Source organism: Equus asinus, chromosome 16 (assembly GCF_041296235.1).
Source record: "Equus asinus isolate D_3611 breed Donkey chromosome 16, EquAss-T2T_v2, whole genome shotgun sequence".
In the NCBI taxonomy this organism is placed as follows: domain Eukaryota; kingdom Metazoa; phylum Chordata; class Mammalia; order Perissodactyla; family Equidae; genus Equus; species Equus asinus.
Genome location: NC_091805.1, coordinates 25,667,561 through 25,935,075, shown reverse-complemented (window position 1 = coordinate 25,935,075; position 267,515 = coordinate 25,667,561). Strand labels below are relative to the sequence as shown.

At 41.1% G+C, this 267,515-nt stretch overlaps 3 protein-coding genes across 11 annotated transcripts; 1 reads left to right on the top strand and 2 right to left on the bottom strand.

Annotated features, from left to right (window-relative positions):
- Nucleotides 1–73,386: 73,386 nt before the first annotated feature.
- On the bottom strand, nt 73,387–190,261 carry LRRC8C (leucine rich repeat containing 8 VRAC subunit C). 2 transcript variants are annotated; one of them, XM_044749516.2, is made up of 3 exons: nt 190,127–190,261; nt 106,417–106,558; nt 73,387–80,022 (listed from the first exon to the last, which is right to left on the bottom strand). In XM_044749516.2, exons 2-3 carry the CDS (start codon nt 106,552–106,554, stop codon nt 77,749–77,751), a joined length of 2,412 nt encoding a protein of 803 aa, XP_044605451.1. In that variant the 5' UTR covers nt 106,555–106,558; nt 190,127–190,261; the 3' UTR covers nt 73,387–77,748. The 2 variants fall into 2 exon arrangements, with proteins under 2 accessions (XP_044605451.1, XP_014697358.1); XM_014841872.3 differs by lacking the exon at nt 190,127–190,261 and adding an exon at nt 148,151–148,290.
- LOC139040355 (serine/arginine repetitive matrix protein 2-like) lies at nt 145,003–158,189 on the top strand. Its single transcript, XM_070486362.1, has 4 exons — nt 145,003–145,050; nt 147,172–147,203; nt 148,004–148,816; nt 157,759–158,189. The coding sequence occupies exons 1-3, from the start codon at nt 145,003–145,005 to the stop codon at nt 148,746–148,748; spliced, it is 825 nt and encodes a 274-aa protein (XP_070342463.1). The 3' UTR covers nt 148,749–148,816; nt 157,759–158,189.
- LRRC8B (leucine rich repeat containing 8 VRAC subunit B) lies at nt 177,438–244,838 on the bottom strand. Of its 8 annotated transcripts, none has more exons than XM_070486795.1 (7): nt 244,641–244,838; nt 208,470–208,616; nt 203,453–203,507; nt 203,025–203,097; nt 194,055–194,156; nt 190,127–192,291; nt 177,438–182,322 (listed from the first exon to the last, which is right to left on the bottom strand). In XM_070486795.1, the coding sequence occupies exons 6-7, from the start codon at nt 192,263–192,265 to the stop codon at nt 182,050–182,052; spliced, it is 2,412 nt and encodes an 803-aa protein (XP_070342896.1). In that variant the 5' UTR covers nt 192,266–192,291; nt 194,055–194,156; nt 203,025–203,097; nt 203,453–203,507; nt 208,470–208,616; nt 244,641–244,838; the 3' UTR covers nt 177,438–182,049. The 8 variants fall into 8 exon arrangements, with proteins under 8 accessions (XP_070342896.1, XP_044605449.1, XP_044605448.1 ...); XM_044749514.2 differs by having other exon boundaries at nt 203,025–203,093; XM_044749513.2 differs by lacking the exon at nt 203,025–203,097.
- Between the last annotated feature and the right edge of the window lie 22,677 nt (nt 244,839–267,515).

The window sequence follows — 267,515 nt, the reverse complement described above, 5'->3', positions numbered from 1 at the left end:
GAGCAAGGGCAGCGGGGAAGGAGGCGAGAAGTCACAGGCTAGGAGTGGCAAGGGGGGTCGGGGCTGGCGGAGCAGAGAATCCAAGGGCAAAAGCAGGAAGGAGTATGGGAATTGGGGAGATAAGAGAGGGGCTGGCTGTTCAGACAGCAGGCAAAGTGGAACAAGGTGTGGGTGCAAACTGGGGTCAGGAACAACCCAGAAAATGGATTCTGACAGCTATTTGACTTTTAAACATTGGTTTGGGGTAATTCTGTTGGGTGAGAACTTAAAGTGCCAAGCTCTGATACCCACCTCTGCTACTCTGAACCATTCACTGTAAGATATAATCATATATTGTTTTGTGTTTCCCCTGCTATTTTACATGTGTTTCTTTTGACTCTCCCAACTGAGACCTAGACTCTGTCTTGTGTTTCTTCAGTCTCTCCCACTGTCTTGTGCAGTGATGAGCTGATGGTTATTAATTTATGAATTAATACCTACCATCAGTCCTTTTTATTATTTGTTCTCCTGGCCATTGTCATACACGCATGCATTCAACAAAATTTTATTTTTATACATTATAAATAATAACAATATTTACTGAGTACTTATTAACTGTGAGTCAAGCATCATGCTGGGTGCTGAAACACATATATCGATAAAGCATACTCCTGGTCCTTGAAGAACTCACAGGCTGGTGAGGAGAGACAGACATGCAAGAAGAAAGAGTGTGCTCTCTATGGTGTATGAAGGGTGGCTTCATAGAAGAGAAGAGATTTTTTTGGGTCCCAAAGGATACATAGGAGTTCACCCGGTGGATAGGACGGGGCAAGTCCCACAGGCAGAGGGAATGGTATGAGCACAGGCATAGAGCTTGATTCTCCGGCTCCATTCTATCCTGTAGACATAGGACACCCTGTCCTAGGGCCCTTCTACACCTACATTCCATGAGTCCTTGGTTAAGGATGAATGTACAACTTCTGTTTATACTGTGCACAAAGTGAGAGCCTTGGCTTTATTCTTTTGCCTCACTGACAAACATGCAAGTAAAGCCAGTTGCTTTTTTGATGGGGCTTTGTTGAATTTTTAATCTCTCATCAAAAGTCTAAACATGAGGTTCTTTGCCTTTTTCCTTGTGAGCACTAGACTTGAGTGGCAACTTGAAAGAATTACTCTTCTCATCTTGTCTGCTTTTGATTAGTTAATTGAAGTACTATACATCATGAATAAATACTTCACATTCATTTTGACCACAAATAATTTTTTTTACAATAATGAATTTAAAAATGATTCCTGTTATCTACAAATTTCTCCGCATCCTAAAAACCTTTTTATTTAGCCAAGGTGGTCCGACAGCACTTTATCCAGCTCTGAGTGAGCACTTTTATCTTGTGAGTTATTATGGGATGCTTGAAATGACATGGATTCTAAAGAATGATGTTATAACACACAGTTCGGAGAGAGTGGGCAGTTTATCCAAGAAGGGAGTTTTCCCTCTGCTGAAGTCTAAGTGTCTCCCTCTGTTATCCCCAGACCTTAGACACACCAGTTCAAGTTACAGACTGGATTTACGAGTCTTTAAGTATGTGCAGAAACTTGGGGCCAGAGAGCGTGTATTGTGAGTCCATTAGGAAAAGACATGGTGGCGTCCCAGTGAAGAACACAGTGCTATAACTGGAAAGGTCAACAGCGGACATTGGAACAACCATGTGGCTGGGTGTGAACACCAAGATGATTGGGGCTTTACAGTCATGCCTGGAAAGGCCTCCCCAGTACTTTAGCTTAAAAGCCCAGAGAGCGAACGGCTGTGCCCTGACCACTTTGACCCCCCCTGGGGGCAGTGCTGGAATTTGTGCTTGGACTTCTTGCCACGCAGAACAGCTGAGAACCTTTCCTGGATTCAACTTTGACCCAGGACGACTCTTGGGTTTGGGTGGATGGAGGGCTGAGATGTTTGTTGCCATAATTTGTTATGCTCTGCAAGAGCACCTGAGTTCTTTGTTTTGTTGTTGTTGATGATGGTGGTGGTGGTGTGTGTGTGTGTTAGTTTTGCATGATAATGGACAAAGATTTGAAATCTCACTCTATCTCCCACTTGCTTCATATCTTTCACACTGCTGGCTGGTTGGAAGCAAAGAATCCTGCAGGAGAGAGGTGCTGAAAGCAGCTTTAGGCAGCCAGGACTCCCCATCCACAGGACTCCTCCCTCCTTCTCCCACCCTGCCCTCTGCAACTCTGAATTCTTTTTCTGAAACTCTCACCTAAATCTCCACCTTCTTTTAAGTTCAGGATGAACCCCAGTGTGGCACATTTGTGATGTTGTGCGGGGGCAGCAGTCCAAAAATAAACTATTGTGTTGAGGCGGGGAAAGGCTGGTTTTGAGAGGCGTGCCAGCCAGCCATGATGTTCAGTAGCGCTTATTGGTTAATGTCTGCAAATTTTCTTTTTCTACAAAAGCTAAATGGGGCTCATTAAACTCCTCTGGCGTAATTTTTTTTAAAAAAGAAAGGACAAGTTAAAAATAGCCTAAGTACAAGTCTTGGAGGCAGTGAAAGCGTTGGTTGTTAGGAAGAACTGGTGATGAGATCTGTGGAGAGGTTTTCACAATTGAAATTTGAAGCCCTGCAGGAGCTCCAGGACCCCAGCAGGAGGGGAAGGCAAAGGGCTAGGGAGGGAGGCCTTGGGGTCAGAGCACAGGTTCCAAGAAGGGACTCACACCAGATTCAATTCAATTTTGCTTTTATCAAGCACCTATATTAACATATAAGCTACCAAATAGTCTTAATATAAGTTCATGACTCAGGTCTGGATGTCAGGATCCGGGTATAATTTCATGAGGGAGTTGGGACCAGAAAATCTGAAGGACTGTCCCAGTTTGAGGCCCCAGCTCTTTGAAGAAGACGATTGTCCTGACCCATCAAGGGATGATAAGACCTTGCGTGCCCTGCTGTGTGCCCAGAGAAAGGAGAAGATGAGGTAAACAGGTAACCAGTGTGTGAATACAGCAGGAAGTGGGGTTTTATTCATTTGTCCCTCACTAATGATCCCCTGTGTCAAGAGCTAAACAAGGAGGGTTCAGGTGGCAGCAAATTATATTCTGACGCCTCCCTCCCCAGGTGTTCGTGTTGGTGAAAGAGAAGGTGTAGACAGCCTTGGAGATGAAAATTAGTCACCAGTGAGCACTCTGTAGCTGAGAGCTGTAACGAGGGCCTGTGGCAGCTGGGAGGGGCTGCTTGTGGACACAGTAGATGCATGTTTGTGTGGCCCCGGTCTTCTGAACACCTGAGCGCTGAGCCAGCTCTCCTCTGACAACCGCCTCCCAGCTCTCAGTGTGGTGCCAACCATGCCAGCTCCCCATGACTTAGGGCCTTTCTTGCTTGTACCGATGTTAATTTGGATTCATAAACCTGTGAACCTTTCCTGCTTCTCCCTGCCTCCTGGAGGAACAGGGAGTAAAGTGAGGGTGGAGAAGAATGACTCATCTGCAGGAGGGAGGGAACACCTCCAGCCTCTCCCCAGGTTATGTCCTTGCTAATCCCCACTCCAGGCAGGCCACATGTGGAGCACATGGGCTGATTTAGAAGATCTTGAAAGATTGTCCAGCGATGATTTCTGGGGCTTGAGTGCTACCCCCTCCCTCCCTGTTCATGAGCAATGAAGAGATGGTGAGCAGATGGTGGGTAAGGTTGAGATAGACATTAAAGCAGAGACAGCCACTTGGCAGACTTGTGGTAGGGGGATGCATGCACCAGATTGGGGCCCCAACTGCGTGACGTGTGAGGCCTTGGTAACCCCCTTGGTAAGCATCCCTGCTATGGGTCCCCGAGGATGCGGTCTGAGAGTGATGGCTCCTGCGTCTGGGAAGAGGACTGCAGGAGGAGTTGCAGCAGCACTAGTGGCCTAGTGGGCTCCATTCCTGCCTCTGGCTTGTGCCTTGGGCTCGGGAACCCAGCCTTCCCCCGTCTGCTGAACTGTCCTCATACTGACTCACCCCAACAGCAATGATTCTGGGGGCCCGACTTCTTGAGTGCAATAAGAATATTAGAAACCTATTCTAAAGGCTTCTTATCTGCTGGGCACCATGCCAGGCTTGTAGCTACATTATATCTCATTTATTCATCAGCCAGTCCCAGGTTCAAGTCCTGGCTGCACCATTTATTCTGAGGGCCACTTTAGGCAAATGACTTAACCTCTCTGAGCCAGTTTCTTCAAGCAGTAAAAAGTGAATAATAAAAGCACTTATATTAGATAGTTGAGAGGATTAAATAAGTTAATGCATGGAAAGTGCTTAGCAGAGTCCTGGCTCAGCGCTCAATAATGTTAACAATCACTGCTATATGCTGGGATTATTATCACCATTATTAGGCCTATTTGACACATGCAGCCAAGGCTACTGGCAGCTCTGGTATTCTTGCCTGGGTTTGTGGGACTTTAAAACCTGGATTTTTTTCCATTATGCCTCATTACTTTTTAAGATTTCTCTTACAGTATGTGGCAATTATAAGAATCAGAGTCATTTGAACTCTCCTGAAAGTGGAACAGTGTCATCTCTTGTTTCCTATTAATAGTTAAACACACTGGCATATAGATCACAAAATGGTTTCACTTTAATATTACACACTCAAGTTCAGGGATGGTGTCTTACAAATTTTTGCTTCCTCAGTGTCCAGCAGAGTGCCTGTCACTCAAAGCCGCCCAATACATGTGCGTTGAGTTGCACTGACTTGGATCCACAGGGAAGTGAGGCTGTGACTTAACTAGGACTTCACAGCTCCCCTCAGCCATCCCCTGGGTGCCCCATTTGACCTCAAAGGTCATTGTCTCCATCCTTCCTAGCCTATTGTAAATTAAGGTGGTTTTCAAAGTTTATTCCCCCATATTTGTCTCCTCTTAGTCACTCTTCTCAGTTTATTCATTCACTGATTCTACAATAATCATTAAGAGCCTACTATGTATCAGCTCTGTGCTTGGTGCTGAGACACAATAATGAACAAGGAAACCAAAGTTCCTGCCCTCACAAAGGATACAGGAGGTATCCGGGAGGTGAGGTTGGAATAAAGTCACTCAGGAATGACATGTGCATGAGACAGAAAGATTGTGCACCGTGTGCCATGCTCTGGCAGAAAAAGTACAGGTCCATGGGAACACGCAGCAGGAGCGCCTCCCCAGGACTCAGACTCGGCCAAGATCACGGGAAGCGGCCTAAACCGAGTTGCGAAGTGCGGTGGGAGCCACACAGGTAAGGGACGCAGGGGAGTTATGTTTGAGGCAGAAAGAAGTGCTGGGAAACTGCAACCCAATAGAGATCTAAGGGTATGAGAGGAAGGGAATAGAGCTCTCACGCTTGAGAAACAAAATGTATAGAAATCAGGCAACTTGAGAAAATGTCTGAAGGAACAGCAACAAATGGCAAATTACATTAAATGATGTAATATATGTGTGTGAACACATCCAGAACACGAGAAGTATTTCACCAAAATAAGGTTCTCAGACTACCTGCATCAGTCACCCAGGATGCTTGTTAAATATGAAAGGACATTATCTCTGGCCTCGGGAATCATAACGTCTGGAGGTAGGGGCTGGGCATCCACAAGTTCAACAAGCACTCTGGGTGATTATGATGCCTATTAAGGTTTGGGAATCACTGTGAACCAGTATTTATTGAGCACCTCCCATGGTTGGTCAACAAGCCCCACAGTCAGGATCAGAGAGGCATGGTCTAAGGTCCAGAGGAGATACCACACAGACCCTGGGGCACGAAGGCATGGTGGTATCAGAGGTGGATGAAGGAAAGGGAGATTGGAATAAAGTCACTAAGGGAATCCAAAACGATGTGTGCAGGGGATAGCAAAAATATTGGACTTGCTGGAGTGGAAGGGCAAAGTTGTGGAATAGCAAACTTTTAGGTAAAGAAATTCTATGGAATTCTGCAAATGAAAGTATTAAATCAGACAATAGGAAATTATTATATGGTCTTCAGCAGGAAAAGCCGTAGTGCAATGGAAATGCTATTGGAAGGATGGTTAATAGTAAAATGCTTTTGCGTTTATAACTTTGGATACCTCAGTTAATTTCAATGAACCTTGATTTCTTTTTTTTCCCCTGAGGAAGATTCACCCTGAGCTAATATCTGTGCCAATCTTCCTTCATTTTGTTTTAGGTCACCCACCATTACAGCATAGCCACTGACAAGTGGTGTAGGTCTGTGCCCAGGAACTGGGCCTGGGCTGCTAAAGCAGAGCATGCCAAACTTAAGCACTAGACCATGAGGCTGGCCCCCTGAACCTTGATTTTTTAATCTATAAAGTGGAGATAATGATACTCCTTTTCAGCATTGTGAGCATTGAATGGTATATATGTGAAAAATCAATCCTATTCTCCACCAAGGCTGTATTAAAACAATAACAAAAACTAAAACCAAACACACACACACAACTTTTCATAATGGCACGTCTGGCCCCATTATAGTTACTGCACCTGTTTACTGCTGATTTCCGTTCTTCTTGTCTTCCTGAGCCCGTCTCCAGCTGCTCAGGTGGCTCCCCAGGAGCCTGCGTGGCCAGTCTTCTCTTGGAGCGCCCTCTAGTGCTGGATGCTATAATAACTCCAGTCTTGCAACCGAGGTTAGTTTTCTAATCTTACAAGAAACTGTGCTTTAAAGCTAATACAGCCTACCTGAAAATAACAGCTTTAGTAGGAAACTACACATTGACAACAAGGGCAAATTAGTTTGTAATTTTTTAGACACACTATCAATGACTGATTAATGATTTTCTTCTCGAAGCAAAATCTCTTAGCAAATATTGTAGAGTTGAGGATAGATTCGAAGACACAAAAGTTCTCCTTCCTGGGGCTTCTTCCCCTTTGTTAAAAAGAAAACCACAGGCCCCAAATTGCATCACTCGTGCTAAAGCACATGATACCAAACCTGGATTTAATACCTGATCTAATTGCAGTTTCAACCTCTACCAGAAAGGTCATCTTAATTGACCAGTCTGGAATTTTCTGGTCAAGCACCAGGAAGGAAATCTGCCACATGGGCTTCTCCATGCCCCGCAGAAGAAGAGGTAATCTGCATGAGAAAGACCCCTGCCATTCCCTTCTCCCAAGAGGAGACAGCTAGTCCTAAAAGTAATCCTTTCTTTTCTTTTGCTAATAGATCCTTGCCCCTTCACCCTTCCTCCTATAAAAACCTTTCATTTTGTACAGTCCCTTTAGAGCCCCCTCCTGTTTGATAGATGGGGTGCTGCCTGATTCACAATCGATTAATAAAGCCAATTAGATCTTCAACTTTACTCAGTTGAAGTTTGTTTTTTTAACACCTTTCATGCTTCCAAAGCAACTGAAAAATGTTTCCTTCAAATGTTTCTTTTATTGATCATTTCACTTACAAGTTTCTTTTTTGTAAGAGTGGAAATATCACTAAATTGGGACTATAAGGAATCTGATTTCTGGTGCCAAAAATTCTGTTACTGGCTAATTGGGTGACCTTAGTTAAGCAACTCTCCATCTCTGGATCTTAGTTTCTGCAAATGAAAATGAGAGACCAGACTCCTGATCACTCAGGTCTTTTCCAGCATGTGGTTCTCTTCCTAAACAGAGAGGCCGTGCCCGCAGTGGATATTACACAGGGGTAGGAGTCAGAAAACCCACATTCTTATCCCTGTTCCAGTATTTACCAGTTCTGGGACCTTGGCCAATCATTTAACCTGTCTAGACTTTAGTTTCCTCATCTGTAAAAAGGGAAACAGACCTGCTCTGCCTTATTCACAGAGTTATTATGAGAGTAAAAAAAATGCTGTTCACAAAATGCTTTGAATACCATAAAATGCAATAAAAAAATGCAAGCTTCTAAAATAAGGTCCCCTTCCTAGGTATCTTTTTATAAATGATGTATAGCAGTTAAGGACTTTAAAGACAAACATAGCTGAGTTTTAAACCCACCAGTTAGTAGTCCCTGTAACTTTAGGTAAATCTAAGCCTCAATTTTATGAACTATAAAGGAAAAGAGATCAACATTGTTATGGTGATTAAATAAGAAATTTATGAAAGGGCTTAACATAGCCTGGTATATAATAAGATTTATGCTATTATTTTTCTCTGATCAATTTCCTTATAGCATTTAGTGGATAAAGAAGCCAAGAAAGTAAAGTTAAATGATTTTTTGTGAGTGATCAAAGACTTTATTCTTAGACCCTTGAATGGAATTCTTTTTAGACTTGCTGTGTAGCATACATCTGTAATTCTAGGAATGCATTAACAGGAAAATCATCAGAAGGCCTCAGACCCAGTGGGAATGACAGGTCAAGGTCTGTGCTTGGTTTAGAGACTTTTGTGGCAACCTACTTGAATAGTTAACTCAGAAGTTCAGTGTCCTGATTGATTTTGGGAGTCCAGTGCTACAAAAACAGAACGATTATACAAAACACTCTCTACCTGTGGACTCTCTGGACTTTGAATTCTCTGCCCCGCTGGACCATGCTTCTCCCAGAGCTGGCGCCAGCTCACCTAGCGTAGGCCTGCACATTCTGCCTACCTAAAGGCAAAACATTAGGACTAGTGGTACGATAGTCCCTCCTTATCACTGGGTCCTTGACCCAGACTCTGGTCACTGTGTCATGTCCTTTAAAAAATCAAAACAGAGGTAAAAGCGGAAGCCCAGTGAAAGACTAAAAGCCCGCTGTCAGAGCAAACAACTGTGGGCTCTGGGAGGTACCTCTGGGGCCCAGTGATGATGCTTTAACAGGCTGGTTCTTGATTTCTCCAACCTTCCCTCCCATCTTGGGTAAAGAGGTCTGCATAAACAAGTGTGGACAATACCCCCCGGGAGCTGGCTGGCCTCATTTGTCAACAGTGTTTAAAGGACTGAAAGGAGAGACACCTGCCATATCAATGGGACAACTTCATCTCAGCCTTTTACCCCCTGGATTTTGAAAAACAACCCCTGTTTCCAGGCTGTGTGACTGGAAGGGAGAGCCTAGGTTGAAAAACAGTGCTGATATTGTTTTGACTTGGGGCCTCCCTCCTTTCCTTCCTAGCCTCCCCAACTAGGGAGGAGGCCCCGTGGGGAGGCCCACGGGGAGCACACGGGGAAACAGGTGCGGAGGGGCTGGGAGTGGTGGGGAAAGCTGGCTCGTCCCTCCCACATTTCTCTTGTTTCAAAAATTAAGACTCCTGCCAGCAGTTTATTTAGTGTGATGTGCAATCATCTTAGAATCAGAGTGACAAGACGGTGGTGATTTATAGCCATGCAGCTGTACCGTTGACAGCCCATGGGATGAGGGAGCAGGAAAGCAATGGCTAAACTTTTCCGGAGTGCTCTCCCTCCGCAAAGGAAGTCAGGGCTTCTTCGCACATTGCCCCAGATACGTCCATTGAAGTGGGCATGTCTGCTTGTTGTGGCGCTTCCTGCTTTGTTTGCGATGTCCCATGAGATGGGTGGAGAGGATGAGAGGAGATTGTCACTGAAACGGCCCTGGTCGTGCACTTCAAACTCCCTTGCTAATATAATTAGGAAGTCAACACTTTACAACAATTCAAGGTCCAGCAAACTCCTATGTCTATAAAATAAGCCCCTTCATAAAAGAACCCATCTTTTCTGCAGAGACAGACTGAAGTCCGAAAACCTAGATTAAAATCCCAGTTTATTAATTTTGCGATTTGGGGCAAATCCTCAAGGGCTATAAATAAAGTACATCCTACCCTCCCTGTTGAACTCAAAGGGTGGTTGTGAGAATAAAAATTAAAATGTGATGAGGTTTATGCAAAACCTCTGGAAACTGGAAGAGACATTTAAAAGTGCCTGCCAGGCTTCTGTTTCGTACCCAGCAAATATCTGTGGAATTGGCTGCTGGAGGGAGATATGTGGGATGTCAGATGCAAAGCAAAACCGATGGGGAGATATTTTGGGCTTTGTCTTTGCTTCCTCCCTTCAATCATTTACTTTGTCCGTACATGAAACTGGCTTCAATTCCCTTCAGCCACACTATCCCTACCACACAGCCCTCCACAACGTGTGCACAGCAGACTAGATTCTCCAACACCATCGCAGCAGCCTGGGCCCATCCACGTGTGACTGACCATGTGCCCAATGGCTCATTGGTAATGCCTCCTAACATCTATTTTCTTAAACTAGGAGGCCAATGCAACAGACCTATATGAACCCAAAAGAAAAAGAATATCCAGATATATGTAATAACCTCATGGTGCCCCTTCTAGGCCACAGCCAGATTAAGTTTGTCATACTTTGGAGTGGAGCTGCTCAACTTTAACGTGCATAGAACCACCCGGGGAGCTTGTAAAATGTGAGTCTGATCCAGATGGTCTGTTGTGGGGCCTTACATCTCAGGTGGTGCTGATGCTGGGGGCTCAGAGCACGCTTAGAGTGGCAGGGCTGCAGAAGACTATTGAGGACTCAATGGCCTCTGCCTCACATCCCTGTTTTCATTGGTTGACTCACAAGTTGTAAGCTCCATCCCATAATTTCACCCCCAATAAAACTTGGTGTTCCCTCTCCTCACGTCAGTTTCCCACTCACTTCCTCTTTCCCAAGCCCTTCCATTGAGCCATCTGGAACTTCCATCTTCTCAACTCTTGCTCACATCTGTGAAACCCTGTTTCCCTGGTCTCGTGTAGACTTCCTAGTCTATTCTTCCTCATTCACTGATGACTACAGTCATTGTCCTTCTCCCTGTCTCAAGTCCTGCCATCATCTTGGGTGATGTTCACATCTTGTGGATGGCCCAGCCCCCAGCTTCCTTGTTCTCCATCTCTGATTTACCTTCTTCTTCACTTTAGCCCAGACACCATTTCCAGTGACCATGCTCTTGACTTGGAAGTCACCCCAAAATATTCCATCTCTCATAAAAGTATTTCAGAAGGCCAGTCTGATCTCAACTCCTACCCTTCCTCCTCATTTGGTCTTCACACTCTCTTTCCCTCTTTCGCTGCTGCTGTGACGTGGGTTCCCCACAGCCTGAGGCCCTATCTGAGCTCTCTCTCGCCTCCTCCCCCTTAGGTCCAACCCCTGCTGAATGCACTCATATACCATGTCCCTCTCTTTCAGGATGCAATTCGAAAGAGTAGGAACTGAGGAGCCCAATTATAAAGCAAACTTATCTTTCCCCCACAACTGCCCTTATAAATCACCCTGAGGGGATGGTTTCCCCTGGATGAGACCCCCAGCAGGCCCATAGCTTATCTGCTCACTCACAGATCATGAGAAGTGCTCTTGTCACTTTAGATCTCAGGACAGTCTCAGTTTAGTTAATAATTATGCCCAGTCCAGAGAAATAGTAGAAACTGTGAATAGTTCAAAGTTGGCCTGTTGTGACCTGGGAGCCTGTAGTGGGAAAGCGGGGTGTGGTCAGATTCTAGTCTCTTTACAACGCCAGGTCCTCCCTCCCTCTACCAGGTGCAACTTCTGACCCCTACAAGATGAAAGGGGAAGGTGGAGATAAAGGGGCCGGAAAGGATCTACTGACTGATCCTGTTGAAGGCTAGCGGTTGGTGCTCTCTGGGATGATGTTCAAAGTGGACGCTTTCCCACATGGGCTGCTCTGAGATTCTTTGGAGCCCAGTTCCTGGGGATTCTCACCTGCACTGCCCTAATTCAGTGACCCACTCCTTGACTGGCTGCTTGAAACTCCCCCTCTATAGCTTCTCTTCTTGGAGGTTGACCTCTCTCTGCTGGAATACCTTTAGGAATGGTCCTTTGGGGAAAGTCCTTTTAAGGAGGTTCCAGGTCAACTCACAGCACAGCGTTCCAATATTTGCACTTCTGTGTCACAGTAAACACACACCTTTGACCTGTGGTCAGTGAAGTAAACTTACTCCCTAAATTGCACCCTCTACACTGTTGCCACAGGCAGCTTCACTCAGTCTCCTGCCCTTTAGATTTCTCAGGCCTGAGGCTGATACCAGTCCAGCCCCCACCTCCAGGGATGCATTTCAATTGCTCCAGAAGGTCTCCCTGAGGACTGCCACCTCTTCCGAATTGCGGGGATTTGGGGTGAATCACACATCCTCCACCCACGAAATCCTCCTCCTGAAGTTGCCAGCTCTGCTCTCAGACTCTCCAGCCTCTTTCATAGGCTGGCGCTGGGGTAGTCAGCTAAGGTCTCAAAACCAGTTCTTAGCCTCCTCCTTTACAATCCTGCACCACTGAGCTAGCAGCTCACTCTGGAATCTGGGAGCACTCGCCACCTATTATCTTTTGGCCTCAGCCCAAGCAGAGTCAAAATCCCATGTTAACATTCTGCTTAACATTCTGCGACAGTCCTCGTAGTAGTAGCAAATCTGCATTTATTTTGTAATTCATGTTTGTTTGTCCTTCTAAAAGACAGTCTACATAAGGTCTGAGGCCATGTCTTTGGCATGTCAACACCCACCTCGGTATCTAGTAGTTCATAAGTGGAGCATACAAAGGGCTCTTCTGCAACCCTGCCTTCCAGAGCCGCAGCCCTATCCTTCTCCCCTTCACAGCCCAAAGTCTATGGTTTTGCTCTCCATGTGCTTGTTTCCTGACTCTTCGCTGGGGAGAAGGTAATAAGGACAGGCTTTGAAAAGAGTTCGGGGATCCTTGGCAGCTGAGCAAAGGCTTACGGTTCAGTCTAGCCCTGCCACAGCCCTGGCCCTGCGTCAGCTGGCTGCTCCCCAGGCTCATGACCACCGTCCCCTTCTCTTTGTGCCTGTTCCTGGGTCTTCAGTCAGTTTCATGCAGTCAGTGCAGACTTTCTGCAGGAAGAGTCTCACCCAAGCCTGATACATCCGCTGACTCCTGGGCCTCAGTCAAGGGGCAGGGGCAGGGCCTCTGGGTGTCTCCATTTCCTAGAGATGTTGTAACAAAGTCCCACAAACTGGGTGGCAGGAATTTATTCTCTTACAGTTCTGGAACCTAGAAGTCAGAAATCAAGGTGTCAGCAGGCTCATGCTGCCTCTGAGGGTCCAGGGGAGAATCATTCCTTGCCTCCTCCTACTTTTGGTGGCTGGCAGTAACCCTTGGCTTTCCTTGGCTTGTGGCTGTGTCACTCCAATCTCTGCCTCAGTCCTCGTATGACCTTCCTCCCTGTGTGCACTTCTGTGTCTTCACATGGCCTTCTTGTAAGGATCCTAGACCCTGGATTTAGGGCCCATCCTAATCTGGTACGGCATCATCTTAACTAGTTAAATCTACAAAGACCCTATTTCCAAACAAGGTCACATTCTGAGGTCCCGAGTGAACACAAATTTGGGGGACACTATTCAACCCAGTCCAGGGGCTATTGGAGGGGTGGGGACAATCCAGTGAGGTAGGGAAGGTTATGCCCAGATGAAACGGTGGTAAAAGGACTTTTCTCCTGAAAAGTCTCACATCTTTTCCAAATGGATCTCTGTAATTTCTGTCTTCATTTTGGTTTGCTTTATCTTAGTGGACAAGCTTTATAAGAAAAAGAAGGTTTATTCGTAACCAGAAGGAGCCCCTGCGGCTTCATCTGCATTGAAGACTAAGTTGTCCTGGGAGCAGGCCTAATCAACAGGCTGCACTCTGCGTGGCACAGTTCCCCAGAGGCCAGCCCGGGGCTGTCTGTGACTGTGGCCTTAGATGCTGCTGTAGTCAGGGAAGCAGTGTTTGGGACAGCTGAACATTGTTTTTGACACAGAATGAAAATGCAGCTCTTGCTCTGTAAGCTCCTTCAGGGTTTGAAAAAATATCTGCCTAGTTCAAGTTCTTCTCTAGCTGTTTGACATAGATAGTAGAGGGTGACACACCCGTCGCCCAGCCTCCCTCCGAGCCTACCATCCTGACCTCCCCCTGCCCCAGTGGACACAAGAGCTCCACTCCAGGAGGCGAAGGGAGAGCACAGGCTGGGTCCCCACCTCCACTTTCCAGCTGGGCATGGGGGTGCGGAGAGAAGCAGGGAGCCCCGGGGGGAGTGGGCAGCAGCTCAGAAAGTGAGGCTGTGAGAGCCCCAGGGCAGGGACCAGCCTGTCCCCTCCACTGTGCCTGTCTGGCACATAGCAAACAGGGAATATCTGGGGAATAAATTGGACACTGGGTGTGCTGGTCACCAGGCGAGTTCATTTCTCTGTGATGACGGTCTTTCCTGGGTCCTGGATATTTTAGAACACTCTGTAATTTCAATGTGTCCTGATGTGGAATTCGGAAATTATGGTGAAGGGGCATGTTCAGCTCAGATGCTCTTTGAGCCCCCATGTGAAAGTACCCCCCCCCCAAAAAAACAATGTGGCAGCACCTCCCCTGAGATTCCATTAGGAAAGCCTGGGCCTCAGACAGCACGAGGGCCTCTGGGGGCATTCAGGAGTTCGTCTCTACAGGACACAGTGACTGACTGGATGATAAGTGAGAGGGAGGGAGGAGTCCATGACTGTGATAATTACCTCCATAAACCGTACCAGGTATTGGTCCCAGGGCACTGGAGAGCTTTTGAAATGATTAATGAAAGAACTGGCTTCCATGTTTATAAATTCATGTCACCAAACTATCAGGAAACATCTAAACATAAATCAGTTGTGTAACTTGATGCCAATGTGCCTCTTTTACCTAGAACCTGGGGTAATACTTGATGAGATTACCTATCCCCACCTTCACACCCCAAATCGCATAATCCAAAATCTGCTAAGAAGAGATGTGTTTATAGGCATTATTCCCTCTAATCCTACAGAAAACTAGAAAGCAGTAACCAAATTTTCCTTGGAATTAGTCTCTTCATGGGGAGGCGGGCCCATGCTTCTAGCATGCCACAGCACCTGCCAGGCCCTGAGTAAGGCAGCGTGCCCAACATACCCACAAAGTGTATCACTTATGTGTGCTGCAGAGCAAATTAACCCAAAAGTTAGTGGCTCAGAACAACAAGCCTTTACTATGTCACAGTTTCTGCAGGTCGGTAATTGGGAATGACTTAGCTGGGTGGTTCTGTCGCAGGCCCTCTCATAAGGCAAACACGGTGCCTTCTGGGCCTGTGGTTATCTGGAGGTCTAACTGAGGCTGGAAGTCTACTTCTATGCTCATCTCAGCTGCTAGTTGGGATCAACTGAGGACCTCAGTTTCTTACCACGCAGGTCTCTGTACAGGGCTGCGTGAGCATCCTCATGGCCTGGCACCTGGCTTCCCTCAGAGCAGTCCATCCAAGAAAGAGAACAAGGCAGAATCAACAATGCTGTTTTTTTTTTTTTTTTGGTGAGGAAGATTGGCCCTGAGCTAATGCCTGTTGCTAATCTTCCTATTTTTGCTTGAGGAAGATTGTTGCTGAGCTAACACCTGTGCCAGTCTTCTTCTATTTTGTATGTGGGATGCCGCCACAGCATGGCTTGATGACTGGTATGTAGGTCTGCACCCAGGATCTGAACCCACAAACCCCAGGCTGCTGAAGCAGAGCATGTGAACTTAACCACTACACCACTGGGCCAGCACTCAACAATGCTCATATGACCTCACCTCAGAAGTCCCCACCATCACCTCTATTGCATTCTGTTGGTCACACAGACCAACCTTGATACAATGTGGGAGGGAACTACACAAGGGTGTACATACCAGAGGCTGGCTACCCTACTCAGAGATTAGTTTTCTCTGTGACCATCCAAGATGCATTGTAATGTCATTATTTAGAAATACAAATGAAATACCATTCTTTCTTATTTTCAAGAGGATAATTTGCTATTTCCCTTACTCTCTCACCCTGTAGCCTTTTATCTGAATATATTATGTAATTTTTGTTAGATTTAGACTAAATTTCTGCAACAAAGAGACCCCAAAGTATGGTAGCTTAGACAAGAGAGAAATCTCTTCCTTTTTCAGAGGCCAATCCAGAAGGGAATGGGGCGTGCAGGGCGACCTTGCTCTGTGAGGATATCTGGGAACTCAGGTTCCTTCTATTTACATATTTGTTCCTAGGCTGCTGACTTCACCTGCAGGGTCAAAGCTGGCTCACAAGTGCAAAAGAGGGCGGGAATAGGTTGTTGAGAGCTAAAAGCTTCCCATATCAGAGTGTGACCTGGAAATGGCACACACTGCTTCCCATCCCATTGCTTACATCCCATTGGCCAAAGTCACATGGCCATGCCTACTTGCAAGAAAGGCTGGGAAATGGAATCTCCGTCTGGCTCCGCTCAGGCCCTGCTCAAACTTGTGGGGCAGAAGAAGGAGAGAATGAATCATGGCAGACAGTTAGGGTTCTCTGTCACCTCAGTGAATGGACGGCAAATAAGCAGAGGCTGCATGATACTGTAGGGTAAGAGCTTCTAGCTCTACCATTAACTAGTTACGAGACCAGATGTAAGTTACTTACAACCTCTCTAGACCTCAGCTTTTATCGTCTGTAACATGAGCACATGGGACCGGATCAGTGATTTCCAACTCACAGGCTTTACACTCGGAGGGAACTGTGGTGTGATTACAAGGAGTTTTAGGAAATGTTTGTGAATCAAGAGTTTTCTGTCAATGGAGTAAATAATGAGACTCATCTATATGTATACTAATAAGTCTCAAATGTAGATGCTGTTGCAATGATTGAAATATAATATTTGAAGTTTTACTATGTGTGTAGTTAATTTTATACTGTTAGGTACTTTTCTTTCCTGGAGCCCAGAATTACAAGTACTGTCATACGGGAGACCATGACCCTTTCTAATACTAAAAATAATTTTTGTACTGAGTTCCCAGCACGTAATAGATGTTCAGTAAATATTTGTTGACTGGATTAAACAAAATGTGGGGCACCATTAAATAAGATGATCACTTTGGTCTCTGCCAACTCTAAATCTTACGAATTCTTTACTCTAGCTCTGAGGCAATTTTCCAGTTTGAGTTTTGCTGTAACCAATCACTCCCACATAATTAAAACCAGCTCTGGTCCGCTGCATCAGTTCCCAAATACTGGGAGACTTTTCTGTTTCACATACGTACAATAGCGCTCCTCATTTGGCATTCCCATCTACAAAATCCCTCCCTGGAAATAATCTTCGCCTGTTGTAAAAATGAAGGAGTCCATGTGGAACTGACATGCCACCCATTGAAGATTTTGCATTATAAATTCATTCAGAAACATGAATCATGTCTGCTTGTAAGGGTAAAATCAGGAGACAATGTGGCATCTCCCCAGTAGGTGATGGGGGGAATTTCCAAGGCTCTTCACAAAACCCCGAACATTTATTATTTTATGCTGAATAATGCTATTAAGTTCTAAAATTTTTACATCAAGAATATAAAATAAAATATGTTGGCATGGAGGTTAAGGAGGCTCCTGGAGCTTCCCTCATCCACCTCTGAGATCACTCCCAGGAGGAGGACTGTTTCTACGGATTGGTCCCGTTCTAATCCAGCGCCCAGAGATGGTCTTGGGCCATGCTTTCTAAGGTGTGGGGCATTGGAGGCAATAAGACTTTGGGATGGTTTTCTTCCAGAGGGAGAAGGAGAAGTCCTGGCTACTCCATTTCATTCTCTTGTTTCTTTGCTCTCACTCTTTCCCATCTGCCTGGGTAAGTCAGAAGGGCAGCACTGAGCTCATTTGAGGGCTGGGGCTGGCTGCCCAGACCGGCTCTGCTCTGGGCATTGGTACAGGCTCACGTGCTTTCCTCTTCTTGGCCCTCACTCCTGATTTTCAGTGGATTGGTGTTGCCTCACCAGTGTGTGTGGGATGAGGGGGCCGAGACCCAAGTGCTGCCTAGACAGGAGGATCAAATAGGCTGTGTGACTGGTTTTATTTCTAGGCTGTAGGCCACTTTGCCTGGCTCAGCCTCTCCTGCTGGTGGAGCGCAATGGTACTTGAGGCCAAAGCTCAGGTTTCAACACAGTCTTCCATGTGTGTCGGACCTCTGAAGTTCCCACAGGTTAGGGACAAGTGGAAGGTGGGATTCAAGAGTTCTGAGCTTCTGTCCAGGTCATCTATTTTTCTGTTTACAAGAACATATTATCAGTTATTTAAGAGGAGGATTTTATGTAGAGAATATGGGAAATGAACATTAATTCAGACATTTTATAATACAGGAAATTGTTTTGAAATGTAACAAACCACAAATTTAAAGTTAGAAGGCTGGGGTTCAAATACCACTAGCTATGTGATATCTTCTCAGATATTTAGCCTCTGGTTTCTTGAAAGTGTGTGAGTGTGTGTGTGCGTATATGTTATATATATCTTACAGGAGAGATGGGAGTAAATGAACTACCACCTGTTCCTTATACAAATAGTAGTAGGATGCTTGGGAAATACTTCTTGAATTTCTATGATAGTTCAAACATGTTTTACTGAATTTAAGCTTTTGAGATTATTTCTTCCCAGCATTTTCAAAGACTTACTTGCTAAATTCAAAGCTTTCTTTTATTTTCAAAGCAAGGGATAAAAAAAACCTATGTTCCTCAATATGCAGTCTATTTTGGGAATCAGCAATTACTGCTTACATGTCCAAAGACTTGTATGGTTATGAACACAACTATTTTAAACTATAGCTTTTGACATTTAATTAGTCGCATTTATTTTATTAGAATGTGTTGATGCTAATTATATGTATTTTGCCTAAAAGGATTAAAAGCACTTTTCAAAAAATATTTTACACATTTTGTGCTTTCGTCCTACAAATATGTATTAGTGATTTTCATCTAGGTTTTCTCTATTGTTCTAATTGAGGGAGATTTTTTACACAGAATTGGCTTAGTAAGTAGTCAATTTTTTTTTTTTAACAATCTGGAATTCTGTTTTGTTCTTGCAATAATGTAATGACAACATCATAGGCAAAATTAGCTATTTCAACATGGCTTTTGGATGGCAAATGTAAGCTTTTAAAAAGTGTACTATATGCACAAAGAAAGCTCCAGCAATTATGATATAGTGAACCGGTTTTTTTTTTTTTTAGTAAGTAGTCAATTTAAAACCTGCCTCAAATTGGGAAACTGAGAATTATAGGCATGATTACTCAAGCTTCGAGAAAGAGGATTAGGGTAACTTACAGCGCCCTGTCCTCAAGTCTCACGTGCTTTTCTTGCTGTAGGGATGATAGAGGCCAGGGCAGGGCCCCCTCAATAAGCCTCTCTTCGTGGTAGGCAGAGACTTCCAGAGATAATCAAATGCTCCTGTACTCCTCCAGATCTAAGAAAAAATAAAGTAAGTGTTTCTTTGGAGAGGTCCGTTTGCTGCATTTTTGAAAGCATCCATTGTCAGAACTGAAAGAAGAGAGAGCTGGATCCTGATGGCCGAGCCGTACGGCAGGGAGGCCCAAGGACCTTGCAGCTCCGACGCGTTTCCAATTTGTAGCCTTGGGTTTAATGTGTCTGAAAATGGATGGATTTCAAAGTGAGGATCACCATTTATGGCAAAGCCTCATTCTACAGCCCTGCACCCCCCCTTCCATCAGGGTAAAATGGCTCAGCTGGCCTCTTCATCATAGATCCTAATTCTTTTGTTTTTTTAAGATTGGCCCTGAGCTAACATCTGTTACCAAGCTTCCTTTTTTTTTTTTTTTTTTCTTTTTCCTTCTTCTCCCCAAAGCCCCCCAGTACATAGTTGTAAATTCTAGTTGTAGGTCCCTCTGGTTTTGCTATGTGGGATGCTGCCTCAGCATGGCTTGATAAGTAGTGCTAGGTCCGTGCCCAGGATCTGAACTGGCGAAACCCTTGGCCACTGAAGCAGAGCACGGGAACTTAACTACTCCACCATGGGCCTGCCTGTAGGTCCTAACTCTTAATAGAACTAACATTTATTTGATGTACCATGAACCATGCTAATCATCCTACATGGATGATCTCATTTATTCTTCAAAACACACATAAAGGGTAGGCTCTATTGATTATTATCCCAATTTCTCAGATGAGAAAACTGAGCTTTAGACAGATTCAGTGATCTGCTCAGGGGCACACAGCTAACAGGGAGGAAAAAGCTAGTGGCCAAATCTAGGCAGCCTGACCTTGGAGCCTGAACTCTGACCAGCACGCCACACAGTCTCCTAACTGATGTCTCAGTCACAGTGATCACCATGCATCTGAATTGTCTTCAACAGTCCTGGCTTCAACTATTCTGTCCCTTTAGTCCAAGAAGATGCTCTAATTTGTCAAACTGTGTGTCCCATTTTCTGGTACTATTTTAAACATAGGTGGCAACCATGTATTTACTGAACAGACACATAGTACTTACTAGTCTAAATGCTCTGTTAAAATTAATTGGCTGAATTCTTACCACAACTGTATAAAGTGTGCATTACCATATTGTCTCCATATTACACTGGGGGAAATTGAAGAACAGAGAGGTTAAGTAACTTGACCAAGGTTGCACAAGTAATAAATGGTAAATGGCAGAGTTGGGATTCAAATCCAGGCCTCCTGACCAGTAAACCTTATGCCACATTGTCTCTACATTCGAGGTATTAGTTAATGGAATATCTATTGTATGCTTAGCACTGAATTAGGGGCATATAGACATGGATTCTACCCTTCAGCTGCACACAAATTGCAATAACAAATAGTTGCTCAGAGCAGGTAAAGTTCAAACAGGCTAAAGTAGGCTCTGAAGGTGTGGCCGTCACTGCTGATTGTCTATCTCATCTTCAGTCTCTTCCTCTTCCTTCCTGACGGAATGTCAGTTTCATTTAGGATAGCAGTGTGCCCAGTAAGAGCTGACCACGCAATCAAGTTCTGGCCATTGAGATGCCAGAGGAAGCCTGCTGGGTGGGGCCTCCTGAGAAGCTATTATTTTCCTGATACAAAGGCACAGATTCAGTTGTCACGCACCTTTAATCATTTGCCCTTGCCCTGGGACTCAGACACAATACCTGGAGTGGAGCAGCCATCTTACCGCCATGAGGACTAAAGCCAGATGCTAAGGATGGCAGACAAGGAAGTTAGAAGCAGCCTGGTCTTTGATGATTTCTTTAAGAAGCTGTAACAGTCCTGGACTGCCTACCTCTGGACTCCTTTTTTTTTTTTGGCGAGGAAGATTCACCCTGAGCTATCATCTGTGCCAGTTGTCCTCTATTTTTTGTATGTGGGATGCCGCCAAAGCATGGCTAATGAGTGGAGGAGGTCTGTGACCAGGATCCGAACCTGTGAACCCACGCCACCAAAGCAGAGGGCACAGAACTCTAACCACCTGACCATGAGGCTGGCCGCTGGACTTTTTGATGTGTGGGAAAATAAACACCTATTTAGTTAAAGCAATGTTGTTGAGTTACCATTACAAGCAATTGAACAAAATCTTAACTTGTACAGAAACCTTCATGGAAGAGAGTCTCCATGAAGCTTTGAAGGTCAGGAATATTCAGCTAGGTTGGGGGGAAAAGAGAAATGTTCCAGGTGTGAGGTGCATCCTACCCAATGACAGGGATGCAGAACCTGCATGGTGGGTTGAGGGAAAGGCGGAAAACCAGTGGGTCTGGGCAGAGTGTGGTTAACCTACCTCTGTAGCACCCAAAGAAGAGCAAGAAGGGTAAAGGAGCTGACATATGAAACAGCACGGAAGGGGCTGAGACTCAGTGAGAGATGAGCCTTGGGCCACATCATGCATTCTGAACTGACAGTTTGGAATTTATGAATATAGGTGGGAGACACCGAAGAGTTTTGGGCAAGGACGCAATATTAGACAGCCAAGGAGAAATGCATACAGGCTTTCTACATATGCAACCAGATCTTCACACAGTCAGTCTACGGATATTTTTGAGTATTCTGTTATTACGTGCCAGTCACTGTTCTAAGTCTAGGGTGAGAGACTTAGCTGCATATGCACCTGTTAAAAGTATTTGTCACATAGTTTAATTATGTGGATTAAATAAGACAGCACTGAGTCAGTGTTCCCTGTGTAATCAATTGCAGTCCTAACTTTCCATTGCTCAGTCCCGAAATCATGGAGTATCCCTGACCCCTCTTCTCTCAACAGCAAATCCTGTTGGATCTAACTTGAGAATATCTCCAGAATCTAACAGCTTGGTACCAGGTTCACTGCTATCACCTGGCTGTGGCCACCTTCATCTCTGCAGTGGTTGCTTGGTGCCCATTCTTCCCAGGTGTCCTCTTTAGGACTGAGATGCCCATCCCCATGTGCTGGGAATATTGGCTGTGGAAGGCACACAGGCATGTCCCTGATGGGGATTGCCTTCACTGAAGAGAACTGCTTCATTCGAAACATATACAGCCTCCCAGGGGCAGCCCCTACCAATGACTGGCTGATGCAATGATATGAAGACCTGGCCACCTGGCCTGTGGCAGGCAGAATAACGGCCTAATCCCCAGACCCTGTGGACCTCACCGGACTGTGTTAGACTGCATGGCAAAGGGGAATTCAGATTGCTAATCAGCTGACCTTCAGATGGAAGGATTATCCTGGATCACCAGGTGGACCCAATGTATAAATGAAACAGATCGGGAGAAATCAGTCAGAAGAAGACAGGATGATGGAAAGAGGTAGGAGTGCTGTGATTGCTGGAATGCAGGTGGCCTTCATTCTGGAAAAGACAAGAAAATAGATTCAGCCCTAGAACCTCTGGAAGGAGCAAAGCCCTACCGACCCCTTGATTTTAGCCAGTGAGACTCATTGTGAACTTCTGATATCCAGAGCTATAAGATGCCAAAATTTGTGTTGTCTTAAGCTACTGTGACTGTGGAAATTTGTTACGGAAGCCACAGAAATTCACACAATTTTGGACAGCTCTGAAGGGCCTTCCCAGCTCCAGGAGCTCCCCTAGGATGGGCTGAGACCTTGGTTGCCACGATCTTGCAGGTTGGCTTCTTCCTCTGCCTTATTCTGCCTTCTTCATGTCCCTGCAGGTGCATTGCCCAAGCACACTCCCCAAAGGCCTGCTGCATGCAATGCCCCATCTCAGAGTTTGTTTCCAAGGAACCCAATCTAAGACAGTCTCTCACTTGAATTGTCATAATAGCCCCTGAGTGGTCTCTGTGCTTAGACCCTTAACTCCCTACAGTCTCTTCTCAACAGAGTAGAAACAATGACTCTGTTAAAACATAAATTAGATCAAGACACTCCTTGGCTTTCCTTTTCACTCAAAGTCAAGGTCAAATTCCTTACTCTGACCTAAAGGCCCCTTCGTAATCTGCCCAACTACCCTGCCAATACCCCCTCTGCCTCACCTCCTATGCCTCTGCCCCTTCTTCATTCCACTCCAGCCACACTGGCATCCTTGCTCTTCTTGAACATGCCAGGCAAACCCTGCCCCAGGACTTCTGCATTGACTCTTTCCTCTGCTTTTATGCCACTTTTCCAGTGGCATCCCTGACCGTACCACTTAAAATATCAATTGCCGCTCACCCTCCACGAGTACTTCCTATCCATCTCACTTGCATTATCTTCTCTCTGGGCCTATAACTTTCTGACACACTATATAATTTAATTACTTATTTTGTTCATTGTTTTTCTCCTCCCACTAGACTATAACATCTACGAAGGCAAATATTTTATTTAGTTGCTGTTCAGGACTGTGCCTGGCAAATAGTGGTCACTCAATAAAAACTTGTTGAAAGAATAAAGGAATAAATGCAGGTACAATATTTAGAATAGTGTCTGCACGTAGTAAATGCTCAACAAATGTTAGCTCTTATTTTTTGCTGGTGGAGAAGGGGTCATGAGATCCCTGGCATTTCAAAAGCTACTTATACAGTGACTGATCCTGTGGTCCTGCAGAAGGAGGAAGATGAATAATACACACATGTTGATTAGGACCCTTGTTTCCTTGCTTTTATGTGTGTGAGCTCACCCCTGGGATGAGCTGAATTCCCTTTAGGATAGACTTAAAAATCTGAGTCTCTCACCTGAACCAGGAAGTGATCAAGGGCACAGAGGAGGATGTGGGCTGGAGCTGTGTGTGGAAGTAAAATATGGGCTAGGGTGCAGAGGTCAGAAGTCTGATCTGGCTCCAGGTCAGCCTGATACATCCCAGGGCCTCTTTGGGAAACAGTATACATCCAGCAGTTACCCCGAGACAGGAAGGCTAATGGTAGTTTATACTGATTCTAAACTCTTCATTTATTGGAAGAACTGCCCTGTTTTAATGGAATTTCTATGACAAAAGAGCCCAAAGCTCTATTTCATTTCCTAGTTCATGAGCCTTATTTTTTCTTGAACTGAGTGTGCCGTTGGCCCTAGGTACTAGCCAAAGGCGAGGTCTTTTCTTTTGATAGGTTTTGGGGAAAGAGGCTGAGAAAGGTACTTTGAAATGGGAAAGAGAAAGCATATGTGCATGTAAATGCATAAGATACCCTGATTCCTAGCGAAATACACACTCATCTTGAAAAAAGATCTATTCTGCTCGATATAGATATGAATTTGTATTCAGCCATAGAAGAACAACATAGGCAATTCTGCCATCTGTTGGTTGTGTGAGCACTTTGAAGAAAAAGCTCTCGCGTGTGAGGTGCTTGAAATCATTGAGTCCTTGACTCCAAAAAATATATAATGCCTAAACTGTCAGGAACAGGAGGGGATCAGTCCCAGTTTAAAGATCTTTTGAGATAGACACCATAACTTTTGCTGCTTTTTCAATCCAAAATTAGACAACATATTGGAATGTCCTAATAGCTTTTACGCTCGGTTCTGCTTCGATTCATATTCATGATGTTAGCACCTGATTAAATCCCTTTATAATAACCCTGAAAATTGCATACTCAAAGATACATATGAAATAACTCCTAGGATTTTTTTCCCCAAATAAGGTTAATTCCTAATTATTTGACAGTTCCTTTTAAGGAGCTGGAATGGAAGATTTTTCCTGAAATTTGTACAGTGTCCAAATCATGTCACAGTGCCTCAGGGCTTCCACGCCTGTCACATGGTACTTGACTAATAAAAGTTGAATTCCTAATTCCTTTACAAATGAACCCATCTTAAAAAAATTCTTCTAAATTCTTGGTGAGCAAAACATGATATAGACAATAATATGCACACAGAGGATTGCTTTTAGCTCTTGAATACCATACATCCTTCTTTGTCATACTTCTTGTTAATGCGTTCTAGTGTCTCGAAAACTTTTGAAATAACACATTGCTGTTGCATGTTTTTTCACTTAGAAAGATTTAGTTCCTTTCCCACTGCAAATTTATTTAGTGATTTATTTTCCATCTTGTCTCAGGACCCAAGATGAATTGAACCGAATATGCGATCTCATACCCCTATCCTCACAGTATGTATTTCATCTTGTTTTTGGTGGGCCATTTTATAAATCTAATTTTGAGTAATAGCCTAATCTTCTAAGGTATGAGAACTCTGTCCAGTGTTCCCTGCTCATCCCACCGCCCTTCAAGCCCAGTCTTACAGTCAGGGGCTCATCATGTCTCTGCTCCACTGACGTGAACTGACGATTGATATTTCTAGCCATCTAGGTCCCCACCCAAATGATTTTTAAAATCTAATTTCTTCAAACATCATCTATTACAGGGCTGTTTCCACATCTTCAGATACGTTGTTGAGAAGACAGTCAGTGAACAAGTTGCAGCCACGTGCTCTCACCTGACGCCTTCTCTGTTTCACATCTGAGTCTGTGTTAACACGACGCAGGCTTGAACTTACGCTTGTGTTTTAAGAAAAAAATTCTGCTTTACTGCTCCTCATCCTTTTCAATCCCATTTCTTGGTTTCTAAAGTATCTTGGCAACACCTTTGAGCAACAGTGAAGGGCATAGTTTCTAAATACTATAGCATTCAAAGCATCCTACTTGGTTGCTCACTGATTTTTTCCAGGCAACCTATTTTTATTTTAGGAATATAATAGGAATCTAGAAGCTGACGATGGATTGCTCTTCTATCTACTCCTCAAGAAAACTCTTCCTGCTGCAAGTACAATCTTAAGGAGCTTCTATTTGCTGCTGATACTCTGTCAGCTTCTCGAAGAAGGCGGAACATTTGGAGAGTAAGATCAGACTATGTCACGATGGGAAACACGACCAAGATTGTGTACTAGCATGACCCCTGTGAACCTCACTATTAGCCATAGATTTAAATTTTTTTAAATTGGAGTATAACATATAAACAGTGAAGTGCATAAATCTTGTGTAAACTTGATGAATTATACACATACAGACCTGTGTAGCCACTGCCTAGATTAAGATATAGATGATTTCCAACATCCCAGAAGGTTTTCTTGTCTTCTTCTGGCCTCTTCCCAGTTAACCGCACTCCAACTAAACATGATTCTTCTATCACCATAGGTTAGTTTGTCTCTTCTCTAACTTCATAACAAATGGAACCATACGGTGCGTGCACTTTTGTGTCTGGCCTCTTCCTCATCAGGATGTCGGTGAAATTCATCCGTGTTCATTTCTGTAGTAGGGCTCCATTATTATCGTTTTTATTATTACTCTGTCTTATTCTGCTGTATCAGTGTTCCACGGTTTACCCATTCTACTACTGATGGACATTTGGATTGCTTACAATTTTGAACTATTGTGAATAAAACTGCTTAGTCAGAGATTTTCACAGGTAAAAGAGCACTTAGCTACACACAAATTCTGCTATTCAGACAATCGTTTATATGGTGATAGACACAGAGTGGAAAACCACATCAAGAAGCCTAGGATGCTTTTTGTGAGACGTTCAGACAGAATCCATGTGTCATCCAGGTTAAGATCAATGTAAGAGCACAGGAAACAAAAGAAAAAAATAGATAAATTGGACTTTATCAACTTCATGAACATTTGTGCGTGAAAGGATGCTATCAAGAAAGCAAAAATACAACCTACTGAATGGGAGAAAATACGTGCAAATCATTTATTTGATAAGAGACTAATACCTAGAATATATAAGAATACCTAAACTCAACAACAAAAATAATTCAAAAAGTGAGCAAAGGATGAAATAAAATTTTATCTACACAACCAAAACTTATAAAGTTACATTCTAACAGCTTTAAAAACTGTGCGCCTTCCAAAATCTTTTTAAAAATGTCACAGAGATAATCGACTTGAATGCAGGAGAGGGGTAGGTGGGAAACATTCCCTGTAAACCCTTTTATACTTGGATTGTTGTTCTATAAGAATGTCTTTCTGTTTTTAAAATTAAGTACATAAATAAAGTAAAAACACAACTTAAAAAAAAGCGAGCAAAGGACTCAAATAGACATTTCTCCAAAAAAAGGTGTACAAATGGCCAATAAGCCCATGCAAAGATGCTCAACATCATTAGTCATCAGGGAAATGCAAATCAAACCCATAACGAGACACCACTTCACAACTACTAAAATGGCGACAATTTTATTAAAAAAGAAAAGAAAAAAATGGGAAATAGGTGTTGGATAGAGAAATTGGAAACTTCATGCATTGTTGCTGGGAATGTAAAATGGTGCAGCTACTGTGGCAAGCACTTGGCAGTTTCTCAGAAGGCTGGACATAGAACTACCATATAACCCAGCAATTTACTTCTAGGTATATGCCCCAAAGAATTGAAAGCAGGCACTTAAATAAATTTTTGTATAACAATGTTCATAAGAGCATTATTGACAGTAGGTAAAATGTGGAAACAGCCCGTGTCCATCAACAGATGAATAGATAAACAAAATATGGTATATACATACGAATGAATATAGTTCAGCCATAAAAGGAATCAAATTTTAGTATATACTGCAACATGGATGAACCTTGAAAACATGATGCTTAATGAAATGAGCTAGACACAGAAGGACATCAATCGTATGATTTCACTTATGAGCCACCTCAAATAGGCAAATTCAGAGAGACAGAAAGTACAATAGAGGTTACCAGGGGGTAGGAGAAGGCAGAAAGGAGAAATTATTCTTTAATGGATAGAGAGCTTTTTTGGGGAGATGATTAAAAACTTTTGGGTGTAGATAGCGGTGATGGTTATACAGCATTGTAAATGAATTTAACACCACTGAACGGTATACTTACAAATAGTTAGGATAATAAATATTATATTACGTATATTTTACTACAATAAAAAAATAAACCATAGGGGTTAAACAATACTTCTTTGGTATTTGCTCAATCAGCTCATGCTTGTTGAATACCTGCAGAGAGCAAGGCCCTGTGTCAGGCAATTACAGAAAGAAGATGAATCAGACATATTGTATTGGTTTCCTATTGCTGAGGCAACAAATTACGGCAAATTTAGTGGCTTAAAGCAATACAAATTTATTATCTTACAGTTCTGTAGGTCAGAAGTTCAAACTGAGTCTCACTAGGATGAAATGAAGGTATGGCAGGGCTGTATTCCTGCTGTAGGCTCTAAGGGAGAATCTGTTTCCTTGTCTTTTCCAGTTTTTGGGGGCTGCCCATGTTCCTTGGTTCATGGTCACCTTCTATCTTCAAAGACAAGCAATTGGAACGCTCCAGCCTTGCTTCCCTTGTCACATCTCCTTCTCTAACTCAGACTCTCCTGCCTTCCTCATTCATTTACAAGCACAATGGGATTACACTGGGCCCACCTGCATGATCCAGGATAATCTCCCCATTTCTACAGCTGATTAGCAACCTTAGTTCCATCTACAACCTTAATTCCCTCTTTCCATGTAGCCTATCATATTCACAGATTCCAGGGATGAGGAAGGATGTTGTCATCTTTAGGGGACTGTTATTCTGCTTACCACACGTATCTTCCTGACTTGAAAGACCAGCAGGGGACATGCAACAAAAAAAAGTAAGTCATGAGTGGTGCAGCTGAAGCACTCTGAGTTCGTGGTGAGAAAAATTATTCCAGCTAAAAGAATCAAGAAACTCTTCTCAGAGACCATATAGAAACCAGTCAAGAAATATATTCAAGGGTGCCCTGTATGTCAAGGACTTTGGAATTCTCAATGCTTCATGGCATATGTCAGCTACATTCCACATCCGATGGCCAGGCAGGTTCACAAGGAAGCAGCTGATCAGTGTCAGAGAGTGATCCACACTGGCTGCCCAGTGGCATGATTCCACCAGATTCATGGAATCCCTCAGTCTGTGTTGCTGCTGCTGGACAAGCAAGCCCGCCAGGAACATTAAGTCTCAGTAGGATCCACAGGTGGCTCTTTTACATGGTACCTGCTGGCAAACTGGGAACCCAGAGAAATGTGAATTCTGGTATTAGCATCAAAGGGAGCGTGAGAGACCTAGAAATGGCAGCCTGGCCCTGTGATCCTCTTGTACAAAGTGTGGCTACAATGTGGGTTGCTTACCAGTGTTTGCATTTGCACTGCATTGTAAGAAGTGACTTCACCAGCATTTTCATGTAAATGGCTGCTAATAAAAAGCACTAAGACCTGCCATATCTTGTTTTTTATATTATTTAGCATTTTTATTTGAAGTATAAGTGACATATAACATTATATTAGTTTTAGGTGTACAACTTAACGATTCAATATTTGTCTACATTGCGAAATGATCACCACAATAAGTCTAGTTAACATCCATCACCTTACATAGTTGCAAAATTTTTTTCCACTGTATCTTCTGATGTAAGATTTTTTAAGGACATCTTTATACCCTCAGTAGACCCCAAAAGCACTTTAACCCCACAGGTGATGGGCTGGGAAACAGTGCTCTCCAGGTGTGAAGTATTCTATGCCTCCAATGCATGGCATCATGGAACAACTCTGTTAAGCATCCAAGGCATCCAGCAGTGGCCACTAATGTATCCCTCCCCAACCAGTGTGGTTCGATTTTGTCCTCCATGTTTGCCATTGAATAAATTAATCCACTGGAGACATAATATATGCTTAATACGTGTTTAATACATACATGAAATAGAAGTAAACAAATGACTTCAGGTACCTAAAATTCTTAACCCACGCCTAGGCTATGGTCCCAAGGATCACACCTACCTGATCACATGCATTTCCTCGCAATGACTTCATGTCTACACACATCCTTGCTGATCAATTTAACAGGCTTCCTTTCAGTCTATGTGAACTCTCTCTGGAAAAACACATTTAAGGATATTAGAAAAATATATTTAAAGGTGGTCTAATAAAAACAAGAAATATTTTCATTAGAATTTTTGCCTTGGTTAGAGGAAAACATTGTTGGATCTTGCTTGGGTCCTATCTCCAAGCACATATCTAATCCACCAAATACAGTTGGCTGCCAAGAGCCCATAATTTTATACTCCTTTCTCTCCTCTACTCAGTGACATCAAAAATAATAATAACCTCTTTCAGCTGGGTGGCTCAAGCTCTGCAAAGCCCAAAGTATTCCACTGTTTACCCTGAAAGAGTGTCTGGGAGAGTTGCTTGTGGATCTCTAGACACTGGTCAAAGATGCCACCCCAGACAAATCATTCCCTTATAAATGGAAGGTTTCCAGGATATGTGGAGTCCTTCAGAAATTGTGTACCCTTATCTTAGTTTAGGCCTTGTATAAACTTTTCTGAATCCCTCTTCCTTCTTTCCTCCCTTCCTTCCTTCCTTCCTTCCTCTTTCTTTTTCTGTCTGCTTCCTTTCTTCCACATATTTATTAATTCAATAAATATTATTGAGCACCTACAATGTGCAAGGGGCTGATTAGGAACTGAAGATTCAGCTGGGAACAAGATTAAGTGGTCCTTGCATTCATGAAGTTTACATACTAGAGAGAGGGAGAGGTAATGAACAAGGAAACTAATTAATTAATGAAATATTATGCAATTATAAGTATCAGGAAGGCAGTAAACAGGGTGCTCTGATAGATAATAGCACGGAGAAAGTATGTTCTTTCCTTTTCTTTTTCTTGCTGGGAAAGATTAGCCCTGAGTTAACATCTATTGCCAATCTTCCTCTTTTTTTTTCCCTCCCCAAAACCCCAGCACATAGTTGTATATTCTAGTCGTAAGTCCTCCTAGTTCTTCCACGTGAGCCACTGCCACAGCCTGGCTACTGACAGACCAGTGGTGTGGTTCCATGCCTAGGAGCTGAACCCAGGCTGCCAAAGCGGAGCGCACCAAACTTTAACCACTAGGCCATCAGGGCTGACTTATATATTATTTCTTATGCACCAAAATATGTGTAACTAGGCAACTGTCTGCCAGTGTGTGAATGATACAAAACTAGTCTTTTTGGGGGCAGCTCCTAAAGAAGAAGGCTTGGGTCAGTCTTCTTGGTAAAGGAGTGAAAAGAAAACTTAAAATGCCAGGGTAATTTATCTTATGAGGGATTCAGAGAGTAAGGGACATCTTTTTTTTTATCATAGTATGTCCAGTGCATAGCACTGTGCTGACATACAGAAAATGCTCCAAAAGTAATAATTGATAGAAAAACCAAGTGACCCTGCAAAGTATACATTTATAGGAGCAGTTCTTTCTTTTGTCCTAGGTAGAAGAAAATCCAGTTGTCTTGAGTGAATGGGTTTAGGGATACAAAGAAAACTTTCTTTATTGCCTGATACAGGTGGCCAAACCACAGGAGAATACCTCTTGGAAGTATCAAGACATTGGTGCTGGCTGATTGGATATTTGGGAAAAGATTATCTCTCAGGGACAGATTGCTATTTACCAGAAGAAAATGAGCACTCTTGGCCCACCCTGGGAAGGGCTCATTAGGAAACCACAATACTCCACTATAGCATTTGCCGTCTAGTAATTTATGTAATTGTGCACACATCAGTCACTTACTCCAGTAGACCATAAGCTTCTCTTGTGGCAACGTTACAAATCTGCCCAGAAAAAGGGACTAAATCTTGTCTTGAAGCTTTATTTTCCTAAAAAGCATAATGTTTTGAGTTTACAGGTTTTAGATCAATAAAGATAGCATTTTCACTCTTTTCATAAGATTTCACACTTCTCATTTACTACCATCATCATTATCATCATCATCATCATCATCATGTTACCAGGGTGACTTTCAGGTGGCTACTGAAGACCATGTTCAGGCCAAATGCCCACTACCATCAGAGATTCCCCACTGCAGCAGTCCTTTTCTTATTGATTTTTTAAATCCCCAATGTTTAGCACCTATTATATAATTGTTGCATTGAGTGTAAACAATAAGACTAAAAAAGTGATAAATAAAAAGAAAGCATATTAATCTTATATCCCAGTGCCTGTATTTTGAATGTGTTTCCCATCATTAGTTACTTATGATTTCCAATGTGATCTACAACCAGCTATAAGAGGATAATCATACTTAATTCAAAAATTTTATTTTAATGCCATCTCAAACAGGGTATACTGGAGACAAGGGAGAGAGTGGAGAAGCATGTTGTCTTAGAATAGTTCATTTAAAAGTGTCAACCGCAAAAATGTCCTACAGGCTGGGTGCAGGTCAGACATTTGTAACTGCTCCCCATCCTCCCTCTCCCAGCCAAACTGGTGTGACCCCCAAAGCCTTGAAGCCTTGGTCAGGCCAGGTGCAAGAAGCAGAGACTAGAGAAGCCCTGGAGATAAACTGTCATGAAAGCCCCATAAGCTTTCCTTCCCCAGGATGCAACATTAGAGGAGCGATCTGAGCTAAAAGGATTATCGCTGGGCTGCTGCCAACGGAGAATATCACATTCCGAGCTTAATAAAAAAAAAGAAAATGTAAGCTGAATCCAAATGAAATATAATTCTATTTCCTTTTTATCCGAGTGATTTCAGTGGACAAAGGATAGAGGCTCTGCTGAGAGCAAATTAAACGATTCGTCAGATACATCACAGCGGCTTTTAGGGCAGTGCGGAGGGTGGGCTGGAGAGGGAGGGCAGGGCTCTCCTCCCTCCCCAGGCAGGTCTCAGAATGCATGAAAAGAGGAGGAAGTGAGGGTGAATGAAAGCTCTACCCTACTGAAATTCCTCCCCAGGAGAGTATTCATCCCCTGGAAGATGTCTGCTGTAAGCAATGAGGAGTCACAGAAGGTTCTTCAGTGGGAAAGTGGCATGACCAAAGTAGCCTTTAGGAAGCTGAACTTGTCAGTACTCAATCAATGTTAGTGGAATGAATGAATGATTCAGATTGAGACCAAGACAGAGACATGACTTGGGCTACTTCTGAAAATGGAAGTCAGTAAAGCTCTTTGAAAAAAGGATTTGAGAACGATGTCCAATCAATACCGCAAACATAGCTTTGGATTATTTATGGCATTCTATTTGCTTATTCTTAAGTTAATGTAACAAAAGTGTTGAACAGATTTGACATATGAAACGTGACAAAACTTTACTTTTGTTCTCACTCATCCCCTGAAGTTAATTTTGTGTGGTAATTTTTCCCTGTGCTGGATAAATACGATTCACCCAAAAGTGATATACAGCCAGTGCTATGGTCATTTTAAGTCATAAACACAGACTAAACACACATTAGAACACTCAGCCCTGGGAATAATTAAAACCCTGGATTTTATTTAACATCGAAAATCCCTTTCTCAGACCATACCGCTGTGAGCTGGCTGCCCACATTTCTCCTTCATTTCTTTGTTCTCGCTCCTCCTCCCTCATTAAGGCTCACCCATAGGGTTGGAACACAGAGAGGAAACTGGGAAAATGGGAGCAGGAAATGCTCTTACTTCTGCTGTATCGGCCATAACTTGGCTTTGTGCTGAATTAGGCTCATGTTTAAAGCTGATATTTTCTTGAGGGCACTTTTGGGGGTCCCTGTGCTGGGACTCTCCGGAGATGTGTTGATGCCCCTTCTTCAGCTGGCTGCTTCCCTCTTCTCTGAGGATCCACCCACACACTCTTGGAGTCCCATTGCCCCTTCCAGGTGGTCCTCTCAGGTAGATCAAAAAACAGCCTCAGGTATTATGTTAAGCGAAATAAGCCAGTCAGAGAAAGACGAACTCTATATGACTCCACTCATAGGTGGAAATTAGTATACTGATAAGGAGATCTGATCGGTGGTTACCAGGGAAAAGGGGGGGTGGGGGGAGGGCACAGAGGGGGAAGTGGTGTACCCACAACATGACTAACAAAAATGTACAACTGAAATCTCACAAGGTTGTAATCTATCATAACATTAATAAAAAAAAAAAGAAAAAAAAAAAACAGCCTCAGGATGGCAGGTCCTTGATCCTGTGCCATCCTGTGTGCTCTGCGTTGGGAAAACACCTTCTGTCCTGTCACTGGAGGCGGGTGAAGGAATTTCCCACACAAAGCAGCTGCTTCCCTTGACTCCAACACTCTCAACACAGCTTACCAGCTTCTCTCCTACCCTGCCTATTTCCTGGGTCAGAAGTTGGTCCTCAGCTCACTGTGTCTCTCAAACTCAAGGCGACACATATCAGACTCTCAAAGCAGCCATGTTGAAGGCCCCCAAGGCATAAGGGGAGCTCAGGCACCCCCTTAGCTCCTATTTCCTCAAGAGACCATAGGACTTAAGTTCTCAGCACAATTTCTTCAAAGAAATCCTTCTCACCAGAATCTTTCCTCTTGCTTCCCACTTTCCCAAAACTTTTTATATTCTTAGACATATAGCCACTAGAAAAATGTCATGAGTTTTTTAAACTAAACACCAGGTTTTGGTTTTTCTTTTAAGCTGCTTCTTATGGCATGCTGTCTCGTATATGCTTTGGTGCCCGAGAGCTAAAACATCAGTCCCTTTTGGGAAATTGAGGAGAGAAATATTCTGTTTAACATCAGGTTACATTCACTTAACAAACTCTATGTAGGGCATTCTAGACAGTAGTTTCAGTTCTGCTCACTTATTATTCTTGTCCTTTCGAAGCCTGAAGTTAAAAGAACTTCCAAAGTACCCAAACTGGTAAACGATAGTTGCAATCTTCATTGATTGCAGCTGTTGCCTGACCAGCAGCGGCAGCTCTGGGTCGTGTAGATTTCACAATTTGGGGGGGCATTCTTTAAGGGAATAAAAGAAAATTAGGAATACAAAATTGAGTATAAAAGCAAATATTTGCTTAGAATGAGAAAAAAATTTACAACAGATTACAAATTTTAAAATGCTGCTAATACCAGAAACATCAAAAATCCAGAAAAATTACCTGATGCTTTTATGAATGGGCTATCTGATACATCTACCTCTATAATTTCTTTTGAATTTTGATATGATCAACAATTCTGAATAAATGTAAAAAATTATCTGAAATTAAGGCATACACAGCAGTAATTAAAATGCATTTAAAATGCCCCTACATCACGTTAAGCTACTTGATTATTTAATCATATTATTCTTACTACTTACAGTGATTTGTTCATAAATATGTATAGTGATTTTTCTCACTGGATTGTTTCTTTAGGTCGTTGTGCTTCATTGATGGATAATTTTTCATTCTGTTTTGACTAAAACTGCTAATCCTCTTCAGGATGTGATATGATCCAAGATGATGAATGTATAAAATATATGATGAAACAGACAGTCACTGTGGAACGGTGCTGGTTTGTGCCCTACAAACACAGGAATTCTGATAAATTCTATTTTGTGTGATTTACCTTATCTATCTATCTATCTATCTATCTATATATATATACAGTGTGTTTATAATTGCATACATTACTTATTGGGTATATTTCTGGGAGAACAGAACTTCTGTTTTGACTAGGTATCTGTGATAATCAAATCCTCTGTTTATAATTTTACATATGTGAAGATTAGCAGAATTTTCCACAGACTAGCTTCTGCCTTCATTATTTTAGAAACTTGTTTCTCCTTCAATATCCACATGCTTCCAACGTCCAGTACAATAGGTCATGCTCATAGAGCAATATGACCTCTGGCATTGCTAAAGCGGGCAGTGGGAAGATTGCTGGAAGCCATTCCCGCACCAGAACGGCTAGCAATAACTCAACTAGATGGGAAAGTGAACCACCTAAATATAATCTTCTTAAACCAAACTCTATGTATCTTCAATTCAACTTCACCTTGGCTGAATCCCAAACAGCTCACGGTCTCTCCAACATCACCTTACAGAAGGGCAAGTGTAACAGAGGGCAGGTTGTAGAGGAAAGACAGAGGTCTTAGATTGTGGCTAACGTATCTTTCAAGTTTTACAAAAGCACATGACCATGCGAACATGCTTCTTGGGCCCCACACATGGCCTTGAAATGGGCCTGTGCACTTGAGGGGTCTGGAACGTCATTAACTTCAAGGTGAATTGGCCCTACCAACCAGGAGTGAGCCCCGTTTAGATGAGCCATTGATTCACAGCACATTTACATGTACAGGGTTGGCGCACTGGGGTGCTTTTGAGCAAATGCAGATTTGTGTGTGTTGTCACCAGAGTTTACTAGTTGGCTAACCTTCAGCAAGAGTCAGCAATTGAGTAGGATTTTCCTAAATTTTAACTTTTATTCCTTAGTTTCAAGGCCCAAGGAACGTTACTGACCTTATTTATGTATTCATACACCACTGAAAGGTGTTTGACTTGAAAGTGAAGTCCCTTTAGTAAATTAGCAAGGAGGAGATTCGTGGAAAGATCATGAAAGGAGTGGGTCATGCTTGGATATTAGGAAAACTAAAGAGAGTATGGTAAGATGCCTCAATCATCAGTTTAAAGATTCTCTTTTGCAGACTATATTCTATCAGGGAATAGTCACAGGATTGATTTCAGCTGGAAGTAACAGAATACTAGTGGTGGCTTAAATAATAAAGATACTTAATAAACTTTTAGAACAAAAGATCTGAAAGTAGGTGATTTGATAATTCTGCTATTTTAGGACTCTGGGTTCTTGTCTCTAAGATACTCATGGTCAAAAGATGGTTGCCACAGTTCTATGCATTGTTCATCCAAAAGCAGAAAACAGTGACAGTGAGAGAGTGTGTGCTTTTCAACTTTTATCAAGGAGGAGAAATCTTTTCTGAATGGTTTCTCATCAGAATTCCTCTTTAGGTCTCCTTGGCCAAAACCGGGCACTTGAGTACCCCAAGGGGCACCAGGGAATTGGTGAAGTGGATGTCTGGCAAAGGGGCATGGGAGTTCCATGATAGGCTAGTCATGCTTCATCTTTCTTAGCTCGGCAAATGGCTTCCCTCAACAAAAATATGGATTCTATTAGTAAGAAAGAAAAGGGGAATGGCTATTGGGAGGAAACTAATAGTATATGCAACTGGAACCTTTGGGTTGAGTATCAATAAAACTATCATTTACTTATCAATTGTTAAACCAACATGGATTGAGAATATATATGAATACAAACTACCATTTATTTAGCCAACACCCTGTGCTAGGAACTGGTGCTCAAGTTAGGTATACATTATCTGCAATTAGGCCAGCTCTGCAAGATAGATATTATTATCACTATTTTCAGAGAGATCATGTTACCTCCCCATTAGGGAAATAAATAGCTCTATTTTGACCTCTATCATTAAAATCTTTGCCTTTCTTGAACTTCAAATAAATTAAATTGTATAGAATGTTCTCTTTTGTTTCTGACTTCTTTTGCTCAATATTAGTTCTGTGATTCATTCATATTGTTAAGGGTATCAGTAATCCAGTTTTTTATTGCTGTGTATTATTCCACTGTTTGAAAATATCACAACTTATTTATCCATTTCACTTTAGATTGATATTTGGGTTGTTTCTAGTTTGGAGATATTATGAATAAAGCTGCTATTAACATTCTTATATACGTCTTTGGTGTATTTACAAGCAGCGGTAGAATAGGGTATTTTTAGCTTTAGTAGATGCTCTCTACCAGATTTCCAAAGTGGTTGTACCAAGTTACGCTCCCACCAGCAATTTATGAGATGGCCATTTGTCGATGTTTGGTTTTGTTATATAGAAGGTGGTAAGTGGTATGGAAAAGGAAAAGGAAACATTGGGCAAGACAAAGGGGATTTTTAGCCCTGGATAATGTGGAGCACTTTGAAATTTTAAATATGGCGGTCAGGATAGACTTCTTTTCTTTTCTTTTTGAGAAGGTGACATTCAAGCAAAGTCATGAAGGAGGTAAGGGAGTGAGCAATGCAGGCATGTGAGGAAAAGGTTTTGGCAGAGGGAAGAGCCAAGGCCTGCTGTGTTTGAATCAAAGTAACAGGCCAATGTGGAAGAAGGAGAGGGAACAAGGGGGAAAGCGGTATAAGATAATAGAAGGGAGGCAATTTGAGCCAGATCATGGCAGGGGCTTCAGGACATGATGGGGCCTTTGGCTTTACTCTGAGTAAAATGAGGAGCCACAGCGGGATTTTGAGCAGATGAGTGACATAATCTGACTCAGAGTTTAAAGAGATCGCTCTGTTTGGTGGTTGAGAATAGACAGTAGGGTGGGAGCAGGGAGACCATTCAGTAAGCTACTGTAACTTGGACCAGGGTGGTGGCAGTGGACGTGCTGAGACTGGTTAGATTCTGGATATATTGTGAAGGCAGAGCCATCATGATGATTGGCATCATCAGCTTTATTATCAGCAATACTATGGTAATAATAATAATTACAATTTTTCAACCTGTTACTGTGTCCATACTCTGTTTTATTATCTTCATAAACTAAAGCTCAAAGACATTAAGCAACCTCCCTAAGGACACACATTTTGTAAGAGATAGACCAGGGGTTTAAACTTGGCTCTAGAAGATTTCAAAACTGATGCCCTTAAAACTGCTCTATCACTAGATTCTGGTTCTCTCTCTCCCTAGCCCAGTGCCTTGTACAGAATAGAGGGTCAATATCTTTATACTGAATTAATTAGTGATACCACTTACTTTTTCCTGTAAGTGCTGAAATTAAACTACATGTTTGTTTCTGTTTTAAAAAATCCTGTTTTATTTTTATATTTATCTAGAGTAAACTTTACTTTTTTTTTGAAAATAGTTCTACGAGTCTAACCCTTGCATAGATTTGTGTGACCACCACCATGATCAGGATGTAGAGCATTTACATTACCTCCCAAATTCTCTTATGCTGCTCCTTTGGAGTAAAACCCGGCCCCTGCCCCCAATTCCTGGCAACCACTGACCTGCTCGTTGTCTTTATAGACTATAAACATTAGTGTAGAGGTTTCTGTGTGAGCATAAGTGTGCATTTTTCTCGGGTAAAAACCTAGGCATGAGTTTGCTGGTTCATAGGTTAATGTTTGTTTAACTTTACAAGAAACTGCCAAATTGTTTTCTAATGTGCTGTACCATTTTGCACGTCCACCAGCACTGTATGAGAGCTACAGTTGCTCTGCATCCTTGTTGGTACTTGGTATTGTCAATTTTATTTTAGCTATTCTACTAGGTATGCAGTGGTTTCTTATTGCACAATACCAATTCTTTTTGAAAATTACAGTAAAACTGTTTTCCAGAATTTAATTTATAGGTTAAACTCCAGACAATTTGTGAATAAACATGGCATAGGCATACTTTTTAAAATTTACCCCTTGCCCTTTTTGACCCAGATGGCTTTCCATTTGGACACTGTAAGATTGTGACGTAACTTAAACATGAGTAATGCAACTGGTTGCAGGTTTTTGTGGCCAAGAAGGAAATCCCTATGAAATAGGCCTAAGCTTTGCTTTTTTTCCAGGATGTTACAGACGTGAGATCATCAAAGGTCATAAGATGATGAATGAAAAATTGCTTCTAGGAGCAAGAACATATATGACAATTATTATGAAAAAATTCAGTTACTTATTACTCAGATGAAGGCAGTGTTTATTAAGTAGCTAATGCAGTAAAGATTTTATGTTAGATATGTTCTATGAAGAATATAAGTACAAAACATAGCTCTTAACCTCATGCTATTTATAGTCTAGAGAGAAGCAAAATGTCAAAAACTTTTAAATAACTATTCTAGTAACACATGAATACACCTTACAAGACTGTCTTTAATTTTTCAAAATGATTGCACATACAATAAAAAATACCACACAGTTATCTGTTCTAATAGACATACGTCAGTTTGTGTAGTGCACTGTCACAACCTCTCACAATGGACAGGGTATGAGGTACATGGGCCCAGTATTATTATCTCAGTCCTGAAGCAGGTGAGGGGACTTGAGTGGGCTCAGGAGAGCAGGTGAGGTCTTGATGTTAGAGAGGAGGGTGAGGGCACTCCAGACAAGTAAAGTGTTAGGAGCCAAAGTGCCGAGATGGAAAGTGCAAGGCGTGTGCCAGACCTGTGAGCAAACCAGTTGGCTTGTTACCAGGGGAGTTAACTGGGCTGAATCTGATACACAGCCTCTCTCATTAAATCCCCATAACAACTTTGTAAAGACACTAAGAACTGAGAACCTTCCATTCAGTGGTAAGAGCTAATAAGTATAGCCCTGGGGTTCTCACCCAGACAGTCTGATTCTAGCCCTTAACCTCAACACCACTATACTGCAGCATTCAGGTTAGAAAGGAAATTCAAGACCAGATTGGAGAGGGCTGAGATGTTTGAACTTCTGCCCTGAGGACTTGTGCTTCTCCATCTTTTCCCCGTGTCTCTACATTCGAGTGACAGGACACCTCCAGGACCTGCACCTCAGTAGGAGTGGTTCCATGTGAGCACGGTTTGGGCGAAGGGCATCAATATCTCTGCCTGTGCATAGAGGTACCACTCACCCTGTCCTGAGACACCGAGATGCCTCTCAAGGAAAGGTGTCTCCTGCCCCCTCTTTTTTCAAGATTTGCCCTGAGCTAACATCCGTTGCCAATCTTCCTCTCTTTTTACCTCCTTTTCCCCAAAGCCCCAGTGCATGCTTATAGATATGATAGCTGTAGGTTCTTCTAGTTCTTCTATGCAAGCCTCTGCCACAGCATGGCTACTGACAGAGCGGTGGTGTGGTTCTGCTGGAACCTAAGAGCCCAGAAGTGGAGCAGGTTGAACTTTCACCACTAGGTCATGAGGGCTGGCTCAAGGGCGTCTCCCTTTTGAAGATCAAAGCTATAGACAATGGGGAAGCTCAGAAGAGTCTTAAATAGACAACACAGAAGATAACAATGAGCATCTGGAAGACGAATTTGGCAGCAAGTTGCCTAAAGGATTAGACACAGAAGTTGGAGGCAGAGAATCTGGGAAACACAAGTGCAGCACAACTAAGCACAGGGTGATAAGGCCAGAGCTGGGGTGTGGGCAATGGGCGGAGCTGCTGGGAAGGGAAAAGTGATAGGACTTGGTGACTAGAAGGATTGGGGGCGATGGAGAGGGAGGAGTCAGGGTCCAAGGATTTTATTACTGTGGTTTTCTTCCTGTGTCTTCTGGAAGAGTTGACGGGCCCCTGCAGAGTCCCTGACCCCTCAACGCCTGTTGTCACATCAACCACGGCCACTAGAGGGCTTCTCCGCTGCGTCTGGAGCCCAGGCTGCTTCACACCCAGGGAGCGCAGTGCTGCGGTATGAGATCGGAGGCAGGCTGGCCCCTGGAACGCTTCGTGGGAGCCGGGGTTTAGAACAGTTGATCTTCACTGAGACGGAAACTTGAAAGGTCTCCCACTCGATTGACAGCGGCTGGCAACCGGGCCTAAGATGTAGCGATGAATTACAGAGTGCAGGCGCCGTAACAGGAGGGCGGAAGGAGGAACCGGCCCCTACACAACGCCAACAGCAGCCCTTAGTGGGTCCCGGCCCCAGGGGACTGAGGTTCCAGAGATTCCAAACACCAATTCCCTGACTGGGTGGTTCAGTCAAATGGGCCAGCAGTTGTTTATATTCTTCTCCCCGTCTCAGGTTTGAAACGGAAAGAGGGTGGCAGATGCCCCTAGTCAGGCAAACCGCAACTCCTCCTCTGGCTGGAGCGGATGTGCGCACGTGTGAGTGTGTGTATGGGTGAGTGTGTGTATGCATATAGGTGGTGTGTGTGCATGGGTGAGTGCATATGTGTGAGTGTGTGTAAGTGTGTATGTATATGAGTGAGTGCATGTGTGTGCGTCTATGTGAGCATGTGCATGTGTGTATGCATACATATGCATGTGCTCAGGTGTGAGAGTGTGTATGGGTGAGTATGTATATGGACACTTGTGGGTGCACATGTGTGTGCCTGCCTGTGAGAGTGTGGTGCATGTGAGCATGCCTCCATGTGTCTGTGTGCTTGCTCTGCAGGGGGAATGTTAATGTTTGTTGCTTGGCTGCAGCCCAAAAGAGAAACAAATAATAAGGTGAGCAGAAGTGAACTGGAGTCTCTGTTTCAATCCTAATTAGCCCCCATCAATTTTGACAAAGAGGACATACAATAGACACAAATGAACAAAGGGTGGAAAACCCAGGGTGCTGGATTGTGCAGGGAGCTAGGAAGCCACCCAGCAGTCCCCTTGGGCAGGAAAGGCCATCTCAGAAGCCACCATGCCTGGATCAGGCGATGGGTCATTCTTGCCCTTAGACACAGGTCTATGGGTCGTCCCTTCCTGGCCTGCATCTCTTTGGGCTGGTCTTGATCTTACTAAAGGCCACTTTACTTTTTGGTGGGCTGACAGGTACCCACCTCACCCTCCCCTGGGCAGTTTTCTCCTTCTCTTTGTCAGGCTGGTCCCTGCCCACATTTCTCAGAGATGTGGTCGTAGCCATCTTACTCACCAACTGCTCAGACGCACCTGGCTTCGACCCATGTCTGCCCTCAGCCAGATTGCCTTGTCATTAAGGCTCTCATTTTGCTGCTCCCTGTGAAGGGCTGCAAGCAGAATGGTGAAGGCAGAAGCACAGACTTTGGTGGCTTGGTGAGAAGGAGCTGCTCCTTAATTTCTGGACTCGTGTATATATTTTCCTGTGAATGGCTGAGAACGGTGGTGGTAGACTGTGACGTTAGAGATCCCTGAGGCAGGCGTTCACTCATCAGCAATAGCTGACAACCCCATCTGTGGGTTCCCCACAGGTCCAACTCACGTGGGCTCCAAAGACACCAGTTCAGCTGGAGAATGAGTCTCCCCAAGTTATCAAAGTACATATCTTGCCTTCAGAGAACAGGGTCTCTCCTGGGCTCTCACACCCCCTGTGAGCACATCCCAGGGGGCGCCAGGCCCCTCGAGCAGCATGGCTATAGGGACTTTTTTAAAATCTCTCCATATACAGCAAGTTCTCCTCGCACTTGTGCACTTGAGTGTGTGAGTGTTTGTGTGTGTGTGTGTGTGTGTGTCGGGGGGGTAGGCAGGGAGGGTATAGTTCATTTCATTCACATTCTAATAAATTTAGAGAACGGTCACTTCTTCTCGGAAGTTGTTGTTCGTAACGCTTCTGGTTTATTGATGTTTTCAAATATTCCCTGTTCTTCCTTCGCCCCTTCAGGGCACAAGTGGTTCTGTCCCGCTTTTCTTTCTAAGGTGGCTCTTCGTTTACGGTTTGATAGATTGAACAGCGGTGGCAGTTCTTAAACTTCAGTAAGAAAAAAAATCTCCTGAGGAGCTTGTTTTGGATACAGATTTCTCAGGCCCCACCCACATCTATAGACAGAATTTCCGGAGTGAGTGAGGCACAGGAATTTGCACTTTCCAAGCCCTGCCCTTTCGCTCTCCCCTCCAGATCCTGAGTGAGGTGGTCCACAAGACAGGTGCTGTGACATGCGGTGCTGAAGGATGTGCTGTTTTCCTTTAATGTCTAAGAATTCTGCCTAGTCCTAGGTCACAAAGATATTCTCCTGTGTTCTTTTCTAGACATCTGATAGTTTAATGTTTACTTTAAGACCGTGATCCGTTTTGAGTTCATTTTTCTATAAGGTATGAAGTTTAGCTCCAATCACTCTAGCACCAGTTATTGAAAAGGCCATTTCTCCTCCATTGGATTGCTTTTCCTCCTTTGTCAAAAATTAATTGGGCCTCTTCGTGTGGCTCCATATCTGGGTTTTCTATTCAGTTCCACCGATGTGTGTGTCTGTTCCCTCCACCAGTACCGCACTGTCTCGATACTGTACTTATATATTAGGTCTTTAACATAGAGAAGAGTGATTTCTCCCACTTTATTCTTGTTTTTCAAAATTGTTTTGGCTGTGCTAGGGCCTTTTTCTTTCCATACAAATTTTGGAATAAGCTTGTCTAGGCCTGCAAAGAAACTTGTTGCGATTTTGATAGGAATGCATTAATATGGATCAGTTTTAAGAAAGGACTGGTTTTTTTTTCTTGCATCAGAATTTTTGAGGAGCAAGCTTTAACGAAAGCAGCTCTAAAGTCCTACTGTATTAAAGGTTTCTTGTCTGGGATATATTTTTACTTCCAGCCAACACAACCTCTTTTCTGGTTACAGAGAAGAAACTCTATGTGGAAAAGTTGGGCAGCTATGGGGTACAAGATTCACTGATAAACTTTGCTCCATCCTAGAATCCTGGACTCTAAGCAGACTCAGTGCTTTAAATTGGCTCCTTCAGGGCCCACTTTCGCTTCTTGGGATTTTTACGCTATCTTTAGGAAAACAGAATAGAGACGGCTTAAGGGACGTAGAACGTACTTTGTGAGTCTGTGAGTAAAATGGATCGCCACCCCTGCTTTGCTAGAGAAGGAAGATTGAATGGACTTGAGAGATTGTTCAAAATAGGCCTCTCACCGGCCCCCTCAGGAGCTGCTCTGAGGGCAGGGGTGGAAGTGGTGCTGGTGCCATACGGGGCGGTTTTGGTGAAGGCCTGTAAGCTTTCCCTCACTGCTCTCGTCTCCCCTGGTGTTTTCTCCACCTTTCTCATCCATGAGGGAACCAGCTCGCAACATTAGATCCTCCTGTTTTTTATCCTTTTTGTCGTTGCCACCCCTTCCTCCTAGTTGCACTGTGTAGTTCTCCAACATGTTGTCTTATTTTCAGTCACTGACCCAGATATTTGGCACGTTAACCTTTATTTCAGTTAACATCAGATGAAGTGACCCCAGTTCCCCTTCTGTCCTCGGCCAAAAGTTGGCCCCAAACTAGTTCAAAAAAATCTCTGAATTCTTCCTTGGCCAGTCTAAGTTATGTGTATCCCTTTAATGAGCTGATTTTGTTGGCTTTTGTGATGGTGTCACGTCCAGATAGCTGTAAGTATTGTTAAGGAAGCTTTTTTTTTTTTGAGGAAGATGAGCCCTGAGCTAACTGCTGTCAATCCTCCTCTTTTTGCTGAGGAAGACTGGCCCTGAGCTAACATCCGTGCCCATCTTCCTCTACTTTATAGGTGGGATGCCTACCACAGCATGGCTTGCCAAGCAGTGCCATGTCCGCACCCGGGATCCGAACTGGCAAACCCTGGGCTGCCAAAGCGGAATGTGTACACTTAACCACTGTGCCACCAGGCCAGCCCCTGAGGAAGCATTTGATAAGGACTACTTACCTCAGAACATGGGACTCTTGCCTACGGATAGCAGTTTTGAGCACCCCTGGATGCTTTAAGGGGTTCTTTAATTCTGAATTTTATAGAGGTAATCAAAAATCAATGAGAACTGTAGCCGGTTAACCAAACGGTTAATTGTATCAGTTAACATTTAAATGCGATAGCTACACGATAAGCTTCAGGTCGCATCTGGTGTGTTGCAACTTAAAATGCCTCCATATTAGGGAATTAATGACACCCTTAGCCGCAGATCTGGTTAAAGAAACTACTTTATCTGAGCTCAGAGAAGACCTCTTTCCCAACTCCCTCCCCAGTTATCTTTATTCTATGTTGTTTACCCATCCTCTCAAATGTCCTTCGCCATGTCACATTGGAATGGTTCCTTCTAGACGCAAAGTGTAGCTGATGTGATCATTGGGTCCATGGTCTCCCCAGAGCTCACTCCTGGTGAGAGGCACGTCCAGGGCCTGAGCGCTGGAACCCAAAGTAGATGAGGGAGGGGTGTTACCGAGCCAACCCTGCCTGCAGCTGTGTAGTCTCTCTAGATTCTCTCCTTGGACCATGTGAGCGAGCACACAGTCGCCTTGCTTTGGGATTACAGAAGCTTGTGTGGCAGGGCTCAGGGCTATGAAAACAGTAACACCCGTGGGACTAAGGCATTGCTTCTGTTCTTCGTAGATTCACTCCTATCACCAAAGCAAAAATCACTGTCATCCTCCTCCCCCACCATTTCTGATCTACCTTACCACCTCCTTCTAGGCTGGCCAGGCTCTCTCCCCTTATTTGCCAGAGGAAGAGGAGTCTCTTTTGGTATGCAGAGAGGAGTCCTAAGTTTTCCAGTTAAACTACTCTCTGCTCTTCCATCCCAAGCTCCTTCTACTAATCGCAGAGAGTTCTCAGTTCATGGGGACGCTTCTTTCAGTTCCTACTCTCTGCAAAAACTGTCCCAGCTGTTGTTTGCAGGGGTGGCATCTCCCACTGAGATCTGCGTGAACTCTGTCCTTGTAGGCTGCAGGGATAAGCGTGGTTTTTAAGTCCCTGTCTTTTTGGTAGGAAGCAGGAAGCTTCTAGATTGAGTATAACCTAAAACAGGTTTTCCCCTCTGAACTGAAATCATTGATGCTTCCTGTGTTGCAATAACAAACACCACTCCTAGCTGCTGCCAGACACGGGTTTGGCTGTTTAACCTCTTCAGGCTCACGAGGGAGGTGGGGCTGGGTAAGTGGTAGTGGTGGGGCTACCCTTTCATGCAGGCTCCATGGGCAGAACACTTCCTATAAATCCCTTCCCGCTTTTATAACCTTGGCAGTGCAGAGCTGCTGCTGCTCCTCTTTGCCAAGCCTTGTCTGTGCTCAGCACCTCCTGTGCCCTCTCTAATTTCCCTCTTTTGCACAGAATCCAGCTGCCTATGAAGGCTTCTCTCCCTATATTTACAGCCATCTAATCAGCTCGTAATTTACTTTCAATCAGTGCCAGATCCTGTTTCTCAGATTCATATCTCCTCTTTCATTTAGTGAGGAAATTATTGTCCTTTCTCTTTACCATTTGTTTTACATATTAGCTGCCATGTTGTGCTGATTAAGAGTCCCTTAAGTATGAAGGTATAACCTGGTAGGTCAAGGGAGCATTTGTCCAAAGCTGTTGAGGGAAGACTCATGTCACAGGCAAATTCAAATGCCTGGCACTGGGGTGGAATTTTTCCTGTCCAGTCTTATGCCTAATCTCTTAAGTCAGTGTCAAATCCGGATTTCTGGAAGCTTCTTGTTATCTAATTCCAGCCAGGAATTAATTTCCTTGTAGGCTGCCTGTAGGGACCATCCTGAATAGTCAGGGGTCGGGGAAGGGTGGTACAGGTCTGTACCAGGGGTTCTGTCCCCAAGACTTGAGCTACACGAGGTTGAAGAGGTTACCTGTTAAAGACTGAACAACTGCAGGCCAGTAACAATAAGATTCCTTTTGTGGCTTGTGAGGCTGATTAAGTTGAGCAGAAGAGAAATTGAGGAGCTGAAGAGAAAGCAGGTGAGGGTAGAAAGTCAGAGACCGAATGAGGGACAGAAGGGCTGAGTGTCAGTTGAGGCTCATCCCCCCAGACTTTTCCCTTAAGCATTTTGGGATGTTTCGCTGGACAGGGGACATGTTCTTAAATATCACTGATGTCAGTAATCTGTTGGTTTTTCCCCTCTTCTGAGAAAGACTCTTCTAGTGGGACAGGATTGGAGCTGGGGAACCCTTGACCCCTGCCCATCCCCAATACTTCCTTCCTTTGTTCAGCTTATCCTCAAAGGCACTTTAGAATTTCTCTAAGGGAGGGGCTTATTGGTGGCCATCTGTTTGAAGCAGGTGGATAGAGTGATGATAAGGGACCTGTTTCAAAGCTCCCTGACATAGCAGGCAAACTGCTTTTCCTTATGAGAAAGGTGGGATAAAAGCATGGCTCCTGGAGGCAGACCCCTGAGTTTGATTCCTGGTGGCATCACATAGGTTTGTGATCCTGGACACGGTTCCTAACCTCTATGTACCTCAGTTTCCCTACATATGAACCTAGGATAATAATTTGGGAGAGTCGTTTGGGAGATCTGTCCTAAGAGCTTAGTGGCCCAGCCACCAGACTGGGGTCTAGGGTCAGGGCTCTTCTCAGGGGAGGGACTGGCAAAGGTCGGAGGGAATAGTAGGCCCCCCGCCTAGGTCTGGTCCTGGGAACGGGCACCTGGGGGCCACCAGGCAGCAGAGGAGCCCACTGGCTGTGACTGGGGCCGCTGGATCCTGGCTGAGGTTAGCAGCAGAAGTGGGTCCATCAGTTCTTGGATGTTGTGGTAAGGCCCTGGGGCCAGGAAGGAGACTGAACTACACAAAGTCAGTTAAGTCCCCCCGCTTCTCATGCGTCAGAATTGCCTCTAGGGCTTAATAAAAATCAGATTTCTAGGCTCCACCTTGGAGTTACTGAAATGAAAAGATCTGGAGGTTAGGTTTCAAGTCTGAGAAGCTTTAATGGGATAACCGTGGGCTCTGATGGGAGGAGGAAGAGCAGGCAGAAGGAGCGGAAATGAGTGAAGTTCACATTGGAATCAGCGGCAAACTCTCACATCTTTGGACTAATTCTGACTGTTTTAACTTACTAGGGCTGCTGTAACAAAGTACCACAAACTGGGTGACTTACACAGAAGAAATTTATTGTCTTACAGTTCCTGAGGCTAGAAGTCCAAGATCAAGGTGTCAGCAGGGTTGGTTCCTTCTGGAGGCTGGGAGGAAGAATCTGTTCCGGGCCTCTCTACTCACTTCTGGTGGTTTGCTCCCAATCTTTGGTGTTCGTTGGCTTGTAGATGCATCACCCCATCTCTGCTTTCATGTTCATATGGTGTTCCTATGTGTCTGTTCTAGTCCAAATTTCTCCTCTTTATTGGAGATAGAGATACCATCACTGTTGCATTATGACCTCATTTTGACTTGATTACCTCTATAAAGACCCTATTTCCAAAACAGGTTATATTCTGAGGTACTGGGGGTTATGGTTTCAACATCTTTTTGCGGGGGACATAATTCAACCTATAACACGGCCCAAGTGGGAGAATTGGTTGGGGAATAGTAGAAGTGGAGTGAATTCTCATCTCAGAGTTCAAAATTGCCAAGGAAGAACACCTTGGCTGCTTCTGACATGCTCTCAAAACTCTTAAGATAACATTTGAAAATTTCTGAAAAAGGCTAAGAAATAATTACGGGTATAATTGAAAGATCCAATCATGAGAGATAACTGCTAATACAAGTAGAAGTGATCCTGAAGAAAGGAATTCCTGTGACTGCAAAGAGAGCTCTTTGGTGTATTCTTAACTTAAAGGGTCATTGGTGATTAAAGAACTGTTGGTGGGAGGAGAGCATAATCAAGAAAGAATATAACCTGAAAAGGAAGGTGAGTGTGAAATGCATCTTATGAAAATTCTAAGGGCAATAAAATGGGCTTTGTTACACATGTGCAGAGCAAGGAGAATAAATGTGGCAGAGGTGATGGACATTAGCTAAAGTTATTGTGGTGATCATTTCACAATATATACATATATCAAATTGTTGTTTAAGACACCTTAGACTTATCCAATGTTACACGTCAATTATATCTCAATAAAACTGGAAAATAAAGTAAAATGTTTAACTAAAAAAATGGAAAATACTAATTTTTGTCTTTGAAAAATGATCTTTATTATTAAAAAAAATGTGGAAGAGACTCTGCATGGGGCAGAAGATATATGTTGGCAGATGACAGTAGGCAGATGTTTATATTGTTCTGAATTCTCTATAGAAAGAATAATTTTCAAATTTTAAAGGCAGATAAATGATAGGTAAAGAGGAAAAGAAGCCAAATATAGATGAGATGACAGAAAGAAATCACCTATCTGTATTAAATAAGTCCAAATATTTACACTAGACTAGAGGTTGGCAAATTTCTTTCTGTAAAGGTGATATTTTAGGTTTTGCTGGCCGGATGGTCTTGGTTGCAACTACTCAGCTTTTGTAGTGTGAAAGCAACCATTGATAGTTTGGAAAGGAATAGGTGTGTCTGTGTTCTAATGAAATTTTATTTATAAAAACAGGCAACAGGTCAGATTTGTGCTGGGCTGTAGTTTATAGATCTCTGCACTAGAGTAATGACAACCCAGAAAATAGGAAGAATGACTGTGGTCATCTCTGAGGAACCCTGAAGGAAAGAGGAAGTGCCCAGAATATGGAGAAGAGCAGAAGACAAAAAGAGAAAATTCTAAAATCTTCAATCCACTTAGCTTAGCACTGATTTCTCACACATTTCCAGAACAAATGATTGGACAATCCTATTTAACAAATATTATCAGAACACCTACTTCACATTGTTCAAAATTCTCAGCGGTAAACACAACAGACATCACTTTTGCCCTCAAGGAATTTTTAAAGTCTAAGGAAAGAGAGAAAAAGTGATTTTGTAAGAAGTGATTGCAGGGGTATTGAATGTTCTGAAAGGGGAAGGCCATGGGGCAAATGATGATTAAGCAAGGGGACCTAACATGGTTTAGGGGGTCATGGGTGGCCTCCCTGAGAAACTTGAGATTGAAAGTTTAAGGAATTAGCCTGGAAAAGGGAACAGTGTAGGAAAGCATTCTAAACAGAAGGAGGAGCTTGTGCAAAAGCCCAGCATCAGAGGGAGTCCTCAAAACTCTGAAGGAAACTGAAAGGGATACAAGTGGCTTGAGGTCAGACGAGGCAGAACAGGGAAGGACAGGCTGAGTGGCAGGCCAGAGCCGGGTTCAGGACTATGGACTTGGTCATTTCTCTGATACACCAGTCTAGCAACACTGGCAAAAGTGGAAGTGAGGGGACTTTGACAGAACTTTGTTTTTAGTAAGCTCCTGCTGGCTCCAATAATCCTAATTCCCTTTCCAGATGTTCATGAACAAGCCTCTTAGTTCTCTCCCTGCTTCTAATCTTAGTTCCTTCCAATTCACTCCCTAATCAGATGCATCTCTAAAATTCAAATCTAATTATATCACACTCATGCTTAAAAACCTTCTATGGATTGCCATGGTCCTTGGGACTTAATGTATTTGGATTTTAACAAGGCATTTAATTCCATCTTTTATGGTGTCTTTGGGTGATAAATTGAATTTACAGCTAGATGTAGAGACTTTGGTGGAATACTGTTAACTGCCTGTCATTTTTTGCCACAGGCTCATGGAAGCTCCCCCTGTAGTTTTGACATCTAGAACATGGGCCTACAGATCTCTGTAGCAAGGGAACATAAGAATAGAAGAATCACGCTGCCTCTTAAATGCCTTGACCCAGAAGTGACATCACCTTCATTCATAGTCCATTGGCCAGAGGAAGTCACATGACCCAACCCAATTACAACAAAGTCTGGGAAAGTAAGGAAGTATGTTGTATATTTGGCAAGGACTGTCTTTGCCATAGTGTGTTTATTTAGTCTATGTATGTTATAAAACATGGATGGTTAGTCAACATGCCTGATAGGAGAATTAGCATTCAAAAATACCTCAACCAGCTGGAAGGATATGTCTAAACTAAGAAAGACATGTTTAGGAGGATTTGAAGTCCTACACCTAGGTTAAATTAAAATGAACCATTCTAGTCAAGGTGAAAAATACCTTGCTTGACACATCTCAAGTAAAATAAAAAACCAGATGGTTTTAGTTAACCATATGCTCAATACAAATCATCAGGGCCTGCCAAAGAAATCTAGAGTAATCACAGAAGCATTAATGGATATATAGAGTTTAGAATAAAGTAGATAACAATCACCTTATTCTCTTGGCTGGTTGGACCACCTGTGTCAGTGGGTTCAGCATCAAGAGCTACATTTAAAGAAGAAGAGTGAGAAGCTGGAATGGATCCAGAGAAGGGTGAGTGGGTTGGTAAAAGTTGTTGAAAGATCTGGGAAAAACGTTGGACTTGGAATTCAGAGATCCAGGTTTAAGTTCTGAATCTGCCACTATCAGGTGGTGTTGGGCAAAATCCACTCCATACGCAGCTGCATTTCACCTCTAAACCTCATCTTCTTCCAGGGTAAAGAGGGAGATCTGGACTTGAATTTCTGAAGTCCTTTTCAACTTACAAGTTTGGCACCTATGAAATTATGCCATTTGAGAACAGTTGAAGGCATCTGGGGATGTGTAGCCTAGAGCAAGAACTATTGAAAGGGGACATGGAAGATGTTTTTAATTATTTGAAGGATTGTCACGAGGAAAAGGAAGTAGATTTGCTGTGTGCCATGTGAGAACAGACCCATGGCCAGAGGAAAGAGGATATAGAGAATATCCTGATCATTGGTACTTCCTAATGATGAAATGGGCTTCCAGGGGAGGTAGTGACCATTTAGCAGAAGCAGGATATAAGTCCCCATCCAGTCCCTCCAAAAGTACTTGGCACAACCATGCAAATTTGTGTGAGAATTGTACTAAAAATTCCATCATGAGAACCTGCACATGCCCTTAGGAATTTCTCCAGGCTTGCTCTCCTCCAATCCACTACTCTGTATTCCTCATTCATTGATATCCTTGGTATCTTCTTGTTTTGCTCTGTATCCTTTATTCTCCCTTCTTGCTCCTGAGATTGGCAAACTTATCTGGTGCTCTCTTTCCAGGTTGTGACCTTGTCCCTCTTTAAGATGTGAGTTTCTCTGTCCAAACTTTGGCCCTTCTAACCACAACTTTGGGTTATAGGTGCCATAGTCAATGACCTTCCCTAACCAACAGAACGACACCCAATTAAATTGCCACTCATCTGGCCCCCATCCCATCTGACATAGGAGGGGTATAGAACCCTGGAGGACTCCCTGTCAGGGCCGCATAGAAGAAGCTTAGATTGGGTAGGAAGTTGGACTTGATGACCACTAATGTTCCCTTCTATTCTCATAGTCTATGACTTTATCATTTATATTTGTCACTGTTGGCAGAGTGGGCAATAAAGAGAAAGTTTGCAATGATTCCCAGTCAATGGTAATGCTCTTCCAAGAATGCTACCATTTAATAAGTTGTTAGTATAGATACTTCTTGATTTTGTCACTGAACTACCTTCACAGAGTGTAAGCAGCTCTTGGAGCAGTGCAGATGAGCTAATGCTTCTTCATTTGCCCTCTCTAGTCTGGTGTCCCATATGACCAAGGGGAGCCTGTGAAGTACCGCTGGCAAGAAAGGAAGAGGAAGGCAGCATTCATCATGGAGCAGTGCCAAGCTGATGGCCCCTGTGGTCAAACCATGGCTTTGGCCTCTTTGGCCCCTTGAGCTAACCAAGAGTCAATGCTGTTTGAAGGCTTACAGGGAGGAAAATATGGCCACAGCTGTGTTGACCCTGAGAATGATTCAATTCCAGTGAAAAATAGCAGAAGACTAGGACCCTGGCCCACAGATAACCACCCCTTCATGGTGATTTTATAAAAAACTCAAAATCTGCTTATATTACTCCACCAATACTCTCTAATTGCACTTTTTTTAAGATTGTCATCTGAGCTAACAACTGTTGCCAATCTTTTTTTTTTCTGCTTTTTCTCCCCAAATCCCCCAAGAACATAGTAGTATATTGTCTTTTAGTTGTGGGTCCTTCTAGCTGTGGCATGTGGGACGCCACCTCAGTGTGGCCTGATGAGTGGTGCCATGTCCGCACCTAGGATGCGAACCAGTGAAACCCTGGGCCACCAAAGCGGAGCGCGCGAACTTAACCACTTGGCCATGGGGCCGGCCCCTCCAACTGTACTTATAATAATGTCCAAACTCCATATCATGGCCTAAATGGTCTGATTCCAGCCTCTCTCTCCAACCCATTATACTTATTCTAATATTTACTTCTTGAGGGCAGAAGCCTTTTCTTGTGTCCTGTTGCACTTGCAATGTTGGGACCAGAACCTGGCATATACTTTAAGAAATACTTGTTGAATAAATCAATCCAGACTAGACTTCCAAAGAACCGTACTAAATTTGTGTAATGGAACTTCTCATCACTAAGTTCTTTAGAATACTCCCCTTTTAGAAATTCCATCCCCATGTCCCCATCATGCTTTGGAGATGAGAAGCAGTAGTTTGGTTAATAAGAGGATAGCTGAAGAAGTGAAGAATAATGTCATGTCCAGTGCAAACTCCTTGGGAGAACTTGGTTGTGAGAATGGAATTACCCAAGTTGGACCCTGCCCAGCACACCATGCTTAAGTTATTGGGTAAGAGTACATTATAAAAATGAATTTTGGCAGCTGACAAAATATTCTCTTTATGTGGAAGTAAGTGACCTTGAATTTAGTTTCTCTTAAAGGCCAGCTTTCTCTGGCAGAGGCAAGAGACGATACTTTGAAGGAGCCAGGATTTTGCAATGACAGCAGCAGTACCAGGAAACTTGTGGGTGGTTGTAAAGCGTCCATTTCTCAGCATCCAGCAATGGCCCAACTGTGCTTCTTTTTGGCCAGTGTTTAGCCTCTTCAGTTGGAGAATCACCCGTGATTGTAGCTGACCGTATTCCAAGATTCATGAGCTTTGACTCCTGAATCAGATAACTATGGACCAAAAAAACCCCATTTAGTTGTTCCTTTCTTCGTTCTCTTTTTTTCCTCCCCGGTTTAACTGTCCCAAGTTGTCAGTGAATGAGTCAAATGTTCAATATTTTTTCCGCAGAGACTGTCTTTGGAAAATCCAATACTGTCCATCACACTCTCTACTAGCTCAGCGTGACATTCTTGGATTTTGAAAAGACATCTTTTCTGTGTCAGCCTGTCCTAGGGTAGCTCATACCTCTTTGTTCATTTTTGACAAGATAGATGGAGGACGGGGTGATAACAGAGCCAGATGAAGGGGAGAGGCCTGCCGGATGAAGGGTGTGTGCGTGGACCTTGGAAGTGGTGGGTGCAGATGGAGCTAAGGGTAAAATGGCAGGAGTGGTAAGAGCCTCCTCATCTGAACAACCCCATATTCCAGCAAGTCCCTACAACTGGAAAAGTATTTAAACAGAGGAGGCCTTCTTTGAGGTAGTTATATTCTCTGCTAATAAGATCATAAATAATCACCTTTATTGTGAATCCGAATAGAGTATATGATGCCAGTCATGGTAGGATTTGGAAGAAATCAGCCCAAAATACCTCCTTCACCAGCCTAGTCTGGTGCCTATAAGCTCTGCCTACATCCTTTCCTCAGGTAAAAGCCCTGTCTCTCAAAGACCCTGAGAAAATGCTGGTATTTTATTTCACCTGCGAGGGAGGGAGCTCACTTGACAGGAATGGGGTTGGTTTATTTAACTGTCAGCTAAGAATGTAAGAGATTTTAGCTAGAACGACTGGGACGTTGTGGGGGAGGTGGGTCGGCAGCAGCGATTGCTCTTACAGTGGGAGCTCTGGGAAGGCAAGGAGAGCGATAAAAGACACCTGTTTTGAGGAGCCAGCAGATTAGTGGCAACATATGTGAGCTGCAAAATGGCTGTTGCTTCCCTCTTACCCTTCCCCTCTCTCACAAGAATACTTCCTGTGGCCACTCCAGTGGGAAACGTGCAGGGAAGGAAATTCTGGGAAATGCAGTTTGGCCTCACCAAGTTGACACTGACCAAGCACCGCTGTGGATCAGCTGATCCCGTATCCTGTGGCCTTTCCATGACACCACGTTGCCTGTCTCCAAATGGGCTTTTAAGTTACTCGTTCAACCTTTAAAACTGTGAAAAGCATTCTTTCCAGCTCAGCCTAGTTTAAGTATCGATACCACAGGCCTGGAGCAGGGCTGGCTAGTGGCTCACAGACAACATGAAGGAGAAAGACTAGGAGGTTAGCGTCTTCTAGAGGAGACCCAACAGCAGATTAAACTCCAGCTACAGAGGAAGAGGGTCTCCCCCTGGGGTGTAAGCAGTAGGGATCAGGCATTTTGTTTTCATGTACCCTTCGCCCTGTAGTAACCCCTTCTCACATAGCCAGCCACCAGGTACAGTTACGCAGTTTCTGTCCTGCACAAAATGTCCAACCCAGGAGGAAGATTGAGAATGGGCTGAAATATTGCCCCTGCTTTTCTCACCAGGCTCAGAGGTGCTTCAGCCTTGAGGAATAAAAACTTTCCAATCAAAGGGCCTGGAGGAGGCAACTTTTTACAACTTGTACAAAGGCACTGTCTGTATAGCTGTGCCCTTGAATCACCTGCCTATGACTGTCTCATAAAACTTTTCTTTTTTTCATCTGGGAAAGCCAAGCTAGGACAGTCGGCCTGGACCCCACAGATTGCCCTCAGGCTAGCTGAGCTCCTAGCCTTCCTGTCTGGAGCCCGAGTGCATCTCCCAGGGAGGAAAGAAGGGGAAAGATGAAGAAACCAAATAAATAGTTTCGTACTGGTCCTCCCAAAGCATCGGGACAATGGTGCCCTCACTATGACTTTGAAGAGTTTCTCCTTTCCCTTTTGAGGGTCAGCAGAACATTTTAACAAGAAAACTGAGCTTGATATAGGAGGATTTGGGCCATGTGTGTGTGGTATGAAGTAAGCCAATGGAAGCACATTTTGAAAGAACTGACTTCCATGAAGAAGGCAGGCAGACTGTTGATTGGTTTTGGCTATATACAGTCCTTGAGCTCAAATAATAGGAACGTGCCTTATCTTGATGCCCTGAGAGTTTAGTATCTACTTAGGATGATTCCTTCTTTCCCGCTGCCAGTCATGGCTCAGTTCCACCTGCAGTGGCGCTTCCAGCCTTTTGCTCTGATGCCCTTCTGAGGCTTTGCTCTGGTTCTTATGGCCTGGCACCCTTCTGGTGGTGCTATTGTAGGATGGCTAACTGGAACTGGTTTTGGTCCATATTTCCTTTTAAGCATTAAATGAAATACTGAAAGTATGTAATGTTTGTATTTAGAATTATAGTGGAAAGTACAACTGGCCCACACCAGATTCTGCTCTAAGAGTCAAAAAGAGGTGAACCAGTAGGCTAAACTGCATGTATACATTGTTTTAAAGTCTCTCCGATGTAGGCACATGAACCATTGTTATATGGCAGACACTTTGAGTTATTTAGGGACCTGGCATGAAGCCATTCATACACCCACATCTGTAGGCCCAGCCCACAGGAAAACCATGCCATTGAGGAAGTCTTTTGTCGGGTTCCTGCAGCCTCCCTAATCCTTTTCTGCATCTCTTCCTCTCCTCTGGAGTTTCCTCATTCTTCACTCTTAGGATCTTGCAGCATGGGATAATACAAACGGTGATGGTTGATGTGTACTGTATGCTTGGCACGTACCAGCCACCGTGCTGAGCACTCTGCGTGAATTATTTATCCAATAAATATTTACTGAGGACCTACTATATGTTAGAAAATGTTCCAAGTGCTGGAGATACGGAATAAAATAGACAAAATCCCTGCCCTCCTGGGATTTACATTCAAAAGGGAGATAAAGAGAATTTTGAAAATAAAACATATGACATGGAGATGATAATGAATATTTTGTAGAAAAACAAAATGAGGAAGGGTGAGGGTTGAGGAGAGGAGGGTGCGGCTCTTTTGAACAGGGCGGATGGCGGAGAGTTCACTGAAGACTGATCCCGTGACATGCCTGCAAGACACAGCGTTGTTATCCTCATTTCACAGATGAAGAAACAGCCTTTGAATATAAAAACTTTCTCTCAGGAATAAATCTCTTAGCTATTCATATGTTAGCTTCTAACTCTCCCAGAAGTATTTTCGAGAACTTTCTTCCTAGCTGTAGAATGCGAAGCAATGGTACACTGTGGCACCAAGGGATATGCCAAAGGTGTGAGGAAGAGGAAAGGTCACGTTGCTTGTGGCTCCTACAACCAAGATGACTTAGTCAGGCTGCTTACCTGGTCTCCCTCTTGAGCTAGGATAAACCTCCGCCTGATGCGAGCCAAGGTTCTGTGGGCACAGAGCAGACTTAAAAAAAAAAACTCAGGCAATTTTTAAAAATAGACTTTATTTTCTAGAGCAGTTTTAGGTTCACAGCAAAACTGAGTGGAAAGTACAGAGAGTTCCCATACACCCCTTGTCCCCCACACGTGCAGAGCCTCCCTCACTATCCGCATTCCGCCAGAGTTTTTATTTGCAAGGTTAACCTCTTCCCCAACCTGCTCCTTCTCACGATTTAAATCTGGGCTGAAGATTCAAATATTATGACTCACTGGATGCTGAGACCCCATGCACAGCTGGGCTGACATGTCAGGAGCCTGCCACTCTCCCTCTACAGCTGGAGGACCCAGTGCCTGCAGAGGAGGTCAGAAGGACACGCAGGAAACATGGCCAGACAGATGGCCCAGTTCCCGAGTGATTTTAGGGCTGTGAGCAGCTGCTGGTCTCACGCGGCCCTTCCTAGTAGCCCTGTCAACTCAGGCAATCTTCTCCTCCAGCCAAGGTTATGCATCCTTTTCTAGGAATTCCTCAGCCCTGGATTTCCCCTTTTGCTTTTTAGTTTCTCATCCTGAGTTGGCTCAGCTTGCCCTCCAGACTTGCCTAAAAACTCCTCATTTAATGTTGAGCCTTGAATAAATCCTCGTCTGCACGGTGTGCTGAGTCACAGCTTATGTCACTCCTCGCTGACTCCGAGCTGCCTTTACACTGGCGGGTTTGTCCTGTGGCTGAGAGGAAGCAGCATCCAGCCAGACACCCACACCTTCAGGCAGAGCCACTTCTAAGAAGCAGTCAGGGTGGAAATGTGTCATTGGCTCCGTGGGTGGGTGGTGGGAGAGAGGCATGGGGGGGAGGGGTGACATCATGCCTGATCTTGCTGGTTTGAGGGGAGGTCACGCTTGAGCTTGCCTCTTGAGGGAAAAAGAGGTGAAGTCACTGATGAGTTTCTTTACTTGAGAGTCAGGAGATGAGGTCACACCTGGGTTTGTCTTATTTGGGAGAAGAAAGGGTGAGATCATGCTGAATTTCCCTTACTTTTGGTCCAGGAGTGAGGGGAGAGGGTAGACCGTGCCCGGATTTGCCTTATTTGAGAGGCTGGGGAAGTCCAGAAGCCCTTCTGCCTCCAAAGGGAGGTTTCCCTTCCTCCCTGTAGGGCTTGTTCTCCTCTGGAAAGGAAGGTGCCTGAGGGAGCAGCCCTCTCGGGGCAGCACCGAGCTCGGCTAGTTCAGCTGTTCTGCTCAGACCACCAGGGCTGCACCATGACTTTCATGGGCCCTGGTCGCTTTTGCCTTCTAGGGCTTCTTCCATTAAAAAAAGAAATTAAGGGACCGCCCCAGTGACAGAGCGGTTAAGTTGGCATGTTCCGCTTCTCTGTGGCCCTGGGTTCGCTGGTTCGGATCTCGGGTGCGGACATGGCACCACTTGGCAAACCATGCTGTGGCAGGCGTCCCACATATAAAGTAGAGGAAGATGGGCATGGATGTTAGCTCAGGGCCAGTCTTCCTCAGCAAAAAGAGGAGGATTGGCAGCAGTTAGCTCAGGGCTAATCTTCCTCAAAAAAAAAAAAAAGAAATTAAATGTTATGACTATATTGGTATAAAGGTGAATATAATCCAGGCTAGATTCACTATTATATGAAGATTATTATAGTCATTTTTCTTCTGATTATAAAAGAAATTAAAATTAAAACATTTCCGTAGGCCTTTAAAAGTATCACGGGTCTTAGGCCCTCTGTGCCTAATGGATAAATTGGCCCTGAGGTCACCAGGACAGCCAGAGCTCTCCTCACCTTCAGAAAGGAACCGGGGGCTGGAGCAAGAGCACAGAGGGCATTGCCAGCTCGCTGCCCTCATTCTGTCTGTGTGAGATGCTCTGCTGGGGATTGGGCTGAGAGAAGTGCACAAAACTGCTGTCTTGGCAGAGAGGGTGCTGCACAGAAGCAGGGTGGTCCGTCAGGCAACCAATGTCATAAGTGATCAGCTTATATAAATATTATACACTGTGTATTTGACTTCTCCAAGGTGTCTATTTACAGCCAGAGAGAAGTCAGGAAAAGGGGGAGGGGAAAAAAATGAAATTGTTAGAAGCCTGTTACCTATTACCTGCTAGCCACTTGACACGCAGTATGTTGCTTGATCCTCCTAACCACCCTATGAAGCACGAATTATTGATTCTCTTTCACAGATGAGGAAATGGAGGCTCACGGAGGTTAAGAAACATGTCTGTGGTTGCAGGGTGCACAAGTGGGGGTTGCAGGCAGTTCTCACTCCTTCCAAAGCTTGTGGTCTTTCCACACACTACTCTGTCTCCCTCGTTATCATTTCTGTTGAACAGATATTCGATTTACTGACAGCTTTCCCAGACTGTATTTGTCAGGTAAAGTTAAGTGTGTCTGCTTTTTGCAAAGGTGAGGGTGAATTACCTCAGAAAAATGCTAAGCTCAGACAGGGTCAGAAAAAAGCCTGTGTTAGGAAGATGGGAGGGCAGAGCCTTCTTAGTTCACCTGGGCTATAGTGCATAAAAGTGAGGAGATGGCGTCCCTGATGTCTAGGAAGACCACCATAGTCAGGTAGAAAGATGAAGGGTCACCTAAGTTTAAGGAGATACACATTTTTATATAATGAGTGAGGATCTAAAGTAAGGTATCTGTTAGAATATGTCCATACCATCTAAGGACATGAACATACCTTAGCAGACACCTTGAGTACCAAATCTAAGATGTGATTGCCCCCAAGGTACAGATAGCAACTGGGCACAGCAGCCAGCAGAGCACGGAATTAGGAGCTCTGCTGGGCAGGAAACTGCTGCAAACAGAAGTCAAGTTTCAAGGAGCAAAGCCAAGTGGGGTCAAAATCCTAAGCTGTACCGGACAGAAATCTCTCCAAGCCTCCTTCAGGCAGGGACCAAGGATCTGGGCACACACAGTTCAGAAGCCGAGAGTCAGAAACCACAGTGCTAGAGACCTGTACACAGCAAGGTGGACGCCAGTCCTACAGCGAGAGCTGTTTGCTCTTGACTTGTTTTTGCCACATGCTAGCTGTGTGTGTTTGTGTGTATTTGTGGTGCGTGAACACATCAGCTTGGGCGACAGGGAACCGGGTTCCAGGTATTCATAAGAGCCAGGAATCTAGCAGTCTCTTGAGGAACACTGGGGCCCACTAAGGCAGGGTCAGACCTACTGTGTTGACCTCTCAAAAATGTGAAATTGCTCATCCATTTTACACTGCCTCTGCCTCAGCCTCTGCTGCTAGCAAATATTTAAAAGGTGTTTACAAATAATGTAAGTGGATTTGTTTCTTCACAGGCCTCTTATGCTGTCCTTGTTTTTCCTTATATGCTGAGACCCACGTACAACCCAGTCCTGCCCCAGCAGGCTTGGTCACATAGTAGCAACTCTAACAGGACAATCTGCTGAGACCCATAATTGCCATCTCCTGTCCATTGACTAACCTCTATCTCTGCTTCTGTGCCCAAACCCCATTAACCACTCAAGTCACTTTAGAAATAGAAGATTACTTTTTCTTCTCTCCCCTCTTAAGTATCCATCAGAACCAGGAGAAGAACGGAAAGTCATTGTTAATTAGTAAAGTTTCCAAATGCCGAAACAGAAATGATTCCCATCACCAAACACAACTGGAAGTAAAACGCATGTGCAGAATTGCCTAGAGAGTTCATCAGCTAATCCCAGAAGAGCGACAAGGGAGATTCAGGAACAGAGAGAGTCTCCTGCTGTGATGCTAAGGTGGAGGAAGTGACTGACAGGGGAGGAGGAATGGGATGAATGCCTTGGAATGTCTGTGAGCCCCCAAGCCAGCAAGAGGAGGAGGCAGGCTGTGAGATAGCGGGGCTCTCACTCCCTCAGGGAAATAGCGGACAGAGCATGATACCGGACATTTGGCCAGACTACAAAGAGACGTTCCAGGCTCTTGGAAGCCAGAGCTCTATGCTGACGTGTGAGTCCTTGGGTGGATCCAGTCTTCCCAATCTATATAATTCTCTCTCCCTCCCTCCTTTCCTTCCCCTCCCTCCCTCCCTCCTTCCCTCCCTTCCTTCCTTCCTCCTTTCCTTCTATGTAGTAAGTAGAGTATATAGAACATAATTTAATCTGTTTTAGTCGATAATGAAAATCTTCCAAAATTTGAGATTCACCATTAGGAATTATTTTTATTGGATAGAATGACAAATACTGATGTAGAAAGTCTGGAGACTAGTCTGGATTGGTAAAGCCTTGAGAAATACCCTGAAAGTTGGTTATGAGCAATTCTCAATTTAGAGTCACTTTCTTGAGATTTCCCATTCTCTCCTAAAAGTCAAAGGCAGAAGAATTTCTGATTAGTTGAAGTTTCTGGTTGTTCGGTCTCTGGATAAGCTTTCCTTGCTACTCTCCTCTCTTCTTTTCCAGATAAATCTGGGTTAAAATCTTAGAAAGAACCTAACAAGGGGAAAAATCCCTCCTATTTATATAAACCATCCATCTATCTGGCTGCGAGATTATCGTCGTATACGTAATTCTTTCTGGTTGACAGCATTTTACCTTGATTAATTAAAGCACTTCTGTTGCTACCAACAGCAGGGGAGAGTTTCTGGAAAGGGCTCCAAAGTCACTTAGCCTCTTTAAAAGCTCTTCTGTCCACAAGGCCAGACTAGCAAATGTCTGCCACCACTTTATTTTATCTACTGTAGCAGAAGTGTGGCAGAAGTGTGGCAATTACCTACTTTCAATTACTTCTGTTACAAATGAACACTACAGACATAATTAACAACCTCAGCTTTAAAAAAATGCTTTTCTATTTTAAATGTCACAGATTTTCATTGGAGAAAGTCATAAGATGCAGAGAAACATAAAGAAGAAAATAAAGATCACCCATGATCACACTACGAAGTGATAAACACCATTAACATTCTGGTGAATAGCCCTCAAGTATTTTTTCTATTCAGCCAGTTTTTTTATACTCAACTGAAATCTTACATTCTAATAGGGATTTGATTTTTTTCCACTAAAAAATATATCACACACATTTTCCCCATGCAGTTACGTATTCATACACAAGATGACATTTAATGGCTGTGTAGAGTTCAGTAGTGTAGATGTATCATAATTTATCTAATACATCTATTGGGAGCCACAATTAGGTTGTTGTCATTTTTTTCACTGTTGTTTGTAATACAGACATGGCAGCCTTGTGCATAAACCTTTGCAAGAGTCCCTAATTACTTCCTTATGGCAAATTCCCAGAAATGGAATAGCTGATAGCGCTTAAATAGTTTCAAGTCTTTTGCTAAAATTCTGCCAAACTGGCCTCCTGAAAGAATGTATCTACTTATTCTCCCAAAGACATTTGAGAGAGCAACGGTTTACCTACATCCTCAACAACACACAGTCTTCAAAAGAAAACTTTACTAATTTGGTTGTTGAAAAACGCGAATTAATTTTCATTGAAACGTCTTTGAATACTAGTGGGGTTGAACGCTGGTTTCCACATTTAATTGGCCATTTGTATGCAAGCCCTAGTGAATGGTCCGTTAATGCCATCTACTCAATTTGCTACTGTGATGTCTGTCTTTTACTTCTTGGTTTGTAGGTGAGCTAATTGTCTGGTAGTTTCCACTGCCAGGTCATTTCCAAAGATGAATTTTATGGCAATGTTTGTTTTATATGTTTTCTTTTTGTCACCTTTCTAAGAAGGTCATGGAAAGTGAATGCATGTGAAAACCTAGCCAAATTACTCTGCTTCTAAATTTGCAAGTAATCTTTCTTCTAAGTCTACTTATGTAATTTACTCTGTTTTGAAATTTTGCAATGACTCCTTTTCACTTTTAGAATGAAAATGAAACTTACTAGGAAAAAACCATGTACATGATCCAGCAGCAGATCTCAGCTGTTCAATACAGAAGCCACAGTAGATCTAAGTGTTCTTATCACACAAATAATAATAACAAATAAAGAGGGCAGAAGGACATTTTTGGAGGCAATGAGATGTTAATGGCATAGATTGTGGTGGTGATTTTACGCGTGGATACTGATCTCCAAACTCATCAAGTTCTATACATCAATTATGTACAGCTTTTTGTATGTCAATCATACCTCAATAAAGTGTTTAAAAAATATAGTAGTCACTAGCCACATGCGGCTATTTAAATTTAAATTAAAAAAAGAACAAAATTAAAATTTCAGTTCCTCACTTGCTCAATAGCCACATGTATCTTGTGGCTACCATTACAGACATCGCAAGTATACAACTTTTCCATCATCACAGATAGTTCTGGGCAGGACTGATCAGCAGATTTAACTTTTTCCAATTCCTGGATCTGCTCCCTTCTACAACTCTTAGCCTCTATTTAGAATGTCCTTCTTCTTTGGTTAATTTTCCTTGAGCAATTCCCACATGTCCTTCAACATACAGCTCAGACGTCACCTACTCTGGGGAAGCGTCTCCTTACCACTCCTGTCCCCCAGCCTAGATTGCGTGCCCTTCTGTGGCCCATTAGGGCCCTGGGCATAGATGCCCACTACAGTCCACTGTAGATGTGGGCTCGCCAGGGTCCTGCCAGAGCCTGAGCCTCACCCTGGGGAAGGCAGGGAGTGCAAAGTACACTAAGAAATGGTACCATCAGAGGAAGAGGATGCCCTCTAGCTTTTCAACACACTGTTTTCCCAGCAGGCCCATCAAAGCCCTTGATTTTTAGAACAAAGTGATTCTGCAGAGTGCGTCCATAAGAAACACCAAACGCCAAGTCCCATTCTCCCCAGGAGGTACGGCAGGAATGTGGTGCAAAAAATGGGAAAAGGACCTTAAGTTCTGTGGGCAGGAAAGCTCCACCTTTTCTCTGGGGACAGAAAAAGAGCAAGAGGTCAGATGGGGACACTTGGCTGAGCCCAGTCACATCCTCCTCCACATCTCCTGGTCTGGACCATCCAGCCCACGTGACTCAAGCAGGCAGCCTGGGCTCGCCCAGGAGGGCGGTTCAGAAAGGGTGGGCACATACACACTGTGGACACCCTTGTGTGCCCTGAGATCAATGGCACCTCCAAATGAGCACCCCAATACTACTTGCGCAGGGGCAGAGGGAGGAAGAGAGTGTTGCCCTGAGAATGACACTCAGAGTTTAATTGAGTGGTTTCCTTTAGGACTTTCTAGACTCTAACCAGGGCAAATTTCCTGCATCAGCGGGACTATTTAAAAAAACGGCAGCAAAGCAAAAGAAGAAACTGGGGTGTGAAAGAAGAGGAAGAGGCAGGGACAAAGCAGAATGAGTCTGCTGGGTGGTTTCCCTGAGGTCCAGTGATGCCAAGGACAAGTTAAAGTAACACATTAATGTTTATGAGCCTCGTTATGCACTGCCAAGTTTGCTCTGGGCATTGTCAGTCTGAGGCTTGGCTTCTTTCTGCAGCGGTTTTCTGAAAGATGGGATGGTAGTTTTTCCTTTTTACAAGGACTTGAAAACAGAGAGGAAGGTTTCAGAGAGACCGTGTAAGATTATCCAGGCTTTGAATGTAACAGAGGATGAGCTTAAATTCCCTCCCGTTTCCCGCTGCCTGAAGGACAAACTTAAGGAGCTCTCTGGTGGGTGGCACACAAAGGACAGGCACCCTCAAGCTGATCTGCTGTTTCTTCCTTTTTCACTTCCCCTCAATTCCAGTGGCTCCTGGTCCTCTCCTGCCCCCAGGCCCTCCAATGACATCACGAGTCTTTCAGGCCTCCGTGCCTGCCCAAAAAGCTCTTTCTCCACAGTCTTCTTATTTCCTCAACAAGACTCAGCTCAGGGTCACCTGAAACCATTCCTGTCTCCCAGGTGAGTCTGACCACAGCCTCCCCTGTGCTCCTGTGCAGCGTGAACAGACTTCTAGGTGAGCTCTTGTAACGTATTGTAGCTACTGAGTACATAGCTGTCTTTGCCTATTAGATTATGAACTGTTGACAAACAGGGATCATATCATTCATGTTTGATTCTTCAGCACCTGGAACAGTGCATGGTACCTGGAAAGTGCTCAGAAGGTGCTGGTTGGTTGAGAAAGTGCTTGTGTTTCCAGAGCACTGCATTTACACACTTACCACACCCCTCATCTCGCTGCCCAACGGTCACTACTTACCTGGAATTCCCCTGGGATGCTCCAGCTCCTTGAGGGTAAAGGTACAAACTTACTGCCTTTAAGACAATGACTAGCACATTCTAAGTGTTAAGTAAGTGTTGACTTTAGGAAAGTGTGCAATATTATAGGCTACCTTTTACCTTATCCTGACCTCGGTCCATAGTCATCATGATACTAGCAAATTTCTTGAGTGCAAGCATGAGCTGGGCCCCTTGCATACTTCACACCGCTACTCGTCAAAATAGCCCTGTAGATAAGGACTCCCCCACTCAGTTTACAGATGAGGAGACTGTGACTCAAGCAGCTAAGTGATTTGCTGTAAGACAGTCAGACAGTGGCAGAGATGGGATGTAAACTCTGGTTCAAATGCAGATGCTATGAGACAGCCGGAGTTTTGGCTCTAGTCTTACCCCCATATCTCCAGTTACCTGTCAGCATTTGAACTTTGGAGAAAAAGGAACGAGCCATCCTTCCCTAACTCCACCCACTCCTCCTCACAGCCCCCACTAACCACTCCATGATACAACTAACCGTCCTCTTGGCTGACTGCATGGATTATTACATTGTCACTTTATTTTACTTTCTTGCTATCAAACCTTAGGTTATATCATATAGACCTTGAAAATAGCCATGACTTGGGGCTGAGGATATAGGTAGAATTCAAGAGTATGGATGGTTTTTACCTTGATTAGAACCAGGACTGGTGATCAACTATGAGAAGAAATTTATAATTTCATAAGGACAGAATTGGGGGTGGTGCCAGCATTAGGATACATAACATTTCAGAACTTCCTGGGAAGGGCCAAAATATGGATACCTTTAATATAAACAGAGGCCAGAGAGTTTACATTAATTTTCCTGAGTCATATATTAGGTGAATGGATAGTAAGGATTTGACTTCACTTTGGATTCCAGGCCTGTGTTGGAAACGCAGGTCAGGCCTAGATTGTGGTACATCTTGAAAGCCAGGCTAAGGTCTACAAGACTGTGTTAAGAGATAGTGGGAAGGTTTTTGAGCAGAAGAGCAATAAGATCAGAATTACACTTTGGAAAACTAGCCTAGCAATGGAGAAGAGGAGAAAGCCAGGATGGAGGGGCAAGAGGTTTGTGGGGAGACCATTTAGGAGGCTGTTGCCATTACAACAGTTATGCTTAGATGAGGTTTGCTCTCAGGCACATTGAGATGACAGGACAAGTGGAAATGTCCAGAAGACAGTTGGAGGTGAGAGGTAGAAGAGAAGAGGTAACAAAAGGCAGAGATCTGGGTGTTGCTATAGAAAGGCTGAAGACACAGTCCTGAAAGTAAGTGAGGTCCCTGAGGTCTGGTAAGGACAAAGAGGACAAAGAGCTGAGAATTAAACACGGAGATTTGGCATATTAAAAGGGAAGGAGAAAGGCAGGGAATTTTGAAGAAGACAGGAGTAATGGTCAGAGAGCTGCCAGTCAGAGCAACAACTTGTAACAAACAGGCTGATAAAGAAATTTAGCCGCAGACACCAGTATTCCTCTTACACGATGGAAGTGTGTTGAGAAAAATTTTGATAAGCTGTGGGGGACTGGTGAGGGGTGTGAGAGTGAGGAGATAGATAACAGGAGGCCACGAAACAAGAGAGAAAGTTAAACAGCCCTGTGCTAGAAGTGAGGAATTTGAGACTGGGGCTGTGGAGCAGCAAAGAGACGAGAGGGCTGGGGAGAGGGAAGATGAGGGGTGGGTGGGGGTTTTGGGGGATAGCCGAACAACTCCGTGGACGGGCTGAAGGGTTTTCACAAATATGGGGCTTTAAAGTGGCTCACATGGCCTCGCAAATGCTCTGCCGTCTCTCCAAACCTTCATTCAAGTCTCTAAAGTGCACGAAAGCCTAGTGTGAAGGGGGGGGCGGGTAACCAAGGAATAGGGCAGACTCGTTTTCAGGTATAGAACAGGGATCAAACATGTGGAATGAAGAGTTGATGAATGGAAGACATTCCATAGAAACAGAGGTTCAGAGCCAGTGGCCTGAAACCACAAACACATCAGAAATATGTAAAATTTGGGGGAGGGCACTGGACTGCCAAAGGGCATGGAACGGGGAGTATAGCCAATGTCATCTAAATCTTAAGAGACATTCAGACTCCAGCTGACGTCTGTGGTGCCCCCTTATGATGGAAGACGTGCTATTAAATAGTTATTCTTTCTGAATGAGCTAAATATGTTGGTGGATTTGATAAGAGTGAACATGAGTGAAGGGAGCCCTCAGTGAATTGGCTTGGAGATTTGGTAGGCTGGAGGGAGAACACAGATCTTAATGCAGCGTTGCATTGCCTCAGTTCACATCAGCTGTAACAGGGCAGGCTGCCCAGCTGCGAGTCATTGGTTTAAATTGTCTGCTGGGGAACATCTCTGGGATTTTCCTGGTCCCTTCGCTCATGAGTAATTGTTTCCTAGAAAACTTTTCCCAACGCCCAGATGTTCCTTCTGAGCTAGAAGGATGGGACCTACCAGAGAAGGCTCCTGCAAAGCAAGGGGTTGGAGGCTTCAGAGACCTGTTCTTGAGTCTCTGTGAGGCTTTGTCAGGCTGGGGAAGGGAGCGAGGGCACTGGGCAGACTCCCGTGCTTGGACAGAACGGAAGCTGAGGGACTTGGCTAAGGCGCCACCCCAGGTCTCCACTTTTCACCGCAGACACTGATGAAACTTTTCCTCTCATTAATTTGTGTAAGTTACAGACTAGGGGTGTGTGCATGTGTGTGTACACATGCGTCTCCGAGCAACTTAGGAAATTTTGGCTGAATTGGGAGAAGCATATGATAAATAAAATTTGTGAAAGCACTTAGTTTAAACCGTGTCAGAAAGTTGATGATTTTAAAAATATGATTCAGTAAAATGAAATGATGACTTTCTTCCAGTTATTTCATAATAGAAATTCTGCCAGACTCTCCCTGGCAGCTTGCCCAAAAAAATAAGAAACAAAGAAAAGGGATGAAGAAAATACTTGCTTTCTCAATTTTCTGATTTTCTACAATAATCACTGGATATGCTGAAAGGTTGTGTTCACACAATCTTTATGAGTGTTACGTAGCCTCTACGGATGCTGTATTTCTTATCTATGTAATTGTTAGGAAATATAAAAGAGTTAGGGAGGGGCTGGCCCTGTGGCCGAGTGGTTAAGTTCGTGCACTCCACTGCAGGTGGCCCAGTGTTTCGTCGGTTCAAATCCTGGGTGCTGACACAGCACTGCTCAGTGAGCCACGCTGAGGCGGCATCCCACATGCCACAACTAGAAGGACCCACAACTAAGAATATTCAACTATGTACCGGGGGGCTTTGGGGAGAAAAAGGAAAAAAGTAAAATATAAAAAAAAAAAAGAGTCAGGGAGAGGTGCTGCCCAATGATTGAAGAGGTTGGTTGGGTAGTGTGACAGATTGTATTTTTCACAGATAGCCACAATATCTCCTGTTCCATACATTTTTCTTACAATGTACCAGTGGCACTGCTCCCATTGAAAGGTAGGGTCTGTGTCCCCTCTCCGCTACCCCTAAATCGGGCAAGATTTGTGACTAACAGATGTTTCAACTAATAGAGCATGGCAGAAATGATGTATATGACTTTCCAGGCTAGGTCACAAAAAGTGATTCAGTATCCTTTCTGTCTGTTGGATAGTCACTTTGGAGCCCTAGGCTACCATGTGTGATCTCTGATTACCCTGGAGCTGCCATGCTGTGAGGAAGCCCAGGCTGTATGGAGAAGCCCAGGTGAGGTTTTAGCTGACAGCCAGAATCAAATGCCAGTTGTGGGAGTGAAGATGCCTCCAGATGATTCTAGGTCCCAGCCATCAAGTCTTCCCAACCGAGGTCCAAGACATTGTGGAGCAGAGATGAAAAGCTGTCTTTGCTGTGTCCTGCCCATATTCCTTATCCACAGAACATGGAAGGTAATACAATGGTTTTTACCCTATTGAGCTTGGGGTGGTTTGTTACATGGCAATAGTAATTGGAACAGATATGAAACCAGGGGTCCAATCCAGTCCCTGAGTCCTCCTGAGATACTTTGTTGGAGAGTTAGAACTCCTTGGAACACCATTTGAAAACCTAGAGTCTAGACTAGCCAATCTACAAGGGCTCCAAATTCTATGTTTCTAATAAATCTGGAATGTAATAGCTTCATCAAGAAAGAGAAATATCTTGCCCAGTGTTATGGATTGACTGGCCCCACAAAAGATGTTGAAGTCTTAAACTCCAGTACCTGTAAATGTGACCTTATTTGGAAATAGGGTCTTTGCAGATTATCAAGTTAAGATGAGGTCATTAGAGTGGGCCGTAATCCAATATGACTGTGTCCTTAGGAAAAGGGGAAGTTTGGACATAGAGATAGACACACAGGGAGAAAGCCCTGTGAAGATGAAGGCAGAGATCTGGGGTGATGCATCTACAAGCCAAGGATTACCAAAGATTGCTGACAAACCACCAAAAGGTAGGAGAGAGGCCTGGAATAGATTCTCCCTCACAGCCCTCAGAAGGAGCCAACCCTGCTGACGCCTTGATCTCAAACTTTCAGACAATAAATTTCTGATTATTAAGTCACGTAGTGTGTGTTCTTTGTTATAGCAGCCCTAGGAAAATAATACATCCAGGAACCAGTTTGAAGAGGGATGATGGCCCTTCACAGTTCCTAGGCCCTTGGTTCATAGAGTTGGGCCTCTTGGTTGATTTGCAATATTTTTTTCAGAGCCCATCTTGTATAAGTTGCAATGGGAAGCACTTCAGGGAAATACAAAGACAAATAAATTTTGGTTTCTATACACATTAGGCTTCCAATTCTTGAAGGAGAGATAAGATGGGTCCTAAAATAACCGTGGTACAAGTGATAAGTGCCTTAAATAATCAGGCAGGTAGAAAGTGTTAGAGAAATTCTAAATAAGCCTTAAAACTCTTTTAAAAAAGTCTCAGAGCCAAAATTAGGTTTGGATGGACAGAACTGAAGACAGAAGGGGCATTTCTATGAATATCTAACACGCTATAGGTTCCTGTCTAATCAATTCAACTATAGTCATGCATAGCTTAACGACGGGGATACGTTTTGAGAAATGAGCTGTTAGGTGATTTTGTTGTTGTGCAAACATCATAGAGTGTACTTATACAAACCTAGACGGTATAGCCTACTACACCCCTAGGCTATATGGTACTAATCTTATGGGACCACCCTTGTATCTGCGATTGCCATTGATGAAAACATCCTTACGCAGTGCATGACTGTACAGGGATAAAGTATAACCCCTTTATTGTCAGGCCTATTTAAAGTCTTCATAGAGTTCGAGATAAATTTTTGGATAATTTTTTTTCTTCCTTGTACACACAAAGAAATGTTTTTGATTCTAAGCATTTAAAGACAACCCAGAATGCAACTTCTGTCTTATAATTGTTTACTATGGTGTAGGCACCACTATTAAGAATGCCATTCTCAGCACTTACCATAAGATTTTGGAGTCAAGTTTCAGATATTTTTGATGCAAGTTCTTGATCAGATTTACATTAAAGCACTCAATGGTCACTAGCAATTTCTGAGTTAGGGAGACTATCTGAAAATAGTTGTCCAGCTGGTTTGCTGTACTTGAGGTTTGATTATTTTAACACTGTTGTTGGTAAAATTTGAAGGACAACACATCCGCCTGAATTTCAGAAAGTGCATTGAGCATCCTTTATCCGCAGGCCCCTGGCAAGCAAGTAACACCTCCATGCCCCCCACCCCCAACAAACAAAAGTCTTATATAACATAAATCAGATATTTAATCCCTCTGGCATTCTTCATTTTCCCCATTTGATGCCAGTTCAGTTTCTTTGAGAGCTTATCTGGACTTAACAAAATATTTATGCAGCCCAGTGTTTACGTTGAGAAGTTTTGATTGAAGCTGAATCTCTAGTTTTTAATTTCACAAACCTGAATTCATTTTAAATACTTCCTCACTAAAGCAGAGGCTATCAACATCCTGTCTTTGTTTCTGGATGCATAGAACAACTAAATCTGTTAGCACGCTGATGTCGTTAAGGCTCAGAATGTGACGACCAAGAAAGTTAATGGGTCACACCACCAGAAGCTAGAACCTGGGGAGAGTCAAGAAAACATCCTGAATAAATACCAAGCCATGAATAAAGTCTTCCTTACCATTTTAACAAGTGTCAGAATAAGTTTTTCTTTAACACGACTTACAAGTCATGGATGTACACAGCCTTTCAGGTTTTTGTTGAGATTGACTACACCACAAAGTATTTTTCATCAAGCAATTTAAATCGCTAAGAAATATAATTTATACTTACAACTCAATAGGCACAAATGGAACTCATTAACTACTTCATAAATTTGTGGGCATTTATTCCTCAAACTTACAATCAATATATCTTCATGTTTTTTCATTGGCTTTAATTATTCTTGGACTAAATCAGCCTGAGACATTCAAAGCTGTCCAAATACTATTTAGAGTATAATTTTAACAAAAGTACATAGTCTATGTGAAATTATAATGGAATCCCAAGAACCCTTGGAATTTAGATTGAAGAAATGTTATAATTTTTTTCTGTATCAAAATCACTGCTGGGAAGTTGATTTTTTTTCTTAGAAGAACTGTGGAGGAGATATCAAATGTAAAACTTACTTGTTGCCTCTGTTGTGTCTCTTTCCCCAAGATCTACATTACTTGAGACTACTAATAAGAATTGAACTAACCTCTGTTTTAATGGCAACGTCTAGATGTAACTTGAGTTGAAATAAAATTAATTCCTTAAAGGATTAAAAAAATAAACTAAAGAGAAATTCCATCTACTACTTTTCCCAAACTTTATAACAGAAGAATCCCTGAATCAAAATAATCAGAATGGACAGTTTGGTTCAGATGTTTGGTAGTAACAACTGCCTAATGCTGCGTCCTTTATGAAAATATTCAAACTCTGAAAATATTCTATCACTTATGGTATGTATGAGGACAAAAATGTTTATTTGCACCTTGCTTTGTTCAAATATGTTTAAATATGAAATCTAAAGTATAACCTGTATTCAAAGATTTGCACACAGAAAAATGCAGTTTGTGAACAGATTTTCACTTTTTTCCTACTTTAATATTCAGGATGACATTCAAACTCACCTTGTGCTATGGCTATGGAAGTACCCTACTGAGTCTCAGCCTGGCTTTAGTGACTTCCCTCTTCATGTGCTTCTCCACCCAAACCAAGATGCTTTTCTTTCATCTTGCTAGCCAACACTAATGAACAACAGAAGCAATTTATTTAATTTCAGTATTTATCTCATTATTCTGTATAAAAGAGAGGACTGGAAGATGGGGACAGTGGAAGGTGGCAGTGGACAGTCTTTTCTTATGTGCAAATTGCACTGAAATCACCAGATTTGGATTCCCCAGCTCTGGTCTCCAAAATTTCCCCAGATCTCTCACACAAGCCGGTCTAAGCTTCTGATGCACACATTTACCTGGCCTCTCTCACCACACTCATAATCCTTCCTCATGTCACTAGACCTTCTCCAAAGCACTATCAGTTGATTATCGGTAAAATAAATGAGTTACAAATGACTGTAGAAAAATATTTAAAGTGACAACTTGGCTTCAAAAGTAACCCATCACAATTTTCTTATGTATAAGTGGTATATAAGGTTTCCTTACAAAGCGCTTTCCTAAGCCTGGAATGTGTGAAGTTCCCTACGGGAGGCCTCCCAGCTGTGTAGAACCATTCCGATTCCTTTAAGTAACCACAATCATTACCATAAAAGTACTTACTGAAAGCTGGGCTGGACAGCAACAGTATAATCTGATCTGGCAAATGCACAGAGATTGCAGTCCAGATTACATATTAAGGCACTAATTACCCAAATGAAACTCCAGAGACACCTGAGGTAGATGCAGGACAGTGAATTAAGGAAGGAAATAATTAGTCACCATCGCAGAAACTAGCTGAAACAAGTGAAAGAATGCATGTGGCCTATTTCCTGCAGACTACAGGGAGCCTGAGTAACAGTTTATGCAAAAATACAAGAGAAACGCAAAAGATAAACATGATTTCTAAAAAACGAGTAAGAAAGGGACAAGTCTCAGTTTTAAATTACAAAAATGACTTTATTTAAGTTATTTTCTGTTCCTATGTACTACATAGCCAAAAAACATTAAGACATTTATCTTGAATTTGCACTAGGACAAATCAACTTTCAAGCCTTTCTTGACAGTCTTAGAGTTTTGCCAGCATTTGACACAATCTGAACACATACAGATAGTGAGAAAAAACAAGCTGCAGAAGGGAAACTGAGTGAGCACATAAGGCATTGCGTTTCAACCCCAGTAAAAATATTCATTAAAGAAGCAGAATCAGGTGGGAGAGGGAGAGGTATTCAGAAGAAAGCAAATCTATACGTTAAAAACCATGCATAGGAACTGTTACTAAACACGGCCAAGAAATTAAATTGTTCAAAGTTATATCCCCCTTTTCAAGGTCTTCTGATTAAAAAAAATTCCTTGGGGTGGAAGGAGACCCTCTTCCCTCTCCCCAAAATGAACTTTAGGATGTTGCCTTTATCTGTTCACGGTTCTTGGAAAATGGAGCGAGAGTGGATCCCTAGTTTGGAAGGCTGGTATGAAGTTCTATTAGAAGCATGTCACTGAGGTCTAAAGCTGAAAAATCAATGCAGGTCTGGTCGAAAATGTCCAAGCTTTCTCATAGTGTCTCTGAATAGACAGGAAAAGAGGAAAAAATCTTACAGACCCTTGAGGCATTCCCCTTACTAATAACTGTACTGTGTTAATTTGTGTTGCTAACTAAGGGTTAGTGTGGAAACCTATTTCGAGTTATTGAGATCCTACCACAAATGTGAACTGCTTGAATAGAATTATCACATTCAGGATTAATAGGGCAATGTTAATTGAATCTTAATTTAGTCTCTGAACACAAATTGAAATGATATTGAAATGTATCTTATCTGTTTAGTAAGTACTGCTGACAGTTTTCATAAAGATAGATCATGAATGTTCACTGTTTAAGTAAATATATAATTACTTTTGAGCACGTATTTGGTATGAAATCAGAGAGTAAAACAAACTACTTAAAAATGGACTTTTCTTACATTAGAATTAGGAAAATAAACAGAAAAACTTCTCTTGGGGGAAATGGCGACAAGAGATACAAGCAAAGGTTTTGTTTTCTCTTTCTTAATATCAGAAATCTTAAGGTAGCATATTGCAAGAACTTGGACTTTCCTCATCCCAACTAACACTAGGAACATTCCGGGTCGTTTAAGCCCCTCTCTACAACGATGGCTTGAGAGGCAGGTGAGGAGCCACCTCGACATGAACAAAAAACCCACAGCAGGCATACCTTCTAAGCCTTTCTGAAGGAGCAGAGACTGCCACAGAGGATGCCGTGTAAACTGTTAGAACTCATTACAATAGCTACATGGGAAATGCAAGGGCAGGGAAAAGGGTGGGTGAACAAGAAGAAACATTCATAATTGTAAATAACAGGTTTCACTGCATTAAGAACCTTTATATTAAAAGTGTTGTGTTAAAAACAAAACCCAACAGGTAGCTAGTTTTCTGAGTTGTGGTCTTTTTAGGAGAGTTCCGTTGGGATGTACTTATATGCTCTGTTTCAACCTGACCATCACCAGACTGTTCTACACTTAACAACTAAAACTGACCAGAAAGTGTACCCGTTATGGGCTTCAAGCAGCCACAGGAGTTATGAATTCGCATGGTGCTTTTATATTGACATAAGCAGTTTCTCACGTATCCTCCTGAGGCTGGAGAAACAGAGCCAATTGTTGTTTTTTAGCAAGAGCACTTATAAAATACGGAAAGGGGTTAGGTTAAACCCCTGTTTTGCTGAGTTGATCTGTGAAAGGACTTTAGAAAAGTCAGCAGTTCATTTACCTGAGTTTCCCACTTAAAGGCTAAATAGTAATTGAATGTTTTTTATTTAAGAATGCGAACAAAAATCCACAATATTAAAAAGGGCCAGAGTCAGAAAATTCAAGATGAAGTTTGAGAGATGAACTTTTATAAAATCGAATAGAAATATCTATGAATTTTCCTTTTTAGTTAAAACATAAAGTCATAGAACTATACTGATTTATTGGATGTCATTTAGAATTTATTTATTAGGTAATTAAATGAAGGGTCAGCCTGTGAAATCATTAAGAAAGTGAATCAACTTCTTTTGGAATTTCGAGCAAATCATTATGAGTAATAAAAACTAATTATTAGTGACTTCAGTTATAAACACATATGAGATTGAGTTAACACCAGATAAAGACTTCAGCATAAATACGATTTTTAACCTGAATAGATCCCTTTTGAAGGGTGACATAGAAAATAACTATAAATTTCGTGCAGAAAAATAGTGCACCCAGTTTTACCAGTAGTTATCTAAGCTCACCTTTCAACAGGGTGTTTTTGTCATGCTCAGCCATGGACAATCTTCCAGGTTTTATGTTTGTTTGTTTAAAACAGACAGGGCCATGTTTCTAAATACAAGATATTGTTCATAATTGGGATCCTGACAATATTCTGGAATTGAATATTTTATCCTATAAGAAATAGATCCATGTTACTATTTTAAACATGTTTCAATTCCAGGTCAAAATAAATCAGCTATACAAAATCACCATCCCAACACTTTAACACAGAGCAGAAACAGTGAAGCATTTTGGTTTGCGTGATTAGATTATTAGATAAATGAAAAGTATCTCTCTTTCAAACCCTTCACCCACAATGTATCATAACATTTAAAACACAACTGAGGTACGTATATCTGCAGAGTAATTCCTATAGTTCTATTCCATACATGACAAGATAGCATTGTTGAGCAAAGTCACCAGGATCAAGGGGCAAATTTAAAAGCAGCATTTTGAAACCCCAAATCATCTTCCTATTTTCTTTCATTGTTAAGTCACAAAACCTTCTTAGATCAGACTAGGGCTCGGAAAACGGTTGATGTGATTTGGTACCTAAAACAAAATTCCCATGATCAGTAGTATTGGTCCTGGATTGAGGGCACAACTAGTGTTTTCATTTTCCTGTTCTACACAGCTTAATCATCAGTGAAAAATTTTGCCCAAGACCCATACTATGTTGGATTTTTAAGTACAAAGATAAATAAAAGTTCTGCTGACCATCAGGAAAAATTATTGTTAAGTGACATCCACTTAGCAATTTATTCACACTTAAAAAAAAAGTAACAGAACCATTTTAGATGAGATACTTATCTTAAGCCAAAGAGACCAGATAGAGTTCTGTGCTTGCATCACTGGCATTCACAGCAAGGGCAGACTTGAGGGAAACTGATTAATATGTGTGTGTGTGTGTGTGCGTGTGTGTGTGTGTGTATATATATATATATAAGTGAATTATTTTGTGTAACAGGCAGAATTTGAATAATGACCACATTGCCCAGAGGCCTCCGTGGGCCTGACCAGAGGGCACCAGCTCTTTAACAGAGTGATTTAGTAGTGAAATTTTTTCCATCTGATGTACCCACACATCAAGATATCAAAGATGATTAAATTACTCAAAAAACAGGCTTCTAATTCTGATTTTTAAATTTAATTACCTATTTTAATTAAAATAAATCTGGCTTTTCTAAGGTTGTTCACCAGTACTACATAGCCATATTGAGATTAAAGCAGTGGGGGGGGGAGCCTCTGGATTTAGTTTTTAAATATTTCTAAAATGTTGGTAAGAATGCAAATCAGTTAAATTATAAATGACCAATTCAAGCATGCCAACTGTGGAAGATTATTGTCTTCATCCACTTAGAAAATCTTTGCTGAAGGATGACTTTAACCGTCAGGTATATGGAATAACGTAAGTCAGGGTTCTGTTGGAGGTGGGGGGGAGGGGGGAATTTAAAAATAATAGACTGTGACAATGCACTTATGTGAATTTAAACTCCAGATAAGAATTTTCTGTAGAATGATGGACTTGGCCAATGGAGAAGGCAGCTGGTATTAAAATAATTAGCACAGATTCCTTGGTATAGACACAATGAAAACAAAAACGAGGACCCTGTACAGGTGTAAACAAGCTAAAAAATGACCTTGGCAAAATATCTTCATCTGTTTAAAAAATACCAAAAAGCATGCAACTTAAAATTCCCTCTCTTTCACAAGAATGAACAGAAAAAAACACAAAACCGCAAAAAACAGATCAGATGGAACTGTTTCTTTCAGTAGAAAACAATAATAGATACATTAGCTTTCAGGACAAATAAAACTTTCAAATAATAATGTTGAAAAAATACAATTAAATTTTTATTAAAAAATACATACTCCTTACTCAATCTTTGTGTACATTTTGTTTTGTGTGAAAAAGAAAAAAAATAAAAATAAAATAGGAAAGGCATTAAGACTACCTAATTATTTATACTGTATTTGGTAGAAGCATGTCAGCCAAACTTTAAACAAAAATAAGTTATTCTGTTTTCATTTGCTCCCGGACATCAGAAGGCAGAGTTTCAAACAGAGCATCTTCCACTACTAAGCCAGCTCGTTTCAGAGCCCGACAGTCACCCAGTTCGGGAGGGAGGATTTCAAAGTGATTGCCTTTAACATCTAAGTAGGAAAGAAACAGTAAATTTCCAATTTTCGGTGAAAGTACTGATAGGCTGTTTTTCCCAATCTTCAGAGTTTTAAGTTTCTTGCAGAAGTAAAGTTCATCTGGAAGGCTCTCCACTTTGTTACAAGTGATGGAAAAATACTGTAAACTTTGTAGAACTCCCACTTCCGGTGGGATAAAGCGAATGTCATTGTAAGATAAGTCCAAGTATCGGATTTTGTTGCATAGGAAGAGGTGGGAAGGCAGCACCTCTATTTTATTGTGACTAAAGGACAGACGCTCCAGGCTGGTGAGTTTCTTTATATGCTCTGGGATATAAGTGATGCTATTATGCCACAGTTTTAGCACTGTCAACTTTCGCAAGTGCTGAAAGCTAACAATTTCTTCTATGGATTTCAGATTATTTTCTTTGAGGTCCAATTCCTGGAGGCTGAGCAGGCTAAACACAGCGTGAGGAATGCGCTCCAGGTCACAGTGGACCAGCTCCAGCTCTGTCAGGTTGGTCATCTTCTTTAAATTGTTGAGCATCACCAGCTTGGTGCCATCATTATGTATGCACATCTTCTGGAGATGGCTGGAAACATCAACCACTGCCTGAGGGATTTTAGAAACATTGCTTTTGATAGAGAGGATTTTAAGGCTTTTAAGATCCCGCAGAGACTCAAGGGTGACATTTTTGGGAATATCGTGACTTAAAGAGCCAACCAGGTACAGCTCTTCCAGATTCCGGAGTCCATACATCCAGGGGGGCAGCTCCCTCATATCATCAAACTTGACGCTCAAGACCTTGAGGTTTTCCTTCAGGAAAGACAGTGCCGCGCTGTGGATTTTGACTGAGCACTGGTGCAGGGAGAGCTCTTGGAGGTTGTCTAGCTGTGCAATGGTGGCTGGTATCATTACATTTTTAATGATTTCAAGTTTCAGAGATTGCAGCTCTGTGATTTCAAAAACAGTGTCCGGAAGGCCAGAGAGCATGATAAGAGGCAATTCCAGCCTGTTATGGGCATTTGTCTGTAGCTTCTGCCTCAGTTTATCAGGAGTCCACTCATTGTTTAAGTTCAGCTGCTTTAATTTGTTTTCGCTTACTTCCGACAGGAACACTGCAAATCTCTTGGAATACAGAGGGTCATACTGATCTATCATATGAAGCATAAAAGCAAAGTCATTCTTCACATCTGGAATATCATCAATTCCAGTCTCCTGGCGGACGTACTCAAAAGAGTATTCCCTTAGAGAACGGTAGAAGAGCCAGTATAAGGTATAAAGGCACGTCAATCCGTAGATACTTACAAAGCACAGGTAGCAAAAAGAGAGTTTTGAGAACAAGTGTGCCATGGTATGATTGCAAGAAAAGTTTTTATATCCAGTCATGTCCTGAATGTCAACATTACAGTCCACCGTAAATTGGACTTTGGAAACCAGCGCGCTGTTATATGCAATGATGATTAAGAATTTTATAACCTTAAGTACAGTCTGGCGCACATACATAGCATAGAGTATATCACCTTCTTCTACATGAAGCCTGAACTTCTTCACCTTCTCAAATAAGGCCTTTGCTTGCTCACCTTCCTTCTTATCCAGAGCACCTGCAGTGGATTTGTCAACCACAAACTTCTCAGGAATTGACTTTAACGACTGAGAGTTGACCAGACTGCCTTCTGGCCCAGACTGGATGGTGTTGGACCTGCTCATGTTGTTCTTCCTGTTGTCCTTGTCTTCCGAGTCCTCCCCAGACACTTCAGATAAAGCCCTCGTGGTCCAGGGAGAGTCAAAACACTTCCCCAGGATTGAGATGAAATGTTCTATTTTGGAGCTGGAGCCAGGGAATTTGAACCAGAAGTTGCTGCAGAGCATGAAGACCAGGGTATGGATGAGGACAAGGTAAGGGAAATACTTGGCATACCAGTGGAGGGCTCGCTCGTAACACATCTGGTTTATAAAACTGTACTGCTGAAGGTCCAAATCCGTCTTTAGTCCTTTCATTTCCACGGTGACGGGGTTGGTAGGAGATGGTTTAGGAGGAGGCAGTGGGGTGGTACTGGCAACTGCTTGAGAGACATTCGAGACGGACGAGTGGTTCTGAGAAGGCTGAACTCTTTTCGGAAGGCAAATTATCTTGTCTTGCATGACCTGAAACACAGAAACAATATTTTCAAATTAAATTAGTCAAAGAACTTTCATAATGTCATTAGGGTGAAGAAAGCAGCAATAACATCCAATAAATGTCCATTTCCTTTGCCTGGAGAATACAACGTTCAATTCCAGCACCAAGATTTTATTCTTAGCCCACATGCTGGAAAAACGAAATATATGACTTTGTTCATCATGTCTAGTGTACGACATAACACACGGCAGTTTTGTTAGGACATAGAACAATTCGCAACAAAATAAATATTTAAAGAACATTCAAGTATTTAAGAAACTTTGCATTTTTTCTGTCACTAGAGCCTGGGAGAGTCAGTCATCGGTCTGGGAAGTGCATCCCTTTATCAGACTCAATTTTGAATTGGCTGGCTCCCAAGATTATCTCAGCTTGTGTGTGAGAAGTAAAAGACCTGGAAGGAGGAAATATGGAAGAAATTCCTGTCTTTATCATTTTTCCTTTTCTTTCTACCCATATCCTGGACTACATGCATAGATCAATGTGAATGGCTTTAATATAATGGGAATTTACTAAGCTTTTAAAAAAACTATTTTTCTAGAGAGAAGAAAGACTACAGCAGTGTTCATGAGTAAAATAATTATGTTTAAACTTGCTGGCTTTTCACACAAAATACTACAATCAGAACTTCTATCCCTCTACCAACACTTCAATTTGTTAAAGAGAATATTAAGCCCTAAGAGTTTCTGGCAGTCTCATAAGATTGCAATTTGGCTAAGAGAGAATATATCCTTTTTGAAAATTAGGTAGTATGAGGCAGAATACACCTTGAATCAATCTAGAGGGATCATCCCCAGGAAGAAGTTCATGTAAGTGGAACTATTTGAACAATAAGGAAATAATCCAGAGGAGGAACAATAACTAAGGAATTGACAGCAATAATGTGGAATTAATAATGCATCGAAAGTCTGTTTGTACCTTAAAATGTCCAATGGCTAGACGTCCATAGTGTTTAGTGATTCTGCAACAGCAAAGTCTTTAGTGATTTTGCAACAGCAAAGCCCTTTATATTGACTATAGAAGTAGAAACTGAATCCATTACAAAGTAGACTGCAATGACATAATAATGTGACCAAAAGTTGGTGATGGGAGACACAGTCCACTAGACAGAAGTACAAGGTTGGACAATGGAGTGGAGTATCCAACACTTAGTAGAGTGGCTGGTACCTAGAAGACCACCAGTATGTGTTTGCTGAGAAAGTGAATGAATCCAGAACTGACACTAGTCCTTCCAGTTCAGGGTTGCATAGGTGTGGACCACATCTCTCCTAGGGGTGAATATAAGGAGGTGATTATAGTGCTGACAGCAGCAAACTTCTGTAGTGTTTAATATGCACCTGACCCTATTCCAATAATGTCGTGGGTATTAGTTCTTTTAATTGTCACCTTAATGAGATGAGGCAGGTACTCTTATTATTCCCATTTCACAGATGCAGAGATCAAGGCACAGAAAGGTTAAGTAACTACCTTGCTTAACGTAATCCAATGCAGGCCACTGGGACCCAGAACCCACATTCTTATTTTATTTTACTGAATTTCCAGGATTAAACCAAAAAGATCCCAGTCTGACTTTATCCTAAGTAACAAATTATCTTATACAACTTGTTCATGTTTTAGGGAAAAAACTTACTTCTTCCCATATCCTGTGCAGATAACAATGAAACAATGAGGTTAGGGGAAGAGAGGAAATTTCTTTATAAGAATTATAAAAGCTCTGTCCTGGAAGATAATGCAGGGGCTACCAGTTCCTCTGTAAATCAAAAGGCGGCAGGGAAGAATAACAAATGTGACTGCATTCAGAGGGTGCGGTGGCTACAGAGCTGTGAGAATGAGTAATGGTCTTCAAATATTTTTATCACTTACCTGTATCAGAGAAAAAATGTTGAGCATGCCCACTCAGTATATATATCTCTATTCATACTTATATCTATAAAGTACTGTCAAATATTATAAATTCCTTTCCCTTTAAGTTTAAAATAAATAAAATAAAAGTTTTCATTTTTATCTCACATCTGAATGGAGCATCCTTAATATTTCTTGGGGGTCAAGCATTCTACCTTGGAAACCTCAGGAATAGGAAATAGTAGGAAGAAGCCTAAACAAATGCCAGATTATCTTGAAGGAATACAAAAGAGAAACAAGTAAGAAATTCAGTTTTTGGGATCATGTTCTGGATGTTTTCCCATTCATGGCTTAATTTAATGCTCCAACAATCTGTGAAGGAGGCAGAAGGTGGGGGCTAGAGACCGCATGGAAAAGGAGTGCTTCCCTGAGCACCATCGTGAAGAGAGCCACTTTTGAGTTAGTATGTTCATATGGCATTATTAGTGGTGTGATGAAAATACAGAAGAGTCAGCGGAAAAGCAAGATCAGTTAGAAGGTAAAAAGGTGCCTACTTTCTTAAAGTGCTAAATCCTTGCCAAGCCACCAGGCAGGCCCCATATGTCGTCCCCCTGCCAGCTCTTCCGCAGGCTTTCTCCTAATGGAGGAAGACGCTAGACCTCTGGAACTTGGCTGTACAGGGCTTCAGGTTAGGCACTGCACGAGGGTGCCCAGCTAAAGGGCAAGTATGGGCTGACATTCCGTTTGTGCTCCTCTGGCTCAGCTGTTTGCCCTTGGGGCTATGACCACACAGTGGGGATGCCTTTTTATATTCTGTCCAAAGGCACCTGATTGGCTAGCATCCGTAGCGCTAGGGAGGTAGGTCATATTCTCCCCATTCTACAGAAGAAGAAAGCACCTAAGGCTCAGAGAACTTATGTACCTTGCCCAAGTTCACAGAGCTAGGAAATGGCAGAGCAGGAATTTAAACGTGTCTTCTGTTTAGTGCCTAGGGTTCCTCCACCTCTCCACACCGTCCACTCATTTCACCAAGCTTCTGCTAGGATGGCGGTACAGACAACAGCCCAACATAGGAGAGTAATACATAGATGATCTTGAAGTACTTGTCAGCCTTCTGATGTCACATTTCTCTTTCAATCTTCACAAAGGTCTAATTTTTAAAATGTGCCTACTTAAATCCCAGGAGGGTAAAGACAGTGATCTATTTTCCAGAAGGTGTTAACTACTCAGAAATGAGCACGGGGTAGAAAAAGTACTGGAAGTTAATCACTAACAACAGTAGCTGCTCATGCTGCAGAGAGAACATAAGACTCCAGCAGAGACGCAGCTCACAGTAGAACTCCCAAAGAATGTGAGGCAGGTTGTCTAAACCAGAAGTATGAAATGAACAGTTTTCGTTATGGAGCCCAACAGGAAACAGTGTGAAGATTGAAACAGTGAAACAGCCAGAGGAGAGAGGAAGGAAGTTACCCTCCATGTTTAACAGAAACAATATTTCTGAACATTACAACACCGAGAACTCAGACAAGGATCGGTGTTTTCAAAGGTATAGTAAAAAAGAGAAAGAAGACAGAAAAAAAATAAGGCAGGCAGCTTCCTGAAAAAAGGGGGGTGTATTTTTGTGGTATCTTTGTAAATAACAGCAACTTGTAAGAACTCGAAAGTTTTTGTCACCTTTTCTGCTCTTTTGAGAAGTTTGCTTTATTAACCGTATAACTCACTTCTCTTTACCCAGTAATTTAAAGATTAGAGTGGAAAACAAGCCTTAAATAAAGGCTGCAAAACAAATTTCAAAGGAATAATTGTAGGGTTCCAGGCTGCTGGTGCAGGACTAAGGGAGAGCGCTTGGGGTATGAGCAGAGAGAAAGGCCCCACCGCCGTCCTATTCTACAGCACCCTGAACCTCAGACCGTCACCGTCACTCATACACACGTCACAATGCGGAGGAATTCTACCATTTTCTTCCAGGGGCAATCCTCAGACCGCCTTTGGAGGAAAAAGGTTTGAGACTAGAACTATATGGTGTGTTGGTGTAGAGAAGGGCGGGGGTGGGCTATGGCTGGGGGCGGGGATTCAAAAAGCAAGATGAACGTGAGAATCCGATCCAAAATATAGCAAGGTGAGAAAGATCAGATACGAGAATAATCGGATATGATATTAAATCCGAAATCGGATATCCTAAAACCGGATATGAGAATAATTCTTGAATGAAATCATCTACGTTAAGGAAAATATCTAAGTTTGAGAATGAGGAGGAGACACAGACGATGAGTCACTGAGAGAAAGGACAGATGAAGCCAAAGCAACAAAGATGGCTAAACTACTTTATTTTGGGAGGAACAGGCTTGGAGTTCAGAGGAGGTGAGTCAAAAGAGCAGAGAGGGGCTAGATGGAAGAAAGTAGGTCAAGCTACACGGTAGGAGGCTGGAGTATTACGCTCATTATTTCTGTTTTGAGATGTAAATGACTTTCAATCTTCCCCAAATCTTTGGTAAAATCTGCTAAGCAAACACACACAAACACACAGATCTTTTATGAATGAATTTTGTAGAAATCACAGCAAAAAGGGACGAAATTTCATGCTTGGACCAAAACTGTACAGACAGGGAGAGTTTGCTGGGATGGTAAAAATCTATAGTCTAATCTGTTTCCTTGGAAGCAGGAACCGGGATGTGAGGACTAAACCGTCCAGGAGTCTGCCAGAACTTGGAGAGGGACAGACTGGAATTTGACCCCATATCCTCTAGATCCCAAGGAGCAGCTGACACCTAGGTGATAAAAATGTATAAAATGCTCCTCAGGCCTTTACCATCAAAGTCCTTGGAGGAATAAAAATATACATGTAAAATTGTTCCACGACTGTGATAATATCTAGGTAATATTTCTGGAAAAGAAACCCACGGGTTGTGGCAATTGGAGAATTGAACTCACTAAAATTTGGGTTCATGAATTCTCATTTGCAAATTATTTTGAGATAACATAATGGCTGCTTGTAGGAAAAATAAAGGCATTCAGCTCCGTAATCCGTAATTCTAAGGTTAATGAAATAAACGGAATTTCTTGTTTTTGCTTTGTACAGGGAGGTGTTTTCAAGAGAAACAAAGTGAAAATTCAAGCTTCCTTAAAAAAGGAAACAACCCATTCAAACTACGCCGTGGAATGCTGCTCGGATCTAGGAAAAGAAATCAAATATTTAAAATTGTAATTGTCAAATTTATATAGAGTATGGGCATCCTTTATCACACATTAAAATATCTTGCATGGTCAATGCAAAATTAGGGCCTTTTAATAGTAATCTGCACTATTTTGAATCATTAATGCTCATGCCTACATCTCTGATTTATGATATATCTTTGACGATGGTTATTTGATTATCACTCCTTTGTTAGAATCATAACGCCCATTATTATCATGTAAAAATAAGATCTGCTTAATTTAGGCAGTTTTCAGAAAAGCATTGCCATGAAAAGCAGAACCCACCTATGGTAACAAGTTGAAAAAGTATCACATTTGCAAGAATGAGACACCAAAGGGCTGAGGTTAAAACATAACAGAACAAAACCAAACTAAACCACTTAGCTTCAGAGAAACTGCTTGAAATAACAAAGATAGAGCAACATAAATAAGGGCAAGCTTATCTATTACATGCCAGAGATATAAATGACATGGCTGGGGGTGGTGTAGGGCATGTAGAACACCAGTGCTGAGTAGTTCTGAGTGTGCTCTCAGGAAAAGTCAACCATTGTGGACAATCTACTACATGTAAGAGATTATGTTAGGGACACCGAGAACAGTAAGCCCGTCAAGGTCAAGCATAGTAGAAAGACAACCAAATCAGTAATTAATGTGATAACTGCTTGTCTTGTCTTTCATGCTTGCCTTTCACAATGAATTTTATTATCAACTTGTCTAGATCTGAGGAAAAAAAAAAACCTTGGTGGTATTTTTCTTGGGATTACATCACACTTATAAATTAGTTTAAGAAGAACTGACATCTTTATGGTTTGATTCTTTCTCTCCATGGTGTGTGTTTCCACTTATTCACATCTAATTTTGTGTCTTTCAAGAGTGCTTTATAGTTTTCCTCAGAAAGATTTTGGACATTTATTGTTATGTCTAAATGTTTTATTTTTTGCTATTGTGGGGGACTGGAATTGGCCACCCCAAGATATGTCTCTTTGGCATGAGGAATATTTTGGGCTGGTTACTTTTAAAAAAAACTGCAGACAGGAAAGAAACTCTGAAAAGCAGAGTTTACTTACCCTTTGTTAAGAAACATTTACATTGTAAAGGAAATCTCCATCTGTAAAGGTGTCTCCCTCTCTGTACCAGGAAGGAGGGATGACCTTATCTCTAGAAACTCTTATCAATGTGGAAGGCAAGGACTTAAATCTGCATAATAACCTGATCCTTGTTTACTGTACTTGTCTGGTGATCTCCTGTAACTGACTCCCCCAACCGCCAACATCCTCCTTTGTCTTTAGCTGAAGATGATATTTAAGGCGGTGTCTTCAGCCATTTTGGCGAGTTGCTCAGGTTGCCTGAGCCTCTCCCATGTATACATGTTATAAAGCTTTGTTTAATTTTCTCCTGTTATTCTGTCTCATGTGAGTTTAATTCATTCTCCAGCCAGAAGAACCCAGAGTGGGTAGAGGAAATGTCTTCATCCCCTACACTATGATAAATCTTTTCTTAAAACCAGTTATTTTTAACACAGGTAGAGTCCTCCCTTCACCTTGCCCTACCCCCATGCCATTCCTTAGTAAGCCCTGACAAGTCTGGTGTATACTCTTCCAGATCTATACCAGGGTCTTTACATATATGACACTTAAACATGTGGGTGCTTACTATAAGTACTGTTCCTGCAGCTTGAGCTTTTCACTTTCATAGTATGTCTTGGAAACCTTAACACATTGCACATAGAGATCTACTTCAGTCTTAAGGATCACAGAATCACACAGTGTGGATGTGCTATAATTTATCAAAAACATTCCAATGACGATGTGCATTTAGTTAATTTTCCTATTAAAACCAGTGCCAGTCTCAAAAAATTACATGCTGATTTTGCATGGCATTCTGTACAATAGGACAGAGAACAGCTGGGCAGTGGCCAGAGGCTCACTGCAGAAGCTCCACACCAGGGCATTCCTTGGGCGGTTGAGATTCTTCTGTATCCTGGTAGTGGTAGTGCTTACAAGCAATTATGCATGTTTTAAAACTCAAACATATATCTTGTTTTGATAAAGAGTGCATTCTTGAAGATGGGAAGGCTAGATGCTGTCTAACATTAACTGTGCTCCACCAGTTTCTTTTTGTTTTTTGTTTTATACTGTTCTTTAATCTGTATTTTGCACCTTTGTCTGTGATTTTGTTTTATTTTTTAGGTGTCTGCTTTATGGATTTTTCAAAAATCCAAACTAATCACTTCTGTTTTTTTACAAGTGAATTTAATCCATTACATTATTTTGCTCACTCATATTTGCATACTTACTGGTATTTGGATTCATTTCTAGATTTTTAATTTTTATATATAACCTTCCTTCCTTCTTCCTGTCTTTTGTTGCATTGCTAGCATTTTCCATAGCTCCTATTTCCCATCCCACTGCAGCTGGTTAGGAAGGTGCAGACTGTATTTCTATAATAGAGGTTGTCTATAATTTCTTAAAACATACACACAAAGTTTTTCCATACCCTACCTCCCTTTCAAGCGTGTTTTAACTACCACTGAACTACCTCATTTTGTTGTTGTTGTTCCCAGAGTTTGTTTTAGCTTTCTCTTAAAAACATAATTAAAAAAGTAATAATCTATAGTTGATTGTGATTATATAATTATTAAATCATGTGCTCACCATTTTTCTTAGATCCTAGATCTTTTCCTTGGGTTAATTTTCTCTTTGGTTGAAGGATATCCCTTAATAAACCTTTTAATAAGGGTCTATGGATAGAAAACTCATAGACCTCATATGTCTGAAGATGTCTATATTGTTTTCATTCTTGAATAATAGTTTAGTAAGTTACAAAATCCTATGTTGACAGTAATTTCCCTTCAGCACTTTAATATACTATTCCATTTTCTTCTGGCCTATATTTTCACTGATGAGAAGCCTGCTGTTGGCTTGAGTTTCTTCTTTAATGGGCAATCTATCTTTCTCTATGGTAGTTTTTAAGATTTTTCCTTTAATCCCAGATCTTCTACAGTTTCACTTAATTTTTAATGTACGTGGATTAATTCTGCTCTATATCTGTAACTAAGGACTCAACTTTCTTCAATTTTGGAAAATTTTAGCAAAACCTCTTTAAATATTACTTCAAAAATTGCTCCATCATTTCTTCCATTTTTTTCTGCAATTCCTATTACATGTGTGTTAGAGCCTCTCAGGCAACCTTCCTTGGGCGGGTGTGTGCTTTTTATTCCCTGTCTCTCTGTGCTGAGCTCTGGGTAAACTCAGGTCTCTTATCTAATTCATTACTTATTTCTACAACTGAGTACCGTCTACTTACTCTACTGTTGATATTTTTAAATTCAGTGACTTCTTTATTTCCAATATTTCTCAATTTTTTATATCCATTTGCTTGTGTTATATCTACCTCCTTTTTTGTGTTATGTTATATCTTTATCTCTTTGACCACTTTAAATATGTTTAACTTCATTGTTTCAAAACTTGGTTTCACCTCAAGTGAATCAATGTTCCAACTGCTAATTTTGTTGAGAAATTTTCTTATCATAGTTTTCTTCATGTGTTCTGGGTGGTAGGCTCATTCTGAGAAGGAGATTGTTTCCACCATCTCTTGTGGTGCTCTTTTGTGGTTTCCTGCACCCAACCCCCAGTCCCCTGGTCCACCATTAGGTCTTATCATGGTATTTTGATGTTCCTCTGTGATATCAGGATCTCACAGCTCCAGTCAGGGAGACAGTGGGTAGGCTGACTCAGTTCCTGGTTGGGAGGCACCCCAGATGCACAGTTTCCTTTGAAGCACCAGCTCCAGCATCTAGTTAATCGCCATTCTTTTCAGCTTCCTTTTGGGATTGGGGGCCTTGGGCTTCAAACAGTGACCAGGCTCCAGTCTCTTATCTTGCTCGGTGCATTTACAGTTCCCTTTACTGGCAGGAGCCGTGCTCCTGGCTGCTGCTGCCTACTTTGGATGAGAGCCCAGTGGTCACTTCAGCCCACTTAGTATATTCCATTTGGGCTCCACAGAAATGTTTATCTTGTTTTTGAGTCCATGTATGCATTTTTGTTATCTCTTTTTATACTTTATCTACAATGGCTATATACGTTGAACAGAGGGAGTGTTTTGAAATGTAACACTTGCTCGACTATCTTTTCCAGAAGAGAGAGTGTGTGTGTGTTTTAATATAAAAATTAGTCTCAAGACTAACATTATAAAGAGTCAGCATTGCTTGGATAGTGCTAAACAAGTTACACGTGTAGTGCCAAATTCCTCTCCCCACTAAAAAAGGCTGAATTTCTTTACACATCTCCCACTAACAGCATATGAAAATAGTTATTTTCCTACAACCTCAACAATTAAGTCCATTACTCTTTCTCTATGAACTATAGCCCCATAATTATTTCTCCAGTTTAGACTTTAAATCATAGTTATGACTATTTTATAATGGAAAGAAGTGAGAAAATTTGCTGCATATGATAAAACAACAGCATCGTTCCAATATGTTAACTTGTGATCAAGGTATATTCTTTAGTGTGGCTTATTCTTTAAAAAGACAGTACTGTAAATTTTTACGGCAAGTTTGATACAAACAGTAAACTGGAGCTAGAAAAATGGCAGCTGGGCCAATATAAAGGTAATTAACTTTATGCTTTACCCTCCCTTCGCTCCATAGATTTAAATACAGCTGGTCCCAAAGCGTTCTATCCTGAAGCTGATCATTGAGATTTGCCTCCAATGTGATAGAACAAAACAAGTTATCTCTGTTGACCTAAGAATGACATAGCAAGAAATAGATCTCAAAGATCTACTCCCCAGGGCTTGTTCAGAGATACTAAGGACAGACTATCCTTTATCAACTAAAACTTATTGAATATGTACTATATGCTAAGCATCATAGGAAAATCAAGGAGACGTAACCAATGTTTGCTGCTCTAAAAGCACTGACAATCTTGTAGGCATATGAAAAGTCAAGCAGGAGTGCAAACAGGCAGTAAATATACCAAGGGAATGGTGTGGTAAGTACAATTAGAACTCAGGTTTAGAGTGAGCAGGGAAGGCCTCAGGGAGGAGGAGCAACTTCATCTGGGCTTCGAAGCTATTGGGCTTGGATAGGTTATTAGGGAAGGGTAAGGTCAAAACCTAGTGAGTCCCAAAGACAGGAGCAAAGGGTTGGGAAGAGCAAGGGAAAAGATTAAAAAGATGGACTGTCACTCTTCCTTTCTGAGGTAGACTCATTTCTCCTGGGAAAAGAGATGAAGATACAAGAGAAGAGAATTAGCTTTCTTGTCCCTAAGTTATCAGTTAATGTACAAACTTAATCATGTTCTCCCAGAAACAAGGTGCCAGGAGACAAAGAAAGCATCTTTCCTCAAGAGACATGAGATTCACCCTCATCAGTGACAGGATTAACTCTGAAAAATGCAGATTTTGTTTCAAGGCTAACTACCGAAAATATTTTAAGTACAAAAAAATCTTGGTAAGAAAGAGAAAGCATAGCGACAGCAGGAAAGATGGTTCTAAAGGGGTGAATGTCTAAATGCTTTCATTCTTAGCAAACGTCTTATTCACAAGTCTTGCTATTCTCCAAGTCCAGTACATGTGTATTTGGGGCAATCACCACTGGAGCAGAAAAACAGGCATCCACGAGGACCACACACACTGCAGCACTCTTGCAGCACAAACCAGGTCCTTGCCTCCAGGGGATGTGGAGAAGTCTAACTGCAAGGGTGTGGCATCATTTCCTGCCTGCTGTGCACATGGTACCCTCCTTCTTTCTAATGATGATGTTTAAGACTTAGATGATGGACAGGAAATAACACACTGTGTATGGAGGACGTTTAGACCCAGATAGTAGAGAGAAAAAAACCCAGTCTAAAGCAAATTGTCAAATTTTAAGGTGTTTATTAATAAATACAAAGGTTGAATAAAAAGTCTATTTTTAGTGGTTGCTCATTTTCCCAACCACACCAGGAAAAAGAGAAGAAAATAATGATACTCTGGCACCTCTCAGGCAGGAAGTCACTGTCCTTAGAAAAAATCCAAGGGATTCGAGGGCTGAGCTGATTAAAACTTGGATTTTTGAATTTATGAATTTATGAATTCTCTTGGTGGTAAGGTATAACAACAGTATACTTGCTATAGGGTTCATCTGTATGCAGTTAAAAACCAGAAATCAAGCAAATCTTCCTGAGCTAAGCATCATCAGAAATTTCTATGCTTGGTGAACATTAAATGCCACTAGTCTGGTGGAAGAATTAAACATTGAAAAAGTTAAAGCATAATTTCTTGAGCCATTATTATACAGAACAAGAATACACAGTTAAACAGAACTAGAGCAGTTTAAGTCCTGATTTTCCCTCTATCTTAGCACCCGAGAACACATAATGTAATTATGTGTTTACTTAATGATAACTATTTACTTATCATTTCCCCTCCTAGACAGATAAGCTCCTTAAAGGTAGTCTCCATCCTTGTAGACACTGCCTGGCACAAAGGAGGTATGCAGTAAATTTGAGGTGATTAAACAGTGTTCCCCCCCACCGCCCCCCCCCCCCCACAAAGAAGACAAACTACAACCAGGGCAAGTACACACATTGATAAAATCAGTTGCCACTGAACATCTGGAAATATTTGGCTTCTAGCTACCTTCCTCTGAGATGAAACAATTCATTTCACACATTCTCCAAATTGCCAAGTGATGTCAGCTTAGTGACATCACTAGCTGGAGCTAAGTGCTGACTCATTTAAGATACACAAAGAAGGTGCCAGATTTGAGAGGCACTATCCATTTATTCCTAAGTAAAAGAAAGAAACCATCACATCTACATTAGGATCATGTCTACACTTTGATATTTCACTTCATAAAGGTCATTCTCCTACCACATTATATATAGATACACTGCTTCTCTGAGGGTAAGGATGTCTATACATCCATACCATGAATGTTAATTTTTTTAACTCTTGGTTAGCCCGAGACTTCCAGCCATCAGGAATGCTTTCATTTCCTGTATCTTAGTTAAATTTACATTGTGTTTTCTTCTTTTGAGGAAAGCTGCTCTAGGACACAAAACGAGTATGAAAAAAAATTTTCAAAAATGAGGGAATGAATGAGATTCAAAACTGTTTTCATTTTGTTTCATAGCATTTTTCCATAAGCCAAGTGGACTAGTGAATTATCGACCTGTGGCAATTTAAGATTTAAGTGGAGAGCATCCACTTCAAAGTCAAAACCATGTGAGGAAATTCAATAAATGTATCAAACTATGGATAAACATTAGGAATGTACAGTTTATGGTTCATAACAGAGACAATTTGTTTCAGTTGTTTGAAAAATTTAAAGTGTTTATAATTATGCTCTTGAAATAATAAATGAAAAGCTCTTTTGAAGCAATCCCCAGGGACTGAAATCTTAATTCTGTACTCGAGTGACTTCTCTCTGGGCACTCTGCAGTTCACTGATAAATCTGTGAGCAGGAATGAGGCAAAAGAAATTAGGGGAGCCCAGAGAGAAATATATATCCTCAGGACTACCCACATACAATGCACAAATAGCACAAAGAAACAGAATTCCAAACACTGGAAGCATCCAAATGAACAAAAAACTATACTGAAAGGATTTTTTCAAAAATGATCATTTATTTTAAAATTTACTATAATTGAAGAATAATTTGCTAAAGTGCTCAGCAAGTGAATGATGTCAACTGCCACGCTGTGGTCCAATCTATGTGAAGGAACTGATGGTATCATTTATGAGAGACAACAGCTGTACCTTGATGTGACATCACAGAAGGCTTGCAGGTAAGGCAAGAGTTATGGCAATTCTTAGTCATTCAGATGTGTTGGATGGTAAGAAAAAAAGTTTTTTCAGTTATTATGTTTTTTTAGAAGTTAAGCTATCTGGGTTCTAGAAATACTATCAATTTGGATAAGAAAGTTTCCACACATTCCAGGCAAATAGATCTTTTACCATATAGGGTAAATTTAGTTATGGAGTTTTTTTCTGTTTTCTGATTCATCTAGACAGCTGATCTCTGGGCAGAACTCAAGACTCTTCTTTGTTCCTCCTTCTTTCTAGGAGAAAGACGGCTAGTAGAGATGGTAATGTTAAAGGAAAAGTATTGAATCTTGGTGCTTATAAGGGATCCAGGCTCTGAGTTCAAGTGGCAGGGCCTCTGCCTTGGGATTAGTCCATTTGAACTATCCCTTTAGAGCTTCTTTTGGGAGTCATCACTTTGAAGTCTCTCTGCTTCCTTGAAGCTGGTATGATACGACGGTTCTGGAGCTGCCTCTCTTGGAAGTGGACCCTGCCCTAGGAGAGCCTGAGGAGGACAGCTCAGACAAGCTCTCCTCTTGGCTTTAGGGAGAATCAAAAATCAATCTTCTCCTCCCCAATCCACGCTCCCCCTCGCCGCCCCCCGCCAGCATCTCTTCCTTGCCTAGGTTCCCCTTTTCTTTCTCTGGGCAGGCAGAGATTAAAGTGCAGGGAGAGAGGACAAGGAAGCTTCTTGCGCTGTTCCCCCACCCCATTCTGGTCCAGGTCACATAGGCCTTTGGCACTTAGGCAAAGGGAATCCTTGTGACTTATCTGAGGTCCGGCCTACCTCACCAGGAGACTGATGATGAGGTTTCGGGCCAGAGCTTAGCTTTTGTGAAATATTCTTTTGCCTGGTCTTGTCCTCTGTCTATACAGCTCCTGCAGAGTCTGCTGGGAGAGGAAGGCGGGTAGCTACAGAAGGGAAGAATTGGGTGTTTGGTCCTTGATCTTAGACCTCTCTCAACCTATTTGCCAGAGGCCCAACTAATCACACTTACAACAATAAGAAAATGCCCCAGATGAAGAAAAGGCATTTGAAATCTATAGTTAGAGAGACTAAAAATAGTAAATTTCTATTTTATCATCATTTTTTTCACAATAAACCTGTGAAATGGAAATGATGTCTATCTTGCTTATTTAATAAAACTGAGGCTCAGAAAAGCCATGTGTTTTACCTAAAATCATATGGGAGAGTCTATGTTTTCTGTCTGAAGTTTTGGGGAGAGATTTAACTCTTCTCTTTCAATTTACTTGACCTAGCTGAAATTATAAAAATCAACCCAGGTTTTGTATTTCCACTGAGCACATGAAGTTTCTTACAATGTAAAATGATGGTATAGTCGATGCCCTATTTCTTAGACAAAAGATTTGTGGCTGATAGTGCAGAATTTCTAAAAACATAAAATGAAGTGACTAACCAATACAGTCATGCACAAAAGTGATCCAGAAGGGGATCTCTCTACAGCATTTTCTCATGACTCATTAAGCATTTTCTGCATCCAGTATCTAGCACCTACATTTTAAAAGTTAATATCAACATCTCAAAACATAAGCTAACATATTTGAACTTAAGATTACATAGCCTTAGCTTTAGGTATCAGTGCAAAGAATCTCACCAGTTCTGAAGCACTAATATATCTTGAGTAGGGAGACGTCAGTTCAATTTTAAAATAGCTGACCCTAATATTGCCAGTTAGCCTGGTCTAGTTCTTAGGAATGCTAATGTTTTGAACTCGCTATTACATGATGAAAAGTCAATATGTATATTTAAAAGGCTTTTGTCCTTTATTCTTAGAAAGAAGTGCTTTTATATCAAAAAAAGCTGAAAGTCCTTATTTGCTAGAAACTTCCAAGTGGACATTTATTAAATTTTACTTTGTCTCACAAGTCTCATTCTTCGTAACACACCATAACACTTTTTTTTTCAGGAATATAACTTAAACCATCCTATATAGAAGACCAAGAAACGTGATTTCTCCAGATAGACTTAACTATTCTTCCTCCTTTGCAGCCATTGCAATATATGGTCATTGCAATATGACCACACACACACACACAAACACACACACACACACACACACACACACACACACACACTCTGCAGCAATTATCCCGTGTTTTAGAAGGGTGTATGTGAATGTCTATCTTTGCAACAGTTTAAACATCTTCAGGGCCAAGACCAAGTTTTGTGTTGTCAGAACTTAGCATAGCGTCTGTAACATAGCATACAGAATAAATTGGTACAATGAACGAACGTGTCAATTTGCCTCTCCAGCTATTCCTTAAGCTCCTTTGGGGCAGAGATGGAGCCTTAAATTATTTTATATTCCTCATAGTATCTAAGGCAGTGCTGGGAACGTAGTCAACATTCAATGAATATGCACGTATTTATTTGCAGTTTCATAGCAAATGTTTCATTAACCAGAACACTTCTCTCTATCACCAGATATAATCAAATAGGAACTAAATAGTAAGCCATCGAGGATGTTATAAAAGAGGTTTCTGTATTGGATGGGAACTTATACTAAATCACCTCTAAATTTTTTTCTGCTTCTGAAATTCTGTTATTTTTATTTTATTAAAGAAATTTAACTAGTGCAGGACTACAATCATCATAGATTAGAATAAACCAATATCATGAAAATCTTACCATTACTCAAGAACCACTAAATTTTAAATGAATTTTTTAAAATCCTTGAAAGAATAAACTATACTAAACAGTTAAAAACACAAGCAAGCTCTCAAAAGTTCATTTCAAAATTAGTTGTTTAGAATGAAGAAACCATTTTCCCACAAAAAAAATGGAGGTTTTTAGACTTTCAGGGCAGCCCATAAAATCCGATCCATGGGTACAGGGTCAAGTACTAATACTGTATATAACTTAATCACCGCTTATAACGTGGTTTGCTTTGGGATGCTGGCAATATACTTCACACGACATCTGTATGAATAGGCAATCATCCACATAAGAAAATTCTGGTTTCCACCATGGCAGTCAACTAAAATTTTATTATAAAACAACCACATATGGCCAAAACATCGCAAATTCTCAGTTCTGTAAAATATACTCCATTGGTCTCACTGAAACGACTCTGTAACTTGCTCTACTGAGGAGCCTCAGTTTCTATAGTTTCTTAAATTTCTTTGCCATAACAGCATGGTTTCTTTTTTTTTGTACACAGTTTTGGCTGTAGGCTGTAGCTTTCTAACACAAGGCACATAACCACATACATAAGTCAGGATTTGTTGATCTCTTATTAGCACATTATGGCAATACATCCTCAGAGGACTTTTTTTTCAAGTTTGTTGCTCAAACTTAAGGCCTGTCTCATTTCTTTGGTGCTAGGTTTGTGCTAATTATTCTAAGCATGATGTTCCCCAAATTCCTTTCTAGCTCTGCAGAGGGCTGTGGTTAATCTCTGATACTAAAAGAAGATTATTTGCTACTGGCTGTTTTCTACTTTTGGGGGAGGGAGCAGCGATCTGATTTTTATCGCCTCCTCATTAATTACCCCACACTAAAGCTTTTCTCCATTGGTTTATGATGCGGTTTTAAACTGCATGTTCATATAATTTTTCTTTATTATTAAGACAATCAATGCATTCTTAGAGCTGCTGAAGCACACTGATGCATTCACTCAACACATTTGTTGAGTGCGTGTTAGGTCTAAGACACGCAGGTGGGTACAAAGATGAATCAGATACGAATCCTGCCTAACTTAGCAACTTGAAGTCTTATAGCTGCAATAAGATATGCTTGTAACATTTTCTGCTACACCATGACTAGTTAAGTGTCAACAAAGAGGTATACTAATTGCTTTGGCAGTTCATAAGGTCCTAGGTTCCAAACACTGTAGGATTAAATTCTTTGTCCTAACTCAGACAAGTCAGATTTAAAGCTGGAAGCTTCACTCTAAGGCACCTAACATTTGTAAGAGCACAAATGCTCCAGGGCACTAGTGGTGATGCTCAATTCACTAGTGGTGAGGCCAATACTGACATCAAGCCTTACAAAGGGGATCCAAGCGAGAAAAAGCTGCAAGGGGCCATTCTCCCCTGTGCTCCCTCTGCACCTGCCACACTGGCCTCTTCTGTTTCCTTTGCCTGGAATGTTCTTCTGCCAGATACCCATATCCCTCCCTCTCTCAGTTCCTTTAGTTCTGTCAAATGTCACCTTTTCAGAGAGGACTTCCTTGAACACTCTATTTAAAACAAGATGCTGTCACTCTTTCTCCTTACACTGCTTTATTTTTCTCAAAGCAGTTACACCTGACAAAGTGTTCTAAGCGTATTTGTTTATTCTTTGGCAGGGACTTGTCATTTTTATCACTGCCTAACCCCACCGCCTAGAACTATTTACTATTTCTAAAAAACAAATGAACATGGTTTTCCTGACACACGGCTTCTCCTTGTAGCCTCCTCTTCACCAGGCCAGTCACTTTCTGGAAGGGCATCTCCAACAGCAGGAAACTCACTACCTAACACGACAATTTCAGAAAGTTCTTGACTTTTCAAAAGTTTGGGTTTGTATTGAGACGAAATCTTCCTTCCTAAGATGTCTACTCTTGGTTCTATTTGGTGTTCTAGGACACATGGAATAAGTTTAGGGCCATTTAAACTTTCTACATGGCAGCCCTTCAAATTGTCTTCTGTCTGTTCTCTTGCTTCCTTCAATCTTCTCAACTTTAGGCTAAGTGTACCTTCAACCAGGCCACAGACAAGGGTTTTTGGTCTCTCTCATCTACTAGTCACAATCTCTTAAGTTATGGTGCAAAGGACCCAGATATGAATGTGGTGTCTCTGTTACTCAGAAGTCTCAGCCCCTTCCCAAGGCTGTTAGATGTTCACTGTACATTAGCACCTGGCAACACTGTCTCACCTGCTCATCCTCACTCACTCATCCCTTCATTCTGCAGAACGAATTCTGGTGAGCACTTACCTGTGCCTACTACTGTTTTTCATTCTGGGGATACAGGAGTGAACCTGACAGATGTGGCCTTATGAAATCTATGTTCCTAACAATTAGAGGCAATTCTTCCAACTATTTTTTTGTTTTGGAACAAAGGGATGATAGATCTTAGAGCTAATGATTTTCCCACTTGTGAAAGAGTTAAGAAATATCCTGCTTGTGAAATATAATAGAAATATTTGCACAGAGATTTAGAAGTTTACGATTGAAAAAAATGAGATTTAGATGGAGCTTCTGACTTATATTCTATAAAGGAAATTTGAAGAAATTAGCTCAAATAGCCAGGGTGATTTGTGTGGGTGTGGTGGGGAGAGGGGGACCTCAGGGGCAGAGGGCTGAATTATCCGTTTTCCTCAGTGTGTGGTATATTCTCAGTTCCTGCAAAGCCCCTCCCTTCCTCCTGCTCTTTCTCTTTCTTTCTTTCCTTTTATCCCCTTATGCCATTTTTCCCTCTCTGCCACCATAAATGAGGCCTCTTCATATAAATTTTGGTATAAGTTAACCAAGTTTCTCAAAAAAATCTAACTGTAATTTTATTAATATTACTTTGAATTCATAATATAATTCGTGAAGATTGCTCACCTTTGTAATATCAAGTTTGTGCCATCCAAGGACATACAATGTCTTTTTATTTATTCGGATTGTCTTATATGTCATTTATTAGACATGTAAAGTTTTCTATGAAGGTCTTGTATATTCTTGGTGAGCTTAATTCCTAGATACTTAAGAGTATTTGTTGCTATTTTGAATGGTATCTTATTTTTTGTTAAATCTTTTAGTTGGTAATGTATCTTTCTAGTTGGGAGCATTTTGTTTCCTATTTTAAAAAGTGGATACAAAACAATAATACTGAATTAATTTTTTTTACTATATGAAGACCAGATATTCCAAAACAATAGGAATTATCAAATAAGCATAATAAAAATGCAGGATTTTATAGAGGAAGACAGTAGCACAGGGGAAGAAGGAGCAGTGGTCATTATTCAGATTAAACAGAAGACTCCAGATATAACCTGCAAACTTACTAGCCTTGGAATTAAAACATAGTCCAACTGTCACCCTACTCCTCACCACAGGGCCCCTACGTGGCTGAGAGTCTACAGATGTTGTCACTGTTCTCAGTGAAATGGGAAAGTAGAAACTTTGAGAGGAACCCAGTGATGGAGGAAGAGGACAAGTGGATCTGTTTGCCTGATAGGATTAGAGGATTGGGGAGGATCCCCACCCAAGGCCCTGATTAAAGAAATACAAGATCATCCCCTCCATATCATAGTAAACCTATTTAATATAGACCTTTAAACACAGATTTTGGTGATTTAAAAACCAGATCAACAACAGAGACTAAATATATGGTAAATCTCTTTTGCTTCAAATAGAAAAATAACAAATACTCTGTCAGTGCTTTATTATTTGAGGGAAAAGATGTATTATTAAACAATCAATAGGCAACATGATCATAACAATCCATAATAGTGAGAAAGAAGGAAATACTCCCTTTTTACTGACCGGCATTGGACAGCATCAGATGATCTAAGAAAAGCATTTAGATTCCTGCCTTGTGTTAACCCAAAAGGGTGAGGTGAAAGGCACTCAATATTATTCGTGTGGCCAGAAATTCACTGCACATTAAACTGTCAAAGTGACAGATGACAATACATAAAGTGCTAGAGAGATCAGAAATATCAGTTCGAATAAACCACCGTAACAAGCAAGTCCTCTAAGGCATGTTTTTTTACTAGATGTAACAGGGATTTTGAAATAGTGTTTCTCTCACAGCCTCTACCGCCGTCCCTCCAGAGAGGAGAAAGGCTGCTCTTTAAAATTATTTTCACCATCAAATGATTTTTGTTTCATATTCCCCAGACACAGTAGAATGGTGACATGTCGTGGGTACATAGAAACTTTATAAAACATATCTTAGATGAGTCTTCATTTTAAGCCTACCCATTAGTGCTGTTATTTCATCATGATTCTGAATTTTACCTTAAACAATAGGCTAATCTAAGTAAGAATCTCTGAGCCTCTACCTAGAAGTTCAGATTTGGCAAAAGAAAAGATTTACTGTAAATCTCAGATAGTAGGCGACAGAAGATGGAGGATGGAGATAGAAGTAGGAATTCAAGGCATATTATCAAAATGAACTCCTCTGAAATCACCCTGGAGTCTATAATTTTTACCACCTGTACTTTCCAGTGAACTGCCTGTGAGCATTTTCACCTGAAGGCCATTTACCATGGAGGAGACATTGATGGTCCTAAATCAGAGAAGCAGAAGTTAGCTTCAGTATGTACCAAAGATGAAAATGGGGTTCCACTCCAACCAACAAGCTCAGATTTCCTAAACTCTTCTCCAGTGTCATCCCCCTGGCCAGTTTGCTCCTGGTGATTGGGTTAAGTCTGCAAATATTTTTTGTAGGTGGTTTCAAGTAATTGAAATCATTCTCTTGGATTTTTTTTTCAGAAAGCAGGAAATGCCTTTCCTGTGCAGCAGTCACAGAGCAGTCCCCCAGGGCTTACAGGGGGCTTGTATCTTCCAGTTCCTGTTTCTGGTTTCTAGCTGTGAACTCTATATTTGGTAACGGCCTGCCTGTGGGCTGTTTTGGATTTGGTCATAATAAGATAACCTGGAGTCACTGAGCAGAGATCTAAAGCAATCTTATTTTTCCAGGAAGCAACATGTTGACCTTTCAAGATTTGGTCTATTTTACTGAGTGTGTTGAGTTTTTGAATAGAGATGTTTATAGCAGAAGGTTGGGTGTTTACACTATTGGTCCTTGAGGGTGTATGACTGTACAGGAATAGGATATGTACGCTCTCCTCGTTTACAATGAGTTTATATTTGTTTCTTATGTGGACTGATGTAATCTAAGGAATGCTCTTTATACGTACTTTTATTCCGTGGCAGCCTTGAAAATAGCTACTCGTTCAGAAACGAATAAATATTTGTCAGATGAGTAAGACAAGAGTGTTAGTGTTGATTCTAATCCTTCTACATCAGGGCAAGAAAGTCTCAACAACCCCCATTGATAGATAATTTCCTTTTCCCCCCAGCATTTTCAAAGCTGTATAGTGTTAGAGCTATATAAATACAATCTTTTAGGGATAAACAGATAATCAACTATTATTTGGCACTGGAAGAAGCCATTTATAAAATAGTCAAAAAGATACTGGATTACTATTTTATTGCCAAACACTGCTCTCTAATCTTACCTTAGATTTTCCTTCATCCTGTTTCGATCGCTAAGAGTTGACTTGTTTTGTAAATAAGATCAGAAAGAATGATTGCACTTCATTTTACAAAGGGAAAATGAAGGCATAAAAATATATTTTAATTATTGTAATATAACTTTAGAAATCGGAAGGGAAATCCAGCTTCACAGAGAACCTTTTGTTTTTGAAGACATCAGTCATTAAGCCAATTTCAGAGGATTATCATAGCAGAGCTAAAATAAGAGCTTAAATTCTCCCTCTAAGGGACATTACTTTCATCTGTAGTACGGATACTGGGTGGTTTTACTTTCTTTAGTAATTTATATCATATTTTATTGCTTTTTTCTTTAATGTTTACTATAGGTTGGAAATTATTCTTTCTGTAGCAGCTATATAGTGAATAATCTTTTAGAAAATCTAAGCTGTAATTCAGAAAATTCATTTAGTAACTTTCTATTTTCCCTTTTAGTCATTTTGCACCTGTTTTTATACTTAAAATCCTGTTTTACAAGCCAAAATTTGGCCGATCTGTGTAATTGTAATGACTCCATGATGTTCCATAGCACTATACACAGGAGTGAAAGACACGCTAGAGAATCAGCCTGAGATTTGAACCCTGGCTGCATCCCTCTTGGCTTTGGGACAAGTTACCTAACCTTTCAGATGAGACTTTTCTCTTGAAAAATGTGTGACTAATGTACCTCCACAGGTTCTTTCTAGGAGCTATATAAAGTACCTACAGATTCTAGCACAGGTTCCCTTACCAGTGTCACTCACTGGAAGTGCTATTAGCATTCTGGATAGGACAATTCTTCTGTTGTGCGGGAATGTCCCACCCATTGCCGGATCCCCCCTAAAATGCCATTAGTACCCATCAATGAAGGCTTTGTAAAGTGATCATATTCACTCTTTTGTTTATGGTGATTTTTTCTTCCATTCTTCTCTTTAAAATATATATTTTGGTTTTGTATATCCAATCTTTGAGACTTAGCTCAATTTTCACCTCCTCAAGTCCCTAACTTCCAGTAGCTGTGCTGACAACATCATATTTAACGCTCTTGAAGTCGTCAACCATTAAGGTGCTTACACACTGAATGGCTTACATATGTATTTCTACTGTCTTTAGACTATTAGCAATCTGAGGGAAGGGGGTGTATTATATTCCCTTTCAGTGTCTGGCACCCCACACAATTCCTGACATATTGCTGGTGCTCAGGGATGTCTGTGTATCGAATGGTCCACCCCATATGAATTCTGAGCCTGGTAGCCTTCGTATTCTGATGCAATCTTCCTTTGGGGAATTTCCCACTTTTTAGAATCTTGACGTCTCAGACTATACTTCGTGTACCCAGTCAACTATCATCCGTTTTCTTTTTAAGGCTGTAAGGATGAAAGAGATCTCTGTGTGAAGGGCCCAGGTTATCTGAGGAGTGGGCACCGAAAACGGGAGATAGCAGTGGTGGTGCTGGGCAGGGTGCTAAGTGGGAGGAGCCAAGAACTTCAGAACAACACAGAGACACAACCAGGTTGTGTTCCAGGAAGATGATTCTGCCCACGGTACAGGAAAACATGCCTAAGTTATGCTTGAATCCCCTCCTGCACTCACTGTGGACACATCTCCTGAATGATGTTCATTATAGACGTTTTCATAGGTACACGCTCTCGTTTTCATTCATTTTGTCCCAAGTTAACTACTAGTTTGTACAGATTTTCTCTGCTTTCTGTGTTTCTTCCTGCTATGCAATATATACACAAGAGAAAGTTTCCCTGTGCTTGTTAAGTGGATCCTACAGCAGTGCTGGGTGCCGCGGTACAGTAATAAAGTGAGACAGAAGCTTTGTCCTCCTGCTGGTCTACATCACCTCCCTCTACTATTTCCCAAACTGGCCATTCTAAATCTTTGCCTTTCTCCTCAAGGACCTTATTCCACTACTTTTCCTCATTGCCACATCCTGCTACCTCCCTCACCCTCTCGATCTCTCAGCAGATGTGTCACTTTCTACTTCTCAGAAGCCACAAGGCGTAAACTCCCATGCATCCGTAGCCATTGTTTCCACTCAGGTGGAAGATGCTCCCTCCACCCCAATCAAGGATAATTCTTCTACTTGGATCCTGGGTGCATCACCTCCTTCTTACTGAATGTGACCATTCTTCACTTACCCTGAACTCCTGGGTCTTACATCCAACTGCTTACCTAACACCTCTACTTGGATATCTAACATATATCTCAAACCTAAGATGCTCAAAGACAAATTTTTTCCACTTGTTCAGGACTAAAAATCTTTGTCATTCTTGATTTCTCTTTTTCTCTCATACATTCAATCTTTCAGCAAATCGTAGTGTTTTTCCTTCAAAATATATCTAGAACCACTGCTTCAACCCTGGTCAAGCCATCTGATTAGTGTCTGGATTATTGCACTAGCCTGCTCCCATCCTTGTGCCTACACTGTATTCTCAACAGCTGGCTAGAGTGGTCTTAGTAAAACCTAAGCCAGATAATGACAACCCTCTGCTCAAAATCTTCCAAACATGTCCCATCTTACTCAGAGCAAAGCCAAAACCTTTACAGTGGCCTCCAAGGCCCTACATGATCGGGTGGCTGTTGCCTCTCAGGCCTCATTCTTTTGCTCTCCTTCCCCTCACTCACTCTGCTCTGGCCCATCTGCCTCCTTGCTCTTCCTTCAACATGCCCAGGATACCCCTCCTTGAGGCCTGTAACATCACCAGGGTTCTTTCTAGGTCCAACTCAACATTCAGACTTAGAAGATTATCATAACCTCATTTGCACCAGAATCACTTAGAAAGATAGAGGATTGGAGTTACAGCGTGCCAACAAGGAAGCATCAGGCTTTCTCCCTTTGGGGAAATCTTCACAACTGTGTGTGCAGTGGTCCACACTGCTGCCCAGGAGCTAGTCTCTCCCTGAGCCTCTCCTCCCTGGATCATCTCAGGTATAAGGAGTGGAGATCCAGGTGGGTTCTGGACTTCCCCTGGCTTAAACATCTTATGCTCCAAAGGAGCCAATATCTCTTATAATTCAATACATATATCTTCCATGTGTCAAGGGACATGTCCACAAGTGTCACCACAATGACAGAAGTCCCATGGTAGGGCTTCCCACCAGGCGTTTATCATCATTCTCCCAGCCCAGATGCAGTTGGCCAATCAGCAGTCATTTTATACCATAAGCAATGTCGCCTAGCAACACAGTAACGTTCTACCTTTATCTGGTCTCTAGGGAAACAGAGCTAAAAAGTTTGGAAAGCCAAATGTCAAATTCTCCTGCAGAAGGAGAAGGGCCCTATGAACCTTTGTCTATGTGTCCCTGGTTGTTGCTGTTCCCTCTGGCTGGAAGGCTCCTCCCAGACATCTGCACAGCTGGCTCCTGCACCTCCTTCAGTTCCTTAGTCAAAAGTCACCTTCCCAACAAGGCCTTCCCAGGCCACCCTATTTGAGAACTGCAACTCCTAATCTCAGCTGCTGGGACCTCCGACCATCCTCGTATGCTTTATTTTCTTTCTGATTGTGCTTATTACCTTCTAACATATGTAATTTACTAGTTGATTTTGCTCATTTTGCTTGTTTTTACAATAGAATTTATGCTCCATAAGGCTGTGATATTTATCTTTTATTTTTTCCTCCTGTATTGAGATTCTTGGCACCCAGAACAGTGCCCGGCACACAGTATGTTCTTCAACAACTATTTGTTTTATTTATGAATGAATTTATGCCTTCTCTTTCAAACTCTAGTTTTTCATTGGCATCCTTTTTTTGGTGGGGTGGGGAAGGGCAAAATATTTTCAGCCTTCAACATGGTATTAAAGATCAAGAACAGGGACTCTGGGGACAAACTGTCTGGGTTTCAATAAGGGTCTGCCACTCACTTTGGGAGATTTTCCTAACCTCTCTGTGCCTTAGTTGTTGCATCTGTAAATGGGGAGAATTATAGTACCTACATGTTAGGGTTGCCATGAGGATGAAATGAGTTAAATATGTGAAAAGTATTCAGAAGAGTGCCTGACACATAGGAAGCACTATGTGTTAACTATTATTACAATCAACTTTACAAAGGGCTGTCTTTCCACTCTGCACCATTTCTAGCTATTTCTCTCTCTTCCTAGCTCTTCTTCCTCTCAGCTAATCTACTTGAAAGTCACATCTACTCCACAGCCTTTGCTTTAATCTCCATTCACTTTTCCAATCACCGAAACAAAGATTTCTAATGACCTAGTGGCTATTTTTCTCTCATTAGTCTGTGAGTTAGTTGTATAGCCTGCCATCACTGATGCCACCTGCCTTTGACTTCTGAGCCCCTCATCTCGCCTGGTTTCCACCTGCCTTATAAGCTGCCCCTTCTCAGTCTTCTTCAGAGGCACCCCTTTTTCCTTCATTCACCCTCTAACGTTCTTCCAGACGTCATCTCACTGGCCACATTCTCCTTGGGTGATTCTGTTCACAGGCATGGCTTCAACTCCCACCCTCTGACACCCAATGAGTGTCATAGTCATCACACCCAATTGGCAGTTTCCCAAAGATGTCGTGTTCTTTGTCATCCATGACTTAGAGCTTTCTCTCCTCTTCCTGGCATGAACTTCCATCCCCAGCTCCCTCTCCTTGACTAACTTCAGTTGGTTCTCCAAGTTTTAATACAACCATCGCCTTTTCTCTGTTCCCAAGCCAAGTGCTCCTCTGCACTCCCTTAGTGTGTTATGGATGTCTCTATCACAACACAACACAACCTTTTCTAGTTGCTTGTTTGTTTAGTTTTCCCCTAGAAATGAACTGCTTATAGGTATATATGTCCTCAAAGTATGGTGCCTGGCACACAGCAGGTATGCAAAAAAAAAAATCTGGATTCAATATATGAATATATAGCATCTATAGCGAATAAATTTTGATAGGGATACATTTTAATTCAGAACTAAACATTGGATAAAATAATGATATCTCATCAAAATGTTAGCTCTTCCAGAAAATCTTATCGGGGTAAGTATAAGCAAATAAGAAAAAGTTTCATTTTGCCAATATAAATGGCACTGTGGATATGTATCTTATGTAAAGCTAACTTTGAAAGATAATGGACTCGCTCTGATGTTAGTGACATCAAATATTATTTGACAACAGTCAACTGCTGTTTGGGCTCAGTGAAATCTTACAAGTACAGTATTTAACTTACTAGGAAAGTTCAGTAAAAATGTGTTTTTGTGCTCCCTGCCATGATTGTAAACACCATACACAAGTAGAGAAGAACAACCAACATTTATATGGTTATAAGTCACAGTCAGCTCTCTGAAGAGGTTTCAACAGCATAGCGTCTTGCTCTGGCTCCCATTGGGACAGGAGTCTAGGCACCTACCTGTAAAGTACATCCAAACACACCGATCATCAGCATGGCCACCGAAAGGTAATCGGTGAACACGTCCCACCACGGTTTCAGCACCCGGAAGGCAGGCTGCTGCTCAGAGAACTGCCGGAATTCTGTCACCGGAATCATGTTTCTGAAAAAGGAGAGATCACTGGGGAATTAATTTATCTTCATGCACAACCTACTGCATTGTTAACAGCATTGAAATGCTGCTTCAACCCACCAGAAACACTGTTCTGAATTAGTCCAGGAGCTGTCACAGCTCATCGGTGTTTTAATAAGCCATTGAATTTTTTCCACCAGTTGAGGAAATAAGAAGCTCCACATGTAAAAGGCGAGTATCTTTACTGAACCATTGTCCATTAAGCAGCTTCCCTTTGTGTTCTGCATGGACCAGGAGACCGTGACCAGAACAGTGCCTTATTTTCTAGACTTTCCCTTCCCCTAAACAGTACACAAAGACGCCAGGAAGAGCAGAGCCCATCCTTTGAAATGTTTTTGCTGTTTATCTTACCATCTTGGGTTGTTGCTTTAAACTGCTCTTTAAAGTGTATTCTCAGCATTGGTTTGTGTTAATTATTTACCGAGCCCTATTTATAAAGCATTTTCCTTGTTCTCTGGGGAAGGTAAGTGACTTTGCCATATGGCCCTTGTCCTGTAAGGGAGACAATCTCACTGGTGGTGGGGCTTCATTTTTTCTTGCCCTCCTCCCTTTTCTTATTCCCTTGATTTCTGTAACTTGATTTCTTTATTTCCTGTACTCCTCATATTTCACTGTGAACCTCAAATTATCCTGATTTTCTCCTCTGAGAAATCAGTTTGCCCTGGAAACTCCTACCTCTATCTAGACGACAGGAGATAAATGAAGAGTGTGCACCTCAGGCTCTGGGGAAAGAGGCGCCTCCTTTTCTTAGTCTGCATTCTCCTTTCTCACCGCTCAGTCCCACTGCCTTTATTATGATCCAGGACTCCAAGTTAACCATCCTGCCGCTGCGAGAAGGAATATACTTTCCTTATTTTACGGCAACAAATAAGGGTGGCCAATGAGGGCCAAAAAGAAATTTCGCTTCCTTCTGCCATTTTTGGATCAAATAACTAACCTCTCCACATCTGTCCTGGTTATTGAGTCCTACTTAAAGAGCAAAGGAAAGGCTACCTTTGCTGCTTATTCTTGCAAGGCGTGTTTCTTTCCTGGCCCGCCTTCCTGGTACTGAATTAAGGGCTGTACAATAAACAGCCCAAGGAAAAGCAAAGCCTCTTCTCTGAGTCCACTGGTGGGTACCTGTGGAAATGATTACAATGCTTTCCATTCGGATTTGCTGCTTTACCTGACTTCTTCTTAAGCAGTAATTTGTCTTCCTTTTGGATTTTTTCCTTAACACAATGTTGAAAATTCAGCTGCTTGGTGCTGCTCTCACCTGTGACCTTCCTATTTGACATCTATGCAGCATTTGATACAATTTTCTTATTGTACCAAAACACAACTTTCTTAAATCCATTCTGTTACTACCACTAGGCTGCAAGCTTCTTGAAGGCAGAACCTATATGTTATGCTTATGCGTGTTCTTAAAACATGTTGCAGGCAAGCCACACAAGCTAAGTAAATAACTTTGCATATTCCTAGTATCATTAACGTTTCAGACTAGTTCAAAGTTTGATTTTCCTTACACTTCATGACCTCTTTTCTTCTCAACGAATCATTACAACAATCTCACTGCCTTAAATGTTTTCTCATCATGGTTGTTCCAATCACAGTCACAGACAGGCACCAGCTCATCTTAACCTCCAAGTTCTGCAGAAACTATTGTCTTATTCCGTTTTGCATCCCCATCACTTACCACAGTATCTGGCAAATAAGAGGTCCTGAACAACTGTTTACTGAATAAATGAATGAGTGAATTCAGATCCTCATTCATGGAGCGCTGCTCACCCAAATCAGATGTGGGGTGACCCTAACCAGCTACAGTGACAGCACTAAGTACAGCGCCTGTGCCGTCTTCTGCATTCTTCGACAGATTTGGTTGGTGTCTCCTTCATGATAAGTTCCTGGACACCCTGGAGGGAAGTGGGCTTGTTCTTTGAAGCGAGGAACAATTTCAGGAATAAAATGCACCAATGTAGGGCAGTGCTTCTCTAACTTTTTGATCTCAGGATCTCTTCATCCTCTAAAATGGAGTAAGGACTTCAAAGAACATTTCTATGTGGGTTATACCTATCAATATTTACCATATTACAAGTTAAAACCAAGAGATTTAAAAAATATGTAATAACACTTAAAAATAGTAAACTCATTCCATGTTAACATCAATTAGATTATTATGAAAAATAACTATGTTCTCCAAAACAAAAAAAAATTACGAGAATAATGGCATTGTTGTACATTTTTGCATATCTCTTTAACATCTAGTTTAATAGAAGGTAGCTGGATTCTCATATCTGCTTCTGCATTAATCTGTTGCAATACGTTGTTTTGACTGAAATTTATGAATCAGATATGCAGCTGGAAAAGGAGTATCTTAATAGCTTTTTCATATAGCTGTGGATATTAATTTTTGATAATGTATCCAACTGATTTGGCTAGTTGCAATACGGAATTGAAAAACTGTATCAATGAACTTTTCAAACTCCGTGATATTAAAACTCATTTGTCCATCTCGCACTTTGAATGGATCTTTTACCCACACATGACTTTGTAACATTAAGCACTGGTCATCTGGAAAACATCGGATGTTGAATTTTTTCACTGAATTATCCAGATCTTCCAAATGTTGACAAATTATACCAATAAATCACATTCATTACTATCACCACTGCTTTCATCAGCAACGTTTTTAAGTAATGGGAAGCTGTCAAACTCATGGTGGTGGAATCCAGTTTTCCAAAATTTTAATCATCACTTGAAAGTTTGAATTTTATTTCTGGCATCAAATATCAGTTGTTTTCCTTGAAGTCTCAGGCTTACTTCATTCATTTTGAGAAAATACTTTCCACATACTCAAGTCTGAATAATCAGTTGCTTTATTCAAGTAAAAATTATGTAATATGATAAAGTAGCTACTCAACTTTCAACTCAATAAGAACTCTCCTTTGAGATGCCCATGGTACTCGGGAATGGAGCAGAAGAGCTCAGTGTGTTCTTCCCTTCACCACACAGTGTGTTAATACAATAGGTAGTCAAGTGTTGAGAGTTACTAAAATAATAATTTTTACTGCTTCAATGAGGACATTAAATGAAACTAGCATTTTTTTTTAAAGATGTAAGTTTATGCCAATGAAGAATACAATCTCTACAGAACAGTCTGGCGCCTCTATCTTGATTCACACTAAGGTGCCTTACACACCACTGCTTTAGCACCATCAGTGAAAAAGACAAAAAACATCTTAGCATTAAAAAATAGTTTTGACCTTGTGGACCCCCTAAAAAGGTTTAGGCTACCAGGTTTCCATGAACCACACTTTGAGAACCACTGAGGTAGAGGCTCTCGCCTTGAAAAAGCAAAGGCGTGCACACTCATAATGGGTGAGGTTTTCCAAAGGCTTGGCTCAGTTGCCTTCATAGGCTTCATTCTCTTACTATGGAAAATAAAGACAAACTAAGGAACTTAAGTATCATTTACTGCTTCCTAACACTGGCACAGCCTAGTTAAGATGGTTTGTTAGAGAAACAGCTGGTCAAGATGACACAGCTTTTTAGAGTTATAACTCAATGCCTACTACACTTAACCTCTTCGACAGATGTATAATATACACACAGATGTATACTACACACACACATACACACAAACTTTAATGTTTTAACATATCACAAGCCTCAAAGCCAATATCCAGTACAGCATTAATCCTAGGAATTATTTTTGATATAGCAAAAAGGAGGAGGGGGTAGGTAAAGGAGAAGTTGACTAAGAGATTTAGATGCTTGCTTAATTGAAAAAAGCTTTTGCATTCTTCTTTCACAAATTTCAGCACCTCTGAAAGTCATGCATTACGGTGACTACACTTGACTTCTCTTTCTTTATCATTGTAGTTTCCAAGTGATTTGTGACCATTTCAAGAGTTATTGTTTCAAGCTGAATAATAAACTGCCGGGTTTGAATAGTTTTTTGCCCTAAATATCAATCAGGATAATTATATTTATATTTAAATTTTTTTCTATTTTAAAAATGTAAATGATTATATTTCTTCCAACTCTAATTTCCAACTTATTATGTAAGACTTTAGTTTACCTAATTAAATGATGTCTTTGGAAATATGGCATTTCAAATTCAATCAAGAGAGTCTGGCATCCTAATTAAAAATATATATACTTTTACAATTTGTTATATCTTTGTCTCTGTGTCCTTTTGCAGAAATCCACGTGCATTTCCTTTATTAAAAAGACATTTCCAAAAGTCATTTTAATGGCTCCATTATCTACAAAACTTTACCTCTCAAAAATATCATATCATGTAATCCTTTGGTAAAGAACATTATAAAATTAGTTGCAAACCCAGAGTTTCTTATTTCTTTCATTCATTTGGCTCTTTAATCAATCTGTCTTCCTCTCTCAGGAATTTTAATATCTTCTTCTTCAGAATTAATTATAAAGAACAAATTCTACTCTATTAACCTATGACTTTACGAATATCAAATTTATTCTACTTTGATTCAAACCTGATTGTTAACACTGTTCTCCAATGGCTATCAGGCTAACAGCTGCTTTGTTCCACATTTTCCTGGCAGTCCTAAAATGGCGTCACCTTTAGACAGAACAGCATACACCATTCAAGGGAACAAGGGCCAATTCCAAATGATAACAGGTATCATGTCAGTAACATGGTGAGTGAGCCCTTGCAAAAATGAATTTAAAAATTCAATAATTCCTGAGCACATGAAATATCAATTCTACAGAAGAGAAACCCACATATATTGTTCATGTATGTTGCTAAATCTAAAGGTCAATTCTCACCCTCACTTTATTTGCTCTATCAGAAGCACTGGTATAATTTGATCATCCTTCATTTGACTTTCAGGACACCACAGCTTTTAAGTTTTTCTCCTACTTCCCTGGCTGTTCTTTCTTTAACTCCTTTGCTGTTTCCTACTCTTCTCCCTGACCTTTGACTTCAGTGTGCCCAGTGCTTAGTCTTTGGTCCTCCTCTCTTCTCTGTCATTCATCCCTTGGTGATCACATCCAGTTGCAATGCTTTAAATAGCATCTTTATTAAACACAAATTCATATCTGCATCCAGACTCACGGACCCAAATGCCTACTTGACATTTCCATTTGGATATCCAATAGACACGTTAAACTCAGTATGTCCCACACCAACACCAGCTCCATCCCTTTATCCCTACCTTCCTCATCGCCAGCAAAGCCCTGTTCTTTTTGCAACTTGCCTATCTCAGTTGATGGCAACTGCATCTTTCCAGTTGCTTATGCCAAAAATCTTGGAGTCATCCTTGATTCTTTGTCTCTTACATCCCACATCCAATCTGTCAAAAAATACTTATTACATTCCTTAATGTATTGTCGGTCTCCTTCCACAAGAATGTAAGTTTCATGAAGGCAGGGACTTTCCTTTCAGTTCTATTTTGTACATTGATGTAACCCAACTACTTAGAAAACAATGCTTGGCATATAGTAGGCACTCAATATTTGCTGAATAAATTAGTGAATATATAGTAATTTCAATGAAGAAAGGCGGGGACAATTGTCTTCCGTTTTAGAAATAATAATTGTAAAGGCAAAGTGTGTGTCTGAGTAACGTCCTGAGAGGAAGATCCCACAGTGCTGGGCCAGGACATTAGCAAAGCTGAGGCTGGGATAGAGAAGGAGTACAAGGAGGAAAAGCCCTGATTTATGTGTGGGTTCTTCTCAGCTGTACCCAAAGGCTCTATAAATCGAAATAAAGTCATCAGGATGTGCTCAAAACATCAACTTTAAAACAAACTGATTTTCCTCTAGCTGTGCAAAGATGGAAATAAAAAGCAGGAGAAAATGCCGAATTTTCCAGTTACATAAAAATGATATCTTTCTGTCTTGGGAGGGCATGACTCTAGATTGTGTTTTACTCTGTAGTTGTGGTAGACATGACAAAATATTTCTAGAAAAATCCACTGAAGAAAACCATAATTATATGGTTCTATAGAAATACATTTAATTAAAAGAAAATCATAAAATGGGTTATAAAATGTCAGAACCTGAAAGGCACTCCAGAGGTCATCCAGTCCATAACTCTCATTTTATGAGTGAAAAACTTGAGCCAGGAGAGATTGGGTGAGATGCCCAAGGAATATAGCTAATGGCAAGCCAGGACTTCTAACCAAATCTTACCCCTTCCTCTGCAGCTCTTAGTTAATGCTACATCATGCTGATTCCAATGTAAAGAATCTAAAATATACTAAGAAGCAAATAGTTTAAATAGAATTTCTCTTATACTCAATTTCTCTTTTCATGGCCCTATTTGGTGATATAAAATAAAAAATAAACTGTTATTAATACACGTAAATGATTCTTAAGCCATAGTGTTCTTATAGCCCCATAAACAAGAACTTTAAACTCAGAAGGAATCCTGAGGCAAGTTGAACTTACAACATAATGGGTACTTCTGTACTATCATCTCCTTGGATATTTCCATGATGTCATATGTTAAATTAATGGCCCAATCACATTATTTCAAAAATATTCAAATTGAGCTTAGCCTGTTTTTCTAAAGGTGGTGGTGGTGGGGAGCAAAATTACTCCTACCTAGCAATTCTCATTCTCTCTTAACCAAAGAAGATATTATACCTCCTCCTCATTACACCTTTCACATATTTAAAGAAAAGTCCCTTTAATAACTCTGCTTCAGGCTGTACCTCTCAAGGTCTTACTTTGCGTGCTAGTTTCAACAGTTATCTTTATGCTAGTCATAAGCTTTCGAGTCCACTAAAACTTTGTTACATATTATGATCAGTAGTAATTTTTCTCTCTCACAAGCATAGATTACTTTCATTTACTCATGCACTTGCTATTACATAATTATGAGAGTGTAAGATATGTCAGGCCCTGTGCTAGGTGCTGGGGAAGTGGAAGTGAACAAAACAGACCAGGTGCCTCCCCTTGCTCACATGCAGTCTCATGGGAGAACGTGTGTTAAAGAAATTTCTATAAAAGCATGAATTGTAACTGATCTGCTTTGTATATGTGATGAACTATTGCTGCCTATGCCAAGGGTGCATGTAAAGAGGTTGTTATTTCTATTTCACTGAAGACAGGGTTTATATCTTGTTTATCTCCTCATCGTCTAGGAAACAACAAAATGCCTTAGAAGAGACTCTCAATGAATATTTGTTACATTAAACTAGGCCTAAACATACACACACTCACACACAGATTCACACACTCAATTGCACATTTTGTAGTAAAGACTAAACTCTTCTTTTATGTTATTGTCCTCTGTTATAGTTTGACACTGCAATAAACAAAAGACTATTATCACACAGCTTCACATTATAAATAATGATTATTCAAAAAACATCCACTACTGAAGAGAGCGTTTGAGAAGAGGAAAAAGGTCAGGAATAATTTATAATTTCAAAGTTAAGGATCACTGAAATTTTAATGCACATTGTTCTGTCACTAGTGCAAAAGAGGATGTCGATCGATAATGACTTCTTAGGTTTCAGCTTGTACTTGATGGCCAAATTTTGTGACTCCCTTATCAGAACATTACCTTATTAAGAAACAAGTGACCGAAAACAGATCCAAACATGAAAGTCTTGTTTACAATATAACGGTTTGGAATACTGCATTTCTAAATCTTGGTGAGATCTTAAAAGAGGGCTTTGATTTCTTTGGGATTTTTGTCAAAGACTTTCATCTGCATTTACATGACACTAATAATTATTTAATGATTATTCTGTACATTTTAAGTAAATGTGAACTCAGAAATCTTTTTTAGGGGCCGGCCCCATGGCCAAGTGGTTAAGCTTGCGCACTCCGCTTTGGTGGCCCAGGGTTTTGCTGGTTTGGATCCTGGGTGCAGACATGGTACCACTCATCAGGCCATGCTGAGGCGGCGTCCCACATAGCACAACCAGAATACACAACCACGTACTGGGGGGGCTCTAGGGAGAAGAAGAAGAAGAAGAAAACAAAAAGAAGATTGGCAACAGTTGTTAGCTCAGGTACCAATCTTTAAAAAAAAAAATTTCTAAAATGAGGCTAAATTGTGATCTATAGTCTTTTAAAAACTGACGATAAAATATTTTCATCAAATGGTACTCATTCTGTCCCTCGTCTTTGTTACTCTGGACACACCTAAAGTCTCCCTGAGAAATACGGCTTCAGCCCTCCACATCCCACTGGTCTCCCTAGTCGCCTCTTCGTTCCATGTTGTTTCCATCTGCTCTAAACCAGGAACAGTCTTCCAGGAGGTAGAGTGTATACTAAAACCTCCACTGCCCCCAAGAGGGTTCTAAACCCTCGAAAAGACTGTGTGTTTCCCCTCAAACTCTCAATATTATTCAAATGTGATTTAGACAAGGTTTCAGTTCATCTTACCAGTCTCAACCTCCAAAAACTAAGCCTAGGATCCACGTCAGTAAATTTGTAATGCTTGATTGGAACACTATTTCTCTCTTTCTTCAATGGACAAAAAGAGACAGGTTGATCTCCAATTCAGTTTTACCCCTTGAGCAAAGAAAGCACCATAGTTCTAGGCAGCAGACATGCGTGAACATAGAGCGCAGGCCAGAAAATCCGGATGAAACAAGTGCCAGCTGAGCCGTCTACCTGGAAGGCTGATTCCTTTCTGACAAAAGAATAGCAAGGAGAAGAAGGTGGAGAAGACAGGAAGACTCCTGCCCTACAGAACAGTAAAACTAAAGGTTCTTGTTTATTTGTCACTTCTGGAGTTTTGAGTAGTCTGAAAAGGCAAGGGTCACCTTTTATTTCACATTGCTATCTTCAGGGCCTAAAATAATCAATTGTTTGTCGAGTTAAATATCCAATGACTCTATGGGATGAAAGTTGCCTTTTGTATTCCAACAGGAAATTTGGCTTGTTTTACAAACACCTTTTCACAAACATTGATAGACTGGTCCTTATAAAAGCAGAGTCAATCAAAACTGTGACAGGACAGCTAAGGCAACGTATCAAACACTTTCCCACTAAGCTTTTTTTTTAATGTGGTAAAATTTAAAAATTGAACTATGTTAAATACAATAACTAGAAAACAAAGTAACACTACTCAGGGAAGAGATTGGTGTTTAACGTGAGAGATTGACAGACTAATGGATTTATAGTCTGACCATTTTTATCGCCCCTCTTATTAAACTCATCTTCATAGGAATATACCATTTAAAATTTCCATTTAAAGATTGGCAAGGTTTGATAACAGCAGAAAAACATTTAACTGCTGAGCAGTTCTCTTTGGGGCTTTTCAAGAAGGTTGTTCTCAACAAGTCAGCTCTTGGTTTGTCCTTCCTGTTGGATGTGCTCAGTGAAATCCATGACGGAAGGAAGTTCAGGTCCTCCACTCTCCAGGAAAAAACAACTCTGCAGAAGGAAATCAACACCTACCGTACTTTTATTGTCAGAATATTAAAACTGACATGAATACACCTACAAATTAGAATATTAGGTTTTTGTCCATCCAACCAATAAATATTTAATGTAAAGCTTTGCGCCTATAGGAAAAATATTTTTTGGGTTTGGCTCTAAATTTAACATATTGATTTAATGGCGATCTTTTCCAAGTTAGACGTTATATGAGTTCCCTCTTCCAACTCTTATTTTCTCATGCAAAGGTAAACAAAATCCAATGTGAGGATATTCAATACTCCTAGAGTCTCGCATTCTAGAAGCCGAGGGAGGGCATACAAGATTTCTTTATATGAAGGCTTTAGGAGAATATGGTCAAAGGCCACTTGCCTCTCAGACCTAGACTGTGCCAAAAGTCTAAATGAAAGAAATGCTTCAGAAATATGAATCAATTTATGCAAGTACATCTATTTCTGAAGATGATCTGTTCTTTAGTTAAAAAAACAAAAAAACTACCCTCCTCATCACCAAAAAGCAATAGTGAAACTAGGTGATATACATTACATTATTGCCAAGGTCGAGTGATCTGTGTGGCTCTTGAAAAGTCACTACAAAGGAGACACAAGCAATAGTGGCAGGGCCTTGTGGTGCTAATCCTACAACTGGAATGTTCTTTCAATCCCCCTTGCTTTGCAGACTCCTAAGCATCCTGCAGACCTTGGCTCTAGCACCCCTTGCTCAGGGAAGCCATCCTTGATCTCCTGACTAGGTCAAATCCAGCACTGCAGGCTCTCATAGCACTGTGGACCTCTCTGGATGGCCCTGTCACAGTCACCATTTTCCATTCATTTACACAGTTCTTGAATTAGTGTTGGTCTCCACTGTTTTCCCCACACCTAATAGTCTTTGGCACATGATAGGTGCTCAATATATATTCACCAAATAAATGGATAATTAATTAAAAACAAAGCTACAAGAATAGTCTAAGTGTGAGATTGCAGACTTATTCATTTGAATACTTTGTCAGCGAAAAGAACATAGAGGAAAACATTTAGGGCTCATTAGCCAACTTGGAGTAAGACCCAAAGCAGTGCCATCTTCATAGACAAACTGTATAGTATTTTGAAATTGTTTACTTGCAGTTGCTATTATTAGCAAGAAAGATGGCTTGGGACCAGATGAGGTCTTCATGAGAAAACTACCCCAAAGATATTGAGATTCCTGCCAAGTGTATTTTTAAAGATGGTTGAAAGACTTAGAAAACAAGATACTGAAGCCCAACAATGTATCAACTTGCACCGGCATCTAGTTATCTAAAGATGGTTTCAGAAGTCGTTTTGTTCAGTAACTTCATCAGTAGGATGAAAAGGTCAGCTGGGGACACTTGCAAGGAGCAAAACTAGTTCAAGAGCTGTTAAATTGGGAGGTTTGAACTATAAATCATAAATACTGAAAAACTGTAGAAAGGTCATAGGAATTTATTTAAAAACTTAGCTATTCCAGGAAAAACAAGGAAGAAACAAGGAAAAACTTACTTTTAAAAGTCAAATATTTCAAAGCTGAGCGATCTTAGGAAGTTCTCAAGTAAAAAGGGCTTTAGGAATGAGCGGATGATCTTTTGAGTAGTGTAGGGCCAAGGGAAAAGACAAAAGTTCATGGAGCAACTGGGGGGACTTGTTTTTTTAATTTGTTCTGTAATATTTGATCCTATTTTCAGATAACCGATGTTAAAAACTTAACAGGCCAATGTTTTAGGGATCTGAAAATGGTTACACAGACATAAATTATTTCTGCAAAAACAAAATAAATGTCCACCCAACAGAGAAACAGAAATTGGTGGAAAGGTAAGTTGGTTCCTTTCTACTCAATGTCCTTAGATATGAGGAGGGCCAGTGTTGGAATTCTTGTGGGAAAGAAGTAGGATTTGGGGAAATGAGGTGGAGAAAGCCGTAGGATCTTGATCTACCCTTGGTCTTTCTCTTCCAGAGACCGAGAGAGGGATAAATTATTATTGGAGATAGCGACCCCAAGAGCACACAGTTTTTCAAGGATAGATGCAGTCTCTTTGAAAAGCTTTATATTCCTAGCACCTGACACAGTGCCTGGCAACTTTATGCATTCTTTCTATAAGTACTAGAGTAGCTTTTCTCTGGAAGGTAGTGAGCTCACTAATGTGGATATACTACTGAGTAAGACAAACATAATCCCTATCCTTATGAACCTTACAGTATGGTGGAAAGACAGATAGTAAATAATTACACACAACCATTTAATGACAATTGTGATAGGTGGAAGTTTAGGAAACTCTCATAGTACACTCGGTACTTGAGCTCCTGGGGGCAGCTCTTGAGGAAGTGCTTTCGGAAGAGATGTCTGCATGGAAATATAAAGTATAGGTAGGAATAGTTATCTAGGGAAAGTGGTGGCCAGAGCCAGGAGAACATTCCAGGCAGAATGAAAGATCTGCTATGTGATGGCTTTTTGTTCCCCCTTTGAGATGTATTTTGCCCTCCATCGCTCCTTATAAATTTTTTGTTTCTGTTCATTTTGAATAAGGTTGGATCTGATATTTTGTGTCTCTGGAGACATAAGGGTAGGGGAGCCTAAATGGGTCCAGATTCTCTGAGACAAAAGAGGGCAACAAGTTACATGTTCTTAGACTGAAGTGGCAAATAGTCACCTAGACTCACCAAGAGTCTTTTTCTAAGATATGCGTGAAAATTTACCCAAAACAACCTTTTTGTAGAAGCACATAGACCTTAGCGGCTTCACCTTGTGCCCTGCTGCTAAACTCCCTTCTAAAACACGTGGACCAATCTCCACCGGACCTCCTGGATCACCCTCCACAGGATCACTCAACCCTTTTGTTAATTCAGTGTAAAGATGCTGCAAAGTTCTGGCTGAGTAGCCCATGTTTGGTACTGAATTCACAAAATTCTCATCACAAGTAGTAAATGTTGCTCTAGAATTTCAGTGAGCCAGTCACCACTGGTGAGGGGGCTGTTTAGTGATTTCCGGAGACTGAACACAGGTGGCAACTATGAGGGCCAGTCTGCTCCTCTCCTCTGCATCTGTCCAAACGTGCCAGCCTGCAGTAGTGACCTTCCTCAAAATCCAGTTTCCTTAGAAACTGACTTCTGAGTTACACACAGGAAATTCAGCCTTTGGTCAGAGGATAGTCTCCTTTGGCCTGTTTTTTTGTTTTCTCCCTTTCTTCTTCCCTCTCTTAGATATATCCTTCTTCCTTCCTTTTCCTTCTCCCTCTCTCTCTCCCTCTTGCAACAATGGTTATTCAACTACTATGTGTCAAGTACTAAGGAAAAAAAGATAAACAAGAAGCTACAGTTGAATATATGGTAACAGATCTGTAAACAAGGAGACTCAAAATGTTGTATCCCTGCTCTTTGCTTCTCAGCTGTTTACATGGGTTCAAACCCAAAGGGTTTGTGTGAGCCACACCAGCACTGGGAAAGATGCAAGACAACTGGCCACATGACCCCTGCAGGTAGTTTGCCAAGAGACCTGCCAGAGAAGGACAGATAGAACACCAAGCACGAGGTTGCTCCAGGATGAAGTAAAAATGAAAATGGAAATAAATAGGTATCTTAACTTTCACAATTTGAACTTAGAAGCAGAAAAGATTGGGATAGATATTTTGATAAATCCCTTGCTATACAAACTCTTGCAACTTACTTTTCAAAACCCAAGAACCAAATAGATTTGAATAAGAGATACTATTTATTCGATATTTCCATCCATTATTTCTTTTTTTAATTAAGACACAATTGCATATATAATTATATAATTATATAAATGTAACATGATATTAGTTTTAGGTGTACAACATAATGATTTGACATATGTATATGTGTGAAATGATTGCCAGAATAAGTTTAATTAATATCCATCATTACACATAGTTATAAATTTTTTTCTTGTCATGAGAACTTTTAAGGCCTCTCTTAGCAACTTTCAAATATCCAATACGGTATTGTTAACTTTGGTCACCACGCTGTACACTACATCTCCAGGACTTATTTATCTTATAACTGGAAGTTTGTACCTTTTGACCATCTTTACCCATTTCACCCACTCCCTACCCCTGCCTCTGGTAACCACCAATGTGTTTTCCGTATTTATGAGTTTGGTTTTTTTTTTTTTTAGATTCCACATATAAGTGAGATCACACAGTATTTGTCTTTCTATGTCTCACTTATTTCACTTAGCATAATGCCCTCAAGGTCCATTCATGTTGTTGCAAATAGCAGGAGTTCCTTCTTTTTTACGGCCGAATAATATGGCATTGTATATATGTATATATATATATATGTACTCCACGCTTGCTTTATCCATTCATCAATCAGTGGACACTTAGGTTGTGTACATGTTTTGGCTATTGTGAATAATGCTGCAATGAACACGGAGGTGCAGATATCTTTTCGAGTTAGTGTTTTCATTTTCTTTGGGTAAATACCCAGAGGTGAAATGGCTGGATCATATGGCAGTTCTATTTTTAATCTTTTGAGGAAACTCCATACTGTTTTCCATAGTGGCTATACCAATTTACATTCCCACCATAAGTATACACAAGAGTTCCCCTTTTCTCCACATCATCTCCAACATTTATTTCTTGTTTTTTTGATAATAACCATTCTAACAAGTGTGAGGTGATATTTCATTGTGGTTTTGAATTGCATTTCCCTAATAATTTGTGATGCTGAGCACCTTTTCATGTACTTGGACATTTGTATATCTTCTTTGGAAAAATATTTATTCAGATCCTCTGCCCATGTTTTAGTCAGATTGTTTTTTTTTTTTTTCTATTGAGTTGCATGAATTCTTTATATATTTTGGGTATTAACCTCTATCAGAAATATGATTTGCAAATATTTTCGCCCATTCCACAGGTTGCCTTTTCATTTTGTTAATGGTTTCCTTTGCTGTACAGAAGCTTTTTAGTTTGATGTAATCCCACTTGCCTATTTTTGCTTTTGTTGCCTTTGCTTTTGGCGTCAAATCCAAAAATAATCATTGCTAAGACTGATGTCAAGGATCTTACCCCCTATATTTTCCTGTAGGGGTTTTATGGTTTCAGGTCTTATTTGTTTGCCTTTAATTCATTTTGAGTTGATTTTTGTGTATGGTGTAAGACAGCGGTCCGGTTTCATTCTTTTGCATGTGGCTGTCTAGTTTTCCCAACACCATTTATTGAAGAGACTATCCTGTCCCCATTGTATATTCATCCATTATTTCTTAAATGGGCATTTTTTTCTGGGGAGACGGCCCATCGCTCTTTTCTAATCTGCAGTGGGATTTGTGATTCCCCCAGATACTTAACAACTACACCAATAGTACATGGGCTATTATGACTATGCAAAAGCAGAAAACATCGGTCTAAAGAAAGCAGCTGAAGGAATTAAACTAGAAAAAAAATTGTAAGAACATGAATGAGGCAGCATGAGGGTATAACAGCTTTAAAGGTATCAACTTCAAAGAGAAAATGAAATTACTTGGGTTGCCCTAGTAACACCAAGATGAAATGTGGAAGTGAAAATGCAGGATTTAACAATAAGAAAAACTTCTTCAGCACTAAGGTCTCTCACAACATGGAATGAGCTTTGTCATGGCAACAGGCAAAAAACATGTAAACAGATTAAATAAAAAATCTCCAAGGGAATGGAAGCACAGCATTGAGGACTAAGCTGATCTAATAAACATTCTCTACCGTTGTTTTTTTTAACTCACAGAATTAAGTGGGGGAGGGTAAGGGTCTGCAGGGACTAAATGAGACTTTCTTCAGTGATATGATTTTAAATGATTTTCAAAGTTCAGCTTTATATATTACTTCCACCCAATTTTCCCCAAATGGTATAGAACTTCCACTCATTCTAGAGCTCTGGTTTTATTATAGGAAAAGGCAAAGGAAACAAGTAAACAAACATAAGGAATACGTTCCATTTTCTATGCCCAATCTCTACTTTTTTGGAGGAGCTATGTCCCTGGTGATTAAGGCAAGAGCAGACACTCCTCTTCATGTAGTACGAGAACATGAAAGTATTACCGTAGTATTAACAGTGGTTAGCACTGAAGTCAGAGTGCCCGAGTCTGAATCCTGGCTCTGCCACTGCTGAGCTGGGTGACCCGAAGCAGGTTATTTAATCCTGCTGTTTCCGCATCTTTAAAATGGGGAAAAGGATAGTATCTTCCTTCACAAGGTTGTTGGGAAGTGTGTGAGATGATTGTGGTAAACACTAATTGCAGTCCTGGGGAGGAAATTAGCACCAATATACGCAGCTACCAAGTTATCAATAGAGCTAGCAATCACATTTGATAAGCGTGGTAGGGAGTTTACCATTAAGAATAAGAATTCCTTGGTGTTTGGAGCTTCAGTTCTAACTTGAGGCATCACACTAAAAAATTATTCTTTATAAAAACAGAGGAAACACACTTTGAAAGAATCATTTTTGTTAAACGGGAGAGGAAAGATATTACAATGAACATTTAATGTGATTGTGCCTATGAAATGCCAGGCATTAAACATGTTATCTGTTGAGCTTCCACATTAAACCCACGAGGCAGGTATTACCTTTGCTCTGCTGAAGAGGAAATGTGCGAAGAGAGATTAAATAATTTCTCCAAGGCTACAAAGCCTGTGAATGGCACAGCAAAACTTCCCTTTCAAGTCTGTCAGATTCCAAGGCCCCAGCTCATTCCACTTCATGAGAGAAATTCTTTTAGTCTCTAACAAACTCTGTCATGGGAAATTCAGCCTTGTCATCCATTGGCAAAAACATCTACGTGGGGAGTTGGCTATCTGAGGACTGAATTCAGGGCAATCATATTTGCAATTTGCATACTCTTGCCTAAAATCTGGCACTGAGAGAGAAATCCAGTCTGAGGAAAGATCTTTCTAAAGGTTATAAAGGACTCAGCTTCTCTCCATAAAGGAGTAATTGGTATGGGATTTACTCTTCTATCGTAAATAGCTAGCAAAACAGAATTTTACCAGGGCCACAGAAGGTCTTTTATTTATATTCTTGGTTATACCTATTTTCCGTATGATGCTAAAGGCTCGAGTGGAGAAGGCAATCCCAGGTTTTACACTGTTCCCATTTCCTTTAGATTTCCAGGAACTCAGTGCAGTGAAACAGCAAGAACCTTCTGTGCTGAGAATTTGAATACCGGGAAACATATACCAAGTTAAAATAGAAGGACAGTGACTGCTTACATCCTTTTCATTGTTCTTGTTCAAATTAATTTGGTCAAGACACTAACTATTAACCATTTCTTGACCCTAGAAAATTATCAGAATCTCTTTTCCCTGATGTTTCAGCAAAGTGTTTTGCTTCATTGCAGATAGGCCCACAAAGAAGATTAGTTTTTCTAAAAAATTGTTCAAACGTTTACCGTCATTTTAAAATTAGGACTCTGCCTTTCTGGCTTCCCCATCCAGGTCCCACAGTATTTCCAGAGGCAGGGAATAGAAAATAGGTGAACTTTATGTAAAAGATTCCCATGGGTACCTAAAGTCTCTTTCCAGTCCATGGGGCTACAGCCTTCGTTCTGCCAAGTAACTACTTCTTGGTGGTAAGATAGATCCAAACACAGTGGACCACTCTGAGGTTGCAGCTCTTCTAGGGGAATCTGACTTACAAGGTGCTTTCACAACAGCCTGACTTCCAGGGCTCACATTTCCTTAGCTGCAATTTTCTTCATATCATCAAATACCGCTCTACAGATGTTTCTGTTACTGCTCTGCTTTCCTCCTTCTCAAGTTTTCCCCAGTATAAGTAACTCATGGTCTTTCCGATGGATCTGAGGTGGGATTTCAGAGAGAGGGAGATGACACCAAGATTTTTGACGTGAGAAACAGAAAGGATGCAGTTACCCTTTACTAAAGGGAGAGGAAAGAGCAGGTTTGGGCAGGGGAGATGAGGAGTTTGGTTAGAGACATGTTTAAATCTGAGATGTCCATTAGGCATCCAAACGGAGGGGCACCATAAACACTGGATCGCCTAGGTTAGAGTTAGGAAAGACTTGGACTAGAGATATAAATCTGGGAGTTGTCAGAGAATAGGAAGTGGTTAAAGCCATGGGACAGGACGCAATCACTTAGGAAGTATACAGAGAGAAGAAAACTACCTAAGGACTTCTTGCAGCAAGAAGCAGTTTCCCACCACGTGTGGGATTGATATACTCTCTCACTTCCTTTAGGTTTCTGTGCAATCGTCATATTATCAGAGACGCCCTCCCTGGTCACTCTATTAAAAATATTAATACTAACTTGCCATCCCCCCACCATCCCAGCATTCCCTTTTTCATTCACCTAAGTTACTTTTCTCAACAGCATTATCTTTATCAGATGTACTTTGTTTGCGTTTACTTGTTTACCTGTGTTTTTGTCTGTCAGCTGCGTTATAAGCTAAGTTCCACAGGAAACAGGGACTTGGTTTTTTCCCCTCCTGTCTCCCAGAGTGCAGAACAGAGCCTGACACATAAAAAGTACTCAATAAATAGTTGCTGAATGAATGAAAAATGAGTGTGTACTTGTTCTGAAATTCTCCCAGTTGATAAAAATGTATAACAGAAATATTTCTGTGAATACCAGAATTTAGAGTTAGGGGCACCTAGTTTTAGGGAAGAGAACCACCAGATTTCTTTTGCAACACACTGCATTTTCTCCTGATGCCTGTGTTCTGCTTAGGGGCAGAGGGGAAGCAAAGATGGCGTGAAAGGCCACCTGGGAGGTGTATGTGGGGGTTGAAGAGGAAAAATCTTTCTTTGCCTGGTTTAGGGAGTTGGGAGAAGAAAGATGGGAGAGGAGTGGGAAAAAAAGCCACCCTTCCAGGGACCTGCCACTGAATAAGGCAAAGACGGCAAGAACAGTGGGGCAATAGTGATCGCTGATAGTTTGGGTCAAAATACTCAGTGGCAAATGACTAGCAAGGCATAAGTGCAGAAAACTAGGAGGGTGGGCAGTTATGGTGGATCAGAAGTAGAACAAATCAGTAATGTCATTCTTTAAAAAACGCCGTGGTACTGAATTTGTGGAGGTCGAAAGCCAGAAAGTTAACTTTTTGCTATAACTAGCATTATTTGGGTCCCTTACTGGAGTTTGAGGCTCTATCTTTTATGACAAACATGGAAAAATATTAGATGGACACATTTAAGAGCAACAAATTCTATATTCAAAACCACAGGTTTTCCCCACTATCTGAAAGTTCGCTTTATGAACTTTTACTTTTATGAAAGACCTATATTAGTAACTGTTTTTGCTCACTGAAAGAAATCTGAAGGTCTTTCACTTTTATTTTAAAAAAGGCAAAAAGGGAAAATAGCATTCAGCATTTGTTTTGCAGTAAGCTGTTATAGAGGCTAAGCAGTCAGACATATTGTGGTATTTCAAGCCTTCCACATCAGCCACAGCAGACCACGAACCTCGATCTTCCACAACAAGGCAGGCAGGCAGAGAAGGTGTAGACATTAGTGACCTGCCTGCCCTAATGGATTCAGACAACGACGAGACGTTAACAGATGACCCTCTTCCTCTCTCTCCTACACTCTAGTCTCCTGTACCTCCCAGCACCCCAACCTCCCACCACTCAGCCCCACACCCCATCATCACCACTACCACCATCACCACCCCAGCCTTCCAGTGTGCTCCTGTCTTCCCGATTCTGGCCAGCGCAACCACATTGTGCATATATTGTTTCTACTTTATATAGGCTGTGTATTTGTATCATTCCTGCTTTTACTGTATGTTAGTGTTATTTAGGTTTATGTGTTATTTGGTATGATTTGGTAGGTTATTTTTGGGGTCTGGGAATGCTCAACAATTTTTCCCATATAAATTAATGGTAATTGCTTCTTCACTTTAGGCCATTTTGGCTTATGAAAGGTTTCATAGGTACGTTCTACTTTTGGAAAGGAGAGGACAACTGTATATCCAGATTTCAACCATTTCTGACTCATCTCTATTGCTATTACTTGGTCTTAGCCATCATTGTTTCTCAACTAGAGTATTGTAACAGCCTCGTAACTGGTCTCTCTGCTTCTACGCCATTGACCCATACAGATTTAGTCTCAACTGAGCGCCAGATGATCCTATTAAAGTATTAGGTCTCTCCTCTGCTCAAAACCCTCCAATAACTCTCCATGTCACTCAGAGAAAAAGTCAACATCTTTACAAAAATCCCACAAGGCCCTACATAATCTCCACTCCCCTACCCCAATACCAGTGTCATAGTCCTCTCCTCTTTGATCCAGCCAGACTGGTCCTTCCTGCAGTTTCTTGAATATCCCAGGTTCACTCCTGCCTCAGGGCCTTTGCATTTGCAGCCCCCTCTGCCTGGAATTCTCCTCTTCCTGAGATCTGCATGGCTTAATCTCTTTCTTTCTTCAGGGTTTGCTGAAATTTATCCAGATTCCAACCAGTTTTCAGCATCTCTATTACTACCATTCTGGTCCAAGCCTTCCCGCCAGCTCTTGCTTGGATAATACTGCAAAGCTGACAATATTGCAACCCTGCGCCCAGCCCCGGCACTCCCTTTCCTCCTGCCCTGCCTTACTTTTCTCCATAGCACTTAGCATCTTTGAACATACTACATATTTTAGTTACTTACGTATTTCTCTTCTGTCCCCTCCTACTTGAACATAAGTCCCACGAAGGCAGGAATTTTTGCCTGATTTGGAGACTATTTTGTCCCTAGTGTCCAGGAGAGTGCCTGACCCATATTCATCATTCAGCAGATATTTGTTGAATGAAAGGTTAAAGTAGTAGAAACAGAACCTATACAGAAATGTGACATAAATTGAGATAAGCAAAGGGATATGTAATTCTAACAGATGGTCAAGAACCTAGAAGTGTATAAACAGACTAAAGTACCAAATACAAAATACTTCACCTTCATGTATAAAAATAGGGTTAATATGCTGCATGAGAGATTTAGGGTAAACAGCAAGAATCTGTTGCTAAATGATTGACTAGAAGGTTCTAAAACAAAACCTGTGGATTGGTCATGCCATAGAGATGTGAAGAATAAGTGAGACTTGCTCTCTGGAGGCAGCGTGCTGGATGAGAAAGCTCCTTGCTGCTCCACTCGGAGCCTCAGATGAGTATTTCTCCAGGAGCCAACATCACCTACTGAAACAGCAGAAAGTACCATGTGTTCCCAAAAGGGAAAAACAAGAACTGATATTAAATTAGGAACTTCCACGGAAAACCTGTTGATAGACTCTGCTGAGCCGCTCACCTGAAATTTATGAGACTTATCTTGAAGGAAAGAAAACCCAGGCTAGGTGGAGTAGGGGCTCTCAACGTTGGCTGCACACTGGAATCAGCTGGAAAGCTTTAAAACTACTAATGCCTGGGTCCAGTTAAATCAGCATGCCTGGGCTGGGACCCAGGGATGAGGTTGCCTTTTAAAGGTCCCCCAGGTGATTCTAACACGCAGCTGAAGTTGAGACCTAGTCCCCTAGAAACATCTTATTTCCTCTTCTTGTGATAAAAAGTAAACCTACACACCAGATGCGGTCTTAAGGGCAAAGCAGAGCTTTATCTGGGTCTACCAAAGCAGAGGTACCTATTTAAAATGATGGCAGTACTCTATGACTTTGTATTTTAATATCGTATCTTTAGTTAATGTGTACCTCAGACTCCATCTCTCCCCAGATCACCACATCCAGACAGACGGGATCTCCCATGTGGTCCACCCTCCCGTGGGAATTGCATGCTGCTAGGATAACATTTGAAAGGGTCTTAGACCATAACTGCACTGTCTTTTTTTGGAAGCCTGTGGCTGAGTATTTTCATATGCAGTCCAAGAACAACTTTCCCTACCTGCTCTCTTCACTCCTTCCCTCCCCTGGGTTATTTATAATCTCATTTATCTCCCCTCCCACACTGTAAATTCTGTAAGAGCAGAGACTGCAAGTTGCTCATTTTGGCACTCCCAGCCTCTGCCCTAGTTGTCTGAGCAGCAACGGTTTTGCATGACACGGAGCTCCACGTGTAGAGCAATGATTCACCCCTCCAGAACATTTTCTGAATGTAGATGATGTTTTGAACATTAGAAATGTGTAGTTCTGATGGAGTCCATTTTTATTTGACAGGTATTTTATTTTAGAATAACAGTGAGTATTCATCTTACCTAGTAAAGATCTCTTTATGTATAAAGGAAAACCCCACCTCCATCACAACATGAGCTAAGCTTTACCATGTACCTAGATGGTGTCAGGCACTTCACATGTATCATATTGTTTAGTATCCAAACATCCCTAGGCTCTAGGTACTATTACAGAAGAAACTGAGACTTCAGAAGGTTAAATATCCTGCCTGGGGTTACATAGGGGTAAGCAGAGGAGCCCGAACACAACTCAAGTAATCTATTTTTAGAGTCAATTACTCTAAGTCACTAAACCTAACATTCCATGGACAACAGAAACAGAATTAAAACTGAATTCCTTCTTGATTTAATTTAGGAATTAGCAAGAAAGGGTGTTTTCCTTTACAGAGGGTTTCTTTAAAACTGGGAGTGCTACTACTTAAAATTTCCTATTAACTTACATTATAACATCAGAGATGCTTTCTTTTAAATTTATATTATTACTCAGCGCATAATATATACTCAGAGATGTTTTCTTTTAAAATTCTGTTTGCTTTTCATTGGCAGTGGCTTCTCTTTGGCTTTAAATCTCTTAGCTCTTCAGTCTTTTGATCGAGCACTTAATAACTTTAAGGAATTTAAAGGGTAGAATCTATTTCATACAATAGTTAAATGAGAATACAGATAGTCCATTTTCCTGTTGGAAAAGGGTCCATTTTCAGCACACTGTACATTCATATTTTTAATAAATATTTTATAGTTTATCACTTGATGATGAAAGATGATACACAGGTTCAATTTTTTAAAATTTTTATTTATTTATTTATTAAAGATTGGCACCTGAGCTAATAACTGTTGCCAATTTTTTTTTCTCCTGCTTTTTTCTCCCCACATCCCCCCAGTACATAGTTGTATATTTTAGTTGTGGGTCCTTCTAGTTGTGGCATGTGGGATGCCACACAGGTTCAATTTTTATATCAACAGCTTAGTTTTAGAAAGATAATGAGGATTTCCTTAATCTTGTTCATAGGTGATTCTAATACAAAAATAGTGATGGTGCTTAGGTATAATCTTTCTAAAAATGAGGACATACCTGTCTATTTTTAAAATATAGTGTTTCTGCTACCTTCTCTTCTTCAACTAAAGAAATGTCTTAGTTGGAGTATGAGATGTTGAGAGATGGGGAATGACTATTTAAAAATGTTACGGAGGTTAAAATTTCTCTAACTCTTTTTCAGATTATATTCTAAAAACAAATATATTTTAAAACAGGCTTCATTCCAGGTTTCTAAGCAAACACACCCAAATAGATTAATTAATTTATCAGAGCCTTAGACTGTTTTCAAATGCTAAACTTGCACTGCTTATGATGTCACACAAGTAATTTTGATTCAGTTTGAATATGTCAACAGGAAGAGGTCTGGCAGAAGCATAAAAATTTTAAGCAAACTAATTCTGAGACTCAAGCAATTCCATTACCAGAAATGTTAGTTAAACCAATCGGGTGGCCAAAGAAAATCAAGGAACACCACTGTTTTCAAGATTTGCAGTTTCCTCAAATAAGGGACCTATTCTGCTCTTATTTGGATATGGTACAAGGGGGCTTTTTGAAAGCATGGTATATTTCGATTTAAAAAAATCCTTAATGCAGCTGAGTAAATGTAAAGATGCTCTCAGCCACACACTTACATTCCTGAGATTCTCTATAAACATGTCTGCTGCTTAACGTTAATAACACACCTTATTGCCTCACCTAAAACATTTTTGGTTTCGTGTATAAAATATTCTAACCCAATATGGCCCTTTGTGCGCGGCTCCAGTTTAGGTCCAAATATTTTTTCCCTTCTGTTGAAGAATAGGTCCCCTGAAAATTTTGCAGAAACAGACTGTCATCACACTAAGCATCTTTCTTCTAAATCACAATGGCCACTACTTACTGAGCCCACCACCACACTTAGGAGGACCTTCATAAAGATGGGATATGCTCCTACTTAGAGCGTGTAATAATAGTTACAGCATTTTAATACAAAATAAAAGGTAATTTGTGCAAATTCTCTTCTCTATGAGGTGATTATAGCTGTTTTGTACATTAAGGGTGTTGTGAAGTCCTTAGTCCCAAACAGTATACACCAACAGTAACACTAATAAAAATACTCCCGTTATTCCTCATATGTATCTATTACTTCACTGGACATCTGCATTCCCAGAACTCTAAGTTTAGTCATAAGCAGGCACATTAATCTAAAAAACAGAAATAAATTAAGTCATCTCTACTTACCATTTTGTTCAAAAGGCAGTGGTTACAATGCAAATTTTACAGCCAGAAAGACCTAGGTTTGAAATCTAGCTCTGTGCCCAGCTCTTTAAATTATGCACACTTAGAGTGCCTAGCAGTAAATATGCCAATCACCAGCCCCATTATTTAATTAAGAAAATATTAGGTAGGCTTCTCTCCTGGGAAGCTTCTGGATTCTGAAAAATCCCATTTACTGTATGTCCCTCTATATCTACTATTTATGGAAAGTGCCTAAAAGTACCCCCAAATTGTGGTGTCCTCTTTAAAACATTGGTAATTTTTTCCCTTGCCTCACGATAAGCCAGTTTCTTCAAATCAACTATCTCTAATTCCATGTGTTACCTGTCCTTGTGGCATGGATATGTTGAAACAAAACCCCATGAAAATGCCAAACTACTCCAGTTCTTGAACTAGATTTCTGGAAATCTAGAGGTCCAAGATGTGCAAATCTGCTCAATCTCCCCACGCACTATGTGGCTCCTGGAGCTTACTCAGCACCTAGCATCTCTGGAGCATGACCCAAAGCTTTAAGGAAACCTCAACAGCTAAAACCAATAATGATAAGGTTAACTCAGCAGTTCCTTAAAGCAAAGGCCCATCCCTACCCAACACCTTTACGTGGTTAGACCTGCTAGCATGAAGATGACATCACTATGGAAAGGCTCTTCCTCTGACCGCTGCCATCCAAGAACACAGCTGCATTTCTGGAGTCTATAGGATGGTCAGCAGCTATGGCTGTGAAAACCAGCTGCAATCTATGGGACGGACATGTTCCCTTAAGAGAGATTTCCTGGAAAATGAGTTGTGATCTCCAGGAGTCACTGAAAAGGCCCTCATGTTGACTCTTCCTTGCGAGGTACTACTATGCCCTTGTGCTCTTTGTGCCCTGAACTATAAGATGGCAACACCATGGTGGGAGAGATCACTTATTGTCTCCCAATATCCAGTCTCTTCTTTCTATGTGATAATAGATAAGTACATGTTTTAAGCCCTTTGCAGGCAGGTGTGACCATGCGACTTAGTCCCAGCGAATGAAGTATAAACAGAAAAGATATATTCAGCTCTGAGTTGTGTCCTTAAAGGAAGGGAGCTTGCCCTCAACATACCTCCTCCCCACTTCTGAGCTGGGATGTAGGCTTAGTGTTAATCATCTTCAATCAGACCAGTGAGGGATACATGACAGCAGTGGTGAATATCAAGACATAAGAAGGCTGAACATTGATAGAATCACATGATTATGTTCCTACTAGTATGAGAGAGAAAGAAATAATGTTCTTTCTTGTTTAAGCCACTATTAGGGAGGGAGGAGGCAAAGAGACTGATAGCATTCCAACTCATAACTTAACTTCATGCACATGGGGCAGTGCTCACACTGGAGTAGGTGAATGCATGCTGGGTGGGGAGTATGAGAGGCCATAGGCCACACATGGCATATTTTCCAGGCACACTGACTTTATTCAAAGGTTTTGGATATAGTTTCATGTGTTTTTTAATGTTAAAATACAAGATATTAAATGAAATTTGGTGCTTCAAACAGAATGCTTCTAGTTCTACTCCAGATTTCTGAAATAAGTAGAAAATCTCTCCTATGCTGAGGGAGGCTCTGATGGAAAGCATGAGGCACCTTAATTGTAGAAAGAACATTAGACTGGAAGTCAAGGTTCTAGACTCAAGTCTACTTTTGAACGTCACCTATTAGACAAGTCCTCCTTCCCTGGTGCTATTTTTTCTTTAAGATTTTTATTTTTCCTTTTTCTCCCCAAAGCCCCTGGGTACATAGTTGTGTGTTTTTAGTTGTGAGTCCTTCTAGTTGTGGCATGGGGGACGCTGCCTCAGCATGGCTTGATGAGCAGTGCCATGTCCGCATCCAGGACTGGAACTGGTGAAACCCTGGGCTGCTGAAGTGGAGTGCGTGAACTTAACAACTCGGCCACAGGGCTGGCCCCCCTGGTGCGTTTCAATTAGTAAAACACAGACGCACATCTATGTGTCCAGTCAATATATTGTCATAAATATGTGTACTTTTGAGCTGCATGTGGGATAAGATGACTTAGACATGATCTTGGAAGGCAATGAGATGCTAAAAGTCGTAATCCTAGAACAATGACATCTAAATGGAAGTCTTCTCAAAAAAAGGCTGCTCACCACCTGAAAAACCTATTGTGAAGCTCCTGCTTGGAAAAATTATACACAGAAATCCCAAACAGCTTTCTATGCTTCACTATTAAATATGAAGATACAATTATAGATTATCAGCCATTTGGGGAATGCTTCCAGCCTGAAAGACATAAACAAGACAAACACACAATCAAAGGAGCAAATGAACACACAGAAAAAGCAAAAGCAGGAGAAACATGCAGAGCACAGAGCAGCAGATCACATTTAAAAAATTCCAAACTATAATTAATATTCTCAGAGAGCTAGCAGAAGATATTGGGTCCATAAAAAACTCATCAGAAAAAGTTTAGAAATTAAAAATAAGATAAAAAATCAACATAAGGGTTAGATCATAATGTTGAGGAAATGTTCTATAAAGTAGAACAAAAAAGGCAAACGAGGAAGAAAAAGTAGATATACAGATTCCATATCCAATATCTGAAAAACAGAAATTTCATAAAGATTATAAACAGAAAATGAGTGGAGAAATTAGACAAAAAAATATTGCAAGAAAATTTTGCAAAACTGCAGGATATGAGACAATATTAAAACAGCTGACTAAAGTGCCTAGCACAATGAATGCATAAAGACCCATAACATCATGAGGTTTCAGAACATCAGGGACAAAGAGAAGATCCTAGAAGCTTCCGGGGGATAGAGCACATAAGAGAACACATACAAAGAAACAAAAATCAGAAAAGCATTAGACTTCTCAGTGACAATACCAGATGCTAGAAGATAACAGGGAAAAAAGCTTTTAAAATACTTAGTGAAAGTAGTTGTCAATTTAGAGTTCAATACCCAGCCAAACTAACTTTCAAATCTGAGAGTAGAATGAATGATGTATTTCAGCCACTGAAGGACGCAGAAAACTTGTACATTCTTTCTTTAAAAAGTACTGAGGGATGTAAAGGCAAAAAGAAGTCTCTCCCCTAAATTCCAAACTTAAATATCCAGCTGCTGACTTGATGATTACAATTGGATGTTTAATAGGCATTTCAAAATGACTAAGTCCAAAACAGAACTCTTCATTTCACTCCCAAATCTGCTATTCCCACAATCTTCCAGGTTTCGGTTCCTCTGGTTCAAAATCTTAGCGTTAATTTTGACTTCATTCTCTCACATCCAGGTCTACTCTGTCAGCAAAGTCTATTGGGTCAACCTTTAAAATACATCCAGAATCTGACCATTTTTCACTACACCTATTGCTACAATCCAAGGCACCAGCGTGTCTCAAGTGATTTATTGCAACAACGTCCTAACCTAGTCCCCATGCTTCCATCTTTGTCTCCTACAGTCTAATCTCTACTCTACCACAGTTTCTCAAAATGTGCTTTTCAGGGAATCGGTAAGGTCAAAACTATTTTCCTAAGAATAGTACACATTATTTGCCTTCTTAATTCTCATTTTCTTGTGAGTATACCATGGAGTTTTCTAGAAGCAACACATCATGTGATAGGGAACAGACTGAATGCCAGAAATTAAACAAATTTGTAAAAATTTAAAACAATGTTATCTTCTCTTTTTAGGGGGAAAATATAGGTATTTTCACAAAATATAGGTAATTTCATAAAAATGTGTTATCTGTGTTAACATTTAGTGGCTTTATTATTATTTTAAAATAAATACTTAGTTTTAAATTTCTAATATGGTAAATACCTACACATATAACTCACATAAAGCTCTTTGGGGATCTTAAATAATATTTTAAGAGTGCAAAGGCCCTGAGGCCAAAACATAGGCTGGGGGCTTCTCTTCACTGTAGCCAGAATGATCCTTTTAAAAGTCAAGTCCGATTATGACCCCCATTGGCTCAGAATTCTCTAATGGCTCCTCATCTCACTCTGTGAAGAGGTGGACAAGACACTTCATAAGCCTACAACACCCTCTTTCAATAACTACTACTCTCTCCCTTGCTCAGTGCCCTCCACCCACACTGCCCTTCTTGCTGGTCCTCCATCATGCCAGGATACATCTTTATATTTGCTGTTCCCTCTGACTGGATCTCTCTTTCCTCAGATATGGATGGCTCCCTCCCCACCTCCAGATCTTTGCCTTCTGAGCCATATTTTTAATTGTTTCCCTTTCCAGATACTGAACACATGCAAATATTTCCCTATTCTCCTGTGGTAGTGCTACCCCTTATCTTTGCCACTCGAATATTTGTTTACCCTACCCTCTCGTCACAGAGTAAGTCTTCAGGGACAGTGGCTGGTTTTTAATCTCCTCAAAGAATAGCAGATCTGGTGGTTTGCACACAGTACAGTCTCAGATTAAAAATATATGTCTGATCTCAAGGGGCTATCTGGCTAACCTTCAGGTAAGAGTATATTCAGAGAGCCCCAATTCTATTCTCTTTTTAAAATCTCCTAAAGGCCCAGCCTCTATAAATATTTGTGAAAAGACTGATGACTTGATGTCATCCTTATGCTGCAGGTTAAACTTTTCTCTCTTTTCAGAAGAGATGTGCAATTGCTCTTCATATTCAGTTGGAGACCCCTTCATGCCCTTGGACATAATTTTTAAACTTCTCTTTGTCCGCCTCATCTTGGCTGAAATATCCCAATTCTTTTCATTTTTTCCACATAGATTCAGTTTTTCAATGCTCTAATCCTCTCTGTGATGGTCTTCTGACTCTCTTCCAAGTTTTTCATCTTCCTATTTGTATAGTCCTAAATTAAACTGTAAGAGTTAGTGCGGCATCAGAAGATTCCTAGAGTCCACTTTTCTTTTACTGCATCCCAGTGTATGCTTTTAAAATATACAGTACATTGCCTTGTAAAAGCAAAATTGTTCCAAATCTGTGTGTATGATACAATTTAACCTCCTGCCAGAAAGAAATGTGTTCCTGATACAATGCTTAAGTAATTGATTCTCATGAACTTTAATGACATTAAGACTTGCTCTGGGAAATTAGTTACCACCCACGCAGTTGACCAGCTGTTAACCAAGTTTAGTGGCCTTTAACCAAATATTATTTTCTCCTGATGATAAATCTAATGCTTTTCTAACCATTCTCTTTTCCTATGGAATGTCCCTACCAAAAGCAAATCTTTGAATTAGCCTACTAGAGAGATTTTCCCTTGTAGGAAGTTTGTTTTAAAACTTTGATATATATTTTTTTAATGCAGGTATCAGTAAATTTGTTCTATAAAGGGAGAGATGGGGAATATTTAGGCCTTGCAGGTCACATATGGTCTGCATTGTATATTCTTTTAAAAAGTTTGAAACCACCCTTCAAAAATGTAAAAACCAACCTCAGCAAGTGGGCCATACAAAAACAGTTGCAGAACCAAACTACTGGGCCACAGTTTACCAATTCCTATTGTAATCGTTCTTGAAGGTTCCATGCAGAATGCACATCTCAAAAGAAGCAGAGCAGTTGGCAGCCTCTGGATCAGGAACTTCATGCACGTATGCTATTGAGATCCTTTGTGTTTCTCTTCCTGAGCTCTGTATATTTTTACTGTGATATGGCAATTTGAGCACTTGAATGTCAAAGTCTAATGACCATCTGAAAGCATTCTCATTCTACTGGGCTTAAGATGACTTGCCATCTAAGTTGAGAGCTTGGAGAGCAGTTTGGGCCCTAAGAATTTGTTGATCTTGGAGTTGGAGTTAAAACAGAACTCCTCCCCAGGATGAGATTAGAGAGGTATTTTGATATGTGAGGGACATAAGGAATCTCCAAGAAGGGGAGTCAAGAGTAGGAACCAAAGTCTCTGTCCCATGTTTTAAGTTTGAGGATTTCCAAGGCCAACGTTTTGTATTTGATACATACCATGGCTAAATGTCCATTATATTACTCAGAAACAACCGAAGCCCTTAGGAAGAAAGTTTAGGATGAGCAAGTATGCATTGTTAAAAAAAAAAAAAGTTTCCAAAACTTGGAAATGACGGAAAGGGAGGGCAGTATATCCTTTCAACGTAATATTGAAGAAGTGTTTAACTGGCCCACCCAAGGATTAGTTAGGGAAATACACCTTTCTTTGACTTGCTAATTACGGCTGATTAAATTCCAGATTTGTAGATTTTTGTCCAGTAGAAAAGAGAACTCCAAACAGTAGGTTGTTTATTGCCCTGAAGGACATTGCCTAGTTTTGTATCTAACCTAGCAATGTTATTCTAACATTCTTTTTTCAAATAGTTCCTTGAATGCTCTTTGAACCAGCTGGCTCTTAAGGAATTGACTAGATCTTTGACATGTTCATTCCATATTCATTTAAGAGTCATGTTCAACTTTTTGAAAATTATCCGTTGCCAACATTCACAGACATCTTAAGTTATTTTGTGTTTTGCTTGCAGTGGGACTGTGCATATATTTGCATCTGTATTTGCGTTTGTCCAGCAGTTAGAATTTTATGCAGGAATTCCTTCAAAGGTTTTCTGTCCGTTTGCCTGTGTCTGGAAGCAGTTACTCACAGCGTTCTGTTTTTGTGGTCAGTCGTTCTTCGGGCACCTACTAGACCTATTGCTTGCCACTTGCTCAGGACCTCGCTAAGAATGGAGGTTAAACGGCCACAGAGTCTGTCGTTTGTGTCAGGAGAACACCTCCTTAATCAAATACATTCACTCTATTGAAGGGAAAGGGAAAACCTGCCTGCGTGGTTGGTTTATGAGGGTGTGAAGAGAAAGGGTTAAGGGAAATTTCTGCCAGGTCTTGGTCTGACGGTGAATTAAAAGAACAGTTCTAAATAGACAAAACAGATCAAATCTACAATTTATCGAGATGATCCCTCCATTACCACCCCAGGCGAAAGAACAGTGCCTGAAAAAATGCTAACCAAAGCAAGGCGTTTTACTTTAAAAAGTGCCTTTACCTCTTTCCAGAGGGAAACTGACGAGACTGTACAGACCTTCAAATGAACGGAGCTGATGTTTTCTAGGCAGAAGCTAATAAACACTTACAGACATCTAGACTAAGGGAATGTGAAAAATATCCCCCCTCCGACTGCCCCACACAAAAGAGGAAAACGTGTACAAAAGGGAAGTTTGGAGTTAATGGGTGGTGTCCAGGTTACTAAGAATAAGGAACCAAAAAATACGCAAAGAGCTATCCAGATAGCCTTTAGCAGGCCTGTCTATATTTCCTAACCAGAATCTTTAATCCAAAATTTAAAGAGATTTAGTAGTGCTTTAATAGTACTTTGCAATGTTTGATTGAATTATATAAAATTCAGAGTTCAATTGATATCCCTGATGATGAATACTTGGACAAATTAAACTATTTTGCTAATTTTCATTAAAAAGACAGTTAAATGTCTTAGCCCTGATTTTACTCTAGTTTGGGATATAATGCAAAAATTGCACCTTATTTTACATCAAAATTTTAAACACAAACTTACGCATCAGTCTGCAGTTCTGCTGCTACACATATCCATCCAAGAGAAATGAGGACGTACGTCCACATAAAAACTTGCACAGGAATGTTCCCAGGAGCATCTTCCTCATAGCCCCCAAGTGGAAACAACCTAAATGTCCATCAACTGATGAATGAATAAAGAAAATACGGTATAGCCACACAATGGAATATTATTTGGCAATAAAAAGGCATGGAGTACTGATACATGCTACAACATGGATGAACCTCAAATATATGCTAAATGAAAGACGCCAGTCACAGAAGACCACAGATTGTCTGATACCATTTACATGAAATGTCCAGAATAGACAAAGCTATAGACACAGAAAATAGATTAGGGGCTGCCTAGAACTTGGGAGGAGGAGAAGTGGGGAGTATTGTGGGAAGTGATAGCTAAATGGGTATGGGTTTCTTTTTCAGGTGATGAAAATGTTTTAAAGTTGTGGTGATGATTACACAATTCTGTAATTATACTAAAAACCACTGAATTGTATACTTTAAACAAATAAATGCTATAGTAGGTAAATTATATCTCAATAAAGCTTTTAAAATGTATTTTAGTTCATGTATGACTGATCTGTTCTCTGATAGGATGCATATTCAATTGGAAGTTAATAAATTCCTTATATTTATCTCAAAGGTCAGATCATTATTTTCACTAAAACTTTTAAGTGTTTGCAGATATGTTTAACAACATTGAATTATAACTAGTGTCTGTTTCTTTAATGGTTGTTGTAAATTTCAGACAATGCTGTAGTAATGTGAAACCACAGAATGTCATATTTCTCTGATAAGTTTTTAATATGAATAGCAATTATATTATTTTTAAGTGGCAGTAGAAATTCTAATTCAAGATAATTAATTTTAAGGCCTGGGATTAATATTAAAATTAGGTAATGAATGAGTAATCTTTGACAAAATACTATCATATGACAATTTTAACCTATGTATAATATTTATATGAAAACATAATTTGTTCTTCATAATATTCAAATAATAAGACTATAATGATTGCTTTATAAAATTAATCCTATCTTAAAAAGTAAAGTTTAACACTTTAAATACCATCATCCACCATTGTTTAGCTTATGTGTTTATATGATAAACAACACATATTGCAATAAAATTATTTTTTAAAGTAGCTTAATAGGATAACCGGTAGCTAGAAAGAAAAATTATTTTTGAGATGATCTTTTCTCTATATGCGGCTGTAAAATTATTCACTTACTGTACATTTTACCTGGATGGCAAAAGCTATTTTTTTCCTCACCCAACCCAAATGTGTTCTTTCAGAAGGGGCAATTAGCTCTCTTGTTTTTGTGCTGTTTTTTGGTATTTCAAAATTATAAATAGCTGAAGTCAAACAAGCAGAATAATAAGAGATTCCTGGCCTCTAGAGAAACTAAAATTCTTCCATTTCTTATATACTTTCTGATTTAGTTGTTACTAGTTAATAAGCCAACCAACAATATGGCTTTCTCTTAGCATTACGCATCTATATTCTTGCCTGACAATATTTTATAATGTTGCTTTAAGATTACATTCCAAATTTGGAGCAATAAAAAAAGGAACAGATTTTTTATCCCCAAAACATGTTTGATACACACTAGACAACGTCTACACAGCACCAGAGGTTTGCTCCCTCTCCTGTAATCCAGGATGTGGCATTCACAAGTAAAAGAGATGCTAGAAATCATTAGTTTTCATTGATTTGCTCCTTAATTCCTCAATTAGGTCAACAGTAGGCTGTTCTGTTTATTGAATCACATTATGGGGAAAGTTGTGAAGTGTAAAAAAAAAAAGTTGATAGGTAAAACGTTATTAGTTATTCTGTTATTAGATACCCTTTCAGGATAAGTAAACTCATCTTCACATTCATGTACAAGGGCTGACTGAAACAGGGGCTGTTAACAGATTTACTTCTAAGGTTTTGTTGTGAATTTCAAATACCTGCATACTGACTAGAGATGAGTGTAGCACTTAGTTTTAGTGGCTGCTTCGTAGATTCCTTAGGATATGGAATCCTAACTTCTCATCACAAAGTCTGTAAGGAGAGATACTTTCACTTCCTTTCCAATCTTTGTCTTTAATTTTTTTCATCCTTATGACACCGGCTAGCCTCTTGTATGATACTGAATGAGGATAAGACTTGTCCTTGGAAACTGGCCACTGAGCCACCCAGTTAACTGTCAACTGCTAGTCAAGAGTCTAGTAACATTGAACCCGTATTTTTCATGTAGTCTAACAATGATATCTAACCATCTATTACTCTTATAAAATGTCCCTGGTAAGAATGAATTTTTGAAGTGACCTACCAGAAAACTTTTCTCTTATATCTAAGACTGAAATACAAGTTGAACATATGCTCATAAACGATTTGTCCAAAAAGTTTTTCTAACCAGCTATTCAGTCCGCTAGTTATCTTGGGAATACTTTTACTTTTGCCCTAATGGCATATAGTTCGCCTTTCTCCATCTTGCATTTCATTCATTTGTTCACTCAACAAATATTTATTGATCCTTTGTTACATGTTAGGCACTGTCCTAAATACTGGTGATACAGAAATGAACATAACCACAGAAAAATTTAGTTTATTTGTGTAGTTGGTTTGTTTCTTTTTCTTTAAGGTATGGCCCTATACGATCCTTAAATGAATTTCATTGCTTAGTTTTGGCTATTGTTTTCATTTTTTGTCTATGCATACCACCATGAATGCACTCAATCTCATCTTTTCATTTTTACTTCATTTTCTTTTATTTTGCCAAGCTCATTTCCAATCCTTGATTCAATATCAAGTTGCTCTATCCACCATGGACCTGCTTATAGAAATATCAGATACCTGTTTTCTATTATGCCATCCAGATCCTTAGATAAAATGCTGAAACACTCCACTCAGATCCAAACCCTAGACACACCTCCAGCTACTAGCTCCTCAATTTTACTTACTTTCTGGTTACAAGCACCCACAGAGCTGTGCATTAAGTAGAAAGTTGTGTGTGCTAGACAGCATTTCTTAAGTTTGCTGATAAGAACATTATCCTGGACCTTGCTAATGTTAAGGGAGATAATACAAATTAGCCTAACAATGTTTTCCTAATGAAGCTATTCTCACAGTTATTTTTTAAAAGCAAGGTGTTATTAGCTTAATAATCTTGCATAGTATTTTTTCCCGGAGTTGGATTTATGGTTATATTTTTCTCATTAAAAAAAAAAGATATTTAGGGGCTGGCCCCGTGGCTGAGTGGTTAAGTTCACGCGCTCCACTTCAGTGGCCCAGGGTTTTGCCGGTTGGGATCCCAGGCGCGGACATGGCACTGCTCATCAGGCCATGCTGAGGTGGCATCCCACATGCCACAACTAGAAGAACTCACAGCTAAAAATACACAACTATGTACCAGGGGGCTTTGGGGAGAAAAAGGGAAAATAAAATCTTGAAAAAAAAAAAGTTATTTAAGCCTGTTTCTAATTTTCATAAACTTCAAAAGATATTTGAGAAAGACTAGTTGGCAATTTCTATTGATTTGGCAAGTTCTTCAAATACACAGGGAGAACTCACAGGACCTAAGAGTTTTCATACATTTAGCTTATTTAGCAACTTTTCCCTAGGATTTATTTTGATGTCCTGACTTCATATTTTATATAATACTTGTTCCTAATTTCCAATCACATATAGAAATATTTCCGTGTACATATTTCATGACCCTATTAAGAAGGATAGCTTCTAATTACATTATCAAATTTCATTACCAGAATTTAAAATAATAGAAAAGGAAATGCATATACTCCAAGATGGAAGATTAGAAACGTTGCTGTAAGATATATCATTAAATATTTATCCCACGACCATGTCTTGAGCAGCTGTGTGCCAGGCACCACACAGGTGCTGTGGGTACAGAAGTGAACAACACAGATATGGCCTCTGCCCGAAGGGAAGTTTCAGTGCAGCTCCAAAAATCAAAGAGAAAAGATGTTGAAAAACAAATACATTACTGGGGGTTTGAGGGTAAAGGAAAGGGAAAAGAGCAATATGGTTAAAATAAAAGCTGGATGGTGTAGCATGAAAAAGTTAAGAATGACTTCAGAGGCCCCACTCTCCCCAAATATCTATTTGTTGTGAACTGAAATTGATAGGGAACATAGTGTTTCATAATTATAAACAAGTCGCTTGAAGTACAAATGCTCTATTAAAGACAAACTAATTTATACTCATGTATAATTGACCAGTCACAAGAATGAATGGCTAATAGCAGAGCCTTCCCAGCACAACAGAAGTAAATAAAGGATGCTGAGCATTTAAAGTTTGGGCAGGGCTTCCCATCCAGGAAACCAAAGGATGCAGTTAGAGGAGGCTTTGGAAGATGACTTTATGAATTTAACAATTTTGCCAAGGTGGAACTGGGACAACTAGAAACCTTATATTTTTACATATTTATTTCAGTTTAAGAGCCAATGAAGTACGCTTTTTTATAAAAGCAAAGAAAAGAAAGCAAGCTAATTCCAGAGAATTTGCTAATGTATCATGTGCCTTCATAGAAATATATATGTGTATTGACTTTTCTTCATGTCTTTTATTTCCATATGGCTCTTTTGTGATTCTCGAACATAATATAGAATCATGCTACACCATGTGGTCTCAATCGACGGGCAGTCTTGTCCCTGTCGAAAATTGGTTCTGGGGGGGTAGAAAAAATCTTAAATATTGGTGTTTAGCCTGCTAAAGGCCACAGTACATAAACAGATATATAGTGCATCTGTGGTACAGCAGTCCCCCCTTATCTGCAGTTTTGATTTCCGCAGTTTCAGTTACCCATGGTCAACCATGGTCCAAAAATATTAAACGGAAAATTCCAGAAATAAACAATTCATAAATTTTAAATTGCACATCGTTCTGAGTAGCATGATGAAATCTTAAGCTGTTAGGCCCCCTCCCGTCCCCAGACATGAATCATCCCTTTGTCCAGCATATCCACGCTGTATACACTACTGCCCCTTAGTGACTTCGTAGCCATCTATATTATCAGATCACTGTCACGGTATCGCAGTGTTTGTGTTCAAGTAACCCTTATTTTACTTAATAATGGCCCCAAAGCACAGGAGTAGTGATGCTGGCAATTTGGATATTCCAAGGAGAAGCCATAAAGTGCCTCCTCTAAGTGAAAAGGTGAAAGTTTATGACTTGAGAAGGAAAGAAAAACGTTGCTAAGATCTATGGTAACTTTTCTTACAGTATTTGTTATAATTGTTCTGTTTTATTATTTGTTATTGTTGCTAATCTCTTACTGTGCCTAATTTATAAATTAAACTTTACCATATGTATGTATGTATAGGAAAAAACACAGTAGATACAAGGTTTGGTGCAATCCTCGATTCCACGCATCCACTAGGAGTCTTGGAATGCATCCCCCAAGGATAAAAGGAGGACTACTATATTACAATTTATCTAAAAATGGCTTATGGAGGGAGGGGAATAATGAAAAAAAGGTTTGGAAACACTTCTCTATGAGCTCCATTATGTTCTCTCGAGTGTTTCAAGTCCTTGGGCAGTTTTTTGGCTTAGCCAAATGTTCCTCTTTGCTCTGCCTTCCCACCCTTTTCCAGCATGGGAAAACCTTTGGTTCTTCCAAGTACTTAGAAGGGTTCCTCAGACAACATATATTTCTGGATTCCTTTGACTCAAAATACTTCAGTCATCTGGAACATTTTCAGTTACTTCCCTAAGCTTTAAAACATCTTTCTTAAAACTGATTTTTCAATTTTGCCAATTCTTTTCTTTTCTGAATACTATTCATTTTCTGAACCCATATTACCATTTCTCTACCAACTGCCATTCACAGTTAGATACACCATAGACTACAGAACCATATTAAAAGGACACCCATCTAACACCAGAAAACGATCCTAATTTCACTCCCAGAACTTGTGACAGCGTGTTATACTTCGAAGTAGATAACCCACGTTCTTTTCTTTTGTTTCATGCCTGACATTGGAAAAGAATTTAGTCATTCTCTACCTTTTAATAATTAGGAAATTTTCAACATATTCTTGCCAAACTACTTTAAGCAAAGCTCTGAGATTACCTTCTTGCCTTTCTGTGCCAGCCTGGGAGCAAATGGGAGTGCATTAATGTACTAGATGATTGTGGCCACACTAGTTTCTCTCCTCCCTTGCCCACCTTGACCCCACAGTCTCTTTCTTATTTCTGCTGTCCAGGAATGACCAATATGGAGCAGGCCTTGGTCATACAGTATTACAGCCGTGCTTTATTTCTTTTACCTCTTTCTTTTTACTTTTTCCACCTCTCACATTTGTGGTGAGACTGTCTGGGTCTTTTTCCTGTGCTAATTCTCTCATGAAGGTCACTTCTAGTTGTTAGTCTCCACACTGTGCCACGATTAGTCCTATTTCCAACCAAAGGGGTTTGAAATCCTCCTTGCTTATTATCTCAACCTTCTCTCTAAGGTAAGGGACACCTCAGGTAAATCCTATTCCTAATTAAAGAAATCCACCTGGACCATTGTCCCATCTAAAATGCCAAACTACTCAAATACTGTTGACGTGCATGCTCAATATATTTGCAACCTAATGAAGTTATTATACCACCATGGGAGCAATTTATTAATGAAACATGGCTATCTTACATGGTACCTAATGGCCAAGGCTTTGTTTAAGAACAAGGGCTTCCAGTAAATGTAATTCCAGTTAAATTGGTGGAGAAGGCTGGGCTGAACAAGTCTCAAAATAGAGAGGAAGGTGCCACTAACCATCATGTAACAGAGACAAATAATTTGGGTGAGGCTCTCTCTCAGAATATCTGACTCATCTTTTATTCAAGAAATAGAAAGCATCTATGTTTCATACTAAGCTAAGAATATAAAGAAATAGAAAAATGTCCCTCTCCTCAAAGAGTTTATAGGCTTCAGGATATTACCTGGGGAAATAACTTAAAAAGTTAAATTTTTAAGTGGAAGGCATATGGGCTCAGGAAGGAGGTAGCTGGGCCTGAAAGAAGATGCAGAATTTTAGCTGACAGAGCTGTGTGGGGATACTGGGATTGTCACGGTGCCTTGAGCGATAAGCAAGGCCGAGAAATCAAGAGAGGCAGAAAACAGGAAAGTGTGTTTGCCAAAAAATACAAATTCCAATCCATTGAAATATGGCTTATCAAGTTATAAAAAATACGCAGAGTGGAGCAAAGGATAAGGTGAGTAAATGTTTGTAAGTCAGGACTACAAAAAAAGGATGTGATTCGAAAGTTAAAGATGCTAAAAACCAGATTAGATCTTTGTAGAGCTGAAGAGTGAATCACTGATAGCAATGACTAATCCCTATATGCATGTAAAGCACATGGAGAGTGAAATACAGCAGAGACTTCAGTCAGTGCTAGGATACAGGTGTATTAACCCCTACCATTTACTGAGCACCTACTAGGTGACAGGAGCTGTCCTTCACACGGATTGTTACATTTCATCCATATAATAATCCATTTACATGAGGAAACTGGGCTCAGAGAAGTTAAGGGGAATTAGTGTGCACTCCTACTATGCAGTACAGCCACAATTTGATACCAGTGTTCCCTATCTTGAGGCCATGCTCTTTTCCCCATGCCAATCTGGGATGATTTATATTTTAAGAGAAATTAAGTAGATTCAAGGATACCTCCATAGTAATGTCACCCTCGTTGGTTGCAATATGCTTTCATCAGTGATCCAGGGCTGGAGATAAAGCCAGCACTCCAGGGGTTGAGTATAAAATCTTGGGAGTGGGTTGCAGCCCATGAGACCACCATTGTCATGTGGATGAGAATAGCTGATCAGTAGGCATGAAATGTCCATTTGGTTAGTTCTTAATCAGTCATTCAATAGAGATCAGTGGCAAGAACATGGGTTTTCAAAACGGATGGCCCTGATTCCAAATTTGAATTCATTATATACTAGTTACATGGAAACCCCTGGGCAGGTGACTTTACTTCCTCAATCTCAGTTTCCTCAAATAGTCGTGACGGTAAGTTAATAAATTTGAGTAGGAAAAGAAGAAGCTTCGGATAATGGAAAAGTATACCACCAAGGCTAAAGAGGCTTGGCCTCATTCAGGCATTGCTAGCTGTATGGTCTTGGGCAAATCACAAACTCTGAGCCTCTTCTTCTGTAAAATGTGGGTGACACCATCTCCCTTAAGAGTCTCTTGTAAGAATCTGAGAAAATGTATGTTAGGTACCTAGAGCAGCCAGACTATATTATAGTAAGGTATTATATTAAACCATTAACACAATGCTTGGCAAAATAAGTTTCCACCCCACTTCTTTTTAAACTTGGACTTTATTATAATGTTATTGGTTATTATAACTTAAATGGAAAAATCATAACAATTTGGTAAAAACTGGGCACCTTAAGAGTTAAAAATATTGCTTTGTTCTGTTTTTAAAAGATAAACTTCATATACATGTAAAATTATTTGTTCTTTTCTCTTACAATCCTTAATACATTTTTTTCACTGAAAGCATTCCCTTCTAAAAAATTTCATTAAACAAAGTGCTTAGTCAATCTGAGAAGAGATCAGTATCATTAACAAAGGCTTTGATAATTTTATTAATAAGAAAATTCTCAAACATCATGCTCTCTATGATACCATTGTTGGGTTGGTGGGCCCTATCTGTGGTCAATCTATTACGAGAACCACGAAAAATCTTCATCCTTGCAAAGCTGCTCCCTACCTCTCCTTCAAAAGCAACAAAGTGATCTCAAGACAGTATTTAAGTTAAACACTCCAAAGTAAAGTAAATCAGGGTTACACGTGTACCTTGGTCTTCGCTATTTGAGTCAGAAGAAATGCAAATATCATAGAGCTGTATACATCTAATCTGTTATCTGTGTCCACACATCCAACATATGGTTTATGGACTTGAGCAAATTTGGCGAGGTTAAGCTTATATTTTACACAAATCATTGAAAAACAAAGAAAGGAAATGTATGAATGTATAAAGCTCATTGGTTCTGGCGACTTTGCAGTGTTGTGCCAAGCATGAGGGTTCCCATCACTTTTCCTCCTCCTCCATCGAGATGGCATTTTAATGAGGTGTCCACGACGAAGCGTATGAATGCCTTCGGAACCCACCACATACCTGTCCGGAAATGTGCCCACTGGTTCAGGCTCCATTTCTTACATTACTGAGGGCTTGTAAGAAGTATGTGACTAAAATAGGACTGCTATTTCCTTTATCTATTCCTCCCCCATAAGGCTGCGTTAAATAGGGTCATTCAAACCTCCCTCTCCCCAAGGCCGGCACTCCCACAAAGACTGACTGGGTCTTATTTTTTACTTTTAGGAGGATGGGGACTTGAAAGTGTTCCTTAACAGGTTTGTTGGGAGTTTAAAATGCTTAAAAAGAATTCGAAACCAAGCGAAGTTTGGGCTTTACGATCTGAAATATCGGTCCTGGGATGTGGGCTAGGTGTCTGTGGCTGTTCAAAGATTGGTACGGGGCAAGGTTTTGAAGGAAGTGTAATCTGATGTACACCGGCAGGCGCGGGGTGGGGGAGGGAAGAATTGGCTGAGGGGGAAAAGAAAGGAATTAGCGTCTAGAGAGCACATCCTAAGGTTCCGGAGTTGCTAACTCCATCCCTAACCACCCTCGTTGCTGGAAACCAGCTGCAAAGGGAAAGACCGGCCAGCCTGGGTTTGGTTGAAGGCAGCGGTCCTGGCCTCAACCGTCGGCCTAGACACCTGGCTTCTGGGGCCCACCCGAGCCGACTAAACCCTCTCTCCCCTCTGGTCCTGCAAAGGAGCTGACATCGTGCTCTCGTTCCCTTCGGAGACCTTCAATTCCTTCCTACCTCCCCAAAGTGCTAACTTCAGGGGCTCAGAGGAAGCAAAGGGAGAGCAGATCAGAAGGGACAGGCCCTGGGGTCTCAGGGATTTTTAAGGTAGGAAAGAACGACGATCGCTCCCAGCCGTGGCCGCGTTTTCTCCTCATCCTCCACCCGCTGTCCCCCTCGCCCCCTCCCCCCCAGCCAAGTCCGCAGAACCTGCCGCGCTGTGCTTGGCGCCAGGCTGGGGTCTCTCGCCCGGGTGCTGGGCGGGATGGGATGGGTGGGGTAGGGCTTGGCGGGTCCCTGAGCCCTAGCAGCGGACGGCTCCAAGGACCACACACTGGGCAGGCGACCGCGTTCTGCCCGCCCGAGAGCCGGGAGAAGGCAGGGTCGCGAGCGAGGCGGGGCGAGTCTCGGCTCCAGCGCACCTAGCGGACCGAGCCCGCGGTGCTCTGCGGCCGCCGCTCTCCATCCCTCCGCGGTCCCCGCCCTTACCTCTGGGCGCGAGGGTGCCGGCTGGGGAGGGTGCTGGGGAGCGGCGAGCTGTCTCCCGACCCGGCTCAGCGACGGCCAGCGACAGCAGGGTCGCCCGCGGGGCCGCTGCTCATGGCTTGTCGCGCACGGAGCACTGCGACCGCGGCCACGGCGGCGCCTTCCTCCTAGTCCTCTTCGCGGGCTTCGAGCCGGGACGCAGCTAACGCCCCAGCCCCGCAGCCCTCCTCCCCTCCGCCTCCCCGGCCGCCGCCGGAGCCGCCTCCAGCGCCGCCCCACGCGCCGCCCGGCCAGCGGCAGCCAGCGCCGCCCAGCGCCCGGCCCCGGGGTCGCCGCCGCCGCCCGCCAGCCCGCTCGGCGGTCCCAGCCCCGCTGTGACGCAGGCCGCTGTGCCCGGGAACTTCCTCCCCTGCAGAGACCACCCCGCGCCTGGGACCGCCGCCGGCGAGGTCTGCCGCCGGCCGCCAGGGACTTCCTTCAGGACGAGGGAAAAACCCTCCCGCCGCTGTCCGGCGGGGCCGCTCCGGCCTCGGAGATGCCCACCTGGCGGCCTCGGCCTGGGGAATCGGCTGCGTCTAATACCTCCCCCCCACATCCCTAACAATGCGCGGAAGACCCGAGGCTTCTCTGCGCTCAGCATCCGCTCCACTACCGCAGCTCCTCCCCTGGGTAAGTTAGAGAGGAGCAGCTACCGCTAAAAATAGCCCTTCTGGGAACTCCTCTGAAGGCCTGGGGTCAGGATAGGGATAGTCCCTCCTCCTTATCTCCCTCTCCCCAGAAGAACAGAAGGGTGGAATGGGGTGGTGGGATGCATTGAGGGAGACGAGAAGGAGAAAGGCAAAAACTAATTTCCCTGGACCATGAAGCCCGTGAGCCCCTCGACACCCGAGTCTGCTCTCCGCAGGAACCCTCATGTTCCTGGGTACTGACAGCCGGGCTCCTTGATCTGTCAGCAGCAGGTTCCAGGGAAGCTGAAATTGAATGTTCCACCTACAATTTCGTGCTATGCATGAAGGAGTTGACGGTGCACGTCAAAGCCACCTGTTGTTTAAAGAGGATGGGGGAGGGCTTCTCATTTGTCGATCTAAACCCCGCTTTTCTTCTCCACATTGTCCTATGCAAATTTAGGATGAAAAAGCGAACTCTGCCTTCTTGAAAGCTGACAGCTATCTGTATGGAAAATCTTCTGTTCAGTGAAAAAATGTTCAGACAAGACTACTAAGTAATATAGAGTCTCTGGGATGCGTTACAATCCTAGTTCTTTTAAGAGCACCAAAACTTAAACTAGTGCTCTGTCCTGGCAGTGAGGGAAAGACAGGTGTACCTGAATAGAGCAGTTAAGAGACAACTAATCATCTTTCACTGGATGGTTGGTTCTTACACAGCCAGCCTTAAGAAAGCAGCCACCTCCTTTTACCCCATTTCTGTTTCCAAGCCAAAATGAAAACAAAATTTGTCCAAAAGTTGTTCTCTTGGGCTTTTAACTGTTTCCCCTGCTTGTCCAGCAAATGACTACACTTTGCCAATTCCAGTACTGTTGTTGGGTCCTTCCCAGAAGACAACCTTGGAACCTCTTGAGGCCTTAGAAGATGACCTAACACCAACCCCTAAATCAAGACAAAAATCTAGGGTGGGGTCTTCCTCCTAGACAGCAGGTGGAAAAATTCCTGTAGAGTTCCTGGGGGAAAGGCAGAGGCTGACGCTAGCAGTTTGCTAAAAAGTATGGGTCCTTTGCAAGCTACCGGGTACTGTCTGAGGTAACTCCAGGTTTTGAATACCTTAACTGGATTTAAACAGTCAGTGAGGCAAGTCCTAAGGACAGCTACCTCCTGTGGACGGCTTGATTCTGCAGGTGCTTTCTGAGTGCACCTCTATCCTCCTTGTATGGCTGGCATCCTGACCTCCAGCTTAGGCATCCCTGAAATGCTCCCTCTCTACCCAGTGTCAAGGGACCTTTCAATGCTAGACTTCGGACTCAAGTGAACCAGGAATAAATCCGTGCTCTTCCTGTGTAAATGTAGGGAAATTACTGCTCCTTTTTATTTTTTTTGTCCATTATCAGTCATATACATATAGTACTATAGGGTGCTGTGAGAATTAACTAACATGTTGAAAGCACCAAGAACAGCGCCATGCACTTTATAAGTACTTAGCAAATGGTAGCTGTTGTTGTATTATTCTTCAATGCTGTGAAAGCAAAAGGACCAGGAACTGCAATGGGGTTTGGAAATGGGATTTGAATCCCTGAATGTTAATTCTGCCCCTCCCCCTGCTCCCAGTTGCTTAATTGCAATACTTTTGTCTACTCTGTGCCTTTTCTCTAATGGGGTGAATTGGACAATTCTACATGGAGTCAGGCGATTCACATGCACACTGAAGGCTGAGAGGCACTGTGTTATACTGCTTAGGTCTCCTTTTCTTACTTTATAACATGTAAACCTTCAGTCTAGTCACCTCACCTCAGTCAACCTAACTCAAATCAATATATATACCTCTCAAGCCCTCAGTAAAGCGCCAGGCGAATCAGCAATCAATCAGCCCTTTCTGTGAATCCTGGACCCCGAGGATCTCAAAGAAGTATAAGGCTTATTCCCCAACTTCACGGTTATCACAGTTCATGGGAGAGGGAATCAGGCATGCACAGGAATCAGGCATGCACATGTATCAGAATAATCCATTTCAAACTACATGTGGTTGAAGTTCAGAGAAGGGAGGGGGCACGGTGGACTAGGTGAACTGTGTATACAGAGCCATCATCCTGACCTTTCACTTAGTACTCAATTCTTTAGGCCAAAGCTTGACATTCTAGATGGTCTTCCAGAGCCAGTTGGCACTCTTAGACTCCACATAGTTACAAGTTAACCACGTACTGGTTGACAATAGGGAGTGGAAGTAGATCTTTCTGGGCAGTGCAGGACTATGGTGGGGCATATGGAATGATGTGACCCTGTGCTTCTTAATCTCTGAACCTCAGTTTCCTCAGCAGTCTATTGGAACATCAATATCTACTTTTTAGACTTGTGGTAAGACTTAGAAACAATATCTGCAAGCCCTTTGTGGGTTGTATGGAAATGGTAATTATATTACCTTGTTGTTTTATTGTTAGCTACAAGAAAATGCAGGCTGGGCTGTATCATTCCTTGAAGGCATAATTCAAAAGTCACCTTCTCTGTGAAGTCTCCTCAGGCTGCAGACAAGTGTAATTCTCCCTTCCTTGCACTCCCACTGCACTCTGTTCGAACTTCTACTTCAGCACTTCCTGTGATGTGCTGCCATTTCTCTCTTTACATTTTTGCTCCACTACTGTATCTTTATTCATCTCTACGTCAACACCTAGCATAGAGCCTGAAAGAAGGAATTTTAAACTCTTTCAAATGCTTGCACTAGTTCTAAATTTCAGAATAATTTGTATTAAACTACAGGCTGTAGAACCTGAATCCTTTAGCTCATGAAAAGTTTATGCTAAAATTGTGTATTATGAATATGTATCGGCTTAAATCTTGATTTTTTCAGTGCCGGGCTTGTGCTTTAAGACCAACCTGCTATGCTTGTTTTGTTTTGTATTTGATGTCAGTTGATACTGCCTAGTAATAGCGAAAGTAAGATCTAAATTCTAAACCAAAACCACCAGCAGGATTTTACCCAGCATTCTCTACCCACTCTGTGCAGATCTGCTCCCCAGACCATTTCTGTGCTCTGTAGGAAGGTCCTGAGCTAACAGGAAACATTATTGTTTTAAGTTTCAGCTGTTAACATTGTTGTAACCATTGGCACTCTCCGAATTAGTAGCTGCAAGATAAAACCCACCTTTAGCAACAGTTTTGAAATCCTTGACTCTGTGCCATTAAAAAGGCTAGGACAGGGAGAATGAAACCTCTCGTAGAGAATGTTCTGTGTGCAGGAAGTTGCCCAGGAGGTAACGTGGTCAAATGTGGTCTTGACCCCTAAATGGCAGTTGAATTTGTGCCAAGGGAGAGAGTGGTGGTGCTGAGGACCTAAAAATAGGATACTACAAAACTATGGTCAAATTCTTCTAAAATCAGCCCAGTATATTTTAACATCCCCCCCCCCCCCCCACACACACACATGCACAAGATAGAAGTGCTTGGTTGCCCAACTTGTGAGATATTCTTTGGAAATAATAATAACGAATAAGCACTTACTAGGTGCATACTAGGTTGCTGAGTAAGTACTGGCTTTATATGTACAGCCCCATTTCATCCCCCCAGCGATCTGTTAGGTAGGCAGTGGTATTTTCTCCCACTACAGAGGAGAAAACTGAGGCACATTATAATCAACTAACTAGCCAAGGTCATATGACCAACGAGAGGAAGAATTAGGATTTGGACTCGGGCAAGTCTGATTTCAGAGTTCTCATGCCTAACCATTACTCAATCACATGGAAAAGGAATAGTTATTTTTAAACTGAATCCATCAAGTATATTCAGTAAGGATAAGGATGAACTTTTGCAGTAGTTTTTGAAATTGGGCTCATTTGTGCTTTTCCCAATAGCATACTCACATCCTAAATGTGCCTTCATGAGGTGATTTTACAGCTTACTCTTTAATTAAAAAGCATTTTATGACTGAAAGCAAACTTCTTAATGAAAGATCATCAAGTGTCTGTAGCTCTGAATATACACAATATGAAATATATGAGGGAGACAGCCTCATTCTTAGAATTATTGTTCATACGGGCCAATGATAAATAAGGAACTTTCACATGATAGATATGTAGCCTAAGTTTAAAGTAAAAAATGAGTTTGACATTCTCAGGAGTGACTTTTTTTTTGCACCTAAATATCACTGCTATAACTGCATTACTAAATAATATTTGCTTGCTACTATTTGTTAACACATACAGCCACTCATCTAAGAACTTTGCGTGTATTAACATTAATTAATCTACAAATGACTGGCTCTATCCATGAAGTGAATTATTCTAAAGATAACGAAACCTTCTTAAAGGGCTTAGAACTTCCTTATTTATTTAAAAAAAATACATTAAGATATACCTTTTAAGGAAAGTAACTCATTTTTCCCAAGATTCAAAATTGTCAATCTTTTCTTAACACCGTATCTTATTATGCATATAGAAGGTACCATGGAACATCTCAGATCACAGTTTAACGTTGACTTGCTTCAAATTTCAGTGACATTAGCCCTGACAAAGCACCTAATTTCAAGCCTAAGGAATTGCTTCTTTCTTTTGAGGAAGAAGCTGCTCCCTCTGAGGCGTGAAGATCAATGACTCAAGAAACCTTATCAGGGTAGTGAAATTGAAGACACTCTTGTTACTCACATAAACATGACTCTCTGGAAAATTATCATGGATGGTGCTTTGTATACTTAGAAAATCCTATAACCTTGCCCAGATTCTCTCTTCTTAAAGCCACCACCCATACTGACAGACAATACATTTTCTTGAGGCTTTTTGGAGTTCATTTATGTATTTCCTGAATTCATTCACTTTGTTTACCTCTCTAGGACAAAAACAAAAAGAAAGCCCGGTTTTCCCTCTCAGTATAAATGATCATTAATGGTCACTTTCACTGCTATTAGTGAAAACAGCATAAACTGGGTCTAATGAGACCTGGGTTCCAGGTATGACTCTGCCATTGAATAACTTTATGACTTGGGGCAAGTCTCTTAATATCTTTGCATCCTCAGTCTCCTTATCTGAAATGAAGGAATTGGAATAGGTAATTTCTTAGGATTTTTTCAGTGTTAAAACTTTCACCTAGGGGCTGGCCTGGTGGCACAGTGATTAAGTTCTCATGTTCTGCTTCGCTGGCCCGGGGTTCACTGGTTCGGATCCTGGGTGCAGACATGGCACTGCTTGGCAAGCCATGCTGTGGCAGGTGTCCGACATATAAAGTAGAGGAAGATGAGCACGGTTGTTAGCTCAGGGCCAGTCTTCCTCAGCAAAAAGAGGAGGATTGGCAGCAGATGTTAGCTTAGGGCTAATCTTCCTAAAAAAACAAAACAAAACAAAAACCTTTCACCTAGATCTTAAAATGATACATATTTATCCTCCCTAGATTTCAGTCAGTACTGGATATAATCACCAACATTTAATCAAGGAAGTAGGGAGGCATCCACGGCTGCTGTCTATGGGAAATCTGTCTAGAATAGGGAAGACCAGTCAGTCAACATCTTCCCAAAGCACCTTTGTCTTCCACCACCCATTGCCAGTGAGATAGAGCCATTCCTCTACTGAGGCATCTCCAAGCAGCTTTCTGTAGAACTCTATCCTTTGAGTATCCTGAGAAATAGGGGTCTGTAGGTCAAATTCACTTGGGGAATATTATATCCCTCTTGGAGATTCACAGTGCATATTAACATGCTTAGGGCTCTAAGTCCTGCCTTAAAAATACTTGTTTAACTTTGCTGAATCTAGCATTTCTCTAACTTCATTTGGCCATGGAACTATTTCTGTTGTTACATCTATCAACATTCCAAGATGAATAAAATCTCTCAGAATAGAATATATGAATTGTTATTCTAGAATTAAAGACTGCAGAACCTTTATAAGATTTTTCTCCTTGGAAAGAGAATGGAATTATAGGCCCTATTAACTCATTTAATGAATGCCTACCAAGATAAGCCTGTCGGTAGATGTTTTTTGCAACTGTTTTCCTTACAAACATCAGCCATAATAGAGTGTCTGTCATCTTTAGTAGGTCAAAGAGCATCCATTCTCAGTGGTAATAGTGTAGCCTTATTCCTTTTTACACTGAGGAATAGTTCCCTTGTTTTTACATCTTCTTATTAGCCTCTGGGTTCTTTGACATCCTTTTAGAGATAGCTGAAACTGGTGGATGACAAAGATACATTCTGAACACTCAAGAGAAGGCATAGAATAGTTTATTTGTTGATGACTTTTGGGCGATAATTCTCCATGGTCTCTAATATTTCTGTAGATCTTGTGAGCAAGGCACTGACTGCCCTTTCTTCCAGACTAAATTTTTAAGGATATTTGTATAGTGAATAGCCTTTGAAGATAGAGATAATATCTCCCTTTAGAGCAAATGGTAAGCATATTTACTGTCCGGTGTCATAAAGATAATGTTTCTCTCCAGAGCAAAGGGCAGGCATACTTACACTCATACAAAAGGTTCACATTCCCTAAGCTTATGGTTCTTCTCCTGCAACACAACCTACTGTGTGTGAAGCTGCTATCTGGCCCTCTTTGCATCTTTCTATGGGAATTGGGGCTCTAAGAACTGACACAAAAATGCTGATACTCTGGCTACTGCTATTGCTATGAGTAATAAACTTTCTTTCATCTCTGATCTAGGAGTTTCATGTCTTCTACCAGCATCCAAGAAACAGGCAGGCTAATTTTTTAGTTTGCAAGGAGAATAGTCTCAGATCTTTCACAGTTCTTGATAATAACTGACTTTTTCCTCCCTAGGAATTAGACATTGGTAGAATAACTTTATGTCCTTGGATGTTCTCCCTCCTGAATCATCCCCGGTCTTGTGAATATTCTCTCACATGCATGCTTTTCTACCCCTGTTGAGCAATTATAGCCATCCCTCCTTGTTTCTGTGGAACATTCAGGAGGGGGCTATTAGCTATGATACACTCTGACTTTGGAATTTCAAAGAAAGGCACTTTGAATTTCTGTCCAGCATGATAACATTTCATTACAATTATTAGAAAATATTTTATATTCTATCTTGTTTTTAAAAAGGAATTTAAAAATTAATCCTCAGTGAAAAGGAAATACCATCTTATAGTGAAGAGTGGATGTGTGCCTTGGGGGTGAGTGGACAATAGTAGTTAACTACACTGACTGCTTCCAAAAGCAAAGAAGAAAAAGGAAAAGACTAGAATTCAGATAAGATAAATTCCTTCATGTGACCAAAGGGAGGATCCCTTTTCTACAACATGAAAACAACTGTGGTCTCATTTAAGAGTGAAAACATCCAGATTTCTTGAATGTCCCCAATATTCTTCAGCTTGTAAAATGCTGCTGACAACCATCTATTCACATCTAATCTGATGTCATTTCATATTGACTCTTGATTTCATTGGCTAAACCAGAACTCAAAATTATGCTTTCTGTAATAATGCTTCTAATCAGTTTCTTTGAAAAAAACATTTTCTGGTTGAAAGGTTTTCAAAGACTTCAGAATATCACAGTAATTGGTTTAGGAACAACCCAGTCTGGAAATTTCAAGAGGTAGACTGATAACTTGCTAAAGTGATTTGAGTTTGAATTCAAGTGATGAGAATTCACATCAAATGATGTGAATTCAAATTCAAGTGAATTTGGATGTCACAAATAGGGTAGTAAATTAACATTTGTTGAGTACTCTATCCCAGATATGGTTTAAAGCATTTTATGTGTATTATTTCATTTAATCCATCTAACAACACTATGAAGTAGTTACTATTACTGTCCCCATTTCACAGATAGGAAGGCTGAGGCATGGATAGGTAATGTGACTTGTCCAAGATCATGCTGGTATTAAGTGGCAGAGCCAGGCATGGAATCCAGGCAACCTGACTCAAAAACCCACATCCTTACCACTTCTTTTCTGCCTTATAACATCAGACTTTTTTTTTAAACAGCTGGAAAATGTGATTTTTTTTCTGGAATGCTTAAGAGAAATAAACATTAATTTTCTTGCTTCCTTGGAGTTTTATTTCTAGATCATTATCTTCCCAGATATAATGTTTTGTTCTTCATTTCACTATAAGCAATATATTTCAGGACAATTGAGGGTGAGTTATGTCCATCTCATCAGCCCATATTGACTGAGAAGAGAGGTATTGTGCAGCCCACTTTGAGTAGAGAGCCACTCCTGTCAAGTCACCTTGAAATCTTCCACATAAGGTTTTGATGCATGTCAAGCTCCCAATGTAAGATACATTTGAAAAATCTTTCAATAATTTGAAACAAATACAAAATAGACTTGAGTGTTTAAGTCCGTATCCAGAGAAGGAGGAAAAAGCAACAATATTTTAAATTTATCAATTTTTTACTTGGGCAAGCTTTAATTTTTCGTGATCAGGAGTGGTGTTACTACCAGCCCCTAAATCACCTACAATTGCCACAGTCCCCAGATGGGCACATTGTGACCCTGTCTAGACTAAAATCACATCACAATGCTTTTCCTCAAGTCAGACTGACAGCTCATCCCATCCAGTCTCGCAAGGAGCATGGAGACAGGAAATAGTGGGGGCATTTTTGAGGGCTTCAAAGGGAAAGGAATTTTAAAAATCTTGGATGACTATTTCTTAGAATGATGAAGAAATCATTTAATATACAGCATTTATAGATTGCTGCCCAGCCTCGGAAACTCCAAAATGATTTCTGAAAACTATCAATAAGAAGGTTTTATGTAAAACTCTGCACAACGTTAGATCTGTTTTGTCTTCTGGCCACTGGAGACAAATGGTATGGTCCAAATTTCAGATGTAAGAGCCACATGCACATCTGCATCCTCTGCCACTATTTTCACAAGAAAATGAGGGAGTCATCATGATCTTTGCTGAATAATCTTTGTGGAGAGTTGTGGGTATTTATCTTTCCTCCTGTGAAGGCCTTGAAGAACCAAGAACTGAGCGGAAATTTCTCCCTTTCTGCTTCTCAACAGGTTTGAGAGAAGCAAGTGTGAACCCATCTCCTGATCCTTGGGAGACCTCAAGAAGCAGCATGGAAGTGGTGATTCCTTGACTAAAGGGATTTGGATTTATCTGGATTTTAACTTGTATTGCATGTTCTTAAAACTTATGTGTTAACTGAATGCCTATGTACCCAACGTTTTCTGGCAAAATTACCTTCCTAATTGTTGCAGCAGTTATTCTGAGGGGACGCTCTAATCAAATCTGCACGTGCCTTTGGTGGCTTTATAGCTCTCTACCACCTCCTGGATTTTGTACATGTCTTTACACTACCCTCTAATTTCTCTCACTTCCCTTTTCTCTTCACTCTCCTCCAAATTCCGTCAGTCTTTAAATGTCCTATTCAAATCCTATTTCCACAAAATTTTTCTAACACTTTCTGTTCTGTACACTCTTACAGTAATTAATCATGTTTTATCTTCCAAAGCTATGAGAACTTGGATAAGTTGCTTAACCTCTCTGAGCCTTGGTTTCTCCATCGGTAAATGGGGATAATTATAGTACCTGCTTTAGAGTGTGGTTGTGAGGACTAGGTGATTTAATACATGTGTCATAGCACAGCATCTGACACATTGTAACATCCAATAAATGTTAAGTTTTATTAATATTCAACAGCTAATTACATCTTTTCTTTTTTTAAACACTTTTTTCCTTGTTTCCTACATTGCTGAGGTTCAAAAATTATTTGTTGACTTAATTATTTTAACATAATGTCAAAGGAGGAGTTTTTCTTTCAAGATTTTTTAAGTATATTGACAAATAGGAAGAGTCACCAGTTGCTAGTTTTCTTAAAAGTCAACATCTTGTAGTTTGATAGATAATAAAATTATTTTTAAAACTACACATAATGAGTGCTTACTGCCTGAATAAACTATATATAACTTCTACTATTTCATTTCTATTTCACTTTAACATATCACTCATGAGACATTAAAATAATCATCATTTCTCTTTTCTCCCCCAAAATTTAAACCTGTGAAATTATTTGTTTGAAAAATTCCTATCTAAAATATCTGTCATATTGCAGAACTTCTGCAGATATGAGCAATTCACTGTTTTCGTTTTCAAACTACTGAGCCATAAAAAAAGATGAAATCTTGCCATTTGTGACAACATGGATGGACCTTGACAGTATTATGCTGAGTGAAATAAGTCAGATGGAGAAAGCCAAATACCGTATGATTTCACTCATATGTGGAACATAAAACAACAGTGAACGAACACATAGATACAGAGAATAGATTGGCGGTTACTAGGGCTGAGGGGAAAGGGAGTGGGAGGAAGGTGAAAGGTAAAGGGGCACCTTTGTATGGTGACAAATGGCAACTAGACTTTTGGTGGGGAACACAATGTAGTCTAGAGAAGTTGAAATATAATCACGTACACCTGAAATTTATATAATAGACCAATATTACCTCATTAAAAAATGAAAAGAATATATTTCATCTTTGTCCCTGGTTCCTGGTACAGAGTTCTTAGAATCTTTGAAATTTTCTGAGCAATGGGAGTGTCTTCGTTAGGTTAGTGAGGTAACTCACATGGGCCTCTGGACAGCTTCAGGATGGGAGAGGGACATCAGAAAGACCAACCACATGATTAGAGTGTTGGAGTTTGGGGCTGGCCTGACCTGGGGAGGGTGGGGCAGATCTGGAGATTGAGTCCAATCATGCAGCCATTGATTTAATCAATCATGTCTACATAAGGAAACATGAATACAAACTCTGGACACTGAGGTTCAGTGGAGCTTCCAGCTGGCAAACTCATAGATGTGCCCACAGAGTAATATGCCCTGACTCCATGGGGGAGAGGGCATAGCTTTGCGTTCACTCCTAGACCTCACCCTAGGCATCTCATCTGGCTACTCTTGAGTTGTATCCATTATAGTAAAGCCATAATCATAATTATAGCACTTTCTTGAGTTCTGTGAGTCATTCCAGTGAATTATAAAACATGAGGGAGTCATGGTGCCCCCAGATGTGTAGCCAGTTGGGCAGAGGTGTGGGTGGCCTGGGTACCTCTCAAGACTTGTGGCTAGCATCTGAAGTGATGGCAGTCCTGTGGGGGACTTTGCCCTTAACCTGTGGAGTCTGTGCTAACCCTGGGTTGTCAGTGTCAGAAGCAGGCTGGGATGGAAACAGAACAGAGACGGTATTAAGTAGCTATTACTGGAATCCACGGAAATATATCAAGTCACCAGAGATGATTTTGTATATCATAGCTGTAATGGGAAGATTAATTTACTAAAAGCCTCCCCAGGACCACAAAATGAGAATACTGCTTTCTCTAATCTGTCTTACATAGAGCCTGTTAGGATGGCCTCATACTAAGGAATCATGTCTGTAAATCATTTGAAGACAAGAGGAGCCAAAATATTTTGACTAGCCTAGGGCAAGGGGTTTGGAATGCATCATGATCTATGATCTTAATTCCACGGGGTCCTAGCAATGCTTTATTTTGGCAGAAGACAACATAAGTGTCCTTCTCCACTTAATTTCTCTGAGAAACATTCCACCTAGGCAAGGCAACCGAGCCTGGCTGATGAGTTACAAGTAAATGGGTATTTTCAGTGTGAAGGTTTGGAATCCTCTGCACTGTCTGCATCCTCGGTAGCAGTTCTGAGAAGCATCAAGCTGCTGGTGCTGTGATAGTGGTTATGGGAGGAGGGAGGGGATTGTCTATCTATTGCTCACCAAGCTATCTGTTTCCAATTTTGGCAGTAAAACATAGCAAGAGAGGGAAAGAAAAGAGAAGCCACAAGGCACTGGGCACCTGTTGCCTACCAGGCTCGGTATGAATGCTTTTACTTAAGTTAGCTTATTTCATCCTCTTAACCTCCCTGAGGAGGTATTGTCATCCCCACTTTATAGATACTCAAAATGTGGCCCTGAGTTCCCTGAGGTCTCAGAGCTCGTACGTTAGAGAGCAAGTGTTAACTTTCAGGACTGCCTGGTTCCAAATTTAAACTCTACACTCAACTTGACTGCCGAGTTTCCAGCTTTGGGCCTCACCCTGGCATGCTTGAGTCATGCTCTGGGTTAGAAAAGAAGAGAAAGGTTATCTTTTTGGGGGAAGGATGGTTTTATCAACCCTCAACTTAGGCTAGAGTAAGCTCCTAAACCAATTTTCCCCAGATGAGTCAGAGATTGCCACTGGCAAGACCACACTGAAATCTTCTTGCAGCCTTTTCTCTCAGCATTCTCTCTTTTAGGCAAATTGGTGCTAATTCTGGGGCAGGTGGGAACAAGAAATCGTGACAACCTCCATAGACATCCTTGGCCCAGCTGCCCAGGGCACACTCCTCTGTGTTTACAGAATGCTGCCCCAACTCCCCTGAATTAACTGTCTAGTTCTAAGCAGCCAGCAGTGACTCTTCTAGCAAGAATCCTTTATGGTACATCCCTCTGTCCACTGGAAAATCTGCTAGGAGGCTCAAAACATGCTGAAACCACGCTGGGAACATGAGGCTGGGAGCCCTGCATTATTAAGTGTCTATTTGTCATTAGGAAGGGGACCTTCCTAGCATGGTTGGCCAGGGACTTAACACTGGGGGGCCTGGAGTATGGTGCCCAGTCCCCTGGTGGTGGACGCTCAAAGGAACCGGACAAGACGTGCTGACCTTCACAGTCTCACTTAGCCACCAGTGCAGTGGGCAGCCTAGGACTGCGTCCCACCTGTCCACAATTTTGAACAGCCTGTGGCCTGAAGCCTGGGCTGCAGGCAGAGTGCAGCCCTCGCCAGAGAACCCCTCAAGCCGACACACTCTCCCTCCCGTTTCCTAAGGCTTTGCAGCAGTTGATTTTCCATGGAAACAAGCAGAAAACTGTTTTAATCATCTGGCATTTTTAGTTTCCTAATTTGTATGGGAACCTGGAGATACAGACATATGGTACATTCATTATCCCAGAAAGCTACAGCTGAAAGAAAAATAGTTAAAGCCAGTCTTAAAACTGGAAAGCTTCAGCATATGCCTTCAAATTACTTTCCTTAATCTCAGAAACTGTCAACAGTGCTGCCAAAAGAGTTGTTTCTGTTTCAGCTCAGGACTTCTAGCAGGATTTACATGTGAGCCTTGCTGTGTGCTTCCCCCACAGCACAGGACAGCTGGCCAGCTCTCGTGGTTGGACAGGAAGCCTCTCATCTCCAGAACCAGGCTGAGAGAGTGGGACCCGCAGGCTCTGGCTGAGTTCTAACCCGGACTCCTGCACTTACTAGTTAGTCCTGTGACCTTGGGCTAAAACTGAGCTTCTCTGTGCCTCATTTTCCTCATCTGAAACTTTCAGTCATTTAACAAATACTTATTGAACATCTATTTTGTAGCAGGTACTGTTCTAAGAACTGGGAAGATAGCAGTGAATAAAATAGGATCCTCACCTTTGTGGAGTCTAGATTCTATTTGGGAGAAATGAATAATAAAACTAATAAAACAAAGTAGAAGGCATGATGTGTTAGCTGGTGATAAGGATTATGGAGAAAGATAAAGCAGGGGAGGGGGTATTTGAGCAGGGCCATTACAACTTTAAAATAGGCTGGTCAAGGAGTGCTCACTGAAGAGGCAGCAGTGGGAGAGGCCTGAAGGAGGTGTGCAAGTGAGCCTGAGGGTATTGGCGGAAGAGCAGGTGGGGCGTAGACCCTGATGATGGAGACTACCTGCTGTTTTTGAGGAACAGCAAGAAGTCCAATATGGCCAGCGTCCATGAGTGTGGGTCTTTAGGGGTGACCAAAGTGGCTGGGGTCACTTTCTTACTGGAGGGTCTTGAGCAGAGAGGATATGACTGAAGTTGCGTTTGGGTTGCTCCGGCAACTGTGCTGAGAGTAGACTGAACAGGGACAAAGTTAGAATGCCATTGCAGTGATCGAAGGGAGGCCCCGGGGGGGGTTGGACCAGGGGAATTGGCATTTGGTGGTGAGGAGTGGTTGAATTCCAGCTAAGAGATTATTTTGAAGGTAGAGCTGACAGGATCTGCTGACAGACTGGATGTGGGCTGTGAGAGAGAGAAGTGAAGGATTTCTCCAAGGCTTTTAGGCTGGTTACCAGGAAGAATGGAGTGTCCATTTTCTGAGATGGGCACTAGTATAAGAGGAACTGGTGGGGTGGGATGGCAAATCTGGAATTCAGTTTTGAACATGTTCAGTTTGAGATGCCAATCAGAAATCCAAATGGGTAAAACAAAAACATCTTATTTATCAAACAACAAAACTTATCAAATGAAATAAATCTGAGAGAACTACTGCCTTTGTCTTCAGGAAAAATGAGACTAATCTCTGCTGATCCTATGTGGCGAGAAGCCAAGGTGATTGAGAAGTAAGTAACTCAGTTCCTATGCTTTCCTAGCATGGGCATTATTATCTCCTTGCAGTTAATTATCTAATGAGATTTCAAAGGCTCACAAATTTAAAGGTAAAGGAAGGTCTTGTCACTGGGGCATACAATATAGAAAGCACACATCCACTGGTCCATTTAGCTGGACCTTTTGGGAAAGTTACACGGTACTACCGTCTGAATGCTTGTGTCCCCCCAAATTCATATGTTGATAGTATTAGGAGGTGTGTCTTTGGGGTGATTAGATCATGAGGGTGGAGTCCTCATAAACGGGAGTAGTGCTCTTATAAAAGAGACCACAGAGAGTTCCTTGTGCTTTCCACCATGTGAGGACACAGCAAGAAGTTGGCAGTCTCTAATCCAGAAAAGGGCTTTCACCAGAACCCAGCCCTGTAGGTGCCACGAGCTTGGACTTCCCAGCCTCCAGAACTGTGAGGAATAAATGTTTGTTGTTTATAAGCCACCCAGTCTACAGTATTCTGTTATGGCAGCCAGAAAGGACTAAGACACATAGGCTGGAGTTGGAAAGGGTGTATTTATGACTAAGGGTTTAGAGAAGACCATGGGGAAGAGAATGCTTCTGCTCATATCAATCTGAAGCTTTCTGGGCTCTGAATGGAGGAGGCTATGAATGCTGGAGTCGAGTTGTGTAGTGGGAATAATAACACCAAGCTTGCAAGGATGCCCAGGGCCTGGCTCATAGTAGGACTCAATGAATCTTAGTTGATTTTCTTTTTCTTAAGGACAAGAACTCTGCATTATTAGTCTTGGTACTCTTAATAGGCACATAATAAATGTACTTAATTCTAGACTTGAATTTAGTCACTTTATATATTTACGTTTCTAAGATACTGGAAACTTACCGATCAGGTCAAGGTAAAGTTTAGACTTTAATCTAGAGCAGCATTCCCAAGTAGAAATATGTGAGCCACCAATTTTATGTGGCTCACATAATTACTCATATGTGGTTCACGTATTATTATATGTGATATAATTTTAAGTTTTCTGGTATCCACAGGTTTTATTTTTATTAAAAAATTTTTTTTTTAAAGATTGGCACCTGAGCTAACATCTGTTGCGAATCTTCTTTTTTTTGTTCCTTATTATCCCCAAAGCCCCCCAGTACACAGTTGCATATTCTAATTGTAGGTCCTTCTAGTTGTGGCATGTGGGACATTGCCTCAGCATGGCCTGATGAGGGGTGCCATCTCAGCACCCAGGATCCGAACTGGTGAAACCCCTGGCTGCGGAGGCGGAGCGCGCAAACTTAACCGCTCGGCCACCGGGCCGGCCCCTAGTAGCCATATTTTAAAAAGTAAAAAAAACAAAAAGCAATGAAATTGATTTTAATTAAATTATTTAACCCAATATAGCCAAAGTATTATCCTTTCAACATGTAAACAATAAAAAACATTCATATATTTTATTCTATTTTTTAATAAATTCTCTGAAATCCAGTGTGTATTTTACACCTAAGAGAACATCTCAGTTCAAATGAGCTCCATCTCCAAAGCTTAATAGCCACACGTGGCTGGTGGCTATCAGATTGGACAGTGCAGTTCTGGCAGCAATAGGGAGGGATTTGTCTCTCTTGCTTTATATTTTTGTGAGCCTGACATTCGACTGCAGAAACATGGTCTGTTTTCAGTCAGCCCGGCTCAGACATTACTCGCTCCTTTGCTTTATGTAGCAGGCAGTCATGTGGATGCTATTCCCGTACATGCTGGAACCCGAGGCTCTCAAACTGTCTTTGTGCACTAACCACCTGGAAAGGCAACTTGCCCTGTGGGTCTCCTGCTCCAACTGTTCTCACCTCCCACAGGTAGAAGCACAATCCAATAAAAAGCATGAAGGATCAAAGCTCCAACAACAAAACTTCTGCTTATGTGGGTGGTCATCCTAATGGCTACATTTAAAAATGTCACCTTTCTTATATTTTATGTTAGAAATCTCTGTGATGAAAAAGCATAAAAATAGCAGGAAGTGGGATACAAATAACTTGGAATTGGTGGCAGGTGGTCCTCTAGGAAATGACGAACATAGGAAATAAAAACAAAGGGAAAACTCTCTTGAAAAACACAGAGCTCTTAGTCACAGAATAAATAGGACTTTAGCTACCATTTCAGTTTATTAAAATGACCTCACATACTTTTGCTGACTCAATCATGTTTCAAAAATTCCTCCCTGACTCCAGAATGCTAATGTTGGCACTTAACGGGGAGGGCTACTGCAAGCAATACTGCTCTAAGCACTTTAAATGTATTCATTTATTTAATCCTTACCACCGTCCTATGCCCCTTATAATAAACTGGTTTGAATCTCAGCTCTGTCACTTGCTAGTTAGGAAACTCTCTGAGACTCAAAATTCTAATATGAATAATAACGACTCACCTCATAAGATTGTTGTGAAAATTAACTTGTGGCAATGTGTGAAACATACACCAGAACGGTGCTTGACACATAGTAAGCTCTCCATAAACATTACAACTAACACTGGTGACAAATGGTTACATTACGTATCTTGAGGAAAGAGTTTACAAATACAGTCATGCGCCATATAACAATGTTTCAGTTGATGATGGGCGTGTACACAGGGGTGGTCCCATAAGATTAGTACCATATAGCTTAGGTGTGTAGTAGGCTATACCATTTAGGTTTGTGTAAAGACACTCTATGATGTTCCCACAACGATGAAATTGCCTAAGGAGGTATTTCACAGAACTATCCTCATTGTTGAGCATTGCACGACTATTCCATGGCAAGACTAGAATCTCTTCTTCTGGCCATTAACAGGCTATTAATAGACAGTGGTTTTCAACTTCAAGAGCCACAATTTCCCTTCTTCATATATTAGAAAGTTTTGGAGGCTATACTAACCTTCAAGGCATTGAAGAACTCTTTCTAGATATCTAAATTCAGAACTTATTTCAATATCACTAACATTTTTAAAGTAATTTTTGAATAGGTAATACATGCACATGATGCAAAATTAAAAGAAAATACAAAAAGATACACAGAGAAAAGAGTGTACAGTGTTACCAGTGATTTGTGCATCCACCAGAGAGATTCTGCGAATATCCAAGCCTACACACACATACACTTGCAAATACTCAATTAGCAAATATATTTAATAGAAGTCAATAGTTTAGGAGTATTGATTAATGTTTCCCCAGGGACACTTTCTTACAGGCTCACAATAGCTATTGACTGTTAGTGATTGTCTCACCAAAGACTCCATGGAGGTGTCAATAGTCAGATACAAGAAGCAAGAAGTGGGTAAGAAGAGGGCTCGAGGAAAGGAAGGTGAGGCTATGTACCTACTGGGTGTCAGAAGTGACTCTAAGAATTTTAAACGTATTGTCTTATTTAATTTTCCCAACCACTCTGGGAGATAGTTATTATTTTCTCCCATTTTGCAATGAGAAAACTGAGGTATAGAAAGGTAAAGTGACTTGTCCAAGGTAACACAGCTAGAAAGTTGAAGAGGCAGGATTCGAACTTAAGTCTGGCTGATATCAAAGTCCCAAGCCCAACGGCTTCCACCAGAGGAGAAGGACAAAGGGGATCAGGTACCCAGGAAGGTGGAAAGTGGCTGAATTGCCAGTAGTTTTAAATACTCCACGAAGGAGTGGGAGGTGAAATCTGAAAAAATAACAATGACAACATCAAAAACAAACCCAATAGGCAAAGACCATAGTCAACAACCCTCCTCTGTCTCAGCAGCTCTTCAGACGTGTGGACTCTTGACCAGGACACATTACATGTTCACAGAGGTCAGCTCTAAGACAAGCACAAAGTGATGGCGATGCTTTGTTGGGGAAGGCAGACGGTCTAACCCCAGTGCTATCTTAGTCCATCCAGAGAATCCTCACTCTGTGGCTAAGTGAAAATCAGTTATAATCACTTGAGCACATAACTAAAATTTTTGTAAATGAAAATTCTTGAATAAAAAAATTAGACACGTTCTTCAGTTCTGGTGGTATAATTGTCTTAGTCAGCTCGGGCTGCTATAACAAAGCACCACAGACTGGATGGTTTAAACAACGGAGATTTATTTCTCACAGTTCTGGAGGCTGGAAGTCCAAGAACAAGGTGTCGGCTGATTCGATTCTTGGTAAGGGCCTTCTTCCTGGCTTGTAGACAGACGGCTGACTTCTTGCCATCACAAGACAGAGAGAGAGGGAGAGCTGTAGACTCTTTCTCTTCTTATAAGGATACAGATCCCCTCATGGGGGCTCCATCCTCATGACCTCACCTAAGGACTCACTTCCTAATACCATCATGTTGGGGATTAGGGTTTCAACATATGCATTTCGAGGGGGACACAAACATTCAGCCCTTCACACTAACAATAACAAAATAACGCATGCATACAGAGCTTACCAGTTGGCAAAGTAAGTTCACACGAATCACCTCATTTGCACCTCATTGTTGTTATCGGTGCATTAGCTATTTTTATTTTCCCTATTTTACAGATGAGGAAGCTGAGATGAGAAGGAGTCAGCGATTTCCCCAAGGTCACACAGCTAGCAAGTGGCAGCGGTGGAGGGCAAATTCAGATCTTCTAATCCCAAATCCTGTGTTCTTTCAGCTGCATCAGGAATCAGGCCATTCTGCTCCTGGTATTAACAACAGCAACAGCAAAGCAGGAACAATCGATGTCTATTTAGTGCTCCACTACGTGCCAGTCTTTTTGAAAACATTATCTCCCAGAGTAGGTACTATTATTCTCACTATTTTACATCCCTGAGAAAGCCTACAATTTCCAGGGCTAAGTCACTTTCCAAGATCACACAGCTAGTACGTGACAGAACAAATATTTGAACCAGGTCTGGCTGAACCTAGAGATTATGTTCTTATTAAACCCTCCGCTCTGGTGGGCTTTGTAAGATGAAAATATTCTGGTAGACATTTATTGAGATTTTAGTCAAAAATGGATTTCTTGTCCTCTAAAAGCCCTAGTGTCCTACAATGTACTCTATTGAAAGTCCTATTTTTTAGGCCCCACAGATGGAGGACAGATGTTTCTTTATGCTCTGAAAGGTCCACTCTATGTAGCTGACCATAATAAGATTGTATCTTGTTCTGAATGTTTCAGAAAAATGGCATCGGCCAGAGCACTCCAAATGAAAGCAAAATCAAAGGACTTACTGCATAGATTTGATGAAAACAACAGGATGTTATTCAGTGGTTTGGGTGGGAACTTTTCAGAGTTCATTCTGAACCACACAAACATTTTCCGATGCGTTCTACCCTAAAATTCAGCCTGAAGTCAGAGAATTGCACGTATGTCTGACTGAGACTTATGCAATGGGGTGGGGTGCTACAGGTTTGGGTAATACAATGCTCAACTTTATGATACAGAATTACAGGTTGAATAAAGGCCCTAAGGCCATGGAAGCTGCTGTGACTTAAGAATGACTCTCCAGATAAACAGATATTTTCTGTGAGTTCAACAGTTATACTTAAAATATGCCTGAGCATATTTTAAATGCCCATTTGGGAAGAATGATTAGACCTCTAAGATAGGATTTCACAGCTTTTGTTGAGTTTTGGAGTCATGACTGTAACCTGTGAAAAAGTTTTTAGGGTGTTTTGGTTGAGCTGATTGCCAGGTTAGGAAGTCCATTTGTATCCTACAGAGAATCATCGCATCTCAGAACCTAAAACTGGCTATCTAAATGTTCCTCATTTTATTGAAGAGGAAACCAAAGTGGGCCCAGAGAGGGTTAGTGAGATTCTGGAGTCAAACTTAACACAGCTGGGAGAGCATTTCTTGAAGACCTAAAGGACCCTAGTTCAAGGTGATGTTTGCAGATTTGGTTGAGTTGTTGCCTAGTATCCAAGAGCACAAACTCTGAAATCAGATCCGGATTCTAAACCAGAGTTCTTTGCTTACTAGCTTTGTGAGTTTTGTTAAAACATTCAACTTCCTCTAGCCTCAGTTTTCTCTTCTGTAGAATGGGCATAAGAGTTTCATCCTTTAACCTTATCATACGCACCATTACACCCTCGAATAATGTACCCAAAGTTCTACTTCCTCATGCCATTTCCTTGCCCACAAAACTTCAATGACTTCTCATTGTTTTAACAGGCTGTCCACAAAAGTACCCGCTAGTAGTTTCTGGCACATACACTTGCCCTGTGGCATTCTGGCTGACCCACTGGCTTCAGGACACAGTTTGCCAATGCCTGGCTTTCTGTCTTTTATTTATTCTGTACCTATAATATGAGAGGCACTATACCAGTTGAAGGGGATAAGAAGATGAACAAGATTTGGATTCTGTCATCAATTTAGTGAGGAGGAAATCTATAAATAACCTCACTACATTGTTATAAGGGTTAGGAATACAAGCACCTAACTCCGACTTGGGGGAAGGAAGGTGGTCAGAGAAGGTGCTAGAAACAAATAATACTTCATCTTAGTCTTGAAGAATGAATTGAGGTTTGATATTAGAGAGATGATGGATAGATATCTTTCTATTTATATGGAAGGAAGGGACTTTCTGTTGAGAGAAAAGGATGGGCAAAGGCGTGGAGGTTTGGAAAGTCTGGCACAGAGGATGGCCATGCAGTTCCATATGGTGGGCTTGCAGGAATGTACGTGGGAAGTTCAGCACTGCCCGGAGGATTTGGATTCTGGCCAAAAGAAAACCACTGGGGTCATGTCACATTGCTGCTTTGTGAAATCCCACAGGGCACAAAAGGGCAAGAACATTAAGCTTTCCAGTGAGTCGCATGTAAATGACTGCATTTGCCGAGGTCTCTTTCTTAGGGTACTGAGGCTGGGGCATCTTTCATACCAGGTGACAGAGAGAAAAGTCAACATGGTTAGCTTTTTGCCACTGACATCATACCAGTGATGTAGCATTGGATTTCATGTTTTCAAGCTTCTTCTATCTACAGTTACAAGAAACAAGACCTCTTTCTGTAAGTCACACTTGCCTGGCTGCAGGAGAACAGACAAGAGAGTCACTGTGGTATATGGTCTCAAAGAAGACTGACTGCCCTGTTCTCAGCAGTGCCCTGGTGGTGATGGATAAAGGCTGGTTAATAATGGGAAACCCAACATGTCATCCTTTGCACTGTGACTTGGCTACTTGATTCTTCCACGGAGGTGTGGGTGCTGCCCAGGGCCTGGCCTGTTTTTTCAACCACCTCTTGGCTGTCCCTCTTATTCATGATAGGAGAGAGAAAAGAGAGGAAACAAAGAGCCCATGTACTCCTGATGGGCCAGGTTCTCCTTTTTCTGGTCCACTGTACTTTTCTCATTTGGAGGGGAACATCCCCTTCACATGGTCAGCCAGTTGCATGGTCAGATATTTATGGAGAATCTCAAAGCCGGGAGCCAAGACTTCAAGTAGACATGGATGCTGTCCACACCACGTTTACAGTCTAGTTAGGAGCACAGACATTAAACAAGTAATAGTTACCAAAGCAATGGACACCTCAAAGTAGAGTGCCAGTTGCCATGAGAACGCACAATAGGAAAACCTAAATGTGGACCTGGTCAGGGAGGTGCTACCCTGAGGAAGTGACCATTTACCCAGGAACTGGATGATCAGGAGTTAACTGGGCAAAGGGAGCAAGGAAGAGGCTTCTAGGCAGAGAGAAATACATGTGCAAAGACTAAGGTGGGAAAGGGTATGTTTTAAGATTTTCTACCATCTTTAGAGGAAAACTCATTACAGTTAACAGGTAGCCAGCACCCAACAGCATCAGACAGGATGCTAAGCATTTTACAGAATCTCATGGAATGCTCCTGACTGTGTGAGGTTTGTCTCCATGAGGGCAGAGCCCTGTTTTGTCCCAACAGATCCCAATGTATCCTCAAAACCTAAGGCAGCACCTGAGTAGGAGCAGGCACTCAATATTTATAGAATAGGCTTTACATTTTATAGAAAAGGAAACTGAGGCTCAGAGAGAGGTTACTCAAGTGTTACTGGTAGAGCTAGGACTCCAACCCACAGTGGAGCTGAGGCCTTCCCGGCAGCTAGCTGGCAGTTTGGCTCTGTCTAGGACACCCATCTTGCTTTCTCTTCTTCTAGACACAGCAGAGCCCAAGTCTAGGCCTGCAGCAGTCCTGAGCGGGGCACCAGAGTAGAGAGGAGGTATACAGCACATACCTCCAGGACAGGCCTCCACGGGTCAGGGGAGCCTGAGGGGCACACAGTCTGCCCTTGGAGCTGGCACCCAGTTGAGACTGCACCCTAAATGCAGGGAGGAGTGGACATCTCTCAGTGCACCCAAGCCTGGAGGTGTGTCTCTCCAACTGGGAGCCTGTTAGCTGACTGGACTCTTAGGCCTCGATCCCCATGGAACAGAAACCTGAGAACTGACAACTTGGAGGGACAACTCCACTGGCCCTGGGTCAGACTCTGGGCTGGACATCAGAGGTGAAGGATCAGCCTCAGATTTCAAGCTTTGGTGTTAAAGCCCGAGAGGGCTGAGGATCTCACAGGTCACCTTTTTACCTGAGCAACCTCAGGACGTTTCTCCTTACTGGAAACTGCAACCTGAGCATGAAGGAGGCCTTTCTGGGAGCGTTCCTGTCTGCCCTGCCCTAGATAGCCGCTCTTCACTGTACACCTGGCTCTCCTGATGTGGAGGCACGGCAGAACAGCCCTTTAAAATAATGCCATCCTCCTTCACTTGCGATTACGCTTCAGGTTCTTTAGTGAATAAAAGTCTTGTTCATATGACATAAAAGTGAGTCATTTCAAAGCCTGAAAAATAAATGTATGACACGCTCAAGCTCTTAAGAAAATTACTTATTAACCCTGATCAACACTTCTCACTCACTGAGCATTTTATGTGCATCAGAATATTGGAGTTGGAAGGCACCCAAGGGAACATCTAGGCCTACTCTCTCCTTAGGCTCAGTTAGGCTGGGACCCTGAGCACGGTGACATATGCAGATCACACTGGAAATGGCAGCATCATGAAGGCCGATGCCGAATCCCAGAAGTCACACGGCCTCCGGCATCCTCAACACCACCAAATTCGCTGAGCCACAGCTTACCCGGAGAAGCGTGTTAACTTGGGCAGCCCATCTAGTCATGGAGTCAGCCAGATCCTCTGCTGACTGAGGCAGCGCCCAACCCTTTTGGCTCATTTCCAGCCTTGAAAAAAGTTCTCTGTGGGCACTGAACTGGGTTTTCTGAACTGGAGGAATTAGACTACCAGCAAGAAAAAGGGAGGGGCCAGCCCAGTGGTGTAGTGGTTGAGTTCACGTGCCCTGCTTTGGTGGCCTGGGGTTTGCAGGTTTGGATCCCAGGCACCGACCCATGCACTGCTTATCAAGCCATGATGTGGCGGCATCCCACATATAAGGTAGAGGAAGACGGGCACGGATGTTGGCTCAGGGCCAATCTTCCTTAAAAGAAAAAGAAAGAAAAAGGGAGAAGGGACAATTTCTTTCATCTTCTAGAAGAATATAAAAAGCCACGAATATGATTGTGCGAAGTCACTTGGTAAGTCATCTTCCCTTCCTTAGCAGAGCTCCGTGGAGGGAGTGGGAGGACATCTGAAAGCTGCAGTCCCACTGTGGGAATGGATCTCAGAGATAGCTGGTCTAGGTGACACACAGTGGGCCTGACGTGCCACTTGCCTTAAGGGGCAGGCATCTTGAAGAATCCAAGGGGAAATGCCAGGTGAACCAGTGCTTCAGGAGTGGGTTCTTAGAGCTTGGGTTAAGGCATTCTCCAAGTTTATTGTGTTCAGCCAAAAGGCAAAGCCAGGGAGGGACACCCCATCAGCCTGGGGTAAGGAACACAGCTTCTTATCTGGAGCACAGCATGAATTCAATAAGGACAGCATAACCCGTTCCTCCTCCTCACTCTCCAAGCATCTAAATCAGCAGAACAAATTTAGCACAAATTTAGCCTGAACGGTGATTGGTAGTCATTTTGCAAGTCTAAAATATCTGCCAACATTTCCTTATAATAAATCAGGACTCTCGGGGAGTTAAACTGGAACTGCAATTCTGTAGTAAAACCCAAACCGGCTGCAAGCCTCGTCTGCACCTTGAAACAAAACCCAAAATGGTAACAACTCTTTTTTATCGGAAGAGGTCTTTATCCAACATCTCCCATAGGGTCCGGAATTCAGGATGGCATTCCATTCTTCTCATGAGAGCAAATGGGCTCATAGTTTAGGTCAGGACATTAAAAACTGTGCATTTTCAAAAACAACCATAAAGTTTAAAAATATGTTAGTCCTTTGGATAAAATTATATTTATACTAAAGGGTGTTTAAAACTGTGTGTTTGTATATATGTGTGTCTGCATGTCTATCAACCCCTTTCCAGAATATTCAGAGTCTGCACATTATAAAGGACAGAATAATGGATTAGATGTTGAAATCCTAGGCTGGGCTCACAACCCCATCACTTACTTGCCATGTGATCTTGGCAGTGTGCACTATACAAAAAGCAGAGATTTGGTGCTACAGAGTCTCCCATTCAAAACCACACACTAGCTATATAATCTAATGCATAACCTAGTATGTCATTTAACCTGCCTGGACCTATTTCTTTTTCTCTAAAATGGAGATAATGCCGACCTTAACATGTTTTAAGCATTCGTGACGTTTATAAAGTCTATGGCAGATGCTTTAGTAAATCTCAGTGATGGTAACTATTGAAGATGGCTCTTTCTGAGCCTAGTTTTTTTTATCAGTGAAATGGGGACAGCAGCCTGAAGCGCTTTGGGCCCAGTACTGCACTGCGCACAGGAAGGGGTTGTTATTAAGCTGCAGGATGTAACCCAAATGAATGCAGCTTGTTAGAGAATGCACAGGACCTGGAGTCAGGGAGGAGGCCTGGGTGCTAGTCTTAGCCCTTCCACTAGGCTTAGGTTAAATAGAATATGTGCTTCTAGCGCCAGCCCAGAAAAGTGAAAAGAACACTCAATGGGAGAATGCACAAACTGAGGTGCCTTCTCCCTCAGAGGGTTTGTGATCTTGAACAAGCCACTTAGACTTTCCTCTTCAGAGAAGTCTCTATGGTTCTGTCCAGTTGGAAAGTTCTGCAATTCCAGAATTACATTAGGGGATGAGAGGGAAAATACAATGGATAGGAAGTGACTCATTGACTCAGAAGACAAACTCGGATATGGGGCAGGAGGAAGAACCGGCCTTAAAGCGGACAGGAAGAGACCAGCGAGTTCTAAAAGCTACAGCATGATCTGTGAGTCTTCAAACACTAGGGTGGGTGAGAGAGAGGAGGAAGTGCTTACATTAAGTGCTGTTTTCCTAAACCTCTGTAGAAACAGGCTTTGTAAATCTGTAGGGTGAATATGATTTCTCTTCTGAACAGCCATGAGACCCTGGGAAAGTTATAATTTTAAGTTTGTTTTCTCACCTGTAAAATGGGAATAACACATCAGATAAGGTTGTTGGATGGACTGAGACAGCACAGAAAGAAGCTAGCAGAGCACCTGGCATGTAGCAGGTGCTACATAACATTACTGCTGTACTCCACTACGTTATTTCCCCTGTGGTGATGGACTCCAAGCTGAAGGAGCACAGGTGAAATGAAATTAATTTGAAGCCATTAACGAGGTTTGTGATGTATTGTTCTGGCTAGGAATTACAAGTCCAGCGAATTTTCCTCAGGCCTCTTAATCAATGAAAGGCAGACAGAATCAATTCTCCTTCACTTTCCTACTTCCTCAGGCTTTCTCTTTTCACAGAGCAATTCCCTGAGACTGGCTCAGTCTATTAGGAAAAGGGTGACAGAACTGCTCTTTTCTCCCCATAATGATCTGAGTAGTTTCTCTAGGAAGTACTACAGAGGCAATACGACAAGGATGTGAATCCAAATCCAGTTCAGGAAAGACTAGAAGGAAATCCCTTCACACAGGTGGCATCTGGTTCCCCCTATGTTTAAACATTTGCCTGGGGTACTAATTTACAAGAAACACCAAATGTCCCTGGAATAAGTGGGAATAGGGGACCAGTTAACTCAGCTTTCCACATTGCAATTCCTTAGGTTACCAGCCTAACAAATGCAAATTGGTCCTACTCCCATTCAGCACACTTAATAAGTCTCTTATTTGGAATTTGAAATTGTGATAGGAAACCACCTTCTAGGAAGGGAGAATCTTGATAACTGAAAGATATTTATCTGGGCAAGTGCAAACTAAAACATCGCCCTTGGTATGCTGGGGATTTAATACTCTCCAAGATGGGATTTAGTGCTGGGTGAGCATACGTAAGCTTGGAGTATGCGGTTAGGACACTCAACAGCATGGCCAGAGAGAGATTGGAGGGGGTGGGAGTGAGATCTGGGAAGGGACAGGGTGTGGGCCAAGAGAGTAGGGCACTTCGAACGGGGTAAAAAAAAAAAAAAAGGGAGATCCAGCAGCTGACAGGCTGGGGAAAAGAGGTTGTCTACTGGGGATGTTTGACAGAAACGCTGCGAGCTGTGAGAACTCTCATTCGCCCCGCAGCTCCCACTACCCCCGTCTGTCAATCATCTGTAAGCTCTACCTCACTCTTGTGAGAGTTTTGTTTTTGGAGAAGGAAATAATTAGACAGCTGACGTAAGGGTTCCTGTTTTTACTAATAGAAAACCAGTTCTCCCATCTCTACCAAATGCATATTGAATAGTCAAAGCATGTTTTTTTAAAGGGGTGCCGAATTCTTACCTGCCCGGGGCACCCACATGTTTGGGCTGGTCCTGGTGCCAGGCACTGCACAGGGCTTTCCAAATGCATCTCATTTGAGATAGAGTCACTGAGATTGAGTGAGGGTGACAATTCTCAAGATCTTACCTTGGGGCCTACAAGGAGAAACTGAATAAAAGGAGAGGAAATAGAGGCTGAGCAAGCTTGTATTCGATTTATTCTCTTCTCAGCAGCAGAGGGAGGCAAAGAGTAAAAAATAATGTGCGCTAAGCCCCAAAGGAACACACATTAGGCATGCGTAAAACGGCACACAAAATTTAAGGTATTTATTGCAAGAAATAATTTGAAAAGCTTCTCAGTAACACACAGGCAGTTTTATAGAATCATTGGCATTTAGGAGGCAGGACTTATGACTCTAGAGGATGATGAGGCAACACAGGCTGAAGAGAGACTTGTATTTTTAAAAAAGACTATGCATGTTAAAAACTCTTTTCTGATCCTTCTTTGGCATATGGATATACATTCTTCCATAAATACGGGGCTTGAGTTCAAGGCCTGCCTTTGCGCCTTTGGAAAAACTACTTTTCTCTAGACCCCAGTGATGAGAGGGATAGAGAATACAGGCTAGGAACCTGGATTTCAGAGAATCCAGAGAAGAGGGCAGAAACCCAAACCAAAGCCACAGCTCGGAAGGATGGAACGTGCCCTCAGCAGCCCCATGCCACCTCTCTACTGCAGTAGGGCCCTTCACTGCATGTTTGAAAAGCCATTTTGTGACATGCAAGTGAGTGCTGAGGAACATGAGGCGACACTTATTACCATGCTCATGGGGCATGTCATCACCCTGTAGGCCGCTGGCACAGGACACCAGCATCCCAAAGCACCTAGCAGACCCTGAAAGGCTGCTAAGGCCTGAAGTCAGGCTCTGGCTTCCTTTCCTCAATAAATTTCCCATTCCTAAGGCACGTAGAGGAGGGCGAAAGCCTTTCTTGAAGCACCACATTTCCAGGGAAAAACACGGCCATCTGGTTTCAGCAGAGCTTTCCTCCATAATCTGGTTCTGTATATATCAAATTCTGTCCTTCAGCAGAAGAAAGTTCTGGGTATCAGCTTTCTGATGTGTTCCTGAAACTCTGTGTGTGTGTGTTTATGAGAGAGAGCAAGAGAAAGTCTTCTGTCCGAAAGAACAAACTATCATGTGCCTATTTTACCCAATAATTCCACTTTTTCTCTCCTTATTAAACCTCAAAATTTCCTGTCTTGCAGTTCTTTACATTTTATTTATCTGGTCCACTATTCAGCATTAGTGCTAAACTAACAGTAAATGGGGAAATGGGAGCCAAGAAGAAGAGAGGGAGAGAGATGGGTTGGTTGAACATTGGTCCCGAGGATGAACACGACTAGAAAGATGGACACCCTAGGAAGCTAACAGATTTCACCCCCCAGTCTCCACCCCAGTGCATTCTAGGATCAATTCAGTTCTTTTCAGGAGCTTGCTATTTTGTGACCATTGCAGCGTATTTTGAAAACTCATAGTACTGTTATGAGGTTCATGGATAAATCTATACTCTATCATTTGGGAAATAATATAAGAGTACCCTGCACAGGGAAGCACGGGACAACGAAGGGAGGAATCATTGTTGGGAACTGTGTACTGATAGGTGCACACAGATAACAAACAGTACAGTCAACTTCTTCCAACATTTACCTGTTTTGATTTGCCATTTATTATAAAAGCTGAATCTTTATTTTATACCAAAGTTACTTTAAAAACAGTAAAGTTTATCAAAAACTACTGAATCTCAGGCAAAGGGATTTACCACCAAAATACAGATTTACATGGTAAACCTGAGAGCCAAAAACGTTCAACTCATGACAAAATCTTACATTTTCTAATAATTCTTTACCGGAAGCAAAAATTGATTATGTACATGTTTCAAAATATGTGACAAAGATAGAATAACAAATGCTAGCCTTCGCTGTAAGCTTCGCTGAAGCTAAAACAAAGGAAAATGTCTCGACTCAAGATTGGCCCATTATTTCACTGAGTGTGAAACATCTGAAGAGTTTTAAAAGTATTTAAACATAAATGTTTAGGTTTATACACAACACATATATGCACAAACACATCCATTCTAATTCTCTGCCCCTTTGTATTTTTTAAATGCCACCACCTCTGTTAGAGATAATATATAACATGCTGGAGCCATTCACCACTGTTTTTCTCAACAGTTGTGTAGTATACAAATCAAATGTAAAACTTAAATATGAATTAACTTCAACTGGAAGCCATCTCAAATTCAGTGCTTTGGCTCATATATTCTATGTTAATGCTTTAGTGTTGATGAAACTGTTCATATAAAAAAAAAAAGTTGTAGAGAATGTAGTCCATTAACAAAGGTACTTAGTAGACAGTTCCCAGGGGATGTATAAGTGATGGGCTAGAAACAGGAAGAAACCAATTAAAGAGGACTGCACTGTTTTTTACTGCTTCAGCCATTCATAGCCAACTGAAGATAAGAAATAATTATATCCAGGGCATTTTGCAACAGTTATTAGTTTATATCATTTCATGTATATACTGTCTTCATAATTCAAACCAGGATGCAAAATAACTCCTACCCTCTCCCACCAGCCTTCCTCTTGTTTCCAGAAAGAAATAAACATAGATTCTGATACAATATACAGTTACTGAAAACAAAGTGGACTTACAGTTATAGTCTCATGCTTTTGGTAGGGTTGAGGGATCACTGGATCAGCTCTGCATATTGCAGGGATGGGTAAGGTAGAACAACTCAATTAGGCATAATTATAAGGCCTGGCTTCTCTCCAAATAAATACCTGCTACAGAATCACTGGAAGTTCCCTGGCACAAATATATTCTGTTTCTATGCAAGTGCTGATCAAATTTAAGGAGGTGGGAGAGGGGAGAAGGAAAACAATACTTTATGTGGATAGGATGATGCTAAGAGAATGTAAATATGGAAAGAGTATTTTATTGCCAATACAAGGAAATAAAGCTATAAATCCACAGAATAATTGTTTGATTATTTTAATGGTTTCTGAACCCATCAATATTATGCAATATTTTAATTAAACATATAAAATTTGAATCATCAAACATTTGAAGAACAGAAACAAATATTTTCACTATCAAACAATAATGTTATGCCAATAACTCATGGCAGCAGACCAGAGCACACAAATTGAAGCTATGCCACAGCGCCAAGATCCTGTGGATCTCTATTTACCCTGTTTAACACAAATATTGTTAAGTGACAGTGAAATATGGTGACATCTGGGGGGAAAAAATCAAGATTGAGGATGAAGAATGAAAACACAGTATCTATGTGCCACATAGATATACTCTGACATAGGTTAGGAAAAGAACACCACACCTTACCAGGAATGCTCAAAACTGCTTAGGCTCTCAGACTAAGGGTGAGCATTCAGTTTTCTTTTAAATATTACAACTAAGAGTAGAACACTCCATGATTACAAGTAATGAATAAAAAAGAATTCATATTGTAGCATTAACCTACCTGTCTCAACTTTGGAAAAAAATACTAAATATATCCAAAACTAAGTTACATTTTGCATACAGAGGGGTTTGTGTGTCTCTATTTGTATGCAAGCTCATTTGTGTGTGTGTGTGCATGTAAATAAAATGAACCAATGCCATTGCTAGCATAAGCCATCAACTTTGTTCTGAATAACATCCACTTTTATTTTCTAGAAAATGCACTAAACATTCTTGGACATGTGCCAACTAAAGTCTCACAATTAATTGGACAGACTTCATTTTCTTCATTTACAATCCTCTTAAATAAATATGAATACTTGTAAAATGAAGGTCTGCTCCAACAATGCAGTAAAGGTGGCATCAACACATTTTCGTACGTCAAGTGGTGTTCTCAGAATTCATTGCATCAGTGCCACGTTATTTCAAAAGCTACGTGAACACTGGTGTGTAACATCGACATACAAAAGAAATCTAAAAACTATGGCATCAAGGACAACAGAGTTTGCATCAGTAACTATACCCTAGTGTTTGGAAAGCAGCTTACAATATTCACTATTGATAGTAACTTGCTTCCAGAAATTTCGAGAGGTGATAAGGAAGATTTAGCCAATGACTTCTGCAGGTGAACAGAATCAGTGACTAGACATGGAGAAGTTCTAGTTTGTCAGGGGAATGGTAGCAAATCTGAAATTTGTTTTGAAAACTATTCTTTATAGAAGAGGGTGGGATTTTTCATATAAATTATGGCTCATTATGTGGCCGAAAACATTTAGACACTTCTCCATGTATTATATTCATGTCCAAAATTTAAGATAATCCTATCCAACACTGGAATTAGTACATAGTATATTGTGAAACATTAAAATGACCATTAACTCATATTTTAAAAAAAAGAAAATAACAAAAAACCCTAGACATAGTCAGAATCTGTTTTCTGAAGTCTTAGAAGAAAGTTTCATCAGTCATGCCTGGGTCCCTGAGAACTTGAATGTTCTGACTAAAGGCAAGTTTTGGTAAGAAAACATTTTTACACTGTTCCTTTTCATTCAGAATAAGCAATAATGTCTTAGGCAGGTTTTGGTGTTTTATATTTTTTATAGCTAATATTATTGAAATTTCATTTGACACGAACAATTTTCTTCTGTGAGCTTCAGTCCAGGGGTGTGTGGCAGGTGAGGGAAGCTACATTTTGCTATAATTGAAAGACTTCCTTTCATCTTTCTACAATGGGCAAAGCAAGAAAAACATACTGCACACGACAATTCTATGTTTACAGTACTTTACCCACAGATTTTCCAGTTTTGTCTAGGAGCAATTAATAGATTACTTCAGTTACATCCCAAATGAGATGGCATCATAATGCCTAGACCAATTAGAAAAACACATTAAAAATGCACATTTCCCAAAAATGAGTCAGTTGATTTTATTCATTTTACAATATGCATGATAATAAAAGGCCAAACACAAAGCTCTTTATAAAAAAGAGCAAAATATGTTCCAGAAAAGTTAGACAAAGGCATGAGATGAATTTCAGTTAAATGGATCTACTTCTTTGTGAGCTTTGAGAACCCATCCTAAACACTGAATAGAGGCTGTTTTATATTATAATCATATCTAGAGGTCGTGCAGATGGAGAAGAAAAGTATTTTGCTTTAACTCCTACTTAATTTCTACAAAGTGTTTTAAAATCAGTTTTAAAGAACCAAATCTGTCCCTCTCTCCTCCATCACAGTTTTTGAAGTAATTAAGAATTGTACCCGTACAATAGCACAGCAACCAGGGAAGAGAGAGGTAGATGATGCGGCCATCCTCTTACAAGGAAACCCCCCAAATATTTTAGGGCGTGAAACACAAGCCTTTTGTTATCCAAAAGTAATTAGTTGCAGAGTACAAAAACATTTTGGAGCAGAATGCACTCAAATATGAAAATCATAAGCAGCCCAAACCAAGTATATTAATAGTAAATTCTTAAAGAAATGCATGTGTTCTCTGTACCTTACAAAATTATTCTCACAGATTTTGAATCCAAGATTATACAATAGAAAATATTTATATGTTTTACATTTAATATAAAAATTATTAGCAAATAAAAAAGGCTTTGATGATACACAGGAAGAAACTGTAGAGAATATGCTAGTTTTCAGGATGCCCTGAGGGTGACATGTCCTAAGTACTCTGCTCCTGTTCTGTGCAGAGGCCAAAGGCTGGCACTTTCTCAGGGTTCATCACTGCTGTTAAGAGAAAACCAGGTGAAGGAAGACTCAAGCAAGCTGGGACAGGAAGTAAAAATTAAACCAAGAAGGAATACTGCCAAGCACAATGCACCCTGCCTAAAAACATTTAAGAACATAAAATCAAAGACAGTGCTGAATATACATCAAGGAGATTTATATGGATGAGTTTATGGTCTAGGCGATAAATATCAAAACAGGAAGTCAGTTAAAACAAGTGTGCAAATAAGTCACGGGGATGGGAGAGGGAGAAGAAAGAGGATCCAATCTTCAAGGTAAAATCTGCAAGGTAGAGATTCAATAATTTCACGTCCCCCATTTCACCCGCAAAGTGTACTTCTTACATCTCAATAAATTAACGATCAGTTATTCACAAACCTTTCGTTCCGCGTCAACACTTTTCCCTGTTTAACTTAGGGCTAGACACCGAGTTGCTTTAATAAGACATTTGCTTATAGTCAGTCATAATTATTACCCATTTTTCATCTTTATAACTTAGGAAATTTTAGTTCTCATTTAAAGCCCTGCGGCATACTTTTGAAAATTATTTTCTCTTTAGGTCAACATTTATCTAAGCACGTCTGCAAACGTTCTGTGACAGGGACAGGAAGAGTAGCGAGCAAATTTTCCTCAACAATCAGACAGCTCCGTTTTAGGGACTGACATCCTTCCAGTTCAGGAGGAAGTGTTTCCAGGTAATTACCAATGAGCTCCAGATGAGTAAGGTTCGACAGCTCACCCACGTGAGGGGACAAACTCATCAGGCTATTTTTCCCCAAAAGTAAACACTGCAGCTTTTTGCACTGAAACAGCCCATCTGGTAGCATCTCAATCTGGAAAGGGAAAAAAAGAAGCCAGTAAAACTGGTTTTTGTTGGCCTAGGATAAGACATTTACTTATTTATAACCCTACCTTTTCCCAAAAACATTTCTGGATGTTTACAGGGATACATATAACAATGATGATAAATTTTAGGAAGATGGAAAAGATAAAGGAAAAATGAGGACATCCTGACGTGGAGTCAGGATTGAGGCTACCATGAACTTCTAACCCTTACTATATACGGGTGGGGAAAAAATTTTGCTCTAAACATTCTAATGAGCAATTCTCAAAGAAAACCTAATCAGTTACAGACTCATTGTCCCAAAGATGAAAAACAAACCAGTAACTCAAGAGAATCATAATTATTCTTGAGTGCTAGATCAGAAATAAATTGCTCTCAAGAGTCCTCATAAAGAGTTTACTGTGTCATGTAATGAGCAACATCCTTAAAAACATCCTGAGAACAGACACAAGGCTATTTCTTAGAATTTTACAATGTAGACTGAAAAATTTATTCTGCTAAAAAAAAAAAGTTGACAGAGACAAGAAGATATGATAATATATACATGTACATTTCATTCCCCTCTACCAACACACTCATAAGAATTTACCCTTCTTGCTCTCTGGCAGTTTCAATTAAATCATATAACACAGAGAAATAATTTTAAATATGATAAATAGCCTGCAGTAAGGTCAACTTCTAGAGCTGCTCAACTCAACTGCTCCCCTATCTGGTGGGTGGGTTGCATGTGAATTTCTCAGGGAGCCACAGTGCATATATGAAACAGGTTTATTGGTGAAAGACATCCAGACAAGAGTTGAACATGCACAACACCCTCAACCCTTACCATGCCACTGAGAGGTGAGTTTGGGCCAGGCAGAGCTCAACTGCACACACCCTACGCTATAATACTCCACATATGTATACAGCCCAGGACAGGGCATCCAGGCAACTATACAACAATGTAGGTTCCTTGGTTTAGGACGTGGCTTTGTTAGAAACAGGGATGAAAGGGGTACCCTGGAGCTCAGCCTGCTCCTCTGATGGGCAGCACCACTGAGCCCGCTCTCTACTTCCAGGGCCATCCAGAACTACCTCCTCAAAAGGATAAACATTCTCTATAAAAGCTAAAACATGGCCAATTGCATTCAAAAATGCTCATTATGTTGGAAACTCTGCTCTCCTCCATCACCCACCCATTCAGTCAGTACTGGGTCCTTGAAAATAAACCCAATTATCACTGTTACTAAGACCAGCATTCAATATAGCTCATCACTACATCAACTACTAGGTATAAGCAAAGGGAAAATATCTACCCTTTTATTTCATTCCCTTCTCAAGAATGCAGACACAAAACGGTACATACGTAGATTTCAATATAGAGATGTGGCAGAGAGATGAGAGACTGAAGAAATGTAACCCCTTTCTAAAGCAACCCCTTCTAGTCAGAGACATCTGCAGCTCAGAAGTAGTACAAGTAGCGGAAATAATCAGTCTCGTACAATGCACTCAGGGTCAAGAGTGCCTTATGGAGCCTAAGCGATGACTTAGGCAAACCGGCTGAAAAGAGAGAAGGCTTGGCTTATCTGTAGTCACTGAACATGTGCTGAGAGCCTTCTTTTATGCCAGGCTCTGAGCCAGGTGTTGGGGATAAAGTGCTGAGCAAGACAGATGGGTCTTTAAGAACCACAGTCTAATGCAGGGTTTCTCAACCTTGGTACTGTTGACATTCTGGGTGGGATAATTCCTTTTGTGGGGGTGTCCTGTGCATGGTAGGATATAGCAGCATCCCTGGCCTCTACCCCCTAGATGCCAGTGCCACACCCCTCCCCAGCTGTGACAACTAGCAATGTCTCCAGACACATGTCTCCTGCGGGGCAAAACTGCCCCCATTTGAGAAGCACTGGTTTAATAGGAGAGAGAAATATTAGACAAATACACAAAGAATTAGTCTGTAAGGGGTGCTGCAAAGAAGGGTGCCCTAACCGGAGCTGCATTAGGTAATCCCATCTCTCCCCTCTTCAGTCAGCTTCCAGATCCCCAGCAAGTACCTTGCTTAATAGGACAGATTTCCTATTGGGTGAACACTCTGAAGCCAGTGCCCTCACTCTCCTGTCTGGCTATCAGCACTACCACGTTCTCACCAATCTTCTTTCAAATCTCTAAATTTGTGATTTTAGCAACTTCTCAGCCCCTAGTGCAGGATGGGGATTCCACAAGGCAATAGGAGTGAGCCTCTGGGGCCAGAGGCTACATGGCTCCTCAACTGTGTTGCACTCCTGAAAATAAGTCAAGGGCTGGGTTAGTGGTACTGCTTGCTGAGTGCCAAGTGTCCAGCTCAGGGGCTTTCTCTCAGCGTCAGCACCCAGCTAAGGCACAGGACCTTAACTACCGACTCAAATTCAATTATGCTAAAGGCAGCTGGGGAGCTGTGTTGGAGACTCAAGGCTTTACCTCAACTCAGCCATTTTATCCTGAAAAATCTGCTTACACCCTTAAAACTAATTTGCCCTGAAGCTTACAAGAACACCAAACACATTTTAGTTAGACCAATCAATTTTACAAAAATGTTCAGATAGCATTTATACATACTAAGTTCAAGCATACTCTTTCTTAGACAATATAATATATGAGCCAGAAAGGAAAAAAGTTACCCTAATGGACCACTGATTTCTTCTCAAAAATCAAAAGAAATGATTACAGTCTATCAAGGACATGATAAGCTTCATAAACAGAAAGGTTTTATAGAATAAACTATAATAATTACATACAATAAACTACAAAATAAACTGAAAAAAAAAAAAAAAAGAAAAACTAATGGCTACATTATCATTCTATATCCTGAAATTCCCTGGCAACCAAAAATCTTCAACAAGACGTATGGGCCCCAGAATATCTGAGGAAGGATGGTTCTCTTCTTATATCTAAGGCTGACACCGATAATTAAACACTCCACTGTTTTCCAGAGGCTGGATCTTGCTTCAGATTCCTTCTCAATGTCAGCTTTCCTTTATTTCTGGCCACTGACACATGCTACCCTAGGACATGCTAACCAAATCCATAAAATCCAATCATGTCAACAAACAAAGCTGAATATTTCCATTTCTAAGTAGTGATGTCAAAAACAACAAGCACTGCCACGTAAATGATCTTCAGAAGGAACTTCTACATTATTCACCTTCTGGCTAGAGGTCTTTGTGTTAATAAAAGAAATGCATCAAATGCAGAACTGTAGAAGTCTGAAGACCTTGGAGTGGCTTTTAAGATTTGAGTGAAGCTATTAAAATCTCCCCCTTTCTCTGTGCTTCTCCACCACATTCAATACCATCAGAATCCAATTACACTTTGGCTCTGGGATAGAGATGGATGCTGCCTCTCCCTCTCCCATCTTCCACACCCATCCACACACACCACTGCTTCCCATGTAACATCATTTGGATTGATGTATCTGAGATGTAGTAGAAACAGCACTAGTGTAGGGGTTGGAACACTTGGGTTCCATCCCAGATCCACCACTAGGAAGCTTCAGACCTCACGCCAATCACTCTGAGCCTCAGTTTCAGTATCAGTAAAATGAGTGCAGTGGAATACAGCAGAGGTTGGCAATGTTTTCCTCTAAAGGAGCAGGATAGTAAATATTTTAGACTTTGTGGACCAAGAGGCAAAACTGAAAATATCATGTAGGTACTTATATAACGGGAGAGGGGCTGGCCCGGTGGTGCAGTGGTTAAGTTTGTGCGCTCTGCTTCAGCAGCTGGGGTTTGTTGGTTAGGATCCCAGCACTGCTTATCAAGCCATGCTGTGGCAGGCGTCCCACATGTAAAGTAGAGGAAGATGGGCACAGATGTTAGCTCAGGGCCAGTCCTCCTCAGCAAAAAGAGGAGGATTGGCAGTGGATGTTAGCTCATGGCTGTCTTCCTCAAAAAGAAAAAAAAATGAGAAAAAATTTCATGAAATTCAAAATATAATAATAACAATTGAGCAAAATTTTTTGTAGTACAGGCCCGCTAATGAGCACAATGGAATTTATTCATGGACACTGAAATTTGAATTTCATATAATTTTCATGTGTGACGAAATAATATTATTCTTTTGATTTTTTTTCCCTCAACCATTTAAAAATTAAGAACCATTCTTAGCTAAGACTGTGGGTGAATTTGGCTCCCAGGCTGCAGTTTGCCGACCTCCAGACTAGATGGCCCACAGTGTTCCTTTCAGATATAAGAGTCTTTGTCTCTTGTTTTTAATCTATATTCCTACTTCTAAATCATAAGTGATTAAACCTTCTCATGGGGTTTTGTTTCTTGATTGTCCTCTCCCAACCCCTCTATATGCTATAATCAGAGTCTCCTTTGAAGGTACCAGATCAGGCAAACTAGCACTTTCAAGCTCAAGTCTCACCCCAGCTACTATTCAATGAATCAAACATGAACTTGACAGACAGACTTCAAGGCACTCTCCATTCTGACCCATCTTGCTAAATGCTCTCATCTCACTACCTCTGGGCATGCCTGCTGCAATCCTCGGTGCATGACCTCTCTCCTGTTCCACTTCCCCGATCTAGTGATCTCAGGAACACTCCTTTCAATAGTTACTATGAAACAGAGTGTCTTGCTCAAATACATCTGGCAAACATTGCACAGCATATCTCCCTCTTGGAGAAGCACAGGGTACACTCATACATTAACGGCTCTGAGGAATCGTGCTGCAAAAATATGATAGAAAGAAATGTTTAATATTTTCCGTGATAATACCTCTTACTCTTCTAGAGAAGAAACTCTGGAGTGCCCTCTCAGTGAATGTCTGCCATCTGGGACCTGCCCAACATCTTTGATGTCTAGAGAATGCCCTGTATCATCTTGGTGAGACTCTTGGTGGGAAGCAGAGCCCACTTCCCACTGGTGGCATTGACAACATCAGATTCTTATGTTCCCGGCTCCCTTACAGCTCCAGTGTGGGTCTGCATAAGCTCTGCCAATCAGGTGCTCAGACTTGGACTTTGAACTGGGGCTACAGTCACAAAGAAGCAGAAACTAGGAAGAACCTGTTTTGTGGGAGGGCGAGGGCTGCAGTAGCAGCAGCATCAAGTTTTCAGGGGTAGCATTGGTGCCCAGGGCTGTACGGTCAGCGGCAGGGCATCCTCACCATTTTGCTTTTGTGCTATGATTTTGGCTCTGGTTCTTTTTGCTTTCTGACTAACTTTGTGCGTGATTGTTTCCCAGGCTTGATTCTGCACCCTTTTCAGTGATAGTACAGATGCACAACATTCTTTCAATAATGTCTGCTTAACCCCAGAGTTAGTATTTGTTCTCTCCATCTATGAACCTGCTATACTGCCCCAGTCTTTAGAAGAGTCTTTAAAACCTCCTCTTGCAAGAATCTTTACCAACTTCTATTCCAAATGGACAAATCAATTCACATTTCTGAGTATATGCATATCTAAATATTTATGCATCCAATTTTGTCTTATTTTTTAATTTTTATAAATATTTTGGTCTACCTCATAGAATCATGAGCACCTCAAGGTTAGAAGGAACTTTGAAATTATTTAAATACCTACATGAAACATGAATTCCCGATTCCCTTTAACAAAATTCCTGCCAAGTGGTTGACAATCTATATCTGAGCAGTTTTATTAATAAGAAAATCACTTCTCCCTTCTCAAATTTCATTCAATCTTTGGACAGAGTTTTGGGAAAGATAAGAAATCTTCTCCTGCTTGTCCCAGTTCTAACACTTATGGCTACTCCCAATAAGCTTTCTGTTTTATTTAAGTCTTCCAGATATTTGAGGACCAATATTGTGGACAATTTTTCTCTCCCCCTACCTTCCCCAATACTTCTCATCATTAGGCGAAACTGTTCCCCAGAAAGGAACTTTTCCGTTCTCTGGTCACTTTCTTCTGAGCGAGTTCCAGTTTCTCCATATCCTTGTTAAATAAGTCTCTTCATAGTTCTGAGGGCAGTGTTCCTCGCCCATTCAAAGGTTTCATGCTCATCATTATGCTCTGAGGATGCTCAGCTACTTCTTACTATTAGACTTCTGAGACAACTAGGCCAAAGATATCCTTCTACTCTGGCATAAATTACTTTCAGGATAAGGCTTTTCATGTGCTCTAAGAATCCTCCCTCATTCAAGATAGGATGTGTCTGACACTCACACCTAATCTCTCTTTCAGACACCGTCAAGAAGTCAATAAACTTGGTGTCAAAAGTACCAACGGTCTTAGGTTGCATTATATTAAACTAGAAAAAAACATTAACCTGCTCATACATTTAAATAATTTATGGCCAGCTAACAATTTAATCAGCTCTGACTTTCAAAAGTTCATGTAGTGATTTAACTGTATAACAACTTAGTGGAACCAATGCCTTTCGAAATAATCACATATACTTTTGATTGTAGATTTAACAATGGAAAAAATATAATCAAAATATTAATATTAATCAACTGCACAATTAAATGACACTAATGATAAATCTCCGGACCTGTAGTTTTCAAGATATGTCACCAGACCAGCAGCATCAGCTTCACCTGGGACTTTTTAGAAGTGCAAATTCTCAGATCCTGTACCAGCCCTAATAAACCCTGGAAATGGGGCTCAGCAATCTGCCTTTTAACAAGTCCTTCAGGTAATTCTGATGTACACTGCTAATCCAGATCAATCCTAAAGGCGTTTTGAAACTTTATAATCTTTTAAGACCTGAAGACTCCTCATTTATCTTAGAATGGGCTCTATCCTTTTATATATGAGTAAAGTCTTCAGAGTTCTACAAATCAGCATAAATTTTGCTCTCATTCTCCAACTTTCTGGTATTTCTCCAACAATCCATGGATTTTGAAGATGACGTTTGGAGATTAACATGTTTATTAGCCTACACCATGCTCATAGCTATATGTAACATGAAATATAAATTACAAAAAGTCTAGGAGATAATACATTTTTGCATGGAGAAGAAGAAAATAGTTCCCATGTTCAACCAGAGGAAGATCACTTTCATCTTTGGCACACCTGATTTCTGACAGGTTTCTTTTCTTTTTCCCATATGGACATTACCATCACTTTCTTGCCCTTTCAGTTAGCATAAATTTTTACTTTTTCCTCCTCCCTCACATTTTAACCTAGGAAGCTACTCATCTATTTTGTTTTTTGTTTTGTTAAGTTTTCCTTAACTTGGCTTTACTGTTGCAAATTATGGTTCATTTTTAAAGCATGGATGCTGGAAAAAGCTTCTAAGACCTAGTGTTGCATTATAGAACCAGGCCTTTCATTTTGAATTGTCTTTCTAGACATGCATATAGATTTCAAGTCTCTCTTACTGCATCACAAAAAAGATTTATGAATAATTCATGATCCCAGTATTTTTAACAAAAAGTTCTTCTCCTGTGACAGATTTGGAAAGCTGAAAAGTTTTACAGAACTTTCTAAGTACTTAAGACCTCCCCAAAATGAAAAGTAAGCTCTGTCATAACTAATTAATTAGTTTAAAATACTTCAACTGTGATGTTTATGTAAAAAACGGAGAAAAAGAATAAAGAGAACATTTGTTGAGCAACTACTATGTGCCAGGATCTGTGCCAAATGCTTACATATTTTTTCATAAAATCTCCATTACAACTTTTAAGTTAGATAAGAAACTGATGCTCAGTGTTTTGGTAATTTGTTCACAATCACATATCTAATAAGTGGTGGTCAGCCCAGGCTCAGAAGATGCTTACTATGATTTAAGTCCATTTTCTTTATCTACGTTATACACTGCAACAGCAGATACTCAAAAGACTGGCTGAATAAAGAGAAGAACGGATTTACTTACATTGTTGTTGGTCACAGCAAAGTACTGCAAATTACTTAGATACTGGATTTCTTCTGGAATGAAGGTCAGGTGGTTATAGCTTAGATCCAAATAGTGTAGTTTGGTGCATAGGAAAAGCTGCAGGGGCAGATTCTCAATATTATTATGGTCCAAAGAGAGCTGCTCTAGATTAGATAATGCCCCAATTTGGGCAGGAATATAAGCAATGTTATTGTGCCACAACTTTAAGCAGGAAAGATTCTGAAGATGCTGAAAGCTAATGATCTCTTCCACAGTTTTAAGATTATTTTCTTTTAGGTCTAACTCATGCAAATTGTTCAGGCTAAAAATGGAGTGTGGAATGCGTTCCAGGTCGCAGCTGATCAGCTCTAGGCTTTTCAGATTGACCATCTTTTTCAAGTTGTTCAACACAACCAGTTTGCTCCCCTCATTATCGAGGGACAACTTCTGCAGTGAAGGCAGGAGGTCTGTAATGACTTGCGGGATCCGGGAGAGGCTGCTCTTCAAGTAAAGGGTCCTCAGGTTTTTTAAGTCCTGAAATCCCTCCACTTGCATGGTACTCAACTGCTCAGGCAGAACACAGCCTGACAGATAAAGTTCCTTGAGATTCTTCAGGTGAAATACCCAGCGCGGAATTTTCCCCATTTCAGTAAATTTCAGGCGGAGGATTTTTAAATTCTCCTCTAGGAAGGCTAGTGCAGGATGGTCTACCACCAGAGACGAATGGTACACATGAAGCTCCTTGAGGTTGACCAGCTGGGAGACTGTGGAGGGCAGCTTGACCTCAGGGATAAGCTCCAGGCTTAGCACTTCAATTTCAGTTAGCTCAAAGACATTGTCTGGAAGACCGTTTAACATAAAAAGATGCAGTTCTACCTTGTCCTGGGAATTCCTCACAAGCTTACTTTTCAGTTTCTCAACCGTCCATTCGTTATTGAGGTTGATCTGTTTCAGTTTGTTCTCACTGACCTCCGAAAGGAATATGGAGAAGCGTTTAGAATAAAGAGGATCATACTGATCAGCCAGATGGAGGATGAAGGCGAAGTCATTCTTGACATCAGGAATATCGCTGTAGTTGCTTTTTTCTCTCAACGCCTCAAAGGAATATTGCTTCAGGGAACTCCTCAGCATCCACCACAAGCTGTAGGAGGAGGTGAGGCCATAAAGTATAACCAAAATGACATAAAACGAAGCCAGGACCTTAAATATTTCTGCCAAGGAGTAGACACACTGGTAGCGCTTATATCCTGTAAAAGCCTGCACGTCAACTGAACAGTCAATTTCAAGAGTGATATAGGTTAAAAAATACGGAACGTAAGTTATGATGAGGACAAACAAAATGACTTTGACTATAATCTGCTTCAGATACACTCTATAAATGATGTCCTTCTGCTCCACGTGCATGCGGAACCTTTTCACTTTTTCAAAGATGGCTTTGGCCTGTTCGCCCTCCTTCTTGTCCAGGACGCTGGAAGTTGGGCTTTCTATGCCAGCTGACTCCAAGCCAGGCTGCGGGTAGGGCAACGACTGCTTGTTGGAGTCAACATCGGCTGAACACCCTGAGGAGGAAAGCAAAACCTTGGACTTGGAGAGTGTCAGGGGCCTCACAGACTGCTCGGCCACCGTTTCTGACAGGGCGCGGGTGGTCCATGGAGAGTCGAAGCACTTGTGAAGGATGGCCACAAAATGTTCCAGCCTGGAGCTGGTACTGGGGTAGTGAAGCCAGAAGTTGCTGCAGGCTGCAAAGATGAGCGTGTGCAAGAGCACCAGGTAGGGGAAAAACTTTGCGAACCAGTGGAGCTGTTTCTCGTAACAGACGGCGTCGATATAAGAGTACTGCTGGCGGTGGAGGTCATTCTGGATTCTGACAGGCAGCGGAAGCGGTGTCCTAGGATCAGAGGACGTGTTCACGCTGGCTTTCAGGATGTCCCAAGGCACGGCGCAGTGATTGTCGAATTCCACCTTACACGGAAGACAGCACAGAACCCTGCTCTGCGTCAGCTGGAGCGCTCCGGCCAGCACAGCCACCAGCAGCATGATCAGGGTGATGTAATACCAGAAGACGTCCCACCATGGCTTGAGGATGTGATAAGATGACTGGGCATCTGCTAAACATTTTAGCTCTGTTAGCGTAATCATGACTTTTCCTTGTTGGAGTACAGAAACTGGAAGAGGAAAATAAAAGCAAAACCACTGAAGCAAGTACCCCAAATGAGCAATAACTCTAATGCTTGTACATGCATGGTCTCCCAAGGAAGACTTAGCTCAGCGGCCCAAACCTGGCAGGTGGGGCTGATCAAGGGGATAGAAGTCTTCTCGTTCATTTATTCAGCCTTAAAGAAGTCAACTGTTCAAAAAATTCCTAATTAGTAAAATCTAGACCATGTATAAGAGGGCACAGAGTAAGAAAGATAAAAAAAAATATTTGGATCTAATAACATATCTGGTAACAAAAAAATCAAAGCAGCGTGGTCATCTTTTGCTGGTACTCCAGCTCTAACCCATGACCAGTGGCATCTCTTGCACCTTCTTGAGCCTGAAGTCTTATCATCTTTCCTGGGTCTCAGGTTCTCTCTCTAGATATCCTAGTACAGGTAGCACCCCCCAAGGAAGCCTTTTTTGTTCTCATTAGTTCTCCCTCGAGGGACTGGTATCCTGCCTTGAACCCTAGAATCCCATTACAGAGGCTTCCTGTTAATAAGTGTCTTCTCTTTTGCTGGTCAGTCCCAGTACATTCCTGACCATCTGACCCTGAACTCCATACCTTCATACTCTCCCACTTGTTAGGGTATCCCACGATGCCTGATTTTAACTGCTGGACTGGAGCACCACTTTCTGCCTGCATCCTTCTCTGGGCATCAATCATATTATATGGATTCAACTTCTTCTAAGGACCTGCAGGCTTGATTACATGACACCTCAGGGCTCCCTTCCTTTATTTTCAGTGGGTCTATTTCTAACTCTCAACTCCTCCCATTCTGCTTCACCCCACTGCAGTTGACCATAATTGTATGTGGAGACAAGACAAAAACCAAAAATAAGATGATCAGATGAGACAAAGAGAAAATCCCGGACTTAGACCCCCAAATACCATCAACATGATATGGAAGGGGGGATGGCAGAAAACAGTGCTGGATGAACACGTGAAAAATACCTAGAGATTTTAGTTGACGTGAATATATACGTTTATCTAATCGTGTGTTAGCTATTATGTTAAATACAGCTAGAATATGACTATAATCTGTGGCCATATTAATAGATGAACCTAGATAGAGAGGCAACAGTCCTTTTGTGCCTGCCTAGTGAGATCACACCTGGAGCCCAACGCTCAGTCACAGGTTAAAAACTAAGTGGGCAACAAAATAATCAGGAGTTACTGTTTGTCTGCAAACCATTACCTATGGAGGAACACAGGTAATTGATGATAGTCAAATGAGATAAAAGATGACTAGGAGAACCTGAGAATTCAATCTTACATTTTTGTGTGACTTCTTGGATGAAAGAATAAGTGGATTTGTTCCAGAGGCAGAACTAGGTGGGTGAACATTTTAGAAATTCATATTTTGATTCAATTTGTGGTAGACCATCCACAAAATTGGCCACTCTGTAACACAGTTCAGCCCCTTCTTCCTACCAGGGTTGAGATGAATAAGATGTCAGGGATGTTGAAAAGAATTCTTAGTAATGGACAAAGAGTATGAACCAAATCATCTCTAAGGGCTTTTCCAGCTCAAAGTTTATGACTTTATATGTCCTCTCAAAGGTCCTGAGAGTTAATTCATTTAAGATATGCAACTGAAATGGCAGAAGAATGTAAACACAAACGGCTTTAACAATGATAAGAGTATCTGGCAGAGAGTGAATATCTACTCAACAAAGAACAAGTCAACTGTCACAAAAATAATGTGCTTTAAATATTTATACTTACTATAATGAAAAAAATGATTCCAATAAGTAGATTATGCTTCAATCAGGAGGCCTACACCTTTTGAAATTTCTTAGACACACCATCTCTGTGTTGGTCTTCATTCTACGAGAAAGCATAGGCATCTTGAAATAGCTGCAATCATTTAAACAAACAAAAATTGGAGATCCTGTCTTCAGAGACCCTCTCCATGATAAGATATGATATGACAAATAGATTTTTGTAGATCAGTTCACTTTTCACACTGGGGTACATTCTGGCAAAGCTAATATACAGGACCCCATCCATGTTAGAACTCACTCCCCAAACTCCCTTAAATTACAGAAAAATTTCTATGGAAATTTAGATGTAACGTATTTTAAAATCCTGTCTCTACAACACTTAGATGAACACTTAGCTTTCTGCAAGCAGTCTACATATGCTAATTTCTCTCATTTAATCCTCATACACAGTTGGTCTTATTTACATTTCTCAGATGGCCTGTCAAACCGTGTAATTTCTGCACCCTAATTTAAAACCACACATCTATTCAAATAAGAAGGCTCAGTGCTCTTAAAATTTAGCCTACTTATTTCATTAGAAATAGTCACAAGTTAATCACTTTTTAAGAGAGTTCAGAAATATGACTGAAAATCTCTGAAATTATGGCATCATTAAATGCAGCCACGCTTTTTATTAGTTTTTTTTCTTTACCTTGTAGGTTAATAAAAGCCATTCTTAACATCTACTTCGAATAATCAATTGCAATAGTTTAAATCACATACATATCAACCAGTCTGAAATGTGAGAACATTCTAAAACATACAAAACATTTTTAAATTGGGTCTGAAAAGTTTTTAGTGCCTATGTAACTTCTAAAAAGTTGCAAGGAAGGTTTATATATTTGCCCTGAAGATATAATCCTTTTTTGGTTTATTCAGTACTTGAAATCCAGCTCAGAGTACTGACCCCAAATTGTAGTCAAGATATTTTCAGTGATAATGTTGTGACCTTGTCATTTTCAAAGATCAACAAGTTGGGCATGTTTGAAATCTACTTTGGATTTACCAATCCATGTGCAAAGCCTGCTTTATAATTACTAACCCGGATCAAGTTATTTTGCAGGCCAGAAAGCACAGTTAGTGTGTCTGACAACCCAGCTGTATGCTAATTCACACCTAGCAACTCAGGAGTATGAGTTTCTCAGTCACATTTCATTTTTAAAAGGCTTACAACATCTGATACACAACTGCATTTATGTGTAGCAAGCAGGATAAATACATTTGATGCATGAAACATTTTACATATTCTTCCATTACATTGCATCTGTAATGTGCCAGAAAAGAATTTATTACATAATTTCCAGAATGCTACTCAGCCATTGGGATACTTCTTGTATACAATAGTTTTCTTTAAATATTGCAAATATGTTTTCTACTTTAAACACAGTATTTCTATGAAAGAAGAGAGACACAAACCTCCAACTATAGCAATATTTAAAATAATCCTAATGAGAAACTACGATAACTAAGCTCTTAGAGAACCATAACTAACTACAGGTTCACCCAATTTATTCAAACTGAAAATTATTTGTAAAGAACTTTTCCTGTTTGCCTTCTTAAGAATTATAAGCTTTCCCTCTAACCACCTAGTTCAGATTTCCTTTGATGAGTTCCTTGTCAATAAGAGAGCAAATAAAAATCTATTATTAATAATCTAACATCTGTTTTCCTACTTTCAAAACACTTTCACTTACATTAATTTGTTTCATACTTACAACAAGCCATTGGGATAAATATTCTTCTTCTTCACATTTTATAAACATGGAAAATAAGGCAGGCCCAAAGAAGTTACCTTCAAGCAGGAAATAGTTATAACTAGAACCTGGGTCCTCAGACTCAAATCTCAAGCCTTGTCTACACCAGACCACACTGTCTCACTCAATCCAATTAACTATGTCAGTCTCCGTTCTCTCAAAAGCTAAAGAAGCTGATTATTTAACTCTCTTCCCCAACTGCAATGGACTGAATGTTGGTGTTCCCCCAAAATACAGAGGTTGAAATGCAACTCCCACCGTGATAGCGTTAGGAGGTGAAGCCTTTGGGAAGTAATTAGATCGTGAGGGGAAAGCCCTCGTGAATGGGATTAGTGCCCTGATAAAAGCGACCCGAGAGAGCTCCCTCATCCCCTTCCACATGTGAGGACACAGCAAGAAGATGAACTAGGAAGTGAGCTCTCATCAGACACTGAATGAGCCTTGATCTTGGACTTCCCAGCCTCGAGAACTGTGAGAAATAAATGTTTATTAAGTCACTCAGTCTATGGCAATTTGTTATAACTGCCTGAATGAACTAAGACATCAACTTACCCCAACGTCTGCATTATAACTGGGTTCTATGCTAATCTTTTGAAAAACAAGGATGCAAATGTACAGTTTTCTGCAATGTCTCCAGTTACATATTAAATAACCTACATTCTCAGCTAAACATTTTTCTACTAAACGTTTTCCACTGAACTAAGACTTAATATATAAATACATAGCATCTGGATTTAAGGGTGTATGAAAAGTCCCGAGCATTCCCATATATTAAATGATGTTAATTTTTCTAATCAAAGTGTTTAACTGGAGAACCGGAGCATAGCTGCCCTTTGTCATTAGAAAATTTAATATTGTTTGTGTGTCTAGGAAATTTTTTCCAGACCACATTTTTGCAAACAATGAAGACTCAATCCAAATCAGATCTCTATTTCTCATATACAAGAGTACTAAATCTGTTCAAAGAAACAATGTTAACAGTAAAGGATTTTATGGTCTTAATCTCATTCCTTTAGCTTTTCAACTTCATTAAAAAATCATAAAAGCTTTTCGAAGCACATGAATTCATTTGACAATCTCACCCCAAAGTCTCTAAGACTGGAACAACACCACTCAGGCATCTGTACTTCCCACTAGGCCTTATTTTACTTTGAAAGCATTTCCCAAATAACCAATGAAAAAACAAACAAATGATGATCAGATGGTACTTAGAGTCATTATACGCTAAGAACTGGACGGAACTTCAAAGATCCCTGCCTCCAACCCCAGGCAGGGATGGAGCCAAACAACTCAAGACAAGGTTTCTCTACACTACTCACACTGAAAATTGACTTAAAAATCACCTTACAGCCCTTCAAAATGTTTAATATTACTTCTCATAAAGATGTTTCTTGGGTCTAACATATATCGAACTGAAATTTAAATTCACCTCTTTTAGTTCTCTCTCAGGGAATCAATGCATCAGCATCCCTGATTAATTTGCTCCTTTTCTTTCTACTAAATAACCCCTTGAACCACTCTTCAGAGATGTGATGACAAGCATTTAGCATGTCTCAGGTGCCCAAATGATCACCAGCAAGACACCTGGTTTGCCAGTTTATATCCCTTACCAAATGTCTCAGATCTTGTCAGCACAGCGACTTTCACATAACAAACACCCTCCGCAAATTTCGTCGCAGTTTTGAGACCTAGAAGGGAACTAAGATTTATCAAGTAAAATGCGTCTCTTTAATGTGCATAAGCATCACCAGAGAGCTTATTAAAACATAAAGTGAGGGGCCGGTCCCTGGCGCAGTGGGTTAAGTTCGAACGTTCCACTTTGGCGGCCCGGGGTTCACCAGTTCGGAGCCTGGGTGCGGACATGGCACCGCTTGTCAAGCCATGCTGTGGCAGGCGTCCCACATATAAAGTAGAGGAAGATGGGCACGGATGTTAGCTCAGGGCCAGTCTTCCTCAGCAAAAAGAGAAGAATTGGCAGATGTTAGCTCAGGGCTAATCTTCCTCAAAAAAAAAAAAAAAAGAAAGAAAGAAACCCAAAGTGATAGGTGCCACCCTCAGAGTTTCTGATTCATTAGGTCTGAAGTAGGTCCCCAAAATGTTCATTTCTAACAAATGTCTGAGTTAATGTTGATGCTGCTTGTGCAGAGGCCACTTTTTGGGAATCACAAATCTAGGACAGTGGTTCTTAATTTTGGCTTTACATTAGAACCAATTTTTTTTTTTTTAAAAAAAAGAAACATAAACCCAGGCCCATGCCCACAGAGCAATTCAGTTGATCCAGGTGAGGCCAGAATTTTTGTTTTTCCAACTTCCCAGGAGAGAAAGTGCAGAAGATAGATTGGCAAAAAAATATCTGGGAAAAGTGACTACCTTTTAAGCCTTCTTGGAAGTATCACTGGATGTCTAGAGTGCTCGCCACCTCCACTGACTACAAAGCAACCGCCACCATCTCCACGTGGACCCCTCCGAGATGGAGGCATGTGAGGCAGTAGGACAGTGAGTCACTGAGCTACGCACAGAGACTTGCAGGATGGACTGAGGAGAAGAGATCAGACACAAGTGGGCCAGTGGAAAGGCTATTTCAATCATGGCGGCCAGAAATAATAAGGGTAAATTTTAACGCATTTGAAAAGAAAGCAAAGAATGAAATAGCACTAAATGAAAATTTACACCGCTTAGCAACATCAGATAGAGTCCATGGAGAAGCAGGAGTCAAATGGATTCAGATGTTGATCCTCTGCTATTAAAATAACTTCCACAGTTTCTAGCAAATGGTGCACAATAAATATCTGTACAAGGAATAACTGAATGTACAAAAATGCAGAAGGCAAAAAAAAAGATGTTTAGATGTTTTGGCAGAGTGATCTAAGGTGATAGAGCCTTTCCCAGGGGAGGTTACAACTCGGCAGCATGTAGATGGGAAGAATTTTGGCTAACTATTCTGCACATTTCAAACCTTAAAGGCTTAAAAAAATATGGTTTTATTTCTCATGATTTTTTGGATGGTTCTTTTACTTCATGGTGTTGGCTGGCACAAAGATGGTTGGAAGGTCCAAAATGTCCTCATTTATCAGGCAGGTTGTTGGTGCTGACTGCTGGCTGGTAACTTCCTGTAAGACTTCTTGAGGCTGTTTGAGTGTCCTCATATAGCATGGGTGGCTGGCTTCTAAGATGGTGCATTTTGGGCACAGAAGTGAAAACTGCAGATCTTTTATGGCAGAGCCCTCAAAGCTACACAGTGTCACGTCCATCACATGCTATCAATCAAGGAAGTCATGCAGCCAGCCCAGATTCAAGGGGAGGGGGAGCAAATGCTACTTCTCAATGGGAGGAGAGGAAAAGAACGTGCAGCCATGTTTAATCCTCTATGGTCTACTCTGTGTCCAACAACAATTTACATTCCGCCTGCATGCAAAGCACACTCACCCTCTCCCAAGACCTCCAAAAGTTTCATCCCACTACCGCATCAAATTCAGGACCTAGTCACCTAAATCAGGCCCAGGATGCTTAGAAGGCTTTCCATCTAGCAGAGAAGATCTAGGAGGCACTGCCTTATGTCTTTTTGAAGTCTTAATACAGGGTCTTACAGCTGTGTTTTGGCTTTTATTTTAACATTGAGATCAAATTTTACTGACGGTAGTCCTCCAGATCTGATCTTTTGACCTGAGGCCATCTCTCACTTTGAGTACCTTTTGCTGGGTAGAGAAGCTGGGAGTGAGAAACGGTTTTATTTATGACCCTAGAAAATTCTGGATTGGAAATACTTCCTCCAAAGTCTATTTAAAATCGGAACAGTTTTTGTTTAATTCATCTTTCTCTTTTAATACTTTGATCATAGGTGGTTAAAAAAAGAAGTCAATTGGGGCCAGCTCGGTGGTGCAGCGGTTAAGTTCGTATGTTCCGCTTCAGAGGCCTAGGGTTTGCTGGTTCTGATCCCGGGTGCAGACCTATACACCACTTGTCAAGCCATGCTGTGGCAGGCATCCCACATATAAAGTAGAGGAAGATGGGAATAGATGTTAGCTCAGGGCCAGTCTTCCTCAGCAAAAAGGAGGAGGATTGGGCAGACATTAGCTTAGGGCTAATCTTCCTCAAAAACAAAAGAAGTCAATCAGCATTCCAACATTCCGCTGGAAAATCTCCTTAGCTAGATCCACAAACTCATTAGGTTCATTTTCTATCTTCCATGTTACTGTAGGTGTCAGCCTCATCAATTTTTTTGTCAATATAAAACAAGGGTACCATTTTATATCCTCCAATAGCAACTTCTTCACTGCCCTTCCAGTCATATTAATAATCTTCTTACTACCCTTCAGGCCTTTACTGCCACTGGGTCCCAAAGTCAATGCCAAATGTTTTGTTATGGCAGCCCCTCACTTCTAGGTACCAATTTTTGTTTTGGTTCTTTACTGCTATGTAACAAACCATCCCAAAACTTAGCAGCTAAAATAACCATTTATCATTTTTCATGGTTCTGTGGGATAATGAGGCAGTTCTGTTTCACATGGTGTTGGCTAGAATGTTGAAATGGCTGGAAGATCCAAAATGCGTTAATCACAGGGCTGGCACTTGGGCTGGCTGCTGGCATGGAGCTCAGCTTGGGCTAATGACCAGGGGCCTGCCACTCCTCCATATGGCTTTGAGGCTTCCTCACAGCAAGGTGGCTAAGTTCTAAGAAGGTACATTTGAACCACACAAAAAGTAGAAACTACAAATCTCTTTAAGGTCCAGCCTTAGAAATTACTCCATACCATTCACGCCACATTTGATTGGCCAAAAAAGACAACAGGGCCAGTCCAGATTCAAATGGAAGGGGAACAGACTCCATCTTTTGATGGGAAGAATCATAAAGTATTTGCAGCCATCTTTAATCCCCCACAGGAAGTCATGAGCATTTAAGTAGTTGATAGTGCCATAGGTATGAATTAATTCTTTGAATGAATTTAGTGAGCAAAGAATAGAATCTTTCTCTCTTACATAACGTATCAGATGAGGAAGGGCTTTCAGAGAAGGAAGAGTAAAGGGGGATAGAGAAGCAGGGTGAGTGAGGTAAAGAGAAGCACAGTATTTCTGAAGGACAGAAATCAAAGAGTTTCAAGGAAAGAGTCTGACATCATACTCAAATAACAGAGAAAGCAAAGGAGAACAGAAATGTGTAACTACCATTCTGTCGCTTCTTACCCAAACCTGTAGAGTGGTAATGGGTCTGTGAAACAATCATAAATAATGTTCTAAATATTAGGAAAATTATCCCAATCATCTGAAGCCCCTGGAGAAAGTTACAATTGAATACAACAATTAAAATCACGGGAACAATTCTAGAAATCCTAATTAAATCTGAGTTGTTCTGAACTTTAAGGAACGTTCCTTCACTTTTCCTTGTTTCTGAGAGTTCTAGACTATATCATGTGTCTAATTTAGATACTAATTCTCTTTTCAGGAAAAGACTTCTCAATTCTTTAATGCTTTTAGTAAGCTAACAAATTATCTAGAATACGTTTAAAATAAAAGAAGTTGCAACCCCATTATTATAATATTAACACTAAAGCATAAGCCATCAGTGGCTGCCTAATTTTGAGAGAGAATGTGTAAACAGAAGGCAACCTTAAACCCTTCTCCACCATCTTCTCCATCACACCTTTACTGTTTATAAAAATGTTTTCCTGACCCCCTCCCACCACCCCACAGTAAGCAAGCCATAAAGCAGAGCCAAACTCAGTTTCTATGCAGTCTCTCCTGAATCATATGTGGTCTCCTTTTCAAATGACTGGCTAATGGCAAAGACCATCATTCTATTTGTTTCTCCTAATTCTTCCCTAGGTGAATTGGTAGCAGTGATTCTGGCCACCTAACCTAATCAATAATAGGCCTTCCTCATAACATAAAAAAGAACATGAAGTCACAAATACAATCTAGAATATTTCTATGTTATAATTTTTTAAAACTATAAATCAAAATGAGATTTTTTTTAGCTCTGGGACAGACAAACCAGTGTACTCTAGAAATACTTAAAAATATGATTAAGCCATTAGTCTTAACCCTTTCTCTAAAGTTAACATTTATCTGAACTGCACTATGAGAGCTAGGACTACAAAGGCATACCAAGGAAATATGAGGCCTGTCTCAGCTTTCACAGGATTTACAATCCTATTGTGGAGAGAAGACATACATAGTTGGAAGTTAGCACCAACACGTCAACTGTCACTTCAGTGCCAAACGAGTGGGATGATGGCTAAACCTAATAAGTACTACATTTGGTTCTATGCAAGCAAAATACCCAAAGGGAATGAGCGAAATATTACTGAACAGCAGCACTTGTCAAAGAGAGGTCAGGATTTTAGTCTGTTCATGAAACAGATATCTAGAATGCCTACTATGTGCCAGGTAGAGTTCTACATGTTAGGGAAATATAAGTATGCAAGATAGACAAGTTCCCTGCTCCCAGGAACCTTACTGGGTAGTAATGGAAGAGGGATAATAACCAGTTATACAAAGACAATAAAATCAGAAACACTATGAAGAACATAAAGCTACTGTAGACTCGATGGTGAGGGAAGGCCTGTTTAGAGGGACTACCATTAGAATGAAGATATAAATGGAACCAGCCACGTGAGGATCTTGGGAAACATCATTCCAGGCAGAAAGAGTAAGAAGCTTAGGATGTGTGAGGATCAGAAAGGAGGCCACTTGGCTGGAATGTCAGAAGCCTGGGGAAAGTAGAAGAGTGACAGAGGACCGGTAGCCAAGATGAAGAATTTGGATAATAAATGGTCCAGGAATGATGGAAAAACCACTGAGGGGTCATAAGTAGGGGGGTAGCTGATCTGTTACTAGCTTTTAAAAATTATAGTCAATTCAATGAATCAGCAGGGAAATGTAGATATCCTCAAGAAGTCGAAGGATCTACACCTTCATCTATAAAAAAGAAGGGTGTTCAGAATACAGCAGGGAACAGACCGACTATAGGTTCAGAGCTGGGTGACACAATTTAAGACATATGTTGTATTCACAACACTAGAGAGTCATGCTACTTAATAGTGTACAAATTAATCATTCATTATGTCCAAGTCAAAAGCTCCACCACAGAGCTAACTTAAGCTTAATCGTCCACAACTATAAAAGAAGAATGATGTTTGCAGGAAGCAACAGAGTATAGAGCTTGTTTATTTCTGACTTACCTACTCTAGGAAACCACGGCCATCTTTTACTTATGGAGACATGGCAAACCAATTCTATGCATTCAAATGCTACCTTAAACAAAAATCAGAAAAATAGACAGGGGGTCACGGAGTCTAAGTTTCTCATAGACATTTCTTATATTCCTTAGATCTTTAAAGTTAAAAAAAAATGACAAGTATCAAACATACACACATATATAATTTCCTACATACAAAACCAACAAAGGACAGGAAGATGAAATATATACAAATTTAACTTTCTGTTTATTAACTCGTTTAAAAACATTGAAAGGATTTTACTCAAAACATCTGTCAGAATAGTAATCTCTTTTTACATACTAAGTATTCAAGTATTTCTTCGCCCCGAGCTGCCAATGTAATAGTAATTATCTTTACCATGTGTTCACAATTCAGAATGTTAATCTTACCCTATGAATGCTGGTCAACCGGAAACTCTGCAATTAGTTTCTATTTGAAAAATTCCTAAAGAGAAATCATAAACATATTGTTATATTTTCTGCATCGCAGGACTGCAAGACAATTTCTCCACTTACGTGGTTCTAAAATTTCCGACATCTATAATAATTTTATGAAACATACAAAAGATACTTTTTTAAAAGTGAGTGTTGTTAAAGAGATCATCTTCTGACCTCTCACAAAAGGTGTTAACTAAAACCCAGGGAAAGAAACAAATCACTGTCACAGTTACACGCTTAATGTCATCACCATGGTAATTTACAAGGCATAAAATATGAACATTAAGATTTCAATGATGAGTAAGATCAGCATTATATCTGAGGCACCACTCATTTTATAAATAAAAGATAGAAAAACCCATTGAAAATATCTACACTTCTTACAGAAAATGGGGGCACAAGGGGAAAATGACTTAATATTTGGGGTAATTTTCTCCTTCCATTCCCCCACATGCCCACCCGGCTGGCTTGTTAGTTTTACACAATTGTGCCATTGTAAAATTCAATGGCACGATACTGAGATCTCCTTTTGCCTCATCGTTTTTATCATAGGCTCTCTCGATGTTGTTTAGTTTTAGTTTCTCTAAACATCTCTTCTGATGGAAGCATAATAGTTCATACATGGATATGTCATAGCGTACAAAATCATTTCCCTATTGAATCTTAAATTTTCCCTTTTCATTACTAATACTGCTGTAAACACCTCTGTGCTCTGTTCATACAGTTTCCTTTCCATAGACTTCCAAAAATGAGAGAAATGGGTCAAAGAGCATGAACATTTTAAGGCTTCTGATACATGAACATCAAATTATTTCCCAAGGGGGGTTATATTCATTTTCTTTCCCATAAACAATATATGAGTAGCACCTTGACTGGATGTGAAAATCATCATTAAAAAAAAGTCTTTGCTAACTCCATATATGAAAAATGATCCTATGTTGCCTTGTTTGCATTTCTTTCTTTGAGTTGGCTGAATGCTTTCCAACATGTTTTATTAACGAGTTTCATTCCTCTTTCCTATTTAACATTTACCTAAACCAAAGGAATATTTTGCTGAGAAGATATAAATGTAGAACTTAAGGAAAGGTCTCTCATAATGACAGGTTGTCATCTCAGAGTGAAGCCACTGCTGTCAAATAAAAAAACAACAAAATGTAGCTCAGTTTCTTTTTCTAGGCTAAAACCAAATCTCTCAAGCTAATAATAGAAACCATCGCAAAAGTTATCGCCTTTCTTCTACCCCAGCAGCAAACAAAAGTACAAGTTGGAAGAATGAATTGTGAAAATACTAAATAGCAACACTTCTTAGAATAAATAGTGCATATTAGGCAGGATAAAAACAGGACAGGATGGTCAGAGTCATTCTGACAGACCCAGCGGCTGAGTCTGCGGCTGTGGATTCTCCAGGTCACTATGCTAATGAGTGTTAGAAAACTGGCATTACCTAGCCCCTCAAAAACATTTTCTCCCCCCAGTGGCAGAACACAAGACATGTGTATTTTCACTTAAAAAGTCAATTCCAAGATAACCTAAAAAAAAAGGTCTTCTGGAAGATTTGGAGATGTCAGGCATAACACAGAGAATTCCCTTTCTCAAATCAGAGCTCCTTTCAGAAGGTTCCCTCCCAGTGAGGAATTTATAAGGGAAAACTCCCAAGTGACTGGGGATTAAGGAACAATAGGGGGCAATCAGCTTTCTGATAGAAAAATAAAAGGTCTCAAGGCTTTTACTTTGAAAATTGAGAGGTCTGGGAGCTCTTATTTCCTTTTGGTTAGCAGAGACAGTAGATTGACAAAACAAACTCCTGTGTAGTAAAGCAAAGAACTACTGTAAAATTTTGGAATCTGAGAATGTCTTTCCATTTGGCTGAATTTGTCTTTTAGAGATAGCTAACTAAATCTTCAGAGTTTTCTTTTAAGATTTAGCAAGCAGTCAGAACGTCGGCGTAGTCACTTGATCTCATTTTGCAGGTCAGATACAGCAAGATCACTACCAGATCACATCCATCTTGTCTTGTGCAATTCTGTAAGTTTAAGGCTTTAGGTTACGTAAAATTAAAGCATCTTACTTCATCAATTTGAAAAGTTCAAACTCTGAATACCAGAGGTTCTTAAAAGAGTGACATGTCACTTCACCATCTGTCACAGCCCAAGATCATCTCCATGGCCACCCTGACCTCCCCAGGCTGAATTCACTGCTCTTCCATCTGTATTCCTAGAACACTTTACTAACAGTTCTCTCGAACTGTTTTACAGTATATAATAAGCTATTGCCTCAAGTTCCCTGAGGGCTAGGGCAGTATCTTATTCATCTTTATCCCTGGGATTTATCCCAGTGTCTCTTTCCAGGGCTAGATTAAGAGCTTGGATGTTATGGCAGCTTCCAGGTACTGATTCATCAATAGCGTCTATCAGAACTTTTCTCAGGGAGAGCACAGAAAGTAGGTGGAGGGGAAGATAAGGAGTCTGATTGCTATTTTTCTTCTGGTCAGCTGAGATCCTGGGGGCTGGCAGAAGGGGGAAGTGGAGGGCCTCTGGCTACCCTCCTCCCTTGCATCGAGTGCTTGGCTTCTCCTCTTAAAAAAGTTGTAAACAAGTATTTAAAGAGTATCAGTCTGAAGTGATATCAAATCCTTAGCCTACCCAGAGTAACAAGTCATAAGCCCACCTAGAGTGCCCCCATGTCTCATTCCTGCCCCTGTCTGCACCATAAATATTTAGTAAATAATTACTGAGTGAACAGATAATACAAGATCAGGTTTCACCACTCAGTTAGGAACCAGAGGTATGCAGGAGGAGGCCTGGCTCTCTGAAAAATCTGTGAACACTGTTGGTGCCCTCCAATGATGAGTCTGGAAGGGTGACAAAGCAAAGCAGTGGGGACAGAGCCTCAGGCATTTCCATCACCCCATGACAGGTGCAGAGATTCAGAAGCAGAGGCTAAGCCTTCACCTTTCAGGAAGAAAGGAGAAAAATTCATGCTTGCCAACTCACCCACCAAACATGACATCTCACAAATCTGAATGGAGAAGTGCTGTCAAATTCAGCATGACTGGCTGCATTATAATGACGGTGAGTCATTTTGAATCAGTGATGGATCACTGGATAAATGCCACAGCATTCCTAAGTGACCTTAATATTTTATCAAATTATGATTTCACAATTCTTCTTTTGTACAAGTTAACAGTATAATGAAACAGAAATAATGCTGGGACCAGTGGAAGTATCAAGGTATCACCCAAATAAGGATGGTGTGTATCAAGTCCTGTCCACCTTCCCCTAAGACCACTGGTTGCCCTGTCCACCTTCCCCCAAGACCATGGGCTCTAGGAAGGCATGGACATTGTGTCTCTCCAGGGCCTGCCACATTTTAGATGTTCCAGAAGTATTGTAATTCAACATCCTGTGAGCTCTGATCAAGCTGACAACATTGCAAGTCCTTGGATAGTTTCAATCTCATAAAATCAATAACTTCTGATACTGATCACTGGAAAGAGTGCTACATCTGGTAAAACATATTCTTAATCCAGTGACAAAAATCAAATCGCCATGCATTGAAAATCAGCCTAGTGTTTAGATTCCGCTAATTTCTGATCATAAAATACAAAGTTTTAAGGTTCACCAAGTATTAAATGACCATTAAACACAAAAGATGTTTAAAAAGACCACTGCTACCCACTCGCCCCCAAAACAAGTAGTTGCTCTGCACCTCCTGCTTCCTCAGCATTTAGAGAGTGCTGGTAGTTCTATTATATTTCCATTAAACTGCATCACAAATAGCTGGTTAGATGCCTTCCTGCCTCTCACTTTGAGCTCTCTGAAGAGTGCAGTGTAGAGGACCAGACACAAGAGATTTCAATAATCATCTGTTGAGTGGAAAAGGGTCATGGAAGATGGAAGGGGGAAGGCTCCCATTTACTGTGTGCTCAGCGAGGTACGTAATATGATCTCAACTCTAAAGGTGAGAAAGCAGAGGCCTGCAGAAACTAAGAAACTTGCTCAAGCTCACAAAGCAAACACAGAATTCCTACCAGCTCTGACTAAGAGCCATCTGCCACATCGCCTCTCCAATGAGCTATATAAAAAGGAGTTTTATATAGAATGTGACATCTTTCTTTTAAAAAAAATCTACAATCTATTTTTTACAGAAACTAAAAGACACAATCTAAAAAAAATCAGATCTATATAGTTTTTCTAACTCATTACTCAGTATTCCATCTAGTGAAACAGAATCAACAAGTGCTCCTCCACCATGCCTGCCTTAATAGGTAATTAAGATGGACATGACAGATCGCCAGAGCGTGGGTGCATCCTGCTGGCACAACCTCTTACAGAGAAACATTTACCTACCAATTTAATGACAAGAGAAATAACTGAAGTTTAATTTGTACTTAAATGATGTTTTACATGGCCTTTCTTCCTGCCTTCCTATTTTAAAATGTGGTTAAAGTAAATTAATACCATGTCACCTAAAAATGACCTTCTTTCTGAATGACTTAGTAAAGAAGTATCACATGCCTCCAACACGTTAGTTATTTTCAATATGTTAGTCACGATATTTGGCCTAGTTCTTATCCTAAGACTCTTATGAATGTTTGAGAGATCCGGAAGGGAGTGTACCATTTACCGCATGCATGATCTTAGATAAGCTAAGTATCAATTTTCTCATCTGTGAAATAGAGATAATAATGAAGTTGTTTTAAGAATTAAATGAGGTAACTATAAATCAAATGCTTAACAAAGCAGCAGGGACAAAGTGCTCAAAAATGGTAATTTATTAACAGAGTAGTAGCTTTATCTAAAATTAATCCTTCAAAGTTTGGCTTTCTCTTTTCTCTGTAAAGAGAAAGCAGATTGGACGTTAGGGGGTTTGGTTCTCCACCTGAGTTAGTGATTTCCAGGCTAGATTTTACAGTATATCACATGACTCCAGATACTAGAAAGTGTTATGAAATATAAATGTAACTTACCTTGATTATCTAATATATGGCCCATAGGGAAGACAAAGTATTTGGAAGCCAACCAGTACACAGTGATGCAACATTTAGAAAAAGTTAACTTGTGCAAGTAACCTCCACATTTTGATGCAACGCCTGTCTTCCCAATCAAGATTCATGCTGTAGACAAGACAGATACAGCCAGTGTCACCCAAGCAAAGGCCAAGTTTTAAAACCTATAATCACAGTTGCATAACAATGTGAATGTACTTAATGCCATAGAACTGTGCAGTTAAAAATGGTTAAAGTGGTAAATTTTCTGTTACACATTTTATCACACACAAAAAACTATAATCATGTAAAACAGGAAAACTGTTCTGACCACTTTAAAATGAACATAAATGGATTATACAGCTTAAATATACAGTGAGCCCTAATGTACTAGAAAACATGGCAACACACAAAAACATAATTTTACTGTGTCAAATTTACTTTGTCCATAATTCATAAGTTATTATAATAAATACTAAATATTTAATTATCAATTTTCTATGTTACCTTGGGGCAGAGCAGCTATTTCTCTTATTAAATTAGCTCTCATTTGATAGAGATCACTATCTTTATCCATTTGTGCCTTGGATGGACATTTCCACCCCACATATTCGGAGACCAAGGAAGACCATGAAATAGAAAGACTTGGGTGGGAGAGAGATGATCCAACTAATTTGTCGGAAAAAGGCATGGATCTTCTTTTACACTAGATAGCCAAATTTGAAGCTAACACATTTGGAAATCTTACAGTGACTATCTAGGAAAGCGCACACATGAGATTTTTTTTTTCCTAAAATAACCATTGAAGCACCCACATGTTTACGAAAATCACTAATAACTTTAGATGAATTTGAAAAGTATTTGATCTTCCTGTTAATGTTCTTTTATTAAGAGGTTAATCTAGCAGAGGGCATCAAGGACAGCCTAATAGGGTATGTGAAGAAGGGCTGGAGAGAGGAGCAGAGTGGAGGGCAGGGTTGGGAGTGGAGGGTGGAGAGGCGTTGCTGATAATGCAGAGGGACTGTGAGTACGAGGGTGTTGGGAAGTGGTCAAAAGACAGCAATCAAAATCCTTTGTTGTTACTTCCTTGGTCTCTGGATATGTTGGGTGGAACTGTTCATCCAAGGCATGAATGGATAAAGATAGTGATCTATATCAAATGAGAGCTAATTTAATAGAAGAAATAGCTGCTCTGCCTCTATAGGGCTATAAGAGAGGAGGATGGGGGGAATGTAGTAATGAGACTGGATGTTTAAATGAAGGAAAATAACCACCCAAGTGGCATAGAGGAGAATCAAGCCAACGAGGGAGCCCGGCCTATTGGAAAGAACACCCGACCAGGTACCAGAAGACCCAATTTCTACTCACTACTTTACATCTAACTGACAGGATAATGTTGGGCAAGTCATCTCACCTCACTTGACCTGACTTTCCTTCACTTGTCATGTTAGAGAGAGAGCCAAATGACCAATAGACCCTCCATTTCCCAGATTCCATTAGCCTGTGAGTTGATTAATTGTAGGTGAAGCTAGGGGATACCTAATCTGAAAAGACACCTCTGGAGTGGTGAGAATTGAACAGGGCTTTAAAAGAAAAAGGTGATACGGGGCCGGCCCGGTGGCGCAGCGGTTAAGTTCGCATATTCCACTTCTCCTTGCCCGGGGTCCGCTGGTTCGGATCCCGGGTGTGGATGTGGCACCGCTTGGCAAAAGCCATGCTGCGGTAGGTGTCCCACGTATAAAGTAGAGGAAGATGGGCATGGATGTTAGCTCAGGGCCAGTCTTCCTCAGCAAAAAGAGGAGGATTGGCAGTAGTTAGCTCAGGGCTAATCTTCCTCAAAAAAAAAAAAAAGAGAGAGCACTTGAATGGTCTACAATTGGCAACAAATAAATCAGTCTTACTAAAAAGAGTAAAAGTGGATTGTAGCAAGAAACGAAGATTATCTAGTCAGGCATATAATGAAAGCATTGATTTTAATTGAAGGTAAAAAGGTAACTGGGAACCACAGAAGGGTCCTGATACTACCCGTCCTTTAAGCATTGGGGTTCACCAGGATTCAGTCTTCGGCCAGTAGCTTGTCTGCTCATGCATATGCTCTCCTTGTGTGACATCCTCTATTCTCAAGGCTCATCCACTGCCTCTCTGTAGATGATTCCCAAAACTACACGGCGAGCCCAGCTCCCTAACCCTAAGCCTCAGAATCATCTCCACAACATCTTCCTGGCTATAGAGTGAGATGTGTGGGGAAGCAACTCAAACTCAGTATGTCCCAAACTGAATCTGCCATTTCTTCTCACACCCACACCAAACTTGCTCTTCCTGGGACCCTGAATGTTGATAGCAACATTAAGAATGAGAAGGGAATGATGTTGAAGGTTGATAGCAACATCAAGAGCTCAGGCACCTAACCCCAAAACCCTTTTTTCCTCTATTCCCTCAAATCAATCAGTTCTTTTCTTAAACTACTCCCTTCTTCTGCATCCCTGCTACCACTGCCTTGGATGGAGCCTGCCTCAACTTTGGGGATGACAACTGAAACAGCCTCTCTCTTGCCCTCCTTAGTCCCATTTCCATATTGCAACCAGAGAGCTCTTTCTAAAACATATCACCTCCTGATTCGGGTTTTTGTTATTATAAAGACAAAATAATGTCTCAGGGAGGGGTTGGGGAGGCCTGGCAATGGAACATGATGGAAATGAGTGCCATCTAGCTTCTCTTGCTGTTTTATTGGCTCTTGCTATTTCCTTCCCAGGAATGCTGGGGTTTGATCCCAAAAGGCTGGGCAGACTGGATCACACTCTCTGGGATCACCGTGATCGTCACTCACTTGAGAATAGCTGGAATAGTAACAAAGGATGCTTCGCCATGTGGCTCACTGTGGGTGGGCCCTCAGCCTCACGGGTTAGGCTACGGCCATCTCTAACTGAGCTCCCGCTGCCTGTGTCATGGATTCTGATACAGTCTGGACTAATGCTGTGAGGGGAAGGGATTTTTAAAGCCTCTAGCTCTGTTTCTGTCTACACGTTACTGATATCTATGATCCCAGATACCAGGCACTTCTACAGAAGTTTTCTTCTACTTCCTGGTCAGCAGCAGGCATCGCTATGAAGTCAATTCTGGGAATACAGTGATTGTTCCTCCTGCTGGTGTACTGTCCTGTAAAAGTTCTGGGGCTGCTTTGGATAAGTGCAAACTGGCCAGTTTTATTTATTTTTGTATCTTTTGTTCCCCCACCCCTAAGGGCCTTGTTGCTGATTGAGCAAAGCCTTGCTTCTCCACTCACCGCACAGCATGAGAGGTTGGGGTGGTTTTCCATGGTCGCAGCATGGAAAACGTGCAATGGACCGAGTTCCAGGCCTGCCTCCACCACCATCTTCATGAGCTAAAGCAAATCACCCACCCGATCCAGGCCTTCATGTCCTTGGCTCTAAATATGGCCAATCATACTGGCCCTAAGAGTTGATCTCAGTGGTAAAAGAAATATTGGGGAAGCACTTTGAAATCATTAAAGTGGCACATGAATGTAAAGGGGAACTCATAAAATAAGCCTTTTTTTTTTTTTTGTCAGTGATTTTAAAAGAGGATGGCTTTGGCTTTGGAACATTATCTTAAATTGACACAAAGCAACTCAGGAAGTGAGGTTTATTTACACCACTTTGGTTCCAAGGAAACGAAACAGCAAGTATTGCAAGGTTATTGATACCTCCTAACATTTAATTCCTACTACAAAGTCAAAAGGAACTTTTCAAAAAGGCCCAGGGGTCCAGATAGAAATATGTGGCCCAAGCACAGAATTGCAGTCGTCTTTTTCACTGTGAGAAGACAACAACCTGACTAGAAAATTGTTCTCCAAATCTACCTTGCAATAATGGACCGATAATGGACCATTTACATTCTGTCATTAGGGATCAAAAGAAAAAAACAACACCCATAACCTCTTTCTCAAGGTGCTAATAAAGTGCAGCCGTGCCTGTCTGCCCAACCTAGGAGCAGGTCTTTTAAAACATTCCAGTCAGCCAACACTGCTTAGCAATTCTGGCTCCGATTTTCTCTGGAAGGTGTGGGAAGTGAAGCATTAGGCAAGAGCATTAAGAGAGAAAAGGTCAGTTTCAAAAGAACAAGCTCTTATGTCATCCGTGTTTCAGGTAAAAAGTCCACTTTTACCTTGGTGTTAAATCAATGCTTCATATTTGCAACTTCGTTAATGGCTGCAGCTGGTCAAAACCATGGGTTTCCATTTGCTCCTGTGCTGGAGCAGAAAAATGTCTGGTTTACATTTAGTGTAAACATAGTGAGATGTCTTTTTTTCTGACACCACTTTCTCTGACAACAACTGGGTATCCTACAGTGCAATCCTATTCTGACAGTAACTACTGGGGTTAGCATCAGACTCCACAGGTCTAAGGGCTCTGTTCCACAAGACTGCCCCCACTTCAGATACCAGTCGTAAGTCCCAGGTACCCACTTCTGTCCAACGTGGTTACAAATTCAGGGGCGCCCACGACCCCCTCCTCAAGTTCGATAACTTAATAGAACAACTTATAGAACTCAGGAAAACACTTCACTTATGTTTATTGGTTTACTGTAAAGGATACAACTCTGGATCAGCCAAGTGAGAAAGATGCATAGGGCAAGGTATTTGGGGTGGGCAGGTGGGTGTGGAGCTTCCATGTCCTCTCTAGTACGCCACCGTCCCAGAACCTCGACATGTTCACTAACCTGGAAGCTCCCCAGGTCCTGTTGTTTAGGGGTGTTTATGGAAGCTTCATTACATAGGCATGACTGATTAAGTCACTGGCCATTAGAGATTGAAAATCTCCAGTCCTTGTCCCCTCCCCAGAGGTCAGGGGTAGACTGAAATTTCCAGATCTCTAATAACATGGTTGGTTCCTCTGGCCACCAGCCCACCAAGGGGGCTGTCTAGAAGCCGACCAAGAGTCACCTCATTAGCATAAACTCACGTATGGTTGAAAAGGGCTCATTATGAGTAACCAAAGACGCGCCTATCAGGAAATTCCAAGGGTTTTAGGGGCTCTGTGTTAGGAACAAGGGGAAAAACCAAATATATATTTCTTATTATACCACACATAGCATCACACTGCATAAGAACAGTCTTACATGAGGGCTAAATCTCATTCAAAATAGTTGCAATTTGAAACAGTGCCAAGCAGTTCACTTAGAAGGTCAAGCTCACCTTCAAGGCCCAAACAGAGCAATCACTGAAGCCATCGACATCCTGAGTCAACGACTTATAGAAGTTACTTCCTAAGGGACACCTTCCCTGACCACTCTGACCAGGCCCTTCACAAATGTCCTTTTAATGCTCTGTCCCTTGCTTTCACAGCACTTATCACACACCTTCATGTATCTGTTCAATTGAAGATTTATTTCTCTCCGACTAAACTGTAAGCTCTGTGAGGTCTGGTCTACGTTTATCACGCTCATCATTGTATCCCCAGGGCTTAGCAGGCAGACGCTACTAAATATTAAATGAACAGATAAAAGAATTAAAATTAGACCCCCTTGCCTGGAGCAAAGACCAGAACAACTTCTATAATCGCCACATCATCTTTCTTTAATTCACTGAATTCCACATGACATGCAAAGGGCCCCTGAATCCTTTAGCAGATAAAAACTCCATTTGAGCCCTATCAGCAGAGAGGAGAGATTTAGCCCAGCCATGGCATTAAGAAGAATTTGAGGCAGCTCTGGGTATATAGAAGTGATAGAGTGAGGTCAGGCTTCTAACGAACCCACAAATAAATAACAGGAATTAGGTAGAATGCCCACATTCCAAAGAAAGTGACAGGTAGGGCTTCTGTACATTAGGTTGGTCTTGGGTTTCAGAATCCAGCAGGATTCTACAGCTTCACTTGGTATTAACAAAGGGGAGAAACCGTGTTCTCTGTGGGAATTTTAGAGTTTGATGGCTTCCCAGGAGACAAAAGCCACATTCTCCATCTGCAAGTTTAACACATGACTTCTAAACCAGGGTGGGGTTTGTCTGGCTCAGTGACAAATTCAGCTACACAACATGCATAATCTCTGGTCAGTGACCTAAGTTTCTCTTTTGTGCACAGCAAATGAATCTATGGTTATTTCTTAGCTACCAAACTTGAAAGGCGGAAAGACTGCGCCAAGAAAACTAATGGTGTGTTTTTTTCCTGTCTCCTTTTTTTTCCCTTACCCACACACAAGAAATAATGTTCTTCTATTTATATATGACACCACCATCTGTTTTCATTGTGGAAAGTTTTATTCACTCAAGGAAGGCAACAACTCAGTCGCTGTTAGTTGAACAGAGGTAGAAATGAAGAGGCCCCTATGTGCCACCAACTTGTGTCATGGCCAAAGCTGGGGCACCAAGAAACAGAGCATGAGGAATGTCATATCTTGTACACACTGATGCTGGGTTTACTCAACAATCATGACCTCACTTACGTTGGGTGCAAAGCATCGTCTCATATGCTGAAGAGGATAGAAAGGTGTCAAACTCAGACCTGACCCTCAAAAAGAGCTTATGCTTTGGTGAAATAAAGCACGAATACAATTGTTATAAACCAATGTTACCTCAATGAATAAAATTAAATTTAAAAAGCATGAATACAAGAAAGATCAAACAAATGGTTTACACAGCTGTATCTGAAGGCAACATACAAGGAAATCACAATCACCGCAGAGCAGTTATGAGTTGGCCCAAGAAAGATGCATAGATTTATACAGAAGGTGAGGGATAAGGGGGAGAAGGGATGAGGATTCATAATAGAGCATATAATGTTTTATACGGAGGAATGGAGGAACAAATAAAGAAGGTAGGAGGAAGCCAAGGTGAATTTAAGGTGTTAGTGAAGAGACATTTATGGATGGGGTGGAATTTTTTAGACAGAAATAACAGAGGATAAGAGAGGAAAGTAGGTTAGGGTCAAATATTAAAGAAAGTCTCAAGAGTCATACTAAGAATTTTTCAAGACAGTTCAGGCCTAGCAAGTAACAAGCACCTGAGAAATGATTGCTGTGGGGTAAAAAATATCACTTTTAGAATTAATAGCCAAATCTTTTTAGGAGAGCAGAAAGGAATTTAGACTTAATCATATAAGCCGTAGGAAGTCACTGATGGTATCTGAGCAAGGGAATGATGGAAAAAATACTTTTAAGAGCATATTAGTGTATATTAGGAAAATAAATATGAAAGCATCAGGAAGAATTCTTCGGAGGGGGTTTGAGAAAAAGAACAGGAAGCCTAATTCTATATCAGGGTATATATCAGATCACCTTGTAAAATAAATCATAAGTGGACTTCAAAATTAAAATCTCAAGTAGAAAAATAGTTATGCTTAAAAAAAATTAAACTTTCAGATTAGTCAGTAAAATGATGCAACTGGACAAAACAATTAGATTTTGAGAGAGCAGACTTTTCCTGAAAGTCTTAATTTCTACTTTTAAAAAAGAAATGGATTTGATTAGTTTTTTTTCACACTAGAGGTACCTGAATACTTTGGTGAAATTAGAAGCTTTGGAGTAAAAATATCACTTTTAGAATTAACAGCCAAATATTTTGTGCAATGCTGTACCACACAAGAACAGTTATTTAAAACACACACACAAAATGGTGCCAGATATACTAGTGGCATATTAAACACACCCAAGGCAAGCCATCAGCTTAAGAACATACTGGGCCCTTCTTTTGGAAAAATCATTAGACTCTGTCACCCACCACGCAATCAAATCTCTGTTAAAAATCAAGTTACAATTACAGTACTGTAATTATGGACCAACATTTCACTTGTTTCACAACTGGGGCCTAATCAAACAGTTCTGTAGATGGCTTCACCACAAGGAACTTAATTAAATTCAGTGACAGGGAATTTTTTTTTTTTTTAAAGACTTTTGTTTAAGCAACTGATTTGCCGGTTTAGGTGTCAGAAATCTTATTTCTATAAAAATTACTAGATGAACTAAATCAAACCAAAATGCTTTTATCCATGAGAAAACAATATTCCTCTCTCATAAACACTTCATTTAAATATTTCCCAGCAACAGGCCTGTGTGGACACACCAGGAAGTGAAACCAAATATGATCACATTGCGAAAGCCGAGTAAAATGAAAGAATACATTTGGAATTAGCTGAGGCACTATTAAAACTTCATTTAAAAATCAATTCCCTTGGAAACATCAATTTAATTAAAGCAGTAATAAGAGAAATTTCAAAAGCATAAGTCTTCATTTTGTTGTTTGGCAATTTCCCCAATCTTCCATGCAAATGTCTTTTCCTGTAGCCAGCCTGGCTCATCTGAAACGCAAGCACTCACCCAGTGCGCCAGGCGAATGGAGAACAGGGTTAAGCTATCATTTTCACACTAGTAAAGCTACTCTGCAACAAAGCAATCGCAATCTTTATTGACTTGCTTTGGAGAAATGTACCTTTTGCGTCTAAGGTAACAAGCAAATCCCATTTCTCCTAATTGTTTTGCTGGGGTTACTGTCATTCCCTTTATTGTGCTGTAAACTATGAACTCCCTGAAAACAGGAGCCCGATTTTACTTTGCTTTTCAACTGAGTTTGAAGAGTCGGTGACCCAGGCATAGTAAGAGTTATAAGTACCTAATGATTATTGTTATTGTCCAAGGATAGTGTTACTATCAAACAAGAATTGTTACGGTTTATACTTTCCTTCTAAGGTGGATACTGAGCAGAATCATAATTCCTGCACTCCACTACAGTATCCCTCATTCCTAGGAGGGTGCCCGGGGCAGAGGGGGCTAGAAGACACCCAGGCAAAAATAAAACCAATTCTCATTTACTGATTATTATTCTCTATTCCTATTTTTAATTTTAAGCAGGATTTGAGTAAATTTAATATATATAATGCCATGTTTTTATGGACATTTCTTAGCAATCTAAGTAAATAAGGTAGCTCCTGAACTACCTATGACTTCAGCAAGTGATAGGTACCCCCCCCATCAGAGGCTGCACACACACAATGCAAATACGAATACCAGCACTACTCTGCAGACAAGCAGACAGTGCTGCGACACGAGAAGATTTAAAAGAAAAATTATGAATAAAAAAAAAAAACAGTGGCAAATCCATTGGCACATATATATGTGTGTGTACAAATGGACGGTGTGCATGTGCGCATAATAGTATGAAAATTACGTGGGTAGTGAATTCAATAAACATTTGAGAGCCTACTCTGTGCAAGACCTGTGTCACTCCTAAGAAAGAGAGGCAATTCTATTGCCATTGTGTAAAAATGTTGAAGAAGCTGCCGAGGAGTCTAAGCTTGTCTTTGGACCCAATGAGGAAGTCAGTACTGAGCGGGACAGTCCCCTCGTCAGTCTTCTCTCAGGTCACCTCGTTCTCTTCCTGTTACTCTCTCATCCTGGACCAAATACTATACTTTCACTACAGGGCCTGATCCTTTATACCTGTATGTATTGGATTCTCCTGACTGGGGGAATTTATTGAACATTTGCTATGATGTGGGCTGAACAGGAGAAGAAAGAAAAATAATCAGTACGTGAGAATCCACTTTATTTTTGTATCTCACCTTATATCTGCCCTTAAAACACTCATAAAAGAAGGGAAATATACAAAGTGAAAAGGGAACAAGGAATTACATAACCAAGGATTAAACAGTATAGTTGAAACAACAACGAGATACATCTGCATAATGCTTTAAAGTTTATGGAGTACTTTTTTCCATAAATCATTTAAATCATGCACTTGACTTTATGATAAGGACAGCAGCTCAGAGAATAAAAATAAGCTGCCTAAGTCACATGTCTAGTGAAGAGCTTGATCTCATAATCGACAGCAAACATTGTGTTCTTCCCACCATCCGCAACTGTCTCTCACAAATGTCAACAGTTATAGTCCAGGGAATGGAGAAATCTGCATGGGTGAGGTACATCTGAGCCCTTAGGGATATGCAGGAGCTGGATCAGAGAGAACTCCAGCTGGGGAAGGGCAAGGGCAGGGAGGTCTTGAGTAAGGAAGAGCAATGAGGCAGCAGGTCCCAATGAGAGAATCTTCACAGCCAGAGGGAGATGGCTTCACAAATAGTGAGGTAGCAAGGACATTCAGGACTCAAGATTCCAGAATGAAGGGTATGGCTTGACTTGTCTCACAAAAGAGAACCATTATAGATTCTAAAACAGAATGCAAGCAATGTTTTAGGAAAAGTAACCTGGTGGGACATGGGAGATACACTGGAGAAGGGAGGAGACACAGAATGAAGGCAAGGGAACCAGGCAGGATCCTATGGCAGTAAGTCAATAACTAAGTACAGAGTGAGGACCCAAATAGAGGAGTGTCAGTGAAAAATGACCAGGAACGAAGGAATTTAACTAGTACTAACAGGGAAAATCTGACAAATATTGGCTGATGGGAGAGATGGGAAAAGGAAAGAGGAATTAAAGTTGAGCTGGTGAAAGACTAGTTAATATTCCAATATTCATTGGAAGATCAATGAGCAATCTGGTGAATTCTGCTCTTTCACTTCAAATCAAGGATAATTAACATAACTAAGGTTTTATTAGGTGTTTTTTGTTTGTATTCTTCTCCCCAAAGCTCCCCAGTACATAGTTGTGTATTCTAGTTGTGAGTGCCTCTGGTTGTACTATGTGGGATGCCACCTCAGCACGGCCTGATTAGCGGCACCATGTCCGCCGCCAGGATCCGAACCAGCGAAACCCCGGCTGCCGAAGCAGAGTGCATGAACTCAACCACTCGGCCACAGGGCTGGCCCCATTATTAGGTGTTTGGCATAGCTAAATTTTGACTGAGTATTGCTCTCCAGAGTGAACCCAGAGGGAAAGCTGAAGCAGGTAAGGAGGCCATTTAGGTTCAGATCATAAAAAGTCTTAGCTACCATGCTACGGATTTAATGAAAGTTTTTATGCAAAGGAATGACATGATCTGTACAAATTTTAAATTTAGAAATTTACAATTTGCCGCTTTGGTAGCAGCAAGGAGGATTCATTAGAAGGGAGAAGTGTACCAAGTGGGTAGGAGATGAGATCAACAGTCCAAGGGATAAAACAAGAAAGAAGGCTTGAACTAAAATGAGACCGGGTGTGAGAAGAAAAGGGATAAAAGCAAATCCTTTTTATTTTTTTATTGAGGTAACATTGGTTTATATTATATAAATGTTGGGTGTACCTCATTACATTTCGATTTCTGTGTAGAGTACCTCGTGTTCACCACCCAAAGACCAATTACCATCCCTTACCATACCACATGTGCCCTGTCACCCCTTTCACCCTCCTCCCTCTGCCCTTCTCTTCTGGTAACCACCAATCCAATCTCTGTCTCTATGTGTTTGTTTATTATTTTTATCTTCTATTTATGCATGAGATCATATGGTATTTGACTTTCCCCCTCGGACTTACTTTGCTTTGCATAATACCCTCAAGGTCCATCCATGTTGTTGCTAATGGGCAAGATTTCATCCTTTTTATGGCTGAGTAGTATTCCACTGTGTATATATACCACTTTCTATTTATCCATTCCTCCCTTGATGGGCACCTAGGTTGCTTCCAAGTCTTGGTTATTGTGAATAATGCTGCAGTGATCATAAGGGTGCACATATCTTTATGCATACATGTTTTCATGTTCTTTGGATAAATACCAGCACTGGAATAGCTGGATCATATGGTAGCTCTAAGTTTTTTGAGGAATCTCTATGCTGTTTTCCATAATGGCTGTGCCAGCTTACACTCCCACTAGCAGTGTATGAGGGTGCCCTTTTCTCCACATCCTCTCTGACACTTGGTATTTCTTGTCTTGTTAATTATAGCCTTTCTGATGGGAGTGAGGTGATATCTCATTGTAGCTTTGACTTGCATTTCTCTAATAGTTAGCGATATTGAACATCTTTTCATGTGCCTGTTGGCCATCTGTATATCTTCTTTGGAAAAATGTCTGTTAAGATCTTTTGCCCATTTTTTAATTGGGTTTTAGCTTTTTGTTGTTGAGATGTATGAGTTATTTATATATTTTGGATATTAACCCCAGACAAGTGGCCACCCTAGTTTTGGCCACAGGGTCAATGGTTAAACTGGTTGGTAGAGGAAGGTGATAAATATGGTCCTTAAAACACCTGAGTCCATCTCCTACATAAAGGAATCCACTTAATACTTTCCTTTCCAAATATTTCCACTTAAAGATGAGACAATTTAATTTTTTATGAAGGCAATCAAGTTGACTAAGATATAAAGTCTGTATGTTATAAAACACACACATACCCATTTCTTTGAGTGGCTTCTACTTCTCTGCCCAACTAAAGGTAAACAGGATTGGAAGCAAAGATATTTCATTTTTAAATAAGTTTCAGCCCTCTGCTCATTGCCTTCTTGATCATGAACTGCCAAGTCTCTAACACACTATGAAAGGGCATATTTTTCATTTTACTTCAGTGTAAAAAAGCCGCTCTCTCTCGTACTACTTCATCTTTAATCTGCACTTTAAACTTCTTAGTTGTAGAACTAGTGAATATATTTAGCTTAACAACAGAGTTAATGGAAACATGAAGGAGTTTCAGATGTGGTATGCTTTGTATTTTTATAAATATCAATCTATTCTTTGCTAGCTTTGATAAAGTTGGAAAATTTATCCTTGGGGAATCTAATTCTGAAGAATTCTTCCTGTTTTGTTTTCTTCCCACATAATTTATCTCCTTTCAATGTACTATATAATTATTCTATCTTCTGTATCTACCAACTAGGCAGTAAGCTCCAAGAGCACAAGGCTTACATCTGTAGGGTGCACTGAGACATCCCCAGCACTTAGCCAGGATAGTGGGGGCTCAATAAATAATTGTGGACTGAATAAATCAGCGTTCTGTGATTATTATACTTCAAAAACTTAACATGTGTTTTTCCTTAGCAATCATGACTCAATCTCCAGGGTCCAACTTAACTTTGAACTATGATTTCTACTTATTATGCCTTCTATTTATATTCCTCAAAGAAATTCTTCCAGGACCTATACTGTGATGGGATCTGTGGGGCACTGATGGGTAGTGGTACAAAGGAATTAACATGGGGAAACTGAGGCAAGTGTCAAACTTCCCAGGGCCTCCGGGTGACTTCTCTGTCTAGCTCTTATGAAAAGTTATGATTCTTCTTCTGCCCACCCTATTCTGACTTCTGGTTTCCTGATCTCAATTCCTGTTTTCAGCAACTGTTTCAATCTAGACTTCCTTTTGGTATTCTGACCTCAGGTTACCTGAGTTTGACATCTGTTGTTCGCATTGCTTGACATTTTGATTTGTGTGTGTGTGTGTGTGTGTGTGTGTGTGAGTGTGTGTGGTTTAATCTAGAGAATAGTTTAAGCCTGTATTTTTACACAGACCAGAGACCCACATAACTTAAAATTACAAGACAGATGTTATAGACTACTTTCCCCTCAAGGTTCTTAAGCGTCCTTCTCTGTTCCCATTATAAAACCTACTAATTTCCTCAACACCCTTTTGATGGGATAATCACAGTGACCACTTGCCTTCCTTATTCAACATAAATTCTTTTTCTGGTCAACTGGATTTAGTCAGTAGGAATTATTATACAAAGACAAGAAGAAACTATTATCATACTTCAAATTCATATTAAGAATGAAATTAAAAGGACTTCAACTTAGAAAAAAAGAAATATATTCTAAGTAATTTATGCTACAAACTTTCCATTTGATGTCTAGACACACGTTAGGAAAAAATATTGTGCATGCACACTCTGTGAAATGTAGTCAGTGTAGAACCCAGGCTATGCTTTTATAGTCACTGGGTTGGGTCTAATTTAATTCATAGGCCAACACTTCCAAACACATCAATTGCATGAGCAAAGTGATGTTTGGAAAGGCTCTCGTCATCAGCACAGAAGACAATGCACTTGACAGCACTCCTTTCTTGAGCAATGACTCAAATCAGCTAGACTGAAAATAAATCTAAAGGGTACACAGCTGTCATATAACCCAAAGTAGCCCTCTGAGCAACAGCTTGATTCATTTTTCCCTACTTGTACAACTGGTTCTGCAAACAGGATTGCAATCCAACAAATGCATTTTCCCCCCACTGTGACCAGTGAGCTTTTCAGCGTCCCAGAGAGGGCTCTTTTGGCTTTCTTTGCCCTTACGGGTATGGTAAACTGTACATAGTGATTTCTTGATTTTATCTAATGAGAGACAGACATTTAAACAAGCTCTGTGAATCAGTTACAAGTAAGAGCTCTAAAATTAGAGGATAATATTTTATCAAACGAATGTTAGTACCAAAGTTTGAGGGGCAGACTGTCTACTGGGTACGGGCAACCTATTTATTTTCATTGTAACATTCCTTAATTATTGCTTTAAACTTTTTACTATGGAAAATTTTAAATATACACAAAAGTAGAGAGAGTGGTATAATGAAGCCCATGTGCCTGTCATTCTGATATAATAATCATGATACCCACTCCCACTGGATTATCTGAAACAAATTCTAGATATATTTTATTTGCCTTATTTCAGCATGTATGTCTAAAAGGTAAAGAGTCTTAAAAAAATATAACCACACGTTATAATCATACCTAGTAGTGTACAGGTAGAGATTTAACAATCAGTTGTCTGGGGAAAAACAAAAAGGCCCTGATTTGTAGTCTTTGCCAATTTCCATGCTGTAAATATTCCCACCATGGCCAATTTCAAGCTACCAGCACGATGTTGTTGAATATGGGGTTGATAAGAAATGTGCAGCACACCATTATACAGTACTTTCACTATGCAGATACATTAGACATAGCCTTAAGAGCATAGATAGTAGCAAATTACAGTAAAATAATTAGGAAGTGATAAGTTTTGAGTATTTTATTTTAATACTTTAATTTTAAGTTTGCATAATTTAATTTAATGACTGTGTTTAACAATCGGCTTACAAAATTCCTGAATATATAACAATCGGCCCTCATCAGCTCTAGTATACCACTGATTCATATCCAAATAATTAACAATTTAATATTACCAACTATCCAAATTTCTATGACATGTCCCTCTACCCTCATTTTCCTCAGCAACAGAGAAACCTTTTAAACAGGAAGGAAGAGGAACTTTGCTTCAGAAAGCTACACCAAAGTGTTAGTCTTTCTAAATGGTTCAGTGAGGCTGTGTAGAATTCAGTTAGCTGTTACAGTCTGTTTCCAGGACGTTAAATTAGGTGCCGTCATGCACACGTACCTTCATATTACTGGGGAATCACAGTAATGTTTTTATTTCACATTTACTGCCCATTCGCAGGCCCACAAGAGAAAGAGTTTGAAAAGAAGTAGGAAAGGGACTTGGCAGAAGGGAAAACAAGTCCTTTCTAGGTAGATAAGCATGGTTGAAGGAGTGTTCTACAAGGAAGATTCCTAAGAAGGTGTGAGATACCCTCTGTACCTGATAGGTCCCATCACTGAAATTCAGTTTGTAAAAAGCCCTCTTTAAATGTGCCTTCCAGAACTGAATGTCACGTCAGATGCGGTAGGGCCTAAGTAGATGGTAAGGTGGGGTTGCTGCCATCCTTGAGGAGGATGCCAGGCTGCACTGCAACCCCACCAGCTGACTAGGCAGCTCACAGTCAAGTAAAACTCACGTCCATTCAATGAACCAGTGTCTACCAGTCCTCACCCAAACTCCATAGTGTACGTTCAGGAAGCCCCTCCTGCCACCAAATCTGCTTCCAAACGGCCTTCCCAACATCATTTTCTACTGCGCCTTTGACAAAACCCTTTATTCCAGATAGGCCAGCCTATCCACTGTACAAAAAAATGCACACAACTTGAATACTTTAAACTTTCATTACGAAAAATTCCTAACACACACGAAAGTATAAACTATAGTATATAAGGAAGTCCCATGTACCCTTCACCCAGTTTCAACAACTATCAATTCATACCACATCCATGCCCAGGATTAGTTTGAAGCAAATCCTGGACATATCATTTGACCCCCAATTATTTCAGTGCTGCAGACCTTCTTTCCTGCACACCTATGCTCAGACATTTCCTTTCTACCCCCTTCATGTTTCCAAATTTTATCTCATCCTGCAAGGCTCTCACTTTCTACACTTTTTCCACTGAACTTGTCACTTAGTCATACGTCTCCTTGGACATCTCTCTTATTGCTATCCTGTTGTTCCTCACCTCTTAAATTGTACACTTACAATGTCATTGGCCTTGAAAGCAGGAAAACCTCTTTCACTACATATATAGTGCAATAATATTGCTTAGTAGGGAAAGAACTAAAGAATAACAATTTGGTTTGTAAAGTTTACTGAAATTTGGTACAACAATTTTACACAGCATATTGATCAAATTCCTCATACGGGAAATGTCTCAAGATATAGAACAGGGCATGCTGGCACAGTATGACAGGGCAGAAAGAACACTGCATGTGGAGTTAAAAGGCCCGGGTTCTTGTCTTGGCCCTTCTGTTTGTGTGTTATTTGGGGTACATTGAGGGACTTCTCGAAGTTCATCCATAAAGTAGGGATTAACTGAGCCATATTCTCTCTTTCCCTCACTGGACTGTCGAATCAAATGTGATTAGACGGCTTTGTAGTTGATAGAGCATGTTGTTTATAGACATCATTACCTGTAAAGGTGGAAATGACTGGCCAAATGACTTGACAACAAGGAAAACTATCGCTTTGGATCCTGAATGTATGTGAAGAATAAATTTAAGGTCTCAACAAGGAAAATGGGGAATGTGATAGAGATCACGTGGGATTCAGAAGCAAGAGAATTAACCCTGGGAAGAATGTAAGAGTATACTTAGTTTCTTTCTGAGATCTCAAAAACCACTGCCTTATAATTAAAACAGACAAATTAAAGGACCCTAAAAAGAGACTGCAGTGGGGGCCAGCCCGGTGGCGCAGCGGTTAAGTGCACATGTTCCTCCTCGGCGGCCTGGGGTTCGCCGGTTCGGATCCCAGGTACAGACATGGCACCGCTTGGCAAGCCATGCTGTGGCAGGCGTCCCACATATAAAGTGGAAGAAGATGGGCATGGATGTTAGTTCAGGGCCAGTCTTCCTCAGCAAAAAAAAGAGGATTGGCAGGAGTTAGCTCAGGGCTAATCTTCCTCAAAAAAAAAAAAAAGAGAGAGAGATTGCAGTGGAAGCAAGATATACTGTAAGCTATTTAAGAAAAAACGTGTTACATTAAATAATTAAATGAAAAGGCAAAATTCAATATCTGATACCCTTCTTCAAATAAAACTGCAGAATCATCTAATAAAATGGTTATAATTCTGAGTTTATGCTCTCCTGGGACATTTTCAAAGCCTTTGGTTTCTCAACTTTCATAAAAATAATCATTAATATCAAACTGCAAACATTACCATGTTATACCAAAAACTACTTAAATTACAATGGAATTAAAGCCTCTTCTTCCTCTGGTAGAAAAGAGGATAGATGGCTTCATCAAGAAAATACTGTTCTACAAACCACACTGCAAGCTGCATTAGTGTCCTGTGAGAGACAGGTCAACCTACCTAAACTATCCATTGGAATACTAATATTATTATATCATAAGTTTTCTTGGAAGTAAATGAAAATTACAAGAGTTGAGGAAAAGGTTTCAATTTTATAAAACTCTAAATAATCTAGGCCAACATAGAGAAAAGGGTTTTTTCAACTTTGGACACGAATACAGTACAGCAATAGTTGGTAAAAAAAAAAACAACAGCTGCTAAGCCTGGTAAATCTAAATGAGATTATTAGGTCACAATCATAGAAATACACAGAGAACATTTCAAAATTCCCAGCACGCTGACAACAAAGCACCAAGGCAGAATCTCATTAGGAAAGGAAACAGTTTTAGAAAGAACTTCTTTATAAGATTTCACCATGTTTAACATCTCTGAGGACTTGACCAGAGGAAAAGCAGGACTCAAAAGGGTAAACCACAGAACAATCGTTTCCCTCCTCTACCTGCTTTCCCTCTCACCAACCCCTGCTGCACACACCAGACAACTCTGTGTCTCCTCACATCTCTTCTCCACACACACACACACACACACAGATTTTTAAAATCATGGCTTTTCAAAAATGAGATCATATTATTAGCATAAACTTTCCCCTGTATAGATTGCTTTAAGACAAAGAAACTACCAGTCACTGATTCAGTTACCTTCATGCACAACAGGAAAAGAAACAAAGGAGTTCTAAGACTTCTAACAAATAAAAATGAGGATTTTATACCATCCTGACTTATGTTACTTTGAGTATTGTTACCCAGCATGACCAATTATCACAAGAGGCTTTTCAAGGTTATGGTCTACGTATCTCAAAATAAGCACTGAAAATGTGAAGGACCATAATTCTTTTTATTTGTCCCTTTGCTGAATAATTCAAGGTTGAATTTCAGAGAATGTGAAGATTGAACACATTTCAGGCCATAACAAAAACTTAGAGGCTTTTCTGACTTGGTCCTCGGACCGCTATAATTTCTTCTAATTTGTCTGTAGTGTTCCTATTCAATCAATAACTGTACAAGCTGAATTTTTCAGCGTTGAGTAATTTGACTCTACTTTAAAAATGACCAGGAAAAAGTCCATGTAAGCCTGGTTCACTGAAACAAATTAGAAATCATCAAAAGACACATCAGGCGGAGCTCGCCCTGATAGCTCCTCCTAGGTAGATAAGACGGAACAAGCGGAGGGGGAGGACCCAGGCCCTAATGCAACAGCTGATGTGATGAGGCTGAAGCAAATACACTCAGGATATTAGAACAGTCATGGAAGCTGACGCTCATCACAAGATAACCATATGTTAAATATTCTCCTAAGCCCCTTATATCAATCAACTTATTTATGCTCCCAACAACTCCATGAGGTTATCTCCACTTGACAGATGAGGCAACAGAGTTATGCGACTTACCTAAGCCTGCACAACTGGTAAACGTTTAATAGTAAAACTAGCATGAATGGGAATAATCTTCAAAGAGATCTTTGAGGGGCATAAAAAGTAGCTTAGCTCAATGGAATGAACTGCAGACTAAACACGCATTCATTCATTCACGCATTCAGTAATGAGTGCAGGAGTAGAAGTCAATACGACAAACGAGAGTGAACGCTCATCCTGCCTACCACCTGTCTTAACTTTTGCCAAGCTACGCGATTGCTCAAAATGCCAGCTCAATTGCAAACCTGGAAATGATTCTAGCTGGCCTACTCTCTACCTTCCCATTGATGATAACATCAAATGCAATCGAAACTCCCTCCGCCCAGGAGGGATCAGAGAACAATCGCCCACGAAGGAGCAAACTCCTCACAAATACAAGCTCTGTTCTCTCCACAAAACCTACCTCATGCGCCCCCAGTTTTCAAGCCTTCTGGAAGACAACGAGCTGTCCTGCATGGAGTGAATACCTGATTTCAGTAGACCTCTCTGTTTGTTCTTCCCACAGAACAAACACTATTTCTCCCAAGTCTTTCCTCATTTCTAGTCAGAAGATATTCATGCTTAAAAGCTGTCTTAGTTCATTTTGGCTGCTATAACAAACTACCATAGACTGAGAGGCTTACTCAACAAACATTTCTCACAGTTCTAGAGGCTGAGAAGTCCACTATCAAGGTACCAGAAGATTCAGTGCCTGGTGAGACCTCGATTCCTGGTTCACACCTGGACCCCTTCCTGCTGTGCCTTCACATGGCTGGAGGGACAGAGGAGCTCTCTGGATTCTATTTTATAAGGGCATTAATTTCCATTCACGAAGGCTTCACCCTCATGACCTGATTACCTCCCAAAGGCCCTGCCTCCTAATATCATCACTTTGGAGGTTCGATTTCAACACATTAATTTTGTGGGGGGAACACAAATATTCAGTCTACAGTAGAAGCTATGATTTTTAAAGTTGTACTAAGGTAATGTATATTCACTGGTAATCTGAAATTTGAGGATTTGGAGGACCCAATAAATAATCCAAAGAGAACTTAATCCATTCCTTCTATGAAAAACGACTGAAAAGTTAGAAGTTAGAGTAAAACTTGGTAAGCATAGTTTGACTTAGGTAATTACCATGGGATCCTTGTGATGAAAGGAAGTAGGAATATTTAATTCTATGACCTCTTTTTCAAATTTCTTTCATATAGGTCTCCTCTGCTCCATCCCCAATACCCTACTTGGCCCCCAATTGATCTGTCTCATCTCTAATACGTCTTCCACATAGCTGCTAGCATCACTTCCCAAAACAAATCTGATGTCACCTTCTGCTTTAAAACTTTCCTTGTGGCTACTGGGCTCCTCAGGATGGGAGGAGCTCCTCATACAGATGAAGCTGTGGGCTGTTCATATGGTTAAAAATTCGTCTTCGAGGGGCTGGCCTGGTGGCGCAGTGGCTAAGTTCGCACGTTCTGCTTTGGCAGCCCGGGGTTCTCCGGTTCAGATCCCGGGTGCGGACATGGCGCTGCTTGGTATGCCATGCTGTGGCAGGCGTCCCACATATAAAGTGGAGGAAGATGGGCATGGATGTTAGCTCAGGGCCAGTCTTCCTCAGTAAAAAGAGGAGGATTGGCAGCAGTTAGCTCAGGGCTAATCTTCCTCAAAAAAAAAAAAAAACAAACAAACATCATCTCCAAGTGCGCCCCAGGCAAAGAATAAGCCAAAGTCAGCACTGGGAGTTCCAACCCCCACTCCAGTGCTTTCGGTCTTTCACTCATTCACGGCACAAAGGGGAAAAGCTGACTGGGGGGAGGGCTAGCAGGTATTGAAAGAACAAAGTATGAAGTTGATTCCAAGCATTTCATATCAGTTTAACAGACATTATAGCAGATAACAAAATTGGCAAAATATGGGTTCATCAGGCAAAAAGAAAGGAGGTACAAAGAAACAAGAATTTAGATAGGAGGAACTTTAGGCCCTCATGCCACAATGCAAAGGCACATGGAACATTCAGCTCCTTTCACTTGAAAATTTTAATTCAAGTCTCATGACTTCATATTCTAAATATTCTATATTCTAAATATTCTCCATATTCTAAAACATTGTGCTAAGTTATTTTACCCTGTATATGCCCCTGAAATATAAAAATATAAGCAACACAAAACTTAAAACATAACAATAAATTTAAAAACAATTGTCCAGAAGATGAAATTGATTAACTGGAATATTTTATTTAATCTTTTGAGTATTTTATCAGGGGTGTCTAAGAATATGATACATGAAGATGTAATATATGAAAGAATGAACATGCATAAACTACCAGTGAGCATCTTCTCTCGGATTCTATGGAAAACACTAATTTCCACAATATGTAGAAACTATTTAATTGCAATCCTAAGACAAGCATAAAATAAGTGTGTATTAACAATTTAACCACTTACTTAAGAAAATTTAACAGACGGGAGCAAATACTACAACCTATTAGTAATCAAGATAGATTTCTATTTAATTTTTAAAAAACTTAGGGGGCCAGTCCAATGGCAGAGTGGTTAAGTTCATGTGCTCTGCTTCAGCAGCCTGGGGTTCATAGGTTCGGATCCCAGGCATGGACCTACACACCACTCATCAAGCTATGCTGTGGTGGTATCCCACATACAAAATAGAGGAAGACTGGCAAGGATGTTAGCTCAAGGACAATCTTCCTCAAGCAAAAAGAGGAAGATTGGCAACAAATGTTAGTTCAGGGCCAATCTTCCTCACCAAAAATAAATCTAATACAGGCTAACTACCTTGAAGGGAGGAAAACCTAAGCTGGCAAATTTCCACTGAAAAGCTAAGTTGAACAACGCAAAATCAAGCAACAGGGTTAATGACTACTAAAACAAGCCTGAGATTCCCTCCCATGTAACATGCTTCAGTAAATGTGCCTTTTGCATTGGGTTGACTCTTTCTATGCCACTAATTTCTGTACTACATTCTCCCCGCCTGCTTCCAATGCTCTTCCTTCACCTTCATGACTCTAGGTAGTGAAAGGTCTAGTGAAGTGCAGAACAATGGGAATAGCAGGGCCGGAACCAGCCCATAACCCTAGTGCCCACTCCCAGCTGGGCTGGTCCAGTCCTGCTGCCAATAAAGAACAAGCCACACATGAAAAATCTAGATCCCCTTTCAGCATTGTAAACCATGTAGGAGATGCTTATTATATCTGCTTTGTTCTCTATTTCTATGGTGCCCATCACCATAGTAACAAGGCACACAGATGGAAAAGTAGGCTAGAAATACCCCAAAATAGGAGTGGGGATAGGGACTATGGCAGAAAGGGTCTTTCACAGATTAAGAGAGAAAAGGCTAGACTTTTTTCTATCAGAGGTGTCACGACATTAACGGGCAATTCTAATGGAAAAAGTAAGTTTTCTTTAAGAGACGCAACAATAGAAAGCAGCCTAAAAATTCAATAAATATCAATGTTTATAGGACGCAGACTTGGAGGTTTTAAAGCCAGATGTATTTCATTAGAAAATCTTGTATGCAAATCAAAAGCATTACACAGCATCCAATTTTGGAAATCATGTGTGGATGATTACTACTTAAAATTTTTGGGCTTTTGTAGTACTAAAAGTTGAGACATCTGGTAAGGAAGTGTGGCTGGGAAGATAAGTTGGTACAATGAATATTTTCCTGAAAGTGACAAGTTTATCTTCCAAGTTTCTGTATAAAATGTCCCAAGAGGAAATCACTGGGTGGAGTGGCGGGGTGACTGCTGTTTCACCCTAGGGAGTCACTGCCCCTGTTGAAACTGGGACAAGGCCTTTCTCCTCGCCACCTCTCTGCTGTCTGTACATTCAGAGACCTTCAAAGGCAGTATCAGTCCCTATTTGCCCTTTAAAGTCATGACATGCCGAAGTCTCATCTGTAAGAAAAGAGAAACCTCACCCCAAGATCTCCATTTTTGTTTTTCCTTTCCTGCTGCCAGCCTGAGTTCTCCCTGCTCATAATTCTCTAGGACATCTGCAATACTTGGGATGTTATTTATGTTGTTACTGGTCAGGAAATAGGAAAAGGAGCCACACCAGCTACACAAGCTACTTGGGGAGGTTTTACTCTATGTAAATAAAAATGGTGCAGATACACAAAAAGCAGGAGATGCTTATGGACTACAACTGTTTTAGAGAACTTAACACTCTAGCTATTTACAGATTTCAGTGGAAAAAAGAAATGGACAACTTTGTGGGAATCTTAAGTCTTTGACTCAGCCACTAATTGTGACATTGTAGATGATTCTTACTTTGCCTTTCTCAACCTTAACGTCTTATCAGTAACAAGAAAGGACTGAAATAGAACAGGGATATGAACTTGAGGTGATCCAAGGATGATTTCAAGGCATGTTAAAATGTTATGCAAAAAAGTATTTTTTTGAGAAAGACCCTCAAGGACATCTATAATATAAAAATGTTAAAAATCAATAGATACTCTCTAAGGTCTCTCACACGCAACTCTAGAATACCATGACTTGAATCAACTTATCCAAATAAACTCAGGGCTTTGAACTCAGACTCAACGAGCACAATATTCAGGTCTTCTCAAAAGTCTCTTCCAGGGCTGGCCTGGTAGCACAGCGGTTAGCTTCGCATGTTGCTTTTCGGCGGCCCAGGGTTCACTGGTTTGGATTCCATGTGTAGACATGGCACCACTTGGCAAGCCATGCTGTAGAAGGTGTCCCACATATAAAGTAGAGGAAGATGGGCACAGATGTTAGCTCAGGGCCAGTCTTCCTTCAGCGAAAAGAGGAGGATTGGAGGCAGCTCAGGGCTAATCTTCCTCAAAAAGAAAAGTCTCTTCCAGGGGATGCTGTCCTGACCACCCTATCTAATCCCCACCACCAACCTCACTCCAGCCCCTCACTCTGACTGTTTTCTCATAGCACTTAGTACATGACATAATACCTTGTATTTGCTTATTGTCTATCTTCCCTCTTCCAGGATGTACGCTCCATGCAAAAAGGGGTTTTTTTTGTTTTCTTCTTTGTTGGATTTATTCCCAGCACCTGGCACAATGCCTGGCAAATATTAAGTGCTCAAAAAAAAAAATCTGTTGAATGAATTAATTTTTTCAAACCTATAAAATGAAGCATGACAGAACAAAAACTCAAATGCATTGTTTTTCTTTTTTAAAAATCTGGGGGCCTGCTGAGAGCCATGTACTCTACTAAGCATTTTACAAACATGTCTATCTTAATTAGTCTTAATAAGATGACTTTAAGGCAAATTTTCCAATCCTTAGAGTCTTTTACAAAATAACACATCTGGGAAAAGGCACCAGGCAATATATTGTAGAAAAAGCCACTTCATCGGGTGCCAGATCTGCTGCTAACTAGTGGGGTTTGCTTAGACAAGCCACATATCCCCTTACAAACTAGTCTCCACATTTGTATCGTGGGGATAATACTGGCTCCATCTACTCCAAGTCATCAGGAGAATAAGTATGAATGTAAATGCTTTGGTATGTTAGAAGTGATGTACAAACATATACCATAGCAAGTAATGTGGTGGGGGTTCCTGTGAACTGTTTCAGGAGAGATTTTCTATGAATCCTTGGGAGAAGGTAAGAGAGCAAGGGACATCTGTACAGTGTCCTTTCATGCATGCAAGAGCATCCAGGACCAGAAAGACCAGTAAAGGTTCCCTACTCAACAGGATTGGTGGTCTAGCGGTTAAGATTCGGCGCTCTCACTGCAGCAACACGGGTTCATTTCCCAGTCAGGGAACCACACCATCCACCTGTTGGTTGTCATATGATGGAGGCTGCCCGTTGCTGTGATGTTGGAAGCTATGCCACCACTATTTCAAATACCAGCAGGGTCACCCATGGTTTCAGCGGAGCTTCCAGACTAGACAGACTAGGAAGAAAGACCTGGCCACCGATTTCTGAAAAAATTGGCCATGAAAATCCTCTCAATAGCATGGGAGCATTGTCATATATAGCGAGGATGGCACAAAAAGACCAGGCAGGGTTCCACTCTGCTGTGCACAGGGTCACCAGGAGTCGGGATTGACCGGAAGGCACCAACAACAAACTTAACAGGATGACAGCCAGGCCCATCTCCTCTCCCTGCAGACTGCATTAGTCGGTAAAGAAAAAAACGTCCCAAACTTAGCTTGGGATCAAACCTTTTTGTATGCTGTAATGTATACCCTTCTCCTGGGAAGAAATTAGCATCCTTGATAAAATGCTGAAGAAATTTTTTTTTCAGTGGGATTATAACTTGTTAGAAACCAGTCACCCACTGACCTAGGTGACTGTCAGTCAAGCATCTAGTGGTCTTTACTAACACCCTTTTTATATCTAGTGTAACAATGGGTATAAAAAAATTATGTAAAGTTTCTAACTGTTCTAGGAGAGTTTGACTGCGGGTTCTTAAAAATGGATAATGGTATCAAATTAGCTCCCATCGGGTATATTTAAAAAAGTGATATGCTCTAACCATGCTTTTTCCCTATTGAATGTTCCCACCTACCAAGAAGAAATCTTTAAATTGGCCTATTAGGGGCCTTTTCTCTTAGAGTTGATAGCTAATTTCACTGAAAAGTTTTCTTTAGCATCCAAACCAGTTGATCTTCGAACTAGGGTGTGGGATTTGGGGGCCCTTTTGTGGAGGGAGGGGTACTCTGGTAGAATCTATTTCCAGATCATCAATTAACTCTTGTCTGAAAGTATCTGCTTCAAAACATCCGATGTCCTGCTGATTCCTTCTAGCCATCTCCTTCTTTCCCTTTCAGTCATCCTTTTCCTACACTCCAAAAGAAAGACAAACATCTCACTTCTCAGGAGTCTGCTTCTGGTGCATTGCCTTGGGGAGTAGGACTCTCCAGGACCCCAAGCAGAAGGCCACTGAAATACCTGTAGGGTTACAGATGTTAAGAAAGTAAATGACTTTTATGCCTGAGAAATCCTTTTGAGAGTCAGGGGAAAGTATCCATTTCTTCGCTTTGAACAACAGTGGAGGAAGACCTCATCAAGTTGTCAGACAAGAGAACACTGAAAATCATTTTGGTGATCAATCAGCAGGTAACTTTCAGCATATAATGCTGGAGTTTAAAAAACAGAGTGGAATTATACTGCCTTCATTCCCAAGTACCTATTTATGTAGCAAGATTTCTTAAGCACTTACATTTAAAAGGAAGTACTTGATTTGATCATGAAGCCTATCTCATTCTAGCAGTAATATTTACTTATGCATAAACTATTTTTAAGCCCCATGCATCTCACTGAGAGATGATTTTCCAACAAAAGTTTCCCTATGCTTAATAATTATTCATCAAAATTCTAACATACTTATTCTGGTTAATTGTATATTAATAAAAATCATAATAACTCAATCCAACAGAAATTTTATTTAACATTTAGAGCCTTACCTTCACAAGAACTTAAAAAATAGACATAGATATAGTGTGTGTACGTGTGTGTGTCAGAAGCGTATGATAAGGTAATCTATGAAAGATTTTCAAACACAATGTTACGTTGGGATTAAGTTTTATAGGAAAAGAGGAATGAAATGAATTCCACAAAGGGGACAACTATGTAAAATTCCCAGCTTTCCTAGAAGAGCTTGCTCATGTGTTTTTTATTTTATTTTTATGTTTTTTTAAATGGATGATATGGTAGATATGAAATCATATTGGCATTTAATTTAGCTTCCATTGGGTACATTAAAAAGATGATTTTTGGGGGAGGGGGAGCGGTTTTGAGGAAGATTAGCCCTGAGCTAACATCTGCCTCCAATCCTACTCTTTTTGCTGAGGAAGAATGGCCCTGAGCTAACGTCCCTGCCCATCTTCCTCTACTTTATATTTGGGACGCCTACCACAGCATGGCTTGCCAAGCAGCATCATGTCCGCACCCGGGATCTGAACCAGCGAACCCTGGGCCACCAAAGAGGAATGTGCGCACTTAACTGCTGCGCCACCAGGCTGGCCGTAAAAAGATGATTTTTTAAAAATTCAATATTTATAACATCAACAATGTCATCTTTGCAACTATTTAAAATCATGATGAAAAATTTTAGATATTAACTTTTCAAATGTATGAGGGGAGCACATAGTTTTTCAAAATTCTTTTTGTGGATACTGGAAGAAAAACATTCAGAGACACTGTTCTAAACTGCCTGTACACCAAGAGCTTGTGCCGACCATCTAAAATTTTGACTTCTAATAGAAAGACAAAGCCACGATTATGTCAGAAAAGTGCAAAAGCTGTCTCAAGCATCCCCTGCAAGTGGCCAAAGCCAGAACTCTGACCACAGTAAATGTTCAATAAACGCTAGCTCATTAACAAAATATTTTGGCCATTTAACTGATATCTATTAACAGCATATATACAATGTAGCTTCTTGCTTCTAACCTTCAAGGAGATCGTTCAAATTTTAATCAAATACCAGTCAAAAGTATGTTATTGAAACAATGCCCTGGACTAGGTAATAAGTATGCTGAATTTTATTCCCTAATTCTCTCCCAGGTATCCCTTTATCGAGTGCCCACAATATGCCAGGTATGACGCCTGGCCCAGGATGCCCAGGAGATGAACAAAATATTCTTTTTCATGAAGGAGCACCTAGGAGGAGGCAGAGCCGTTCTCTGGCACAGGTATTATGAGAGGTGTACATGCCTTGGGGGCAGCACAGAGGAAAGAATGAAGAGTCTTGGGGGTGGTAGGCAGAGCGAAAGTATCTGGAATGGTCTTTCAGAACAGGTATGCTTGAACTGAGTCTTGAAAGATGGGCAGGTACTTGACAAGGGGACACGAGCATCTAGACAGAGAGAAGGAACAAACCCATGAAGTGAAGCCATCTGGCTACCAAGTGCCTTCCTCCCAGTATTGCAAATAGTTTCGGAAGCCTGGTGTATGGGGTGTGACTGTGCACGCTGTGTCCAGGTGCGTGCATTGGAGATTTAGAAATGACATGGTGGCAAGAGGCAAAGCTGGAGAGTTATGGAAGCAAAGGAAGACTTTATTACATGGCTCACCAACATGTGTGGACTTGATCCTGTGAAAAGCAAGTCATTACAGGGCTATTAGACCGGGCAGTGATGGTATGAGATTTGCCTTTCAGAATGATTTCTCTGCTGTAGTGTAGACAACAAATTTGGAAATGGAAGATAGGAAAGTCTACAAACTGAAGTATGGGTGGCAAAGACTCAAGACAGTAAAGAGGCTGTGGGGGGAGGGTGCTGACGGGAGAAACCTTGAGGATACGGCCTCCGGACAAAATGGATACCAATTACATAAGGAGCAGTTTGGGGGGAATGAAGTGAGGAGAAGCCCAGAGTGAGTTCCAGGTTTCCTTGGGTTACGTAACTGGGTAAACAGTATTGCTATTTGCAAAAATAGGGAATCTAAAGAGAATAGTAAGTTTTGGGAAAAAGAAAATATCTTCAGTACACCAACTTCAGGCCCTCATTTGTTCTACGAGGCACGTAGCCCGGGTACTATTATCCCCATTTTATGCTCAAAGGGGTAAAATTTTTTGCCCAATATCACATGCAGCAGTTTGGGAAGCTTACTACACACCAGGCTTTAGAGCAGGCAAACAAGGGAGACCAGGTCCATGCTGTCACAGGACTTATAGTCTGGTGGGGGCAAGGAGAACAGAAGGTAAGCAAGCAAACAATAAACCAACTCTGAAAGACTGTGATGGGGCAGGTGTGGAAGGCAGGGGTCCTCTACCAAAGGTGGTCAGTTTTGTAACTCTGAGGTCACGTTTGAGCTGACCTTTCATTGAAGACAAGGAAGCAGTCACGAAAATTCACAACGGAAGAGCATGCCTGGCAGAGAGAGAACAGCAACTGAGAAGTCCCTGGGGTAGGAACAAGGTTGGTGTGCCACTGAGGAATTCCAAATCCCAGAGCAAGTGGAAACGAGAGAAAGTCCCAGTTCCAAGGGCATTCCTGAGAAGGTGAACATGAAAGACTTGTGGCACCTTAGGGCAGTGCTGGCATAGTAAATTCTCTTGGGGAAGCCTGGGAACCTGACCACCATGCACAACACTGTGCATCTGAGAAACTGCATCATGACTCACAAACGCTTTTGGAAGACAAATCATCGTTCAGCTGAGCACTGCCTATTTTGGCACTGAAATAGGGCCAGGAACAAGCTCATTTAGTCTTGCCTAGAGAGATGCACAGAATTCATCTTAAATTTATCCTCTCAGAGCCAGAAACAACCTGCAGTCCAACAGCAGACAGCTCTGCCCCCCGAGGCTCAGTCATGCCCTACCACGGTACATAAAAGCAGGGCCTCCCCGGTCACCCTCCAAGGCTCTCAAATGGATGAGAGAGGCAATATTTTCCCAAAGGATCCCCCCATAGCTCAGCAGGACAGGGCAAGGAGAAATGGTACCCCAATGCCAATGTGCTGAGCTGGGTTCCTGTCTAGGCAAACCTGAAAACCTCAGAGGAACTGGATGTTGGGGCTGCCCACTGGCCCTGAGATAGGCCATCCCAGGCACAGCAGTCCAGCCAGCTCTCTGGAACACACTGCCCACACCTCCCATCCTGTGGTCATTTTCCAGTGCTGCTTTATGGACCACCTGCTCTTCTGCCAGCAGTCTTCCAGATGGCCCCCATTCAGCCAAATGGCTCCAAATTCCACTTGCCAAGGGTGACACAGATCAACTCTCTGACGCTCTCTGAAAAGTTCCTACTTTACAGCCAACTTTCTCAGATTCATCTGCGTGGTACATCAAAAATTTATCTGTATTTAAAGTTTGCCAAAATAGCATGCATAAATTATAAAATAATTAAATTATTCCTGAATTATGTAGCCCCTCGCTGATTATCACTTTGAGAAGTTACATATTATATACACTTATTTTAAAGACGGCTCCAAACATTATGAAATGCCTTCTTTGGAGTGATGTTGGAAACCTGTGGCACATTCTGATCCGTGCCTAGTGGCAGGCTCATCTCATATCTGAGCTCATTTCAAACCACATTCCCATACCATTTCCTTACTTCAGCTCACTGGCCAATTTTTTGTTCTTAAAGTTGCCATTCAACCTCTGCCCATAAGACTTTTGCACATGCTTCCACAGTATCTGTGTGTCTCCTTCCTAACAACTTTCATAGCGGCAATTTGTCATTTATTTGCAGCGATTGATTCACCCGTCTCCCCAGTAACCTGCAACCTCCATGATGGTAGGAACCACGTGCATTTTGCTTACCACTCTGTCCCCAGAACCTAGGACAGTTTCTGGCACACAGTAGGTAATTAATAAACAGCTGCTGAAAAAAAATACAATGAAATATATTCATGGATGGAAATGTTTCAGTTTCTGAGAATAGATCAGTCAAAAACCATTCTAATCAAGGGGCTGGGCCGGTAGCACAGTGGTTAAGTTCACAGGTTCTGCTTCATTGGCCCAGGGTTCCTGGGTTCAGATCCTGGGCGCCAACCTACACACCACTCATCAAGCCATGCTCTAGTGGCATCCCATACACAAAACAGACGACGATTGGCACAGATGTTAGCTCAGGGCCAATCTTCCTCTCTCTCTCACACACACTCTCACACTCACACACACACACACACACACACACACACGCAAATCATTCAAATTAAGGCTGAAGAAGGTTAAGGCTGAGCTATTCTGTTTTTGATCAAAAAACACAGGAAAGATTTTGCTGCTTTGGGCTTTAAACTGATTTTGGAGACAATTCTCAAAAAGTTTGACTAAAATTTAACAAGGCACATTTGGATACGTATGGGGATGACCAATTTTTAAGCATTTTTTAAAATGCACTAAGAGTTTATTTTCAAAAAGTTTCACCCAGATTAGGACAAATTAAAAAAGAAAAGAAAAGCTACCATTTACTTTACCAGGCACAATTTATTAGGAACTCTATACACATTGTTTCATTTAATCCTCATATCCGATTCCGCCCAGTTTATAGATGAGGAAACTGAGGGTGCAAGAGGCTAAGGATGCACACCAAGTAAGTGGCAGAGCCAGGATTCATGTCCAGGTCTACTCGATTTCAAGAGCTATGTTTTTAATCTAAGCCATGTTTTAAGCTAAGAAATAAACCCCAACATTGAGTAATAATGTGCTGCTCTCTCCCATGAAAAGGTACAAGACTACAGTCTGGTACCAACAACTAGATCAAGTGCCCGAGTATTTAAAATAGGATTTGGATGCCAATGATGTGATAGCAGGGAAACTAGGACAATTCACGAAAAAGAAATAGGAGGAATATGAACTAATATTTACCGAAAGTTTGTTTTATGCCAGATACTGTATTAGATGCTTTAATGTTAGTATTTCTCTTAATCCTAAGAATTCTGTGAGATAGGTAATATTAGTCAAGAAACAAGAGATGTAGAATACCTGTGGTGCTTGGCTACTCCAATGTTCCTTCTCCTCTTTCTTCCCAAGGATGTGAACCTTCCATGTTTTACCCTGGCATAAGGTTGTCTGGAATAAGGACAATATTCCCCAGCTAGGTGAGGTCACATTACTAACTTCTAGCCAATGAGATGTAACAAAAAGTGTATGTCAGCCTCCAGGAAATTTCCTTAAGAGACCATGGGCTCTTGCCTTTCCCCTTCCTTCTTTCCTCCTTTCTACTACTCAGAACCTGGATGTGATGGCTGCTGCTCCTTCTAGGACCATGAGGTCGAAGGCCTCATCTAATGTATCGGGTATCTAAAAGGTGAACCAGACAAGGCCTCAGAAGACTGTAAAACCATAATACCAGCCCTGGATTTTCTCTCTATAAGCTTTTTTTTTAATGTGAAAGAGAAACAAACATCACTTTGTTTAAACCATTTTTCTTTGCGGTCTCTGTAATTGGCAGCTAATCCTAACTAATCCAGCAACTCATCCAAAGTGATGGTACAGGGTTCAAGCTCAGGCCCATCAGTCTGCAAAGTCCATGTTCTTAGGGAGAAGCCTGAAGAACTCCTGCTTATAATTTGCAGTAGATTTGGGGGTGGGGGGATTGTAAAAATGCTGAAAAGGAATTTGACAAAAGAAAGGAAGGTTTGACTATGCCCTCAAATCTTTATACCCGAGAAACAATCAAAAGGAATACGCTACTCCACAGTACAGAATTCCGTTTCCATCACAGATGGAGGAGGAAGATCTCTGTCATCTGCACGGAGCTGGAAACGAGAGAAATAGCAGCTGTGCAGCTGGTAGCTGCTGTGGAAGATGCTGTTGACTGAGGAGTAGGCATTGGTGAATGGGGCCCTGGAAATGGCCACAGGATGAGACAGACAAGAAGAATTACAAGGGACTTGAAATCAAAGAAGCAGGAGATGAAGTTCAAAGATACACAGTCTGGAAAGGGACAAGCAGAATCATGTGACCCATATCAAAGACAGCAGAAAGGGCAAAAAGACAAAAGGAAAGGTCAAGGTTGAAGCTCTGGCAACTCATTTTTATTCATCTCCTTTACATAGGGTTAACAACAGCATTGAAGACATGAATTCAAATTGTGTTGCAACTGAGTAGAATCCTGAATGAGAGGCAATCACAGAACAGGGAGTTTATTATGACCCACCATTATTCACTTTCTAAATGAACAGCAGTGATAAGAACTTACCAGAGAGATTCACTGATTGGAGTTAGACCTAATTTTATTTAAGATCAATTTTAATGGTCCAGAAAAGGAAAAATAATTTATGTCTGCCAAAGACATTATTGTAAACACTGGAAAAAACTAAGTCATAAAAAAGGTGTGTAGGAAGTTTAGAAAATACAGATGGGAAATAAAGTCAAAGTAGGCAATAGCAATAAAAGAAAGGCAGCAACGTGGAAACAGACATGACAGAAATTAGAATGTATTTCTTGCTGTTGATGTTGTTGTTTAGGGCCATGGAGTGGATTCTGACTCCTAGCAACCCTGTGCACAGCAGAGTGGAACCCGGCCTAATCTCTTTGCACCATCCTCTCACATTCCTGGAGCTATATCAGATAATGCTCCCCTGCTATTCATGGGGTTTTCATGGCCAATTTTTTCAGAATGCGGTGGCCAGGTCCTTCTTCCTAGTCTGTCTTAGTCTGGAAGCTCCCTTGAAACCTGTCCACCATGGTTGACCTTGGTGGTATTTGAAATATCAGCGTCATAGATTTCAGCATCACAACAACAGGCAGTCTGCACAGTATGGCAACTGACAGATGGATGACGTGGTTTCTTGATGGGGAAACGAATAGGGCAGCGGCAGTGAATGCACCAAATCTTAACCACGAGACCACCAGAGCTGGCTAGAATGCATTTTACAATGGCTAAATAAATGTTATGCTGTAATTGCACCTCCCCAATTCCTTTTGAGTAGTTACTGGTCTGAACTGTTTGAGGAGCATCCAATACTCTCTGAGAAAGGAAAGCAGTGAGGGGTATGCTCATGGAAGGAGGTAAATCATTCCACCAAGTTTGGAGAAACAGACAAATTCAGCATACATTCGTTTCTGGTAATAGCGGCATATGACAGAAGGATGCTGGCAAGGAGAAACAAAGATAAAATTTGGAAATTCAACTTGAGAGACATTAAATAAATATTGGAGATTAGATTAAATAGGCTATTTTTGTATGGGCAGTAAAAAATTAAAAAGGAACATTAAAATACTCAGCTATAGAGAATAGAAAAAGACTCGAAAATTTAAAAAAAAAATTTGTTTACAAACAAAAACTTTGGCTAAAGCAGCAATCTCCTAAATATTAAAATGTTTCCCTCCTTTCAAATTCAGAAAACAAAACAAAAAATAACAAATTTCAGGCCACTGCAGGAAAATATCTACACAATCTAATAAAAACTTGGAGGGATAACAGAATATTATTCAGTGCTAAAGAGAAATGAGCTATCAAGCCATGAAAAGACATGGAGGAAACTAAAACGAACAATACTAAGTATAAGACGCCAATCTGAAAAGGCTACATACAGACTGCATGATTCCAGCTATATGACATTCTGGAAAAAGCAAAACTAGGGAAACAGTAAAAATATCAGGGGTTGTGGGGAGGAAGGGATGAATGGGTGGAGCACAAAGGATTTTTAGGACAGTTATACTATGATATAGGATCATACTCTGATGATACTACAATGGTTGTTACACATTTGCCCAAACCCACAGAACGGACAACACCAAGAGTGAAACCTAACGAAAAGTATGGACTTTGGTCCATATCATTTGGGTGATAATGATGTGTCAATGCAGGTTCACCGATTGTAACAAACATAACACTGTGGTGGGGGATGTTGAAACATCTCTGTACTTCATGCTCAATTTTACTATAAACCTAAAAGTGCTCTAAAAAAAAAAGTCTGTTGAAAACAACAACAACAAACAAACTTGGAGGGCCTGGTATGCTTTTCAAGTTATACTGATTAGGGCCCTTTTCATTGAAATTAATGTTGGCGCTTTCATTCTGAGGATCCTGATGGGAATGGTGATACAGGGAAGGGTCTTAAAAAAGCAAATCTTAACAACTAGTCAAATGAAATCACTCCAAATGTGCAAATATTCATCTTAAGCTGGACATGTTGGAACACCTTTCCAACTGAAGACAAACTGAACAAGTTTCAAAGAACAGTAAATTTAATTCTAACATGTAGATTTTTGTTTGTTTGTTTGTTTTGCTATAATAAAAACATTGCTGGGGCTGCCAGGTGGCACAGCGGTTAAGTGCCAACGGTCTGCTTCAGCTGCCCAGGGTTTGCGAGTTCGGATCCCAGGTGCAGACATGGCACCGCTTGGCACGCCATGCTGTGGCAGGCATCCCACATATAAAGTGGAGGAAGATGGGCACGGATGTTAGCTCAGGGCCAGCCTTCCTCAGCAAAAAGAGGAGGATTGGCAGATGTTAGCTCAGGCGTAACCTTCCTCAAAAAAATAAAAAATAAAAAACATTGCCTTTGAGTAAGTATAAGAAAAGGGTCATGACTCAACTGTACACTCAGTGACAACTCTGCCCCTTTCCCTACCTGAACTAAGTAATACTAGACATGTTAGGGCTTAGGTTCTCAAATCAGACAGGCCCAATCATCTACCGGATTAGCTGTCATTTTAGATCCTCTTCAAGAGTGGGGCTGCTGACTAGGAAAGCCAGGGCCCAAGGAAAGTCACCTTGGCACCCACAACTCAAAGAGCATTTGGGTTCCCAGGAGGTGTAACCTGACCACATCGAGGGTGCCGGGATGGTTACATTATACTGCCCTTCGACTTTTGTTGTGGGCTTCCACAGTCAGATAAAGACACACGCCATTTAATTTCCTCTTAGAAAGCTGTGAAAAATTTGTCTATTTTAAGTTGGCTACATGTTTGCAATTTAAAATTTTCATACTGACATCTTTTTACGGAGTTCCAAAAAAGTTTTTAGTCAAGACGAATTTACTCAAGGAAATGCACGCATAGGTTTTTGTTTTAAAATTTAGGTTTGTCCTTTTCTTGGCAGGAGGCGGGGGGAGGGGGGGGGGGGATGCTGGGAGGGTGTCTTTCTTTCTGACCACAAAGGAAAGTATTGCAAAAATGTCATCTGACTAAAGGCAACCTATGGACTTTGGGAAGTCAGTTGAGGACACCGAATAATGAGCCAACACCGAGCCTCCTCCCTCTGACCTCTCCGCACCTGCTCAACTGCAGCCCAGGAGGAGGAAAGTTCGCTTCTCTTTTTAAATGGGTTTAGGTTTATACCCTATGTCCCCCTTCTCCCTCAAACAAACGAACGCCAACCTCACCATCAAACTGTAAGTGAACGATGAGTATCCAATAAGCATAAAAGGTCAACAAACAGCGCTGGGGCAGGTGGCTAACGACAGCGACCAAACGCGGACGCCCTGGCTTGGGGGGTGGGGGGGTCTTGCTGCCCTAGGGAGGGCGAGACTCCATCCCCGGGAACGAGAACCCTTTTCCTGCACCGCCGCGAGGACGCCCCCTCAGGGGCAGCGCCGAGACTGCTGGGGTACAGAGGGACCGCCTGGTCGCTGCCGCCCACCCTGCTTGCCCCGAATGACCCCAGCACCCAGGAGCGGTCCTCTCAGGGGTATCAGTCCCTCTCCCCCGGCGACGAGGGAGCAGCGAAGCCGCGCCTCATCTTTCTGGCCGAGCTACCTGCCCGCAGGCCCGGCTCGCAGGTGAGGCGTGGACAGGTAACCGCACCTGCTCGGCCAACCCCACCTGCTGCGTCCCCGTGCCGGCTCCTCCGCCTCCACCGCCTGGGTCGGCTCGGCTCCTGCTCGCGGAGCCGGGGCGCCCCGTGCCGACCTACCTGCGCGTCCGCAGCCCCGGGGGCCCGCGCTCCCCGGCGTGCGCCCCGCGCCGCTCCGGGCGCGCCGGCGGCGGCCCCGCGCCCGCACTTTCGCGGCTGCCGGCGGCTGCGGGCTCAGCGGGAAGCCCCAGCGCTGCCCGGCTCGCCGCCTCCGAGCGGCTCCATTGTGACGCGGCGCGTTCGGCCGGCCAATCGCCGCGCGGCGGCGCGAACCGCTGACTAAGTTCGCGGGAGGAGGAGGAGCCGGCTGGGCGGAGGCAGGAGGCGGCGGCGGCCGCGGGGTGGCGGTGGCAGAGGAGGAGGAGGAAGAGGAGGAAGAGGCTGTGGCCGCTTCGGTAGCTGCTGCTGCTGTTAATTTTGCAGCGGCCTTGGGCTGAGTGTTTGCCCAGCTTTGGCACTGCGGGGGCCGGTGACTCACCCCTTGCTAATGGAAACAAAGCGCAGCTGCCATCACCGGGAGCGCGCCATGTGGCCGCCCCAGCGCGCTCCTCTCAGCCTCCGGTCCGCACAGCTACACATTCGCGGCGGGCTAGAAAGAACGGGGCTCTCTTCAAGAGAAGGAAGGGAGAGAGACGTAGGGCTGTCCACCCTTCCGCGCCCCGCAAGGGAGTTTGGAGTACAGTATTTAGGTGTCGGGCCCCCGCCTGCTCACGTGTGCACCCCTGAGTAACTTATTTACACATCGTGTGTTGGGCCCTAAGGGAAGGCTCAGGTGGAGCACGTGGGAACCTTTCTCTTGCCCGTGGAGGTACCTTTCTTTACATTGCGTGCTTGGAAGGGCTGCGGGGCCAAGCCCCTGTGCGGGAGGGTTTACAGTTGTACCAAACTAAGCGGCTTAAGTTAGGATTCTGGGCCTCCGATACCATCCACCTCTCTCACATGTCCTTATCCTGGGGATGGAGAGGGAACAACATGATAGAAAGGCCGTCCGACACTCATAACCAGCGTTTTATTGCTAAGGAACTGCCCGTCCAGTCTTATCTACTGCCCCACTCATTTTCCTCTCCAGTAAGTGGCCCTGCGTTTGGAAAGCAGCAACGTGCCTACAAAACAAACAAAAAATTAATCCAAATCCAGGAATTCGGGGGACTTAATATTTTAACCATCCTCATTCACTCCTCACTTTCATCCCCACCCCAGATTTAACTCAGTCCTTTTGCCAGGGCTATCTTCTCCAACACAGTGATTCAATTAGGCAACATTTATATCTCTGAGTTGCTATGGCAATCCCATCCCCATTTAAAAAAAAAAAAGTGTTTGTACAGGGACCTCCCAAAGGAGTAAAATGAAGACTATAAAAGACTCAGCATTTGAGGCATCTGATCCGATTGTGTAAGTGGGAGTAGGGAAAATGGCTTTGCTGAGTTGTGTGAGACCAAGTTGCCTCCCACAGAGACTGTTCAGGTTAGGACTACGATTTGAATTACCCTGAAAGGGAATGAGAAGACTTGTCTTTATGACGTTTCTCTATTCTTTCCTTGTCCACTCCATTCTGGGTTGACAGCTATCTTCTTCCTGAGTCTTGGAGGAAAGGCTGAAAGAGCATTCCTGCATTTGGTCGTTCACTGAGTTTTTACTGAGCTTATGTGTGTGAGACACTGTGTAAGCTAATTTAGATTTCAGTTTGATCCTCACACTGCTTAGCATGTGGAGAGGGAAGTAAAAAATATACAGAATTTGAAACATGAGACAATATGTTTCATGAAAACATATGAAACAAGGAATATGAAAGGAAAAAAGTGAGTGCAATAAGAGATATGATTGTAATGTCATGACATTAAAAATGGAAAATGTCTAATTTTTCCATCTGTCTCTTTGTTTGGAAAGGAATGTTTCCTCCCCTTTCAAGTCCGTGAACAGATAATCCATTCGTTTATCACAGCATTATCACTACCTGTGTGACTTGGGGTAGTTACTTCATCTCCTTAGCAGTCAGTCTTTTCATCTATAACATAAGAGGTCATAAACTAGATGATCTGTTAAGATTCCAATTCCAATGATGCTATGAATAAAAAAGTGACTTCCATGCTTGGTAACCTAGATCACTATTAGCAAGAAGTTAAATGATCAAGTTCATTAAAACTGTATTAGCTCTGGGTTAATCTCAGATATGTAGCTTATAAATGTGTTTACTTTATTTCAATTCTCATTAACAAAATCATCTCCCACGGTGACAACATTTATTACTGACACTGGAGAAACTGGGCTTCTGAATTTGTGATATCACTTCTGGGAATAATCCTGGGAAACTGGAGCATCAAATAGATGTTTCTCTTGTTTCTCCTTCTATGATGCTTCACTTAAGCTCCTGCTTGCATTACAGTGAAGAGAAAGATGAATAACCTCACATTGCTGTTCTTGGAGAACTTTATCCCCATGCAGTTGATACGAGCCCATAAAAAAGACAGAGTAGTACGTATTGAGTAACTGGAAATTATTGGCATCCCAGGGTAGGCCTGATAAGGAGAAATACAAATACTGTTTGGCTTTTAATGCCTGTGTCCAGTTTTCCCACTACAGTGTAATCTCTGAAACCAAGACCTGTGGAGTCTTGGAATATGTTCGGTCCTCGCAGGTGTATCTAAAATTCTCTAAGGGACTCTCTGACCAGGTTTTTTTTTTTTTTTTAGGAAGATCTGCTACCAATTCTCCTCTTTTTGCTGAGGAAGCTTGGCCCTGAGCTAACATCTGTGCCCATCTTTCTCTATTTTATATGTGGGCCACCTGCCACAGCATGGCTTGAGAAGCAGTACGTAGGTCTGCACCCAGGATCCGAACTGGCAAACCCTGGGCCACCAAAGCAGAGTGCACGAACTTAACCACTATGCCACCTGGCCAGTCCTGACCAATTTATTTTAGTAAAAGAATATTCTAAAATACTCAGTCCCTATTTCCATGACCAAATTCATTGAAGTTTAAGATAGTGATTAAAAATCCCATCATAGATATTAAGCATTATATGCTCATCAGTATGCTGGATGTCATGGGCGATACAAAGAAGCATCAAACGTGGTCCCTGACCTCAGCAGCTCACAACTTAGATGAACACTTGGAAGACAATCAAGCGCTACTTATGCTCAAAGGAAGAGATGGAACAATGCAGGTGGTAAGAGTCAGGAAAAGCCTTATGAAGAAAGAGGAACTTTAGGTATTGAAAGAGAAGCAGGATTTGGAAAAACAATCCTATACCTTTGCCTTATCTGCCCCAAATATTGTCTTGAAATGACCAATCCATGCTCAGGGCTCAGTCAATCTCTTTCTGTTAAGCTGAGAATCTCTAGAAGAAACAGAAGTAAAAACGTTCTGTTTTCTACAACATCCCATTGAGTGGAAGAATAGTTAGTAATAAGGTCTCTACATTCGTATGACAAAGAGGAGGGCTATGAACAGCGAAATGTGGCCAGTTCCTTTACCCAAGCACACAAGCAAAGTCACAGATAATAGAAATGAGAGGATCACCACAATTTGGTCATGACCCACAAGAAGTAATCAAGTAACTCCCGGGTTTGGCAGGTCTCTTCTGAGCTGATTCCCTGAAAAAAAAAAAAAATCTCTGAGTGACATGAGCATTAAGCTATGCTCCATGTGGCTGCCTTGATAAGAGTTTCGTTTTCTCTGAGTCTTGAGAAAATTTTTATAATTAATGGAAGACAATATTATTCAACATTAACAATTCTTTTCCAATTCAGTATTCTAAAATGACTTATGATAATGAAAAATCCTCTATTTCTTTAAATTAACTAAACATTGAATGTCTACAGTGCATAAAAGAAGGCAGTGGGGATCTTACCAAGGTGAGGAAGAATACAAGATAAACATAATAATTCCTTTTCTTAAAGATGTGTACTCTATTGGGGAAGGTATGTCCAGATAGCCTACAGCATCTTAGACGGGAGAGGAGGTTGGTGGGCCATGTAGGGTTGAAGAAGAATCATACTGAACATAGGTCTGAGGAAGCTTGGTTAGCTTTAAGGTTCTAAACTGGAATATTACTTTTAAATGTTGTCTCAGCATCATGGTTCAAGTTTGTTAGTTCTACTGAGATGTCAGATTAGAAGAAAAAAACAAAAGTTAGAAGTCACTCATGGTTTTGCATTCTCAGAAATTTTGCCAGAATCTCCCTGGTTCGCTATGTATGATTGAGCACATTGTCACTGATAAAGAATTTTAATTTATTTTTGGCCAAACCCTTCACCGTGTTTTCCTGACCTTTTCAATTTCCTGGTTGCAGGGGTTTAACATGAGCTTTCCTTGGGCTTGGGGAAAATTCTGAGAATGAACCCTGGGAATGAGCTCAGTGATGAGAATTCTGAGGGCAAGATGAGTAGGACATTGCACATGTGTTTGGAATACAGTAGCTTGACCTAGAAATCCAAACTGTAATTGTGCAAGGCCGGCTGTACACTTCTGTGTGAGTCGATCCCTTGTCATGGTCCCAGTTTGAAATATTCACAACTATTTACTCTGTCTTCTCACCATTCACTGTGTTAGTTGCTCCGTCTACCTTAGCTATACACTGTCCCTTCCTTATGAAACAGGTGCTGTGAAGGTGACCTTCCAGCCTCTTCTGCAAAGGAAAAACACCAATTCCTGCAGCAGGATGCCCAACATCCCCAGTTGATCTGTCTTCTGGGAAGTTGTCCAAATATTTCTTTGAAAGTTTCCCATGCATCCCATTTAAAGAATATATGCTATCTTCTGGGTCACATATTGGAATCTACCGTATAGCAGCCAGCCAGCGATTGACTCTCATCCCTTTCTTGTCTATAAAAAAGAGGTGTCTTCTAAGAAAATATTTGCAAGTGAAGCCAGGCTGAAAGCCCGGAATTAAAGCAGAGCTGATGCTCCTCAGCTCCTGCAAAGTAGTCTAAAAAAAGCCCTGATGAGTTCAGCTAGTGACTGAGACAGTGCTTGCTGGGATCCCTGTAAGGTTCAGTCTGTGTCCCCTGAACCATGTTGAAATCTGGGCAAGAGGTTTCCTGGTGCTGCAAAAGCAGCTGGTTTCTGAGGTTCCTCAATAAACCATTTTGTTTCTTTGGTTCGGAGTAGCCTAGGTCTAACACCAGCTAGACCTTGATTCCCCCCTGGCCCCTTCAGCAGCTGTGTGTGTGTATGTGTATGTCTTGGCCTAATATAAGGCCATTTGTTAATTATAATACACATTGAATACTGGACTTCAATTCTCATCTAAACTGATTCCCTAAGAGTAGGAACTGATATATCTCTGTGGTTTAATAAAAATTTGTAACAATCAAAATAACCTGTAAAAGAACAAGATTTGGAACATTTCAGATCTGGGGAAGAAAGAGATAAATGCCAGAAAGGGCACTGGGCTTGAAGTCTTGGGTTCTATTGGGGGCTCTTCTGGCCGTGAGACCTAGCGTGAGCCAGTAACAGTTGAGGCAGGAGTTTTTATTTTCCAGTGTGTTTACTGTATCTATCCTGGACTAGATAAGAAAAGAAGATGGGTAGAGTTCATGTTTCCGAAGTCTCAGACTTCATTTCATTTCACTCATTCATTTATCATCCAGCAAATGTTTATTCTGTGCTTATTATCTGAAAATCTGAACTGGTTTCTTGGGATACAGTGGTCCATATGATGGAGGTGGCCTTTGCCCTCCTGAGGTCCAAAGTCTCCCAGCGTTCCTCCAGAGAATGTTAGGCTGGATGTGATAAATTGGTGAGAACTAACTAACCAGACTCCAGTCTGTTCTACAACACCTATGGTTTTGTCTCCTGAATCCTACATACCCAAATGACATAACTGTGAACATAGTTCTAATTATCTGCTTATTATTCTACTAATTTATCTCTGCAAACTTCTTTACAAACAGTTCACTGTCTCCACCAAGTTGTTGTTTTTGGAACATATAATAGCAATAGGACACTTGCCCTCAAGAAGCTTAAAGTTTTTAAACTTAAGAAAATAGAGGCTGGGGCCGGCCCTGTGGCCATGTGGTTAAATTCTCACTTTCCAGCTTCGGCGGCCTAGGGTTTCGCTGGTTTGGATCCTGGGCGCAGACCTAGCACCACTCATCAAGCCACGCTGAGACGGCATCCCATATAGCACAACTAGAAGGACCTACAACTAGAATATACAACTATGTACTAGGGGGCTTTGGGGAGAAGAAGAAGAAAAAAAAAAAGTTGGCAACAGATGTTAGCTCAGCTGCCAGTCTTTAAGAAAACAGAGGCAAATATGTAGTCAGATGTGTGAGCAAATATGGAGCCCAGTAGAATCTCCTAACACAGGATATTGACATGGCTCAGAGCCCACAGCTCAAATATGCTTTGTAAGAGCTGAACATGAAAAACGGCAGCAAAATAATAAATGAGATGTTTTTCAACTCATTACAAAATTGAGGGGCAAAGGTAGTCAGGTCTTACATTGTTAGAGAACAGAGTGAGTTAAAATGGAGAAGACTTCTCAGAGAAATTGAGACCTGTGAGTGAATTAAAGAACTTGGGACTTCAAAGCAAGCCTGTTGTTTTGGTGAGTAGAACAGCTTTTGGTGGCTGACACAGGCCTTTGTGTAGGTGGGGAAGTTACTGACAGTTTGATTACAAGTAAAGATGAAGAGGAAGCATACTGGAGGATGAAAACAGACAGATAGGTGGGTGGAAATTTTACAAATTTATCTTCGTCTTTGAGAGAACTTGATTGTCAAATAAACTTCCTGGATTTACTTAACTTACCAATTCAATGAAGAGATATAATATTTTGCTCTTCAGGGTCGTTAAGGACAAAAAGAATGTGTGCATTCTGATAAAATACAATCATAATACAAATAATTTCTATTTATAAACTACTTTATAGTTCATGCAAATTGCTCAAATATTGTATTTTTCATTTCTAACCTAGATACTCTTACTTCTACAGTCTGTATACCTAAGAGTAAAATCATCTATTAGCAGTCCCTAGCCTTGCTGAGTCACTCTCCCAAACCTCCTGCAGCTCAGCTGTCATTCAGAGGCTCAGTAGGTTGAAAGATGACATTTGCTTAACTGCAGACCCCTAACATCCTCTGGAGAAATACTGCAACACTGTGGACCTCAGGAGGGCAAAGGCCACATCCATCACGTGGATTAGTGCATCTCCAGAAACTGGTACAATGTTTTCCACATAGTAGGCACAGAATAAATATTTGTCAAATGATGAATAAATTAAAAGAAATGAAATAGTGACTGAATAAATGAAATGAGTCTTAGACTTCTGAAACACACGTCTTCTCTATCTTGTATATTCCAGGTCATCTCAGGATTTAACCTCTAACTCTATTTCAGGTCTCACAGTTTAACATGTTTCTACTTGATTGAAGAATCAACAAATTTAAAAGACTGGGATTTGGAGGTGGGAGGGAGTACATGGGGGTAACTTGAGAAGACAAGGGCGTGATATACAAGTGGCAACATTTGTCACAATTAGCTATGCAAATTACTTATTAAAAATTACTTCTTATGTTTCTCATGGCTATGGATGTCTTCCTCTCATCCTTCTCGTAACACATACATCTTCATTGGCATTGGGCCATTTTTTCCAACTTGAGTATCTTGTGATTTTAAAGTGTCATAGTATCTTGAAATTTCTTTGATAATTCTTGACCAGAAGATTAGCTTTGGAGATGCTGGAAACCATGGTGATTCACATAAAAAAACAAGACAGTGTAAAGACATGAGTCAGAAAATCATGACTACCTTTAGAAATAGCTACCTAAATGTAACATAGTGACAAAAACCCCGGATTCTGGAACAAGACTACTTGGATTCAAATCTTGGCTTTGCCCTTATGAGCTGTTTGATTTTTGTTGTTACTTAATTTTTCTGTGCCTTCGTTTTCTGTTTGAAAAATGGGTTGTGGTGAGGATTAAATAAATAATACAGTTAGAGCTGTTCCAGGCACATAGTAAGTTCCATATTACTCTTAGCTCTTATCACGATCTTGGGTAAGCCACTTACCCACTCTGGGTTTAGAGTTTCCATGTGTAAAATGAGAGGCTTAGTTTAGATTATCTCCAAGGCACTCCTGAACCTACTGTTTTCAAACAAAGGCAGTTAGTCCATGAGCTTTTCTATATATATGTGTGTGGTTAGAGATGGGGCAGTGGATGATTAGTTACTAAATGCTTTCTTTGCTTGATGGGAGAAGAAGCTATTGGGAGATCGAGGCAACCTTCTTTACTAGACTGTAAATTCCTTGAGGGTAAGAAGTGTATCTTTTCCTCTTCCATATCCCAAGCCCTGACATGGGACCTGGGGATAGTGGATACTCAATAAACTATTAGTGAGAGTGGAATAAATGTCCTGAGTCTTTTGTTCCCAGTGTTTGGGAATGAGAAAGCATGGGATTTCTAGAAAGCCTTTTCTAGCTTTAAAGCTACTTAGACAAAATATTCAAAAAACATTAGTGCTCTCTACTGGAGATATTCATAGTGCAGGAATTCATAGTTGATTGGTTTTTGGATGGCAGATTCTGATTTGAGTTCAGAAGTCCTGCATTTTAGAAATAGGATAAGGCAGGTGGACATATTTTGTTGTGTCCCAAGTACAGATTTGGGGTTATGGCATTGAGGATAACATGATTTACACTCAAATGCCAGTCTCATTTCTCTGCCTTATAGTTCTGCCCTTCCTTCAGAGCACTGATATCTATGTGTGTACAAATTTTGTATTATTTCTCATTCATTGTAAATAAAAAGAGAGGGATAACATTAATTAAAATATCAATGTTAAGAAAGTGAAGACACTCCACAGAATGGTAGAAAATATTTGCAAATCATATATCTGATAAGGGACTTGTATCCAGAATGTTTTAAAACACAACTCTACAATAAATAATCCGATTTCAAAATGGACAAAGTATTTGAATCAACATTTCTCAGGAAAAAACAATATATATATATACAAATGGACAATAAGCACATGAAAAGACAGTCAACATCATTAGTCATTAGGGAAATGCAGATGAAAACCACAAGGAGATACTACTTCAGACTCATTAGGATGACTAAAATAAGACAATGATAAGTCTTTGGCCTGATGGCACAGTGGTTAAGTTCGCATGTTCCGCTTTGGTGGCCCGGGGTTCACTGGTTTAGATCCTGGGTGCAGACATGGCACCACTTGTCAAGCCATGCTGTGGCAGGCATCCCACATGTAAAGTAGAGGAAGATGGGCTGGGATGTTGGCTCAGGGCCAGTCTTCCTCAGCAAAGAGAGGAGGATTGGCAGCAGATGTTAGCTCAGGGCTAATCTTCCTCAAAAAAAAAGACGAGTCTCAGTGAGTATGTGGAGATATTGCTGGTGGGATTGCAAAATGGTATATCCACTTTGAAAAACAGTCTGGCAGTTTCTCAAAATGTTGAAAATAGAAGTACTACATGATCCAGCAATTCTACTCCTAGGTATAGACTCAAGAGAACTGAAAACATGTGGCCATGCAAAAACCTGTACGTGAATGTTCGGAGCAGCATTATTCATAATAATCAAACGGTAGAGAGGCTGGCCCGGTGGCTTACTGGTTAAGTTCATGAGATCTGCTTCGGTGGCCCAGTGTTCATGGATTCGGATCCCAAGCGTGGACCTGTACACCACTCATCAAGCCATGCTGTGGCAGCATCCCACATACAAATTAGAGGAAGATTGGCACAGATGTTACCTCAGCAACAATCTTCCTCCAGCAAAAAGAGGAAGATTGGCAACAGATGTTAGCTCAGGGCCAATCTTCCTCACCAAAAAAGAAAAAAAGAAACAGCCCAAATATTCATCAACTGATGAATGGATAAACAAATTGTGATATAGCCATACAATGAAATATGTTTTGGCCATAAAAAGTAATGAAGTATCAATATGTGCTACAACATAGATAAACCTTGGAAACATTATGCTAAGTGAAAGAAACCTGTCACAAAAGGCCACATGTTATATCAGTTCATTCGTATGAAAGGTCCAGAATAGGCAAATCTGCACACAAAAAGTGGTTGCCAGGGGTTGGAGGAGAAGGGGCAGAGAGCAACTGCTAATGGGTACAGGGTTTCTTTTTGGGGTGATGAAAATCTTCTGATATTAGATAGTGATGATGGTTGCACAACTCTGTGAATAAACTAAAAAACACTGAATTGTACTCTTTAAAAAGGTGAATTTTGTGGTGAATTACATCTCATTGCTATTAAACAAAATCAATGTCCTCTAAATCTACCAAATTCCAATAAACGGAGGTCAAAGTTTCAGGCTTTGGTGCATCTTGGGAAACTAGACTTTGCCATATAAAGATCTCTTGGAGAGTTAAGCGTGTCAAGTGATTTGTTTTGTTTTGTTTTTTTCCACTGAAGAAATAATCTGAGATTAGGTTGTGTGATGCCAAAAGAACCAATTAAGAAGTGTAAAAAGCATTCTAACTGCCTATTTGATTTTATTGAATTTAAACTTTTTGCCTTTTATTGAGCTAACTACTAAGTATAGTAATTTTTTTAAGTAAAAAGTATAAAGAATGAATCCTGGGGCTGGCCCGGTGGTGCAGTGATTAAGTTTGCACTTTTGGCTTCTCAGTGGCCCGGGGTTCGCTCATTTGGATCCCAGGTATGGACATGGCACGGCTTGGCAAAAGCCACGCTGTGGTAGGTGTCCCAGATATAAAGTAGAGGAAGATGGGCATGGATGTTAGCTCAGGGCCAGGCTTCCTCAGCAAAAAGAGGAGGACTGGCAGTAGTTAGCTCAGGGCTAATCTTCCATTAAAAAAAAAAAAGAATGAATCCTATATTAAGTACTCCCCAAACTGCGTCTGGGACTTAAAATAAATGCTAGTCAGGGCTGAAGGATAATATGGCAGGGGGAATTATATATATATTTTTCTTTTCACCTTTGTCAGTTTTTGTTTCATATTTTTGGTGGTCTGTTTTTAGGTTCATACACATTATAATTGTCCTATCTTTCTGATGGATTGATAGTTTTATCACTACAAAATGTCCCTCCAGCTTTATGATTGTTCTTGTTTCCATCTTGTATCTTTTTCCAACCTTTTACTTTCAATCTAGCTGTAATTTTGACAATAAACTGTGTCTCCTGTAGACAGTATATAGTTGGATCCTTTTTTTTTAATCCCAGTCTGATAATCCTCCGCTTTTCGATTGGATTATTTAGTCCATTCACATTTCTTATTGATATAGTGGGATTTACACATGCTGTTTTAGTTATTGTTTTCCATATGCCTTGTCTTTTTTATTCCTCTATTTCTTCTTTACTGCTTTCTTTTGCATTAATTGAATATTTTCCAATGTTGCATTTTAGTTTCTTTAATCATTTTATCACAATATGTATTTTACTTATTTCCTTAGTGGTTGCTTTAGGGCTTACTATATACATCTTAACTTATCAAAAATGCCTTCAGAATTATACTAACTTAATTCCAATGAGATGTAGAAACATCATTCCCATATAGCTATATGCTCTTTTTCTCTCTTACTGTGGTGTTATTGCTATACGTATTACCTCTCTAGATATTACAAATCCAACAATACTTTGTTGTAATTATTATTACTTTATATAATTTTGTTATCTTTCAAAGAAGTTGAGAGGAGAAAGGAGACCAAGGATATATTTATGGCTTTTGTCATATTAACCTTATTTATCATTTCAGGTTCTCTTCGTTTGTTCCTGTGATTCAGGTTAACATTGTGAGTCATTTCTCAGCCCAATACAGCTTTGTTCCCATTCGCTTCCTTGTGCTGTTATTGGCAAATATATTGCATTTCTGTATGTTATAATCCCGACAGCACAATTATATACCTATTGCTTTATTCCTTTTAAATCAGTTACGAGAAGAAAGGATAAGAAATATGCATTTATATTCTTTTATAATTACAGAATTACCTTTACTGATGTATTTTGTTTTTGTGTGTGTATGGATTCAAATTACTATCTGGGGTCACTTGCTATCAGCCTGAAGAAATTACTTTTTGTTTTTTAAATAACAGAAATGTCTTTCCCGCAGTTCTGGAGGCTGGAAGTCAGATCAGAGCGTCAGTGTGGGCCAGTTCTGGTGCGAGCCTTCTTCCAGGTTATAGACTGCCGCCCTCTCGTCGTATCCTCACATGGTGGAAAGAAAACTAGCTAGTTCTCTGGCTTCTTCTTGTCAGAGCACTAATCCCATTCATGAAGACACCACCCTCATGACCTAATTACCTCCCAAAGGCCCCACCTTCAAATACCATCATGTTGGGATTAGGGTTTCAAAATATGAATTTGGGGGGGAAACAAACATTCAGTCCATTGCATCTGGCATCCCTAAAATGGGCTCATTCTCGTGGTCCAAGATGGAGGCTGAAACTCTAACCATCACACTCACCTTATAGGCTGATAGCAGGATAAAGGAACGTAGAAGATATACTCCCTATGTAAATCTTCCAACTTCAATGTATCTCTCTTGGCCAAACTTCAGGCAAGTGAACACACTCAGTTTCAAGGGAAATAGGGGAACAGTATCTTTTAGTTGGGGAACAATATGTCATAATTTCTATTGATCTATTTTCAAGTTCTGTAATTTTTTCTTCTGCCAGTTCAAATTTACTATTGAGCCTGTCTAGTAAATTTTTAAATTTCAGCCGTTGCACTTTTCAACTCCAGAATTTCCATCTGGTTCCTTTTAATAATTGTTATCTCTTTGTTAATGTTCTCTATTTGATGTGACATCGTCATCGCTTTCCTTTCGTTTTAAAATTATGGTTTCATTTAGTTCTTTGAAGATATTTATAATGGCTTCTTTGAAGTCTTTTTCTGATACAACTGACTTCCGGTCACTCTTATAGGCAGTTCCGTTGCCTACTTTTCTTCTGGTATAGGGATTAGGTTTTCCTGTTTTTTTGTATGTCTCATAATATTTCTTGGAAACTGAACATTTTAGATAACATATTGTAGCAACTTTGGGTACTGGCTCCACCTTTCCCCTCCTCTTGTCACCCAAACATTGGGTTCTTATTGTCCCCCAGGATAGAAATCAAGAGAGACAACAAATGGGAGTAGAAAAGGAAAAGTTTATTAGCTTGTGCACGGGAGAGGCACAAGGGAGCCAGTGCAGAAAGGAAAGGGGCAGATGACCGGCTACTTAGGGAACAGGATTAGGGGGCTTTTGTTAGGAAGAGGCTGGGCAGGAGTGCATTGTCATGGCATGTAGAGGGGGGGTTGTGCTTGCACCTGTGATGTGGTGTAGCATGCTGCTACAGACGACACATGTATCAGTGCATGCTAGCTCTCCACCCCTGGGTGTGATTTTTACCATGCTAATGGGGCTAAGGTCACCTTCAGTGGACTCCTGGGTGCTAGGGCACATGCATAAGCCCCGGAGAGTCCAGAAGCTGTGGAATGTGGATCTTGGTGGCCTCTGTCTGATTCTCTAAGCCTGCTGATTGGTTAGGGCCAATCTTGTTAGGGCCTTATCTTGTTAGGCCCGGGGTCTTGCAGATGGCCTTGTCTCTTTAGGCTGGTTCCTGTCTCACTCTGGGGCTTGTTGTTGTTATTAGCTTGATTATTTGTTGTGGACTGGTTGCATTATTTTAATGAAGCCTCTTTCCCACCTCTCCCTCCCGCATCTCCCCAGACACACACATGATGAATCCTGTGATGCGGTTCCTCAGGGCTGACTCCTTGGGTATGCCCACAGTCACTCTGGGAGGACAGTGGTGGTGGTAGGGCTCTCTGTCTGTCTGGTTACCTGACCACACCCATCTATGAAGCTCCACTAATTGCTAGTTGATCGCTCTATTGTTAGTAACAGTGTCCGAGGGAATAAATTTCTTCATACTCTAATCCAATCGCATTCAGGCTCCTTTGAAAGGATAGTTCCTGAGTCAGGGTGAGGTTTATTCAGACTCTAGGAGGACTTTTCTGGCTGTTTCTTTTCTCATTTTTCTCCAGCAACTAGTTGGCTTACCATTTAGTCTGTATCAATCTCCTCCCAATTGTCTTTTGCCAAAATTTCTACTGTTTTTGAAGGCACCATTTGGCTTGAACTTCATACTCTGTTGCAAGTGAAGTTGGTTCCTTTGGGGAGATACTTTGAGCTCTCTGTTCTGTGGCTTGCTTATACTCCCAGGCAAAACCTCAGAGCCACAGTGCTAGTCCTGGAGGAAGGGACAGTATCTCACTTCTCTCTCAGCGGTACCCCAGCTTAAAAGCTGAACACTCAGGGAATGTGGGGGCAACAGCCCCAGGTGTCCTTGGCTTGTCTCCCTTGGTATGGAACTCCTGCTGTGTGAGCTGAGGCAAGGGCGATTGGGACCTCAGTGTTCTACCATGCCCAAGGTAAAGCCTTTGTCCCACGAGTGGGGCTCTGTGGAAGAATGGAGTTCCCACCTCTTGGCTGCACTTGCCCAGACCTTTGCCTTAGCAACAAGTAGCTGGGGGCAGCATGAGAAATGCTGATGTGCTGTCCCTCCTGGGAAGACAACCCTCCTCCTGGGAGTGTTCTTATCTCTTTGAGCTGGGAGTGGGAAGGGAGGGTATGGGTCTTGGTTCAAATACCACAGACTCTTACAGTTTTAGTAAATATTCTTGAGTAAATGTTTCCTCACTCACTGTATGCCTATAGAGCTGTTTTCTTTTCTTTTCTTTTCTTTTTTTGAGGAAGATTAGCCCTGAACTAACTACTGCCAATCCTCCTCTTTTTGCTGAGGAAGACTGGCCCTGAGCTAACATCCATGCCCTTCTTCCTCTACTTTATATGTGGGACGCCTACCACAGCATGGCTTTTGCCATGCGGTGCCATGTCTGCACCTGGGATCCAAACTGGCGAACCCCAGGCCGCCGAGAAGTGGAACGTGCAAACTTAACCGCTGCACCACCGGGCCGGCCCTACCGTTTTCATTTTTGCATGCACAAAGGGCCAACCATTTTTAAATGGTTGTTTTAAAAATAATTTTCATCAGTGTTGCTGAGGAGTGAGTCTAGTTGCACAGTCATGCCAGAAGTGAAACCGAGAAGGGAATCTTTGATCCAGCATAGATCCGCATTGTCGTTAACTGAGTGCCTCAAGTATCTTTGGTTGTGTTGATATACAAAATAACCTATAACCATGCTATAGATAAGAGAGATAAGGTGAGTTTTACTTGAGCCAGGGTGAGGATTATAACCCGCGAAGGCAGTTTCCACAAAGGAAGAAAGTGTTCTGGAGAAGCATGGTTTTCAGTATAGTCTGATACATTTTTAGAACAAAGAACATACATTAAACATGCCCAGGATACATATTCATCAAAGTTTCAAAGAGGTATTCAGTTGCAAATTAGCAGGTCAACATGATCCTGAAGTCAGGACAGGGGCTAATAGAGGTGTTACAGACACGATACAGAGCATTACCTACTGGTGTAGGACGGGAAGTATGTATTCTTATCTTGAGGGTACACTCTTTACTTTAATGAGTAAAGCAGATGTATGTACAATGTATGTTTGATAGGCCATAAGTCAGGCTTCCTTAGTTCAAGCTGAAGCAGTTTTGACCCCATATACCTCAATATGTGAAAATCTCTTGTCAATTTGTAGTAGTAGTAATAATAATAATAATAATAACAACAACAACAACAACAATAATAATAGTTTTCTTAGGTTAATATCCCAGGAGGAAAGCCTTGGAAGCCAAGATGGAAATTCCTGTAGGTGATTTGTTGAGGAGTCCTCTTATTAATTTTTTTTTTTTCCAGGAAGATTAGCCCTGAGCTAACATCTGCTGCCAATCCTCTTTTTGCCGGGAAAGGCTGGCCCTGAGCTAACATCTGTGCCCATCTTCCTCTACTTTATATGTGGGACACTTACCATAGCATCGCTTGCCAGGCGATGCCATGTCCGCACCTGGGATCCGAGCTGGCGAACTCCGGGCTGCCGAAGCGGACCGTGCGCACTTGACCGCTGCACCACCGGACGGCCTTGAGGAGTCCTCTTAGAAGAAAGCTTTAGAAAAGTGGTGACATGGGAGGACGTAAGTTACCAGCTATCTCTTGAGGGAGGTAGTGTGAGCCCATAGCAGCTAACACCCATAGCATCTCTGGATGGATACTCTGTTCTTGAAAGAGACTCAGTGTGTGGGAGGCTGTCTCTGTGGCAGAGTGGTTAAGTTCGTGTGCTCTGCTTTGGGGGCCCCCGCTTCGCAGGTTGGGATCCTGGGCATGGACCTACGCTCATCATGCCATGCTGTGGCAGCATCCCACAGAAGAAAACTAAAATGACTTACAACTAGGATATACAACTGAGACAGAAACCAGCCTAATGAGTCAAGGCCATCTGCAAGGCCTCGGGCCTAACAAGATAAGGCCCTAACAAGCTTGGATCTAACTAATCAGCAGGCTTGGAGAATCAGATAGAGGCCACCAAGATCCACATTCCACAGCTTCTGGACTCTCCGGGGCTTATGCATGTGCCCTAGCACCCAGGAGTCCACTGAAGGTGACCTTAGCCCCATTAGCATGGTAAAAATCACACCCAGGGGTGGAGAGCTAGCATCCTAATGATACATGTGTCACATGTAGTAGTATGCTACGCAACAGCACAGGTACAAGCACAACCCCCCCCCCCCCCCACATGCCATGACAATGCATTCCTGCCCAGCCTTTTCCTAATAAAATCCCCCCAATCCTGTTCCCTAAGGAGCCAGTCACCTGCCCCTTTCCTTTCTGCTCTGGCTCCCTTGTGCCTCTCCTGTGCATAAGCTAATAAACTTTTACTTTTCTACTCCCATTTGTTGTCTCTCTTGATTTCTATCCTGGGGGACGATAAGAACCCAATGTTCTAGTAACACAACTCTATACTTGGGCTTTGGAGAGAAAAAAAAAAGAGGAAGATTAGCAACAGACATTAGCTCAGGGCCAATCTTCTTCACCAAAAAAAAAAAAAGAGAGAGAGCGAGCAAGCGAGAGAGACAGACTCAGAGTGGATTTCAATAACAGCTGCTACAAGAATCTAACTCAACTTCATAAAGTTAATCACAGTAATAATGATAAAAATAATATAACAGCTTCTTTTATTGGCCACTTTCTACCTTTTTAGTAACTTTACATTTACTATTTCTAATTCTCATTACCACACAGTGAATTAAACATCACTCCTTCATTTTGACAGATGGGGACATTAGCCCTGACCTGGTCTGGGTCACTCAGCTTGGTTCTAGATCTTGGTTCAGATGTAGCCTGTCTGACTCCCAGGCCTGTCCTCTGTCCATTACCTACACAAAACCCTCCAAGAAGAGGGAAAGAAGAGAAAAATGAAAAGAGAATAAGGGAGAGGAAATGGAGAAGAGAGTAAAATAGTCAGCAAAAAATAGGGAAATGCATGAGGCTGCCAGGGCAGGACCAACAATAGCTCCAGTGGCCATTCAGTAATACAAATGCCCTTGGCTTTGGCTGAAGCCTTCTGAGGTCAGCCTTGTCAGAGCTCACAAATGCTGAGATCTCTTGGTTAATATCATCCAAGGAGTGAGAATTTGGGGAACCTTGCACGTGGCCCCATTTCCCACTCAATATGCTTAAATTATTCAGTTTAGCAAGGAGTACACCTATTTCCGTAAAGCAAGAACCCCTGCATGGCAAATATTTTCCTTCAAGTTAATTGGCAGTGGAGAGACTTCAAGTGGTGCTACATGGCCCTAAGCCCCATTGTGCTTCAAGTGCTAAATATTTACATGCTACGTGCACATCAATCACCCTGCAGTGATTTCTGCAGAAGGAGCTATATTTTTGTAAACACGGTGTGCCTGCACCTGGTCTCTCTTTAATAAGTGACAATGTGATATTTCTTGATGAGAATAAAGTGAAAGTAGAATTACAGACTGAGCCATACTCGTTATTAAAGGTGATAAACGCTTTCTTCTTTCACTGAGGATGTTTCATGAAGTAGATGGCAGAGACCATTTCAAAACCTTTGCTTTTTTAGATTAGGTTAAAGAGAAATTGCCACTCAGTAAGAATAAGATTTCACTGAAATGGCAAAGTAGGCAACTAACTAAACTTATCTATGCCAGTGAACATGTAGTTGGAGTTAGAAATCAGTTTCTCACTTTGTCTTGCTAATTTAAAATACATTAGCAGGGGGCGGGCCCAGTGGCGCAGCGGTTAAGTTCACACGTTCTGCTTCTCTGCGGACCGGGGTTCGCCGGTTTGGATCCTGGGTGCGGACATGGCGTCGCTTGGCAAGCCATGCTGTAGCCATGTGTACTTTATACATGTTGTCCCACATATAAAGTAGAGGAAGATGGGCATGGATGTTAGCTCAGGGCCAGTCTTTCTCAGCAAAAAGAGGAGGATTGGCAGTAGTTAGCTGAGGGCTAATCTTCCTCAAAAAAAAAAAAATATATATATATATATATTAGCAGATAAGTAACTTTCTCAATAGCAACCATGACTACAAATAGTGTCCCCTTTGAATATCACAGAAATATTTGAGAATTGCGATTTTACTCACAGAACAGTAACTCTACTATTCTCCTAAAAACAAAAGTTATGATTTCAGACTCAGAAAAACCAGTGCAATCTGACAAGTTAATAACTCCAACAACAAAATCACAAAGACCTCATTGGCATATGAATACTGTAAGAGTTATAACAAAGACATTTGGGAAAAATTTAGGTCTATTATGTTCAAATGGAATACTTTCTAAAGTTTCCTCTAACATCTGCTTTTTCAGTGCCTGCCAAGATTGGTGATATGATTGAACCATATTTTTAATCTCTTGTGTTTCACATTGTTTAAATTTATCATGCCAGAATATTTTTTAGCAGATGACATTTCAATGTTTTTTTAAGGTTTCTTAGAGCAGTTTCTAGGAGAGCTTAAAACTAAATTCTCCTTTGGAAATGATTCCTTATCTGTGCCAGTAGAAATAGACTCAGAAATCACAGCTGGGTTAAGCAGAACGTGTGAAGCAATGGTACTAGCGATTGATATCTGTTGCTAAATGACCACTTTTGATGTTTAATTTCTTACAAAATTGGGCTAATCTGTAATTCATTAGTATTTTATTGTTATTTTGATTTTATGATGCAATTAGAACAATAGACCGTGATTTAGGACAATTACAATACAGTAGGACAATAACTTATACTTTGCCTATACCAATTTGTAGTATTTCTATGTGTTTTCTCTCAGATGTATTCCATTTGTAGTAGATTTTTATCCTCAGTGGCCCTATCTTCCCCTTCAATGCCCCACAACTCCAGACAAAGTCAACCTCTCAATGGAGGGAATCAGGCCCTCTTCACGCTTTTAATCTTATTTCCTCTCTTGCTAACCCTGGATTTCTGCCCCAGTTAAATCAATTCACAAAATATCAGTGGCTGATAATAGCTTAATATTTGCTAACATCAACAAACAGCCACAAAAAGTCATTAAGCATTTACTACGTGCTAGATGGAGTATATGCTTATATTCCACGTTGTACCTTCCCTCCCCCCGGGCAGGCCCTTTCCATGAAAGACTGAAGTGTAACAGTGGCCCCATGATTCTGACTACATCAAATATTGTTATCTTCCTGACAATAGTATGTTTTCAGATATAAAATATAATAAAAATTATACAATACTCTTTTTCAAAGTCTACTGACTTTGATGAACGAATATGTAATTATTGGCTTACTGAAAAGTGATATATCTCATTTTAGTCAAAGTATTCACATAGAAGCCAGAAATCTAGAATTATAAAACAGATTATTTAGAGGTGGTTATTTATTCTAAGCAAGGGTACTTCACAGGATTCTTTTAAAGTGTGAACTCTAGGGGCCAGCCTGGTGGCGCAGTGGTTAAGTTTGCATGCTCTGCTTCAGCGGCCTGGGGTTCGCTGGTTTGGATCCCAGGTGTGGACCTACTCACTGCTTATCAAGCCATGCTGTGGCGGGTGTCCCACATATAAATAGAGGAAGATGGGCATGGATGCTAGCTCAGGGCCAATCTTCCTCAGCAAAAGGAGGAAGATTGGCAGTGGATGTTAGCTCAGGGCTAATCTTCCTTAAAAAAAAATGTGAACTCTGATTTAAACATCGTTGTTAATAAGTTGATTTAAACAATATAATTTGTGCCCTAGCTTTAGGGGCATACCTGTTACCATTACAGGTGCATAGATTTACCTGTCTCAGCTACTTCCTGAAAAATACAACCATTTGGGCAGATTGATAATTTAGGTCAAATACTTTTTTTTTTTGAGGAAGATTAGCCCGAGCTAACTGCTGCCAATCCTCCTCTTTTTGCTGAGGAAGACTGGCCCTGAGCTAACATCCGTGCCCATCTTCCCCTACTTTATATATGGGACGCCTACCATAGCATGGCGGGCCAGGCGGTGTCATGTCCGCACCCAGGATCCGAACTGGCAAACCCCGGCCATGAAAGCAGAACATGCGGGCTTAACTGCTGCCCCACTGGGCCGAACCCCAAATTACTTTTTAAAATTTAAAAACATTGTATTTGATTCTCTTGGAACATTGAGGATAGAGAAGAAAGAAGCAGAGGTAACTAATATCCATCTAATATTTAATTTTTTCCAGACTCTTTGCTAAGTGCTGTCTCTGTGTCCTATTTAGCATCAGGACAGTTTTTGAGGTGAGAGTTCTTATCCTTACTTTGTAGATCATGAACAGAGAACCGCAAATAACCATGATTACACAGCTAGTAAGTACTGGAAAGAAGTTTACAATCCAGGTCCATAAGACTCCAAAGTGCATGCATTTATTTTTCTTAAACCATTTTATCAACCATAAAACAAAAAAGCAATTTAAATAGCCCCTTGATTTTGGAAGAAAATAATAAATAAATATTTTTTGAGTACAAAGGGCCAGATCGTTACACTTCAACTACATGTAAAATAGCTTGTCTTTTCTAGTTAGCTATCTTTAAGGTAAAACAATTTAGGCCCTTGCAAATTGTGTGTTTAGCCTCTTGAAAAACACTGAAAATTTACCATGCATTAAGAAAACAATTCATTGGACCAATTATAGCCTACTGGCACATTAAATCTCCAGTTTTTATGAGTAAGCCATGCCAAATATAGGGTCATTTTAGCCGCTGAAATCTGTCATTATGTAAATAGATGTCTGCTCTCATTGGTGCCAGCCCCAGCAATACAGATGGGCTATTTGTTGCATGGTGCCAGCCTGTAGAAAGATCTTAGAGGAACACAGATTGGGCTGCTGTTTGAGTTGGAACTGAACCAACCACCACATGATGACTCTAGTCATCTATTTTGATAGTCAGTTCTCTTCATTAGTGTTCATTTTTGCTCTGGGTATTCAGCACTCAGTGAAGGGGTGGGTCCCTGAAAGCAATTGGTTTCCCCCTTCCATATCATTGGCCTTGGATATTTTATTAATTTCACTGCTAGTTGGCATCATTTACTAGTTTCAAATACTCTTCAAATGCCATCAGTATAAATAATCCTTCGTTTTTTAACTTTATTAAAAAAATCAGAGTTCTAAATCTCTGTCTCATTATGATGCTGTATTTTATTTCATTCTTGATATGGAGTGAACATAGCCAATCTCTCAGAATGTGGTGAGAGATGTTTGTTGCATGACTACAGCAGTTTTCTTGTATGATTTCATTCTATATTGACTTTCCTTTAACCCACCCTACCCACTCCTGAAATTCCTTCTATTGCTTCTCTCCAACTTCAATTCTTTTCCAAAGTAATGGATGTCACGTCTATGCTACTTCGGAAGTTTCCTGTGTCCACATTCAAGTAATGCTCTTTACCACCCTTTTACCACTATGTGAGTATGGACCAAGAGGTTACTCAGGCAACTGAGGGATCTAGGCTCTGAAAAGACTGGTTTATCCTTTTCTTGACCTACCCTACCTCCAGGGTAAAGGCTGGAAAAGTACTCATTAGACACGTGAAAGTTTTGAAATGGCACAGACATGACATCTATTACTTTGAATGAATCCTATATGCTAAAGAAAAGCATTAGAGCATCCTACCACATACCAGGGTGGCAGCAGCGCTGGACCCTGCCTCAGAGCCTGCAAGACCTAGAAGCCCCATGAGACATAGAAAATGACAGAACTTTGGGTGACACATCAGATGTCAGCTCATATGCTGCCCTCTCTTATGCAAGCAACTATATTCTGGGCCTTGAGATGGAGTTACTAGGATTCATTTATTCCTTATTTTACTCCTTCATTCACTCAATAAGTATTTATTGATTGCCTGCTATGTGCCAGGAATTCTGCTGGGAACTAGGAATACAGCTCACAATCCTTTCTTGGTATCATGGTGGCCGTTCTCCTTTTCTCCTCACAAATCATAACGGTACCATTAAGTATTTGCCAGGTATTTGTGATGTGCTGGGCATGGTGGTGGTTATTTCCATAAGTATCTCTCACCATCATAATCTTGCATGATAGATCCTAATATTCCCATTTTATAACTGAGGAAACCAAGCCTCAGAAAAACTAGTTGATCTTCTCAAAGTAAGAGATGGAGTCTGGAAGCTGTGGACCCTAGTTCTGCTGGACACCAAACTCAGCTATACTACACTTTCTTTTCTCATTAGGTGGTAGAAAACCCTCCTGGGCAGAGAGTTAAAGTGCTCCACGTGCAGACCTGACGCTTCCCACAGCACCTTGGAGCAGCTCCAGTTCCTGTCCAACCAGGACTAAGGTCAGGCTTCCTTCCAGGGTTTTGGCAACTGAAGGCTCTTCTCCAGAAACCAGTCTTTTTCTCTGAAGTCTCTTGCCAAATGTTGTTGAGCTGCCCAGTTAGCAGATTCAACTTTTTTTCTTCCTTTTTGTAGCACTTCTCACCTGTGTATCAACAAATATAAAGTCATTTGTTCTCACTTGTCTTTCCTTTTCCTAAAATACACTTAGCCTTCTTCTATATGTGGCTTAAGTTTTTCTGCGTCATTTCCTGGATCAATTGA

Coding starts and splice junctions, on each gene's coding strand:
- LRRC8C (XM_044749516.2), bottom strand. CDS start 106,554: ATGATTCCGGTGACAGAATTCCGGCAGTTCTCTGAGCAGCAGCCTGCC. Junction 80,023..106,416: donor TGTTTGGATGTACTTTACAG/GTAGGTGCCTAG, acceptor TCTGTGTTTCAG/GTCATGCAAGACAAGATAAT.
- LOC139040355 (XM_070486362.1), top strand. CDS start 145,003: ATGGCTTATCAAGTTATAAAAAATACGCAGAGTGGAGCAAAGGATAAG. Junction 145,051..147,171: donor AGAGTGGAGCAAAGGATAAG/GTGAGTAAATGT, acceptor TTTTACTTTTAG/GAGGATGGGGACTTGAAAGT. Junction 147,204..148,003: donor TTGAAAGTGTTCCTTAACAG/GTTTGTTGGGAG, acceptor CACACTGGGCAG/GCGACCGCGTTCTGCCCGCC.
- LRRC8B (XM_070486795.1), bottom strand. CDS start 192,265: ATGATTACGCTAACAGAGCTAAAATGTTTAGCAGATGCCCAGTCATCT. Junction 182,323..190,126: donor TTGCTGTGACCAACAACAAT/GTAAGTAAATCC, acceptor TTCCCTTTCCAG/ATTGAGATGCTACCAGATGG.